Source organism: Pseudonaja textilis, chromosome 7 (assembly GCF_049901715.1).
Source record: "Pseudonaja textilis isolate UNSWEBS1 chromosome 7, rPseTex1.2, whole genome shotgun sequence".
NCBI lineage: Eukaryota > Metazoa > Chordata > Lepidosauria > Squamata > Elapidae > Pseudonaja > Pseudonaja textilis.
In genome coordinates, this window is record NC_141996.1 from 16725538 (window position 1) to 17013895 (window position 288358).

A 288358-nucleotide genomic window follows, 5' to 3' on the forward strand; every position below is an offset into this window, starting at 1 on the left:
AACCATATGGTTTATTCATCTGTCTTCTATTTTTTTCTCCTCACTGAAATGGTTTGTAATTGTCTTTGCACCTCTTGTTCCATTAATTTCTCTTATCACAGATTCTCACTTATCCCTATTCTAAATTAACATCTTTTTTTTCTGAAGTGATGTGACCTCTCACATCCTGGACATAAACGGTTTCAACTCCTACCCTCAAAACTACGCTATAGAGCACTGCACACCAGAACAACTAGACACAAGGACAGTTTTTTCCTGAACGCCATCACTCTGTTAAACAAATAATTTCCTCAACACTGTCCAACTATTTACTAAGTCTGCATTACTACTACTATTAATCTTCTCATCACTCCTATCACCCATCCCCTCCCACTTGTGGCTATATGACTGTAACTTTGTCACTTGTATCCTTACGATTTATATGGACTGTTTCCTAGTATGATTTCATTGGTATTTGTACCCTATGACTATCATTAAGCGTTGTAACTTATGATTCTTGACGAATGTATCTTTTCTTTTTATGTACACTGACAGCATATGCACCAAGACAAATTCATTGTGTGTCTAATCACACTTGGCTGATAAATAATTCATTTCATTGTTCATAATGAAGTGAAAAGTATGTTTGCTCAGTATTTGCTTTTCCTTAAAATCAAGGATGCAATATTACACTGTCACTTTACTGGGCAAAATAACAAGTCTAAGGACAGATTATCCTTTTGTAATCTTTTTTCTCCTGAATTCTCCCAAGAAAACAGTGCTTTGTACAATTAGTTCCCTAGCAGATGCAAATTATTAAAGTCTCCCATTATGACTTTATGACCCTTGGAAAAAATCTGCAGTTTGCTTTAATAAGGCTTCATCTACATCCTTTCTTTGGTTAGGTGGCTGATGGTAGACACCAACAATAGTATTGCTTTTATTTTTTCTACCGCTTATTTTAACCCAGATGGTCTCTTTACAGCTTTGTCAATGTGGATTATTCACTTAACTTTTCTCAAACATTTCCACTTAGAACTAAGAGCACAATATCTTTTAAGAGTTTGATTGATTTCTTGCAATCTTGATCATCGTGCTAGAATAATCCAAATTGTTGGGGAAAATGGACTGGGGTTTAGTACCTTTTGGACTAATCAAAGCACAATGCCATCTGGACTGTTGTTCTCTGCATTTTGGAAAAATTGTGAATTTTTGAAAACTTTCCTCTTTTCTGACTTGGAAACCTGTTGCTTTCTTTTTGAATCTAAAGGGAGTCAACCTTTACAGCTATGGACATCAAGCATCTGTCTTCTTAAATCCCTGTTTGGCTTTTAACATCAGAACTGCTGTATAAATATGAACTTGAGTGCTCATTTGTAAGTCACAGACAGAGCCAGTTTCAAATTACTATTCAGTTGTAGATATCACTGCAGAAGTGATTTACCAGCCCTCTCCTAACTGTTGAGAAAGCTCCGGAGACATGATAGGAGAAACATAATGTGCTCCTGTGTTTCACCTTCAGACATCAAGAATCACACAAGTATAAATCACCAAGATTCAACAGAAACTGTGTTGAATTATGCCACACAAGGTGGCTAAGAATCTTGCAGCATCTTTAAGAACTAACAAGATTTATTGTGGCACTGACTTTTGTGGATTAGACATTACTTTGTTGAGTGAAATGTTGTAATTTTCTGGGAGAGATATGTGTGCATTGACAGAGAGAAAAAAAACATAAACACTTTGGCAAAAAGAACATGAAATGTAAATTTATGCAGAACTCAAACAAAAAGTCCTGTTCTTATTTTTGAATATTTTTGAACTCAACAAAAATATTCTAAATCTTATATTGTCCCTTACACATTCTCTTATTTATTTCTGTCAATATTTATTAAGTATAACTTATGTATTCATGCTTATCAAAAGAAATATTACATGCATGTGATAAAATAGGCTGTAGTCCTTAAAAAATGAATGCCGCAACAATTTTATTGGCCTTGTCACTGCACAAAGCTTTGATTTTCTACCATTCTTGAGATCTGAACAGCCATATGTTATCTGTTAGCCATATATTGCTTGATACACTTTCAAGCTTGAATGACCATGTAGTTGATACTTTTATAGAAAAGCATAAAATTATAAAGCATATTTAGCTACCTGATGTAGGATATACAGTAACTATTAGAAATTTTACAAGGAAAACATCTCTCTGAAATATTTTGCATGAAAAATGGATACAAAGTGTCCAAAAGGTCCAAATGAACTTTTATTATTATCAAACTATAGTTCTCAAATGGTTTCAGGGGTATCTGCGGCAACAGTTACTGACTTCAAAATGGCAGGTTCTTTTTTAATGTGTGTTGCATGCTTCAGGTTTCCAATTGTTTGGTTGCACCTACCATTTTGAAGTACTGACCATTACTGTGGACACTCCCGAATGCCAACACTGAAGAAGTTACCTCAAAATATCAGAATTCTCCAAAGTAGTCTGTCATTTTACACTGACAGCCTAAGTGCAAATACTAAACTTATTTAATTTTGAATATATTTTAACAGCCACAGAACAATACTTATAACCAGGGTGGTGAAAATATAATAAAAGAGAGACATGGAACCAAGCTTTCTAAGGCACTGAACATCATTCATAGTTTTTTTTTTCAACTAACATCAACATTTCGAAGTTCCAAAGACTGAATTTTATTATATGGGATGTTTCTAAAATATATCTCATTATGATTAAGTATGAAAGTTATTGTAGATGTATCAGTTTCCCCCAAAAAAACTTTCTAAATCCAACAATATTTATAGCTGTAGATTTTAATCCATGCTAGTAACTAGGTAACAGTAGATTGAGTGAGCCACATAACAAAGGATATGACATACCATAACAATGTGGGAGATGTTCAGGGGGTAAAGTACTAATCACATATTTTAGGTGTGTCTCATTACCTACTAATGAAAAAAAAGTGTTAATTAGAGTTACATTTAGTGTAACAAGCATATCTGAGAAGTCTTCTAATCTGGCTTATTAACAGGATAAATGGTTAAAATTCTACAAGGGTAACAGGATTCCATTTTGGAATAGTCTACTTCCAGTTATTAAACATGATTGGCATGGTCTCAAAAATGCTTTTTCCTTCAAAAGGCAACTGGACTGTTTTTTTCCTTTATCTTCAGGCTTCTGAAAAAGGAAGAAAAAAGGAGACGTTACGCTTCTCATCCAAGAAGCTTCATCCATTCTGATGGGTGTGTGTGTGTGTGTGTGTGTGGATTCAATCCCTGTCATCAGAACTGATGAAGCTTCTTGGATGAGAAGCAAAATATTTTCTTCTTCTTCCTCAAAGAAAACCAGTCCAGTTGCCTTTTGAAGAAAAAAAGCACCTTTGAGACAAGGATGACCTGGATGACAGAATTTCCACAGACATGATCATCATGGCTTTTTCTAATACTATCCCAATATTGGACGTCTACTATTAGCATGAATAATGTGAACATGGGCACGGATGGATAAAACATATGGAAGAAAATGAAAATCGCTAAAATATCATTCTTTGCAGACTGCAATAAAATAGTGTATCATAATCATCCAACTTCAGAAATTGGATACCTATCAAATATAAACAAGCTGGCCAGCTTCATAGTTGCTATAGAATATTGCCCTAAAAGTGAAATGTAGGTTTTAAAAAAAGGGTAAAATCCTTAATACATCATATCTCAAATTAAATTTTTCTTCTGCTAAAAAGGTTATAAATAATCTTTACAGTATCTGTATGAAGTGGTTAAAGAACGGCAATCAACCAGAAATGTTTTCACCCACAGCAATAAATCCCTCAAATGTAGGAATGTATCATAATCTGACCAATCTCTGGTTGAACTTTGGCTTAACACTGTTTACAACTCTTGTATAAATTGTTTAGGTGCACATGATTAAAAGATCAGGAGAATCCTGATTCTATTGTGATAAAAAGAGGATAAGAACAGTAGTAAGGGTTCAACACTTGCATATAACAATGGCCCATTTCAGAAGAAAGCAACACAATCCACAAAGTACTCTATTTTAATGGATGTTACGGTTAGCAACCCCGGCCCCTCTTAACGTTAATATGGCACGATGACCCTCATTATTCCTGGCCATGTTAGTGGATAGGAGTTAGCATCCAATGATAACCAGGCAGCTTACAAGCTACCTTTGATTTATTGGGATATCTCCCAAGCACAGTTGTTTAATTTAGATTCCTTTTCTAAAACAAAACCAAATAAACCCCCCAACATTCTGACATTTATAACCAATAGGATTCTCTGGCAACAGAGAAATATTTTGTTTTAATTTGAATTTTGTAAAAAAAAAAAAGAAAAAGAAAAGAAATCCCTGCTCCCTTGTTTGCCACTTTCCAGTTTGTTTACTGACAACAATCACCCACCTTTAAAAAGAATTATTGCCTGACATTTCACACAGCTTTTACTGCTTTTCTTGGAACAATGCAGTGAAAAAGAAAGAATCTCCTCTCTCTTGTCATGACCCAGTTCTGGGCTTGTGCTTTTTTGATGAGTCTTTGATCTGCAACAGGCTTCATAGGCTTGTTTCCCGAAGGAACATGGTGCCAATGTTGTAGGATATTTTTCTCACTCTGGCAGATGCGACAGAAGACTTTGGCTGCTTCTGACCAGTTCTGACCTCCAGGAAATAACAAATCCCAGGAATTTCCTTTGGAAAGTTGTCTGGAAGCTCTTCACGGGACCGAGGAATGAAGATAAAATTTTCTTCCTTTTTCAGAAGCCTGAAGGTAAGGGAAAAGACAAGAATGGGACAACTTTGAGTAATGGTTATCAAAAGGCAGTGAACTCCTTGCTTACAAAGACAATTAAAGATTGGAGATTCAGCCAGTTGACTGGTCATTGTTTTTGTCTTAAATAAATATAGACACCAAGCCAAGCAGATCAATCTGAAGCCACAATTCTTTGGTTCTTGCACATGTGCAAATAAACTCTGCAGGTAAATGTTACTTTCATGGACTACTCAATCTCCTATCATCAATACGCCAGGGGACAGCAGGGGGAAAAAAAGGAGTTTTCAGGAATACCTTGCAGTTGCCACTCATCTGAAAAGCTCAATAATTGTGTCCCTGTGCTACTGTCACCTGAAAGTAAGAGTATGAGTTCTCATTTATTTATTGAATTTATATGCCATTAATCTCACTGTCTAAGTGACTCTGGGCAGATTACATATAAATATAAAAACAATTAGAATTAACAAGAATTAAACAAAGACTAAAAACCAAGTGTAAGAACAGTATGGAGGTGGACTTTTTCTCTCTTGCACCATCTACCATCCCTACCATAGAGTGCTCCATTGGGACCCAAGCCAACCAGAACAGTCAAGTTTTGAGACCCTTCCAGAAGACCAAGAGACTAAGGTTTCTCCCTGTGTGTGTCTTGCTCCCCTCCTTACCATAGTGTTGACTTTTATGTCAATTTTAGAGTTAATGGTTATTATTTAATTGTTTAACTTGCTCGTTTTATGATTTGTAAGCCATCTAGAGTTCTCCCTAGTAAAGATGGATGGCATAAAACTTGAACAAAATAATAAATTAGCATTACTGAAAATAAATCCAGCAAGTAGTAAATATGAGCACATATTGAGAGAGAAAAAATTACTAAACAAAGTTGACAACATATAAAATTTCATACAAAATTTCATTAGATAGATGGATGGATGGATGGATGGATGGATGGATGGATGGATGGACGGACAGACAGACAGACAAAAAGATGTAAGAAAGAGAGTTTTAAGTCTAGTTCTACAGGAATGTAAAACTCTTTAGAATACATTTCCTTAAGAAATTCATAAAATGGTATGAAAAATAATTATTGTTTTTGTCATACAAACTAGTCCATAACTTCTCAAAGATTAATATCTTTAGATATTTTTTTCTTTGTTAAGCAATATTTCTCTCAAAAACCTCATACATGGCAATCCACCATGCCAAGCATATTCTACTAGGACTAGTTGTTATGTCCATGTCCTTTTTTGTGCTCTATGTAATAATGGCCTTTGAATTTAGAATGGCTATCATTTTCCTCTCACAGATGTTCAGACCTTACTATTAGTTACTGTATACTTGACTGGGTAACACTCCTTTGACTATAACTCCTACTCAGGCAGTCATCCTCAGAAGGAGATTGTTGACTTGCAGTTGTTGTCTGCTATATTATTTTTGTACTGGTTGCAATTCTGTATTAACTGCCCAGGGTCACAGTTTTTGAATTTGAATGGCCATGTGCTTTGATTTGGTTATATAACTACATGCATACAGATTTTGAATTGGTTCCTCAGAGGTATGGCCTTGCATTGTCTTTTCTCAATTTTCATCCCCTTGACCTTCTACATCAGGGGTGTCAAACTCACGTAGTCACATTGTCATAATGTGATGTATCACGACTCCCCCCTTTGCTAAAATGGGGGTGGGCGTGGTCAGTGCGTGATGCATCTGGTCCGCAGGCTGCGAGTTTGACACCCCTGCTCTACATCAATTATTCCAGTTCAAACTTCTATTTGTTCCTATTTTATAGCTTAGTAGCAATTTGAATCTTTCAGGATGCTGCCTTTTGGCTTTTTAAACAATGTTATCTAATAATGAAGAAAACTGATTTAAGACTTTATGTAAATTGTTGGAGGATTGCCAGCACCTGACTTTAAAGGCTGATGTTGGCGTAGCAGATTGAACTTTATGCAAAATTACAATCTTTACAGCAGAGGGAAATGTACATTTCTTGAACTTTTGTTAGAAGATGTACTGGAGATATCACCACATAAATTACAAATGTCTTGAGTCATCTGATTAAAAAAAAAAAAATACCCAAAGGATTAGAATCTTGAATCATATTAAGTAAAAATAGTTGAAAATTTTCAATCGTAGCATGTCGTATCTACTTTTTAACTCTGGAGTTATGTGTTGTTGTTGAGAAATGCACTGATGGTTCTGTGGGTGGAAAATGAAATGATAAATAATGCTAACAATGATTCTATGGTTTATTGAGTTTTAATTATCCATTTGTTTGTTTACACATAAATTGAAATGGATTATTACATAGCTGTTCTCTTGTGCACCATGCATAGAATGGTGCTTTTGAGAGAGTAAACAATGCTCTGTTAAGCTAGCAATTCAACTGATCTGACTGATGCAAAAATGTGTTTTCCATTTGACATTTATTTAAAATTATACCTGCACTTTCATTTAGTAAAAATGCACAAGGCAGCTCAAAAACAAATTTAAAACAATACACATATAATAAAAAAGTTATTATTTTTATTTGCTTGGCTGCAGTGGCAATAAACACATCAATCAAATGTATCTCTCACTAGGTATATTTATAAAGATTCCAACCAAAGGAAGAGACAAACATTGGATTTTCTCTTTTAGTTGTCAAAGAATGCAGGGAGTCCTCGACTTATGACCTCAGCTGAGTCCAACATTGCTTTCAGTCGTAACTACCACTCATTTAATGCTATTGTAAGTTTGAAGGCTCACTGAAAGAATGGTCATTAAATGAGGAGCAGCTGACTTTCAAGTTTTCCTTCACGGATGTCTGATGGATGAGTGCACCCTTGTAGTTAAAGAAACTTGACTGAACTGAGATATGAAGAAGAGTTGTTTTCCTTTGGCATGATCTCTCCTAATCCTCCCTGCACAACTCTACTCGTGGAGACTGTGATATCTCTGCCTTTGGAGGTATTGAAGAAGAATCCAGACGGCCATCTTTTGAGGAAGATCAGTTGGTTTACCTGCATTTTGCAGATAAATGTTTATTCTTTTGGCCCTTCCAATTCTACAGTTTTATGAGTCCACAAGTTTGTAACTTTGACCCTGCCTACACAGTTGGCTTGATGTTTCTCATCTCTTTTCTTTCTCTTTTCCTCATATATTTCAATGCTCCTGTAGATAAAGCTCTTCCCTCAAATCAAACGTCTTCTTTCTTCCTCTCTTCTTCCCATTAATAGTGTTAGTGTTTCAATATTTGACAGGTTCCTACAAAGATGGGGGTGGGGTGGGGGGGTGTCACACTATTTTCCAAAGCACCTAAAGTCAAAGATGACAAACAATGGAAAGAAACTAACCAAGGAGAGCAGCAACTAGAACTAAGGAGACATTTCCTAATGGAGAGAACCAATCAACAACTTGCCTTCAGAAATCGTGGGTGCTCTATCACTGGAGGCTTTGAAAAATAGACCGGACAACCATTTGTCTGAAATGCTATAGGGTCACTTCCTTGAGCAGGGGCTGGACTAGAAGACACCAAAAGTCTCTTCCAACTCTATTATTCTGTATTCTAATACCTGCCTAATTCTCAAGCACCACATTAATATGATTCCCTCTAATTCCTTCCTTGGGTAAAATGAGGATCCACCATAAATTATAGAGATGAAGAGGCCTTATCACTTGTGCTTTGGGAGTGACAGTCAGATTTTAAAAATGTTTAAATGCAGATAATGGTACAAATCCAAAGGGATATACAACACTGTTATTCTAAGGGAATATAATGTGGAAGTCAGTTGTAATTCACACATGCATCTTTTTCTGGATAGCTAACTGCTATAATATGAAGTCCCTTTGGACAATGTAAGTGAGAGATATGAACCATCAGCCATGTCCACCCAGCTGAGAAAGATAAAATCCAAGGTGCTAACCGAAAAAGCAGATGAGCATCACATTTTCAATCTCCCCTGAATACAGGAGGAGAGGAGGAGAAACAGCAGGAAATAAATGAGCCTGAATACATTCCATATCTGCATCATTTAATCTGACATTTTTTAGTTCTTGGTTCAAAAGTTTTGGTCATGAGCTCTGTCAAATTCATATGAACAAAAATGATTGCTAATGACATTAGGCAGTTTGAGGTGATCTATTCAGATGCTGGATGAACAAGGAGGGAGTTCATGAACCATATGGTTTGGGCACTGAGCTGCCTTGGTGTGTGAAGAATACTTTCTCATTGCCTGTTTTGAGATATGATTCAACTGTTGATCAAAGTGAATAAGAAACGTATGCACAAATAGAGAAAGGAAACAAATATTGTCATTTTTTTCCATTCAGTGATTGATTAGTTAGTTTACTTTATTGTCATTGCACTCATACAACAAAATCAAACACCATTTTCAGTGCACATGAAAATAAACACAAACACACATCCTTCACACTGCACACATTGAATTGAAAACCCTGATACCACACCAACACTGCACTATACAGTAGAATTCAAAAGAGCTACTGCCCTGGGATAGAAGCTCTTTTTCAGCCTATTTGTCCTTGTTTTTATTATTCTGTACCATCTGCCAGTTGGTAATCGTTCAAAAAAAGGGTGCCCAGGATGAGATGGATCTTTAAGAATGTTTTGAACTTTCTTAAGGCAGCAGGAACTATAAAACTCTTCCAAAGAGGGGAGAGGGCAACCAATGATCTTCTGGGCAATCATGTTAACCCTCTGGAGCGCTGTCCTATCTGCCATTGTGCAATTGGCAAACCAGAGGTGCTTACTGCAGTAAGTAAGTTAAGATACTCTCTATGGTGCAGCAGTAGAAGGTCACCAGCAGTTTTTCATTCAGTTGTTTTCTGAGAAGTCTCAGGTAGTATGATCTCTGCTGGGCCTTTTGACCAGTGCTGCAATGTAAGCACCCCAGGTCAGGTCCTCTTTTATGATAACATAAAAGAAACTTAAAACTGGCCACTTGCTTCACTTGGTCTCCATTGATAAACAAGGTTTCTTTGTTGAGGGGAATCACAAAGATCCAGCTTTTAATTAACTGTTTTGCTTGCTGACTCTTTTTCACAGAACTGGTGTGTAGTATAAGGAGGGGAGATTCTAAATGAGGAAAATTCAGAGAAAAGATGGAATGCATGTCTAATTTATTAAAACAAATGAAAGCCTTCCTATAGTACAGAAGTTTACCCCATAATAATGATAAGGATTGAAAACACTGCACTAAGTCATAGCATACCTTGTTTCAATTATGCCCAGAGAAATTAATATTTGGTTTGTTGGGAAGAAAGAGAAGATAAATAAACTCATGAGCATTTTAAATATTACTGGTGAGAAAAATAAATCCCAATATTTTCAGCATGCTATTCTATAAGTAATCTGTTTTGTCACTGTTATGTTGGCAAAGCAGTACTTTGTTCAAAATAATACTTCTAAAGTTAGAAACACATAAATGAAAATAGTATTTTTTTTATTAGACTATTGGGTATAGTAGAGGATTTATCTACACATAAAGTCTGTCCACATAATGTCTAGATGGGCCATCTAAACAAGACTAATGTAAACACTGTGCCCAAAATAGAAAGCACATATTGTATTAAGGAAGAGCAACGTGGGATAAATAAGCAAGTATTCACTTGGGAATTAAATATTTTGAAACTAGCAAGCTACTTGGTTCATGGCAAAGTTCAGACCATGATGCTATTTTTGAGAAAATTGAATGGACCATCAGCTTGTTGGCAAAACCATATCTTGTAGCTGTCAAAACTGTATAAAACTTATTGCATCTATGTATAAAGCTATTTTAATCCCTCAGTATATTCTGCACAAGTCATATAACTTCAGATGATGACATACAACTGAATAAAATAGGGCATCTTTTATAAAATATAGTCTTATACTAATCAAATTCATTTTCTCTTTTCTTCAGTTGTGAGAAAAATGGGTCCAATAACAATAAGGTCTTTTTTGTATCTATAGGATGCTGTTTTTGCCTCTCTGACCAAGACAAACAAACAAAAAACAATAATTTTGAGGGGGAGAATCGGAATATTAAAAATTATGACAGAATTAGTGGGAAACTCACTCAGCTAGCTGGGATCAAATCCATATAATATAGAAATATATTCTAAAATGGGAAATATTTTAGATGTTAATTTTTTTAAAAAAAATCTACCATAACTTTAAAATAAATTATGGATGACCATCAGAAAAAAAAGAATGTTTTGCACTAATTATTGCACTTATTTTATCATTATTAATAAATGACTCCAACTTTTATATGACTGTTCTTCCCCATATTTACTATTTAGAAAATAAGTGGGAAATCACTGTAATAATGGAAAAATGTCATCAGATTAAATTTATAATTCAGGTCATTACTAATGCTGAGCACAACTGCAGTTTTAGGGATAACCCCTAAAGTAAAACCTGTCCTTTGTGAAAAAGAACATGTCTTTTCTAGTACTGTGTATTAGCACACTACAATCGGCAGACAGTATCTAGATTGATGCTTGAATGCTAGATCTTCAGGGAATTCCACATCTGTAGATCAGTCTAGGTCCTAGGAAGTTGGAGTTATCCCAGAAAAAACTCCAAGAAAATTACAAATCCATACACAAGTCAGTTTGAATTGTGGGAACTTAATTCAGTGTCATGAAGTACTGTTTTAGAGAGCTGTGGCCAGTTAAAAATAGGACATGGAACAAGTGGGAACAGTTTTGTGTCGTCTTAGTAAACAATAAGAAATTTATTTCTATGCTTGCTATTCTCTTTTCATTATTAAAACAATCCCAAAAAAGAATACAATTATATCAGGGAGACTTTTCCAACATGGTGCCCTCAGGATGATTTAAATTACACTGTGCAAACCTAATGAATCTCCAAATCACCTTGAACTCACCTTGGTCCTCACTAGATTTCTGAAAAAGATTCTACATTAAGTGTGTGGTTATTCATTTATCTATTTAGAACATTTACATGGTTGGCTACCTTAAATGAAACTCTAGGCAGCTCACAACCAAAGAACACAAATAGCATATGAGGATAATTAAATCAAAACAAAAACAAAAACAGATTTATGATACTGGTGTCCGTTGATAATACTAATTTGACTTTATACCTAGAGGTATCTGAGTAGACTGTACCTATGCAGTAAGAAGAAAGAGCTTCCTAACCACATGAGATCTCAACAGGGCCAAATTCTTGCTATCACTTACAATTCTCCTCAAGCTTAAAGGATACGCTTGGCCAGAAACCGGCACTCAGAATCACCTCTATGCATGCATTAAAAACTGCCAGGGTAATAATTTAAGAACTGACCAGTGGCTAAGATGATGTAATGTTAGGAATGAGTTAGCAAGGTTTTTGGGCTGATATCACTTTAAGAGCCTGTAATAAGAAGAGGCCCTGTTGGGATGTATCTCTCCCCCACCGCCTTCCATGCTGTAATTGCTGATTGCTCTTTGTTTGAGGTCTGACTAAAGTACGTGTATGTATATATTTAAAATACAAATCTCTGTATTTGCTCTTGGGTTGTCTCACATAGTCACACTTTGCGCAGTCTATTTACACATACCTATACCTACATACCTACAAATACACATACACAAACATATAGTAAATTAGCAGGATTAAGAGGTCTTTAGTAGGTTTGTAAACAAAGAAGTCTTCCCTAATTTCTCCTACATGGACAAAAAGTGACTTTTCATTACCAGACTTTGATGCAAAACTGCCATTTCTCTCTCTCTAAAAAAAAAAAAAAGTTTACAATGGTTGAATTTAGAATGGTTTGTTATCTACCAAGAACGGCAAATACTCATACTCTCTTTTTGTAGAATTAACTGACCCAAACCTTGCATTATGTTGCAAGCCAAAGCTTTTTATGCACATTATTGTTATGCAGATAATTTCAATCAAAAGTTAGATTTATCTTGGAAGTAATAACGAACTCAACCAGCAAAAGTTATTAGTATAATAATAAACTACCCATTATGATTGCTCATGTATTTTTAAAAGTTTTATCTCTCATTATATTTCTCAGGCAACTGAACAATTCATACACTACTGCCCCTGAATAATGCATAAATGTTGAATATAAAATGCAGTATGATAAAGCAATTACTGGCTGGTTTGTTAAAATATAGATATCATAGCTGGCTGTTAATTGCCTGTACTTGTACAAAAACCTAACTTGATTTCTCTGCTAGACCACATTTATTTGGTTTCCTACAACACTTTTCCTTGGGACTACATTATCTAGCACTTTGTATTGTTTAAGATAGGATATATTTTAAGAGGACAACAAACCTGACATATTTTACAAATGGTTCTTAAGGGCCAGAACATAAGTCTCAATGATTCAGTTGTGATTTTGCTACAGCCTTTCTGGAGCTTAACCTCTGTGACACTGAACAGTTTATCCAAGGTCTGAATATTTACAGGTGCTAAAACAAGACAAGACCAACCAAACAAACTGTGTAAACTTTGACTTAAAGCACTGCACTCCCTAGTTTAAGAATTTTCTTAATTAAATTTAACCTATTAAACTGAGAGGATGCATGCTTAATGACTGTACTGTACTTATGAAATCTACTCTCACAGCATTAAGGATGGTCAATGTGCAATCTGAAGATTGCATGGGACATCACAACATTGATTTTGCAATTAATCACAATGCCCCAGGTCACAATAGATGAAGTGCATCTGATGTGCAAGAGCATTCAAGAACCAGTTTGGTGTGGAGCTTATTAACGGCAGCAGTACAACACAATAGAATATGTGAAATGTGGCTCATGGTATTTACTGACTTTTGCTCAACACTTACTTCCGCTTCAATGGAAAAATATAAATACAAATCAGAAGAACACATATGGATTTACTCAACTCAGGATTTATGCCTGAGAGTCCACTACATTCAGCCCCAAATACGGATGCACTAGGTATTCATTTTTTGTGATAAAAAAGGAATAAAGATTAAAACAAATAAAAACCCTACAACTTTCCTGAACATCAGCAGAAGAAACAGTGGCAAAAAAAGGTTCATCTAAAAAACATCCCACAATAACCAAGTTCTTCACTACCAAAGCAATAACACAGCTGTCCTCAAAAAGAACTGCATAGCAACATTATTCAAAGGAACAAAAAAAAAAAAGGAACCCAGAACTCCAAATAGTAGAAATGGACAACCAAACAGCATCTTACACTGGAATAAATACAAGACTTATTGGAAGATAACCATCACGATGTATAAAATGGAACACTCTACCATGTAAATCAAGTATTTCCAATTGCCCCCAAAATACACAACTTCTTGGCATCACTGTAGCACACCAACCAACAGAATCTCTCCAAAGCTTCTTAAGCAAACTCAAAGATCCCATGATTAAATGTCAATATAAGTAGGGGTAAATAGGACCTGTCTGTATTATTGTATAAGACAAATTCTTGATCCAGAAAATACCCTTGTCTGTCTATATAGTAACAACAATTATCTGAAAAACAACTGTGCTTACAAATTGGCATGCATTTATTTAATCTAAATGATTCCAGGTAGGACAAAAAAAAAATACAAAACCAGTATAAATATGGGATTATTTTCTTGGAATTGCATAATGATATATCATTAAAGAGCATCAGAAGAAGTTGCACCTTTGCCAATTATCCATGGACATTCATGGACCAAGTATATCCAGTAGTGCTGTAGGCCAGTCAATTACCTGGAAAAGTAGTGACACATAATTCTGATTTTGACAAGATCCACAACTAATAGAAGAGAAAAGTGTGTGTGTCAGGTTGAACTGTGCAGTTCTTTGTGCTCTCTGAGTTTAGTTGTTTGCTTGTAGATATTTCCTTATCCAACTAGGTAACAACTTCATGATGAGAAGCGAGCAGGATCTGTTTATATAAGGTAGTTTGCCCTGTCTGTGTTGGTGGGAGTGTAATTTTCCCTTGGTACTTCCTTAAGTGGAGTATCCTTTACTGTTGATTGTTTGTCCGGTGTTAATACTGCTTGGAAAAAATCCAGATTTACATTTTTATTTGACAATTACAATTACTGAGTAAGCACTATATTCATTATTGGATTTGAACAAAATCATTCTTTATGTGAAGAATGACACCAATTGCCAACCTAATACTTTTCAGCACAATCAGTTGCTTTTCTGAAATCACCTGACAGAAGATCAAATCATGCACTTGGACCTGTGGACAGGCTCTTTCACACTATTATCAACTTCACACATTTAGGGTGAAATGTTAACACTGTTCTAAATTAATTGGAAGAAAATCGGAAATAAAGATCTTACAGCCCACAGAAAAACAAAGCTCCTCGAATAAACTGAAGCTCTCCAAACTAGACAACAGAAAAGCTTTCTCTTTTTCCTAATGTCATGGCAATTAAGCATTATGTTCCCCTACATACCACATCCCTCTTCAAACAATCACTGTGGGTACTGAATGGAATAAAGCATTTAATCTATATCAGATTTATTACTTTAATATTTTTCAAATTCTGTGAAAATATAATTAAGATTAAAAAAATCACAGTTGGATGTTTCAATATAATATTGTATTATGGCTTTCCTTTAAAAAGAGGAGAGAAATGAAGAGTGGGCTGTTTATAAAATAATTCTGAATTACACACATATGGTACCTATTTTAGCAAAGAGCTGGCATTTCATAAATGAGTTCTCTACCATATCCAAATTAACTAAGTTCTGCTCCCTTTGTTTTACAATGGACTGCAAATGAAAGGCATTGTTTTCTGTAAAACTAGGCACTTAAATGGTTATTTGATTTAACGGGAACAATCCAAGCCCAGAAACAAGTTCTGCCTGTGGAACAGATTAAACATGGAAAGTGGTGCACCCCTTTCAAAGGTTTTCATTGCTATTAGTGGGACAAATCTGTTCACTTTTCAGAAAAGATGAAGTGAAAATCCCTCATGTGCAGTAAGAGATACGTGCTCCCTGCTTCTCCCTACGGAGTATGAGGTATTTTGATTAGAGCCACTGGCTGCAAACCAATAAGGCGGAATTTTCTAAATAAACAGAGTGCATCATATATAGAGCCCTCGTGGTGCAGTGGTTAGAGTGCTGTACTGCAGGCCACTTCTGCTGACTATTGGCTGTTCAAGTGCCACCAGGCTTCAAGGTTGACACAGCCTTCCATCCTCCCGAGGTGGGTAAAATGAGGACCCAGATTGTTGGGGGCAATAGGCTGACTCTGTAAAACCACTTAGAGAGTGCTGTAAAGCACTATAAAGCGGTATAAGTGCTGTTGCTATTGCTATAATCCAAGGAAACAACCATTTGAAAGCAGACCTGTAACTGCTGATGGTGGTTTTTGTTTTGCTTTGAAATTCATTTGGGGCATACATTTTGTAATGTATAATATATGCTAACTCACTGCTCACTCCAGGAGTTTGATCCTAACCGGCTCAAGGTTGACCCATCCTTCCATCCTTCCAAAGACCAGTAAAACGAGGACCCAGATTATTGGGGGCAATAGGCTAACTCTGTAAACTGCTTAGAGAGGAATGTAAAGCACTATGAAGCAGTATATGTCTAACTTCTATTGCTATAATATACTGAACAAGCAATTTGTGCATTGGATTTAGTATGTTGTTATAATTGGAACAGTATTTTCTGTTTCAGCAAAGGAGAGCGAATTTGTGAGATTCTCATTCCAGGAGGAATTTCAGGAAGGACTACTCTGTTTATACCGGCACACAGGAGCAGTATGTGAGCATGAAGAGTTCGCACTGAGACATAGCCTGCTGATCTTGAAATTTCAACGTTTTGCAGAAGTAACTTTGAATTTATACTAGAGATGGGTCAAGTGACGTTGGACTGGAAGGAGAAACAACTGATTCTTTTCATGCATAGAAGGGTGCTCAAGCAAAGTTCATGCAAAGGGTGGCAACCTTGAGGTTGGAAAATTTTAGATTAAGATGGAGAATAATCAGAACACAGGGGGTTTTAGGGGAAATGTGGAAAAAAAAGAGTATTATGATCCAAATTGTTGCTTCTTTGGGAGAGGATGCCAAATTTAATGCACAAGTTACATTCATTTAGCAACTTTCAAATTTGAACGACAATGACAGGCGTTCTTTACAGAGAAATGGTAATACTGTATTATCTCAGACAATAACAATTTAAATATTTTAAAACACTAAAAATTAAACTATCATTTTAAACTTTAAAGGAACAGAATCAATTTATCGATCTGATTACGTGGAAAGGAGCCTTCTTTGAGTACAGCTCAATTCCTTCGTAATATAGAAAAATGTTTCTCAACTTCAGGAACTTTACGGTGGCTGGTGAATTCTGGGAGATGAAGTCCACACAACGTAAAGTTCCTGAGGTTGAGAAACACTGGAGGAGAATGTGAACTACTCCTTCAGTTGAGTTACAGTCAGTAGTTAGATTTTCACTGATTTCACAAAAACAGCTGCAGAACGGAGTCCAAAGCACAGTTTGTTCAAACATCTAGTTTTTCAGTGTGTCAAAGAGAACAAGCCAGATGGCATATGAGGCAGAAGTAATGGATTTTAGAACAAAACATCTGAGCACAATTTGTTGGGTGCTGGGCTTGCTTGCTTAGTTGTTGACTTGCTTTTCTCAGCCTCGTCCTGATCTATTGCTGGAGTAAGATGGGGAGCTTCAGAAACAGGGGACTGTAGCTTGGTAGCAGAATATACAGTAGCATATATACCTATCACTGAAGATTTGGTCCCTGCCATTCAATCAAAAGATCTTGTGTGGCTTTGCAATAAACAGCACAAATGATTATCTTGATTGTGCAAAATTCACATTCCAAGGTATAAATGAGGTTTTAATTTATGGGGACCTGCTGCAGAGTATCTATTCAGACGACGAGTTTCAGCGTCAAGAATTAAAAATCAGACCAAAACAATCTGACAGAATTGCAGAGGGAAATTGGACCCTGATTTCAAATACCTAATCTCTGAAATTTTAATAACTGTTTGTTACTAGGACGATCGGGACAAAAGAATTTATTTTATGGCAATTGCTTCCCAAATTGCTTTGTATTCCCTTATTCCTGCTTTGCCTCTCTTCATCCATTATCCATCCATCAAAATCGGCTCAACATGCCTGCCCCTGATTGAAGCATACAAACTGGCTCTGTAGTTATCTGATTTTTTTTAATCTATAGTGAATAATCTTCATTTTGAGCAATAGTTTTAATTGCTTTTAAAACTTAAAATCTCTAGCTATTTTATATTCTATTGTATCAGTCCCTGAACATCCTGTGTGAAGACAGTTACATAAGCTTTCATTCACATAGAAGTTTACCCAAACACAAACACAGAGACTCATGAGATTATTAAAAAAAGGAAAGCATACAAACAGGCAAACAATGCTGCAACCACAGGAAGAAAACTACAAAACCCCTTTCTTCAGCAGTAAAGAAATTTTCTAACTACAAAGTGAGTAGTTCATAAAGGCTAACTCCAAAACAGTTAAATTAGTCAGAATGAATCATATGCATAGGACAGGTTCAGAAATCCAGATCACTCTGAACGTGCCTTCGAAAATTATTAAAACATTGGGGACACATCTAACTCAAATGATGTGCCTCTCACAATAATATTTTCCTTAGGGGCTGCTTACATAATTTCTCAATTGTTTCATGCCATATTTTATTGAGTCTAATCTGACAGGGCACAGTCAAAGCACTATTGAAAGAGATGACTATAATGGCCTTGATTGGTATTTTGCAAAAATACTAATAAAGGCAACCTTGGAATAATCAGAGTATCGGAAAGGAAGAAAATTTGAAAGTGCTTGTGATGGATTTTTGTGACCTGTATATTGAATATTTGCTGAGTGGTGTGGTGTCCTAGTGGTGAAGACACACATCTCCCACTTAGAAAGTTGAGAGTTCAATCCTAAGTAGTGGCAGATGTTTCTCTCTTAGGGTGCAAAAAAATAAACATCTGTTACAAACTCTGAGTGGTGTTAGGAAGGGCATCTGGCCAGTAAACACTGAGATCCGTCCAGTTACCCTGACCTTACTCCAAATTAAGGGATTTTCATATGGAATATTTGCTGCTTGGGTCACATCAAAGGAAGATAATTATACTTATAAGTTCTTATGCTAGCAGGGGTGTCAAATAAGCGGCCCATGGGCCAGATGCGTAACACACAGGCCACACCCACTCCAGCTCCACAAAGGGAAAAACATTGCGATATGTCACTTGATGGCAAGGTGACATGGAGAGTTTGACACCCATGCGCTAAAGCAAGGGTCTTCAAACTTGGCAAGTTTAAGATTTGTGGACTTCAACTTCCAGAATTCCTGAGCTAACGAAGACTGAAGGAGAAATTCTGAGAGTTGAAGTCCACAAGTCTTAAAGCTGTCAAGTTTGAAGACCTTTGCGCTAAAACACTCAACTAAAAACATGGGGAAAGTTAAGAAAGCATAACTTCCAATAATTCTTGCTGAATATATAACTTTATATATACTTTAAATGATTATAGACCAGTAGCTCTCACACCCATAATCATGAAGTGTTTTGAGAGACTGGTCTTAAAATACAGGTTTGCCTCCCATCAAACCTTGACCCATACCAGTTTGCTTATCGGAATAACAGATCCACAGAGGATGCTATTGCCATGGCTCTCCATGTTGCACTGGACCATCTGGAGCATAATGAAAGGATGCTTTTTGTTGATTACAGCTCAGCCTTTAATACCATCATTCCGGATATACTGATTAAGAAGTTGCTGGAAATGGGCCTCTCCTCTCACGTCTGCTGTTGGATAAGGGACTTTCTTACTAGCAGCCCCCAAACTGTTTGGATTGGCAGCTATTTTTCCTCCATTCTTGCTCTCAGCACTGGCTCTCCACACCCTTTTGTATTCACTCTACACGTATGACTGCACTCCCTCTTGTCCCACTAACTCTATAATAAAATTTGCAGACGACACCCACACCACTGGTGGGACTCATATCAGGAGGAGACTAGACGGCCTATAAGTCAGAGGTTCTCAGACTGGTCTTGTGGTGCAAGAGTCATAACCTCACCCTGAACATCAAAAAGACTAAAGAATTCATTATAGACTTCAGACGATGCAAAGCAGAGCCTCTCCCACACTATGTATCAATGGAGACTGTGTGGAAAGAGTTCATAGTTTTAAATTTCTAGGAACTCATATTTCCGACAAACTTACTTGGTTGGTCCACACTATGGCCTCTGCAAAGAAGGCCCAACAGCGCCTGCACTTTCTGAGGCTGCTGAAAAAGAGTGGTCTGGGTGAGAAGTTGCTGGTTACTTTTTTACTCTTCTACCATTGAAAGCATTTTGGCATACTGTGTAACGGTGTGGTATGCTGGATTCTCTGTAGTGCATAAGATGATGCTCCAGAGAGTTATAAACACAGCACAAAAAGTAATTGGTTGCTCTCTTTCTTCTTTGGAAGAGATTGCGAAGACCAGACTCCTCTCTAGAGCACTAAAAATCTCCACAGACCGTTCTCATCCTGGTCATTCATACTGTATTTTGAACTGTTACCATCAGGGAGACGTTATAGGTGTCTTAAAATGAGGACTAATAGACTGAGAATCAGTTTCTTTTCCAAGGCAATAATTGTCTTGAATCAAACAGCACATTTGTGATCTAGTCCTATGTATATAGTGGCATTTTAAACTATTTAACTTACTACATTTTTAGATAGGTTTTAGACTAGGTTTTAAATTATTATTATTATTTTAATTATTTTAATTTTTAAATACTTCTAGTGTGATTGTGATGTGGTGTTTGGGGCACTGTGCTTGAGTAGCTTTCAAATTTCGTTGTATTCGTGGAATGCAATGGCAATAAATGTAAATTCTAATTCTAAATTCTATAATGGTTTACTATATTAATTTATTTGATTTTACAAGTTTTATTGTTTTAAATTGTGGTTTTATATGTTGTAAGCTGCCTTGAGTCCCCATGATAAATAGGCAGCAATTCAAATCTAATAAACAAACAAGCAAACAAATAAATAAATATTCTGAAACCAGGTCCTAATTGGGTATGTCTCAAATTCTTATAGATATTGATCGATTGACAGAAGACAGACAGATAGATAGTATATTCTCTTTCTAGTTAAAACCTTACTTGGATACAAATTGTCTTATGTCCTTTGATTTACTTTCTATTGAAAATGGATGGCATTTTGGGGAGGATATAACATTTTGTTTTATGGCAGAAATGGTGTGTATCGAAGCTTTAAGAAATATTAAAAAAAAGCTAAATAACACTTACTGGTAGGTCGTTGGGCTGACGTTGATGCGACGTGGATGACTTCCTGACTCAAACTTGCTTGCTAGGGTGACATTGTTGCCAAAGAGACAATATCTGGGCATTCTCACCCCAACAACTCCAGCCAAAACAGATCCTGAGTGAATCCCTATTCTCATCTGTTAAGACACAAAGGAATCATAAAACAAACCACATTAATCAGTATCTTCTTTTGCTTACTGACTTAATCCCCTGAATTTATTTGCTACCTCTTTTCCTGACAATCATCTTTCATTTTATCTTGACAATAAAAACCCTGTGGGCTAACAGAAGATAACAGACAAAAAGTCAGATAAGTAAGTTTCACAGTTAAACGTGGAATTGGCTCTTCATCAATACTTTCATTGGTGTTCATACTCCCTTTAGCTAATAGAATACTCAGGATAATCCAAGAGTAAGTTAATTTAAACCAAGATCAATAGCCACATGTTTAAAAAAGATACTTATTGAATTGTAATTGATGAAAAAGTTATTCAGTTAGAGGCTGCCAGACTCCAGAATCATTCTGGGTGCTTATATTTGAAATGATTAATTTGATTGGAAAGAATTAATAAACAGAGGAAACATGCTTGTGTCTAGAGTGACATACATACATACATACATACATACATACATACATACATACATACATACATATTTATTCATTTGCTCAGTAACATAATTCAGGAAGAGTAGTTTGAGATTTTAGGCACATCATTGGAATAGAACAGAATAACAGAGTTGGAAGGGACCTTAGAGGTCTTCTAGTCCACCCCCCTGCTCAGGCAGGAAACCCTATACCATTTCACACAAATGGTTCTCCAATCTCTTCTTAAAAACTTTCAGTGTTAGAGCAACTTCTGGAGGCAAGTTGTTCCACTGATTAATTGTTCTAACTGTCGGGAAATTTCTCCTGAGTTCTAGGTTGCTTCTCTCCTTGATTAGTTTCTATCCACTAGTTTTTGTCCTGCCTTCAGGTGCTTTGGAGAATAGATTGACCCTCTCTTCTTTGTCACAGACCCTTAAATATTGGAACACTGCTATCATGTCATCCCAAGTCCTTCTTTTCATTAAACTAGAGATACCCAATCATTAAGTAAACTGTCCCAATCGTGTGCGTGGTGCAGAGGCTAGTAATAGAGAAATTCCCTTGCCTTAAGAAAGCTTCTGAAATCTTTTTAATCGAACAACCTGAAGAAACACTTAAAATTTCCACAAAAACTCTCAACAAGCAGATTTCAAAAAGAAATTTCAGCCAGCTGATTTCAAGAGCTGCAGCTGCATGAATGTGGGACTGCAATTCTGTGGTATGAAAATGATATAATGAATGAGAGAGAATGCCTCATATTGTAATTCACATTACAGATTCAATTTGAAAGATGGTCAATCTGGATGCAAGCATTCCTTGCTAGCAAGACTGGGACTGTATTTGAAAAAAATGTAATTTTCTGGAATTACCATTGGGATATCACATCATCAACAATGCATCACGACTTCGAAATCATCAAATTGGAAAAGCTATCTTACTTCATTTCATTCTCATTTAAAGAGGAACTACTCATATTGCTATGTTTTTTGCAGCTGTTTCTCAAACAAGAACCCTGGAGCATCTTGTAACTGTCAGGCATAAAAGTGTATTACATGCCTGGTAAAAACTGGAACACCATTCAAACCTTTTCTGCATAAGAAAGAATTATGTTTTGTGTATGTTTCAACAATGATAGTTTATTTGCTTAGGAAATCATCTTTGGGAATAGGAAATCTTTTCCTTGCTTTTCATCTGCTTTGGTCATTGCTCACGACACAGCAGGCTGAAATTTCACAACTAGGGAACATTCTGAAAACAGAAAGGAAGAACTTAATACAGAACAGGGCAATCCATTTCATCATCGAGTTATTCTGGTAAAATAAAGCAAACGAGGGAATCAGCTCCAATGATTTTTTTAGGCTAGGAAAAGCTGGAATGTAATGAATACAAATTTATCAAGTTAATATCACTGTTAAAATTGTTGTTTAATAATGAGAGAAAAACGAATTACGAAAGGAAAGTAATTCTTGCCTATTACAATTATTTTGTTAAAATGTGTTGCACAGAAAGATGTTATCCATGAGCATTTATTTTCTGTGAAAATTCTAATTTGCTGGATGGAACAGAACTAATCTTCTCTGAACTAGGATAGGAATAGCAATATTCTTTATTGGCCAAGTATGATTGGACACACAAAGAATTTGCCTCCGGTACATAAGCTCTCGGTGTATAAGCTCTCGGTGTACATACAAATAACAAGGTGGTAAGTCATAAATCAGAAGGGACGAGGTGGCTCAGTCGATCAGAAAGGTCGGCAGTTTGGCGGTTCAAATCCCTAGCACTGTGTAACTGAGTGAGCTCCCATTACTTGTCCCAGCTTCTGCCAATCTAGCAGTTCGAAAGCATGTAAAAAAATGCAAGCAGAAAAATAGGGACCACTTTGGTGGGAAGGTAACAGCATTCCATGTGCCTTTGGCATTTAGTCATGCCACATGACCATGGAGATGTCTTCGGACAGCGCTGGCTCTTCAGCTTTGTAATGGAGATGAGCACCATTTCCTAGAGCTGGAAACGACTAGCACGTATGTGTGAGGGGAATCTTTACCTTTTAAAATCATAGATCACTGTATGTGATCTGCAATAGAACAAATCTATTGCAGACCAAATCAGAAAGATAAATATGGCTCAGAAGCTGTTACCTGGGTCAATGAGTTCAAATTAATTCTTTGTAGCCATAAATTGCAGGATCCAATCTGGGTCAGTCACCGGGACCAGAGTTTTAATTTTCTGAGCTTTCAGACATACTGGAGCCCACCCTCAGGAAACTTCTCTCTACCAGAATGTGTGTATTCAACATTATCTTGGGTTATATTTGACTTCATTCATAGCCGTAGAATAAATAACTATGGTTCTGTTTTCATTCTTCCTTCCTCCCTTCTTCCCACACTTAAGAGGTCATTATTTCAATACTACCTCAGACCAGTCGAAAATTACTGCATCTTGAACGAAATGTCCTTAAGCACAATACTTGTCAGCTAATTAGTATTAACAGCATCAGTATTAAAAACCATGTGCCTTAAACCAAATTAGTATCTAAGCCAATTAAATTAAAATCAACAACCAAATCAGATCAACTCTAAGCAAAAGGTTTGTTTAATCTCCAATCTGAAGCCCACATTCCTTTGTTATTTAGACTTCTATTCAATAACGATGAACTCGGTCATCTTTGTATCTTTGAGTGAAGAGCATGGCCAACTGGTTTCTAAGCTGCTTTTAAGCAAATATTTATAACAGATATAACACAGATAATTTAAATTTTATAGGAAGCCCTACTTTATCAATATTGCTTCCAATTTTTTTCTGAAAAGCAAAACTATGGAAATCTGCCACAATTTCTATAGCTGATTTGAAAAAAAAAATGATAGAAGAGAAACAGAGAAATAGTAAAAGCATCTACAACAATGGCCAAATGGCCAAATAATTATCACAGCCCAGTGCAGCCTTTACAGCAAGGACCAATCCATTTATGTTATCTTTTAAAAGAGCAATATAGGTACCAACTAAATGAAACAATATTATGTTTTAGTGTGTATAAAAACTCTTTATATTTGTTGACATTTACATTGAAGTAGGAGTGAGCAGAATAGTTTCAAATTATTTTTATTTTTTAATGTTCTTTTACACTTATTCTCATAACACTACTTTAAAAGAAGGCTTACAGAATTAAACAGAGATTTATAAACCAATAAATATACTATTTTCTTTTAAAAAGTGATATTTGCAGATATACATAATATCTTCAAAAAATCAACAACTTGCTTGAAATGGAAACAAATTGAAATTTTAAGCCTGTGTTTTGACTTGTTTATGATAGATGTGCATCTTATTATATTGTGTTCAAAGGGTCATTGATTTTTATATGTACCCAAGAAAGACACAAGTTATTTTTCCATCACCAGATTACCACAAGGCTAAAGTCTGGAAGAATAGTGAATTTTCCTTAACTTTCTATCAGTTATCGACAGTTCCTTAAAATCAACTTTGATTAATGCTTTCCTAAATTTGGGAATAGATAATAACTATATCCAGTGTAGACAACTTGCTGGTCTAAAATAAGGAGATCTACTGCTCAAAAGGGGGACGCAGTGGCTCAGATGCTGAGCTTGTCTATCAGAAAGGTTGGCAGTTCGGCGGTTCGAACCCCTGGCACCACATAACAGAGTGAGCTCCCATTACTTGTCCCAGCTTCTGCCAACCTAGCAGTTCAAAAGCATGTAAAAATGAAAGTAGAAAAATAGGGACCACTTTGGTGGGAATGTAACAGCGTTCCGTGCACCTTTGGCGTTTAGTCATTCTGGTCACATGACCATGGAGACGTCTTTGGATAGCACTGGCTTTTTGGCTTTGTAATGGAGATGAGCATTGCCCCGTAGAGCCGGAAATGACGTATGTGCAAAAGGAACCTTTACCTTTACTTTTACTGCTCAAAAACAAATTTCCAGCAAAAGCTGAAAAATTTGTCCTTTTGCATCTGGCATCCAGTATTCACATGATATTTTTATAAAAGTAGTCTTTGCTTGATGACCATTTGTTCAGTGACCAAGATTTCAATGGCACTGACCTGTATCAAAATTATGGCCATAGCAGGCCATACCTGTGGTCATAATGTTAGGAATGTAAGTCACGTAATAGTTGGGTTGGAAAATATATAAACCAGGATAACATTTTAATACTGTCTCTTTAAGGGAATGCTAAAATTGTAATTGGGTATGGTTCCTCAAACGGCCATAAGATGGAGCCAGAAACCTGGGTTGTTTAGTTCCTGTCCTGTTGCTGAGAGTGTTGCTGTTCCTTATTGACTGTTACTGATCATAGTTCTTCTTGGGTTTGATGTAAGTCTGTTACTGAACTGTTTTTGGTACTAGACTTTGATATTTGGATTATCCCTGGACTGAAAAATGACTGCTTTAACTGTGAATGACTCGGACCGCTTGTTTGGACTTTGCTTAAATGTTTATTGGAAGTAAAAACCTACATTTTACTATACAGTGTATCTGTGTGCTGTTTGTGTGTTATTCTTCACCACTTTCACTACGTCTCCCTGTGTGCGCTTATTCTCCTAACGGGGAACTACCTCAACACATATGATTGCAATCTGGGCACTGCATTTACAGATTAACAGAGTTGGGGGGGGACCTTGTAGGTCATCTAATCCACCCACCCCTGCCCAAGCAGGAAACTCTACACCATTTCTGACAAATGGCAGTCCAATCTCTTCTTGAAAGCCTCCAGTGATGAAGCTCCCACAACTTCCAAGGCAACTTCTGTTCCATTGGTTGACTGTTCTCACAGTCAGAAAATTTTTCCTTACTTCTAGGTTGAATCTCCCCTTGGATCAGCTTCCATTCATTATTCCTTGTCTGGCCTCTGGATTCCATGGATAAAAGCTTGACCCCTTCCTCTCTGTGTCTGCCCCTAAAATACTGGAACACTGCTATCATATCTCTCCTGGTCCTTCTCTTCACTAGACTAGCCATACCGAGTACTTGCAACAATTCACCTATGTTTTAGCCTCCAATCCCCTAATCATCTTGGTTGCTCTTCTCTGCACTCTTTCTAGAGTTTCAACATCTTTTTTTTTTTTATAGTGTGGTGACCAAATCTCGGTGCAGTATTCTAGGTGTGGTCTTACTAAGGCTTTATAGAGTGGTATTAGTACGTCACTTGATCTTGATTGGCAACCTGTTCATACTTATAACTAGAAGTGGTATTCAGCCAGTTCTGACCAGTTCTGGAGAACCGGTAGTGGAAATTTTGAGTAGTTCAGAGAACCAGCAAATACCAACTCTGACTGGCCCTGCCCCTATCTATTCTCTGCCTTCCTAGTCCCAGCTGATCAGCTGGGTCTTCTTTTGTTGTCCTGTATAGGAGAATGGAGCTGGAAAGCAGGTTAGTGGGGAGAGAATGGGGATGTTGCAGTAGCCTTTCCCCAGGAGTGGGGAGGGAATGGAGATTTTACAGTATCCTTCCCCTGCCATACCCACCAAACCACACTACCACAACCAAGCCACGCCCACAGAACTGGTAGTAAAAAAAACTGAATCCCATCACTGCTTATAACTGGTTGCCAATCATCCTGCAACCATGTGATCACCATTTACAATCTTCTCTTCCGGCCAGAAAGATTGCAAATTGATGCATCCTGCATTAGAAGGATTCCACCTTTTGATGCAGGATGGGGACTGGTTGCAAATGCCCTATGCTACAAATACTCTGTGCTAAAAATCCTGCTTGGCTTTCAGGGTGGACCTTTTTCAGTCAGCCTTTTTGAGAATGAAAATACAGTAAGTAATAATTGGTTCTGTTTTAGATGCAAAGAAAAATTTGAAAATGATATGAATAAAATTAGAAAACAGATTCCTATCCTGGATTATCTACTTAAAAAAAATTAGTAGCATTCTAATGAGACCGAGAAAAGCTGAATTTCTAATGTAGCAATAAAACCTGTAAAAATGATTTATGTTGCAATCAGTTAATGTGCTTTCATTCCAATGAAAAAGTGGACATATTGTTTATTTTGAGAAAAGCTGCACCAAATGGAGAAGACAGAGACTGGAAATGTTAATAGGATGCAAAAGACATTTCACAGAGTCCTGATTAATTTAAAAAAATCCATTAGACTTGGACAGGAAATTCTTTTTTTTTCCCTTTCTTTTTTTGCCATTTAAAAGAATGAATACGAGTAATAAAAACATTCTACATTATTAAATGTGTGCAACGTAAGCAAGGAAATTGTTTAAGTATCCATATTTGAACTGAAAGGTTGCTAATACGAACTTAGTCAGGCTTATACATATTTATTTCCTTTTTAAAATCATTGGTAATTGCAGAAAAGAGGCCCACTACAGTAGATTTTTACTTCCAGCTGGCTCTACCTACATTAGAATTCCCATAAGAGTTTTTCTATTAAAATGGATGGAGAATCCATCATAAGAAGTACAAACTTAACCCTCCTTGAACAATTACTATAGGACATGATACACAAGTCTAAGATAGTCTCATAAAAATATGAATCAGTACACTAAGGAGCAAGACACATATTACTGTAGCCTAATTGATTATCAAGTTGTTTTTGACTCCCAGCTACTCCACAGATAGATTTTCTTCATGAAGCACTATCCCTAACCTGGTTTTTCAGCACTTCCAACGGTAGTTATTTCCACTGAAATTACTGTAAGTCCCTATTCTACTTGCTGGTTGTCCTTTTCTATTTCCTTCCAATTTTCCCAGCATTGCAGCCTTCTCCAGAGAGCTAGGTCTTCACATAATGTATCCGAAATAGGATATTTGAATCTGGTAATTACATGTAGCACTATAGGCTCTTTAAAAAAAAAATCCTCTAAAACAAGATGGTATTTTTTAAAATATGTTTATTAATTAAGGCAGGAAGATGGTGAAATGATATCCCATTGGATCAGAGTTAGATCCAGCAGAGCTGTAAGGCAAGTCTCATATTGGTTTCTGCTTGAGATTCTCAGGTCAATTTCTTTTAAAACATGAAATGAAAATTGTGACATGTGCACTTAGAAATGTGTTAATATCCATCTTTGTTATTCCATATACTCTAGTTCAATTTTTAAAAAATAAGTCGTAGGCCGATGCAAAATTTGCTGAAAAACATAGTTGCACATCATTCAACTAGCTGTGGTGGCGCAATGGTTAGAATGCAGTATTGCAGGCAAACTCTGCCCAGTGCCAGGAGTTTGACCTTGACCGGCTCAAAGTTGACTCAGCCTTCCATCTTTCTGAGGTGGGTAAAATGAGGACCCAGATTGTTGGGGGCAATATGCTGACTCTGTAAACTGCTCACTATGAAGCGGTATATAAGACTACGTGCTATTGCTATTTACATTCTTCTCTCACACAAACAAGCACATATCATTGCTTCATCGTAGGTTAATATTTCGTTTACTTATTTATCGAACTTGTATGCTACCAATTTTGACAAAGGTGACTCCAGGCGCTCCAGATGTTGAATACAATACAGACTAAAACATTGAAAGAATAGATAAATATTTTAAATTTAAAAATTCAATTAAAATAAAGCTAAATAGGATGGAGAGAAAGGGAGCAAAGTGCACACAGATAAGAGGTGGGGTGTTCTCTATTCCATTAGCCACTTCCAGAGTGCCCAGGCACATGGCCCAGGCACAGCCATCTCTTCAAGGCCTTTCAGAAGGTCAGACGGGTGAGAGCGAATCTGCCCTGGGGGGGGGGGCAAGATGTTCCAGAGTGCAGGAGCTCACTATGTTGTGGCCCGCCAGTGGCCAGCAGAGCTGGCAGCAGATTCGGACAGTGGGGAACTTGGGGAGGAACATGGGCCAGTCCTGGAGTCTGGGGAAGGCTCTGATGAGTGCTCTGCATCTGAGGCAGAGCTGGGGCCAGGGCCGTCTGATAGTTATCAGCTACCTTTGGTGTTGGACATCAGTGAGACAGAAGAACAGCTGGAGCCTGTTCCCAGTATGCACATGCGCATGGCTGCCAAAAGAAGGGAACAGCTAAGGAACAAGGGTTGACTTGGGAGTAAAGCCACAGGTGGACGGTGAATGGCCCTTCCCAGAGGGAATTAAAAGAGGAGCGAAAGGAGGAGTGGGGTTTTGCAGGAGACAATTCGTTCATTTGGGTGAAGATCTGTTCCTGCATTTTTGCTAATTATTGTGGCATTTGAAAGATATTGGCCTGGCCATTCTCCAAGCCTGATAAAGGTCTGTAATTGTGGAATATTTTAAGAGGCCGGGACTTTGCTGGAGAGGAATTCACTGTAAACTAAATAAAAGGGGTTTATCGGGACGAGGAGTCGGCTTCATGCTGTTGGGGAAGCCTAGGTCAGAACCACAGCAGAAATGAGACCCTGTCAGCAAATGATCCTTTGCTGATGGGGTCCTCTTCTTCCTGTGGGGTGGGATTCCATTGGGATGACCTGGTTTTTCAGATAACCTGGACCCACACATGAAGAGCTTTAAAAATGAAGACCAACACATGGTGTTACATGAGACTGACAGTAGCTTATTCTTGGTTCTGCTAACCAGAGTAGAACTTTCTTAGGTTTACCAGATTAACTTCATAAAGGTTCCTCATAAAGCACTTTCAGATAAAGGCAAAAATAACTGTTAAGTACTAAACAACGCCATTCACAGCTGGCCAATCTACAACCTGCAAATTCTATTTTCCAATAGTATTGTGGAGAATCTGCCTCAGTCTATTGCAGGAGTCCCCAAACTTGGTAACTTTAAGACCTGTGGACTTCAACTCCCAGAATTCCCAGCCAGCTATGCTGCAAACCTACATTTGAAAAATATCTCTGTTGAAGTGAAATGTGTTGGATCCATTTTGGTAAAAGCAAACCTAATAAAAACTCTTTGCAAAAACTTGCATCATTACCAAGATAATGACAGTTATCTTTGCATCATTACCAAAGCTAAGAAAAGAAGCCAACCTTTTAAATATTTAATTAAATCACCTGAACACTCAGGCTAAACAGCTGTGGCTGCACATATGTTGAGTCCGAGCATAACTAAAGGATTTCCCCAACAGTTAAACCCGCTAATCAATTAGTTTCCACATCAGATGTGAGTCATCTAATTGCTAGAAATTGCCAGATCATGGAGGTTATATTTGTACCGAGAAAGAAAGGAGGGAAGAATTTTTTTTTTTCTGATGAAAACAGTTTTACTCTGGAAAGTCACGAGGAGAATAGGATGCCTTATAACAAGTACAAGAAAGGAAGGCAATATAATTAAATCAGATAAAAACAATTTGAATCAAATTATGAACTGAAGCTCAAGAATGACCCTGAAGCACTTTCTAGTGGTTTACCAAGATTGCAGTGAAAATCAGGAAAGTAAAATATTCAAGGTTCATTTTGGCCCAAACCGAAAATTCAGCAACTTTTCAATTAATTGTTAAACTCAAAAGGCAGCCAGGGTCTTTTGAAATAGTAACTCTGTGTACAGTTAAGCCTTGTACATGGTTCCAAATTGTCCTTGGGTTACGTTCATTTTTGGGGGGACCATTCAAAGTTATGATGGTACTAAATGAGGGGGACTTCTGACCCGTCCTCAAAGTTGTGAGTATTTCAGTGTTCCTGCAGTCATGTGATTGTGATTCAGGTGCTTGGCAAACAGCTTGCACTTATAAAGCATCCCACAGCGCAACCTTTGCTTGCAAGACAAGTCAATGGGGAAGGCATCAGGGGGTTTCAAGCTATTCCTGCAAATTGCTTTTTCTTGCCACTTTTTCTCACAAGGACCTTCTGAGCGGCAAAGGGATCTCATACTTCATAGAGTGTGCGTGCACCCATGTATGTCTGTAGTCCATAACCCATACCTACATTCAAGTCCACCTTATACTCCATAAAATCTGGTAACACTTGCACTCACCTGTGCTCAAGTCCCCCTATAAGACCAATTCATCAACCTATATTCATGCCTACCAGAGCAACCCACCCACCTTCACTTATGCCTGCTCATAACACCCACCTATTCATCCACTCACCTGCCCACACTTGGTCCCCTCCAGATGCCCACCTATAGCATTTACCTGCCTGCCCAGATTTGCACCTCCCCATAGCATTTGCCCACATGTTCTCCTGCAATTACTCCTGCCGGTACCACTGTACCTGTTCACATTCATGTAGCATCCACCTGGCCACCTGCATTTGTGCCCATCCATAGCACCAACCATGTGTCCACCTGCAGCACCCACCTGCACACTACCTGTACTCAGTTGCTCACCAGGCTGCAGCTCTCACCTGCTGGATTGCTTGTGAGCCACCCAAGAAGGAAAGGATTGTTGAGAGAGCAACTTGTGGTTTCCTGCTGGCTTCCCCATTGATTTTCTTGTTGGAAGCTGGAGGAAGTAACAAGTTGCAATCACTTTTGGTCCTCATTTAACAGCCCATGATCCTTTGCAGTGGGGACTGACTGCCATAGCTAACTAATCCAATCACGTGACATTCATTATATCACTTATTAATGAAAATTCTGGCCCCCGTTAACAAACAAAACCAGAGGACGATTGTATTGCTTTGTTGGACTGGACACAGAGGACAAATGATAGAGGAGGTAGGCTTTCAAAGATTATCCTATTTAGCAGGAACAAGACTATTTGTTTACTCATTCGTTGATTGATTAAATTGTTTTTCCTTTACCCTCATTATTTTTTTAATAGTTATCTCAAGGCAGTGAATATATATAATATATTTCTTCCTCCTCTTGATCCATAAAATGCGAGCAAACAATGCTTGTCATCTTTAAGATAAACTTTTAGTGTATAGTTTTAACACTACTGTTTGCTGAACAAACAAAGAAACAAAACTGAAGTGGCTTGAGTAGAAAACATCCTATGACTTTCAGGACAGAATAGAAATATATAGAAAAAATCTAGGAAATAGTATGAATTAAGTTAGCTTTTAGCATAGAAGAGAATTTTGATTAGTGACAAATAATCTGCAATCTCCCAGGGACTGCTGTAAAATGATCTAAATAAGGCTTTAACCTGATCACAAATACTGACTTCTTCCTTTCTCATACTTTTGGAGAACAGCCATCAACATTTTGTTTAAAATTTAAACTATGGAAAACTTCTACATTACTAAGAGAGCATCCCCTTGTTTTTAAGCAAAAATAACTATTCACTGCCAGATATAAAATCCAATCATTTACATAAAAGAACATATTTCTCTAGAAAAAAACACAACTGAATAGAATATTTTGGATTCAATCAATTGCTCTAAGAGGAAGGAGATTTTAATCTGAAATGTGTTTATTTTCTTCAAAATAGGTATAAAATGAGTTCTTTATTACTGGTAGTTTAGATTTATTCACATGGCTCAATTTTCTTCACATGTGCTGGTGCCTCGTTCCACCTTTCAAGGCAGCAGGGGTGGGATTTTACTGGTTTGGGTGAACCGGATGTTAAATTTGCATCTGGTTTGGCAAATTAGTATTTGAACTGACCGGCTTGATCCATCCACCCTGCCCCTCCCCTCCCAGGAGTCTCCACATGGCCCATTTTCGATGCAGGTAAGTGCAGGGACTGCACAGAGGCTCTGGGAGAGGGGGAAAAAAAACAGGTCTTCCGGAAAGTCCGGAAAAGGGTCTGTTTCTGGCTTCCGGAGGACCCCCAGAGCCCAGGGGAGGTAGTTGTCGCCCTCCCATGGGCCTGAGGGAAGCCTCTGGACCCATGGGAAGGCGAAAAATGACCTTACCAAGAGTTCTGGTGGGCCATGCCCACCATGGCCACGCCCACCCAGCAACTGGGCAGCAAACTGGTTGCTGGGATTTTTGAATCTCACCCCTGCAAGGCAGTCTATCTTTTTAAATAAACGAACAATACATCCAGCACTATCCCTTTCTCTAGCTTAACACAGAGCTTTCAGATAAAAAAAGTCTGTCCTTTGCATTTTGAAACTGGCAAAATGCAGAAAGGCATACAGCATGTGATTTTGCTGATTATATCCTGTCTGTCCTAGAATATATACATAACCTTCCTATTGCTACCTTGACTTATAACCCATCATTTAGCACAACTGGCACTTTATGGCCTGTAAAGCACTGCTGGCCATCATAAAATGTGATTTCTGGTCACGTGATTGCCATCTGGGTGTTTGACAACCTTTTCATTCTTATGACCAGTTTTCCAAGCACCCTGCAATTATGTGATCACCATTTGCAACCTTCTCTGTTGGTTTTCCCATAAAATAATAGATAAGTGCACGGTGAAGTTTGCAACTTAATAAAGAAGAATAGTTTCTGCAGCCCGCCGGAGAAGTTCTCTTCTGTGTACAAAAGGGAGCTGAACTCTGGCGCGCTAGAGAAACAGAGCTCAGATCCTGAAGATCAGCTGGCAGCTCTTTTGCTCCATTCTCTCAACAACCCAGGAGGGCACTTAACAGCCACAACTGAGAGCACTTAAATGGCACTCATTGAGTGAAACAGCTACCTGGGCACCTCAATGAACAACTGCTTTGCTCAATGATTGTGACTGCTCATGTAAATCTATGCTTACAAGTCCATGTGCAAAAGGACGATTGTAGTGGTATCATTTGGTAGAATACAGTGGCTCAGACAGATTCTCTAACAAGCGAAAATATTAACATCTAATATTTAATGAAGGATTTTCATTTTTATGCTTTTTAAATTTTGTAATGCATAAATGGGGCATTATGTCATGCCAACTTAAAACATTTGTTTTAACCTTTCTCCTATAATTACCATTAAAAATCATACTGTCAAAAACAATACACCAAGATATTTTACTGCTAGAACTCGGAAAGCTCTGGGAACTGCCAAAAAAAGGTCATGGGATGGTGGAACAGACCATAAAGACCAAACAGCTGAATTTGCACAGCAGATTAGTATATTGTGGGAACCTATGCCGTTTTACATTGTAGTTCATAGTATTCTTCAAACTAAATAGGTTAATTTAGTAAAAGACATCACTTAAGTTGTATTGTCTGTAAGACAAGTTTCTGTTTTTTTCCTTTCCCAAATACAATATTATATAATAAATTGTTTGCTTCAATATATATGGTTTGCCCAGTGGTAGGATTCAAATTTTTTTACTACCAGTTCTGTGGGCGTGGCTTGGTGGGCATGGCATAGCTTGGTGGGCATGGTAGGGCAAGGGTACTGTAAAATCTCCATTCCCTCCCCACTCCTGGACTGCAAAATCCCTATTCCCTCCCCACTCCAGGGGAAGGATACTGTAAAATCTTCATTCCCTCCCCCACCCCACTAACCTGTTTTCCAGCTCTGTTCTCCTGTGCAAGGCAACAAAAGAAGACCCGGCTGATCAGCTGGGACTCGGGAGGCAGAGAATAGATGGGGGTGGGGCCAGTCAGTGGTGGTATTTGCCGGTTCTCCAAACTACTCAAAATGTCCACTACCCGTTCTCCAGAACTGGTCACAACCTGCTCAATACCACCTCTGGGTTTACCCATATTTGCGTATCACTGATTGAAAGATGAATTTGATTGCTACTTGTTTTGTTTTGTACTGCTGTTATTTTACAGATTCATTTTTTGTTCAATAAAGTACAAAGGATGAATACACTGATTTACCTTATGTCAGGTGTAAAAGGAATTAATCCACCTCCACTTGCCAGATGAGCTATCAAATACCCTGTGCTGATTATATTAATAGATTCTTGCGATAATAGTGAACAGAGCAAATCACAATGCAAAAAACCAACACATAAGCATTTCATAATGCAAATCTCTTGTATTTATGTCATGACAACTTGATACATGTTTCATTGCTTGCCCTCCTTTACCCACCCTGATGGATGCCCATGTCATGTCATATCCCCAGGCGAAATATGCTTCTAAGCCAGCCTGATACACTTAGGAATTATTTGGAACATAAAGGTTAATTTTGATTGAAAATTAATTAATTTTGATAGAAAAGCTGTTGCTGATGGAAGACTGAGAGCAAAATACCCAGTTGTCCATTTGGGTAAAAGTTGGGTCACAGATTTGATTGTACTTCCCCATCAGTCATGCTGAAAATTTCAAAGTGCCCATTGGCCTAAAATGATATCCTAATCCTTAAGAGGCAGAAGGCTTCATATACTGTATATAAGAAGCATTATCTGGTTCTCATCCCAAAGGTGCTTCTTCAAAAAGCAACTGGACTTTCTTTGTTTTTACTTGGAGATGTTTAGCTTCTCATCCAAGAAGTAAGAACTGAAGAAGCTTCTTGGATGAGAAGTGAAATATCTTGAAGGAAAAACAAAGAAAGTCCAAGTTGCTTTTTGAAAAAGCACCTTTGGGATAACCGTGACCTGGATGGCTGAGAATCTCCATAGATATCTGGGTCTTCTAGGAACTTTGCATTCAATTTCTCCCACCCCTCCGGCAATTCCAAATAACACTCCAGTGAATTGTGTTAGAGAGACTTGCTAGAAGCAAAAAGTTGCCTTGTAACATTCAACATGTTATGTACAAACAATTCAATATTTTCTGACTGATTTCTTAAGCAGGGGAGAAAAGGTCTCAGGAACAATTCCAAGTTCCATCCTTAACTCCAGGGCCCAATGTAATAATCTGAACAAACTGAAGAGACCTACTAACTTCCATAAGCATTATATCAGGTAAAAATAGAAAGGGCACTGCAGAGCTGGCTGCAATTCACACCAAAGGAGGTTTTGTTCCAGATAATGGTTAGATGAGTGCCTGTCACAAAACAATATCATGGTGCTACTAAAGATGCTCCTTAATTAACCAAACACTTGATTATTTTTTTCCACAGTAGAATGCAAGGCAGTAATTTTTTGTTTTAATACTACGGCCATCTTCAACAGACTATGTCATATATGCAAGTCAAGCACAGTATATTTTGGTTATTATTCATTATCTGTTTATGTTATAATTATCCCCCATGTAAAAACACAAGTACCACCAAAATATAAATGAGGATGTTCATAGAAAATTAAATCCCAAAAGGAAACATCATTGGTCAAAATAAAATAAGAAAAGAGATGTCAAAATACATTTACAAGCCCATATAAAAGCTTTAATTGTTCTTGATAAGGAATGTGCCTGGATCATATTTGGTACAACATTTCATTCCAATATTCTGTTTATACAGTGGTATTCTTCCAACAAAAAACCTTCAATACTCATAATTGTATCTCTACCATTTTCTTTATTCTGTAAGGCCTACAGGTAACAGACAGGTGATAGCAATGTTATCAGAGGTGGGACTGGATTTCCCCCCTTGTTTTTCATTGGGCAGTACTGAATATGTGGTAATTCAGAAGTCAAATATAATTATTTCTCCCCACTTGAAAAAAACGGTGTACTCTCTTCATTTGCTTCTTATAAGCACTACTGTCCACCACGTCAAGAAACAAGAAAGACAAAGTTACTTCTGAGTAGTTTCCTTTATTGTTCCTCACCTATAGATAGAATGTGGCTAAATTAAACCAACTATTTGCATAACTATAGATACAGTATACTTAGGAATTGCTAGAGAAGGAGCCATTTTTATCCTTTTCCTCCCACCGGAGTGCCATGTTTCACTGTTTTTTCCTCCTTTGGAATGCAGCCCCTCCCTCCTGGGAATCCAGACTACATTCTACCACATAACTAAGTACCACTGTTGAGCTCTTTATCTAACTCGATTTATATTCAGACCCCCTTAGCTTATTAGATATTATTATTTATTCTAGGAAATGTGAACTTGTTAACCACAATCATATGACAAAGGATTTCCAAAACAAACACCATTTATTAAAAGTAATAAAAGTGAAGACAAATAACTTCATCTCATTCAAAAGCTTTTCTTAGCTTTCTTTATGTTGTCAGAACTTTAGGTTCTTTATGCTAGGGTTTTGTTTGGTTTTTTTGCAATGTTACTATAATCATACTGCTTTATTTCTCTGTCACTCATGCTTTCTCTCAATCTTTTTCTTCTAAGATTAGATCAGCTCTCCTAAAACTCTAGGAGATGAACTTCTTTTTCTGTCGTAGTCTTTCCGAAGACTTGTCAAATTTCTTTAAAATCAAAAGTCCATTGTTCACTCTCCTTGAGTAGAAAACTTTTATATTTCTCTTCTAAACATTTTAGAAGAGACTCTTTACTTTTCTACTTGTTTATCCAATGCTGATTGAGTTTCTGGGCCTGTCAGAAAAAGGGATTAAGCCTTCCTCATCTGTAATGACTCAACTGGATTCTATTCTTTTAGCAAATATTTAACATGTACCAAGATCTAAAAATCGACAAGCTCAGTGGCTAAGACACTGAGCTTGTCGATCTAAAAGTCTGGCAGTTCGAATCCCTAGCACCGCATAATGGAGTGAGCTCCCGTTACTTGTCCCAGCTTCTGCCAACTTAACAGCTTGAAAGCATGTAAAAATGCAAGTAGAAAAATAGGAACCACTTTGGTGGGAAGGTGACATCCTTTGGCCTTTAGTCATGTGGGCCACATGACCACAGAGGCGTCTTCAGACAGTGCTGGCTCTTTGACTTTGTAACGGAGATTAGCACTGCCCCCTAGAGCCAGAAACAACTTGCACATATGCACGAGGGGAACCTTTATCTTCACCTTACCAAGACCTAACTGGGCCCAGAAGAGGGGAGGGAAGGGGAGTTGCCCATTTGGTGTGGTATCAGCCTAGACTTCAGGGTCGGGGTAGGGATATGGTGATTGTTATTTGGGAATCCCTTACAGCTTTCAGGGGCACTGCCCCACAGATCACTGGATATAACACCCTGTTGGTTCTAGGGCTCTAGGGATCAATTTGGGATTGTTGCTGTTGTACAGATTTCTCCGTCAAACCACCCCCCCAGATAATAAATAAAATTAACAAATTACAGTGTAATATTAATAATTCATCATAAAGCTAGCTAATCATTACTCAAGATCCCAAGGCTATTATGGCAGAAATGGGGTAATCCTGGAATCTTGGAGACAAATGAGAAAAGGCACAGTGGAAAATAGAAAAGAAGATCAATCTGAAATATGATATGTATCTTATCCATTTATTGCTTAAGGGAATGAAAGGACATCCAAGGGAAAACATTTGTATGGCTTTGTGGTCATGGTTGACTGCACTTCATCCTCAGAGGCCACAAAGGATGACAGACCTGACTATTATGAGCACAACATGGTACTGAAAACCCCAAACTGAAGGAAAGGATGTAAAAAGTAAATAGGATCAAGAACAAATTCCAGCACATACCAGCTGTAAGTGGAAATTCCATTATTGGAGCAGTTGATTTTCAAGGTGTGTAATTCTATAGGTACTGTGTAACACTAACATGTGCAACATGACATATTTTCTATATTAAATGACTGTAGTTTCGAGCTTGTAAACTGGAATAAGTCTTCTTACTCTTATCTTCCATTTCAACATGATGTTTTTGCAGTGCATTTATTATGCAATTTACTTGTTAGCTGGGATAGAGTTTTTGGAGAATGGATGTTTTTGAGTGATACATTATTATCCGTACTGTCAGGGTGCAATGACAAGATTCTGAAAGGTAGACCAGATTAAATGGACTTGTCATGACTTTAAACTAACAGAAAAAGATCCTATTGTTATTGTAATTCCCATCTTTTATTGCTACAGCAGATGTTTTATGTTTTGGTTTTGCTGCAGATGTTTCAGCTGCATGCATAATTATTGATTTCAAACTACTGGAAGAACCACAGGAACCTTCTGGTCAAAAGTAGATACATACTGCTGATGTTATTTTTTTCCTTATTTGTGTTCATGGAAAATATTTAGGGAAATATTGTTATGTCCTAGATCTGATGTGTTCCATCTGAGCTAGCCATTCAAATAAATTCCACAAAAGCTTCTTGTTCATATTCATACTTCTTATTCATGTTCAAGCATTCCCTAAAATGTGTGTTATTATTCGGAAGCACATCCCAAATGCATGATGGGAAGATTCAATAAAAATGATTGCCATAGTGAAATTCTTAAAATGGCTACTATTCTTTCTGGGCACAGTTGGTCCCAAAACAGGAATTTTCTTATGATCTCCAAGTGGGTTCATAAGTGGATAGAGGGGTAAACTTCCAAAAAAAGTATGAGGATGCAGCAACCCATTGTTGCTACTTTCTAAGATGGGGCGTCAAACTCTGGCCTACGGGGCTGTCCTGGTCTACCCAATGTGAAGAGGAAAAATCAGGTCAGCCTGGCTTCAGCTCGGTCTACCCAATCCAAAGAGGAAAGATTGGGTCAGCCTGGCTTCGGCCCGGTCTACTCAATGCAAAAAGGAAACATGCCAGCAGTTTGGGGAGTGGTATCAAACTAGCCACACCCACCCAGTTGGCCACAACACCACCCCCGCCCCCCTGAGGTCAACCACAGCCCTGATGTGGCCTTCAATCAAATTGAGTTTAACACCCCTGTTCTAAGATCTTTAAGAAAGCTGGTAGCCAAGAGGTGTTTTTGAAAATAACATAGTGTTTTGCTTTGAACACTATCAAAGCTGACTCCAGCCAGAACATAGGAAAATCAAAGAAGTAATGCAAGATTAAAAGATGTGGAGAGACCTGGCCCATAGAATTGCCAAGAGTTGGACTCAACTGAATGGACATCATCATCATTGCTTTGAAGTTAAAATCAGATGAGGTGTTATGGCCACCAAAATATAGGACCTCAGACACTTTGGTGCCCATGGACACCATATTGAAGTCCTGGTGTTAGAATTCTGCATGGGGAGGGAGAGAAAAAGATTGGTTCTGTACAGATCATAATATTAAGGGAGAATGAATTAATTTTTGAAATTGTTGCTGTTTGGCCTGTTTTACTCAGAGTTGTCTCCATGACAACCTTAGAGACCATATGCCCCTTCCCAGAGTGTTAATAAGGACCATATGCTTGCTCCCAGAGCACTCTATATTTTGTAAAGAGAGGCATCCAGAATATTTGGAGACAAACGAGATCCGTTTGAAAATTTTGGAAATCTTAACAGTAAAGAAGCTGGTGATTTCCAGGTAAAAAGGCTTCTTGTTTGCTTCCATCTATTGTATACATCTATCATAAAACTATATTTTGAAATATTTCCCCAAGAGCTCTATTCTTATGTTCTAGTTTTAAAAAGTTTATATTCCATATTTGGTGAATAGCTATTTTTTTAAAAGGAGTTTCTTGAACTCCAGTCAGAAATCTAGTTATTTGAGAGTATTTTGATCCAAAGGGATTTGGTGACATAGATATTGTGATGCCCTTTCCTTGAATACAGTGATCCCAATATCAGGCAGAAATATATGAAATTTCCAGAAAAAAATACATAGCTACTCAGCTGCTCAAGATGAGGGACCGCTGATAAGACACAAGTATCACACAGAGTAAATGAACAGTAGGGTTCTTAAAAATCTTCCATTTTCCAGAATGCTGTGCTTGGGATAATGTTAATCTGAACAGATTAACTCTGATTTGAAGATAGACTTGCTGGTCATAGGAGCCAATGCCCTCTCCTCACTCTCCAATAGCAATGCTATACAAATGACACCTCTTTTTTTGCATCTCCCAAGAACTCCAGAAGAATAAAAGGAAAATAGATCTTTGTGGAGACCTGCTAATTAGAATGAATTCAACCCCACTAGTGTCATGCTAGGAAAAGGAAACTCCAGTCTAAATTAGTTCCCTTTGTCATGAAATCCAGGGTTCATCTTAATACAAAGTACAATCCTAATATGTATAAAAGTGATTGTATATCATTCCATCAGGATGTACCCTTGTAGTTGGTTGCAGTGGTGGGATTCAAAATTTTTTACTACCAGTTCTGTGGGTGTGGCTTGGTGGGCATGGTGTGACTTGGTGGGCGTGGCAGGAGAAGGAAATCCCCATTCCCTCCCCACCCCACTAACCTGCTTTCCAGCTCTGTTCTCCTGTGCAGGGCAGCAAAAGAAGACCCAGCTGAGTAGCTGGGACTCGGGAGGAAGAGAATAGATGGGGGTGGGGCCAGTCAGAGGTATTTGCCGGTTCTCTAAACTACTCAAAATTTCCGCTACCAGTTCTGGTCAGAACCTGCTGAATATCACCTCTGGTTGGTTGGCTCTGCAATTCTTATTTGTTCCTATGTTAATAATCAAAAATACACTGACTCATCTTTCTCTTAGGTTAAAATCAGTGGTGGGATTCAAATCATTTAACAACCGGTTCTCTGCCCTAATGATTTCTTCCAACAACCAGTTCATCAAACTTTTCAGAAACTTAACAATCAGTTCTCCCAAAGTGGTGAGAACTGGCTGAATCCTACCACTGGTTAACATATCCATGTTAAGTCCATTTTACCATAGTGGTATAAACAGAAGAAGAGAAAAAGAAGGGAGTCAAAAAATGTCTTCAAGGAGGAAAAATTGGCAAGTAGCATTCCCAAATAAACCCCAGTCCAAAAACCAAAGCTAAGCCAAGCCAAACTCTTGATAATAATTTTGGGAGCACATCCAAATAAAAAAAATGAGATGTGGGTGTTTAAACTATCAATTTTGCCAAATGATTGGCACGCGGGGTTGGCTGTAGAGCAGTAACAGTGGAAGCCATCATTTTTCTGACAATATATCTGGTGCCTTGGCAGCATTTCATTTCTCTTGCTATTTTTGTACAACGTATATGTATGACAAGTTAGTAACTGAAATAGGTTTGAGTATAAATAAACAAGCAGCTAACAGAGGTGAATTGAGCCAGTTTGCTATAATGGTTAGGGTATCTGACTGGAAACCAGAAAACTATGAGTTCTAGTGCCTGTCTTGGGCCAAAGCCAGCTGGCTGACTTTGATTTGGTCACTTTCTCTCTCAGAACTAGGAAGGAGGCAAACTATTTCTGAAATCTTGCCAAGAAAATTGCAGGGACTTATTCAGGCAGTCACCAGGAGTTAATACTGACTGAAAGGAACACAAAGCTTTCTTTCTTTTTCTTTCTTTCTTTCTTTCTTTCTTTCTTTCTTTCTTTCTTTCTTTCTTTCTTTCTTTCTTTCTTTCTTTCTTTCTCTCTCTCTTTTTTCTCTCTCTTTCTCTCTCTCTCCTCCCCTCCCCCTCCCCCCTATAATTCCATTATAAACATTGGCATTAACCTTTAAATTTAGTTGAATCTACACTAAGAGTTAGTTGTCCAGGGAAAAACTACGCACATGCATTGTTTAGAGTGCTTGCCTTTATGGCTAGTGATTGTGAGTTTCCACTGAGTTTGATTTTGTTTTTTTAAAAAAATCAGTGAAATCTTGGGAAAAGAAATGTTCCATCTCCATAATGTTCATAAAGCAGTGGCACACTAGATTCATTTGGGTGAAAAACTTATTAGTGTTGTAAATTGTATTATATATCAAATTAACAAAGGGTTTTTTGTGCTCCGCGGCCTAGAAGCTAAAACATAATGAAAACATAGGCAAAAGAGAGTTATCTAAGTCAGTAACAAAGCTTTACTGGATGCTTGGGTTTTAGAAGCTCATTACATCTTGCTTTAGCAAGCTTTGAGAGTTGTAATTTTTTTTCCTCCAAGATTTGTATTTGTCCATTGGACCCAGGGATTTTTGAAAATTCATCTTTTGGGAGAGATTTATTCCTTTGCTTAATTTTCGGTGAGTGGCAATTATTACTTGGGATTTGAACAAAGAATTAAGTCAAGCTAACACAGCAAACATAATCACTTTGGTGACTTAAGTTTTTTATTCCAAGCTGTACCAGAATATTAAAGCAGAGAATCTTCTGTTCACATTTTTCCAACCATATTTTTTTTATGTAGAAAATGTATGCATTAGTCACTCCCTTAATAGCTCTAAACAACTTGCAAAAACACAGTAAAGATGTTCAAAGTTAAGGTTTAGCTTGCCTAAAATGGAAGATCAGCTAATAGATGTTAAAAGTGGGTCCTTGAACAAGGACCACCTCACCCCATCTTGACTGGGGAGCTTCCAGCAAAATGGCTGTTCCAAATTGATTTATTCATGGCTGCTATTTAAGACTTCTTACAAAGAACACAGCTGAGGTTCAAATCATGCGTGGCAGGGAAGAAATGGAGAAAGATATTTTCTCTCTCTCTCTCTCTCTCTCTCCAAACTACAGGACAAAAGCCATCAAATAAAGCTGTTTGGAAGATTTGAACTAAACAAAAGAAAGCATTTATTCAACAATGTGCATAATTAATCTGTTGAATTTGTTCCACAAGGTATGCAAATGTCCACTAATGTGGATGGTGCACAAGAATATAAAAATAACCTTGAAGAAGAAATGCAAGGGCAGTTATATTAACATCAGCTTAGTCCTGAAAGGGGTCGGCAATGAGGCCTCACCATAATCATCTTTGGTATAAAGAAAAGGAACAAACAAACCTGACAGACACTTACGATTTTGTTATTATATCCTGAAATAATAAAATAGAGTTCCAGTAGTCTTTATACAGTTCTACAGTTTTACTTGATACAGTTCTACAGAACAATTATTGAGTCTGCCATTTGATCTTCTATAATTTTCTGGTACAGCAAACGAGTTAGATACAGACTTCAACTGATAGTTCAGGACTGCAGAAAAAACAACTGCAACCAGCCTGCCTTCCATTGAGGCCTTGTATACTGCATGAGCTAGAAAGAGGGCTGAGAAAATATCCACAGACCCCTCATATCCCGGACATAAACTGTATCAACTCCTCCCCTCAGGATGCTGCTATAGAGCATTGTATGCCAAAACAACTAGACAAAAAGACAATTTTTCCCTCATGCCATCACACTGCTAAACACCTAAATCCCACAGCAGTTTATGCCTAAGGACATTTGCCATGTAGTAGAGCTGTATTACTATTATCCTTGTCATCTTTACTGCTATCTTCTCCTACTGGTATATTATGAATATATTACCTTGTTTGTGTATAATGTTGTTTGTATGTTTGTGTGACACTGATTATATTCCCTTGTTGTTTGTATGTACACTGAGAGCTTTTGCAACATAGACATTCCTTGTGTGTCCAATCACATTTGGCCAATAAAGTACCCCACTCTACTCTATTTATGGAATCAGACAGGTCAAGAGCTATTGGCTTTGAAGATTCAGTGCTATCTTCTAGTTGGAAGTAACAGGCTTCCAAATATTAATTGCAAAGTCACAATAGTGTGAGAAAGGTATGTTTCTGTGGAATCCTTGGTGTTCTCTGAGCTTGGTATATTTCTTTTTTGTGCTCCTGGGTGCCAGGGGAATCTGGTCAAACAGTGTGAGAAATGAAATGCTAAGACAAGTTTTGGGTTGATTGAGCAGAACAATTCTCAAGATTCACAATAGACTCATTCTACTTCTTGTTAACGTTAACACATAAAGAGTTAGAACAACAACACTAAACAGCAATAGGAGTCATGGTTTCACTGAACACTGACTGCACACATCATGTTATGCAACAGTTTATTTTAACAATGGTTTGTTAAATAAACCCAAACCCAGTCTTCAAGATGTATTGAATGGCTTCATTCAATACATCTTTTTTTTTAAAGTGTTTTATTTTTATAACATACAAAATAACAAATAAAACCAACTTTCAGTTATGCAGTGTGTTGGTTTGGTATATATCTCATGTGCATGATATCTATAATCCTTTCCTCCTAACTTTACATTCATATTATATTCTAATCAACATTCCATATCATATTATCTCATTATTATTCTATTATTTAAATTTTAGTTTCATTTCCAGGCTATCTTTAAAAACAAAACTAAATTCTTACTAAATTATATTCGTAGTATAACTTATTTTAAAATAATCAATTATAATATATCATTACTATTTTAATATACTTCTATCTCTTCTATCTAGCCATTGATAAAATAAATCCCAAATTTTATAATACTCTTTTTCTTCTTGTTCTCTAATAGTGATGAGTAGATGTCAATCTACTCATTTCTGCACATTCCATTATTTTCTTAATCACCTCCTTTTCCGTGGGAATTTTCTCATTTTTCCAATTTTGAGCGAATACAATTCGAGCCGCAGTTAAAGCATTAGTAATAAAATATAATCAATAGATCTTTATGACTGTTGTCATCAATGATTTGCTATTAGTAAATCAACCACTGATTCACTCAAAACAATACTACAGAATCCATTATGGGTCTGTGGTTCTCTACCTTTTCTTCACCATGAACCCTCTTTAAGTACATTTTATGGCCAAGGACCATGGCCATGGATTCTCAAAGTATAATTCAAGATTTCAATCATAACATTTCTTCAAAACTTTGCAGACCCCCCGTGACAGCATTCTTCCCAGGGGTCCACAGGTTGTGAACCAATTAGATGATGAGGATGATGATCATATCCCCCTTTATATACACGACATACATGACCCTTCTCTTTTTCCCACAACAACCTTGAGAAGTGGATTGGACTGAGAGAATGACTGGCTTAATGTCAGCCAGTCCTCTTTAGGCTTTCATGCCTAAGGAAGGATTCAAATGCTGGGTTTCTTGTGAAGACTTTGACAATATACAAAGTTGCTCAAAGTTATTTAATTAAGTAAACTATAAATGATTAGAAATGAAAGACAGAACTCTAGAGACGATGGCACCCATTTCTTCAATTATTCAACTTATGAAATAGACATAATAGTATAAAACTGGACTAGATTTATTATTAGGATAATAAGAAATCAAATTGGCTTAACTGTCATGCAGTTTATGGAAATCTGTCCTTGGAACTGGTCAGGAAGCTACATTCATTCCCTAAATGTAGCAGCTAGGCTCCTAATAATGATGGTGTCATAGGTGTGGGGTGTTTGTGTGTGTGAGAGAGAGATAAAACATGTGCTGCAGTGTCATGACACAAACACTGTCCCCTACATACCTGATCCTGTCTCATTTTACATCAATGCTAAAATGGCTTCAGTCTGCTATCAAGTCAGAATCCAGGAATTGTCCAGTCTATAACTGAAGACTAGAATAATTTGATGTATCTTCTGTTTTGCCATCTGCTGGCGACACAGCAGCAAGCCTTCTCCATAGTGGCAACTAACTTGTATAAAATAATTCATCTGATGGTACCTCAATCCCAAGGCTTATGTCTTTTAGATATAATTTAAAACCTGCTTCTTATGTTAGCCTCCCCCAAGTTCTGCCTTCCTGTAACACTTGTCTTTCAATAGACTGCTTCCCCCCACCCCCTTTGAGGGTTTCTATTCTGAGATGTTTTACTATGTTGTCGAACACTTTGGGATTCTCTGTCATAAGAAGTGGTAAAGAAATGTTTTAAATGCAAGAATAAATATAACCCACGAGCTATCTGGAGACCAAGTGCATCATCTGTCTTGTGAGGAGGAGACACTGTAGCAGCAGATAGCAGAAACAGACACTCCCTTCATTGCTAATATAGTACTAGTGAAGCTGAAGGCTCCTCCTTTCTTACAAGGGTTTCCTCACTTCTGGCGAAGCATGGGGTATCAGAGGGCAGGATGTCTTCAATTTACATTCTTCAACAGCTAGCTATGTATTATCTCATTCATTCATTCATTCATTCAATTTATTGGATGTCCATCATACCATAGGATAACTCTGGGCTACTTAGTCTAGTAGAAATTTAGTAATTACTGCTAAAACCTTTGTTTCTATAACATTTAAGAAAACAAAATGGTGAATCATAGGGCAACAATTTTTGAACCAAGTATCTCAAATGGGTTAACTATTAATTGATGTGTCCATATCAATGATTGCCTGGGCGAGAAATGTGAGTGGGAAAGTGGGAAAAGACTTGGACCGAGAACTGGAAGCTGACTTTGTCAATGGCATTCAAAGAAAATCAATATAAAATGTTTTGTAGATGGCACTTAGCACCAGCACGACTGGCGAAAATGTATCCAACCTTGAAATCAGAATGCTGGAAGTGCAAACAAAAGAAAGGAAAGTTTTTCCATATGTGATGGCAATGTATAGAGGTCAAAAAATACTGGAAGAAAATACAGAGATGGCTTTTTGAGATTACAAAATATAAATTGAATTTGGAACCCGAAACGTTTTTATTAGGTATGATCAAAAGGAATTTGAGTAAAGATAAAAGATACCTTATTGTACAAATCTTAACTACAGCAAGAATCACGTTAGCACAAAATTGGAAGAGTGATAAAATACCACCAGATGAAGTTTTGATTCAAAAAATAATGGACTGTACTGAACTAGATAAATTCACTATGGAACTGAAAGGTAAAGAGGATCGAGAATACTATGCGACATGGGAGAGGTGGTACGAATGGGTGAAGGATAAGGATAAAAATAATGTATAGTCACAAAATAAGAAACATGTATATACAATGATACAATAACTGTTAATGGAAATGAGATTTTTGCATCTTTTGTTTTTAAAGAATAAAAATTAAAAAAAAATGTGTCCCTAATGCAGAACCTAAAGTTTGATTCCTGTGGAATTAAAATTTGGCAAATTTTATAAAACATTTAATGATGTAAGAATTACTATAAAACATGTTATGACATAATACAAAATGTCTTAGAACATCAACTATTGTTCAGCATGGATTGTTTTCAAGGCAGATACCTCCCTGAATAACTCTTTGAATTTTTAAGAACTTTTTAAAATGACATTAGCAACTCTGCTATTCTTAAAGGCATTGATGGTTGTGTTATGAAAATATCTCAGAAATTATGACCAAAGAGGTTGTTCAGTCATATACTAAAATCTGAGTCATATTGTTTTTCTCTTCCCTCATTCCCAGAGGTCTCTTGGTCAAAATGATAAATGACTACTGCACTGTGATGACACAAGCTCCACCCACTTTGTACCTATAGCTGTACTAACAATAACAATACTCATAGAAATGGGGCAAATTTGTCTTGTAATAGCATGATATTCTTACTTCATCATAGACTGCCCTTTTGCCCCGCATGTGGTTAGGATGTTGGGTTGGAGGTTAGCAAGCCCACATTCAAGACCTGAGTGCTGCCATGAGGTGGGGTCATCTCCTGTCCTTTGTTCCAGCTCTGGGGACATGAAAGGAACCCCAAATTGGGCATCTCCACAGGAAATGGCGATGTCACCAGCTAATCCTTTCAACCCAGAAACACTTGGTACTTCTGCCACAAATGCAATGTGATACCCCCCATAGAGACTTCTGTTTATTCACCTTTTCTTCTGGACACACTGCTCCCAGGTTGCATCTTCCAAACTTTAAGATCTTGGGAGACAAATGCTCACTGTCCATGATTAAGAGATAAATTGTGTAAGGACATGACTTATTTTGCATAATAAAACAGAAGACACATACTGATATAATTTTTTCAGCGCAGTTCGAAGAAAAGATTTCCATGTTTCACTGTAATTAGGCAGACTTGGTCTACATCAGTAAACATGATTCATAGGTCCCAAGTGACGTTGGGTATTCAGTACACAGAATAATTGGGGACATAAATGCAGCTTTCCAATGTGGATTATTCTCTTAATAATAAGGTGGGCAATAACACTTCTTCATTGTTGAACTAACTTCTGGAATGCCCTTCCTTTGAAGACCAGACTGGTGCAAGTATGATTTTATATATTTATCTGTATTTGTTTATTTCAAGGCTGCCCAACTACATAATGACTCTGGGTGATTTACAAAAGAAAAAAGAACATATATTAGAAGTCACACAACTGACTGAAAAGAGAATTCTATATCAAAAGAACCAAAATCATAGAGACAATAATCCTATCTCAAGACCCTGGAGCAGAAATATGTTTTTAATAGCTTCCTGAAATTCCTTATCGTAGAAATTATACAGAGATTCAGGGGAAGGACAGTCACAGAGGCAGGTTTCTCTGTGTGACATGCAGACTTATCTCACATTGGGGATTTAGTGTCTGTAGTCTGCCCAGGTCCTTTATCCTTCAAAGGTTGTTATTAGTGTTACTGCGAGTTTTAAATTAAACTGTTATTTTATTGTTTTATTTTGTTTATTTTATTGGTGGTGAGCCACCACAAGATCCTATAAATATTTCAAACCAACAATTAACAATGATAAAGAAGTGTTTTAAAAAAATTCTCAATCCGACAGGAGGAGCAGTTTGGATTTTATTGCCCCATAAGCAGTCCTTGGAAGCTTTCAGGCTGAAAAGAGATAAAACTGCTTTCAGTGAATAAGCAATGCCTGGGACATGATAGGCAAGGACAGATTCTCTCTCTCTCTCTCTCTCTCTCTCTCTCTCTCTCTCTCTCTCTCTCTCTCTCTTTTCAGACATCACTTTAGATTGCCCCTCCTGGCAGTTTTACAAAAAGCAGCCATTTATTTAGATCTTAAAATAGCAAGTATGTATATACTGTATATATATTAATCATTTCACAATATATATATATAAACAGGGATGGGATGAAAACTAGAGTATGAGCAAACAAGGAGTTTACCAACGGCATAGAGATTAGAAAACACCCAGCAACAGTTTTAACATAATTAAATTTCACAGAATTTCAAACATTCACATTTAAATTCATGATTAAGTGAAAAAATCCATCCCAATTGTATCTCATTTTCATTTAAAATTATTTAATCTATAGTGTTTTTTGAACCTGACAGCCAAGCCTTACTGCTTGAAATTAACTGAAATAAGTATTGTTTTTCTGTCGTAATTACATTTATTTTGCTCTTCTTTAAAAGAAAAATCTGAACACAATGCAGCAATTACTTGATTAACTTACTTTGGCAATATATGTCTTTCTTTATTGGTACAAAATCTTCCAAGTTTCATTGTCAAAGATGTAGAAATATTTTAATATTCTAGCAATGCATTTATTTATAATGGGGAGTACACTCAACCTTAGGTTACTGAATCATTCTGAAGCAGTTGTTTTTCATCCTGTCGAAGCCAAGGACTGATGTCTACCAAACCTGCTGAATTGCCAGCTAATTCTGAAAACTTGCTGACCCGAATTTTTAAAAGGGCAAATTTAATTCTCATACTTTATTCAAAAAAAAAAAAAAATTTTCTCTCTCGTCTATATTATTTTTAGTGGATAATTAAGGATTCTACAAACTACCCTTTAAAAAGCTCATCAACAATAATGAGTAAGCGATTTTATATCAACTAAAAGTGTTTAGGCTCAGACAGCAACCAAAATCAAATCAATAAAATCTACCCATGTAATAAAGCACTTTCTGAAAGCCTCAATTCAAACAACTTCTTAGGTTAACAAGACTAATTTGGGTAAAGGATCATGATCAATGTAAGATGTAAGAGTTTGTGAACATGAACTTAAGAGGAAGGAAAAAGAGATGCTCTCCAACATCCCCAAACCCTGGTCCATGGACTGACACCAGTGGCATGCCAGCAATTGGTCCATGCAAACAAGCAAGGCCCCATCTGCGGGATGCAGGCAGCATGCAAAACCATGGCCCCTCCGGTCTGAGGAAAAACCCTTCTCCTCAGAACCCGTCCCTGGTGCCCAAAAGGTTGGAGGTCTGTTGGTCTAGGAAAGGATCAGACCACAGAAGGAGGAGTCCACGGTGGCTTAATGATCAGAGAAAGAAACTTAGGACCCACACTAGTTGATCAGGCTTAAAGTCACAGGAGGGAGATTTGTACTTTCAGACTTGCAATATATCAGCCCTCTCAGGTAAATCGGGCACGAAACAGACCAGATGAGCTAATTCTACTTTGCTGTAAGGCTATAGTAACAAAATCTTACAAGTTTGAAAGTACAGTTCTCCCACAGTCACTTTCCATAGCCTTACCAGCTAAGGCAGGGGTACCTCCTAAGTTTTTTTCTCTAACTGTTAAGCTACTGGGAGCTCCTTCTCTTATCTGATCATATTCTAGGCATGATCTCTTCCCTTTGTCCCCCAAAGTCTTTCCCACATGCTATTCTCTCTGAGTGAAAGGTTTCCATGTAAAATGACTTGGTTCAGATAAAATTTAAAACCATAAATTGTCGGGTAGGTTGTATAACACTATAAACTGAATTCTGAGTCATACTCACACAATGAATACGAATGAAGTTTAATCCGGGGGGGGCGGGGGGATTAGGCGGTGGCAGAATTTGCTGATTTGGATAGGCATTGGAGCATTCAATAGTACCTGAGGAAATACAGGTGATACAGATAGCCACGAATGTTTATCTTCTCTTATTTTAATTTAACCTATCTTAACTTCACTTAATATATCAGCTGCACCTTTATCTAGTGAATTTTGAATTAGACTTATTGGAAATTAGAAAAATGAAATATTTTAGGATATACAAAAAGGGCAGAATATTTTCCTTAAAAGAGAAGTAGAAACTTGGAGAGGCAGAAACTCAGCCCCGCCCTCCATCTTTGTCAATAGGCCATTAAGGCCTGAGCCAGTTTATTCTACCATATCAAAAGAAAGGATTAGCCCTCTACCTATCTCACTACATGGCACCTGGGAAGATTATTGGGACACAGACAAAGCCTACAACATTAGTTAAGCCCCTGGGAGTCTGACAGCCAGTGGGTTACATTTCTTACACAGGAACAGGAAACACTAAGGTGGGGCCCAACAGAGGGTATAAAACTCAGGCACTCTCAGCATCTCTGCCCTTTTCTTTCTTCACGCAACATCTTGAAGCATGTGGTTGCCCTTTTCACCCAGGATCTCCAAGCCGTGTGATCCTGTCCACCATTAAACCTTCTTTCCAAGCAACTTCCATGATTCCAGTGTCTTTTTCCCCACTTGGAACTGAACCCAGAAGGATATTTCTTCCAACACACTGATGTACTAGTCCTCTAATGAAAACTACAGGGATGTTCACTTGAAAACACTCCTGATTACTTGAAACATCAGCTGGTGAAGAATTTTGTTTATTGTTATTTGTTGTTGTTGTTGCTACTGTAGTTGGAAAGTAATATTATATCATTTGTTCAAATCATCAGTGTGTTCTTCTGGGTTTACATCAAGATTACTGTTTTTGGCTTTAGAACTTTAAATAATTCAAGGTCAGGTTCTCTCACCTATTTGAAAGATTGTTGAAACGTGGCCAAACATATAGTGGAATCTCCAAGCTAAACTGGAGGAAGGTGTTAAGAATGGGCCAAGCTTAGAGTCCTTGCATTACAGAAAACAACACAGGCCTGACCTCTCCCCAGAAACCATTATCTGACCATTTTCGGCTTGAAACATGAATTTCCAAACAACAACGACTTCTTCAGCCACCGAACAGATTGCATCCCCTCCCTTACCAGCTTTTGGCACGTGGACAGCTTTGGAGTTCAACTCCAAAAGCAATCTGCCGGCTTACAGCTGTATTGAAAGGTCCTGAGGGGGAAGTTCTTTGACACACCCTGACCAGGTCGGTCATAAAAGCTGATGGGATATCAATCCCTTCAGTTAGAAGGCAGGAGAGCAGCACTCCAGGGTTTAATCCTTCAGAGATCTCTCCCCAAGAGTGTGTTCATTAGCCATGTTCCCACAAAATCTCTATGAACTTTCTCAGCCATCCAGGTCATGGTTGTCCCAAAGGGGCTTTTCTGAGAGGCAACTGGACTTCAGCTGAAGAAGCTTCTTCAGTAAGAAGTGAAACGTCTTCAGAGAAAAATCAGAAAGTCCCATTGCCTCTCAAAAAAACACCTTTGGGATTTCCAAGGGAATGCAGTCCGTCTGGTGAGATTCTTATAACATAGGTGACAAACAATAAAGCTTCTACTTGAAACTATTCAGGAGTGGTTCTGGTTGCTTGCACCTGACAAAAAGAGTTCCCTTTTCTCCCTTATTCAGTGAGAAAATGATGACGTGAGACAACAAGTAAAGATCAAATTGTAAAGGGTGATTCTCAGACCAGACAGAACTGTAATATAATCACTGAACAGATGATTCCAACTCTTAAGGGCAGGAAGAGAATTGCCAGAAATCAACTGACTCAAAATGGTGGGAGAAACCACCTAGAATTGACTGAATATGGCTGGAAAAGTTTTGCTTGAATATTTTCTTCTCCATTAAGCACTGACTTATTTCTTTGCAACAGCAAAGCAACTTTTATTTAATTGTGTCGAATCTGTGACGCTTCTATCCTCACTGGAAGAAGGGTTGCATTTTGGGTGAGTTGATGTCTATTGCCTGGTGAAACCTGACAGCAAAAACAGTGTGTTCTCAGTAACATAGTACAGGTAGTCCTCAATTTACTACCATAATTGAGCCCAAACTTCCTGTTGCTAAGTGAGACATTTGTTAAGTGAAATTTGTTCCATTTAACAACTTTTTCCCACAGTTGTTAACTGAAACACTGCAGCTGTCAAGTAACATGTTTATTAAGTGAATCTGGCTTCCCCATGGACTTTGCTTGTGAGAAGGTCGCAAAAGGTGATCATATGACTCTGGGACACAGCAATCGCCATAAATATCAGTCAGTTGCCAAGCATCTGGATTTTGATCTTGACCTTGGGGATGATGCAATGGTCATAAGTGTGAAAAACAGTCATAAGTCACTTTTTCAGTGCTGCTGTAACTTTGAATAAACTGTTGTAAGTTGAGGGCTATCTGTAGAAGTGCCTACTCTCTCTAGCAGTTTCACTGATTATGGATCAGGTTGTCATGCCTTGCTCTAATATAATAACCAAACTGCAATCCACTGGGATCAGTTAAACACAGATGAACCAGCTAGAAAGCAAACAGGACAGCATCTGCCACTATTAGGGGCTGTCATAACAGTCCTAGTCTAAGCTCTGTTGGCTGTTGCCACCTGACAAATATCCTTATAAATCCTGGCAAATTGTTTCCCTTCCTTATTCTGGGTAAATTATGTATGACTCTGTGCTGAAGGTTTTTCCCACAGACTGATCCTATGTAGGATTTAGAATTGGCCTAATGAGAGAAGGAACTGCACAACGGAGAATCGCTCTTCTGAAGCAGAATAGCTTGGACTTAGAGAAGTATATCAATTTGGTGATACCCCTAAGAGCTAACTTCAGGGAAGTTAAACAAGTTATCTACAGCTATGAGCTCCATCACTGTAAGAGTTATTTTTCACACTGATAAAAAGAGTAGACTGTGACTATAACAGTGAACGCACTCTTCTTCAAGAAAGAGGCAAGAATCCGCTCTTCTGCATAGACTGGGAAGAAGAAAACATTAGAGTATTTGCTGCCCTAAAATTACCTTTACAAAAATGTCTCTCTGAAAGTACTCAATGGAAGTTTTTATATTGTAACTTCTACCTCATTTCCAATAAGCACAATTAACCAGAACTCAAGGCTGCCTCACACAGTACTGAAGGAGAATGATGAAGACAGGGAAGAATTTCACCCTTCCTACTTCTTGTTGTTTGGTGTCAGGAACAGCAATAGCAATACCACTTAGACGTATATGTCGTTTCTCTGTGCTTTACAGTCCTCTATATGCTTAGAGAGGGCTGTAAAGCACAGAGAAGTGGTATATACATCTACGTGCTATTGCTATTGCTGTTTACACAGTCAGTCTACGGCTCCCAACAATCTGGTTCAGTGGTGGGATTCAAATTTTTTTTACTACCGGTTCTGTGGGCATGGCTTGGTGGGCGTGGCAGGGGAAGGATACTGTAAAATCTCCAGTCAGTGGTGGAATTTGCCATTATCTACTCAAAATTTCCGCTACTGGTTCTCTACAACTGGTCAGAATCTGCTGAATACCACCTCTGATCTGCTTCTTCATTTTACTGACCTTGGAAGGATGGAAGGCTGAATTAACCTTGAGCCTGTCAGGATAGAAGGAATTGAACTCCTGGCAATGTGAACAGAGTTAGCCTGCAATACTGCATTCTTATCACTGCACCACCACAGTTCTGGTATGGGAAATAGAATCACAAGAAGGAGGACGGTTTGTATGTGGGATATCTCCCCAACTTCAGCTAAAGAAGTGGAAATTCTCCCTGCCTTTGAAATCTCTAGGAAGAAGGGAGGAATACGGAGAGAGACATTGTCACCTCCAGCTAGTGAAGAAATGGAAGGAGATGTCCAATGCTTCTGAGGCTCTCTCTGGTTGGAGCAAAGAGAAGCTGCATCTGATTGTGCCAGGTTCAGAGGGGAGAGGAAAGAGAAAATAGAGATAGATGTGTTTTTTTTAAGGATAGAGGTCCATTCTAAGGAGCCAATTTTATTCCCCTCCCTAGTGAAGTCTTACATTCACTCACAGCATTCAACAGCCCTTCCACATTGTAAATAATTTTGAAAAGATGGCCCAAATTAAAAAAAAAATGTTGCTCCTAAACAGAAGCTATTCTTGCTGGATGGCATAATCTGCAAGACTGTAAGGTGGTAGAGAGGTTTTCTCAGTGGCAACCTCCACCCTGTGGAATTACTCCTAGGAGGAGGAGAAGAGGAAGAAGAGAGGAGGAAGAGGAAGAGGAAGAGGAAGAGGAAGAGGAAGAAGAGCAGCTTATTTTATTGGCCTTTTCAAAACATTAAACCAAGTGGTTGTTTGAAATTAGACTACTTTTTAAATTACATAGTCTATTTGGTTATTATAAATTTTCAATTGTTTTTTTATATTTTAATTTCTTTTAATAAGCACTTTTATTAAATTAACACAAGCAAAATGTTTATGATATGGATGTTATTTATTTTAAGAACTCTTGGGAAGACTGCAATCTCTAAAGTCGGCTAAAAACACATTTGATGAATAAATAAAATGCAAATAAAGGGCACCTAGGTTGCAGTTGCAAATGCGTGTTGCAATTATTAAAGAAAGAGGAAGGAGGTGTGCTTTTTGGCTCTAAAGTTAATACATCATCTTGTCCTTCTGTAGGGACTTGTACATCTCAGGACCTCCTCCAACACATTGTTGTGATTTATTAGCATCTCTGACCCTGACTTAAGTAAATGCCTTTGTGCCATTGCAGACAGGCTGTTACGTATTTTTCTCTCTGTCCTATTTTTCTCTTTAAAAATCCCAAAGACAATCATGGAGTTTCTTCTTTCAATACTAATGCTACTCAAGCAAACTGAATAAAAATCAAATCAAAAGACAGAGGCATCAAGCAAACATTTCAACTTTAAGGCAAATACTGATTCTGAAGTAGTGGGAATTCAAGGCAGCTGTTGTATAAAGTTAGGGAAAGTTGGGGAAATGGGTGGAACGTGGCTTATGGCATTTTTTTACAAGCCTATTATCAGCCCCAGTAATAGCAGACATTTATATTTTTCTGTGTAAAGAAGTCATGTGCTGTTTGTGTGTGTGTGTGTGTATATTCAGTTTTGGTCACCACAATGTAAAAAAAGATGTTGAGACTCTGGAAAGAATGCAGAGGCCTGGAGGCTAAAACACACAAAGAACTGTTGCAGGAATTGGGTATATCTTGTCTACTGAAAAGAAGGATTAAGAGTGACGTTACACCAGTGTTCCAATATTTGAGAGGCTGCCATAAAGAAGAGGCCTATTTCCCAAAACACCAGACGCCAAGACAAGAAGCAATGGATGGAAACTAATCAAGGAGAGAAACAACCTAGAACCAAGAAGAAATTTCCTAACAGTGAGAACAATTAACCAGCTTGCCTTCAGAAGTTGTGGGTGCTCCATCACTGGAGGCTTTTAAGAAGAGACTGGTCAGCCAGTTGTCTGAAATGATATAAGGTCTCCTGCTTGAGCAGGGGGTTGGACTAGAAGACCTCCAGGGTCCCTTCCAACTCTGTTATTCTATTATTCTGTTATTCTCTGTGTATATTTTCTCCTCCTAGTTTTTCCCTCATGTAGCATTTGTGCTTGAATGTAGTGGTCTGGATCATGTGAATGGGAAGTAAAATAAGAAGTCAGCAACGTTTTGAGGAGCTTCACAATTGTTTCTCCTAAAATGACCCCTGACAGAATTTTTCAGATGTTTTTTTTAACTTATAGGATCTGTAACTGATCTACAACTGATCTATCCCATTTGCAAACATCATCTTCTTTGGATGACCTCTTCTCTCCCACAATTTAGTCTTGTTCTATGTACTTTGGGGAGAGTTTATTGTGCCAGCTGATAGACAGATGGAGAGAAAGAATCCTAAGTTGTTCCAATGCTGCCACCCTAGGATTGGCAAGGCTGTTTTGTTTGATCTATTAATTTTCAATCTGTGTAAAGCCCACAAAGAATTTTTTTTTTTTTGCCAAGGGATTAAGATAATGCTATGTAAACACATTTCAGCATTCCAAATTGCTTGGAAATATATCTGAGATTTCCTCAAACCTGATGATCCTGTTAATAAATGAGGCCTATTACATAGAAAAAAAATATTATTTTTAGAAAAATATGTATAAAGTCAGGCAGCTGATTGTAACTCTTGTATACCATTAATTATTTCCTACTCCAGCAAAGAAGAAAAAATGGCTGAAGATGTATTCTTTATTGGCCAAGTGTGATTGGACATGCAAGGAATTTGTCTCCGGGGCATAAGCTCTCAGTGTACATATAAACAACGAAGTGATAAATCATACCAATAGTAATAGGAAAGATGAGAAGGCTAATAGTGTTGGAAGTTGTGATTCCCCTCTCTTCTAGGAAAACATTAGAAGAAAGGAAGAGGTGAAAACACAAGCAAGGTCAGCTCCATCAGCCCCCACCCTTTGTCAAGTAGGACTATTTAATTGATTTATTTATTTATTTTTGTCAATTGCTTCCAAGATAATACGTATAAGTAAAAACATAGTTATGAATACATGGATACATATAAGAAAAATAAAAGAAACAACAAGACAGGGACAGTAGGCACATTGGTGCGCTTATGCACGTCCTCTACAGCCCTTTTAGGAAAGGGGTGAGGTCAATAGTAAACAGTCTAAGTTTAAAGTTTTTGGAGCTTGGGGAAGAAATCACAGAGTCAGGTAGAGTATTCCAGACATCGACCACTCTGTTGCTGAAGCCATATTTCCGGCTATTAACCTTGAGTTTGTATCTATTGTTTGCTCTTATGTTGTTATGGTTGAAGCTGAAGTATTCATTGACAGTTAGGACATTGCAATGTATGATTTTATATACTATACTTAGATTGGACTGAAGGCGGCGTAGTTCTAGGTTTTCTACGTCTAGAATTTCAAGTCTGGTGGCATAAGGTATTCTACAATGAGTAGAGGAGTGGAGAACTCTTCTTGTGAAATATTTCTGGACTTTCTCAACTGTCTTAATATCAGATACGTAATGTGGGTTCCAGACTGATGAGCTGTACTTAAGTATTGGTCTAGCAAATGTTTTGTGTGTTCTAGTTATTAGTGTAATATTACCAGAGAAAAAGCTATGTAAGATTAGGTTAACAATTCTTAACACCTTTTTGGCTATGTAGTTACAGTGGGCTCTAGTGCTTAGATCTTTAGAGATGAGTACTCCAGGGTCCTTGACAGAGTTTGGATCATCAACAAGGTCTTGCCTATTCAGCCTGTATTTTATTTTTTGATTTTTTTTTGCCAATATGTAGGACAGAGCATTTATTTGTTGAGATTTGAAGTTGCCATTTGTTTGACCATTCTGATACATAGTTGAGGTCTTTTCGAAGGGTAGCAGTATTGTTTGTGGTGTTGAATAGCTTTACATCATCAGTGAAGAGAACGCAGTTGCTCTTGATATGATCACAGAGGTCACTTAGGTAGAGCATGAAGAGAGTTGGTCCTAGAACACTGCCTTGGGGGACACCACTGTTGACAGGTACAGCAGTTTGACAGGAATGCTTCTATCCAGTTATGCAGTTGTCCAGAGATACCATAAGATTTTAGTTTTAGGACTAGTTTGTCGTGTACCACTGAATCAAAGCCTGTACAGAAGTCTATGTAGATTGCGTCTATTGCTTTGCTCTGATCGAGTTGTGTAGTCCATATGTTTTTGCAGTGTAAGAGTTGCAGATTACATGATAGTTTTTTCCTGAAACCAAATTCTTTATTAGGGAGTAGGTTGTTTGTTTCTAAGTGGAGCATGATGGATTGGTTAATAATTAATTCCATGACTTTACAGGTGACGCAGCATAAAGAGATTGGTCTGTAATTTTCAACTAGGCTGGGGTCTCCCTTTTTGAAGAAGGGGATGACCGTGGCTTGTGACCATAGTTTTGGCAAGGAGCTGGTCCTAAAAGATTTTTCAAAGATTATGCTTAGAGGTTTGGCTATGGCAGCGGATAGCTTTTTAAGAAATAGGCACATATTCCATCCGGTCCAATAGATAGAGATGGTTTTAGATTGTGTAGTGCTTTTTCAACATTGTTTTCTGTAAAATCATTAGATCATTGTAGTTGTCTGTGGTTTGACTAGGAAATACTGGGCATGATCCAAAATATTAAAATAGTTGGAGCCAGCTTACTGATTCTCACAAAAGAAGGAGAAAATTACAGGCATGAGATACAGAGAAAAAACCCTACAAACTAGCTAAGATCCTTTCCCATAGAAATCAAATGGACAGCAAGTTATAAAAACTTGTGAAAAGCAAACCAAAAGTCGTGGCAGGAAGGAAACATGATGGCAAACTGATAGCTAAAAAGGATCAGGGAAAAACAGATTGGACTATAAAACAATTACTCCTACCAAGATCCCAGGAAGAGATCCCAAAGAGACAGGAATTCAACACACACAAATCAAAGTCTTCAAAGATTCACACGTACAAATCAAAGAACCTGAAGTGTATAAAAGAGAGGTTTTCCTACTCACTTATTAGATTAATCCTAGGAATGCTGTGAGATTTCTTACCTGCCTTCCTATTAATAAACTGATTCTGACTTTCAAAGCAGCTGACCAAATCATTTTGCATTTCTCTCAGCCAAGAAATTTGAATCCACAAAAGGAAAGAACTTTGCCTATTCCTTAAAGGGCAAGGCTTCTTTCTTCCTTTCTTCAATAGTAATACAGCCCTACTACCTGGGTAAATATCCTTAGGCATAAGACAGTGCTGTGAGAAGTAGGTGTTTAGCAGAGACAAGTTTTGTTATGTTTTTTATTATTTATTATTTTATTATGTTTTAGTATGTTTTAGTACGAGACATGTTGGTCATCTTAGTCTAGAACTGAAGAAGTGGAAGGATGACCTAGAAAGTGACACAATTTTGGGATAAGATGTTTGTGTTTTACATCTCCTCCAATCATATTTTTTAGCATCAACATGAAAAGATGAATAGCATTCAAAAAATTGCTTTTATCTCAAAAGGAAGGTCACAAGGAAAATGTTTCCTAAAAGAAGAAACCATGCTAATTACAACCAAACTATATGTATGTAGGGATTTTTCCTGTGGCTTTAAGTGGGAATGGAGGGAGAAGGAGAACAAAATTACTGCTTTACCACTATTGCAAAAGAATTCTGTGCAATCAAAATTCTCGCAAATTTAAGCTGATTGATCTGAACACAAATGCCTCTTGCTTTGTTTCTATGAAATGAACACTACCAGCCATATTCAATCCAGTTACATCCAAACAAAAAGTCCTATTATATGACTACATCATTTAGGCATTAACAATATAAAGAGTTTTTTGAACAACTGTGTACTTTTTTTATTTGCACTAATGTTACTCCAAGAGAAGACAAATAATTCTTCATTTAAAACCACCCTTTCTGAAACAGGTCCTTGTTTCTGGTAGCTTTTAGAGAATAATTTAGATATTAGAAAGGAGGGGAGAGAATGGGGGAGAAAGAAGGGGGAGACAGAAGTTGCTAAGATACTATAGTGCTATCAAAAAAGATTTCCAAATACCAGAGAAGGAATTATCAACAGAAAACATGAGTTCTGCATTTCTGGAACAGAGTTTGTTTAGCTAAACTGTACACAGCTCAAGTGATTTAAGCTGCTAACTTCTACAGCTGGAACAAATATCCAATGTGTGAGCTTCAAGGTAATAAACAAGATTGTTCTAACAAGGTAAAAAAATGAATCTGTATCTTCACATTTTACATTTTATATTGTACATGTAAATAAGTGGACAACAATTTATGGTAGTCCAAGGTTACATAAGGCTAGAGAGATTTGCCCCCATGTTTTGTTTGCATTGTGTAAAATTCAAAGAAATATCAGAAAACTTGCCAAAACCTTAGGAAACTTAACAGGCAATTCCAGGTACCCCTGGAAAAGATGTGATATTATTTTTGAAATATATATTTAAGTGCTTACAAAGCAACCCCCTAAACTAAAACAAGAAAAGCATTTCTCAGCCACCACATTCATACTGTAAGTCAATAGTTTCCTTCCAAATTTCATCTTTTAAGAGAAAGAAGAGATGCAAACTGCAATGCTGTTGGTGCAAAATACCTTCTGGGTGGACTTTAATGGGTACAAAGATGCTTTTTTTTTTCAAGAGATAACTGGACTTCTGGTTTTTCTTTGAAGGCATTTTGCTTCTCATCCAAGAAGATAAAGAAGCACGATTTGGATGACTGAGAATCGCCATAGATATTTAATGGGCACATCTTTTTCAGTAACTACCCAAAGTGATGAATTTGTTTCAAGAAAAGTTGAGGGGTCAGTAAATCCTGGACTCCTAGTATCCTCAAAGCTACTACATAATGTTCATCCAAAATATGTCTATGTGAAGTAAAAATGTCCCAAACCCATTATTTTGGATGTTGAGGTCTCACATAAGATATGAACCCCTTGCAGTGATGCCAGCCACCTGAAAGTTTGTCAAAATGGACGTACATATATGAGTCTTTGAAGAAGGCAGTGTAGAAATATTACATATTAGAATCTATTTTTATACAAAATATTACCATAATTTTCACGGAGGGGTCCTTATGTGTTTGGAATTTCTGATCAGATATAGTTTTCAAATTTAGAGTTTAAAAGAGTGCAGAGAAGAGCAACAAAGATGATTAGGGGACTGGAAGCTAAAACATATAAAGAACAGTTTCTGGAATTGGGTGTGTCTAGTTTAATGAAAAGAAGGACTGGAGTGACATGATAGCTGTGTTCCGATCTCTCAGGGGTTGCCACAAAGAAGAGGGGGTCAAGCTATTCTCCAAAGCACCTGGGGGCAGGACAAGAAGCAATGGGTGGAAACTAATCAAGGAGAGAAGCAACCTAGAAGTAAGGAGAAATTTCCTAACAGAATAATTAACCAGTGGAACAACTTGCCTCCAGAAGTTGTGAATTCTCCAACACTGGAAGAATAGATTGGACAACAATTTGTCTGAAATGGTTTCTCCTGCCTGAGCAGGGGGTTGGACTAGAAGACCTCCAAGATCCCTTCCAACTGTTATTCCGTTCCGTTCCATTCCATTCCATTCCATTCCATTCCATTCCATTCTAAATTATACAGGTTCTCCTATATGTTCCACTCAGAAATAAACCACTCTGTGATCAGTAAAACTTATCTCTTAAATAAAAAAACCTTTACTTTTAGATATAATACCTTGGTTGACCTTGAGAAACTAAGAAAGATTGGATCAGATTAAATGGGAGTTGTCCAGGAAATACCCAGGCTCTAATCTAGACTACAAAATGAGAATATCCGGGTGTTTAAAGTTTTCTCCAAAATTAAAAGGATATGTTCTAAAAAGCATGTGTCTTTAGGGCTACGAGGAGCTGAGCTTTGCTGAAGAAATTCTTTATCTTCTCAACTACATATAGGATTGCAACATCAAACTTTTATGTTATTAGAATTGTTTATAATCCTTTGATGCCAGATTATTGAACCCGTCTTGTGAGCACTCAGTTTATTTATAAGGAGATGACTACATCAGGATGGATTCATAATGAATTCAACAGTCATTTATTTGTTTACACTCAAAGGTCAAAGCAAAGCCATAGCTATGCAACTGCAACCTTAAAATGTAAACAGCGCTCTTATTGGGAGTGTCACGTTAGGATGCTCTGAGTGTGATTCTCCTGGGAATCTCTTTCCTTGGGAAAAGTATGTGCAATGTCATTACCCTACCCAGAGATGCTGGGAACTGACTTTTTAGATTAAAAGAAGCTGCACTGGATATCCTACAGCAACTTCTCTTCTGCCTTCCCTGGTAATAGGAAACGAGAAACTGTTTGTCCTGCTAGATATTTGGTCTGTGTTCTCTCTAATCAGCACAAAGAGACATTAGCAAGAGACATTGACACAGTGCCCAAGATTTGGAGTGTGAATGATAACAACGGCTAAGGTCAGAGCTTATGCACTCTGCACAGAGAACTCACTCATATCAAGACAGCTATAGCGATTTAATAGACCTGAATCATCAATAGTAAGTGGTTTAGAACAGTGGTGGGATTCAAATTTTTCTACTACTGGTTCTGTGGCCGTGGCTTGGTGGGCGTGGTGTGGCTTGGTGGGCATGGCTTGGTGGGTGTGACGGGAAGGATACTGTAAAATGCCCATTCCCACCCCACTCCATGGAGAAGTTTACTACAGAATCCCATTCCCTCCCCATTCCACTAACCTGCTTTCCAGTTCTGTTTTCCTGTGCAGGGCAACAAAAGAAGACCCAGCCGATCAGCTGGGACTCAGGAGGCAGAGAATAGATGGGGGCGGGGCCAGTCAGAGATGGTATTTGCTGGTTCTCCCGAACTACTCAAAATTTCCACTACCGGTTCTCCAGAACTGGTCAGAACCTGCTGGATATCACCTCTGGTTTGGAAGTGCTATATGAGAAGAATTTAAGAACTACCCCAAGGCTGGATCAGGCCAAAGATCGTCTAGGCACAGTAGCCAACTGAATGGATTTGGAAAGCTCACAAGCCTAGCTTGAAGGATGATTGTCTCTTTCCACTGTCACTTCCCAGTAAAAAAATATCAAGCTGCCTATGATTCTGGAGGTAATACACAGCCATTAATACAAGTAGACACTGAACAGAGCCTCCTCTGAAGCCGTTCAGACTGACTACCATTATTGCAATTGTATTGAACTTAGGTTTTATTGACAAAGAAATAAAGGGAGATTAGTCTAGAACTGTTTAGTTTGAAATATCAGCTGGCAATACCCTTCTAGGATTTGAACCTCGGCTACTTACATATTAGATAGATGTACCAACCTCTAAGCCATGGGTTCTCCTCTCTTTGTCGGCTATACCAGGGAAAAGATTAAATGTTTTTTTTTTCAGGGCCACTGGTCTACTCAACTGTGGGGTGCAGGATTATTGCAATTGTTATCAAGAATGCTTCAGTTTCATCTTACAAAATGTGAAAAGCTATTTAAATCTGCCACTCCTAAATCCTCTTAATTTAAGTGATTAGTGGCAACTTTCAAAAGTCTGAGAGAAGGAGAAAAACTTCTTTCTCTTCAAATTTGCAATTAAACTTTTCCTTGCTGCAGTATATATTGGAAGACTCATAGTTTGAAGCCCAGCCTATGTACTGTCAAAAGTCTAGGTCTGATCCTCAAGTCTCCATTAAAAAGGTTTACATTTAATTTCAAAGAGTCATTACTGGTGGAAAGGAGGGAGTGCCACATAAATGTTTGGACGGTCCTTGTTAAAGATCCTCCAGGAAATTGGAATGGCACACCTGAAAGGCCACCTCTGTTTTTATTGATGATACATACTGACCACTGGGATAGTCAGGCACCTTAATGCAAAAATTGTTTTCTTTTGTATTTTTTGTATATGTGTGTGATTGTGATGTGTGCAATTGATTCAGTGTTGACTCCAGGTAACTGCCTGGACAAGTCTCTGCAGATTTCTTGACAAGATTTCAGAAGTGGTTTTGCTATTGCCTGCTTCTTAAGAGTTGAGGGAAATTGTCTGGCTCAAATTGGCTCACACAGTTGGTTTTGTGCCAAAGGCTGGACTAGAACTCACCCTCTGCTAATTTCTTAACTACTACAACAAATTGGCTCTTTCTTTTCACTACAATCCTTTATAAAAAAAATATGGAGTTATATTTTCACCTTTAGGCTTGGATTTATCATAAACTAAAGTTGCCTTGTAGCTTCATACCCAAATCCTTCTCTAGGCAACTGAAAAGAGAAGGTTTTTACAAGCTGCACAGGGAACTACTTTTCCCAGAAAAACCAATATCATAAAGATGGCCAGATAGAAGTGAGAAAATCTTGTTTCAAGGTTTCCTTAGGTAATTTTCTGGCTATCGAGTAGCCGTCCCTAAACTAATACCAAGATAGCAACAGCACTTAAGACTTACATACCGCTTCACAGTGCTTTACATCCCTCTCTAAGCAGTTTTACAAGTCAGCATATTGCCCCCAACAATCTGGGTCGTCATTGGAAAGATGGAAGGCCGAGTCAACCTTGAGCCTGGTGAGTTTCGAACTGCCAAATTGCAGGCAGCTGGCAGTCAGTTGAAATAGCCTGAAGTACTGCATTCTAACCACTGTGTCAACATGGCCCCTTCTCTTTTCCTCTTTAACATTTCTGCAATTAAAAAAAGCCTCTACATACTTTAATTCTGATGCTGTATTTGCATGTCCTGAAGTTGTCTTATAACATTTCCACCATGTTGATAGCCACAATAAAAGTTAAAAGTTTCCCCTGACCAGTTGTGTATGAGTCTGGGGGAGGGGGTTCTTAGCTGAGGGAGCCATGTTGTCCGAAGACACTTCCTTGGTCAGCATGACAATATCCTGAGACACAAAGAATGGTGTTACCTTCCCACTGAAGTGGTACCTATTTATGTACTTGCATTTGCATGCTTTTGAATTGCTAGGTTGGCAGGAGATGGGGCAAATAATGGGAACTCATCCCATCATGAGGTATTTGGGTCTCAAACCTGTGCTGTCAGCTTTCCATGTGATCAGCTCAGTGTCTTTAACTGCTAAGTAACTGCACCCCCCACACCCCCAGTAGATAATGGCAGATAGATGGGTTCTCACATAATGACCTAAGCTTCAACACTATCCGAAATACACAGAAACTAAAGAGTGGATGGAAGCTTTTGCTATACCATCACTGTAACTGACAAGGGAACATTTCTGTGTGAGCCTTAAAGTAGTATGGGATAAATTCTGCATGGGCAAAGGCCATGTGCCAGTATTAATGCTTTGAACCATCTTTTAAGCAGGGTAGAAAACAGCAGCCCAAAATGCCTTTAATTCTGGAGAATATAATAAACAAAGGCCAGTGTTTAGGGCAAGGATCTTCAAATTTGGCAAATTTAAGACTTGTGGACTTCAACTCCCAGAATCCCTGAGCTAACATGACTGGAGGAGGAATTCTGGGAGTTGAAGTCCACAAGTCTTAAAGCTGTCAAGTTTGAAGATCCCTGGTTTAGGGAATTCTTACTGCAGCATTACCTCTGCCTTTCAGTATTCCATATTTTGCTACAGTACAAAGAAACCATCCAAAGTGTAAGCATTTGTAATATCACCCATTTAAATTTACCTTAACCCTTTTAGTGAGAATTGTAAAGCTTTGCATAGCTCAAATAGCATCTATGATGCATTGTTGAGCAATGCTGAAGGAAACGTAGAACTTAACATTAAATGAGACTGACATAAAAGAATATATAAACTGAATTTTTAAAATAAATAAATTAAATAAGGGCCAGCTATGGAAAGCTTCTCAAATAACACTACCAACTCTCCTGAACTAATAGTAATACTAGCATCATAATTTATGCTAGTGTTATAGAAAAGAACAACTAAAAGATATTTTCATGTTTTAGGCAGTTCCCCTATAAAATCAGCCAACAGTGGGATCTTAACAATCAAACTATTTTTACAGTACAACACAGAGGTCCATTACTAGATGTCAGAAGCAAGCAATTTCCCCTTACACGGTTATGAAAAATTAGGTCCCTAAAGACACCTAGCAAAGGAAATCATCCATGTGTAAAAGTAACCTTGCCTGAGTGTGCAGTTAATGGTGATATAAATCTGCGTGCATAGTTTCACTGATACTGAGAGTCATCATGAGCAAACGGTTAACTAAATATGGATGAGGATGTTTTTGGCATCAATAATAACAGACTGTGAAAGTATGTGCATATATTGGAATTCTATATCTTTGTTATCACCACTGCTGTTAAAAACCAAAATATCAAAAGCTTGGGGAAAAGAGGTAAACATCTGCATGTTCAGTTTTTAAAAAATCTTTATTACAAACCTTTCTAGGAGATGCATTTGAATGAGTACTAAACAGCAGTTTTTCCTTATATTTGAAGAATGCTGGAAAGACTGTTTATGTTGGAAGGAAATTATATGTTTGAAAATCTTGCTATGTGTTTGGAAACACTGTTTTTTTTAAAAAGGCATTTCCTGAAAGACAAAAGCGCCAACACTTTTGAAACCGAACATTGCAATCTAAAGAAAACAAATTATGCCATTAACCAATTTTCAACTATATCTGGTCCTCGATTATCGACTTAATGGAGGCTGCTCATTGTACTCCTAAGTCATGGCGGTCATAAAGCAGGTCATTACATGATCAGACCTGTTTTTTTTTTTTTTACTATTTTGTGTATGTGTGGCAGTCATTAAGTGCACCCATTGTTCACTATGGAGCATTTTTTCCAAAAATGGGAAATAAATGCAGTTGTAAATCACAGTCACATGACTATGGGATGCTGCAAGTAGCCATAAATATAAATATCCTTAGTGCCCCAAATGCAGTTATGTGACTTGGGGGGCAGCCAGTGGAACTTTGGAACCTGGTCATAATTACCTTTTGGGGGGGTTGTAACTTCAACCAATCACTGAGTGACAGTTGTAGGTTGAGGATCTATCTTCATCACAAAAAGGACCACCGCTATTTAATTTATTTATATATTTATGTACATATGTGTGTACGTATGTGTGTAGGTATATATGCATTTATTTATTTACTTATTTATTCTTCTATTTTGAAATTCATCACTAAAAGTGTCCCCATTCCTACTTTGGACTCAGTATTTTTCTTATCTGACCCTAGCACTGATTGTGATTCTTCCTCCTGTCTCCCAAGATTATTCTCATATCCCATTACATTCCTATGCCAAATAAATTAAAGGAATGAGATAATAAAATATATTTAAATTTACTTTAGAGCACTATCATTCTTTATAACATCATCTGGATTATGCAGCCACAATAAAATGAATAAAATAAACTCCTAAAGGGGAATCATTCTCCATATTTTTCTGCCCGTGTTCCTGCCATTACCCAAATTATTTATTGTCTTTTGTTTTTTGCTAATGAAGAAAGTTATATTAATATCAAGATCAAGCTATTAAGTCTCTTACTGAATGAAGTATAAGTGATTTTTTTAAAGGAAGAGCTGAGAATTATTTGTATGTGTGATGCAAGTTCACTAATTAATTTAAACTTTAATTATCTGGAGTTTAGTGTATCTCATGGAATATCTTGATGGCAAAAACTGCTGTTAAATGACATGTTATTATTCAATTTATTAAGGGTTACATGAAATTTAGCACTATATACATAATTCTTGTTATGGCTTTGAATTTTAGGTTGGGTTAATAATTGCCTTATCTCTCATGTCCATTCCTGCTTTCCTTCTGAGAAAAATTTTTCACTTTACAAATTCAAAGGTTTCTTTTTTATTTGTATACATTTAAGACTGCTTACAGAGTAAACTTAAAATATTTTTTTTATCAAATGAAATGCACCTTTATCAATCCAAACTTGAATATTACCACTAGCAACACCTACATCTAGCATCAACTCTTTTTAAATGATGAACAAATAAATAAGAACATGCTTATGCCATCAAAAGAAGCAAGGAAATGAATTTTTTCAAAGGTTATAGGAGCAATGAGTTGTGGAAGAAAAAGTAATTACTTAGAAGTAATTTTATATTTCTTTATAATTTAACAATAGTAAAAGAAAAAATGTAAGAGAAATAAATAAAAAGAATAGTAAGCAATGAAAATAATAACGGAAAAAAAGAAAGAAAAATAAAAAGTAAGATTACAAAAAAATCAGCTTCTGATCTTTGTGACAACAGTTATAAATTTTTACTTTGCCCTGTCTCTGTACAGTTACATCATAATTTCCTTATTTCCATAAGTTATCCTGTCTAATTTTCAAACTCATAAATCACAAGTCCATTTTTCTTTTTTCTTTTAAAAAATAACTACAAGGGGTTTTCAATCATTGCTAAATGCAGCTGTTGATCTTTCTCTAAACAAACATGTTCATCTTGGCATTTCTGCTAGTTCTGTCAACTTTACCAACAATTCCTCATTGTGGGTATTTCAGAGTCTTTCCATTTTGCACATATAATAATGTCATATGAGTGAACATGTGTTTAAAAAAACCCACTTCCATGTCTCTTTTGTAATATACTGCCCATTAATCCCAGCCAGAAAAATTCTGATTTCACTTAAATATTGACCTTTAAATTTTCTTGTTTTACAAACGCACCAGATATGTCAAAAATGACCTTTTTATGCTGTCCACATTTCCAATATAAATTTGAAGTACTCATTTCTCATCTAAGATTGCATATGAATCAACAAATCTTTAAACGAAGACATCAATCCTAAAGCTTGCCAGAATTTTGGCCGTTTCTCTTCCATTTTTGAAATGCAGTGAACTTGAAGTAAACTAAGTGCATTAATTTCACTAGAGTCTTGACCCTCTCTTTTTAATTCTTTTTATCCTGCCCTTATATTTGTAGATAACTCAAGACACACAAATCTAATATTGCTTCCTTTTCCTATTTTCTCCATAACATCAACCCTGTGAGGCGAGGTGGGCTGAGACAGTGTGACTGGCCAGAAATTACCCAGGCATCTTTCATGCCTAAGGTGAGACAAGAATTCATAGTCTCCTGGGGTTGTAACTTCTCCATAAATATAGACACAATGGGAAAATCAGGGTCCTGTTTATCTGATAATTTGTTTCTAAAGATCTGAATCTCAGAGTACTCCAATTACCAAACAAAAAATAATTGAGAAGCTACGTGTTGCCTATGGATGATGGTTCTAGGAAGTTAAGACAGTATGATGGACTCCAGCTAAATCTACAGCAGACAACCAGAAGCCCGTAAGTAAAACATAACAGGTTTCTAGCACTTAGACTTGCCCTCTCTAAGCGGTTTACAGAGTCAGCCTATTGCCCCCAACAATCTGGGTCCTCATTTTACCAACCTCAGAAGGATGGAAGGCTGATTCAACTTTGAGCCAGTGAGAATCAAACTGCTGAACTGCTAGCAACTGGCAGTCAGCCCAAGTAGCCTATAGTACTGCATTCTAATCACTGCGTAACCACAGCTCTTTTCAATCCTTTGCCAATGCCTGAGTAAGTAATTAAGTGGGATATTATCCTGGACCATCACGCTCAGCATGTAATCTACAACTCACCTCTTCTAGCAAGACTGTAACTTTAGACATATTATTCGCTATGTTAGCAAGCATAGGCTGCTCTTTTCGTTCATTGAACTGCTGAAAATATATAGAAAAGAAGGTACCTTAATTGGTCTTCCATCTGGTGTGAGCACCTCCTCTGACAGCTCCATCATCTTCAGGGCCATCAGAGCAATTGACTTTGCATGATTCAGGTTCTGCCTGTGGAGCCCGGCCGCCACACAGTATGCATCCCCTATTGTCTCCACCTGCAGCAATCAGGCAAATCAAATGCAAACACATGATAATGAGCGGGGAATTGGTGCCATTAATATTTACAATCACCAAATACTGTTTAAAAACATGTCAGCAAAGCATCAATAAGATAAGCTATTAAGACAAGGGAGTATAATTACCCTCCAAGTTTGTAAACAGGCACCATCAAATCATGACACCTCGATGGAGTTATTTTCCATAGTAAACAAGAAACGATTGCACTTGAGACAACTTGTACAATAAACTGAGTGATAAGAATTTATACCAAAAGAAAGCAGATTGTTTGGATTATCGTTACATGGATTGCTAGATATATAGTACCAATAAAAAAGTGTCTACATGCTTTGCAACCATGGTTCACATAATTCTTCCAACATTGTATTCATGTTATTTGTTTTAACAAATCAGAAATGAATAGAAAAAAAAATAAGACTGGTAAAAGTAGAAATCAAATGCAATGAACCCATGAGATTTAAAATCTTATCCATATTGCCATCAATCTGAAATTTCTCCATCCTTTTCTTCACATTTGCTTAGTATACCTCCTTATTGGAGAAGCTGAATTCAAAGTAAAAGTTGAATAGTTTTATCATTTCTTGTGATTGTTGGAATATTGCAATCTTAACTGAGCACTTGGTATACTGACTCTTATTATTTTGAATATATCTGTTGATTTATTGGATTTGAAGAAACCCTTTGCCAATTCCAGACTTTTATTCTTTGTAGCATTTTTCTATAATTCCATGTTATCTTGTTATTTCTTGGTGACGTACCCTTCTTTCCAGTTAGCAGATGGTTTTTGTTTTGTTTTGTTTAACCTTCCTAAGCTTTTTGTGCTGCAACACTGACTTCTTTTCCTGATGTGTTTACCTCCCTGCTAGAATGGTTTGCAATTGTGTTTTAGTACCATGTATACCATGCTTTACTCATTAGAATCCTGCTTATTTTTGTTCTGAGTTAATTAAAACCCATTTTCTTTAAGTCAGTACATTTGAACACATTCAACTTTAGTTTTGCTTCAAATAAAGAAACTCACTGCACTGTATTATCACTTTTCTCCAAAGTTACTGGTACTTCTTCATCCATGTTTGCTCTACTAGTGAGCATGTCCATTTTCCAAAAGAAAAGGTTGCCACCAAGGATGGTCAGGAGTTTCGTGGAAGAATCTGTCTCCCAATAGATGTTGGCATGATTAAAGCTTTGATCACTGCTACTCTCAAAGATCTACAATTTGCTTTCAAATCTTTCTTTGGTTTGGCAGACAATAGATATTAGCAATAGTATTGCATTGGTTTCTTAACTTTTTTTCTTACTTCTGCTAACTTTAAATCCAGTTAATCTAATTTTATCCTCAGTAGGCATACCATTAAAATGCCTTTAATATTAGACAGATGTTTGCCTCATTAGTCTTGTCATAATTTATTTTCACTGACAAATTTACTTAGTAGGCTTCAACTCCATTATAATGCTTTAATCAAATAATACTAAAGCCAAAGTATGAATATTTATAATGCTGGTTATAAAAGGCCAAATTAAACACTGGAAAAGTATGAATAGTTTTTCAACTCCTTCTTTAAAAGAAATTTTAGGGGTGCTGCAAACCATGAAGGAATGGTAGTATGGGAAGAGCATTTTCTGTTCAATTTGATATCTTTCTTGCTCAGCTTGTCTTCACGGAACAAAAGATTTATATATATGAAAGATACATATATTTAGAATGTACCTCTCTCTCTTTTTTCAATCTTACTGACCTACTCCTTAACAGTCTGCTCTTTATAAAGATTCCTGAAATATTTTTTCCTATCAGTTAAAAACATATTTTTTTTAAAAAAAAAAGCATTTAATAACTTACTTGTAGTGGAAGTGGAAGCATTTCCTTGATCATTTAAGACATGACTATGCCACTTCACTATTGTAACATGTTGCTCCAACTAAAAATAAGTATTCTAATTTTCCAGTTGAAAAACCCAATTCTGGACTACAAAAATATAAATAGCGTGTCCATTTGGGATAGAGAACTAAAACTCAAGCAGCATTTACACTAATTTAGCCTGTTGTTCTAATCTTAATAACCACTGATTTGTTTAGCCCAATCAAAGTCAGTGCTTGGAGAGGGAGATAAGTAAATTTGCGACTGATCTTTTTTATACATAAAGCTGTTTCTAGTGCTAGTACTGTGACTGTAATAAATGAGAATAAATAAATAAGGACTTGTTTTACAGGTTTGCCCCAGCCAGTTATCAAAACAAAAAGCCTTCAACTTCACAATAAAAGAATAAATGAATTAAGCATATGAATAAATAGACAAACTAATTGTAAGGAGTCGTATTTCATATGCCACAGAAGTTTTGCTGTGAAACCTATTTAGACTTGCTCTAAGTAATCTTCTTATCTGCATTTTAAAAAGGCAACCAAGGACCCAATCAAAAGGAGGAGAAAAACAACCTTTCTGAACTGAAAGCACTTCTCTTTTCATATGAGGATAAATTAGGTGAAGCAGCATCTCCTCTTTTATTTACAACACTGTGCAGTTGATCTATAGCTAAATCAATATTGCAGAACAAAGACAGAGCAAAAACCAAGACCATCAAGTCAAAAAATAATAAGGTATGGTTAGTACCAGACTTGGGCAAAGAAGTAGATAAAGTGCTCCACACTGCAGAAGTGGTATCATGCCTCTCAATGACCTGAAGCAATTAACTTCATCAAAGCTTCTTGTGATGCTTCTGAGGTTTTTACTAAGCAGAACAATAACACTTAGATTTATATGTTGCTTCATGGTGTTTTACAGCCCTCTCTAAGCAATTTACAGAGTCAGCATATTGCCCCCAACAATCTGGCTCTTCATTTCAATGACCTTGGAAGAATGGAAGGCTAAAGTCACCTTGAGCCAGTGAGACCCGAACTGCCAGCTGTAGGCAGTGTGCAGAATTAGGCTGTTACACTGCATTCTAACTACTGTGCCAGCACGGTGCAGCCACCAGCATGTCCTATTAGCTGTTGAAAATGTGGGAATTAGCTGGGTGAGGCTTCTGTGATAATCTAGTAAGGAGGTGGATCCAGGGGTAGGCTGATACCGGTTCAGATGAACCCTTAGTTCCGGCGATCAGTTGTCTCCGCCCACCCGCCCCTGTCCTAATCTTTCCTATATTTCGAAGCCCAGCTGATTCGTGCGGCACAGCAGATTGCCGCACCTCAGCTATTTTACTCACTGGGGCTGCAGTAGAAGGTATGTTTTAGAGCTGAAAATGGGTGATTTTCAAATGTATGTGCGTGCAAAGCATGAGCTCACCGAACAGTTGTTACACCAGTGGAATCCCACCACTGGGTGTCTTCCCCAGGAAGACGGGGTACATTCTGGAGAGACAATTCAGTCTGGATGTAATGTTTGAGAGAAACAGAATGAAGACAGCCCTGTTTAAAATTTTCCAGAGAATATAGTAGATGCAGACAGTGGAGCCCACAGTCTGGCATGATGTTATCTGTAGGTGCAAATGTGAGAACTCAGCTTGGAAAAATTGCACGTGTCATTCTCAGTTTTGGGTTTGAGAGCCTCAGAAGCAATACAATGCAAAGCAATATGCCAGTTTTGTTTTCCTCTACAGATAGGAGGAAAAGGCTTCTTTTATTACCTTATATCATTAAACAGCTTTATTTATAGCAGTTTATTTATTATTTTCAAAATCAAGAAGTTTATTATTCTTTTTTCAAAATAAAGCATTTCAACAAAGCTTCAAATATTTGAAGCATTGTTGAAATGCTTTATTTTTGGGGAAAAATTTTTTTTTTACAAAGGCCTAGTTAGGAAAGACCTAACCTCAACATGCTAACACATCCACTGTTGTATCTCAGAATCCAATAGTGTGTTCTGAGGCAGGATTATGAAATTCACACCAACGTTTGTTCACACCAATGGTGGCAGATGTGAATGTAACCTGATTCGCGCAAACTCTAAAAATTCTCAGATGAATTGACAGCCAGCATAGCAGGAATTTCAAGATCTGGAGGTGCTCATAAATAACAGAAGAGAAGAACTTGGCTTGCAGGGAGATGTCAAATGATATAATGAAAAGACAACTTGATAACGATACATTTACAAGAATTACTGACCCTACAGAAACCATTCTACCTTTTAAAATTAATGCTTCTATTCTTATGGACAATGATGTGTATTTATACAATGTGGCAAATTAGTATAGCAGCTTCCCAACACTGTTTGTGAATGCTATATAAGTGCCTGGTTTGATTTCAGCTTAATGTGGCATGAAAAAAGCAAACCATAGTTTATAGTTTAACATTATACATAAATCAGCTATTATGAATACAGTTTGAAGAAATCATAGCTTAGCCCAGTACATGAAGCTAACCCATTTGTAACAACAGAGTTCAGAAGACAGTCTGGCAAAACAGAATTTTTGGCTGCTAAACAGAATCAATATTATGAAATAATTGCATGCAGAAACTCAAACAATGTTTAAAATTGCATTAAAATGATTTGACCAAAGGGTGAATGTGATTTAAAGAATTAATTATATCCGAAAATACTTCAAATATGTTGTAGATCTCACAAGTGAACAAAAAGATGCATTAAAAAAATAATTTTAGCAGTTTATCTCTCACTTTTCCAAACCTGTCACAGTTTTTTAAATGAATAGAAACTAAAACCTATATTTCTCATTATAACTATTCATTCTCAATTATGTTTAATATTTTTAGGCACAGTCATTTCTATTTTTAGGCACAGTCATTTAATTTGCTGCCACAGTTACTTCTACTAACAATATGCAAAGTCAGGAAAGCATATAAATATTCATAGGCAATTACTCTAATAGAAATCTACATACATCTTCCACCTGCATGTTTAATGGGAAATTGATCGGGATTTGACCACAGATTTATATATTGTATTTCCTTGAAATAAAGATAACCCTAAATTTAAGATAATCAGCTCTGAACAACATACAACAAACTAATCAACCATAACACGATAAAACAAAGAAAATTTCTCAGGTACCCAACTCCCCAAATCTTTCATCCAGATTTGCCAAATCCGACTGCTATCAGTCTTGCAGATCTTGTGTACCCGCTAATATATACATCCAATAAATGTATGTGTCAAACATAAAGCTACATATACATATGTATTTTCACCTGTCTCTATAATCCACATTCTCCCTCACCTTAAGGTACCAAGGGCAAAAAGGGTGTTGTACTTACCTGACACGCCCATTCTCTTTGAGCTGTGAAGAGCATCCAGTAGTGGGAGGTGCTTCAGTCTCTGCATGTCTAGGCTGGGCTTAATTTGTGGAATGCTCCTCCTCCTCCACGGGACTCCTCCCCAGCATTCCCCAGTTTTGGCGAAGACAAGAGAAATAAACGCCCTCGTCCTCAATGCCCTAACAATTTGTTGGCCGAAACAGGACCCCACCAGATGGAAAAAGGGTGGGGCTGGATGCTCTTCACAGCTCAAAGAGAACGGGTGTGTCAGGTAAGTACCAATGCCCTTTCTCCCATGAGCAGTAGTAGGACATACCAAAGCTTGGCCTGTCCTATGGGAGGGACTATGTCTGGCCTGGAATCCCCTCCTGGTCCCTGTGGACCCGTTGCAGAACTGTTCTCCCAAAGGAAGCCTCAGCGGATGCAAACACATCTACTTTAAAATGCCTAATGAATGGGGATGGAGAGGCCCAGTTATTGGTACCTGTGTGGCCCACGCTGCTGATGTTGTGGCGCTCCTTGTTGAGCACCTGAAGTGCTTGAGTCTGATACGTTTTCGCTATCGCGGCCCGTAGCCAACGGCCTATTGTAGAAGATGAGACCTTGCATCCCTGAGTGTTGGGCTGAAACGACACAAATAAGGCTTCCGTTTTTCTGAAAGTTGCTGTGCGATTAATATATATTCACAATGCTCGCCTCACATCAAGCCTATGCCATTGTAGTTCCAACCCTTGGGATGGTCTGGGACAAAAATTAGGAAGCATCAGCTCTTGTGCCCTATGAAAAACCGAGTTAATTTTGGGAATAAACATAGGATCAGGACGAAGGACCACCTGGTCAGAATAGAAAACACAAAGATCTTGTCTGATAGACAAAGCTGCAAGTTCCGAAATACGACGAGCAGAAGTGATCGCTACAAGGAAAACTACTTTATACATCAGAAATTGGAGACTTGACGGTTTCAAGGGTTCAAAAGGGCCCTTAGTGAGTGCGACAAGGACCTTGTTAAGGTCCCAGGTGGGATAACAGTGTACCGCTCGAGGGCATAAATTTGTGGCTCCTGGAAGAAAACTCCGTATGCGTGGATGATGGGAAAGAGATAGTAGACCTTCACAAGTGAGAACTGATGCCAAGGCCGCCACTTGTCTTTTCAACATATTAGGTGATAATCCCTTGTCAAGTCCCTCTGGCAAGAACTCTAGGATTAGAGCCACAGATGGAGAGATGGGATCAATTCGAGACTTGGTAAACCATTTGCAGAAACTGGACCATGTGGCATTGTAAATGCGAATTGTTGAGCGGCATCTGGCGACTTGGATGGTGGCGATAACTCAGCTGGAAAACTTTTTGCTCTTCAGACGACTCCACTCAACCTCCAGACGGTCAGGTGCAACCATTGAGGGTCCGGATGTTGAAGGGGTCCCTGGGTTAGCAAGACCCTGTCTGGTGGAATTCTCCATGGTGTTGATATGGATAGACTGAGGAGGTCTGCAAACCATGGCCGTCTGGGCCAGTAAGGAGCTACTAGAAGCACCTCCGCCCTCTCGTCTAGCAGTTTCTGGATGACCTTGGGAAGCAGTGGAAGTGGCGGGAATGCATACAGAAGTCCCGGGGGCCAACGACAGTGGAGCGAATTGAACTTCTCCACTCCTTGTGAGGCGTACCTGGAAAAAAAATCTCAGGTTGCTTCGGCCAGAGCGCTGGTACAGGAGCAGGAACCACTGGAGGGATCTAGTGTGGAGCTGGGCCCAAGGGATGATAGATATACATGAGATCATCTTGCCTAACAATTGTGATAGTTCCGCTAGGGACACCCTCTTAAGACCCCTGATCTCCTTAACTAATTGCTGAATGCTATTTAGTATATCTGGTGACAGGTAAACTTTGCCTTCCACCGTATCTATGATTGCCCCCAGATGGGTTAACTGAGTCAATGATAGGAAGATGACAAAATCTAGATGTCATCAAGATAACACTGGAGGCGTATGGGGATATTACGGAGATGAGCAGCTAGCGCTGCGAGAACCTTCATGAAGGTCCTGGGGGCAGAAGCTAGTCCGAAAGGAAGGGCCTCATATTCAAAATGGTGGTTATTATAACAGAATCTCAGAAATTTATAGTGGGAAGGCCGAATAGCAATATGTAGGTACGCCTCTGTCAGATCTATGGAGGCAAGTACGTCACCCTTTCTGATGCAAAGTAAGATAGATTGCAGGGTGTGCATTTTAAACTTGCAATATACTAAGAAACGGTTGAGATGTTTCAGATCCAATATTGCTCTCCACCCCCCTGAACTTTTGGGAACAACAAAAACTGTGAATAGAAACCCCGCCTTCGTTGATTGGTAGCTACTGATAGGATGGCTCATATGTCCAGTAATGATGGATAATTGTTTCCATAAGATTACATTTAGCCGGATCTCTGGAAACAGGGCATGACATGAAAAAGTCTGGGGGAGTGGATTGAAACTCCAGTGCAAGACCAAATCTGATTGTGTCTCTGACCCAGGAATCAGACGTTGAGGAGTCCCATTGGTCTGTGAATAATTTAACGCATCCGCCAATGGGAGCTGGGTCCGGGGAGTTATCTTGGACGTCAGAAAGACCTAAATTAATAGAGAAACAGCTTGACAGAGTGAATATCCAAACAGCCAAATTAAGAACGCCTGAAAGGTCAAGATAACAAAGGGAAGAGAGGCCTTCAACAGCTTCCCTGCACAGGTGGACATGGGCCTGGGTGCTCACTGTTGTGCCGCTGAGTAAAGCTGTGAGGGTTAAGCCAACAATAATACACGGATGGCCTCGAATCTAATAAGAAAACGAGGTATAATAATTCTTTAAGTTATCAGAAGGAAAAACCTCTGATTGGGAAGGAAAACTAGCTCACACAGCTCAAGTTGCAAATAGCGCGGCCACGCATTTTTTTTTTTTTAAGTAAAGGCAAAAACAATGGCCGTTAATTTTGGTGCGTGCTTCCCAGCAACAAACTCCCACCATGCGGGGAAATGCCTCCGATGGCTTCACCTTGTGGCTAAAAGGAATGGCGGAGAAAGGGGTGGAAAGAATTCTTTCTGCTTTCCACACCAAGATGGCATTCTGAGGGGAAAACTCAAACGATACGACTTGGATGAGAGCGAAAACGCACATGCCACTATTGCCGATATAGAGAAAGGCAATACGGAATCACAAAGGCAGGGAGTAGAACAAGCAGATGTGGGAGGGCCTCGAAGCAATGCCGAAGCCACCCGCCGCTTCGGGCGCGAAACAGCGCAGCCTGAAAATGCAAATGATCTCCGACGACCAGATGGAGAGAGCTAACGTTGGGAGATAGTCAAGTGATTTGGAAGCTAAAAGCCTGAAAAAACCCGAACTGGACTATATCCAAACCTGCTGAGTAATACTCCTGTTTCGGCCAAGGAAGAACAAAAAGCACTGCCTATCCACAACGAGGCTGAGCCAAAACTGGGGAACGCTGGGGAGGAGTCCCGTGGAGGAGGAGGAGCATTCCACAAATTAAGCCCAGCCTAGACATCCAGAGACTGAAGCACCTCCCACTACTGGATGCTCTGAACAGCTCATGGGAGAAAAAGATGTATTACTTCAATAACTTCAATATTCCACCTGTTAAATAAGCCCATTCAAAATTAACAATCTCTATTAACAATCATTCTCTGTCGCAAACACATAAACCATTCTCATAGAGAACACAAGTTTGCATGCCCACGTGTACATTCCCCCTCCTCCTTAAAAGAAAAATGGGGAAAAAATAGGGGGGAGGGTGGATATGCTACGAGACTGAGGAAAGAGAAAAAGAAGGGATGGAACTTCTTGGTAGGAGAAAAGATGAAGGAAAGAGGTAACTGGGCAGAAGAGGAATTAGCCTTATTTGGGTATAAGGATTATAGTCACCAGATACAAGAGTTGCGGTGGCACAGTGGTTAGAATACAGTACTGCAGGCTATTTCTGCTGACTGCAGGCTGCTTGCAATTTGCCAGTTCAACTCTCATCAGGCTCAAGGTTGACTCAGCCTTCCATCCTTCCGAGGTCAGTAAAATGAGGACCCAGATTGTTGGGAGCAATATGTTGACTCTGTAAACTGCTTAGAGACGGCTGTAAAGTACTGTGAAGCAGTATATAAAACTAAGTGCTATTGCTGTTGCTACAACATTAATCCTAACCGATTCAAGCAGCTGCTAACCTTTGGGGCTAATCTTCAGAGGCGTTACAACCCCACACAAAATCGCTTGGAAAGGGAAAAAGATCATATCCTATTGTAAAATGTAGTACACATAACTAGACAGCCATATATACCCTGGCAATGTCAAACATGTTGCACACTTATAATGTCAGAATATTCTATTATATTGTAGCATTTTATTAGGGAGCCAGGATCAGCAACAGCTCACCGTCATATGGATATTCACTTACAAATGTGCATCAGTTCATTATTACATTCTGTGTCAAATGGCTTTGGCTTTCTCTAGTGAATTAGGAAAGTTAGAATCTAATTCAGCTATTCCCTCTGGGAGTGATCAAACATGATTCTTGTTACAGCTAGACAGCCATCGGCCATGCTAGTTAGGGAGTGACAGAAGCTGCAATCATACCTTCCCACAGAGTAGCAGCTTGGGGAAGGTGGGTCTAATTCAATTTTACTGGTGTAAGCTACTGAGTTTGAACTGTTGAATCAACTGATTTACACAAGGCAGACAATTTTCCAAGTACATACAGCATAAGATTGCGAACTGAGTGAGTATTATGTGACAGAAATCAGAAGTTCCTGAGCATAAAGAATATTTTATAGAAAAGCAACTATTCTGCTACGAAATATTCTCCCACAAGGGCTAAGAACAAATGCCACCAAATCATAATAAGTATTAGAATCAAACATACAAATAATAAATAATTGTACTTGGAGGCTTCTTTATTATTTCTATGCAGTAGGGCTGCAATAGTCAATGGATTAATCATTCAGTCATGAAGTATTTTGCTTAAAAAAGGACTGTTGTATTTAATCAAATAAGGTAGCTATTAATTGTATTAATGGTTAAAATGAATTATTCTTAATACAACCTATTGTGGGTAAACTTGAACAGACATTCCCCATTTCTTTTATACAAGGAGTAAATGCCTATCTTAAATATGATTAGAAGAAACAATTTCAGTAAGAAGGAGCTGTTGCCATTTCCAATTATTGCTTATTTTATGAGTGGAACAGGAGGGATTCCTCTTCCGTCACATATATCTTGGCAAGTAGAACTGTATGCAATATTTAAGGTATGGAACATTCCAAGGTAAGCAGTTTTATTTTCAACCCATTCCTAATGAACACTAGCATAGAATTTGCCTGTTTCTCAGCCATTATGTTGCATACCAGGTCTGTAAACATTTCTAAAACAAATTAAGATTTCTAAGTACATTTAATAAATATACTTGAAAAAGGATAGAGCACTAAGAATTGATGCCCGATCTTTTTTCTTTCCTTGCCTTTTTCCATCTCTGCTATGTTTTTTATAATATAAACCTGGGGACTGTGATTATCGTTCTTTTAAAATGAATCTGTAAAATAGTCTGGGGAAACACTTTTGATAAATCAGCTGGAGTGTGCAGGGCCATGTGAGAATTTTGTTAAAATCAAATTCCTACAGAACTTTCTTTGATGATATGCAAATCTATGCAGATTCAATCACTTAAAAATGTGTGATTCCTCTCCAAAAATTAGCTATTTGTATGGATGATATAGCTCTAGTCTTATTTTCCCCCAGGCCATTGTGATGATGATGTTTCACATGGGAGATGTTTTAGAAATTTGAACCAGAATATAGGATGCAATCACTATATATATAGGTTAAGCTTAATTAGTAGCTTCTGAGAGTGACAGGGTTGTGTTCAAAACAACTGAATTGTAAGGCAACTGGAGTAGCTAATTGAGATGGGTGCTTTATAAATTGAATAGATAAATAAACAAATAAATAAATGAGAAACCCAGATTCAATCTTTTTTCCTAATCAAAGATGCAAGCAAATCCAGTGGAAGCTAGAAGCCAAAAGAAAGTTCCTCTCTTTCGTTCTAATAGCTGCAATACAAGTGAAGGAATTTGGACTGGGACTGTTCATTATAAGTAATTGTTGCTAACAAATAACATCTTCAAACAAGATCAAACAGGTTTCTTTTTTAGAACAAATATTTCTTTTTTTAAAAAAAATTATCCCTGTTCTTACCTTCTTTTACCCCCTCCTTCTTGCATACACCTCAATCTCCTTCTGAGACAGTAATACTTCTCATGAAATTGGCAGCTACATGAATTTGATTACTTAATAAATAAAGCTGCTGCATCTGCACAGCAGTTTGCTTGTGAAAATGAGCCCGTGATGAGCAGAGAAAGAGGAAAAGAGAGGGCAAAGAGACTCCAAGTGATAATCCTACCATCTGTTTAAAGTGTGCTCTCCTAAAACTTGCTTCTTCTTCCCATTATGAAGTAATTGGTGTTATTAGGCTTATGGTCATTAAAAAAAAACCAACAATAACAACACAAACACACAGCCAGGATTTAATGATAACCCACCTGGCAACCAAGGAAAGCTCTCCTTCTAACTTCATGCTATAGTTCCTACTTAGTAGTCAAAGCAGGACTACTCTGAGAACTAGGGATAAACAGATAGTCTGACAAGAACAATATGCTGAACCATAGACAGCTACTTTCAAGGGAGTGGAAAGCAGCAATCAATTCTCACCATGTAGCCTCTCTAACTGATATTAAAGGACATTTTGAGATTTTTTTAATTTTTAGGAATAGTTTTTGTTTCCAAGGAAGATAATATTTTACTCCAGTGATTGTTCATTGACTTATATAAAGAAGGAGTGAGCCTTTTTTTAAAAAAAAAAAACAGTGCACAGGAAAAATGAAAATAATCTTTCAACAGAAGCAAAGCAATAATGTTCAGCGTTAACATGCAGAACCACACCCAACAGATATTCTTAAGACCTAATGCTGCACAGTTAGTCCTTGACTTACAACCATAATGGAGCTCACAATTTTGGTCATGAGTCATGATAGTGATTAAGTGAGTTACCACATGTCTACACACCCAATTTTACAGCCTTTCTTGGGGTGGCTGTTAAGCAAGTATATGGTTGTTAAGCAGTGGTGGGTTTCCAATTTTTTTACTACCAGTTCTGTGGGCATGGCTTGGTGGACATGGTGTGGCTTGGTGGGCATGGCAGGGGAAGGATACTGTAAAATCTCCATTCCCTCCCTACCCCACTAACTTGCTTTTCAGTTCCGTTCTCTTGTGCAGGGCAACAAAGAAGACCCAGCCAATCAGCTGGGACTCGGGAGGCAGAGAATAGATGGCAGCGGAGTCAGTCAGAGGTGGTAATTGCCGGTTCTCCAAACTAGTCAAAATTTTTGCTACCAGTTCTCCAGAACTGGTCAGAACCTGCTGAATCCCACCTCTGTTGTTAAGGGAACCCACTGTTCGCTAAGAGGTCTTCCACCAAAACACCCGAAGTAAAAACAAGTTTCCGACAAAACCATTGTAAATCTCAGTGACAGTGACCATACAACACTGCAAGCGACCATACAACATTGCAAATGGCTATAAATGTGGGATGATTACCAAATACCCAAAATGCAGTTATGGGGCCTTGGGAGAGGGACAATTGTTGGAATCTCAAATCCAGGATATAAGTAGCTTTTTCATGGACTGTCATAACTTTGAACTGTCAGTAAGCAACCAGTCATAAATCAAGGACTACCAGTGCACTTTTAAGGGATTCAATCTCACTGAATATTATTAACAGTAATGGTAGGAGTAGTATGAATAGATGCATCTAGGATTACTTTGTTAGACTGCAATCCAGTGTATGTTTTAAAAGAACTACATTTTTTTTCAAGTATAGATTATATATGTACCTGTCCAGTGATGTCATCAGAAGAGGACCTGTTTATGATCCTGTCCTCTCAAGTGTCTCATCTTTATCCAACATCTGGAGCAAAAAAAAACCCAGTATTCTTTTTGGTCTGATTATGTATACTTTATGTATATGTGAGTATACGTATATCGTGTTTCCCCGAAAATAAGGTTGGATACGGCTTCTTTTTGATCCAGAGCTCTCTTTTCGGCTGCAGAGGGCTTTCCGGAAGGCATCTGAAGGTGAAATGGAAGCCAGGAGGCATCGTGCGCATCAATCTGGAACCCATTTCTCAGCTGCAGGTGTCTTTTCAGAAGGCTCTTATGGCAAAATGGAGGCTGGGGACAACATGTGCGAGTGGCAGCAAGCAGCCGCAGAACAAGTGGGCCGAGAAGAAGCAGCCACAGAAGGTGAGGCAGGTGTCAGGGTGTGTGAGGCCTGATAAGTAGGGCAGCTCCACCTCCCCATCCCCACCCCAGCTTAATTTTTACCTTGCTCCATCCCCTGCACCCTGGAGTGGGCTTGGTCTTAATTAGGGCTAATTTTGGGGTAGGGCTTGAAACATGATAGGGCTTCTTTTCAGGGTGGGTCTTATTTTAGGGGAAACATGGTATATGTGTGTATGTGTATATATGTGTGTGTATGTTCGTGTGCTTGTGTGTGTACCCGTATGTGTATATATGTATATGTATTTTACAAAAAAGGGAAATTTGGTTACAGAAATCCTGACAACTGGTTATCTGTACTTTAGCACCAAGTTTATCTCTAAGTACATGGAGATAAATTTTTCTTTATCCTCTTACTAATTATGACTGGTGAAGAATGTATGCATCAATGTTCTAAGCTTGTAATATTTTATAGCTTTTATAACTGAAACGTCTAATACATTCTAAAGAAATCAGGGATATAATATTCCAAGAGGCATATATGTATACTTTCTACATATATTATTTTATGCAATGTGACCGTGAAATTGTGCTCAAGCATCAATTTTGCACTGTTAGAAAGAAAGAACCATCAAGTGGTTTTAAAAGGAAAGCACAATGAAACTAATTTGCTGAAGTTTATTCAGCCTAAAGCAAATAGATTAACAGGATGCATGCATCAAAATAAAACTGTGAAATTTTGGTCACCCTAATAAGTCTGTTATTAAGAAAATAAAGGATGAGGACTTATCAAATGGCAGGAATGTTGCAATTAATAAAAGGGCTGCTAACTGAAGACAAAAAGTAAAAGAAACAGTTTTCCCAGGAGGAAATTCAAATAAACCAAGCGGCTGATGGAACTTGAGTTTTCAGACATTTGGCCTGAAATCCCAATAAATATGAAGGGTGATAAAAGCTACTTTTTAACATTAAAATATACATATGTCAAGGTTCTGGAAGATTCCTTAATTAAATCATGAGCCTCAAGCCAAGCTTCAAAAGAAATCCATTTATTTGTTCGGAGCTTCATGCCAGTACAGACCAGGTGGAGCCAACTCTGACCTCAGTTAATTCGTACTTTGCCTCTGACCCTGTTTCCCCCTCCCCGCAATATGTGTCATCAGTCACATTCCCCAACAAAGCAATTTCGCAGGTTGTAAAAGTCACTCCCTCCAGCCACTGCATTGTCTCCCGTGGAGACAAGCTTTGCGTATTAGTAAGAATGTGCCTTGCTTTGACTGAAATACCAGCTCCTTGAGGCAGCTGTGAAGTTTGCTCTCCCATCCCCCTTGCCCATGGCAATTCAAAAGCAGCTCAGGGATGCTTTGCGAGTTGACAACATATACCTGTTCATTGCATATTTTATTCCTATGAAATATACATGTACAGGTAGTTCTCAACTTACAATTATTCGTTTAGTGACCCTTTGAAGCACCGAAAAAAGTAACTCACGACTCTTATGACTATTGCAGCATCCCGATGGTCACATGATCAAAATCCGGGCGCTTGGCAACTGACATGCATTTATGAGAGAGTTGCACTGTCCTGGGGGTCAAGGGGTCTATTTGTAACCTTCCAAGCTGGCTTCCAACAAGCAAAGGTAATGGGGGAGGCCAGATTTATTTAACGACTGCATGATTCACTTAATGACTGCATTGATTCGCTTAACAACTGTGGCAAACAGGTCATAAAATGAGACAGAACTCACTTAACAATTGCCTCGCTTAGCAGTGGAAATATTGGACTCAATTGTGGTCATTAAGTCAAGGACTACCTCTACTTATCTCATAATAACCAATAAGAGTGAATACGTTTAAGAAATTTAACATGTTCTGAAAACAAGTTCAATAAAAAAATAAAGAGAGTAAAGTATGACAACAGGGAGAGCATTACAACCAGGAATTTTGAAAACTATTTGAAGAACAAAAGAGTAAAACATAAAAAAAAATGTTAAGCTACAGCTTTGAGCAAAATGGGGTTGCGGAAAGTAAAAACATAACAAAACCTGCTAAATATGAGAAGATGCCTTTGGTTTGATAGAGGTTGTCAGTTGATCTCTGGGGAGAAGCACTTATGATACTTACCTTCAAAATTGTTTGCCTACAGAATATGCAGATGAAATCCCCTAGGAGCTGGGGAAGGAGAAGAAGCCCTATCTGTCACAATTAAAGGTATGTGAGTGCCAAATGTATTTAAATGTCTCTAAAAGAAAAAAAAAGGAATAAATTAAATTGCAGAACCCAATTAGGAATAATACTGGGCTATCAAGCAAGAACAAAAGGCTTCAGTTTGAAATTTAAAAACTAGGAAATTAAATATACGGAATGAAGTGTTGTTTGTTTTATTAAAGAAAAAAAGGATAAATCAATATTTATTTTTACTAACAATACTTGTTTGCACCCAGGAAACTGGCAATGGCAAGTAACATCTAATAAATTATATGCAGTAATAGTTAATTGCTTAATTAATTAATTATTCATTAATAATAATTTTATAGTTAATTACAGCTAGCATGGCTGGCTCAGGAATTCTGGGTCTACAGATCGTAAAATTGCCGCAGTTGGCCATCCCTAATGTACATCCTCTATTATATCAAGATCTAACTATATCTGCAGAGGACAAAAAAAAAAAAAAGACAGGTTGAATAGACTGGATAATCTAAGTAAGAAATAGAAAATAACACTTCTTTGGGATATTAGCCACTATTCTATTTCAGAACAGAAATGAAAAAGAACAATGTAAAGTTACTTGCTCAATCAAACCCAATAGGTAACAAGGCTTATCAACTTTCTAAATTACAGCAGAGAAAAGTAATTATTATAGCTCCATGATGGTGAACCTATGGCACACAGGTGGCACACAGAGCCATTTGTGTGGGTACGCAAGCCCCAGGCAAACTTACCTCACTGCGCATGTGCGTGCCTCCCAGCTGATTTTCAGCCGGTTTGAGGCCTTTTTCGGCCTCCCAGAGGCTTGAAAGGAGCCTCTGCAGCCTTTGTAGGCCGAAAACCAGGCCCGTTTCATCACTTCCTATATTTCTGGAAATACCGCAAGTGATGAAACGGACCCATTTTTCAGCCTACAAAGGCTACAGAGGCTTCCCTCGAGCCTCTGGGAGGCCGATAAAGGTCTCAAACTGGCCAAAAATCAGCTGGGAGGCACAGTGCAGATAAGGGGGTGGAAGGGGGTGGGAATCATGTGCAGGGGGCATGGGGGGGCCACACACATTACCTTCTGTGTGCTGGCACATGAGCGTGAGAGCACGCAATTTTTGGCACAGGAGTCCAAACCACTGATATAGGTTAACTGTGAATAGATCTGACATAGCCAGTAAAGGCTATGAATATAAATGTCAGTTAGCCAACCCAGGAATATCAGACAGCAATCTAAGTGCATGCTTAAAAAGAGCTATGTCTTTTATTTAAAATACTCTGTTACTAATGATTCAAAACTTACTGGGTATACAGCTTTGGCCTGAGGTGAAGATAAATCTGATAGGAGGTCAATTTACGGACCATAGATTTATTTTGACAGAGGGAGTAAGTAACTCATTGCCTGGTACAGCATGAAACAAAGCACAGTAATCTTGTCCTCTATGGTGGTTGAACACTGCACTGCTGAGCAAGACAGCTGTGAGGCTCCACAAACTATTGCTAGACTTCAGAATACAAAGGAACAAAGTCTGCCGTTGTTTCCTTCCTAAAGCTGGCAGAGTCACTGGCCTAAGATCATCCAGTTGGGTCTGTGGCCAAGATAGGAGTAGAAATTTCAGTCTCCTGTTCCTACATAACGTATTTGCATCTTTTGTACCTTTCCCTGTACTAAAGGAGACAACTGGACTTTCTTCTTCTTCCTTTTGAAGATGTTTCACTTCTCATCCAAGAAGCTTCTTCAGCTCTGACAGAATAGTGGGGAATGGAAGGATTTATATTCCTTGCAGACAGCTGGTCATCTGCATCCTTTTAGAAGGTCATTGAAGCACTTGGAGGTTTATCTGTGTCCTCAGAGTCACATGAGTCGTGCTCCTGGTTCCTGTAGTCTGCAATTTTTCCTCTGGAAATCCAGTCTTACTCCCACACCATTCAAAAGATGTTCATCCCTAATTGTATAGCTAAAGATCTGTAGAAATTCTCAGTCATTCAAGTCATAGTTGTCCTAAAGGTGCTTTTTTCAGGAGGCAAGTGGACTTTCTTGTTTTTCTTTTGGAAGACGTTTCGCTGCTCATTCAAGAAGCTTCTTTGACTCTGACAGGATAGTGGGGAATGGAAAGATTTATATTCCTTGAAGATAGCTTGTGTCCTCAGGGTTACCAGAGTAGTGCTCCTGGTTCCTGTAGTCTGCAATTTTTCCTCTGGAAATCCATTCCTAATCCCACACTGTTCCCTGCAGTTCCTGCCTCTCCTACTTGGTTTGTCTTTTGCTCCATTCTGCTTTTGGTGATTGCTGATCTTTCATAATAAACATTCAAATATTTCTTTCAGCTGCTTTGAGTGGCATCTGTGGTTGTTTTAAAATACTCTGATCTGAGAGCAAGAAACAAATGGGAGCGGTCCAATGAGAAACTAAAACTGGAAATTGCCTGTAGAAATGTTGCCACATGTGGTGGTGCCCTTACATTATGCCCACTCTCTCATGGCATTCTGAAAAATGCTGGGAACATTTATGTGCCAGTGGATGTTAAATCTCTAATTCAGTAGTGACTGGAAAGTCATTTTGAGATTGGTTTAATGAAGATTTGGGAGGGTGAGAGTTATTATTTACATGCCGTTCTCAACTTGCAGCTGTAACGGAGGCTGCCCATCATGGCTGTAAGCCAAGACAGTTGTAAATCGGCTCACCCATGTGATTTTACAAACTTTTTTGTGGTGGCTGTTAAGCAAATGCCATGGCCATTAAGCAAACCCACTGTTCGCTAAGGATTGGTTTGGACAAAAAGGAAAAGTAAATGCTAGTTTTCAACAAAACTGAAAACATGAGCATGGGATGCTACAAGTGGTCATAATTTCAAACCGGTTACCAAGTGCCTTACATACAGTTACATGATCACAGGAGGAGGCATTGGAATTTCAAATTTGGATTGTAAGTACCCCCAGGGAGCTCCCTCATAACTTTGAATGGTCGCTAAGTTGAAGACTACCCATATTTCATTTTTTATATTGTCTTGGTTATGAGAATTTCAGCAGAATACAAATAAAATGTGCATTACAGAAAATGAAGTGCCCAGATATGGTTTGGGGGATATTAATTTTCTGTTGATGTTTTTTTTCTTTAAAACTTCCCAGAGCATATAACAAGTATGTTTTGTAAAGTATTCTCAATAAAGATCACCATTAATAACATGTATTCCTTTAAAACATGATGCAAGATAAAACACCGCACAAGATAGGATAAATGTTCCCCATTGTTCTCTATAGCAAATTATACTGGTGTTACTCTGATAAGCAAACTGTCAACAAATAAAGCTTTTTTTATTATTGCAGTTTCATGGCTGTCGCATCAGTTACATTTCTGCTAGTCACACCAATTGTTGAAATCACAGTCTGAAAATAAAATACGGTAATATAAAGTACTATCAAAGTGGTCTACTGACAAGGCTTCTATGTTTGCCTTTCTCTTGGGCTTCTCTGCCTATAAATCAGCATTCCCCAACCTTCCTGGGTTGGCAGCCTAGTGCGTGGAGGAAGAAGGGATGGTTTTGTGTGAGGGGCAAGTAGGCACATGTGCACATGCCCACAGCTTCATTTGTGTGAACAGCGGTCTCACAAAAATCAGTGGGACTATGAATTCCAGTGCCAGCTGCTTGTGCAAGTGGGGTTGTGAGCGCCAGCGCCTGCCGTTCACATGAGTGGGACTGCGAGTGTTGGTGCCTGCCATGAGCGCGAGTGTAGCTGCAAGCGAGCTGGCCTGCTGCTCACACATCCCAGTTGCAAACAGGCCACGGCCCTGTAGTGGCTGTGACCCACAGGTTGGGGACCTCTGTTATAAATGATATACTGTCAAAATGATTCTGTGGTGAGCTAGAAGAGCAATTAACAAAATCATTTGGGTTTTTTGTTGGATTTCATGATTGAGCAAGGTTTTGAACTTTTTTCTGTGCAGCCGTGTCTTCAGATTTCAGTAATGATGTATATTTTTTAATTGGGTAGAATTTATTCTGAAAAAAAAGACTAGGGGTGACATGATAGCAGTATTCAGGGATGGGATTCTACCAGTTCGAACCAGTTTGGGCAAATCCCTTGCTCTGAAGATCAGCTGGCAGAGGAAACAGTTCACTGCGATGAACAGGTAGGCCCGCTTGCACGCCTCCCTTGCTCATTCCTGTGCTTTATTCCCTTTTGTGAGAGCACAGCTGATTAGTGTGGCAGAACGGTTTGCTGCACCTCAGCTGTTTTAGTCACAGGGACTACAGAAAAGGTAAATATAAAACCTTTTTGAAAAATCGAACGTGCAAGCAAGGCTCACGATCATCGAACCAGTTGTTATACCGATGGAATCCCTGGCAGTATTCCACTATTTGAGGGGCTACCACAAAGAAGAGGAGATCCACCTTCCAAAGCACCTGAAGGCAGGACAAAAAGCAATTGATGGAAACTAATCAAGGAGAAAAGTAACCTAGAACTAAGCAGGAATTTCCTGACAGTGAGAACAATTAACCAGTGGAACAGCTTGGCTTCAAAAGTTGTGGGCGCTCCATCACTGGAGGCTCTTAAGAAGAGACTGGGCAGCCACTTGTCTGGGATGTTTGAGAAGAGAGTTGGACTAAAAGACTTCCAAGGTCCTTCCAACTCCTTTATTCTGTTATAAGTGTATTAAATGTGGCCAATGTGCACCTTTTTTTCCAATCATCTCCTTTCCTTGGCTTGGTATCTTCTCTATACTAAATTTCTCTTGCCTCATCACCACTTCTTCATTCAACTATCTTGCTTCATTTATGAACCAACCCAGTTTATAAGCAGCACACAAGATTACCTTTTCTTCAGCGGTTGAGGGTACAATTCTAAATATTACAGAGAAAGATGCAGTACTGTTGTTTTCAAAATGTTGAAAACAACTGCCCGAAGGACTGACTTTTTTTTCTCACTTTGAAAACGTTAGTTAAAATAAATGGGAGCCATTTCAGCTTTGTTCTTGAGCAAATTAGTATAATGTCTCAGAATTGCTTGGTGAAACTAGAATTGTAATTTGAAAAATCTTTTGCTGATGGCATTTTAAGTATATAGACTCTGCATGAATATATGCATGCTAATATGAGGTTGCGTTTTGTTTTGTTTTTAAAGTAGATTAAGTCACATATTTTTTCCTCCTCTTTGATGTCACATGAGCTGTCTCCTTTGTGATCATCTAATATCTCTATAGCAACTACACTAATTATTTGTATAGGAGAGTAGCATCAGAAAAGTATATTTTTAGATAGCTTTTAATGTGTAATTTAACAGCATGAAACTAAAAGCAAGCCATTCCATGCCAGCTACCACTTTAAGACCTACAAACCAGAATTTTAACATGTCTGCTTATTTAACCTTTCAGACTTTCACTTCATCTCTCTTAGCCACAAATCATGCATGCGTGCCACTTTGCTTTTTTTCCCCCCAGAGATTCACATTTTCTTCACAGAGTGTACAAAAACTTTTCTCCAGAAGGCAAGACAAGAAGCAATGGATGGAAATTAATCTAGGAGAAAAGCAACCTGGATAGAACTAAGGAGAAATTTCCTAACCGTGACAACAATTAACCAGTGAAATAGCTTGCCTTCAGAAGTTGTGGGTGCTCCAACACTGGAAGCTTTTAAGACCAGATGGCAGTTGTCTGAAACGTTATAGGGACTCCTGCTTGATCAGGGAGTTGGATTAGAAGACCTCCAAAGTCCTTTCCAATGCTTATTATTTTGAACACAACTAAAAAGTATCTTGATTTTAATATAGCATCCTAGATAATCAGGGCACATATGGTTCTGAAACTCTAGGGTTCGATTTTATTTGAACCCTATTCCTAAATCTCAGGGGATTTGAGATGACCCTATATTAAAACTAACAGTTTTGAATGGAAAAGTAGCCTCAGACCAGCATTTGGGTAGAAACACAGAGTAAGGAATACTTTTCTTAACATTCTCCAGCATTTCCAACTGTGTTCTTGAAGTAAAAGACATTTGAGTACAACCATGAGAGGGGCGGTTACTTAAGTGTTTCATTGCTCTAATGTTTACACATGAAGCACATTCTAATGAAGGCTCTGAATCTGAAAAAGAATGGCATGGTTGTGCGTGCGAGATCATAGACTGCAAGTGAATATTTTAAAATGTTTTGTCTAACTAAGGTCAATGTAGCCATCCCTTAAAAAGAGGAAAATGCTTAAGGAGAGGGAACGGTCCTGTTAGCAGTCTTTACACCATGAAAGTTTGTTCTTTTTTTAAAAAGAAATTTCTGGCAAGAATCTGGTTTAGTGAGACTCAGATTACAGCTGTGGGAAATGAAAACAGCATACAGCATGGATGTAACAGAATGCAATTAAGCTTCCGCACAGAGCACAGATGAAGGGATGGAGTGAGTTTGGATTTTTAAGCATGGTTGCTCAATTCGTGGTCTTTTGATGCCAGAAAGAAAAAGATTCACTGCCTTTTTAAGAGCACAGATAATCCACATTGCCACTACTGTACTTAATTATTCACACTGAGATGAAAGGAACTGTTATACTTTTTTGAACAGTAAGTGATGTCCTGTGGTAGAATGTAGTGCGTAATCACAGGCGGGAAGCCCAAAAGGTGCTTTTTTCAAAAGGCAGCTGGGCTTTGTTTTTCCTTGAGGACATTTTGCTTCTCATCCAAGAAGCTTCTTCAATTCTGACTTCAGTTCTTCAGTCTGAACTGAAGAAGCTTTTTGAGTGACAAGCGAAATATCTTCAAGGAAAAACAAAGTCCAGTTGCCTTTTGAAAAAAGCACCTTTGGGACAACCATGATCTGGATGCCTCAGGATCTCCATAGAAATAGGAGAGAGGGGCTGATTCCCAGAGGGCAAATAGACAGCAGAGCTTGGAATCTCTGGTAGACAGGAAGAGGGCAAAGTTCCCTCCCCCAGCAATTCATAGAGTATATCTAATTATCTCAGGAGAATTTAATGTTAGAAAATAAAAGATAGAAAGACTTGCACATGGATGAGAGCAGTGGTTGCCAACAAGTGGGCCAGGGACCACTGGTGGTCCATAAGAAATTTTGGTAGTCCACAGAGAAATGTCACCCCCAAAGCACCTCCCAAAACAATTAATCCAGGCTGCGCGGGAATACAAGGCTGCGCCGCCCATGTGGCCCATGGGAACACAAGGCTTGCATCGCTTGCATTGCGAACAACACAAGGTAGTGAGGGGAGGGAGGAAAGGACAGAGGGGAGGAACTTGCCCCACTCGGCCCATGCGCCTCGCCTAGACACAGAGCTGCTTATTTCCGTTTTTTTCTTCTGCTTTTGGCTACACACAAGGAAAGCAGCAAAAGTCTTTCTTTCTCTCCCCCAAACCAGAAATGAGTCTTTGGGACCCTGCAAGGCATCCTCTCCAAGAGGCTGTGATGGCGCGACAAGTCTCACAAAGACTCATTTCTGGCAGAGTTTGGGGGAGAGAAAGAAAGACTTCTGCTGCTTTTGCTGCTTTCCTTGCATGAAGCCAAAAGAGGATGTCTGTCTGTCTGTCTGTCTGTCTGTCTGTCTCTGTCTCTGTCTCTCTCTCTCCCTCCCTCCCTCCCCCGAGAACAGAGCTGGAAACTGTATCTTGCAATAAAGAATGATCGATCAGTAGGAAAACAGGGTGGGGAATTTTCCTGCAGACTTTTTTGGGCATTTTCCCAGGGTCTCTGGTCCACGGGACTTAAAATTATGAGTTTGGTGGTCCCTGAGGTCTATAAGGTTGGTGACCCCTGGACTGGAGAACAAACAAAAGTATATGATATCATCAAGAGAGTAAAAGAATTGAAATGGAAATGGATTGGTCACCTAGTAAGAAGAATTGGCAAGTGGGCCAAGGAAGTCATAGAATGGATCCCACTTGATAAAAAGCATCCATGAAAGAGACCTAAAACAAGATGGATTGACTACATCAGCTAGTGAGACCAATTGGTCAAAGTCTGGCAAAATTCTATCTATAGATGAACAGCAACAAAGAATTACTCAAAGGTAACTCCACATGTTATTCTTCCTTCATATTAAATATACTCTATGAATTGCTGGGGGGGGAGGAATTGCCTTTGCCTTCCTGATAGCCCAGGTTCAAGACCCAAGCACTGCATGATGGGTTGAGCTTCCGTTCATTGCCCCAGCTCCTGCCAACCTACAAGTTCGAAAGCATACAAATGCAAGTAGATAAATAGGTACCATTTCAATGGGAAATTAACAGCATTTGTGTACCTCGGTGGTCACATGCTGGTCACATGAACCACTGAAGTATTTTCAGATAATCATGGCCCCCTCAGCTAAGAAACGGAAATGAATACCACGCCCTAGAGTCGAACATGATTGGGCAAGGGAAACCTTTACCTTTTTTAAAAAAAAAATGATCTTTCTGCCTACCATAAATTCCAAACACTCTGCTATCTCTTTGCTTTCTGGGAAAGAGCACCTCCCTTCTGCAACTCCGGACTACATTCCATCATATGGTATCTTTTCACCATTTGATTACTTTTTTAAAAAAAAATTATGCCTGGTAAAAGGCATTTTCTTAACTCTTACTAGAATTTATGGGAGGTTAATGGGTAATAATTTACAGTAGAAAATCCTATGTCCCAACCTGTCAAACAATGCACCAAAGGGGGAATGTATCATCTGGGAAGGAAGACAACATCTTGAAGCGACTGAGCATTTTTAAGAACACTTTTTTTCAGAAAATGATTTAATTTTCTTGTGCTGGGAATTAAATATCTAAGACAGCTGAGCTGATATAACTGCAAAATTAGCAATGCTTACGCACATGCTCCTAAATTATATTATGATCTGCTCACCACATATGGCAGCTTATTATCCAAAGATTCTGTGAATTTCTTGTGCCGTTTCTTCCAAAGTGGAAAACAGAATGGGGCGGGGGGAGGAATCCAATACGTTTCTTAGCATCCACCCCTTGGAATGTAAAGGTATCAAAGAGATCTGTTCATCTCATATTCATCACTGCTCAGCTTGAGAAACATGTTTGAAGATAATAGAAACATACAAATAGACACTGCTCACCCTGTCACTATGCATCCCAAAAGAAAAACCAAAAAAAGCCCACACAGAAATTAACTGCAAAAACATTACAGCCAATAAGTCTCATAACTTTTTGGAGAAAATCTAATACCCAGGCATCATTTGATAGCAATAAATCATTCCATCAGCCCAGAGCAGCAACTAAGAAATAAGAAGGTTGGATGTTTCTCTCTATAAAGAAACCATTCACCAGACATGTGTTTTCTCAGAATGTTCTAGAACAGGGTTGTCAAACTCAAGGTGAGGGGGCCGGATCTGGTCCATGGGGTACTTAGACCCTGGAAACAGAAAAGGACCGGCCCACAGTGCCTCTGCCAGTGAAAACGGAGCTCAGGAGGGCCACATGCGGTCCTCCCAGCCTCTGTTTTTGACTGCGATAGCCTCCTGCAGCTCTCTGCCAGCAAAAATGGAGCTCCGTTTTCACTGGCAAAGGGCTGCAGGAGGCCGTTGTGACCAAAAATGGGACTCGGGGGGGCATGCATGGCCCACCCGAGCTCCATTTTCGTTGGCAGAGGGCTGCAGGAGGCCATCACAGCTGAAAATGGAGCACAGGAGCCTGTTTTTGCTGGCATAACACTCAGGCCACCACAGGTGTCCCCAACACAAGTGACATCAAGCTGGCCACACCCACCTCAGCCCCCAGGGTCAAACACAACCCTGATGTGGCCCTCAATTGAATTTGAATTTGATACCCCCGTTCTAGAATTTAGATACATAAGTAGACTATCAACTCATAAAACATTCCTATGCCTGTTTTAGTAGTTGCCATTAAAAAGGGGGAAGGGAGGACATCTGGAAGAGCTGTGCAGCAGTTTGAAAGTGAAAGTACATTCCAACTCTCGTCCTTAAAAGTTTGTAACTAAAACACCAAAGCTTTTGCTCACAAATATATTTAATTGGAGAACATGAATGATGACACCCAGCCTGTGAATGTGCTCAATTGGAGCATCTGGTTTATGAGACACCCAGGGGGGAGGGGGGAAACAGGGTCACAGGGGACTGTAAATTATGCATCCCAGAGTTGGCTTCATACAGGGCAGTGCCAGTATGTCGCCTCGAATAAATCCTTTGAAGTTTTTTTGAAGTTTGGCTCGAGAATCATGATTTAATTAGAGCGATTGCTGGAATCCTGACATGGACTCTAGACTACTTAAAGGTAGTTCCTCACTTACAACCATTTGTTAGTGACTGTTCAAACTTACAACAGCACTGAAAAAGTGACTTGTGATTGTTTTTCACATTTATGACCATTGCAGCATCCCCACGGTCACGTCATCAAAATCTAGAAACTTGGCAACTGACTGGTATTTATGACGGTTGCAGTATCCCGTGGTCATCTATTCAGTTTGGGTGACCTTCTGACAAGCAAAGTCAATGGGGAAGACAAATTAATTTAACAACCATGTTATTAACTTCACAACTGTGGTGACTCACTTAAAAACTGTGCCAAGAAAGGTCATAAAATGTGGCAAAATTCAATTAACTGTCTTGCTTAACAACACGTATTTTGGGCTCAGCTGTGGTTGTAAGTCAAGGACTACCTGTAATGTGATTTTGCTTTTTATATACAATGGTCTCAAATTTGATTTTTGAAAGTGGAGGAGGGGGCACATTTGTACCAGTTATTTACCTTAATAGAATTAGACTCTTCAGCCTTGGAACTAAAAGACAATTGAATGAAATAGGAGAAATCTGAAATTATTAAAATACAATGTACCAATTAAATCTGGGAGTGAGAGGACTGCCAATTTTGAACATGGTACATCAAGAAGTATGGTTGCAACTCAGCTCAGTTCTAATTTGTTGATTATATATCAACAGTAAAAATAGGATTGTTTTAAAGATGTGATTCGTGCCATCAGAAACAAGGGTGTCAAACCCAAGGCCCATGTGCTTAGATCTGTCCCTTGGGGCCAGCCTGGAAATAGCAAAGAATAGGTGCCTCCTCTAACAAAAATGGGGCATCGCCGCCCACACATGCCCCCCCGCAACCAGTTTTGGCCACCACAGTGAGGCAGGAGGCCTTCCAAGACCCAAACGGGGCCTCCAGAGTGCTCCAGGAGGCTGTCCTTGACTCAGAAGATTATAAAAGGGAGGAAAAGTAAAATATTTCACTTGTCAGGCTTGCAGGATTCTGCTACAATAGCCTATGTCAATGATTTATAGTTCTAGTCTTCTTATGGAGTCAGTTTCTTGATCTGGTCTCTCTCACAGAAAGTGATCTAGTAGATCAAGTAAGTATTAAAAAAACAAAATCACAGAAATGTACACCTCTCTATTTTTACAAGTGTATAAAACCATGTGTGTGGAGGTTCAGTCCCTTGCCACACCCACCATGGCCACACCCACCATGGTCACGCCTTCCACCCTGGCCTTTTGAGGTCAAACACGACCCTGATGTGGCCCTCAATGAAACTGAATTTGACACCCCTGGTTTAGACTATTCACATTTCTAGACTGGATCACCCCATTGCTCACTTTTTTCCTTTAGGCAAATTTCGGGCAACAACAATCATGTAACTGTCATTTACTTAGATCAAGCTTTTATTAAGAAAATAGAACACTGTTAGTTCTATTCACTGTGTTCTAAGAAAAAAATATGTTAGCAATATCATAGTTCTGAAAAACTTGAAGGGTGAAAGATGTTACCTTATAGATATCTAGGAATCCACACTGGTGGTCAAATCTGGTGTACAGCTCATTGAGCATACTGATCACTTGCATGGGTGTACACTGGGCACAGACAGCAGTGAAGCCAACAATGTCTGAAAAGAGCATGGTAACGTCATCAAATTTTCTGGCTTGAACTTGCTGCCCTTGCCAAAGCTGCTGAGCTACCTCTTCTGGGAAGATTGAGATAAGAAGATCCACAGTTTTCTTCTTCTCCTCTTCTAGAGCTTGGTGTGTTCGTTCTAAGGTTGCTTTAAGCTTGTCCATCCTCTTCTTCAAGCCATCCTGGGCTTTAGCCTGCTCCCCGACAAGGATGACATCACGGGTAGCATCGTGAATTGGTATGTCTGAAAGGTGGAGGCCTCGACCCATCAGTTCGTCCAGCTTGTCCACACATGGTGAGCCCAAAAACAAAATACAGTTTGATTCTGGGACGTGGATCATTTGTCCTTTGATTTCCATGACCTGGAATAAAGAGACATTTAATAGCGCAGAATTAGACTCTTAAAGCAAACATTTATTAAAGCAAACATAAGCCACGGTGGCGCAGTGGTTAGAGTGCAGTACTGCAGGCTACTTCTGCTGACTGCCAGCTGCCTGAAATTTGGCAGTTCAAATCCTACCAGGCTCAAGGTTGACTCAGCCTTCCATCCTTCCAAAGTGAGTAAAATGGGGACCCAGATTGTCAGGGGCAATACACTGACTACGTAAAACCGCTTAGAGAGGGCTGTAAAGCACTGTAAAGAGGTATATAAGTCTAAGTGCTGTTGCTATTTAAAGTTATCAAGGCAGCAGTTGTCTTCTTTAATGGCGCATTCTTTCTTTGCATACATTTTTTCATTACTAAGAGTCAATTGAATTGTTCAAATGACTTGCATATTATACATATGGACTATATATTTATGCATTCATATCGGATCGGATTTGATTTTAGTGTTGCCCAAATCCAGACTGGCTCTGGATGGCTTATAAATCCCCCTGCTATGTAATGCTGATAAATATACAAAAAGTATACAACCACGGGAGACAAGAAATTAACTATGCCAACAGAGGGAAAAAAAACATAAGGCCAACAGACATCTTCCTTAAGCAAAGCTTGTCAATTAAATTGATACAGTGGTGGGATTCTTGAACGCTTCACACATTGTTTCATACCCAAGCCAAACTTAAGCTATTTGACGTCTGGCTTGGCTCAGGAGCTAGGAAAAAGAAATTTTCTCAGCAACTCTTTATTTTGTTTAAATCATTTAATCTAGCAGTTTCTGCCCTTGCCTGCTAAAAGAAAATATGTGCTGTCAAATAAAGTGATATACGGCAATTTAAAGAAAGTTAAATAAAGCTCAGAGTTTCAACTAAGTAAGGAGGTTATTTTTCAGCCATGACAGGAACCAGGCAAACTATTCTTAATTTTTTTCCCCCAACTGTATTTATTTCTGAAGGTGGTTCTTTTGCCTCTTTGGCCAAAACCAAAGAGAAATTGACTTAAATATGCATGTATTATATTGCAATAGTAATGAATGAACAGCCCTGAGTAAAAAAAAATAGACTTCATTCCAAGAGGCCATGAGTAGCATCTGATATAGCCATGTCCAAAGTTATAATGCATATAAAATTCTTTTTTCTCTTAAGATTGTTTTTTTTTTTTGGAGATGCTTTTATGTATTTATTTGTAACAATGCACAAATAGTTTGACATTTAGGCAAAGCACCCAAAAATATGTTCATTTGCCAAAAAGTACCCAGTACACAAGATGCAGGAAATTAAACTCGGACTTAAATGCTTTCCAAGTATCATTTTCTCAGCAAAGTTGACATTTAAATAAATTGGTATTATCAAAAACATGGGAAAATTGGAAGGTATTTAAGCAGCATGATACTCCTTTCTCTCCAAGCTGATGTCTTGAATTACCAGACTACTTAAAAGTATAGAGGTTGTTCTAACATTATAGGATGAAAAAGTCCATGGACACTGGGGTGCTGATATAACACTGTATTTGCTTATCAAAAGGTCTCCTTTTATTGTCATTTTATTATCAGATTATCATTCTACAATACTGAGTGGTGCGGTGGTCTAGAGGTGGAACTCTCACCTCACAGTCAGGAGGCTGTGAGTTCGATCCTAGGCAGAGGCAGATATTTCTCTCTCTGGGCACAATGAGAATATATCTGCTGAATAAAACTCCGCATTGGCGACAGGAAGGGCATCCAGCCAGTAAAACACTCAGTTCCATTCAGTTGCCTAGACTCCACCCCGCAAGGGATTATGGGGCCATTAAAAGGATTATCATTCTACAACTTTTCTAAAATGTATACATATTTGAAAAGGAGAGACACACGCCAACTGCTATCATTTGTTTGTTTTTATAAGATGCAAGCCAGGAAATTCCAGACTTGCTGTTAATTAAGAGTAATTCACAGTCCTGATTAAGTTGAGGAGAAAAGAAAGCTAAGGGTCACAATGAACCTCAGCCTCGGTCCTCCCCAAGAAGAATGCTATAATGAAAACAAGACAAACTTGGCCTCTTCGTTTGGCCAGGAACATGTAGCTTTTCCATTACTTCCTTTTCTTTTCTTGTATCATTCCTAGAAAAATATCAGCATTTTATATGTGAATGTTACCAACAGTTAAGGATTGTTATTAATAAAGCTGATTAAGATTTACAGTGCAGATAATTAACACCAACACTTGAAGTCTAACTTACTGCTGTTTTCCCTCAAATAACAGCTGTAAAGGAACTTAAGAGGTCTCCTTGAACACCATCTAGCTGTTTGTTGTCATCTAAGAAGGGAATGGCATTCAATTAATTAAATTTATGAGCAGCAGGTTTAAACAATCGGCTCGTTTTTATAAGCATACTTCTTCATATTTAATATGTAAAGACAAAAGGTTTCTGTTTCTTATTCAAGAAAACAAATGCGTTTGGACATTTGGTAAATATGATTCCAGTCTCACAGATAAGATAGACAGGTAGATGACAGATTGTAGACAGACAGACAGATATTTTCCTTCCATTCAATTGTACTCGATTCTCTGACACTGCCTGGACAAAGTCTTGAAATTTTCTTAGCAAGGTTTCTAAGAAGTGATTTGCCATTGCCTCTTTTCTAAATCTGAGAGAAAGTGACTGGCTCAACGTCACCCAGATGGCTTTGTGGCTAAAGTGGTATTAGAATTCATAGCCTCTCACTTTGAACCCTGATGCCTTAATAAAACTACCCCAAACTCCATAGAGAAGATACCCCTTAATAAAAAGACTTTTGCCTGGAAAGTTGTAGTTTGCTTTCAGTGCCTTTCCCTTGTTCTTTGTGTTTTGCTGTGTGCTCCACAAAATCTATTATTACAGTTAATACTTTTAGAATACACACTACTGCAAAGCTCAGCTATCAGAAGAACCATTCAACAAAGGTGGACTGCAGGTGTAACCAACAACGCAGGATCATAACATTCTAGAATAGGAAAGGGGTATTTAGGCCACTGAGTCGTATTCTTGCTCAATTCAAGAATCCAAACTGAAATACCCCTGAGAGCCTTACCCCCGTTTGAAAAATGAAGGAGAGTCCATCACCTTGGGATAACTTATTACTCTGCGAAACTAACTGTGCTCCTGGAGTGCTCCTTGTAAGATGCAAATAAGAGTGTTGTCAACTCATAAAATATTTCTATGGTCTTTTTAGAGTTGCCAACAGGAAGGGAGCAGGGAAAGGGGTTTGAAAGAGCAGTGTTGCAGCTTGGAAATCAAAAGTGCATTCCATAAATAGCTTTTCAAAGATAGTATCTAGGTGACTGAAATTTCTGCTGTGCAAATATCTAACTGGAGAACATGATTGATGACTCTTGGCTATGGATGTGTCTCATTGGAGACACATGAATTATGATACATGCAGGGGGTGGAGGAAAACTCGGGTCAAGAGTGACAATGAATTATGTGTCTCAGAGTCAGGTTCATCCCAGGCAGACATGTTAACTCCCAATAAATCCTTTGAAGTTTTGGAAGTTTGGCTCGAGACTCATGATTTAATTGGGGTAACTGCCGGAATCCTGACAATTTTTTTATTTAGTAGATTTATTTGATCACACATCTTATATAGCATAACCCTGGATGGCTTACAAAACAATAATAAAATATCAAAAATGATAAAAACCACCCAAAAATCCAAAACCTTCCTATACTATATACTTCTATGTCAGAAACACCAAAGAGTTCTGTGGTGAAGTGATTAACCTGTGACATTACCGTCCCAGGGGGATACCCAGTTGAGGACTCCTTTCATGTCCCCGTTAATGAGCCCACGGAAGTGGTACCTATTTATCTACTTGCATTTGCATGCTTTCAAACTGCTAGGTTGGCAGGACCTGGAGTGAATGCTAGGAGCTCACCGTGTCACACACCAGCACTCGGGCTTCGAACTCGGATTTGCAAATTGTCAACCTAGCATCCTCATCATGGGAGCCAATGAGCTGCTAATCTTCCTATAACTCAATTGTATTATTTTATGTCCCGTATTCAAAAAAGATAAGAGTAAGATTTTGACTACTTTCAATGTGACACCCTCAGGTATTTCAAGATTGCTATCATCTCTGTTCTCTCCTTCTCAAAGCTAAACATTTCCAATTTAGATTTTTTTAATAAAATGTTTTCTGGGTAAAGCTAGTATGAAATAATAAAATATGCAGACTTTTCTTTTCCTGTGCTACTAATGTTTTTAATAAATATTGATAACATCATAAATATATGAGTATGGATTACTGTAGCATGTTTATGGTGTCACAAACCAGTATCACAAGTTTTGTTTAATATTCAAAATTAAAAAGAGAAGTACTACAGTCTAGGGAATGAAAGTATAAGAATAAAGACCCAGCACGTTATAATAACAATAATGTCCTGGTTTTCTATTAAAAGTACCAGAACAGCTTGTTTCCATGCATTATAAAATCAACAGCAGAACAAGCACACCATCCATATTTTTTTTCCTCTACAAAGGAACATATTATATAGCCAGCATTTTGCTTTCCACTTTTGAGCTGGAAATGTAAATGTCTAAATGCTCAGCCTGCTGTTTTTAACCTGCTGCTTTGGATTTGGTTTTCATCTGGCATTGTTTTGAACTGTTTGTTTTACGACTATTGCTTCTAATTATTTTTTGTAAAGTTTCATTGTTTTTAATTACTTTGTATATTCACAAGCAGAAAAGCAAACCAAAATCAAGCTCTGAAACTCTTAAGATCATGTTGTTTCTAATTATGCCGGAAGGCACATGTTATAGTCTACACCTTCTTGGATTCTTTTTGCTGTCCACGTTATTCAAATGAGCTCCTTAAAAAAGGTTAAAAACCTGTGGGTGGGATCTAGACATAGCTATCCATTTCTTTCCCTGAGTTCAGAATATAGGAAAATAAGAGGAGAATGCAACCCAAAATGCAGTGACTTCTATCAATCTTTCAGTCTTAGGAGGTAGGTCCAAACAAACAAAGATAAGAGACAACTGAGCCCAAAGAAAACTAACTCTATCTTTATTATAAGGCTACACTAGCAGAATCTTGCAAGTCTGAATGGATATCTCTCCTCCACTCCCTGCTCCTCACTTTTAAAGTCTAACAAAATAAGAAGGATCCCTTCTGAGATGTTTGCCATGCCCCCATTTCTTCTGTGGGCTTAGTTGTCTCTCATCTGGCCGTTGTCCTAGTCTGCAGCTCTTTCTTCTGTCTCCCAAAGCCATTTACACATACATTACAGTATTCTTTCCAAATTATGAACAATCTTGTTTAGTCACTTTAGGGAAGATATAGTTTTACTGATCTATAACTTCAAAGCAACCTCAACCAAGACAGCTAATGCTGCAGGATGCCAGAGTTCGGCAATCTCTGCATATTAAAAATAGAGACACCACCTTGCTGACAAAGATCCATATAATCAAAGCTATGGTTTTCCTCATAGTAATGCATGGCTGTGAGTTGGACCAAAAGGAAGACTGAGTGTCAAAGAACGGATGCTTTCAAATTGTGGTGTTGGAGAAGACTCTTGAGAGTCCCTTGCAAGGAGATCACATCAGGCAACCCTAATGGAAATCAACCCTGACTGTTCTTTGGAAGGACAGATATTGAAGCTGAAGCTCAAATACTTTGGCCACCAAATGAGAAGAGAGAACTTACTGGAAAAGACACTTGTTGGAGAAGACTGAAGGCAAAAGGAGAAGGAGTTGTCAGAGGATGAGATGGTTAGATAGTGAATATGAATTTGGGCAAACTCCAGGAAACAGTGGAGAAAAGAGGGGCGTAGCTTACTATGGTCCATGGAGTCAGAAAAAATTAGGCGTGACTTAGCGACTGAACAACAACAATAATCTCTTGAGAGTCATATTAGCTCAATTGCCTTATGCTTTGTTGACATTCCTTCCAAGATGTGATTTGCAGACTACCATTTGGTGACTACACAGAGTGAACTTCCCCCTATGATAGCAAATACACTTTAGAATGACTGCTAAAAAGGCTTCCTGAATGGTGTCACATTTTAGATGCTTTTTAAAAAATAACTTTTTAATGCTGACCTTACTTAGCAATAACTTTCTCAATATCTATCTTCCTATGGATTGTTTCAACTCTTTTTTTTAATCCTGTTTTTATTTCCTGTACTGCAAATCAGTTTGGAATTTTTAAAAATAAGAAGTGACTCAAAAACACTTTTAATAAACAATTATTTGTAATAATGTAATTGCACATAGACTTTAATATGAATTGTTGCCATTGCTATGAGTCAAAATTGCCATCTAAACCTAATTACTAATAATTGATTTTATATTTTGAGAGAATTCTGGGTATCTATTATCTCACTCAACTTTCCAAATTATTTATGGCAGATTTATCATTCCTCTCATCAAAATCTTTATTATAGACTTTGAACCAGTTGTTCCAATAAAAAATATGTATAATAAAAAGAGAAATAGTTTAACACAACAATTTGTTATTGGGAAAGGGGGAAAATAACAGGACAATAAAACAAATGAATGGAAGATTTCATGGGAATCCTTATTTGCAGAGACTTTGCCTCTATGGATCCAGTGAGGTAGAAATTTTTGTTCATGTTCTCATATGGTCTCTTTTCTATGATGTACCAAAACATCCTCTGATTGCCCCAATCATCCCCAAATACAAGGGCCATGGAGATAAATGTTATATATATATATATATATATATATATATATATATATATTTGTTTTCTGAGGTTCTCGCGGGTATTTATATGTAGATCTTTGGTTGTTCGGGTTTTCTCCCGCGTAAGATTTGAAGTATCTAGGCAACGTTTCGATGAAGTCTCATTCATCATCTTCAGGCTTCTGTCTCCAGCTCTGTGCTTCTCAGAGTAATGGAGATTGCAGCTGCTTCCTCCTTTTAACTGCCAGTGGGGTGGAACTTGATTGGGTGGGGGCTTGGCTGTGTTCTGATTGGGTGGGGTGTGTTCTCATTGGTAGGGGGTTTGGCTGTGTTCTGATTGGTTGGGGGGTTAGGACACACCATCTACCAGAAGAAAACACATACTAACCGCTATCTACATGCACTCTCACACCACCACCCAGCACAGATCAATTCCGTAGCCAAGACACTCATCTCCAGAACAAAATGCTTAGCCGATGAACAACACCAAAAAACCGAACTACACACTCTCACCAACGTACTCACAGCCAATGGATTCCAAAGAAAGAAGATTACCCACCTAATCCAAAAAGAAGCCCCAACCAAAATCCAAGACAGAGAACAAGAAAACGGAAAAGCCCTCCTCCCATATATAAAAGGCACTACAGACAAAATTAGCAAGATCCTCCAAAAACACAACATCAAAACAGCATTCTGCACAAACAAAAAAATATCCACCATCCTAAGAAACCCCAAAGACAAAATCGAATTAGAAAACCAAGGAGTATACGAAATCCCCTGCACAGCCTGCCCTAACACATACATTGGACAAACTAACAGAAGAATAAGCGCACGCATTGAAGAACATAAGAACTCAATCAAAAAGAAGAAACGACCTCTTCCCTGGTCCAACACCTCAAAGCCACAGGACATGAAATTGATTTTAAAAATACCAGAACTATCGCCAAAACCGAACACTTCAACAGCAGAATAATCAGAGAAGCCATAGAGATGAAAAACGCCCACACAGCATGAACAAGCGAGATGACACCTCCGCCTTCCAGCCATTTGGAAACCCGCCCTCATGAACAGGCAGTACCTAACATGAAGAAGGACACTGGACCCACACCCATGAGAGCCACACAAGATGCCACCACCACACTTCCATGTAGAAAACAGACTCCCACCCATTCAGAAAATGAGAAGCGACCATGGACCAGAAGCTGCACTGCAGCTGCATCACTACCCACTTCAAACCCCTCTGAGCCATACATGAAGCAAACCAACACCCACTATGAAGATGCAGCAGGACCACGAACTAGAAGCCAAACAGCAAGATCACAACTCTCTAGCTCAAATCCCCCAGCAACTAAAACTAACCTGAGCACAACCAAGCCCCTCCTGAACCGAACACGCCTCCAACCAATCAGAACACGGCTAACCCCCAACCAATCAGAACACAGCCAAACCCCTACCAATGAGAACACACCCCCACCCAATCAGAACACAGCCAAGCCCCCACCCAATCAAGTTCCACCCCCACTGGCAGTTAAAAGGAGGAAGCAGCTGCAATCTCCATTACTCTGAGAAGCACAGAGCTGGAGACAGAAGCCTGAAGATGATGAATGAGACTTCATCGAAACGTTGCCTAGATACTTCAAATCTTACGCGGGAGAAAACCCGAACAACCAAAGATCTACATATATATATATATATATATATATATATATATATATATATATATGTATATGTATATGTATATGTATATGTATATGTATATGTATATGTATATGTATATGTATATGTATATGTATATGTATATGTATATATATATGATACTATTAATAAGATATCCTATTCTTTTTTTTTTCCTTTCCCAATATCGAATTATGTTTAAACTATTTCCCCTTTTACTGTATTGTTTTTATTGTAAAGGCTGGTCAAAGATTGGGATATTTTGCTCTTTAAATATGTTTTTGACCATTATTCTGAACAAGTGCTTCTTTCTTTCTTTCTTTCTTTCTTTCTTTCTTTCTTTCTTTCTTTCTTTCTTTCTTTCTTTCTTTCTCTTTCTTTTTTTTTCTTTCTTTCTTTCTTTCTTTCTTTCTTTCTTTCTTTTTTTCTTTCTTTTCTTTCTTTCTTTCTTTCTTTCTTTCTTTCTTTCCTTTCCTTTCCTTTCCTTTCCTTTCCTTTCCTTTCTTTTTGAGTTTTGAGTTTTGGAAGATAAATTGCAAAATTGTTGCCATGATAGCAACAAATCCAAGTTATATACATTCCAAAGATGACATCTTTAAAAGAGGACAAGTTCATTTCAAAAGGCATTTACTCTTTCCATCAGAAGACTTACTATCATTTTAGAAAGATGATTACACTTTAAGACCAGGATGTACAACTGAGCTTCTAAGGCTTTGTGAAATCTCAAAGCCCTTCTGGGTGAACTCCAAAATCTGTCTAGAAGTTCTAATGGAATTGTATTTGAATGTGTGACAGAATGAAAATATAGGCAGTCCTCAGCTTACTACCACAATTGAGAATGGAATCTTCAGTCACTGAATGAACTGGTTGTTAAGTGAGACATCACATGACTGCTTCGCTCAACTATAATCCTGGAATACTCCTGGTTGTAGGTGTAGGGACTCAGACTTGCACAGGGCTGGATCCCTCTAAAGCAGGGGTGTCAAATTTAAGGCCCACAGGCCGAATCTGGCCTACAGGGTGCTTAGTGTCAGGGCTCCAACAAATCCACCCCCATTCAAATCAAAAGTCCCTAGCCGCATCTCAGAGAAAAGAAAATTACATTATACATTTCACCTTTGACCCTGATCTTCCCCCCACCCCCTGGATGTGACTTCTCCAACAAGACATATCCATCTCCAAGAGTCATCCATCATGCTCTCCAATAACCTTCTTATACTCCAACAACTTTGGGCTGCCGGGGTGATTATCTAGGCATTTAAGGAATGCCTTGTTTTCCCTCCACTCCCTTTTGCTGGCAGCTAAAAAGACCAAAGGACTATCTTTTTAGTTGACACTTAGATCAGGCCCGCGGGGCCACTTTTGAAACAGTGAAGGACCAGCCTCTGCCAAAGAAAATGGACCTCAGGAGGGCCACGTGCAGCCTTCCTGAAGTCCGTTTTCCCTGGCAGAGGATTGCAGGAGGCTGTCAAAGCCAAAAACAGAGCTCGGGAACCTGTTTTTGCTGTCTCAGTGCTCAGGCCGCCACAGGTGCCCCTGACACCAGTGATATCAAACTGGCCATGCCCATCCTGGCCCCACCCACCCCAGCCCCCCGAGATCAAACAACTCTGATGTGGCCCTCAATGAAATTGAGTTTGACACCCCTGCTCTAGAGGGCAGGACTTTTTCTCTCAAGAGACTGGTTAAAAAAGATCCATCCTGAAATCCAAGCAGGATTTTGACACAGAGTGTTTGCAATAGAGGATGATTGCAGCCAGCCCCCAGAAGCAAGAGGGTCTCCTCTGAATCCTGGGAGGTGGCTGTGCCAGTGGCACATGTTGCAACCACTCCATGCCAAAATCCAGTTTGGTTTTCTGGGACCTTTTCTAGCAAACCCCCAGAAACTGCTTGGCAGGCAGCAGTAGTTTGTGACCCTCCCTGCTGGCTTCCCCAATGACTTTCTGGGAAGGTGGCAGGAAAGACTGCAAATGGTAATCACATGATCACAGTCATGTGTTTGTGATCTGGATACTTGGCAATGCTTTTATCCTTAACACTGGTTGCCAAGTATCCAGATCACAAACACATGACTGCAGACACAGTGCAGGGATACTGCAATGCCCATAATTTTAGGCATAGATCATAAAGTCCCTTTATTCATAATTTTAAATGGTCTCTGAATGAATGGCCATTAAGCAAGGACTGTATTAAATATATTGAGTTAACCACATGAATTATATTCCTATGTAATAATACATTAACTATTTTTTGTCTTGGTTTTCGAAGGTGGTTTCTAGCACCTCACTCAAAGACAAGCTGTGGCCTTAGACTGAAAAAGTTTTATACTCCTGCCAAAAGAAACAATAGAATAACAGAATAACAGAGTTAAAGGGATCTTGGAGGTCTTCTAGTCCAACCCTCTGCTCAAGAACAAAACCCTATACCATTTCATTCCAGTGGTGGTTTGATCTATTCTTTAAAACTTCCAATGTTGGAGCACCAACTTCTGGATTAATTGTTCTGATTAATTGTTCTCACTGTCAGGAAACTTCTCCTTATTTCTATGTTGTTTCTCTCCTTGATTACTTTTCATCCATTGCTTCTTGTCCTGCCTTCAGGTGTTTTCGAGAATAAGTTGACCTCATCTTCTTTGTGGCAGCCCCTCAAATATTGGAACACTGTTATCGTGTCACTCCAGTCCTTCTTTTCATTAAACTAGAGAGATTGCAGAAGATATTATAGGCTTCAAGTGGAAAATCTCCCACCCCATTCTATATAATTATGTGCTAAAAAAGAACCACACGGTTGCCTGTTGTAAGAAAATTGCATGGGAAATTTAAATAGTTCAGAAGGATAGGTTCAGAAATTTCTTTCTCTATGAAATACACCTTTTTGTCTAAGCTTCCATAGTTGAATTCCCCCAAAATGAATTGTCAAGACACATTGTTCTTCACAGCATCAGACTTACTGTTACAATTCAGGTTATTTATAGACAATGCCAGGGTGTTACATAACGTACAATAGCTCCAAACCCGGAGTCAAGAAGTTTAGCCTTTTTTCCCCTTCTATTGATTTGTGATGCCTTAAGCTGTAGGAGTAAAAACGTCAGAAATGCAAGGGACCATATTAAGGGAGATGGTGGAAATGTCTTGCACCAATAAATGTCAGCCAATTTGCTGTGAAAAGAAAATAAATCTGGAAAATAAAAGGGCAAGCATGTTTCAAAGCTACAGGTCCAAATGGTCTAAAAAGATGACATTCTCCCAAAACAGCCTTTCTGAAAAACAGAGTTTATATAAAGGGACTGAAAACCTGCAGGACTGGTCATTTTTCAGAGCATAGAATACAACTTTAATAAAAGATGCAGCCGCTAGGAAGCATTGGTGAGAATCCTGGAATACATAACTGATTTTGGGAAATGCAGAACGTACTTTTTCCCAACTGTAACTTCAGTCCCAAGAGGAAAAGTTCTGGTTTCAGTTGAATGTTAATCTTTAAAATCTTCTGAATTATTGTATATATTTGAACCCAGTATTTTCTAGCTATTTTTGCACTTCTTTCTACCAAGCATGATAAAATGGCCCTTCTTTTTGTTCACACTTCTAACATAAATTTAAAGTACTTTTATCTTCTATATACAGTATATAAAAGCCAAGTACCATTTACTCATCATGAATCTCCAGAACTGTAAAGCCTACAAACTTGAAATTTGGCACGGATGTTCCTCTTGGCTTCTAGGTGCTCACTAAGAAAGGATTTTTCAAAATGACCATCAGATCATTAGTATTTCTTACACAGTAATTAACACGCTCTGATGCTAAGGAGTTCTAGTCCCTCTCCCCACCTGAAAAGAACTCTGTTCCAACTGCCATTTGCCTCACATTCTGTTACCTCAGTTCAAACTGGCAGACATTCCACTCCTTCACTCAGGAGTGGTCTGGGGCTCCTTACAGTACCAAATGTCAGTACCTCACCAAAATGTCTACACCTTCCACCTATCGAACTGCTTTCAGACTCAAGGTGGCGGGAGTGATATTCCCTTATATGTTTCAATCACCGACAACCACTGACAACCAATGGATGGTGAACCAAATTTCTCCTGCATAGACGGATCACAACGTTTCATCGCGAAGCACGGGTATCCAGCTAGTACTGTACTGTATAGTCTGGATAATTTTTCTAGTATTATATATCAATGATACATCATTTTATAAAAACTCTCTTTGAGTTTACAACATAGTATAAATTTCAATCCTTTCTTCTGTTTTACCTGTACATTTTAACCAATATTTTTAGCCCATTTATCATACATTCCTTAACTTCTTCTCTTTCAAATTTCAATAAAAGTGTATACCTTTAGCAATCATGACATGTCCATCACCCGTATATAATTCTGTTTCAAAGATCAGTCTTACAATGTCAAATATCATAAATTCCGTTAGCTACTTTTGTACTTTAAATATTTCTAATATGTTGAAATAGTTGGGGAATAAAGTCCATTCCATGTCCAAAGATGGAAACATTTGGCAATACCTAGAACAGAGGAATGGTTAATGAAACTGACAAAACTCACTGATGTGGCCTTGCTTAATCAGAGTGAAGACAATATCTATATTTATTGGTGACTGCAAATGGGAGCAGTGTGGTGGTCTAGTGTTGAAGACTCTCGCCTCCCCCTGGGTGTCAGGATGGGCATCTGGGCAGTAAACACTAATTTTCATCCAATTCCCCTAACTGTATCCCAAATTAAGGAACTACAGGGTCATAAAAGGGAAGTATTGGTGACTGAAAACCCCTTTGAAGTTTTTGTATAAAACAGAAAAAAAACGAACATATGATTGGATAGGATAAAATACAGAAAGAAGAGTCACAAGAAAGGTCAACTTATAATTGTATTTATGACTCCTGTAAAGATCAGAAACCACTTTATATTATTTTTCTTTCCTTTCTAGTTTTCTGCTATTATTTCTGTTTGCACCCTTAGTTTTTTTTTCTTTCCTTTTTTTCCCTTTTTGTTCTATTCTACTTTTTATTAGTCTTATTCTTCTGTTTAAATGTTTCAGTAAATAAAGCAAATGCAAAAGATACTTTAAAGTCTCCCTATCGTGTCTTCTCTCTGGAATGATACCTCCCTGGAGTTCTGTGTGGTTCCCATCGTAGGGATTTTTTTAATTAAAAAAAAAAGATGTTTTAAAAGTGGCTCTGCTCCCAGTCCTGGGATTAGAGCAGCGGTCCCCAACCTTTTGGGCACCAGGGACCAGATCCGTGGAGAGAGGTTTTTCCATGGACCAGAGGGGACATAGTTTTGCATGCTGCCTACATCTTGCAGATGGGGCTTCATTTGTTTGCGCAGCCCAGTTTCTGGCATGCTGCAGCCCAGTGCCAGGATCCCTGGATTAGAGTGAGTGTGTGCTGAGCCTTTGTTAGTTCTTGTTATGTTTGATTATGTTTATTTTGTTTACCCTTCTGCAGGCACTTTAAAAAAAATGCTTGCATTTTTGTGTGCACTGTAAACTGCCCAGAATCTTCTGGGATTCAGGCAATCCTCCATATCTAATAATAAACTGAAAACAATATTGCACTATTTGGCTTCTGTGGAAATACAGAGGAAGATGTGTTGCTGTGGGGGTGAATGACAGTGTGGATATACATTTTTTAAAAGCTGTCAATCCACCCATCCATCCATCCATCCATCCATCCATCCATCCATTCTTTCTTCCGAGGCTCTGTATTCTAGCAACTACCAAGAAAATTGTCTTTTAAAGCAAAAAGTATGGGTCTCCTGCATTAGCACAAGCATTCTTTTAGGGTACGGGTAATCCTCATTTAACAACCAATCGTTTAGCAATCATTCTAAGTTACAATGAACCTTCCGAGACCTACTTATGATTCAATTTCAAAGTTCCAATGGCCACATAGACATAGTCATGGGATCACATGACATAGTCATGTGATCGCATTTTGAGTGCTTGGAAACAGACTAGCACCTAGGGCCATTTACAGCGTCCCACAGCTACATGACCCTGGTTTTTGGCATTTTTTGCCAGTTTCTGTTGTTGACTTTCAGTTTCTGGCAAAAAAACACCCACCCATTAGTGAAAACAGGTTAGCTTAACAGCTATGACATTCACATAACAACCATTGCAAAAAGGTCATAGAATTGGGTGCAAAGCCACTAAATCACCACTCTGATTTGTGGTCATAATTCCAGGCTCAATTACAACCATCAGTCAGTGCAGTAACATAAAAATTTCTATTTTCCACAATGGCAGCAGATGCACACTGGGAAGAAATTGTAGTAATGAGAAACATGCAGTAAGTAATAAGCAAGCAATAAGCAAGGTAGAATTCTGCCAGAGGTTTTTTTTAAGTCAACTTACGTTAGCCTTTTGATGCTCTTTTCTGTGAAGAAAGGGAACATGGATATATTGACCCTTGGACTGAAAGGACAATTAGCTAACCCACCTCTGATTCCAAGATCATAGGATTGGAGCTGATTTTGAATCACATTGGCTCAGTGATTAGAATGGTTAGAATGCAGTATTGAAGACTAACTCTGCCCTTTGTCAGCAGTTCGATTCTCACCAGCTCAAGGTTGACTCAGCCTTCTATCCTTCTGAGGTCGGTAAAATGAAGATCTTAGATTATTGGGGCAATATGCTGCCTCTGTAAACCACTTAGAGAGGGCTATAAAGCACTATGAAGCGATATAGAAGTCTAAGTGCTATTGCTATTGCTATTTTAGGACAATTAATTTCTTCATAGCCATCAATTGAAATAGGAAAAAAATATACTTCCTGGAATTTTTGCATTTTGTTTTTTAAAAGAATGCCTGGTGGCTTATGCTCCATGTGGCTTAACCCACACACCGCCTGTGTTCCTGGAAGCTCCTGCTGTCCTATTCTATTGAGCCAATACCTCATATTAGACTAGAAGCATTATTTTAAATCGCTGTGCCTTTTAAAGCCTTCTCTTTCAGGAGAAAGATTCCTTGCAGATATCCCTTCTTATGCATAAGCTTATTAATCAGCATTAATATATACTTTAGGTATGAATTGTTGCATTTATATCCAAGATTTAGGCTGGGTCTCAGAGAAAATGATAAGACTGAAAATCACTCAGTGAACTCTGTGGATAACCAGAAACCTGAGATTATCTCAGTTAAAGAGCAGAGTCACTGCTTGATACTGGCTCTCTATTATATTACTGTAAACCTTTAATATTACAGACACAGGTAGTCTTTGACTCACTTAGTTCAAAGTTACAGTGGACTCCCCAAAAGATACTTACAACCTGGATTTGAAGTGCAATAGTTGGGTATCCTCCACATCAGCGCTGTCAAACTCCTGGCCTGTGGGCCATACGCATCACATGCTGGCCATGCACCCCCATTTTAGCGAAGGGGAGGTAGTCCTGAGAGGTCACGTGATGCTGCAGTGACAACGTGAGCCCCACACATCCAGTCATGTGACTACATTTCAAGTGCTCAGCTACGGGCTTGCATTTATACCTGTTTGTAGCATCCCCTGGTCATGTGACCACAATTTGTGATTATTATTTTTTTGTCAGAAATCAACATTTATTTATGAATCTTGGCAACAAACATCCATAGCAAACAAAATGACCATGGCATTGATTAGCCACTGCAAAAAAAAAAAAGCTCATAATCATAGTCACTTGATGACCCGCTTAACAACCGTCACAACTTACAGGCTGAATTAGGGTTATAAAACAAGGACCACCTGTCATAATAATAGGACCAGGGGGAAAAAGCTGGCCATACTACAAGTTTCTGCACATTAATAAGATCCTGTGGCCTTTTTATGCACGTGTAAAATATATCTATGTAAAAATACCATTCCCATTTTATATATGTATAAATAAATGGGTAAAATATATTAATCACCCCATTTGGATTTGATGGGCATTCTATTTCCACAGACATCCCCTTTGTCCCATTAGTCCATTCAATTCAGAGTATACTTGTATACTGACCAGTGGTGGGATTCAAATTTTTTTACTACCAGTTCTGTGGGTGTGGCTAGGGGGCATAGCTAGGGGTCATGGCCATGTGACTAGGTGGTGGTGGGAGTTTTTTTTGCAACAACCCCCCATTTTGGGGCCTTCTGGGCCTGAGGCAAGCCTCCGGGGGGGGGGGCATTTTTGCTCCCAGGCTTCCCTACGGCTCAAGAAGGCAGAAAACTGAGCCTTGGGGGGGGGTTTACTTCATGGGACCTCTCTGGGGCCCATGAAGGCAAAAAATGGAGGGGGCCAGGGGGAGATTTTTGCCTTTCTGGGCCTCAGGGAAGCCTCCTGGACAAAGCAGTAAGTAAGCGAGGGGGATCCGGCACAGCTGATGGTAGGAACAGCTGATTGTCAGGAGTGGGGGAAAAGAAATACCTTAAGGAGCAGGCTAGTGTCAGGCAGGCAGGTTGAGTGAGTATCGGGTGGGTGGGTGGGGCAAGTGAGCGAGCAGCGACTGGGTTGGGAGCGTGGCCAGCCAGAAGTTACTACCGGTTCATGTGAACCGGTGAGAACCAGCTGAACACTACCACTGATACTGACTCTAATTATGGTTGACATATAAAAGGTTTCATTTTCTGTTATCTTTCAACAGAGTTGTCATCTGAAATTGGCATATTTAGAGATTGCTACTGATCTGAATAATTCAGGCTTTTCTAATCCGATGCCATTCAGATGGATAGCAACTTGCAGGATTCCCAGGTCAGTCTGGCTAAGGACTATGGAGGTTTTAATCCAACATATACAAAGAACTGTACAAGGCCAATGCAGAGAACATAAAAGCCTGACTTCCTGAAGCTTTCTCTTTTCCAGGCTCAACACAGGGAATGCCTCCAACTAGTTTTCCTTCATATCTGTAATCATCTTAGTTGCTCTCCTAGGGATATGCTCAAGTCTGTCAATATCCTTCCCAAAATGCAGTGCCCCAAGCACCAAAAGGCAAGAGGAGAAACAATGGATGGAAACTAACCAAGGAGAGAAGCAACCTAGAACTAAGGAGAAATTTCCTAACAAGCAATGGAACAACTTGCATCCAGAAGCTGTGAGCGCTGTATCCCTGGAGGCTTTCAAAAAGAGACTGGACAATAGCAATAGCACTTGAGACTTATATACATCGCTTCACTGTGCTTTATGGCCATCTCTAAGCGGTTTTTACAGAGTCAGCATATTGCCCCCAACCATATGGTATCTCCTGCTCGAGCATAGGGTTGGACTACAGGACCTCCAAGGTCCCTTCCAACTCTATTATTCTATGCTCTAGGTGGAGTTCGATCAAAGCAGAACAAAGATCTTGACAACAGAATATCAATGCTATAAGATGAAGTTCCTTTCTATTCCGTTTGCAACTGCATCACAACGCTGGCTCAGGTTTCAGCTTGTGATTCCCCAAGAGACTGAAATCCTTTTCACACATGCTGGTACATCCTGTTGCCCAGTCTGGTTTCACTTGCCTCAAGCCAGCTGCCTTGTTAAGCAACAGTTCCAAAAAGCTGATTCAATCTCTACAGCAAGCTTCTGCTTGAGGATGGTATCATAGAAAACATCTGCTCTGTGAAACGGTAGGAGACTTTAGGGAGCTGACATCTCTAGACTGCTTGGCTACTGTAGAAAAGGAACTGGGCAATGTAAAGCGGTAGAAAAGCAACAATACCGGTAGATCTTGATTTATGACTAAAGATTCTGGGATTTCTGTTTCTAAGCAAGGTGGTTGTTTTAACTCTTGTTAAAGGAGTTGCGCCCAATTTTAAGACCTTGTTCAGCGAATCACTGCAGGGATTCAGTGAATCATGGGATCATTAAGGGAATCATGCTTCCCGCATTGACTTTGTCAGAAGATGGCTGGGAAGGTGTCAAATGGTGATCACATGACCCCAGGATACCTCAACCATCGTGAATACATGCCATTTGTGGTTTTTTTTTAGAAAAAAATTTTTTTTCTCAAAGTAAATTTTTATTAATCATATTTCAACTAAAGCACTACATTTACACTCATTAACAGATAACAGATAATCAGAGTGTAAGGCATCCAGAAAGCTGCCACAGAGTTGGAAGGGACCTTATAAGTCATCTAGTTCAACCCCCCGCCCAAGTAGGAGACCCTACACCATTTCTGACAGATGGGAGTCCAATCTCTTCTTGAAAGTCGCAAGTGATGGTGCTCCCACAACTTCCGAGGGCAACTTTTGTTCCATTGGTTGATTGTTCTCACTGTCAGAAAGTTTCTCCTTATTTCCAGGTTAAATCTTTCCTTGTTCAGTTTCCATCCATTATTCCTTGCCTGGTCTTTGGGTGCTTTGGAAAATAGCTTGACCCCCTCCTCTCTGTGGCAGCCCCTCAAATATTGGAAGACTGCTCTCATGTCTCCCCCGGTCCTTCTCATTACAACATACAGGTATCTGTATTCACTCATATTGACATAATTGTTACTATTCTAATATGTTATATAGTTTTTTCTACTTTTAACTTATAGCAATATTTACAAACATGTATACAATATTTCCCCATTTTACTAAAACTCCTACTTATTCTTCATGTAACAACTTTACATCTAGACAAAATATTTATTTAATACGGATATAAAATAAAAAGAGGAAAAAGGTTTTTTTTCTTTGTATTTTATATATTAAATAAAGAAAAATACATGCCATTGGTTAAGAGCCATTTCAGTGCTTTTATAACTTTGAATAGTTGTTAATGGAATTGTTGTAATTTGTGGACTAGCAGTAACACTTAAACCTATATACCACTTCACAGTGCTTTACAGCCCTCTCTAAGCGGTTTTTACAGAGTCAGCATATTGTTTCCAACAATCTGGGTCCTTATTTTATTCACCTCGGAAGGATGGGAGCCTGAGCCAACCTTGAGCCGGGTGAGATTTGAACTGCAAATTATAGGCAGCCAGCAGGCAGCAGTACTGCATTCTAACCACTGTGCCACCGTGGCTGTAATTGTAGGACTAGCCCATGATTAGTGATGTAAAAACATTTTTAAAGTAAAAAATTACATTCTTATTTTATCTGTAAGAGACCAAAAAGTCTGATTTAGATCAGACATAAGGCACAAAATTGTTTCTTGTTACTTACATAAGCTTCTATAAACCTAATTGTGCCCTTTAAACTCTACAAACGGATGAAAAACTAAAAACTCTAAAACTGAAAATTGTTTAAGTTGTACTTAATGAAAACCAACAAGGATTAGACCAAATCATCGCACATGAGTTGGCCATTTTAAAATATTCAATAAAGGCAATCCATTAATCACTGAATAATTTTTCTAAAACTGTAACTCTGAAACTCTGATCCTGAACCAACAGGGGTCTGCTGAGATCCAACAGGTGCTGCACCAAAACCAATCTATATTCCCTGCTAGGCCCTGACAGTTATGATTTTGCACATGCAGCAACAAAAGTAAAATATGAACTGAAAATAGGACAATCAATATCTAAAAACAGAGTTTCATTGGATTGGAGATCCACTCACCACTATCAATTTAGTTTTCAGGGATTTCTACCACGTAACATTCAGAGCCTAAGAATTATAGTAGTGTGGGATTTATTAAAAGAAACCAAATGGAATGTTATCAATAAAGGAGAATATTTCTAGTTCAAGGTTGAAATGAAGGGTACTTGGTGCTCCCTGAACTTGGTTGTTTTTTGCATACATTTCACTATCCAAACTAAGCAACATCATCAGTGTAAATAAGTACTTAGATAATTTGAAACGTCTGCAAGAAAACAACCAAGCTCTGAGAACACCAAGGACCCCTCATATTTAATTATAGACAATATATCTGATAAAAACATCGTTTTAAAGCACCTTTTAAAATGGAATATACAAATGTTATTTGCCTAAAAGCATGAACCCCTATTTTATGGAGGACAAAAATGTAGGCAGAATGGAGGAGGTATTTGTTTAGCTGAGTGATTTATATGTCTTTCAAATAATTTAGTGGTCCATGACTTCAGAAATGTTATTTTAAAAGCTTTTTGTTAAATAAATATGTATTAAGGATGGGGGGGGGGGGAACACTTTAAAAACCATGAATTGATTTTTTTACCCTATCTGAATTTAATAAGTTGTAGTCTTTGAAGTTACTTGCATTAGAAAGAAAATCAGAAATATAGGGATAAACATAATTAACTAATTTAGAGGTCAGTGCATTTAAAGGTTTTGTAACAAGAAAAATGGACATAAAATATTATAACAATTCTAATAGTTGATATTAAAATTAAAACTCAGATATCAATCATTAATACATTGATCAAACGATCCATAATACAATGTGCCTCCGGTGATATGATTTTGGGTCAGCAGTTCTCTATCAGGTGAACCCATCACTAAATATTGTTGCTATGGGGAAAATAGGTGGGAGCCTCATGTACACTTCTTAGCATGGCACAAAAATAAAGGTGAGGTACAACAACAACAACAACAACAACAACAACAACAACAACAACAATAATAATATCCTCTGTTTTGAGTTGTACAAAATCAAGGTGAGGTAAAAATGCAATCAATAAATTAGTGTATTCTTTTTTTTCTGCAATGACATTATCCTTAAACCTCAAAATGCACATTTTAAAACAAGACATAATAAACAATATTGATCAACTTTAAAAGGGGGAAGGAGCAGAGCAAAATGATAGATTACACACTTTTTGTGAAGATGGCCCAAATTTCAATAGCCGGCATTAACAGACAAAATAATGGGCATAAAAAAAAAGATCCTGCAAAACCACCTGCCATTCAGAGGTTTTTTTTTTTTAAATGCTTTGGGAAAGGGACCTAGAAAATTAATGCTGCCAGCATTGGAACTGATAGACAAAACAGCTTTACATGGTCAGACGTGTTGTGGTTATTGGCTGCCAAATGAAAGGAATGTTGCACAAATTTAGCTAATCAAAATAGTTGACCCGGGGTCTTCTACTTTGCCTCAGCTTCCAAAACAAGAGGATTCAGATGTCTCATTTTCCTATTTTGAAGGTTAAGATCATTACACAAGGATCATTTTGTCCCCTCTCTTGAAAGAGATTCAATATGGATTCATATCACTATTTGAAGATATGCTGAATCTTGCCCAATAGCCTAGATAGGTAGAACCCAAGCAGAGAAGAAAAATCCAAAGAGAGGATGAGCTGCAATTTTTGCATTTTTGTTTTCAATGAATTTTGAAACACGGTGCCCATCCATATGGGAATCTGAACTCAACATTGTTCTTTAAAGTTATGCATTAAAAATCTATGTATCCATAGTGTATGTCCTACTATGGATCCATTTCTCTAAAGTTCAGATTAACTATTTATATACTGTAGTATATTCTGAACAAAAAAATGATCTCAGTCACTGTATACAGGTACTCCTCAACTTATGACTAGCCACTTAGCGACCATTCAAAGTTACAACAGACCTCCCTGGTGCGATACTTACAAACCAACTCAAATGTCCACCCCTCCCAGGTCATGTGACCGCATGTCGGGTGCTTAGCAACCGAGCCACAATTACAACCATTTGCAGCATCCCACAGTCATGTGACTATTTTTCACAGCAGTTTTGCCAAAAAAAAAAATGCCATTTACTGATTTTATAGTAAAATTACGTAGCAATTTTTGCTTCTTACAAATTCTGTTTTTTTCAGATCTCTCTTGGCGTTCTTCTACTTTTTTCTTCTTTGTTAATAGCCAGCATGTAGAGCTCTTGCAGCATTCCACATTCTGCTTCTCCTTGTTGGACGCTTCCATACTTTCTTTTTCGTATGCACTGTCTATTCTCTGAAGCAGTGGTGGGCTACTGCCGGTTCAGACCGGTTCTAGCGAACTGGTAGTTCCAACCATCAGCTGGCCCCTCCAACCTGCCCTATTCTGTCCTATATTTAAATACAGATAATCAGGGTTGGAACGGACCTTGTAGGTCATCTAGTCCAACCCCCTGCCCAAGCGGGAGACCCTACACCATTTCTGACAAATGGCAGTCCCATCTCTTCTTGAAAGTCTCAACTGATGGCGCTCCCACAACTTTCGAGGGCAAGATGTTCCATTGGTTGATTGTTCTCACTGTCAGAAAGTTTCTCGTTTCCAGCTTTCTGGCTCAGCTGATTCACACGGCACAGCTTATTTCCATGTCTCAACTGTTCTACTTACTGGGGCTGCCCTAGAAGGTAAGCAGTTGAGCTTCAAATTGCTGTATTTTTTAACTCTGCGCACCCACTCACAAAACCGGTTGTTAAACCGGTTGCAGCTCACTACGCCTCTGAAGGAAAAACACCTTCTTCCTTTTGATGTTCTACTTACCCATTCCTTTACCTACTTGTTCCATTTCACTTACATAGTCTCTGCAAAATTCCAAAACTACTGATCTTCTCTCCTCCCTTCTCCTCCCACACTTCTTTATTATTCCACACATATTCCTTTTCACTGAAATGAATGAACCATACGATAAATAAACCCATGCTGTCAGTGGGAGAAAACCTCAGATGGCAGGGGAAAATGCCTGCAGTTTTTTTCAAGCTACCTGCTTAGAGGGCATCATCAGCTGAAAGACAGGAAGGACCCTCTAAGGGAAATAAAGAGACATTCCAGCTTAGAGTTGGTTCAGGAAAGGAAAGGTCTGAATCAAACTTTTAGGTCTATATCTGTCATTTGGCAAGGGAAGGAAGGCAAGATTCTTGTAATATAGGTGATCAATAATAAAACATCTACTTGGGCCTATTCACAGGTAGTTCTGGTTGTTTACGCCTGACATTGCTCTTCCACGGTTTGCATTACACAGAGGTAGAGAGGAAGGACCCACAGAGTGATGGGGGTGGAAAGGAGGAGAAATGGAAGTATGCCTGACAGAGACGGTGAAAATGGATAGACAAAGCAGCCTCGTGTGTTCAGGGCTGTGGAGGCATGCTGGGTTTATTCACAAGCAAGGAATGTTGCACAAAATTGGGAGAGATCATTAACTCCAGCTCTCAGTAATGACTTTTTTGTGATGGAAAATGCAGCAAGTGGACAGAGGTTTTTATTCATTTCAGAGGTTGAATGGCCTTTTTCATTAAATGGACAAGAATCACTGGACACCTGTCGAAGCTTCTGAGAGATGAATTACATAGAAGAAAATCTCCTATTCCATAAATTGTCCATCTACTAAACAAGAGGTATCATTATGCTAAGTGGCTTCATGCTATTAAATTAGCAGGTTTTGCATGTGGCAGAATATTTCATTTAAAACTTCTGAGACCATCTCCCTTATAATATAGCATCAGTATTTACATCAAAGGAAGCATAAAATCTCATATGTCTCTAAACAAAATTTCACTAAAGATTAAAGAACATTTTGTAAGGGGTTGTGGTTTTTTGGTGGGGAGGGCACAATAAATGTCAGAAATTCATGGGTAGAAAAAATTATATGCCTAACTTGAAGAAGCTGGGATCTATGATTTTGATCTGGCATTTTTACTCATGATTAAACCAGACCCAGCTGGCATCAAAGCCTTTCCAGTTTCTTATGAATTATTTAACTAGAAATTTTCACAATAATTAAAGCTTGAGAATTACAACAGTAGCTACGAGTCTTGCCTCTCTTCATCATTCAGTATCAGGTACCCCTAAAAATGGTGCAGTCATTTGCAGTGGTACACTTCTTTTTATTTTATTTTATTGAGCGTCAGTGCTCCTCCCAAAAAATCTAAAAGGGAAGTTTTTATAAATTGAAGAAAGAGTTACATTCCTCTCAGGGAGAGAAAAAATATTTCCTCATGTGGAAGCAAGAACAGAATAGACAACTGAAAACATGGAAACTTAATTTGAAGCATTTCAAGCTCTACAATACTCTTGCCCGGTGCTCTAAATGTGTTGGAATTACAAAATTTGACAAAATTCTCAGTCAACTTATCCATCATCCATTTGGTTAGGAATTGAACAGTCAACAGAGGACATTAGCTTTGGTAAGGTTGTCCCTCAGCATTCTTTGAGAGACACAGTTAAGATAAATCTTATTTAAAGGAATGAAGACTGGTGTTGGACTATAGTTATACATAAAAGATCTCTGAAAATTTTCTATCTATATTCAAACAAAGAAATTTCTGGACAAAAAGAGATTATTCAGTAACTTGCAGAGGATGGAGATTCACTTCAAAACTGCTAATACTGTTTCTGTCTTCCTGCTTAAAGACATAGGTTTTCAATTTGCCACTGTCCATCCATTCATGTCTTCATATCTAAAGACTATCAGAGTTTGGATGAGGAAGAACAATTCAATGGTGACAACACCCAGAGGCAGTGTGTTACTGGTTTTGTGGTACGATGGTGACCTTGGGGGGCGGGGGGGGACAAGGGAAAGAGATGCTGCCTAGGGAATGATCAGACATCAGACAGGGAAGAGCCCCCAGTGAATTAATGGTCAGAGGAAAAAACTTAGAAAGAACCTGCCCTAATGGATCACACAGTTAAAAGAGGCAGAGGAAAGTTTATACCTTCTGACTTGTAAGTTTCTATTAATGCAGCCTTATGATAAAATAGATTTTGTTCATCTACCATGTTTCCTGTCTGATTTACCCAGGAGGGCTGACACATGGATTCTCATCTTTACTTCTAAATAGAACTGCTCTCCTCAGGCAAAACTGGTGTCCAGCTTACAGAGGAGGTACCAGTTCTAGCCAGGAGGCCTTTAATTCATTCATCTTGGAATACCAACTGTCCATCTTCCTGGGGTCAAATATTTGCAATCTACCTAGACTCTTTTGAACCTTAAGTCTATTTTGAAAATGAGAGTAACTCCCTCCACACCTTCTGTCATCTGCACATTTGCATGTTCATTTTTATGCTTTTGTCCAGCTAGGTGGCAGCAGCTAGCTAATCTTGATGGATCTAAAAAAAAAAAAAAAACACCTAACCAGAATCATACTCGACTCCTACTCAGAAGAGAGACCCTGTAGGAAGGTGACAGGTAAGAATGGAAACTTGGGAGAAATAAGTCAGAAAATTGGCAAGAACATTTCATTGAACGTGTCCAATCACCAGGATTCAAACTTTACCTTTCTTTGTGTTCTCTGTTGTACAATCTGGCAGGAAATTGCTTCAATATTGGCAAATCTGTCACTAACATTTAATTATGCTGTTGGAAGATGTTTCAGTAACACCAAAAAAATGTTCGCAGCTACATGCCAAATAGGGTACTGTAATATCCTTATTTTAACAGACTTTATCTTTCCAGATTTACAAATTCATTGGGACAGTGATTATGGCTGTAAAATTTAAAAAAGGTATTTGGGAAAAAGTCTAAGACAGATCAAGTGTGCAGAGATAGCACACTGACAATAAAGATATATATTACCCATCACATGATTTTTCCAGTTTTAATATATTGCTGTAAAAGTTGAATCAGCGGAAAGACTGAATAGAGGAAATGTTGATCCCTTTGAATTGTGATGATGAAAAATACTGTTGAGAATGTCTTGGGCTGCAAGAAGAATGAATCATTCACTACTAGATTAAATAAAGGTAGACTGGTCACTGGTGGCCCTAAAATAAAGCTAACATTTAAATATTTTGGAGAGATTATATGAAGGCAAATCACTGGAGAAGACTTGGACAGTTGATAATATTAAAGGCAATCAAAGGAAAGGCTGAAGAATAGAATATAACCTTATTACGGTCTTAAACCAGCAATAGACATCACTATTTACAATATATATATAAAAAAGTACTGACACATTATAATACATTAATAGTGGATAAAAACATCCCTGTTAAGAAAATATGTGTTTTCTAACAGTTAGGGGCACTCCCTAGTTTATATGATTGGAGAGCCAATAAGTATGTATGTAAATATCATTTTCCAAAGATTGTTCTATCTCCAAAAATTGGCACAAATTGACATTTATAATTCTGTAACCAATTTTTTTCTAGCAGACATTGCAGCAACACAAGGAGAGGCTGACATAAATCAAGGACAGAACGTATGACCCAAATATGAGCTTAGAAAAACAGGTATTGATAAAGAATCCTGGCAAAATGTCTGTGGAGATTCTCAGTCATCAGGTCATGGTTGTCCCAAAAGTGCTTTTCTTATTTTTTTCTTTTTCTATAAATTTTTATTTTATTTTTACAACAAATCTATCTTCCATTAAGTGTGTCGACTAGGTACAAATATATTGTGCAATAGTCATTATAACTGTAATTAATCCAACTTTCTTACTGTAATATCAATAACTATATTCTTATTTTATTACTTTATCTAATATATCTGTGCTTTTCAAAAGGCAACTGGACTTCCTTTATTTTTTTCATTGAGGACGTTTGCTTCTCATCCAAGAAGCTGAAGTTGATGAGAAATGAAGAAGCTCCTTGAATGAGAAGCAAATTGTCTTCAAGGAAAACAAAGGAAATTTGTTTGGGACATCCTGGTAAAATGATATCCACGGCATTGGAGAGACTCATCATAACAAACAACAATCCTATTTGAGCCTCACTGAAATTGTGTGAGCATATGGCAGATCTTTAGAAGAAGTAGGATCTTCAAGCAATACAGGGACTGAAGAACATTGCTGATCAAATAGAAATGGAATTAACCAGTATTAGACAGTGAGGCAATGAGGAAAAAAATAGCAGAAAGAATATATTTCATAGTTATTTACCACAGCCACTTGTGACATGCAACTCTGAGACATAATTAGGTTTTAAAAAGAGAGCAAAATGACAAAGCCATTTTTTGCACATTTAAGTCTTTATATTCATGCACAAAGATTTTCTACATTTCCAATTTTATAACCAAATTAACTGAAGGATCTTTTGTAGAGCAATGGCACTTTGGCATTTGTGAATTAAATGCTACAATGAGATGCGATGTTCCCAGTGCTCCTCTGTGGAGTGCTTATTGGGGCTGTAAATTCAGAAGTCTCAGCACTCATTATATCTCAATAAAACATTTTCACCTCAGGATGCATAATGTTATTTAAATAACAGGCTAACCAAATTGACATCAAGGTGCTCTGAGTCATGAAGGTGAGTGATTCTTTTAATACTAAGTTTACTTCTTAAAGGAACTTGGTCTTGAAAGTGAGATCCCAACTACACTTGTGAAATATTACTGGGGAAAGCTCAGAAAGAAATGGAAGGAGGGGGAGGTGTAAACTATCAAGAGATAAAGAACAAGTCAGCTGATAACTGATCTCATAAATGGCAACTTAAGCCAGGTAGGGAAGAAGAAGCATCTGAAAAGGAGTTTAATTAACTACCCATAAATGAGGGTGGGAAATTCCTCAACCGAACAAGATCCAGGAAACTACAACGATTTTAGCCAGGTATCTGCACTGTTAGTCTAGGGTAAACCATGAATCTTGAAAGACTGGCTGACTAGGACTGAGGAAATCCAGATTAGAATTCCCATTTGGTGACAATTTTGACAGATTTAGGTCAGAGAGAAAAAAGAAGAGTAAGATATTTTCATAAAAAGCACATTGTTCAGAATAAATGGATAATGTTCAGAATAAGCAAATTAGCTTTATTTGATTATTGTCACTTTCCTTCTACATAGTGTTGTCCAGCAATACTGTTTGAAGTAAAAACAGTTGCTATATTCTAGGTCTCAAAGGAGAGTTCTCAGTTACTATCAGCTATACAAGGTAGACCAGATTGAAAAAAGTAATGCTATAGGGGTCAGAACTGTGTATATTGTAATAGCTACAGACCAGTGGTCTCCAAACTTGGCAACTTTAAGACTTGTGGACTTCAACTGCCAGACATAGAATCCTGCAAGTGAATGTGCTTCTCCTCCCTCATACTTTATATAATATAGAACACAAAATAACAAGAGTTGGAAGGGACTTTAGAGATATTTTAAGTCCAACCTCCTCTCAAGCAAGAGACTGTATACCAGGGGTATCAACTCAAGGCCCAGGGGCCAGTTTCGGCCCACTGGGTGCTTAGATCTGGCCCACCCAAGAAACTGTGAAAGGCTGGTCTGCAGTGCCTCTGGCAGTGAAAACAGAGTTTACGGGTGCTGTGGGCAGCCCTCCTGAGCTCCATTTTTGCTGACAGAGGGTTGCAGGAGGCCATCTCAGCCAAAAACGGAGCTCAGGAGCCCATTTTCACTGGCAGAGTGCTCAGACCACAGGTACCCTGATACAAGTGACATTGAGCTGGCCATGCCCCCACTTCCCCCCCCCACCCCAGGTCAAACACAACCCTGATATGACCCTTAATGAAATTGAGTTTGACATCCCTGCCCTACACCATTCCACACAAATGGCTGTCCAATTTCTTCTTAAAAACCTCCAGTGTTGGAGCACCTACAGCTCCAAAACACAGTTGGAAAGATAATTACTGGGCTAATATCCATCTAGAAATGATAGATAAAATCTATTAGATTCTTGGGGCCTCTTTTTGACAGCAGGCAACAGAATCTAGTTTTAGGTCATGAGAAGGGACACATATTTTCAAGAATATGGGAAAAGGATTGAATCAAGTCACCAAATAGTTTTGGAGCACTGCAAAATACTTATAAGAGCAGTATCCTTGAGCACCACTCTCATCATCACTAATATTCTCAAAATGAAAATTTTGTACGAGTCACCCACAAAAAACACCAAAGATTTAGTGCAAATACCAGCCTAATTTGGTCTAATTGGCAGAATGAGGTCTTAGCTTCTGGGTTGATGATCCAAGACATAAAATTAAAGCTGGATTTAAAAAACCCAAATTTAGTAAGATGTTCCATTCAGGAATCTCAGTGAAAAGCCCTTTTAAGGCTAAAAGCTAACTCAAAATATGCGAGTAGGATTATCAGCATGTTTGGGAGACAAATCATTCAGGAGCTCTGGGCCCCTATGAACACTAGGTCTGATCAGTACTAAAAGTCTCCCATTTGTGCTACTAATTAGCAACAAAAATGTATAATAGCCAAGAAGATTAATGTGGAAGATGGGGGAATATAAAGTATCTACAAATAAAAATAAGCATCTCAGAGTTTTGTCATGCATGTCTCAAAAGTGCAACTTAAACTGGTTTCCTGCCTTCCATGTTCCACAGCAGTGCTTTCAATTTCTAAGAACTCCTGCTTTCAGTTTAATAAACTGTTCCTTCCTTCTCTTCCCATTTCCTAGAAATATCTAGAACCACTAGAACTCTTGTAGCAAATCCTTGTCATGCAGCCATTCCATTTCTCCCCTATTCATCTGCATCAATTGTTACATCTTCACATTGATTTATCTCTTACTCCTCTATTCTTTTGCTCTGTTCATTTTTTTCTCCGTTGTACATTAGGCTTCCAATGGAGACTAGTCTTTGACGTATCGGTGGAAGCATCAAAGATAATACAATTTTTAAGAATTAAGTATTCAATTGACAATTGCAATGTCCTACCTGTCAATGAATACTTCAGTTTCAACATAACAATACAAGAGCACACAATAGATACAAACTCAAGGTAAACTGCACCAAACTTGATTGCAGGAAATACAACTTCAGCAACAGAGTGGTCAATGTCTGGAATATTCTAACTGACTCTGTGGTTTCTTCTCCAAATCCCAAAAACTTTAACCTTAGACTGTCTACTATTGACCTCACCCCTTTCCTAAGAGGTCTGTAGGGGGCGTGCATAAGCGCACCAACGTGCCTAGCGTCCCTGTCCTATTGTTTCTTTTTATTTTTCTTATATGTATCCATTTCATGTATTCATAACTATGTTTATACTTATACCTGTTATCATATAATCATTTGACAAAATAAATAAAATAAAATAAACAAATAAATAAACAGTTTCTGATTGATATGTCAATTGACCTTTGCTGGAAGCAGACTTTTAACCTTACTCAACTGGGCCTCGAAAAGCCAAGCATGAGAGGACACAATCCTATTATCCATCAAGCTGGAAAGAAGTATCAAAAAGTTGCATAAATTACTATTTAGCTCCTTTATGGTCTGAACCAAATCAAGGACAGAAACAGGACTTATGAGCCAGCAAAATACTTCAAGCAAACATCATTTATCATTTGTTTTATGCAGCACCTAGCACAATGCTAGCAATAATAAATGTAGTGCAATCCTAATAGCAATTTTGTCCACAATACTCATTAAAGGTTGTTCTTTTTTTCCCCCTTCCAACTCAAAATAGCATTTTCTTCATCAGGGATGTGTAGTTGAACACCTCAAATATCGGTCATTGGAACATTGGAAGTTCTTTAAACCACACAAAACAATGTTCTTCTCCCACTACAAAATATGAACGTGCACAAAAGTTAACTTTGAAAGGTTGTTGCTTTGGCATAACACCAAAAAACACAACTCAGCAGAAACATTCAGTCTTTGTACAAGATAAAGTATGAGTGACAGGGAAAAAATATGAACGATTAAAAAAAAATAAAAGCTAATAAAAACATTAATGGGCTTCTTTCCATAAGTTCTCTCACAGCACACAAAAAGTAACACGTGATATTTTGCTTCTCAAAATAACTTAAGATGTTCATGTGAACAAATAATTCCCAAGGGTTTTTTCCGCTTTTCACAGAATGATCTTGGAATAGGTAAATGTTTAGAGACTCTACTTAATGGAGTCCCAAATTAAGAATTCCTGTTTTAGATGCACTCAATTTATCCTAATACTGAAAATATATTTTGTTCTTGTTTTCTTATGCAATTGTTATAAAAGTATTTTATACAGTAATAATAACAAACATAGAAATAGAAGGAAAGGAATAAAGACCATATAGAACAAGTGAAAAAACAGAGAAAGTAAATAAGGAAAGGAAGGGAAGGGAAGGAATAAAGAATTGGCTTTCAAATGCCTTTACAACAATTACAAAATTAATTAATTATCTATCCTCCCTAGATTACCTTAAAATTCCCTAAATGTCACATTTTAGGCTTTCTAGTTGTCAAATACACAAGTCACCATTTCCATTTAACATATTTTTTTCCATTCAGAAATCACTAGAAGTCTTGCCTCTAATATTTATTTACAATCAAATTTTATGCAAAAAAAAAAAAAATTCAGATGAGATCTATAAGTTATAGGTTGCCCAGACTTTCTATAGTTTGTCTGAACTAGCAATGATCAAATCTAAGCTTCCTCTTCTGGCTTGTTTGGATAGAAAGAGAAATAAGAATCCATAGATAGCTGGGAACAGATGCTTCCATTCTCATTGCTGCATCAAATGGGAGATGACAAGAAACCAGGAGTAATATTCTTAATAATAATAATTTCTACTCAAAGACTTGTCCTTACATAGTCAAGAAGAAGCTCAGGTGGATACTTTAATACCAGGAAAATAAAAGAAGGTCAAGTATTTCTTCCCTTCTCTAGTGCATCTGAATATTACTGCTTACAGCATGTGATGCATTGTATTATATTATTAGTGTCAGCAGGATGGATCAGAACAAAGTCATGGAGCAATAATTATGTTAAAAGTGAAGCCAGTTACAAAAGGCCAACTGTTTCCTTAGTTAGAGCTCAGATAATTTGATGTGGCATATGATAAAGTGCTTTTAGCCAGTACCAGCATCCAGCCCATTGCAAGAACCTTTGGCAAGGGGAATAATCTATCTTGTAACTTGGATGGAATGTTTTTATACCCAAACAGAAACCTAACTATACAGTGGGTAAGGATCATGCCAACCCACAGACATTCTAATTCTTTATGGCTCTTTTACAAACTGTAACAGTCACCTGCTCGGTTGCAACTTCTAACTCTTAAATCCTAAACCTAATACTAAATTACTATTCTTTGTAGATTCTGAAGCATCATATTAAACTAATTTCAAAATAGAAAACATTTCAAAACTAAGAAGATGTATTGATCTGAATAATAAAGCAACCAATGAAATGCAACAGTGTTAAATGCCCGAAATGTCTATTTACTATCTTTTGCTGAATAAGGCAGTTAGTGAATAGTTCTTGAATATGCTGCCATCAAAACTTCATTAAGTTTTCAAAAGGCCAGATGCATCACGTGCTGGCACCACCCCCAGTTTGATGACGTTTTCTCGGTTTAGCGAAGGGGAATAAAGTCCCGATATGTCACATGATGCCCCCATGATGACGCGAGTTTGACACCCCTGACCTAAACAGTACTTATTGATACAGATGGGAGCAGAGCAGGATTAGCATTATATAAGCTAAAGGGCATTGTGGAAACGTCAGTTGTGCTAATAAAATAATTTTATGCACTTTTGTGGATATATGAACCATCTTTTATTATTATTATTATTATTGAGCCATTAGTTCATCTAATGCGGGTGATGTCAAACTCATGGAGTCATGTTGTTGTCTTGTGACATATCGTGACTTTTTCCCCTTCACTAAAATGGGGGTGGCCATGGCCAGCGCATGACACATCTGGGCCACGGGCCACACGTTTGACACACCTGATCTAATGCAGTGCTGCTTCCTCTGGCAGTTGGGAAGATTCAAAAGGTAATATTTATATATAATATTTAATGCTGCATTTTGGCTATATCCTCAAAAGAGGAAATCTTTTAAACAGGATGTCATCTAATTTGTTAAGGGTATGTATCTGGAGAATAATTGATAAGTTTTACTGCTCTTTTCTATTGTTATAATCCATTCCTCTTCTGGTTAACAGAGAATATATGATCTACTCATAAGTTTTTTTTTTATTCTTAGTTTATCCTATTTCAATTACATGAAAGGTTTATGAAAGAGTTCTTCAATGAAGAAAGAGGCAAATGAGCCAAAGCAACAAGAAAGAACATCCCTGAGCATATTTCATTTGTGTGGAAAACAACTTCTAGTTAACATGGCCCATATGCCATTTCTAAACAAAATGAGATAAGTGCAAATTCCAAAATCCAAAGACCAAATTATATGCTGGAATTTTGGAAGCATTGCTGTAATAGATTGAGATCCATTTACTGTGAAACATAAAAGAGAGAAAATGGAAGCTATCAGACACTATCATTGTCATTAACCTTTCAAATTTGAAGCATCTGGCATATATTTTGCTTTGATTAAACATTTTTAATTAAGCAGATTATCAGTTGGCCTGAGCAAACACTTTCATAAACTATTCTCCACCCCTCCCACAAATATCAATAAACAAGGTCAACTACTAATGAATTAATCTTCTTTACTTAATTCTTTTCTATAAAGAGGATTATTATACAGGTTACTTGCAAATTTATACCAAGTTTTCATTAATGTTGATAGCAAGTTGGGCTATTAATAAACTAAAGGATTCTATCTGGCTAAGCAGAGCATATACTATTTGTATCCTGATACAGGTGAAGTTTTTCTCATTAGTTGAAATAAACTACTTTGAGTAAACCTGCAGGGAAAAGCAGAATTAAAATACATGTAATCTTACAGAGAACCCTGGATATTGAAGAAGAATATGAAACATTAATTAATATAGCTGCACCAGGCTCCCGTTGATTAGTCTTGTTTTTATTTTCAATACACAGGGTGATATATGGTTTCTAAAAATAATCTTTTTCCTAACTTTGTTCCCAATGCAGATTTTATAAATGGGAAACCATTTAATCTCTGTACAGTTGATAAAGGATGGAATTCCCCCAAAATGCCTTATTTGGAAACTTTGTAATTAAAAGAGATTGTAAAATAGTATGTTTTACAGCCGGTGAAATGAATATATTATATTATATTTATTTTAAAGTTTAAAACCACTGTGGCAATGATCCAATGCATTTTTTTCTATCAGTTCTCATTCAAATTTGATTAAATTGTTTATAATTTTATTATAAAAATGTTAATTTAAAATTTGTTTATAATTTAGTTCAAGGTATAAAAGAATTTCAGTGAAATTTTCAAGGATAGAGTATGGTATTTTCACACTTAAATAACTAAAAAATGGTCAGGAAATGTATATGAATGGTTTTCTTTCCTTCTGTTTTTAACCAGGTGGTCTGCATCCATATTTCCATTAAATCAGTCTGGTCTTTCTCTAACTAGGAAGCGTGGGCAGTTTTCATTCTGAGGGAAGAACAAAGATGCTATTACCACTTTCACTGACAACAATAAAGACAGCCCCAAAATATCATCCAAAAATGCAAAAGAAATCCTCAAACATAGTGAAAGTAAATGAGAAAGTCAAAGCTCTTGTTTGCCGAGGATGGGGAAAAAATGAGAAAGGCAAGGCAGAATTTGATTTAATAGAACACACACAATCCTTTTAATATTTTTTCAGTGGGAGTTAAGGCAAGTAGAAATGAATATGCTTGCTCAGGTTTACATGTCTATTGGTAAAGTTTAAGACTCTAAGCTGTGTGGTATTATATGAAATCCTGGGTCTGGTGTGGGATTTTTCTTTTCTGTTTTTCTTTTTTTGAAAAAAAATTTTTTAAACAAAATAAAAAAACAAATAAAACCTTCTTTCAGTTATACAGTGTGTCGGCTGGGTACATATCATGTGCACAATATTTATCTACATTTCTTCTTAAGTTTACATTCATATTATATTCTGATCAATATTATGTATCAGTTATTATATTTTTTATTTCAATTTCAACCTATCCTTAAAGGCAAATCCCAACATTTACTAAATTATATTCATATTGTAACTTATTCAAAAATAATCAGTTATAAGAAACCATTATTATTATAATTTCCTTTAATTTCTTGCTCTACTTTTTACCCATCCATAGAATCCCAAATCTTACAATACTCCTTTTCTTCTTGCTCTCTAATTGCTAATGTTAATCAGCGATGGGTTTCAAAAAAATTTACTACCGGTTCTGTGGGCGGGGCACGGTGGGCGGAGTAGGGCTTGCTGGGTATGGCAGGAAAAGGTTACTGCAAAATCCCATTCCTTCCCCACCCTACTAATCTGCTTTCTAGCTCCGTTCTCCTGTGCAGAACAACAAAAGAAGACCCAGCCGATCAGCTGGAACTTGGGAGGCAGAGAATAGATGGTGATGGGTCAGTCAGAAGTAGTATTTGCTGGTTCTCTGAACTACTCAAAATTTCTGCTACCGGTTCTCCAGAATTGGTCAAAACCAGCTGAATACCACCTCAGATGTTAATCTACTCATCTCTGGTTTTAAAGAAATAGCTTAAGGTTGGATGGTTCTATATTTTTATCTCTATGTGTTGTAAGGTTTGCACTTTATTTTAAAAACAGCCTGAAGAGCCTATTGAATACTGTAGAACAGGGGTCGCCAACTTTTTGGACCTCAGGGATCACCAAACTCATAATTTTAGATCCCAGGGACCACTAACTGGTTCTGTGGGCATGGCCTAATTTGTCGGTGTGGCTTGGTGGTCATGTGACTGGCTGGGCATGGCTTGTATGTAAATATTATAAATATTTATATAAATATTGATTTTTTTATAAAAAAGAGCAACTTTTATCCAAAATCAGGCAAAACAGGCAGATTGAGTTGCTCACAGAATCATAGATTCATTCAGAGATCAGATATCTGCCATTGGCTAGCTCAGTCTGTCACATAAAATTTGCTCGCAAACAAACTCACAAAATTAATTCACAACACAGCATGCATGTAAATATTGAATTTTTTATTTAAAAAAAGAGCAACTGTTACCCAAAATCAGGCAAAGCAGGAAGATTGAGTTGCTCACAGAATCATTCAGTGATCTATCTATCTGCTATTGGCTAGCTCAGTCTCTCAAATATGCTTGCCATGAGTCTGCACTGAATTTGCTAGCAAGCAAACCTTCAGTCCTAAGGGAGGTTCAGCTGTGCTGAGCCAAAGATCTAAAGACTAGTTAGGAAGCAAGAAATCCAACCATTTCCTGCTTCCTAGCTAATCTGAATCTCCCGGCACAGCAGAACAGATGATGGTCGGAAAAAGGAAAAATAGCAATTTAGCAGGCAAGTTTATCGGGTAAGGAGTGAGTGGGCGGTGAGGGTTCCCACAGGCCATGTGGGTGGTGCAGCCTTTTTTTTTTTCTGCACAACATGGATTAATTGCTTTTTGGGTGTGCTCTGAGGGTGAGATTTCTCTGCAGCCCACCAAAATTTTCTCATGGCCACCGGTTGGCGACCGCTGCTGTAGAACATTAGATTAGAAACATAAACCAAATGAAATCAGGAAATAAAAATGCATTTGTGAAACAGTGGCCTAATTTTAACTGAATTGTACTCATTCTTTTCCCAAATGTCTTTTGAAAAACAACTAGAATGAAATTAGGATTTTGAGCCATCAGGGATTTGACCTACTTATTGGTTATATTTTTGCTTTGCATAATTGGATGTTAGGAAAATATAATCAGGTTTTATTTACTTACTTCTTACATTAGTGGTTGTGTTTAAAGCACCCACAGTTGTTGTGACATAAAGCATTTAATAAGTGCATCCAGAAACAGTAAAATCAACCTGTTATTTTTGGCTTGCTCATCCCCACACCAACACTAATGTATCATGTTTCTTCTTTGTAATGCCAAAATCCATCATGAATCACCTAACCAATGAAACTTTTTTTGATTACAATCGCTGGCGATAAAAAAAGTAATATACTCTGCATCAGTTGAAGCTTCCATGACTTCAGATAGAAGACTATTTCTTTTACATTGAACATATTTATGCTGAATGCTCACCACTTAGAAAACTGTCAATAGTTTACAATATAAATCCATCCACCAACAGGTTAAAGCTACATAAATCATTGGTTAGAACTAGCTGTACTAGTCCAAGTGATGAATAACTAGCAACTTTCCAAATATTGCAGAACACCATTGACTGGCTAAAGCTTATGGGATTCGAAGTTTGACAACACCTGAAAAGGACATGTCAACATCCTTTCTATGTACTGCTGGAAATAATTTTTAAAAGTACTTTAGTCGTTTTTAATCTTACTAATTTTGCCTGTGGGCTAATAACAATCTAAAATCAATTTTGAGAAATTCCCTTGTAATTTAATGCAAACTTTCCAGAGCTAATCAGGTCATTTATCAAACATATATGGCATGAAAATAATAAATAAGTAGTGAGTTTTTCCTTTAACATTATAATTAGCAAATGTTTGTCATCAATCTTGTTTTAATAGTGTATGCACACATACATATACATACACATATACAGAAACACATTCTATTACTACCAGATTAATTAATGTTGATTTAAATAAAAACTATTATTATTATTACTATTATCATCATTTCTATATTAGTCTAAATCAATCTCCTGCAGATTATGAACCTCGGTGGCACAGTGGTTAGAGTGCAGTGGAGTGCAGTGGTTAGAGTGCAGGCTACTTCTGCTGCCTGCTGTCTGTCTGCAATTTGACAATTCAAATCCTTCTAGGCTCAAAGTTGATTCAGCCTTCCATCCTTCCAAGGTGGGTAAAATGAGGACCCACATTGTTGGTGGCAATATGCAGACTCTGTAAACCCTTAGAGAGGGCTGTAAAAGCACTGTGAAGCTGTATATAAGTCTAAGTGCTATTGCTATTATGGATCATAATCTACCATTATGTATAGAGATTGGTAAATGGGTGTTTGCTTTTCTTTTTTCTTTTTCTTTTAACTTCCCAATCTAGGGCTGAAAGAGTATTATGACCCAAGTTCACTTAGCTGCTTTCCATGCCTAAGACAGGACTAGAACCTGGGTATCCCACTCTTAGTTTTAATTGCAATATGACATTGATTTTCATACTATACACATATTTGTGTGTTGCCTTGAATATTTGCATAGGTGAAAGAGTTGAAATATTGTCACATTCTGCATCTTGCAGTAAACAGGATCATTATTAGGAATACGCCGAGGAGCTGCACTCAAGGAGACTTTTTTGATGAAAATTGTAGATAAGCATTGATTGACCTACATGTTATAAAGGCTTGAGAGAGGAGGGGTTGGGAAGAAAGAACCTGCAAATAGAAAGCAAGGAAGAAAACAGCAGGTTCTGAAGAAGAACACTCTGTTTATAACAGTCTTTGAAAAGCACACAGGAAAATAATAGGTACCAAAAAAAAAAGGCTATTAACAACAATTTTGTATTTGGAAAACATGAAATCAAGCCCATAAAGGACTTAAACATGTCAACGTTGATTAACAGCTCACTAAACTTATAGACAATTGATGTAAAGTATATGACAGTTCCTAATCATGTTAATTATTTGGTACAGTTTAATCTGGAACATTTTTAATTAGTTCAGGTATTAATTTTATAATGTTCCTGCAAACCTGCTTACAGATAGTAAACAAAACTTTAAAAACCAGCTGGACTATCTATCATTGACAATGCCCTTGAATTTCTCAAGCACCAGAACATGGAGAGGTATCTTCCCTTTTATTGGCCTTTCTCTTCTAACCCTGGATTTGGCTACCAGACCAGCTCGCCCTAGCCTGCTCTAATTTGATCAGGCAGGCCTGAGAATAAAGGCAGCTTTCCAATAAGCAAGTCAAAGAAGACCTGAAAAGAAAGCGAGTGGAAGGCCAGCAAGAAGCAATCCCCATGAGAAGATTAAAAAATGAGAGAAGCTTTGAGAGGCTTGTGCATGCTTAGCAAACTGAAGAGCAAGCTGAAAAGCAGAAAGAAGAAGTTATATAGGAAATGCAAGGAGGTGCTGATAACAAGAGGAGAACATGAGCCCGTGGGAATCCTATAGAGCATTATGAGATAAAGCTGGCAAGGAATATTAAAATATTGTAAGAAGGTGGCGAAAAAATATCGAGACAGTTACTAGTCTGTTGCAGAGAAAGATGAGGTAATCATAAAGGAGAAGGTGATAGTACCGACATCTTTCCGAAAAGAGAGTGAGTCTGTTGCATCATCATTGACGAAAGGAGGGAAGCCAACTTAGTATTCATAAAGGCATAGAAAGCATTCTCATTTCGGACTCTACCTCAACATCAAGAAAACTGAGTATGACTGTCACCAGCCCTGGAATGCTTCAAATCAATGGAGAAAACCTAAAGAAGGTGGATACTTTTCGGTATCTGGGATCCCATTTCCAAGGCAATAGCAACATCAATGGTGAGGTGCGAGCAAGGGTGAATGCAGCCTGGATGCATTGGCAAGAACTCACAGGTGTGTTATGTGACAGACAAATGCCAGCCGGTGTTAAATCTAAGATTTACAAGACAACCATCTGTCCTGCTGCACTGTATGGCACTGAATGCTGGGCAGGAACAACAGGGACAAAAGTCATGCCATTGAAATGCAAATGCTCTGTTGGATATCAGTCGTCTCCCTTCTTCATCACATCACAAATGACACCATTCAACAGTATTTTGGTGTGGCACCAATTACAGAGAAAATGAGAGAAGGCCGGCTCTGCTGGTATGGACATGTCCAGAGAGCAGCACCTTCCACCATGGCCAAGATTGTCTATCAACTAGAAGTCAATGGCCGGCAACCTCGTGGGCATCCAAAACAAAGATGGCAAGACACCCTCAACAAAGATATGCAAGCTGTGGGCCTGCGCCCTGGAGACGGGGTGGATCATGCAAAGTTCAATTATCTGAAAAGAGGACCCTGCACCTGCAGGTATACATTAGGAAGAAGAAGATAGAAAGCACTCTTCTAGCTAGCCTAAATGATTTCAATTTTTCAAGACCAGCTGAATTTTAAGGTATAGCAAAGCTGGCTATAGCAAAGTGATCTCATGGTAAAAGAATGTAATCTCTGGAACTGATGGAGATCTGGCAAGATATTACAAGGCTGAAGGAGAGCAAACATAGTTCCAATACACAAAAATGGGAAGGGATGAATCACATAAAATACAGACCAATTACTGGTCAGTTCTGCACTTGGCACGATCTAAGCACATATTGTCCAACAGCATTTCCTTGTATGCTATCATTATTAGAAGCCAGCACAAACTAACCTCATCTCTTTTTATAATATAATGATTGCTTTAATAGCCCAAGTGAATGCTGTGGTCATCGTTTTGCTTAGATCTTAGCATAGCATTTGATTTTATACAGCATGATATCTTGTGGATCGGGATACCACAGGTTTGCAATTACTTGAATAACAAAATAAAAAAAGTGGGTTTTGCCTTAGGCTGGGGTGGGGAACCTCAAATGTAGTATCCCACGCCATTATAAATGACTAAACCATAGAACAGAAAGAAAGCTTACCAAAACTGAAGATGACACCAAGCTAGTGGACTGGACAATATGTTAAATCAGTGGTTTTCAGACTATGAGTTACAATGCCCTCTTAGGTAATTATGAGCAACTCATTAAACATCCACACAATATGTTGATATGCTCCATTCCCATGCCAGAACAAAGAAGGAATCGTGTCACTGCCCCCATAAGAAGTCCTTATCACACAGCAAAAGGGCCACATTGTGACGCTACCCATACCATTTTAACCAGGGGTGGGATTCAAATTTTGTAACAACCCGTTCTGTGGGGGTGGCTAGGTGGGGGTGGCTAGATGGGCATAGCCATGTGACTGGATGGGTGTGGCTTTTTTTGCAGCCCCCCATTTTTGGGTGCTTCTGGGCCTCAGGGAAGCCTCCTCCGGGGTGTTTTTGTTCCCAAAGGCTTCCCTGGTGTGCAACCCTCCCCTCCATTTTTTTTGCCTTCCTGGGCCTCAGGGAAGCCTCCTGAGCGAAGCAGTAAGTAAGCAAGGGGAATCCTGGCACATAGAACAGCTGATCGTCGGGAGGGGGGAAATACCTTAAGGAAGGACTGGGAGGGGAAGAACACAGTCAGCAATGTGGGACATGCGCACAATGTTGCGCATGCATGATAAGGACTGACTGGGAGGGGATGGGAGGGCGGAAAGGGGCGGGGCCAGCCAGGAGCATGATTTGCTAGTTCTCCAAATTGTGCAGAATCATAACAACCGGCTCTATAGAACCAGTCCAAACCAGTAGAAAGCCCACCCCTGGTTTTAACCCATAATGTTTTAACTAAACTGTGCTGTTTCTCCGTGTCATATAATATATGTGGGTATATGCATAATTTTGATTTGTTTGTTTATTTATTTTGCCATGCTTATGTAGTGTATATTGGAGGTGGAGACCCTTTGAGAGCTGTATGCAATGAAATTTCATTTTAATGTATGCCAATTAGTGTACATTCAAAGTAACAATAAAGTCTTTATAAGTCTTTAAAGAGCCATGATTAGTACAGGTGGTCCTTGACTTAGGACCACAATTGAGCCCAACATTTCCATGGCTAAGCAAGGCAGCTGTAAAGTGAGTTTTGCCCCACTTTGCAACCTTTTTCTTTCTTTTTTCTTTTTTTGGCCACAGTGGTTTTCAGGAAATCACTGCAGTTGTTAAGTAAACTGTGCTGTCATTAAGCGAATTGGGCTTCCCCAATGACTTTGCTTATCAGAGGTCCCAGTTACAAATGGGGATCACATGCCAGTTGCCAAGCAAGCATCCAAAGGCATATCACGTGAACTTGGGGATGCTGCAGTGGTCAAAAGTGTGAAAAATGGCAGCAAGTCACTATTTTCAATGCCATTGTAACTTCAAGCACTCACTAAACGAAAGGTTGTAAGTCAAGGATGACCTATAGTATCCTTGACTTTAGTTGCTCATAGAGTTATCTATCACATGAAAAACCTTATTTAATTGGTGTGTGCTATAGTTTTGTTCCTCAATGTTTCTTTGTTTATTTATTTAGTTATTTATTCATTTTGTCAATTGCTTACAAGATAATAGGTATAAGTAAAACATAGTTATGAATACATGGATACATATAAGAAAAATAAAAAAAATAAAAGAAACAATAGGACAGGGATGGTAGGCACATTGTTGCACTTATGCATGCCCCCTACAGACCTCTTAGGAAAGGGGTGAGGTCAATAGTAAACAGTCTAAGGTTAAAGTTTTTGGAATTTGGGGAAGAAACCACAGAGTCAGGTAGAGTATTCCAGACATTGACCACTCTGTTGCTGAAGTCATATTTCCTGCAATCAAGTTTGGTGCGATTAACCTTGAGTTTGTATCTACTGTTTGCTCTTGTGTTGTTATGGTTGAATCTGAAGTATTCATTGACAGGTAGGACATTGCAATGTATGATTTTATATACTATACTTAGATCGGACCGAAGGTGGCATAGTTCTAGGTTTTCAAGGTCTAGAATTTCGAGTCTGATGGCATAAGGTATTCTGCAATGAGTAGAGGAGTGGAGAACTCTTCTTGTGAAATATTTCTGAACTTTCTCAACTGTCTTAATATCAGATACGTAATGTGGGTTCCAGACTGATGAGCTGTATTCGAGTATTGGTCTAGAAAATGTTTTGTATGCTCTAGTTATTAGTGTAATATTACCAGAGAAAAAGCTACGTAAGATTAGGTTAACAACTCTTAATGCCTTTTTGGCTATGTAGTTACAGTGGGCTCTAGCACTTAGGTAAGATTTTGATTTTGATTTGTTTCCTGTCAACTAGGTGAACTTTTAAAAAGTTCTATGTCTTTCTTTTCTTTTCTTCTCTCTCTCTCTCTCCTTCCTTCCATCCTTCCTTCGTTAACTTACTTGCTGTTCATCTTACCATCAAAGCAACTTTAGATGGCTTATAACAATGAGTTAATCACTGGAATAGCCAGCTGACCATTTAACACTAGGGGTATCAAATGGAGAAGTTCATATCTCTTGGTTGCCAACTAGTGGCCACTTACATTTGTGCTACCAAGAAACAAGCAATGGATAAATGTTAAAAGGGTAGACAGTAGTCATCCAGAACAACATTACAACTGATGCTATCAAAAAACCTGAGAGATCAAATGGATGCACCATCCTGCTCCTGTCTCTGACAATGCTGCCTCTTTAATAAATTGATTTTGTAGGAAAAATCCATCCAGAGGCCATATATAGACCACAACAGGGGTTGAAGTATGTTTTAAGCCGAAGAAAATTCAGACTGGTTGAGACTGGCTGGGGTGTAAGAAGGAGGGAAGAGAAAACATATGAAAACTTCAAATATTTACGCTACCTCTAGAGGAGGTAGACCAGATGAGGAAACTGATACCACGAGGATTTTAGAGCAACAGTTTATTAAGGTAGGCTATAGTAGCAGAATCTTGCAAGCCTGCTTGTGTTTTAGGAACCCCCAGACTGGGCTTTATATATTACAAATTCTGATTGGGGTACCACTCTCCTAAACAGAACCGGTGTGAGTTTTGAGAATCCATCTTGACTGTCAGTTCCTGCTCAAGGAACACAGAAAAGATGATTTGAAGAATCCATCTTGAGTGCCAAATATGCCCATTCTTGGATTAAGAGATGGTTATTCAAGCCTTGACCACCTCCTGTTTCAACCTTGTTTAACTACAACTTATATCTGAAACTATATCTGATCCAGAATACAATGATCTAGATCAGGAGTGTCAAACTCGATTTCATTGAGGGCTGCCTCAGGGCTGTGTTTGACCTGGGGGCTAGGGTGCTGGGGGGCTATGTTGGGCCTGGCCAGCTCAACATCACTCATGTTGGGGGCACCTGTGGTGGCCAAGTGCTAAGGCAGGACTTCCTTGAGACACTCCCTCCCTCTCATTATAATCTCCTTCCTTCCTTCCTTCCTTCCTTCCTTCCTTCCTTCCTTCCTTCCTTCCTTCCTTCCTTCTTCATTCTCCTTTCTTCTTCCTTCCCCTCTTTCCTTTTTATTCTTCCTTGCTCTCTTCCCATCTTTCCTTCTTTTTCTTTCCTCTTTTCCTTTCTCTTTTCCTGTCTCTTCTTGCATGCTCAAATGCAAAATGGGAAACATTTCTCCTTTTGTTGTTTTTAGTTTGTTTTGATAGCCCTCTGCCAGCAAAAATAGGCCACAGGACGTGCTTGCAAAAAAAAACCCCATGCTCCGTTTTTGCTGGCAGAAGCACTGCGAGTTGTTCCTTTGCCGTTTCCAGGCCAGCCTCATGGGCCAGAACTAAGCACCCCATGGGCCGAATCCAGCCTGTGGGCCTTGAATTTGACACCCCTGATCTAGATAGTTTGGGATCCCCATGTAGAGCCATTGTTTCAGAAGTTGAAGTGGCTCCTGGATACAATCCAAGATGCTGGTTGTCAGTGTAGAGGGAATAGGCAATGGCCTTGAACAGTGGTGTATTAACCATTAAGCAGACTAAGCATGTGCTTAGGGCACCAGGCCTAAGGAGGGCACCACAAAATTGAGAATATGGCTTTATTTATACAGTATGTACAAAGGAGGAGGGCACCAAGATTTGTCAGTGCTTAAGGCACCAATGAGCCTTAATCCGCCACTGGCCTTGAAGACAAGAATAAACAACAATACAAAGGCAATGGTCATATAAGAGGACTTGATCCTGTTCCAAGAAACTAAAGTAAGGAGTGAAGCACATTCAGATTGCAAGATTCTATTTCAATAAAAATAATCCTAACTTATATAGCTCCTTTAGGCTCTCCCACTCCAATTACTAAATATCCTTTTGCAAATTAATGTTGATATAAGTGACCTTCAATCATACTACATTTTCTACCTTCCATGTTTCCAGCTTTCCCCCAGATTTACATTTGCTGTATTCAGGCATTCAGTTCTGGACTTTTTAAAAATAAATTTTATTTGTTTAGCTTCCCTGTAGAAAAAGATATTTAAGAAAACTTCATTCCAAAGGCATTCACCAGATTTGAATATGGTACAGAATCTCTGAGGACCTCTGAGAAACATCCATTTATGGCTTTGATCACAAAAATATTATCTTGTACTAAAGCACGAGCTTGCCACAATATATTTGATCGTGTCTTTTATTAATCCAACAACTCTGTCTCAAAATACAGGCAATATTGTTTTTGTCAGAGAAGCTGAATATGTGGGCCAAATCAATGATAGTTTGATTTCCCTCAACGACATTGTGTACTGACAAAAATAGTTCACTAATAAATCAGACTTACAGAAGGTTTAGAATAACTGAACAGGAATGTACCATATGTACAGTTGCATGCAAAAAATTAGGCACCCCAATCAAATTGTTTGTTCCAGTGAATTCCTAAGTGAACAGAAGCTGATTCAATCCCTATGTGATACTAAGTTAAACATAAAATGTTTTAGGAATACATACATGTTTACCCATGTTTACCCATTGCACTTAATCAAAATAAGAAAATAATGAACATAGTAGGTGCAAAAGTTTGGACAAACTTCTAAGACAGTACTTTGTAACACTTTGAAAGAAATAACAAATGTTTTCTGTATCTAGCTAAGAACCTTTCTATTCTTACTTTTGGCAATGTTTTCAACTCCCCCCCCCCTTTTTTTTTCTAACTTAGAAATAGTTCTCAATAGATTTCTCCACACGCAATGCCTATTTTAGATCTTCCTATGAATTTTCATTAAGTCTGGAAAGCCTGATGCCCATTCCAAAACCTTTACCTTTCTTGAAATATTCCATTGTTGGTATGAAATTATGGTTCAGGTTTCTGTCTTCCTGAAATATGCTACAATCATTTTCACTATTTTCCCACTGTTGGTGGGACATTAGCTTTTAGGACAGTGATGTCTAACCTTTTCGTAGTCATGTACCGAAAGTGCACACATGCCTGCACCCATAATACAATGCATGTGCAACCTCCCCGCACTCCTCCTGCCCCCCTGCACGTGCACGCGCAACCCCTGTGCTCCGCTGCCCCTGTGCATGTGCGCAAGACCCCCCTGCACTCCCCTTGCCACCCTGTGCATGCGCATGCATCTCCTGCATTCGCTCCACGCCCTGCACATGCACATGCACAGCATGGCAGGGAACGCGCATGCATGTGCAGTGGAACTGAGCTGGAGAAAGAACTGAGGGATGTTTTTTTAAACGTGAATAATCTTTGGTTTCAAATATTCAGAACGCCGATCATTCTAATATTTTCAAGTTAACAGAACAACAATTAGCCCTTGTTATAAGGAGCTTAGCATTCATCCATCTGTGGGGTTGCCTTGGCCTGACTAGGAACAATTTTTGTTGGGACCTTATTAACAATTTTATAGTTTTAAAAAAGTAACAATAACAATAAACAATAAATCTACTGGAACAATGTGCAAATTTTTGCATCTGCCATGTTCATTTTTGTCTCATTTGGAATTTGCAAATAAATACACCTAAATAGCAATCTGAGAGCCTTCAAAAAAGGAAAATTCTAATCTGCTATCAGCTTCCTTGCTCTAAACCTATATTTCTTAGCCCCTCCAAAAATTTTAAAAGTAATCCCTGGTCATCAAATTTTTACTGCACTTCCAACTGAGCTATTACGTTATTAGTGTGTGATTTCCTAAGTCTTCCTCCTAACATGAGTCTCATTTTTAATTCTCTGATTTGCTACTAATGACTCTACATTTTTAAAAAAAATCTTTTCAGGAATGGTGGCCCAAATGATGACAAAGAGAATTCAACATACCTAAAGATACAATAACTATTTTCTGATATTGTTAGAAAGACCTTTTTTAACCCCTCCATGAGTTAGAGGGATCCTGGTTTTAGCTCAGAGAGCTACCCTTAATTGTGATGCTTTAATTGTACTTGCGTCTCCCTGATTTACACTAATTTTATTCAGTCCTTGTTTACGTTTTCTGTGATGAAGTAACCCTCATCTCCATTAGACTTCATCTCACCTCAACAATTTATAATCTCAGGAATACAAGGCAGTAGGCAATGTTTTTAAATTTCCTCATTAAAGCAACTCATTAGAAGCATCAAGCACTGATGAGCAATAAATCACCTCATTACAAAACAACCTCAAATACAATTAAGTTACTGGAGCTAGACTCCAGTGCTGCTTCTCTTGTAGCAAAATTAATATTACTAGGTCTAAAAAGGTCCCAAACTCCATATTTACCTTTAAAACAACACTAGATTCAGGGCAGGAAATTCTTGATGGGGATGATGCTTGATGGTCCTCTGATCATTTGGTTTTGGAGGATATGATTTGCAGGGGAGAATCCATGATGTAGAAATACTAACAGACCTCCATATAGACCTTTTGAGTCTAAGGTAGGGGATAAGATGGCACAGTGGCTTAATGACGCTGAAACTGCCAGCCAGAAATGGTCTTCACTCCAGCAGTTCAAGCCCAGTTCCATGAGATGACGTGAGCTCCCCTCACTCAATCCCTAGCTCCTGCCCACCCAACAGTTTGAAATGTTTGTAGATAAATTGATAAAACTTCGGCGGAAAAAACCTAGCTGCATTTGTGTGTACCCAGAGCAGAATCTGGTGTTGGACCTGGTTGGATGAGAGGCATCGAGACATGAGGAGAGGTGAGACTGGCGGAGGAGCCTGGAGGAGTCACCAATCCGAGTGCCGCGAGCTAACTGATGTGAAGCTCGTTCCCCCCAAGTGCAAACAAGGATAGATGCACAAGCGTCAAACAGAATGAACTAGCAATCTAGGCTGTCAGGACTGCATCGTGTGTAACGTGTGTAGATTTCCCTGACATTGTATGCCATACGCTAAATAAATAAAAAGTCAAAGGCTCATGCTTACTTAACTAATCATTAAATGCATCTTTGAAAAGCCTACCACAGACACAAGCAAGCAAGCAGAGACAAAAAACATTTGTTTAATTGTAACTTTAATCTGAGTTAAATGCAGTTAACAATATTGCCTATTGTGTATCAACCTTTCTGTCATATTAAATTTCCCTTCAGTGGCAAAGTTATGAGATCCTCCGGTGTTACAGTCTATTGTATTGTTTTATTGTTTGCCTTAAGTTCTACATTCATTCTCTTTATACAAAATAACAACAATATAGTTCATATGTTTCAATCAAGAAGCCCCAGATTTCATCTATTTCCTACTGACCTTTTGGGGTATTTTCATTTGTTTTGCATCTACACTTCAGATTTGTTTTCTCACCCGAACATATATCCTGACCCTAAATTATGCTGACATTGAAAAGAAAATCCCTGAGTGATTTAATCAATATGTACTTCTAAATGGCATAATCTGCCAGCTCTAGTTGTATTTTCACACTATCAAATTGGGAAAATGCTATTAATCGCATTCATATTTGTTTGTTTCACACTTATAGAAAAAGCTAGCCTGTCAATACTAAATTATCAGTGTAGTTATCATGTGTTTAATTAAACACTCTTATCTATTAAACTGTACTACCTGTCATGCTTCTGTTGATTAACCAATAGTAAACAGCAATGGATTCAGTGTTTATTGTTAATTGATTGGCAATGTTATGGCTATTTCCCTAATATAAAACTCACTGCAAGAAAAACATCTAAAATACTCACAAGAAAAAATTGTGTACCTGGGCCTTTGTCTGTGTGTGCTTTTCAAAGTCTAAGCTTCTACTGAATGACAAACAAATGAACTATCAAATTGTTATAGATCGGAAAGAAGGGGAGGCCACACCAGAGCATTCCAATAACACACTTTATTCAGGGGAATAAAGGGGGCTGTCGCGTCTGCTTCTAACCAGGCAGACCTACCAGCGAACAGCAGCTGGCTCAACCTCGCAGCCGGCTTTTATAACCGGCTGTCGAAGGGAGCCAGCCAATGGGGGCTGCTGACGCCCCCGCGGAAGGAACGGACCTGATGGGGAACTTGTGTCAGTCCCGGGGACATAACACAAATAGTTTATAAGAACTAAGTACATAATATTTTTACTGAACACTTGCAGAAAACAGAAATTGAAGCAAATCTAGAACTTTCTTTGTTCAATTTCCCTGATCTAACCTAGAACAGCAAATTATTCCAAATTATATTTTTAACCTAATTCTTCAAAGTTTTAGCAATCTTTACAGCAACCAAGTAGCTTCACACTATCTTATACAATTGTACCAGAACATGCAAATAACTAAATTACTTTTAGAATGGCTCATATCTTCCTTGAAACTTTGTAAAAACTTTAGAAGAAAATCAGAAATGGTAAATTATTTTCTTTTTTATTTGGAGGTCTCATGGATATCATGGGAATTTGGCAGCTAATAAATTCAAATAAATAATTGAATGCCATCTGGGGATGTCTTAAGTGATATAGTGGCCACAGACTCTGTAGTATTGACTCCAAAGTAATTGTCATTTTCATCAATAAAGTCTCTGTTTTAAATACAGACTTCCAGGGTAGAATGGTGGGCTGAAGACAACTCTGTGAAAAATAAGAGTCAAAATTTGCAGCAAGAGACAGGGCTGCCAAGTAGATTTGCTTCTTTGATCCTCTCAGGATAAAGAAGGGATGAGATATAACCCAAGCTGCATTCCATTCTCACAAGGAAAATGAAAGCAGTGATCTCCAGAAGGTAGAAGAACTAAGAGCTGAGAGAATTTGCCAACCGCCAACCAAGTCTTTTCAGATGACACTAAGTTCACTTCTTTTGCTAACTATTTTTGGAAATTTGCCTATTTATTGATTTCAAGAAGTTACACACCTTCAGAATGACAGGTCTGGAAATATACCAAGTTAGTGCTTTTAATCCTTAATATAAGAAAATGAAAATGTATTTGTATTTTAAATTTAATAATTTAAAATAAACAGCAAAAATGAGGCAATGTTTCACTTTATGTTTTAAATGGATTAAGGGCTCAGAAAACATTGGAATACTGGACTCTGAAAATTAATGCTTTGTAATTCATTTTAAAGAATAAATGCATTCTTTGGGAAAGAAGAATTGTTTTGATATTGGAGACATACAAGACAACAAACTTATAATAGATAGTTACAGAGATAGTTTTGAGGAATTGCATTGGGATTTTGAATGAATAAGACCAGCTATGTTATATTTTTTTTAGGATTATGCTATTCCCAGAAGAAGTTGTTACAGAAAAAGTTATGTAGCAAACTATAGCTGAGAACAATTTGAATAAAACTTGAAAAAGAATTCATCATCTGTGAAAAAAAAAAAAAACTGGACGAGGCTTTAAAATTTAAGGTGGAAATGAAATTGACAATTTACAAAAGAAAAAGTTTTGAAAAAGCTGTTTAAAGTCTTGAAGAAATTTGAAACAAGGATCAATCATATGAATGGATTAACGAGCAAGACTGGTTTATATAAAAAGAAGAAATACAAAGTTGGTTTACTTGACTGTGAAACTGGGATATGTTGCTATTGTGAGTGGTTATTTTTGATTTGCTGACATCTGAACTGGAAAAATGTTATGTATTGGATCTGTACATTTTGTTATGTATTGATTTTTACCCATATTGATTTTTACCCATTTTGTTATCTTTATTAAATTTTCCATTTGATCATTACTAAATTCATCTTTCATTTGATCATTATTAGATTCATCTTCATTTTTTTTAACCATCTAGTATTTTTATTATACTATTTTTGAGTTTCCCATAAATCTTTCCAAAACTGGATTGTTTCCTTTTTGTTTGATATTCCATTTTGGTAGAATTACCTCTGGTCTGAATAAAACAGCTGGTTTTTCTTAAATTGGATGATTCATGCCTCATAGCATTCGATTTTCCCAACTGTTGCTTGTACTTGTTGGTATATGATTTCCAAATCTTCTTTATTTTTTCTGGTGCTAAGCCAGCATCTTTTTATTAGGCTTGTCCTGATCCTTGCATTCTTCAATTTTTGCTCTTTCATGTTTTTTAAATTACTTGCATCTGATCTTTTTTTTTTTTTATCTTGGCCTCCTATCAGCTCTTCCACTTGAGACTGAATATGATTTTGATTTTCTAATTTCAGGACTCAGTTCTTCCATATTCACCACTGCTGAACTGTAGGCAACACGACTGGTCTCTTCAATAAATGTTATTTTAATCCTTACAAGCACTTTATTCATATACTTCATTATAGATGCCAGGGTTTTAAAAAAATAGTGCAATTATTGCATCTAATCCCCAAAATATATTTTCTTTGCACTAGGTATTTAACAGATTTTTCAAATATAAAAAAAAATGGAAAGGAGTTGCAACAATGTGATGTTAAATAATAGCCAGTATAAAAACCTGGAGAAATCCTGTTATGATGGCAGAACTACATTATCCAAACAATGTCAACCTACACTCTGCATGGAGAATAAATATCTTACACTAGGATAAACATCCCACACCTTGTGTGCCATCCAAATACTCAGAGATTGCTGAAAAATAGGCCTGTCTATCTCAAGGACATCCTGATTAAAAAAAGACTCTGCTAGGATGCAAACCATTAAAAAAATTATTTCATTGTGAGATTTTATTACAGCAAAAACATATAGTCTTAAAATTAGGCCTCAGCACATCCCTATATTAAAAATGTTATATGGCTATCTAAAAAGTTTTAAACTTTAATGGAGCATAGCTATTAGGGTGGTGGAGGATCTATTTTTAAGCTACATTGTCATTTATTGTTTTACATTATTCCATTCACAACCACTACCAGCTGTCAAATTAGTAATGTAATTCATTTTAAAAATCATTAGAGCCTAACACATTCTGACAAGCAAACGTGAGGAATACTAACAGAAGAATGGAACAAACATGGAAAAAAATGTGATTCTGTTTGGGCTTTTTCATCCTTGTGAAACTGTATCGCAAAAGAAACAGAATGTTAATTTTTTACTCCCCTCTTTAATAATTCCACCTGAATTTTAAAAGGAAATTAAGTAAAAGACAACCCCTAGCCAAAAAAAAAAAAAAAAAAGATCAATATAAATGAACTGAAGTATTTAAAAAATGTTAGTAAGGTCACACTTGTAGCTTTCCTATTACAAAAAAAAAAAACTGATTAAAAATTAAGCTTTTGAGTGCGTAGTATAGTCAATAAAAAGTTTTATTCCTATTTCAAGCATTGGGAGGGAATACGAATATACAGAGGGAGGGGGAATTAAGTGGGGAGATGATACTCCTCCAAACATCCCCACTAGAAAGCAGGGATCATTGACAGAATATCCCAGAGCTAAATCATGCTTTCTTATGCCCTAACCTGACCTTGCTAGTAAAATAGAAAGAAGCTTGACTTTCTGCAAAAAGATGAAGAAAACAAAACAAATGGAAACCCTGAGGTTCTGGGTCTGTAGCCTGACCTAGTTGAAAAAGGTATATCTAAAGAAAGAGTAAAAAAAAAAACATTATAAATATCACAGCTGAATAACAGGTAAGATATGGTGAAACAGATTCTTTATTTTGTTGCAAAATAATTATTGTCTCTTCTTGCAGCTAGAGCTAGCCTTCCTTCCTTCTTTCCTTCCTTTCTTCTTTCCTTTTTTCCTGCTGGAGGTTTTTCTATTCCCCCCACCCCCCACCCCACCCCGAAAAAGGAAATGTTTAGCTTGGATCTCCATAACATCGGATTCTGGATATGGGAAATCCACTCCTGGTCCTTAACCTGGTTTTAGTAGGAAAAGTATTTGATCATGCTGAAAGGAGAAGAGAGGAAATTCAGCCTTCTGCATGTTTCAGCAGCTTTTCATCTATCTGATCATGATACTCATTGAAAAGAGTTCTTCCTTGGCCTGATAACAAGCAATTATGGGTAAAGAATTTACAGTTGTAGACTCTCCTGTAAGGCTAGGAGAAAAAGAACACTGTAATTAGAAAGTCTACCCTCTTATGCACACACAGATACACTGATTCTAAATTGACAATAACTTACTTGCCGTAATTTTTATATCAATTATGCTTTCAATCTAAATAAAGCTTACTAAAGAGAATTTTAGGAGATTCATGCTTGGAAAGAATCACTTTTTTTATTCTGGTCTGACAGTCTCACAATGACTGATCAGTTGGAGGCTAGATGAAACTACTTTAGGACTATGCATATTAGGATTTCAAGATCTAATATCTAGCAATGAAGAATCAAACTTCACCAAAAATATCATAAATTAGGTCCATAGATTGGGTTTAATATTTCTCTAAAATAAGCTTGAGAGAGGTAAAAATCAGGATAGATCGATAGTTGCATCAGCATTCTTGAAAGCAGGAAAAAGTTCAGTATGTGTCACAGTCTACACTTCCTGTTTATAGCTTACAATAAAATATACAGGTATCTTGGATTCATATTTTTCTAAAGAGAAAACTAGCATGTCCTGAGATGTGCCCTGGTGGCACAGTAGTTAGAATACAGGATTGCAGGCAAACTCTGCCCACAGCCTGGAGTTCGAACCTGATGGGGCTCAAGGTTGACTCAGCCTGCCATCCTTCTGAGGTCAGTAAAATGAGGACCCAGATTGCTGGGGGCAATATGCTGACTTTGTAAACTGCCCAGAGGGCGCTTTAAAACACAATGGAGCAATATATACGTCTAAATGCTATTGCTATATGCAAATCTTTGGATGTTGCACTCAGAAGACAGCACAAAGACATCTATCTATTCACTCTTTACCTTCTGCACTGTGACCAGACTTCATTCATCCTTCATCTTAGCAGTAGCTCTTACTCCACCGTTATCATTTTTAACACTGTTAAACCAGTGGTGGGATTCAAAAGTTCCCACCACCGGTTCTGTGGGCATGGTTTGGTGAGCATGGCTGCAGGGGTGGAATTGTGCGACGTGCGCGATCAGGCATGCGTGCATGCGCCAAAGTGTGCTTTATGCATGCGTTGAAACAGTAAAAATTAAACTACTGCGCCTCTCAGATGTTTAGCACAGCAATCCGCTCTACCACGCCAAACAGCAGACAGGTTAAAAAGGACCTAGGAACAGGAGCAGGCAGGTGGACCCAACTGCAGAGCATCGGAGCGAAGAGCATCAGCGCTACTGGTATGCCAGAACTGGGCCGAACTGGTAGAATATCACCACTGTGTTAGACATTTTTGTGATTTACCAAAATGGCATTCCTCCAAGAAGAAAATGCCATTCCTTACCTTGTCTTTATTTTCAGAGCCAGAGGCTTCAAGTTTGGTTCGGATCACGAAAGGGGTGGACAGTCTCAGCAAGACACGTTCAAACACGGCTGCAATCTTTGGAGAAACAATTTCAAAGCAGTCCTGGAACTTCAACGTCTTATGAACCTCGCACTTCAGCTGCTTCCTTAGTCCTTCACCCAGCTGCAGTACTAACATGCTGGGATCAAACATCAGATGGAAAGGAAAAGCACGGCAGAAGGTGTTAATGCTTATCCTCAGATCTGAGGGGGACTGAGATGTCCCCAGAGGAAGCGCTTTTGTGATCTTTGCATTTTCACGCTCTTTGATAATAAAAGTGAGACAGCTGCAGTTGCCTGGGTTTAGGTCCTCAGAACATAGTTTATCGTTTACAATCTGTTCCACTTCGACATCCAGTTGGTAGATCTTCCTTGCTGCTGCCTTCACCATGCCCATCATGGCAAACCCAACGATCTGATGGGGATGGAAGCAGTGAAGCATAAGGTTGCCTTCAGGGAGCTCTTTGCATAGGAAAGAAGGGGATTCTGAAGTGACCTGCCTCCCAAACGAAGTCCTTATGTGCTCCAGCAAAGCATCAAAGCCATTAAAAAAATCTTGCAAGGTGCCACCCACAGCTCGAAGGACTCTCTCATTCTCACTGAAGCAGATATTGAAGAATTCAGCCCCGAACTTCTCTTGTAGCTCCTCAAACTTTAAGCCTAGAAGAGACATACGTCAGTATGAAATCACAGTGGCAATGATCCTAGGAGAGGCAAAAGTTTGGGAAGAGGCAACAATCTGGATCGACCTTTGGGAGGAGAGTCTAGCTCAGGGGTGTAAAACTCTATTTCATTGAGGGTCACATCAGGGTTGTGCTTGACCTTGGGGGGCTGGGGTAGGCGTGGCCAGGTGGATGTGTCCAGCTTGACGTCACTCATGTTGGGGGAACCTTGTGGTGGCACAAGTGCTCTGCCAGAGAAAACAGGCTCCCAAGCTCCGTTTTCAGCTGCGACAGCCTCCTGCAATCCCCTGCCAGTGAAAACAGAGTGGGCCTCCCAAGCCAGACCTCCACTGTTTCCAGGGAGGCCCCACAGGCCAGATCTAAACACCCCACAGACTGAATCCAGCCCTGGGCCTTGAGTTTGACACCCCTGGTCTAGCTATATAGAATTTTATCAACGTATGGGACATTCAAAATGAAGTATTAGAGGACCTGTAGGCCCCAAACAGCTACAGTTAGATAGCACCAGCTTTATTCACAGAATGAATAAAATGGGATAAGCAAGCAGTTATTGTGAGAGATGGCTTTTGAAGTGGGAAATAGCAAAAAAAAGTGTGAATATCAATCACATACAGCATCTTCAAAAGGTCTTATCTCTGATATATTCAATGACAGGAAGCAGAAATAAACACTGAGGCAAAAACAAAAATTACAAATTAATTATTAACATAATGAATAAAGCTAGCATTAGTTGAATTTGGTCATTGCAGATTAGAGTCCTTAGAGGTAATGGTACTGGAAAACACACAATCCCAAATGCATAGTTCTCTGGATGTTCAAAATTGGAAATGTAGACATTTTTCTCACCATCAAAATAAATGCTAAAAAGCATACAGCATTGATTTCCTGTGTACAAGTATTGCAATAAAAACATTTTAGTGCATGATTTAGACTATGGCTGAATAGTCTAAATTGCACTGTTATTAATATTAACATCACATTAACAGAGCAATCTAGTGTATGTCCACAGAATTTATATTGGCCACTACATGAAATTAAACCATAGTTAACAATATTAAACTTTATGGGGTCAGTTCCTGAATTACAAACTACCCTTTGCAAATAAAAAGTTTTATATGTGTACCAGGCCAGTGGTAATAGCATAATGTTTATTAATTTTCTATTTAACATACTAAATAGCTTCTTTTAAACTGTATTTCAAAACCTACGTACAGACTGTACCGTCCCATAGTAAGCATTAGTAAGATAAAAGATTCAGAAATTTATAAAGTTTACCAGCGTTCTCAGGGAGAGTGTGAGTGTATGTGTCTATGTATGTGTTTTCTGGAAGAAAACTAATCTTCTAATCTTTTTTTCCAGCAAAATTTGGAATTATTCACCCATATGCACAGATTTACAACAGGGATTGTGCAACTCCTGAGGCTAGATAAACTAAGTTGATCACTGAAATATTCAATTTCCCTTGCAATATTACTGGAGGGAAAAAGCTTATTTGATCAAAACTTTACTCACTTAAAATGCAAATTCAGGAGGTAAATAAGCTCCTAGGATATTTCCAAACAGTGAGAATTTCCTTGGACAGCTTTTGAAACAATATGAAGTATACAAAGTACAAAGCAATTTATTTGTTGTTGTTCTAGTGACTTGTAGATATCTAGGAAAGTATGACCTGAACAATCTAGAGAACTTAAATCAAGACTTTCAAAAGTATTAGCATTTGTGAAGCTCTGGTGGCATTGATTTTATTGTCATAAAAGAATCATTCATCATTCATTTGGCAATTTATATGGAAGCAAGTCTGAAGGAAACATCGCTCATACTAATACAGAAAATCTAAGGCAGAACAATAAGCCATTTGAGAGAAAAAGGGATTATAGGAAGAGGTTCAGTTACTATGAAAGAGAAACACACAGGACTTAAGAGAGCATGATAGGTTGTTCTTCCATCTTAAGATGGAAGACAAAAGAGAAATACCTGCTATAAGGATTGAAAGGTGACAAAAGTCTGGTTTTTTTAAAAAAGATTTTCTTTTCTACATGATCTTTGAGTATTTAGAGCAGGGGTGTCAAACTTGCAGCCCGCAGGTCAGATGCATCACATTGGCCACGCCCACCCCCGTTTTAGCAAAGGAGGAAAATGTCATGGTACAACACATGATGACAATGTGACAACACGAGTTTGACACCCCTGATTTAGAACAATTGCACACTCTCAGTTAGGTTAGGATGAAGATCAGTTTACTACCACTGATAGCTAGAAGAATCATCTTAATAGGACAGTAACCCTATTAAGCTACCTTACCTTTGCTGGAACACATTCAGCAAAGTTTTTACCGCCTCCTTTACACATTTCACTCTCAACAGCTATCATCATGTTGAGGCTTCTCTGACAATTAAAAAAGAATCTACCTTTTTTACAAACTCAAAATGAATGTTCATTTCCTGAATTCTAGGATGATGAAGAACTGGTTACGGAATTCTACTGATTTAAGAGTTGAATCAGATACCCTCCCAGTCAACTGTGAGAGAGATAGGTCAAAAATGTGACTGATAAATAAATAAACAAACTTTTCTTAAGTCTAATATCTTTTCATATCATTTAGCTTCTAATTATCTTGAGATATTTTCTATCACTAAGCATAGTGATAGAAATGCCCAGAACTAAGCATAGTATCTAAAACAGATCTAAGATTTCAGAATCTTTAGAAACTATACTTTTATTAATATAAGCCTAAAATTTCATATACTTCACTTTTTGTGTAGGCATGTCATACCACAAGTTATTAGTTTATTGGTTTGTATGTTTATTAATTTTTATTACATTTATATGCCACCCATCTAATTTTGAATGGATTGTGGGTAGCATATAGCAAATTCATGTTCTGTTTGTCATTATTTATCAATCCAGAATCCGTTTCATCAGTGCTATTCACTTGTGAGTCATCTGGAAATTTATTAAATATTTCTCTCTACCTCCTCATGAAAGTAATCATTAAAATGAAGAGTACCAAGCACACAATTGATAATCTTTAACTTTCTTTGAAGAGGACTTGTTGAGAATTAAGTACAATCTCTGAGTCAGTAATGTAGTCACTTAATTGCAATAGCATCCAACCAAAATTTATACAGCCTGCACATCAGAATTCCTATCCTTAAATTGCTTAATTTGAACAGAAACAACCTTCTGCTTAGCTACACAGATCCAAGTAAAAGTCAAAGGTCTGCAGAATAGGCCACTGTAAGTAAATGAAGTGAAATTTAAAACTGTTCTATACTAACAAAGGGGCTATAGAGAATAATAATATAGTACCAAGAATATTTGCTGTACGCTGGAGAATTCCTGAGACATCTTCAGTTTCATCATTGCCAGAATGGTCTGCATAGGAGCATCGGTTGGAAATATTATGGAAATTCTTTTCAGCATCCCTGTAACTAGAAAGAAACATACAGTTAGTGGTGTATGGTAGCATAACGAAGACATCTGAAAGCACCTAAGTGAAACAACTAAACCAGTGGTAGGATTCATTTTTTTTTTTTACTACCAGTTCTGTGGGAGTGGCTTGGTAGACGTGGCAGGGGAAGGATACTGTAAAATCTCCAGTCAAAGGTGGTATTTGCTGATTCTCTGAACTACTCAAAATTTCCACTACCGGTTTTCCAGAACTAGTCAGAACCTGCTGAATACCACCTCTGGACTAATTTGAAATGACCACTCTTTCTGAAAAAGAATGCTCGTTCTTTTTGAAAACATATAATCTAATACAGAGTTTTTCAACCTTGGCAGCTTTAAGATGTGTGAACATCAAACTCCTAGAATTCTGAGTGCTGAACTCCACATATCTTCAGGCTTCAAAGGCTGAGAAAGACTGGTCTAATACTTCCATCTTTTTTATGGAAATGAACCAGCAATCAGATGCAACAAGCAACAAAGCGGAATCTGCAGATCCATGTTTGTCCACAGATGTGTAACGTAATCTCTCCTTCCTAAAACAGAAAAACTTTGTAGTTTCCAAGCACTTGTTTGCAGGTTATCTAACAGGGAAGCTTACAACCTACATTGATATTCTGAAGAAAATAAAGAAGGAGAAACCAAACCAAACAGGGAATAAACACACATAAATCAACTTAACCCTTGAGGTCTAGGAATGTGAACTTCAAAAAACGAATGGATCCTTTGCTGCAAGTTTCTACTCCTTTTCTTCCCTATCCGTTCTATACTTGCCATCAAACTATGAGCAAGTTTGCAAAGGTGATTCCCTAAGCAGCAGCTTCTTCTACTATTCTAGCCTTAGGTACTGTACTGACGTGTCTGAATTGTTAACTAAGGAGAGTTGATAAGATAGCTTGACTAAAATGCCCGCAAGGATAAGTACCTAAAACTTGGGAAACCTCAGAAGCCTGTACTGAATTTTAATGCATGTTTCCAACAGAACCAGAAGAGAATGTCAAAGGATCAAGGGCACTTGCATAATTGGAAACAACAAGTATTATTTGCTTAATCAATATAGCTCCATTGCTTAATCAATATAGCTCTGGCAGGTGTCTCATCCATACAACATTGCAGTGAGAGCCAGCAGTAGCTGTTGGATCCAATTCTACCATTAAGCTGTGGAATAATCACCTCCAACAGCAGACCTTTGACAATGTTTCCAAACAAGAATTTATTGTTATTGTGAGTATACTGCAGTAGATGGTGGTCGGTACTCTGGAATTTTCTGTCTCGTGTGGCAAAGTAACTTGGCGAGCTCTGAGCATTATGCCTCTTCAGTTGGGGAGTGAAATGGTAACAAATAATAGGCAGTCAATGCAGATTAGGGAAAACAAAAATAGACACAACACAATGGTGCCAATTAATTTTATGAAGCAGCTGTTGCTTGATCTATTATAAATTGAAGCTGCCTGTTACTTAGTTGAATCTAAATATTGGTATGATTGATCAATCTTTTATGGCTTTGCCTGAAAGTTGATCAGTGAGTTTCTATTGCAAAGGGGATTTGAACCTAGGTGTTCCCAGTCATACTCTAACACATTAACTACCAAACCATGCTGGCTAGACTACCACGCTATGCTTGTAAAACAAAAGGAAGACACAACTCAGAAAATTCATAAGTACATCAAAGGCTTCCAGGGTACAAGATTCAAAGTTTCAATTCTTATATTTCTAATTAATGAAAGGTTAGGTAGCAGGCCAGTAATGAAAAGACACATGCTGAAAAATTGTTTTCAGACACAATATATAAATATTGGACACATTTAGCCATTTACCTGGTGCCTTATCAGGCAACTCTTTATAGTATTCAGTAGCCTACATCTATCTATTGTCCTATAGATATGTTGGAAATAATAGCCCCAAGCACTGTGGCCAAGTGTTAAAAATGTGGGAAATATAATCCAAAATAGACAGGAAAAGGAAAGCTGCAGCACACTGGCTTAAAAATAACTTTTATATTTATTTTATTTATCCGACTTATATAACCACTCATCTCAAATCACTCTTGTATATGCATATGATCATAAAAATCATATAAACCAGATTACAGATACAATACAATCTCTTTCTTTCTCTTTGGAGCAGGTAAGAAAATTATAATCCATAGATATTAAGATAACCAGGAAACAGGGCCCTCAGTCCACTTATTTTAACTATTTTATTATTATTATTATTATTATTATTATTATTATTATTATTATTATTATTATTATCATTTGTATGGAGCACGGTAGGTTAGGATGCTGGGTTGGAGGTTAGCAAGTCTGTGTTTGAGACCTGAGTGCTGCTGCATGGTGGGATAAACTCCCCTCATTTGCTCCAGCTCCTTGATGGGGACCTAAAAGGAGCCTACATGGGCATCCCCCAGGCAACAGTGATATTACAAGTTAATCCTTCAACCCAGAAGTGCCTTAAACAGTGTCTACAACACTAATGGAAGAGGGGGTCACTTGTCTGCCATCTATTTTGCCAGCTCACATTAACACAGCTTCACTAACATCTCTTGACAATAAAATATTCATAAATGTGGTCACTTAACATCTAAAACCATAAAACTGTCACCTCCAGGAAAAGTATCAGTCAGTTAAACCTATCCTCCAATGTTCAATAAAAGAGGATGGTTTTTTTACCTGCTTCTAGAGCAGCAAGAAGAAGGATGGTGTCCGCATTTTTAAAAACACAGAAAATAATTGGATTCTATAACAGAATTCCAAAGAATTAAAATTCTAAGGATGAGAAAAAAAAATCTATGTACTGATGACTTTACGGCATTATGGGATGGGAAGATACTATTTAAGGAGATTGTCTGAAAAAATTAAGGACTTTAAGCTTTATAAGCCAGTACTTCAATTTGCATCCAAAAACCTGCTACTAGCTCCTGCAAGATGATTGTGATTCTGTTGAATTAGGACAGATCTGTCAACAATTGGGCATTTGTGTTTTTAGGTGAGCTATGATTTCTGGATAGACTTTGAAGGCTGTCATAAATAAAGCACAGTCAAACCACCCAAAACCATGCATCTGTGACTTTGCCAAGACTCTGGTTGCAAAAATGGCAACATCTAGCATACCAGCTGAAGGCGCTCTCTCTCTCTCTCCCTCTTTCTCTCTCTCTCTCTCTCTCTTATCTACAATTGCTTTTCCAATAAAAGCTGTAAGTCCAATAAGAGGGAAAAAACCTTCTAGGAGAATGCAACCTTACTAAGAAATAACAAAAATAGAATTTTGTTGTATCTAAGCACTCTCTAGACAGCAGTTATTCCACCTGGAGAAGATTTAACCTGAATCTGACGGACCTTCCTCCAATCCTTCACATTTGGATCATGATACTACAATCCAATGGTACTAGATGCTCTCCAGTCCTGTTAAATGTGCTGCAGTCTTGCTAGAAGTGTTCCACTCCTGCTAGAGACTGCTACCCTTCCCTTGCAGCTTATCTACAAAACAACTAATTGGGTCTCAATCCTAGATTTAAGCCTGAAACTCAACTGCAAGGATTCCAACTAATCTGCATCTTCCAAGTTCTTCTATAAATGAACCCCAACCACTTTCTCAACAATCCTCTTGCAGATTAGAAGGTTAGAGACCAGGTGGAAGTTTGTAGAACCTCCAAATGGAGGATTTCTTCAGAGGAAGCACGTATCCTTCAAGACTGTCAGTGCAACTTCCTCCCCCTAAAGAAGCATTCCAAATTTCTTGAATCCAAATATCTGTTCCCTCCTGGGAATTGAAATAAATCAGAGAAGTCAACATCAACTTCTGCTGCTTGTCACAAACTATCCTGTCCACCTCTTCAGACTCCACAAACTCAAAGAATGCTGTATGATATCACAGGACACTGTTACAATGATCTCTGTGGTAGAGATGTGAGATATAATAATAGAGATTTCTAAGATGATCCAACTTCTTGCCAATTTATTACTGAACTTGGATATTGTTAAAGGAGCAATTGGTATTTGCATTTAATTAAAGCAGGGTTCTCCAAAATGGTTAATATTGATCACTATGACTCAACGAGACTCTCCACGGGTCACGATTGTTGTTATTGCTATTCACAGCAGTATTAGTTAAAGTAGTATTTATAAAATTGCTTTCATGTAAAAGATATTTGAATAATCTGAAACTTCATTAAGGAATCAATGAGCTGAAAAGTTTGGGGAGTCTGCTTTAAATGGATACTTTAACATAAGATATCCATTGAATGAGTTGTAATTATTGAATATATTACTGCAACTTCCTTGATTGTTCATTTATTGAAAAATCCTGGCAAGTTACTGTAAAAAGAAGTTGATAGAGCAGGTGATAATTTTCTCTAAACTAGATTGTAAATAGGTTCTAGGAAAGATAATTTTCTTCAAAGCTTACTTTAATGTGAATATTATTTCCTCCTATTGCTTGTGGCCTGGAACAAGAAAGTGACATGTATGTGACATTCTGCTTCCTTCGTTTTTTTGCTAGCCACTGCTGTCCAACAAGTCCAGTAAGATTGAAAGGAAAAATTCAAACAATATATGAAATCCAACCCACAAAAGAATTTAGAAGTTAAAGGGCATTCCATGAGCCTCCCTGAAATATTTTGAACCTAAGTGCTACAAATCTGATGGCATGACTTCTTAGTGCATAGTTCTCTGCATACAAAAGAACAATAAAGGAGCACAAAATAGAACAAAAAAAAGACGGGGCATGTTGGCATTAAGTTGGCAATTTAAGTCTTCTTAAATTTTTGCATCAAGATGTTTTATTTCATTAAGCAAAAGATCACGTATAATAATTGTTTATCGTAGTCTACATGCTTAGTTGGGGATATTTTCACTATTTCCTTAGAAAATTATAAAAGAGAGAATAGAAAAAGAGAAAAACAATTCTATTTGGGATCAAAGAAAGGTATTATCAAAATTGTTACTGAAGTATGTATCAATGGTACATTAAAATGCTCTTCCTGCATCCTATTGAAATAAATAAAATCTACATAAACAAATATTGTTTGGGCACCAACAGCTTTTAATGAAAGCACGTGTGGCATCTTATGACATCATGACTGTGTTTGTATCACAAACTTTGGTTCCTGAATTAATCCATTTTGGGTATGCAAATGGTTTAAACCATAAACTGACTCAATTAGATGAATAAAAAAAAACTCAACAAGGTTATCCCCAGCCAAGCTTGACAAATTGTGCAATAGTCAGCAGATTCTTAAGCACATTATATGAACACAGCTCATTTATACCTTTCTCCAATCTGAAGTTTTTAAAAATTGAATTGCCAGAATTCGTACTCCAAATTCAATTTTAAGGGCACCTGGTTGGCAAACCTACCATAAGGCAATATCTTGGCAATCAGCAATTAGTTTTTTATTGCCACCCACTCACCAATCTATCTTTACACTCCTTTTGGAGTTTTGAAGAAATTGGTTTTACTTACCCAATAACTTGATGCTCATAATGTTGGAGTGTCCTCTGGAGAGTCTGCCTTATGGTCTGTGGCTATAGAATAAACAAAGAAATAATAATAAAAATGTTATCGGCAGTTTGTCAGTCAGCCTAGCTCTCAGCAGGGCTCCCGAACAGAGGTGACTACTGATATTATTGCTTAATCTAATGTATATTTTTCCAATTACATATTCTTTTCCTCCCCTTGCACATCTGCTGTGCCTCCTCCAGAGAAATGTGAAGAAAGCTGCCCAGAAGTAGCAAGCTGTTTTTGTTCAACAAACACATCAATATTTCAAGACTCTTCCTGATATTTTAGTCCTCTGTTAAATCAGCAGTAGTTTCTTTAGCATCCGTGTAACCCAATACAAAAAGCTGCAAAAAGAAAACATGATGTGTACAGAATCGCATGCTAGTCACTTGGGGCCGAGCTTATACATCTCACCCCACATTTGCTTCCAACTAATCTCTGAGGGCTGAAAGTTTCTTCAGCATTATTTGTGGTGACATTATACTAGTTTTTCTATTATTTTTACAATGGTGGAAGATTGCCCTCTTCTTACTATCAAAATCAGTAATTTCCCACATTTCAGCTCACAAGGAGGCAAGCTGGAAGTGACAGTGAGACTCAACTCAAAGATTTCCTGCCAGTCTCCATTTGAATTGTTTTGCCATTTGAATTGTTTTTCAAAGATTATTTTGTTTAAAGCATAACTGAAACAAGATCTGGTGTGCTAAAAGACTGTACAGATCATGGTTGTCCCTGTGCTGTCGCAGCCAGTCTATGGGAATTGGATAGTTACTTAGGAATTATGAGCTGTCCCCTTAAAGGAATGCATCATGGTAAATGTAGTTAAAAGTATCCTGGGAAATGTAGTTCATGTCATGTGGCCACATCTGTAATCCTGATTGGTCACTAAATTGACCCTCGAAGGGTTGGGAGAGGTTTTCCTCACTTTTGCCTGAACTCTCTAACTCATGGCAGCTTCTTTCTATTGCTACGAGATGGGTTAGGAGATAACCATCTTTTACTCCAAGGCAGATATACAAAGGATTGGTCATTAAAGAAGAACTTTGTCACAAACATAACTTATGAGGATACCTGATGAACCAATAAATGTAATTTGTTATGGACATCTTGTTGAGTTATCTATCTGCATCTCTACAGCTTCAAATCCACCTCTGTGCATAAGGCAGAAAAGTAAAAGACGAAGTCCTGAAACCTATCAATATAAAGGATGTTAATTTGGGTTTGTGATAAAGCAAAGTAATATTGAAGCCAGGAGTGAATATGCAATGTTAATTTAAACCTGCATTTCCCATCGTCTCTCTCTGTGAGCATCGGAACTCTTTACATGCTGTGGAGGGGCTGGAATTCCCCACATGCTAGTAACAAAGAGAATTTTCTAACCGCAGAATTGAAAACCAGTAACCCAACCACCCCCCTCTTCTTTGCTCAATTTGTCTTCCTGCTATCTCAAAGACTCCATTTGCATAACAAGGAGAGTCAGATATCTCCCAGCTCTCAAAGGAAAACCAAACCTCTGTCTTCAAATGCAGTGAGAGACTCTGAGAAATCATGCCTGTATGTTTGTTGGTAAAACAAAGCTGATCTTCCTCTGCTCCTCTGGCAAAGCAATAAAGAGGCCATGGTTACAAAAATTCCTCCAGCCAGAGCCGTCTCCACAGCAATGGGCACATGCCTTCCCCCTGCAGAGAGACACCTAATCTAGCAATGATTTAAACAAAGTCAGCATTTGTCTTTTGCTATCCTTTTGCTATTAAAGGAATTTTCCTTTAACAAAATAAGTAGCAATCTAAAGCAACCACAGTGCAGCATCGTATTCACCTTTCCTTCCAGCATTTTCAATTGCCATTCAACTGCTAGACTCTACCAAAAAAAAACCTTATATGATTTCTTTTACCAAGTCTCTCAAGATTGACCAGAGTGTTTATCCATTGATCACCCCTTTTTGCAACTCTTGTGGACAATTTAATCAATTTAATTCAAATGTTCCAAGATTAACTGCAACCTAACAGATTCAAGTAAAGCAGCCTACATCCCCATCTGGTGGTCAAGAAGAAATTTACAGTGAAGTTAAAGAATTACCATTATTTTTTCCTTTTTTCAAGAGTGGGCAAGGAAGTCCCCCCCTCTTTTTCTCTTCAGGCCACTGCTACATCTGGGGCTCAAAGAAAAATCTCCCTGAGTTTTCCAATACCTGTTTGCATTGATAATCTCTTTTTTGAAACCATTGTGGACAATTTAATCAATTTAATTCAAATGTCCCAAGAATAACTGAGCCTAACATGGGCATAGCAACAGCGTCTTCCTGACTCTCTGCTGCCACCTTGTGAAGCAAGTGATAATTATTTCTGCCTTTCGTCCTCAAGTCTTCAGACTACACTATGCATATTTCTGCGTTCAGCCCTCTAGTTTTCAGACTTCGTGACGCAACCTCTAGTGGGCCCTTGTGTTGCAAGCTCACAACACACCCTAGAAGCAGCCATATTATGTGCTGTGCTAGCATCGCCCAGACTCTGCAGTGCCACCTTTGTGCTCAAGTATTAAATCCAGCAGCAATTCAGCTTTCTGCTACCTGCTTGCAGCGCCCCCTAGTACAAAAAAAGGGAATTGCATGGAAAACCACTAAAATTTTCCAAATTTCTCCCTTTGCCAATTTGAAGCATGGCAACTTCCTCAGCCATGACAGATGTCTCTGATGTACCAGAAGACCTGATTCCTCCACCCACCCTTGTTGTAAACGTGGAGCCTGATTCCTGTAACCCAGTTTTAAATGTCCAACTCGCTGGAGAAGCCGTGATACCTCAGAAGGCCTATGACCTCAGACAGCATAGGAAGTTTACCTCACCCACAGTGACACGCTTCAGAGAGGATTGGGAAAGGCAGTATCGCCATCATGCAGCCGCATAGATGGAGCTGGTCAAGATCTGTGACACCCCCAAAAGCAAGTTGCCCCTCAAGAGCCTCTTCCTAATGCAGAAGGAGTTAAAGGAGCACCTCTCACGGTGGAGAGACAGTGAAAATAAGCTTAAATACATACAGTCGAACCTGGAAGACCCAGAGTTCCAGGAACACATTCATTCCTTTAAGGAGGTAAATAAAGAACGCAAAGACAGCATTTGGGAAGGCAGAAACTCCCTCCAGGCCATGCTCCTCGTTGCACTATAGAAGGAGCAAATATCCAGGGAGAAGTCCACATCCGACCTAGTCTTCAATCACAAGCAGCTTCTTCCCACCATTCTAAGAAAGCCTCCTCCCTCCATCCCAAATCAGCTAGATCACAGGCAGGTTCCAGTGTCTCACACCAATTCTCTGCTGCCGGCTCTCACCATCCTTCCAGAGCATCCTCCCATCTAAGGCCTCCAAAGCAGCAAGTTATGCCAAACGGGCTGCAGAAACTGAAGTAGAAGCTGCGGTAGCAGATGCAGAGCTATGCGCCACAGAGGAGATAACAGGGCAGAAGGCGGCAGTAGTGGCTCAGTAGGCTGAAATAGTGGCTCAAGAAGCAGAAATAGCAGCCAGACAACAGGCAGAAATAGTCAAATCCCACGTCAGACAACAGGCAGAAATGGCCAAAGCACAGGCCAAATTGGAGTTGGCTGAATGGCAAAGACACGCCGCAACAAAGACGGCACGTGCCGTGGCATGGCAGAAGATGGCTGACAACACCTCCCTCCGATTCACCATCGAAGAGTTGGGAGAAGAGAGCCCAGATACACGGGTCAAAGCCTATGTGGACGAGCAGCTCTCGCTACAAAACGAGCAGATGGAACCGCCTCAATTGCCTAGCAGCCTCCCTCAACCAGGGAAGCACAGGGATGAATCTCAACCACAGACTCTACACGTCAGTTTTGCTGACGTACGACCCAAAGTACAAGATTCACTTCCCACCAACAGCAAACCTTCCCCAATTGATGTTGTATGTACTAAGGTCCGATACTCTCTTCCCAGCACCAGCAACCCTACTGCAATGTCTCATACCCTTCTGGCCAAGCAACATAGCCCACCAGTACCTACAACGACTTCTCGACAAGTTGACATGCCATCAACGACAACTGCCACACTCAATCCACAGGCAGCAGCATTCCTGCCACAACCTCAATACCAATCCAGCTGCCAGGCACCACAAGGTAACTGCGCCCAGCCTACACAGCAGCGTGACACTCGACCACCATCCGCAGTATGGGAGAACATCCTCCGTAAGTACTGGGAGGAAGACTGCTTCCCGTCGTTGACTTACAACCCAAACCCACCCTATGAGAATCCAGGGCAAGAACCCCCTACGTCAATACCTCCCCCCAACTCAGAAAATGCTGAAGATTACTGGAGAAACTTGGCTGTACAGAGTGGAAAGCTAAATTTGCATGCCAACGGAGTTCGCAGATTCTCTGACAAGCCAGGCGGCGAGTATCTAGTATGGAAGAAAATTTTCCTGTGCCCTATTCAGGCGGCATGCCTGAACCCTGATGAAATAATCGAACACTTGATAGCATGGCTAGTGCCAGTCTGCCGACATACCGAGGGCACTTTTGGCTTAGGCACTTAGATGACCCGGCCACTGCCCTACAGTTATCATGGAAAAGGCTTGATGAACTGTATGGCGCTTCCGAGAACGTAGAAGCAACACTCTTGGATAGCCTCAACAGTTTTCCTAAAATTCCTATCAACAAGCCTCGTCGAATCATAGACCTCACTAACATACTTGTCCAGCTGAGAATGGCACAACGGGATCCCAACTTACCAGCACTCGCCTGTCTCGATCACGTCGACACACAGAACAAAATTGTTCGAAAACTTCCGCAGGTGCTAATTGAAAAGTGGCTCCAGTTGACTGACATCTTTAGGGCCAAGGGTCGCCACTGCTTTATACTTGAAGAATTTGTGTCCCACTAGGTGACATTGTGCAACACACACTGGGCCCATGGACTCAAAGCTGTCAGTCCTCCTAATGACAGAAGATACAACAGCAACTATATATCGCCCTCAAGCCCTATCCACACTACCAGGGAAAGACCTTTCATGGTTGTCCATAACACCAAGATCGACTCCTCATCCACACACAGTTGGGGAGAGAACTCATCAGATACAACCCAATTTAGATCTCCGAACACAAGGAGAATATAGTTTTGTCCTATGCACAACACTCATCACTTGCTGAATCGCTGCACTGGGTTTGCAGCGAAATCACTGACCCAACGAAAAGAGTTGCTAAAGGAGTACCAATGCTGCTATAGGTGTTGCAAATCCAAACACCCGTCCAAGTACTGCACAGCCAAGATGCAATGCAACTTATGCCATAGTGTCCAGCACCCGACTGCGCTGCATCCAGACTCCGGCCCGCCACTGCAGTTATCTCGTAACCCTCCTTTGGACAAGGAGCCTCAACGTAACACAGAAGCATGCAGGGCTCCTTGGCAGACTGACAAACCGCAACCAAAACCAAGGATGTGTCAACTGCACAGCACTGTGCGCCGATTCACCATGCCCTCATTCGTGTCTTCCCATCTGTTTATCTGTACCCTGAAGGATGTCCTGAAGATGCCGTGAAAATGTACATGCAGATAGACACTCAAAGTACCTGCACCCTGGCCAGACCTGCATTCTTTGATCTCTTTGAGGTGCAACAGAATGAACTTCACTTCACTGTATCAATGTGCCATGGACCAAGAAGCACGGTGGGGAGGAGAGCTACTGGACTCTGCATAGAGTCATGGGATGGAAGTTCCGAGTTCCCACTACTGCCCGTATTTGAATGCGATGGGATGCCGAACTACCGCAGTCAGATCACAACACCTGAGGTCATAAGTACCATGCCTCACCTACAGCACCTGGCTCATCATTTTCCCGCTCTAGATCCTACTCTTGCTGGGAAATAATGCCCCATGCATCTTTCTCTTCTCCGAGTCAGTCAGCGGCCCTGTAAACGGCCCAGTGGCCATCAAATCTCCACTAGGATGGGGGATTGTAGGAATTGTCAGTGACGACTGGATGCAGGCTCCAACCCAGGCAAATGCCTTAGCACTACCCATTCCAACAGCCTTCAGACGCCCTTTAGCACCATCGAAAACAAGAATGATGTTCCAGCCCAAAAGGCCACCGGCGATCAGTACACTTTCACTAGGACACCCTAAATAGCCACCAAGAACCACCAGACATCCACTAAGATGCTCTACACGGGCATACGCCTATGCAAAACCATTTCCAACAGCTTGCCGACACCCTTTGACACCATGGAAGCAAGAGTACCATTCCAATCCTAAAATGCTGACAGAAGTGACCAGCAGACTTTCACCTTTGCCACCAAGAGTACCTGTACACCCTAAAAGGCCACCAGAGGTGACCAGCAGACTTTCAACTTTGCCACCAAGAGTACCTGTACACCCTAAAAGGCCACCAGAGATGACCAGCAGACTTTCACCTTTGCCACCAAGAGTACCTGTACATCATAAAAGGCCACCAGAGGTGACCAGCAGACTTGCACCAAGAGGCTGAACTTGAAGATTGAACCTCAAGCTTTGCATGCTTTGCTTTGTTTGATGCTTTATTAATGTTTACTGTTTCTCTTAGTTATATAACTGTTTATCTTAGTTATATAGTAATCTGCTATTCATAGTATTACTGTTTACTGCTTATCTTAGTTTATAGTTAATTTTTTTTTCTCTTCTCTTAATAGTGGAATTTACAATTCCAGGCAGGGAGTGTGCTGTCCCAGCCAGTCTATGGGAATTGGATAGTTACTTAGGAATTATGAGCTGTCCCCTTAAGGAATGCATCATGGTATTTTGTTAAAGGTATCCTGGGAAATGTAGTTCATGTCACGTGGCCACATCTGTAATTCTGATTGGTCACTAAATTGACCCTCGAAGGGTTGGGGGAGGTTTTCCTCACTTTTGCCTGAACTCTCTAACTCATGGCAGCTTCTTTCTATCGCTGTGAGATGGGTTAGGAGATAACCATCTTTTACTACAAGGCAGATATACAAAGGATTGGTCATTAAAGAAGAACTTCATCACAAACATGAGTTATGAGGATACCTGATGAACCAATAAATGTAATTTGTTATGGATGTCTTGTTGAGTTATCTATCTGCCTCTGTACAGCTTCAAATCCACCTCTGTGCAGAAGGCAGAAAAGTCCCAAAGCAGCAGTGGGATTCCTACCTGTTCCACTACTGGTTTGGTGATCATGCACCTAATGCACACGCAGATTTCCACACATCAGCTGAGGCCTGCAGTGCCAATTAGCTGAGAGGATAAAGAAAAGCGCAGGGGTGGGTGGGAGAGCCGATCCTTCGATCTTGGAGGCTTTTTTTTTTTTACTACTGGTTTGGTTGAACCGGTCCAAAAGTACTTTTTCAGGAGGCAACTGGACTTCTTCAGCTCTGACAGGATAGTGGGGAATGAAAGGATTTATATTCCTTGTAGACAGCTGGTCATTTGCATCCAGACCTGAAGATGTCAGCCCTGAAGCTGACCTGACCAAAACCATTTTGGAGCTTCAGTGTTGCCACACTGGAGCTGACTGATAGAGGGAGGCGGGGAATAGAGTTGGCTGGGTTTTTGTAGCCAAAATAGAATACTTTCCCCTGGGAACCAAGGACATTCTAACACCTAGCTAGAGAGAGGAGTGACATTACCAGGTGACCGGACGGCACCTTGATTGAACCATGTGACTGATTGTTTGGGGAAGGGGAAAAACTTTTACTTTTAATTAGGTGAAAACCGCAGGAACCTTCAGAGTCAATTTTCACCAGAACTGTGCCAATATGATATATCCGATAAAGTTATTCTTTGAGGAACCTACTTGCCTCCAAGGTTTACTTGCTACGGGTGTATTACTTGGAACCCTGACAGAAGCTTCTTGGATGAGAAGTGAAATGTCTTCAAAAGAAGAAACAAGAAAGTCCAGTTGCCTCCAGAAAAAGCACCTTTGAATCTTATCACTGTTTTCATTTATAAATCTGTTTTTGGAAGTCTGCATCAAAAGAAATCAATAATATAAATAAATAAAATGTAAATAAAAGAGAGTGAATACAGCCCAATCTTGTCTTTTTTGGTGTTACCAACCTGCCCAGGAGAAGAAAAAAAAGAAACAATGGGATGAAAAAGAGCATCTGGGAAAGGAGTTGAGAAGGTTGCAATAATGACCTTGTCTCTGGCAGCAATAGTGGCCATTTGGTGTGAATGTCCATAACATCCTCTCATAATTCCAAATGTGTCCATCTGCCCAGAATGGAAGGTTAACCCTTGCTTCCATTAAACCCTCTTCAAAGAGAACTCCTATCCAGATCAGAAGCAGAGGCAATAAGGAAAGATGAGAAGAGTGATGGAGACCCCCAGCACTCTGCATATGCATGCATACGCTCAAATGCTTGAAATCAAAAAAGGAATTCTAAAGGAATTCTAAACAATCCTGACAATAAAACAGAAAACTGGAAGTCCCTTTCACAAGAAAAGAAAATGTGTAGGAACATGGAAGACAAATTTCTGCCTGCAGCATTTCACGTGGTTCTTAGATGACAACCTTTATCCATGTAAAAGATAAAGATTCCCTCAAGTCAACCTTGACTCCTGCTGATTTCTTTGAAAAGTCCATGTAATTTTATTGGCAACAGTATAAAATGGTTTGCCACTGTCTTCTTAGATGGCTTTTTAAACTTCCCAGTCCAGGCTCCAGCTATGACATTTCCTGCTGGTCTCTATCTAATTTCTAACTTGCTCCAACCCTGGTTTTCTTCCGAGGTCAACCAAGTATAACTGGATGCTTGCTGTAAGATAGAAGCTCTCAAATAACTTAATAGGATACAAAGTGGAATCCATCTCAATAGTCTTTGACAAGTTAGATAATCTGGCAACAAAAGCAAGTTATTTTGTCATGCCAATAGAATACAACCCTTTGTTTCCTCCCCAATAGTAAATAACCACCATTTCTTTAGTAAAATTATATAGTGTTGGGATTTGAGGCACTATTGCAATGAGGCAAATTATCTGCTCTCCCATCAACAGATGACCAGCATCAGAAAGTTCTAGCATCAGAAAGTTCATAACATAGAGTCTGCAGAGACAAATGGCACCTCTTTTCAGCACACTTGCTGGAAATTATAGCTTTGGATAAATAAATTCACAAAACATCTAGTATAAATCCAAGGAGAAGGAGGAGGAGGAAGAGGAGAAGGAGGAGGAGACCCTAGCCCCTAGCCATCTGCATGAAACAACATCACTATTTTGCATTATCACTCTATTTCCAAAACATTAATCCTCAACCATTATAGATTTGAATGTGAGTGAAAGGAAAGGGATGCCTTCCTATGCAGAAGGCATATCTATTATTGTTGTTGGATGGAAACTATATACCACTGTCATTCCATTGCTTCTAAAGAAGAGGCACATTTAGAAGGAAATTATAAGAAAAACAACTCCTACACTTGGAGAGGTAAGCATTGCTTCTCTTTTTGATGCTTGAAGATCATATCAGTCTTGAGTAAACAAAAAACATACCAAGTTTCAAAAAGCAAATTTAGATCAGCCGCCACTATCACCAGAGTAACAGACTATTTTCTGACACTGAATACTCTGTCTGTTACAGTATTCCATTATTATACTGTTTCTTAACCCTGGCAATGATTAGCAGTATGGACTTCAACTCCCAGGATTGATGAACCACAATTTATCGTCAACAACAGCAGACAATAAATGTATGTAAATGCAGACAATTCATACAATTTCTGATGATGTGATGGAATGTAGAAAGAAGACGAATTGCAAGGAGAGTGGAGATGCATTCCAGACGCGTAAGAGGCAACTCAGTCCGGATATTTTATGTGAGAGAAGAGGATGAAGGCAGCCCCTCCTTAATAGTTCCCAGAGAACATGGTAGATGAAAATAATAAAATCCTCAATCTGTCAAGATTCTCTCTATGGGTGAGAAAACAATAAAGAACTCAGCTTGGAAGAATCACCAGATGTCATCTCAGTTTTTGGGCCTGACAGATATCACCCCTACTCCAAATCCACAATTAGTAGAAGCCAATGTTAGCAATTTACCTGCATTTTGATGGGCAGCTTAGGTACACTCAAAAAATAAAGGGAGAAAATAGATGTAAGCCTTTTTAAAAGCTGCATTTTTAAATTCTGCATCAAGCAATTACAGTTGCTCTCAGCAGGAGCCAAATTTACCCTCTCAGGAAATCCTTTAAAAAGAATCCAATGTGTTCTCACAAAAGAAATTAACAAAAGCTCCATCAAAATAAGGCCACATACAAGGCAACCACACTCTCCCATTTGGAGAGGCAGGTGTTTAAATCGAAAGGACCTGATGGGGCAGAAATTCTCCTTGGATGCAGCTAAAAGAAAAGGCAACACAACACGCTGATTCATACTGTGAAGAAAGGAATGGATAAAGAACATGAACTTCATCCCTAAAATTTAAACCACCAATAAAATGCCTTTCATCTTGAAACCTAGGGTCAGCTTGACCAGCTGCCAGCTTCTGCACCATCAGAATAAAAGATTTAAAAGCAACATTCATTTAACCTCACAAAATACAAACAATTCTCCTTAAGCACTGACTGTTTTTACCTGCTTTCCAGCACTATAACTTTTTAAAATCTTCCTCCATCTAATTTTTGGATTCCCAATCAGAGATCTTTACAATTGTTGGAAGAAAAATTCAATCCAGTTCCAAGCCAGGAGAAAGATGCTGGAAATAAAATGGAGGCTGATTGGAAAGAAGGATTCTGTTTATTTGGATGCCAGAAACTTCAGTGACAGCAGCAAATGTTTCTGGGGTGGCTGACCCCCTTGGATTTTTAGAGGGTTCTGAGATGTTCCAGGGAGTTGTGCAATGTAGTGAGCCTTGTGCCTTTTGCTATTGGGGGTAGGTTAATCCTATTATGTCCTAGAGGTCCTGTTCTTTGAATGGGGATGTAAATTCTTAATCCCAGGCTGGGGCAGCTGTGAATGAAAGTGGCTTTTTATAAATAAGCTTGCCCAGCCTTTCTGAATGGATTCAAAATCTGCATTCCTAAAGACCAGTCTCTTCCTCTTGAGACTGTTTTACTATGCAGAAAGACTGGGACTGCTTTCTGCCTTTACGAACATGTTTCTCCATTTCTCCTTTTGGGAACTATAATATTCTTCCTCTTTTAATATTAAGAATAAATAATATTTTAATCTGTTGAGGGAGTGCTTCCTATACAATTATAAAAAGCAGGAGGCTGTAATGGACAGAAGCGAGAGAGAGATTTTGTTCTTAGCTGCATGATTTCTATAGGATGTTTAAGATATTTGGCAATCCACATTTTTTTTTGCTGTTTGGTTAACAAAGACTTCCTAAAAGTGCTGCTCTTCCAATTAATTGGTCTTCAGTTTCCATAAAATACAACTATAATCTACAGACATTATAAAACTGGAGCATTGACATCTAGAAGGCACCAGATTTGGCCCATCACGCCTGTCTGAGTTTATAGGGATATAAGTAAAATAAATGGGAAAGCCAGGCTGAACAAAGATGAGCGTTGGTTTCCTTTGTTTCTATGAGGGAGACACTTAGGCCTAGCACAGAATTACAAATGTCAGGTAATCACCCAAGTCTCTGCGATAAATCTCTCTATAAAAGTTCCAATCCTCAGTCTGCGGCTTTCACAGGAAGCCAAGAATGAGCCATGAGTAGAATAGATGCAGTTAATCCCAGTAATGGTGAAAATCAGTACCTAAAAAGTCAAAAGACCTAGCAATTTATTCAGATATGTCTTATCTGTTCCCATCTCCTGCCTTTATGTCACGAAGAATAATAGTCCCTCTTTCCTCAAGCTTTTCCATTAGGCCCACCTGCAAATAGCTTTCAAAATGGCTTCCCTTTCCAGTTTCATCCTGGGCACAGATAAAACAAAATCTTCTTGCCACCACATAAGTTAGCCTTGGACATTTTCCTGCCTGACCCAAGGTTGGAAAAGATATATGGATGTGTTTGATACACTAAATTACATTATCATTAGGCTAAAGTGAACTTGGATTCCTAAAATGTACCCAGAATGCTCCTTCCTTCTTTTCCCAAGGACTGCCAGGCATGCATTTAAGGCACTTAAATGTGCACACAATTACTGAAGATCCTAGCAATACCATCTACAAAAGTTACTTTTTGCTGCCATCACTAGGATTATGAGAAAAGACATTTTAAAAAGAAGAAAATCAAACTGATTCTTAGTTTTACTATTTGTTATGCTAGCGAGCTGATCGGAGCAGAAACATGGAATGCTCTAAAGTTCAACTCGCATCAGTCCAGTTATGCCAACATAGTTGGTAGCTATGCCAATGTTGTCCAAATGTCAGTCCTGTTTCCTGGGCCATGTCAGGAAACAGACTCCTAAAGAGTCTGTTACTAGTGTTTTCTCCATTTCCCAGGCTTAAAACATGTTTTTGTAAATATCGGGGAATATCGGGTTGGACTTCAAATTCTAGAGAACCATGTACTCTCATGATACAGGAAGGAACTCCTCTGCTGAAATAAATTTTTCTTATATTTTTATTGTAACTTTGGGCCAGACATTATCTCTCAGCTGATATCATCTCACAGAGTTGCTGTTGTTGTGGGGAAAAATTGGAGAAGGTAGGTTCTTGCCATAACTTCATAAACAACTTCAATAACAACAACAACAACAATAATAATGGGATCACATTTTTTTAACAATCCAGAATCCATTAGGGATATGAGTGCAATATAGTAATGGTTAAAATGTTATTTTTCTACCCAGGTAAATGCTTGTTGAAAACTGCATGTTACGCTAATAACTGGTGCATGACCTGGTTGCAGAATTAACCCATTTTCTGGATTTGCAAAATGCCATGAAACACAACGAGCCTGCACTATACTGCAAGTCATAGAATACTGTAACAATATCATGGCCACCTGACCAAGCTTTGTCGGATGTGCTAATGCTATTCCTAGGTTTTCCACCATCTTGTTATAAATGTTAACAATGTATGTTCCACCTTGACCTACTTCCTAGAAAAATTGTTAAAAGGAGAGACAAGACCACAGAACATTGTCTTAGGGTATATAAAGGCAAAGCAGCATACAGATGCAATGCCTTTAAAAAAAGTCAATATGATCACAATTCCAAACACCCTTCTCACAGCCCTAAAAGCAAGTTTTGTGTGGCAGAGATTTTGAGTAAACTAAACGAAATCATTCTGAAAGGACTTGTAGTAGCTTGAACAAGCTTACATCAAAGGCTTGACCAAACCACCAGATGTCCTATGTCAAAGGCTCACTGATGATATCCCAAATAGAGATAAACATAATAGAATGAATCATGCTGATAAATCTGGCAGGTTTAATATGTTCACATTCAGGGCTAGGTCCTAAATGCTGTAGTTAAAATTTAAAAGAATATCAGATCAGTAATCTGTTCCCATCATCAGCTTTTATGTTCAAAATTATTTACCACAGTCCCACTGACACTAATCACTGGACTCCACTCTTAATTTTTACTGAATTTCATTCAACCTCAGGCATCAGGTTTATTTACTTCAAAAATCTGTCTATTTGTGTGGTGGGAGAGAGGGAGGGAGGGAGGGAGAGGGAGAGAGAGAATTAGATTTCAAACACTGACCTGTCATCATGACTTACACTGAAATCAAGAATTTAATTAAATTTGGCTAATATAACCAAAGGGACAAAGGTAAAATTAGTGAAACAAGTAGTTGGGAGGGAAACAATTTCCTGCAGGAAGATAAATGTATTGTGATACCACACAATCCAGATTATATGGTGTCTACTGCTACAACTAAAGAGGCTGAGCTCACTATTTTTCCCCCGGTAATCAAAGAAGTTTTCTGCTTTCTGGTGCTTTATGATGTGAACCAAAGAAGTACATTCAGAAGTGACCAGTCATCATGAATAATGAAAGGATCGGTAATTTAATTAGATGTTAATGCAAGATGATCAACCTTTGGTTTCAGTTCAAAGCTGAGGTTTATTTTTCAACTCAAATTTTATTTTGTGGACAAAAAAAATCTTTAAATGCAGCTCTTATAACGAATTAGTAGAGACTGATGACTTCATTTATTTGCACTCAATTTTAGTTTCATACATAGTCAGACAAAATCTATTATCTTTAATACTCACATGAGTCTTCCAAAATAAAAACGCATGCAATAAATACAAAATAGAGCCAATCCCACCTTAGCCATGAAAGCTATCTGGGTAACTTGGCCAATCACCCCCTCTGAGTCCTACCCACCTCACAACGTTGTTATGGGAAAAATAAGATCAGAAAGGTGTGTTCATCACTTTGAATTATTTGTAAAAATAATAAAGGTGGAAGATAGATAGATAGATAGATAGATAGATAGATAGAGCATGATTTAAAGACTGTGCTGCTCACATTTTTCATCACATTAAGTCAAAGCATTGAGAAATGTGGATCAAACTTCATCTCTATGAATTAGCATTATTTATGGACCATAATCTGGAACAATCATGTTGTTGTGCAAAATCACATTGCAATTTTTTTACTGTGGTTTTAATGCTAAATGGCATCTTTGTGATTTGATTCTATTTTGTATTCAAATTATTTCTTTACATTTGAGATTCTCATTGATATTCAAATAATGTCAGTGCAGTGCAATTTTTTTAAAAAATGATCAATCCTTTTTTCTTTCTTTCCTTTTTTTTTAGCTACTGGAGATGAATTCTTCCCACCCATTTTGGACTTGTAATGGTAAAGGTGCAACTTGCACAGAGTCTATTTTTCACTGCCAATTAATACTTGTCTTTGAAGGATTGTCTGCTTAGTCATGTGATGTACAGGTTTTCGCAAATGCTGATAATATCAAATTTCATTGCTCAAAAGTAATACAGTGTGAAATATGATTTCTAAATTTCCAGTAAGCTCACTCCCCCCATAATGAAAGAGATATCTACTTTTCTTCATCAATCTCTCAATAATTTAGAATTACTCTAAGGTGAATTATTGCAAGTATGCAAATGTTGTTGCTTTTTCTTATGCTCTTCTGTATCCCTCTGGCCACGATTCTTGACTGCCCCAATCTCCTGATTTTTTAAAGCCCTAGAGAGTATAGTAGTTCCCTAAAACACCCTTGCTTGGGATTTAATAAAATTGTTGGAATCAGTCTCTATTGATATACTGTTTGTATCTTCAAATTGAGGAGGTTGAGGTAATAGAATATTGACTTCAAGTCAGAGATTTTAGCTAGCAAGGAATAGCCTAAATATGTATGAGGGCCGGGAATGGGTTTTATTATGTTTGTGTTCAAATGGACCAAATGGACCAGTACTGGTTTTACTATTGAAGGGAATGTTACATGAGAGAAAGATCTCAGAACTCTGCACTTTTTCTATCCTACTATGTGAAAGTATGGCGTGATAGCTTCAAATGACTAAAGACTTGGTGCAAATGGACTTCAAAAGCCCTCTTGGCCTACAGTGCCATCTGTTTTTTGAGGAAGATGGGTCAGTCCGAGAAAATCCACAGGCTGCATATCACTCTTAAATGTAGAAGTGCTTCTCCATACAAGGCTAGTTATGAAAGGTCTTCAGGACCAAGAGCCTCAAATAGCCACAGCTACTTGATCTGGTCAAAACTGACCCTGAGTTCATTCTTCCTCATCTAGCCTTGCAGAGCTTTGAGACACCAGGACAGAACATCATCAACATCACTTGGACAGTCCAAGGTTGTGATGTACAATTAGGTCTCAACAGCAGAGTGATTTTACTAAATCCAGAACTGATATGTAGATGTTAAATGGGAAGGGTGAGAGCTTCAAGCCCTGCGGCACACCACAGTTAAAGCTTGATTTCTTCCTATCTGTCAAAACTTATATCAATTGCAGAAAAAGATGGAGCATTAGTATGCTGCCATATGCCAGTCCTCACAACTGATCCAGAAGGATACCATGATCAACTATATCACTGAAAGACCAAGGAGCACCAGGACTGACCCATCACTTAACGTCCTAGCTCCACCAAAGGTCATCAACAAATTTGATTAATCTTGATCCTATACTCAAGGGGTGTCAAACTCAAGGCCCAGGGCCGAGATCTGGCCCACAGAGCCTCCCTGGAAACAACAAAGGAGTGGCTTGCACTGCCTCTTCCAGTGAAAACAGACTGGGGAGCTCAGTTTTTGGCTGCAACAGCCTCCTGCAACCCTCTGCCAGCAAAAAAATGGGGCTTGGAAGGGCCCCCTCCCAAGTTACATTTTCACTGGCAGAGGGTTGCAGGAAGCCATCACAGCTGAAAACGGAGCTAGCCAGTCCATTTTCGCTGTGGTGCTTGGGCCACCATAGTCACCCCCAACACAAGTGCCATCAAGCTGGAGACGGCCACCCCGGCCATGCCCACTCCAGCCCCCTGAGGTCAAACACAATCCCGATGCAGCCCTCAATGAAATGAGTTTGATACCCCTGCTATACTCTATTCTGCCTTGATCTAGATCCCAATTGAAACAGTTCCAGATAGTCCATTTCCTCCTTTGGAAGCTGCTGTCCTACTATCTTCTCAAGAAATTTCCTAAAAAAAGAAGGCTGGATACCAGATAAAAATTGTCTGGGATCATTGGGTTTAACATCAGCCCCTCGAGGAGGAAATGCATGGGCATCTCTTTTGTGGCTGGAGGAACTATCCTTTCTCTCAAGGAAGATTAGGAAAAGGAATGCACATAACTCTAAAAAAAAAGTCACCATTTGGTCACATTAAGATGAAAGATTGAGATAGTTAGTGAATAATAGAAGGATGATGGAATGTTCTAAATGTGGGACAGACAATTATCAGAAGTATCAAGAAGAAATTTTGGAAAAAAACGATCCTGGAAGAAAAGATAAGAAATTGTCAAGCTAGCCTATTAGCCATGCAAAATCCAGCCAGAGTCCAACTCTATTTGTTTACTCTTGCCAGAATAAACCTATACTTCCCCAAGGTAATGAATATACCCTGGAATATTCTATGGAATGACTACCCTAGACCCATCTCCCTTCCTACAATGCAGTTCTGGATTGTTCTGTCTATAGTCTCACCCTCTCCTCTCCTTGAAATGTGCCCTCTCCTTCTTAAGATGCTGCTCCTTTCTGTAGTCTCTCAGAAATGAAAGAAATGAAATGAACATAAAAATTTCTTGGGCAATAAATTCATCTCCCCAAAAATGAATAGAACAGGGGTCCCCAAACCTGGCAACTTTAAGACTTGTGGACTTCAACTCCCAGAATTCTGCAGCCAGCTATGCTGGGAGTTGAAGTCCACAACTCTTTTTTTATTATTATTATTTTTTTTATTTTTAAAAACAAACATAGACAAACATGAACATAAAGCAACAAATAAAATCTTATTTCAATTATACAGTGTGTTGGCTGGTACATATTTCTTGTGCACAAAATCTATAGTCTTTTCCTCTTAAATTTAAGTTTTCATTCATATTACATTACCCAATGTTCCATATCATATTATATTATTATTACATCATCATTAGACTTTAATTTTAAATCCTTTAGAGCAAATTTAGATTCTTGCTGATTTTAATACATATTATAATTCATTCTGTAGTAATTAATTATAACATATCATTACTATTGTATTATACTTCAATTTCCTAATTTTCTGTTTAGCCATTGATAGAATAAATCCCATATTTTATAAAACTCTTTTTCTTCTTGCTCTCCAATTGCTAATGTTAATCTGTTCATTTCTGCATATTCCATTACTTTCTTAATCACTTCCTCCTCCATCGGAATTTTCTCATTTTTCCAATTTTAGGCAAATACAATTCTAGCTGCAGTTAATACATTAATAATCAAGTATGTCAACTCTCTATTGTAACCTTCAGATAAAATTCCCAATAAAAATATCTCTGGTTTTAGATCTATATGCTGTTTTGTCATTTTTTCAAAACATGTGTGTCTTTTAGTCCAATATCTTTTAGCTTCCACACGTATCCACCACATATGGTAATATGATCCAGGTATCTGATGACATTTTCAACACTTCGCCGATTTGTCCTTGAACATCTTTGCTATTCTTGCAGGGGGTAAATGTCACCTGTAAAACATCTTATACAAATTCTCTTTATAAGCTGTCGACATTGTTAGTTTATAATTTCTAGTTTCTGCCATTTTTCTAGATATATCCCATACCCAAAATTTTCCCCCAAGCAATTATTGTTTCTTTAACTGGTTCTTCTTCTAGTTTCACTCCCAGTAAATAACCATATAATTATTTAATCATCCTCTAATCAGTACCTGTTAAGATTTTATCTAATTCCGTAAATTCTTTGTAAAACCCTTCCGTCTTACTGTCTTTATCATGCCTAGAATGTATTTGCACATATGAATACCAATTCATCTTTATCTCTGAAGTCCACAAGTCTTATAGTTGCCAAGTTTGGGGACCTCTGCAATGGAGTGTAAGAAAAGAAGATGTAGAAATGGCACAAAGTGAAAATAATTACTGTACGTTTCAAAGCGCCACTTAAGCATGTCGGAAGTATGAAAAGGAATGCTTGATAAAATGAAAAACAAAATAAAGAAGTAGTGATTGAGAAAAAAAATTAATACAAAAATAAAGGATTGCTGCAAAAAGAGATGAGAGGAAGGCATTACATAATGATCGTAGACACAGTTGTGAACAGTGTAGTCAAGGAGATCGTGGAACAGTTGATATTAAAAGAGGCAGAGAAAATGGGGCTTAATTTTGATGGAAATGGAAAAAATTGTTCTGGAAGTGTGAGTGACTGGAGCTAAACTAGAAACCTCAAGCTGGGAAAACAGAAGTAAACTTTAAAAGGGATGAAATTATTTGATCTATCAAGGGAATAAGGAAATGCTGGGAGAAGATATGCCAATATGCCAATATGCCAAGATATGCCAAGATATGCCAATATGCCAAGATATGTCAATATGCCAATAGCGATATGCCAAACAATAAGATTTGAACCAAATGTTACCACCGTGTTTCTCACAAAATAAGGGCGTATTATTTTATTTTTTTTGAGTCCTGAAAAATGGCTAGGCCGTCTTTTCGGGGATGACTTAATTTCCTCCCTCTCCTAGAGTGGCCCATACGCACATACCTCTCCATGAGGCCGTTTCTATCGGACAACGAAAGCTCCCCAAAGGCCGAGTCCCCAGCCACTTCGGGGCGAGGCATGGCTGCCCATGTCCCCTTGCCATTAGGCAGTGTCTTTCTGGCGATGGAAGCTCCCTCCACCAGCCACTTTGATCGGCCAATAGAAGTGGCCCCGTGGTGAGGGGAGTGTGCGTGTGCATTCACCCCGAAGCCACTTCTTCCGGCCGATCGAAGTGGCTGGTGACTGCCCTTGGGGAGCTTCCAACGCCCAAAAGATACTGCCTAATGGCGAGGGGACACGGGCAGCCACGCCTCACCCTGAAGCGGCTGGGGACTCTGCCTTCGGGGAGCTTCTATCAGTTGATGTTCTATTGGTAGATCAAGGTATTCTAGCCTAGGCTACCTGCAGGGCACTCCTAAAGGCAAGTTTTCTCCCCACCCACCCCCACCCTTCCCCCCATTTGTCTTCAGCTCGTGTAGTTCTAAGGAACGATGTGAGAAATGGCGGGGAAACGCATGGATTAAATAGGCCTAAATTTTGGGGGTGGGGCTTAATTTCACCTCATGCCTAGAAATCATGCTGGGCCTTCCTACTGGTGGAAGCCATATTGTTGGAGAAACACGGTAATGTTGATATCCAAGAAAAAAAATCAATGAAAAATGTTGAAAATGATAAAGTTGCCAATGTAGACAATTGTTAAAATATAGAAGCTGTTTCCTTTTCAAGTAGCTGTGTGATTTGTTTAACATAAATGTGAAGAAGATTTCTTTCCTGAGGATTGGAAGAATGACATTATTTTTTCTTGTACTGTAAAAAGGGAAATTTTGAAAGAGTGACTGTAGAAATTACAAGAGGATCAGGATTTTTTTAAGTATGGCCAGGAAGATGTGATCAAGAAGTTACAAAGGGTGTCAATCAGCAAAATTAGAATACTGCAGTGTAGCTTTAATCTGGATGGAGGTAGGGCAAATAATACCTGTAAAAACACATAAATTTGACAAAAGAAATGCTATTTTATTTTTGTTCATTTCCAGGAACTATTTATGCTTGATTCATGTAGCTTTTTGCACATGAATGGTGCTGAAAGAAGGTAAGAATGACAGGGTGGATTAAGAAGAAAGCAAAGCATATGCAAGAATAAATGGATTGCTTAAGAAATAGTTGAATACTAAGCAGAGTAATTCAAGGAAGTGCATTGGCCCCTTGGTTTAGTATTTATATGAATACATAAGAAATACTTGCAATTATTTTATAAGTGGACTAGTTGGGATTTGTATATGCATGTACTTTTGTATGCAGACAATATACATTTTTGGCTAAGAAGTCAAACAATTTGCAGCATGATACAATGAGGAATATGATCAGAAAACTGATGTATTAAAGGCCAATGTGGTTGGATTTGACAAGAGTAAATGGACTGGATGATTGCTGGTGATTAATAAATGGGGAAAGCTAGAGCAACAATAGATGAATTTGTGGTTGAAAGTTTTATTAAAGAAGAGGAAATAGATGAAGATATTTTAATACAGAAAAATGCTGGGGGAAAGATAACATGTAGACTGTCACAAAGAATAATGGTAGTCCCGATAGCTGCCAGAAAAGCTAGCGGCAGAGGATGAGGAGGAGGTTGACGGGGAGCCTGGGCCTGCTTTGGAGTCTTTGGAAGGCTCTGATAAGGAAACAGCATCAGAGACAGAGGCAGAGCTGGGGCCTTCTGTCCTCCCCCCAGTAGAGAGGCAGCTGTTTTCGGGGTCTGAACTGAGTTAGGGGGAGGAACAGATGGAGCCCATCCATCTGTTGGGCATATGCGCAGAAAGGAAAGGAAAGGAGAGCAAAGGAAAACAATTGGCTGGCTCTCAGGGAAAAGAAGATATAGATGCTAGCCAGCCCCTCCCTGGCTGAGAAATAAATAGAAGTTACACTGGCACTGAAAAAAGTGACTTATGACCAGTCCTCACATTTACAAGCATTTGCATGGTTGCATGATCAAAATTTAGGTGTTTGCATATACATGCATATACGATAGTATGCATATATGACGGTGGCAACATCTCAAAAGTCATGTGATTGCAATTTGCAACTTTCCCAGTCAGCTTCCAACAAGCAAAGTAAATGGGGAAAACTGAACTCACTTAACAAATATATATCTCATTTAACAACTGCAGTAATTCACTTAACAACCTTGGCATAAAAGCTCACTTAACAACAGCCTTGCTTAGAAATAGACATTCTGGTTCCAATTGTGGTTGTAAGTCAAGAACTACCCGTATATCAGGGTTTCCCGACCTTAGCCATTTCCAGATATGGTACATGGATTTCAACTCTACAGAATTCCACAGCCAGCATAGAATGAGAATTCTGAGAGTTGAAATCCTCTCACCTTCAATTTGCCAAGATTGGGAAACACTGCTGTAAATGAATTAATGTAGATTGAATACAGAAGTGTATGGCCAGTACAAAGCAAGTACAGAGAGGTGGTTTGCTTATAGAGGGAGTATGAATGAGAAATGCATCACAAAACAAATACAAGAAGAATGAGTGAGCTGCGATGAAAAGAAAGTTTGAGAAAGTCATGGTTGGATGCTGTTGATAAGATCCTGTAAAGAGTGAAAAGTTTAAAGAACAAAGAACAGGCGACATGGAAATTTGCAGAACAATCAACAATCAATAGAAGTATGTTCTATTTGCCAGGATAGAAATGTACAGAGGTATAATGGCTGGATTTACAATATTGAAATCTAATGTAAACAACAACTGCTATGTCTACTCTGTTATCAGAAAAGTTGGCTCACTATTTCTTTCTATCCTTTCCATAACAGTCCATAACATAACAGGAGGAGGCAGCAAATAATTGTGCCAGATATTGCATAATCAAACCTAGATAGTCCAGATGAGATCTTAAATCAGTTTATATCAGGCACAAGAACCCAATATTCACTCATGAGAACTTCTCCTGTGAAAAGGATTGTAGTTTTTCCATCAGATTAAGTGAGAATGGCAGGTGGAAAAATCTATAAAGATTCTAAATTCGGCCAGGAACGAATCTTTTTCCATGAGCACTACCATGATGGACAGAAAGCACTGACCCTCAGTTTCCAGCTAGTTCCCACATACCATCAAGCATCTCTTGACCTTTCATTAAGTTGTTTTGCACCCCAAACCAGGATGTGACTTCTTTGAAAATCTTTGTTTCGAATGATGCACAAGTCCTAAATGAGAAGTCCAATGGAAAATTGCCACATAATATTGCGCTGCTAAAATGTAAAATTAGATGGTCAGAAACAAAGGCAACAAAAATCTTATCTTTAAAAAAAAACATAGTAGAGATTCCTTTCCAGCTTCAATACTTCTGAATGTAGCTTATATATTCTATAGGAGCCCTGGTGGCTTAGTGGTTAGAATACAGTGCTGCCAGCTAATTCTGCTAACTGACTGCTGCCTGCAATTTTGCAGCTTAAGGTTGGCTTAGCCTTCCATCCTTCTGAGGTGGGTAAAATGAGGACCCAGATTGTTGGGAACAATATGCTGACTGTGTAAACCACTTAGAGAGGGCTGTGAAGCACTGTGAAGCTGTATATAAGTCTAAGTGTTATTGCTATATACATTCCAGAAATTATTCAATTAATTAATTGATGCTAAAATCACTCACAGCTTTGGCTGCTCACCTCTATGAAAGGTGCAATGGAAGGAAGATGGGCAGATAGAAGCAAAACATATTAATTTGTGTTAAATTTGTGTTTTTACTCGTGGATAATCTTTAACCTCAGATACAGGTAGTCCTCAACTTACAACCACAATTCAGCCCAAAATTTATCTTGCTAAGTGAAAAATTTGTTAAGTGAGTTTTGCCCCATTTTACGACTTTTCTTGTTAGGTGATAAAATTAATAACACGTTGTTGAGTGAATTTGGTTTCCCCGTTGACTTTGCTTGTCAGAAGGTTACAAAAACTGACTCCGGGACCCCAGGACAATGCAACCGTCCTAAATGAGAGTCAGTTGTCAAGCATCCGAATGTAAATCACATGACCATGGGGATGCTGCAACGATCATAAGTGTGAAAAATGGTCATAAGTTGGTTTCTCAGTGCCATTTTAACTTCGAACGGTCACTAAATAAACTGATGTAAATTGGGAACCACCTGTACTAGCATGGGTATAATAACTGGAGTTACCATATCTGAGCTGCAGAGAAATTCATTAATCCTTTATTGTCATTTAGAGTTTTCCAACCTAGATACAATTGCTTTATGTGCATTGAGAAATGTAAACAGAAGTTACTTCCTGCCCTGCAACTCACATAATGTACTGTTGCTCACGCTGCTGCTGGCCAGCTGAGAGAGCCTCCTAGGAACTGGGATATTCCACCTCAAATGTGCATATTTATGTTATCGGATCTGTGCAATATGGTCTTGCACAGATTATAGTGCCAATATGTTGTCCCATTATGTGTTTATATCAAGGCAGATATCTAGAAAAGCCAATAAGGGTAGAATGTTTAAGCTGCCCACCCTGTTTTCTTACCATGCTCAAGTATGATTTATTTTTTTCTGTTGTTCTGTTCACTGAAGTCAATGGCCAGGAACTGAGAGTTATAGGAAACCCAAGATAATATTTGTTAAAGTGGTTTTCCTGCTATGAATGAAAGTGTCTCTCTGATCACTTGAAATACTGAAACATACTTTGGATTGTCTCCTTCAGTTATGGGTCCAGGACAATTTTCTCATAGTTCCACTCCCCAGAATTAGCCATGCAAATAATTTAACCTACAGATTTTCCAGACCCACAAAATACCTATTTGTCCTTAATATATCAAGGCAGCTTTGAACCCAATCCTAAACACATATACTCAAAAGAAAATCATATTATGGTCAATAGAATTAACTTCATAGTAGATACACTGTCTTCTGAATTTAAAAGACATTCTTTTTATAAACAGAATTATTTGTGGATTCTATTTTTGCTTCACTGGAAATAACCTACATTAAATACATTGGAGCTTACATCAAATCAACATATTTAGGAGGCAGTTCAAACTTCGACTGCCCTCTTCAACCAATATTTAACTCCCAAAGCTATTAAATGTAATCCTCAGTACATTCATTTACAAGTTATTTCCACTGAGTTGAGCTTGTAAACCCAAAGGGGAAGTTTCAGTGCATAGCATAAATCACCCAGGATTTCACATTACCTATGACAACAGAACTTGCGTACTGATTAAATAACTGAATTACTAACTAAGAAGCGCTCAGTTCAAATCATACCCGTTGCAATTTATTAGTCCAATTTCTACATAGCATTAAGCCATGAACAAACTCAAGTTGAATTTTCCTTCTCTTATTTCTCCATCATTTCACACAGTCCAGGGGTGGGATGCTACCGGTTCTGCCCATCTCTATAGGACCAGTAATTCTGAAGAGCAGCAGACACCGAACCAGTTCTGTGTTTGCTGCTGTTTAGCCCAGCTGCCCACTTGGGCTCTTACCGGTCCTTTATTTCCTGCTTTTTCAACCTCAGCTGCTTTGCGCAGGACAGCTCAGGTTAAAAAGGCAGGAAAAAAGAGGCTTTTCAAATGCTGTGCACCTGCGCGCAAAACGTAGTCGCCGAACTGGTAGTAACACCGGTTGAATCCCACCCCTGACACAGTCCAAAATTCATCACCTTCTCTTCGCTACAAACCATAATTTTCCAAAAAAGGCAACCTAGGCTACACTTCAAAGCAGGACACAGCTTGAATCTTGATCCTTTATATTTTAATATGGAACGGCAAATGATACAAAAAATAGCTCATTTTATGCATTCAAAACTACATAAAGCGTATAAAGCAATTTTAAGAGATGAAAGAACTAAAAAAAATATCCGTTATTAAATGTAATGAAAAGCTGTAGCAAAAAAAATCTTTCTAGTGACAGAGAGTTGCAATAGCTATTACTTTATGGAAATAAATTGTAAAGAAAGGCTACAAGAGTCTGTGGTTTCAGTTTCAATATGAAAAATCAATTTATAATCTGAGAAGTAGAACAAGAAAAAGACTAAGAGACCACAACTATTAATAGAATGTTCTTGACTTAATCTGTGCTTGCTTTGTCAGATTACCAGTAAAATATAAATATTCCCCAGAATCTGAAAATCTACATGTATTTCTAAAATCATCTTGTTACAATTAGCTTAATGATCCCCAAAAGTGTGAAAATATAATTGCTAAATCTGGAAGTGCTAGAGAGCTTGAAATAATATGTTTCTTCAAATCTCTTTAAATGTGCTGTTGAAAAAAAAAATCACTAAAATCATGCCATTGCTTTATTAAGCAATTTAATTATTTTTCAAAAATACGACAAAAGTCAGTTGGGATTCTTCCATCCAATATTGCAGCATCAGCTGTGGGTCTGCCTATGCAGAAAGAGGGGAAAAATATTAATGAAATTCTATTTATACTGAACTATCTAACAGGCTATAAAGAAAATTATCTCTGTCTTCAACCCATTGGTAATTCTCCTTATCTTTCCTGATGTACCCTATTGAATATAAACTTGTCATCATGAATAGAATGAAAATGTCAAAAGCAAAACGGAACCCTTTCCTTTGATAGGCTAACAATACGACCAAGTTCAGATACAAATCTTTTCAAAATATCAGGAGGTTGGTTACAGATGACAAATCACACAGATTCCTATCACTTACAGGCAATACATTGGCCCACAGTACATAAGTTTGTTTTATACAGCAATTTCTCAGGTCTAACAAAAATAGCATGCGTGAATCTATTCTGCACCCAACTTTTCTGAAAAAAATACTTCTCATATCTAGCATTAAAAATATTTCTAATATCTTTTTACCAAAATCACACTCCACTTGGGACTATCCAAATTTCACCGCATGAAAATTTTCTTGTGGCCTAGAGCTTTTTTTCTGGAAGTTTTTTCTGGAGTTTTTTTTTTTTCATCTAAAAATATTTCATGAAAAGTCAAAATTAAAAGTAAACGTCAGTGTAAATGCCATTATATTTGTAGGGAAGGGAATAAAGGTAATCTAATTTACTATACGTCTGTCTGAAGTCAGAAATTAAAATTAAGCTACCAACTTGTTACTGTTGGCATATATAATGGCTTCTCTCCATGTTCAAAATTAAAAATTTGGATATCCTCATGATTTTACTACCTCCAACATGAACTATTCTAAAAGAGATTGAAAAAATCAGTGATCCTCTTAAAGTAAATATCTAAGATCTGTTGGTCATGAGAAGACTACGCATTGTTCAATAATGTGAAAACCCAAACACTGCAGGAGAGAGTCACATTTGCACTTCTGGACACAACCGATCAACATGTATCATATTGCATAGATTATTAAAAAACCAACTTTTAACTCCAAATGAAATTGATTCATAGTTTTTACAGGTACTAATTTCACCTTTAATGTATTGTACTTCATAAAATATCATGCAATAAGCTTCACAAAAGAAAATGGAAGATGATGGATGCACTATGGATCGCTATGCAAGATACATCCTCCAGTCTTTCTACGCAGTTATCTAAAGAGGTTTTTATTTTCATTGTCAGTGCATCAAAATTGCTCTAATATGATTGATTTCAGATTCCTATCCAACCAAGAAACTGTTGAATATTCCCCAACTACAGTAAATAGTTGGGGGATTTCTCAGTGATATACCATAAAAGGGCATGCCAACTATGGGGTGGAGAGAGACATTAAACTGGGGCTAATCTGGTCGCTTTCCAGATGACTTCAGGCAACCAGCATTAAACTAATCCCCATAGTTTTATCAGTTCTGCCTCTTTGCAATAGGGATAGAGTGGTTTTTACAAAGAAGGCAGTAGTATATCCCAGGGATGAATTATATAACCGACAACAGATTCTGGAACTATGTATAGGTGCCATATAATTGTAGCTATTTTATTTTTAGCTCTTGTGATAGTGCTTATTAGTAGAAATGTTGCAGAAACATTTCCTACTTCCCTGCTCCAAATTGCCCTTCTCCAGCTGCTTATATTCTATCTGGATGGATGGATGGACGGGTGGACGGAGAGATGGACGGATGGATAGATGGTTTACACACACACACACACACACACACACACACACACAGAGTGCAAGGAAGAACCCCACAGGAACTCAATGAGAATTAAAGCACATTCAACAGACTCAGAAAATCAGCTAACTTTTGGCAAAAAGGGTTGAAAGCAGATGGGAGGGGAGAATTAAACAGAGTATTTTGGGGAGAAAGACGGGCTGGCATTTTACTCCAGCATTTGGTTGTAAGGAGCATAAATATTTACTAATTCCAAATAGTGACTCCTTCCAGAACTCATCTCAGTTCCATGTTTTAGGATTCTAAAATCAGGACTTCCCTTCTCTCCTTCCTGCAAAGCTCTTATGATAATTTCTTAGATTCTTCCTTTTTTTGTATTCTAGATAATGTCTCTCTTAGGAACTAGAACCTTTCCTATGGTTCTTTGGTATCTGGATGAGATTCCTAGCAACATCTTCTAAAAGTAATCATACTGGCTTTTTGTAGCATGGTCTTGAAGCCACAAAAATAACCAATAGCTGGACTAAAATGGTGGGAACGATCGGATATTGTTGAGCAAAATTACAAGAGTTGCAATGAACAAGTTTATAATCTATGGCAATTAAAAGAGCAAAGGGCAGTTTCTTATGCATGGGACTTTTCTCATACGATAAATGAACATCTCTAGAGAATACAGGCTAAAACCGATGGCATTACATAAAACATAGCAGTATGCAACCAAGCTGTATTTGGCCATTTCTTTCCCTAGGAGAAACAAACAAGTTCAGAATTCAAAGCAGCTTGGCACAAACCATATGGAATAGCCAAGAGATAACGGGAAACAAATTACTTTTCCATCTTTAGACTTTTTTTAATGATGTGGGGGGGAAACATAATTCCAGTCAGGAGTAGAAGTCAATGCAAGACTCCACAGCTGGAAAGGATCAAGCTGAATTAGAGTCCTTCCAAGATCTCTGTTGGAATGGGATGAACCAATAAATGAAAGGATTAGCAGCCAAGATTGGAGAGAAAAGGGAAACAAGAAGGAACCAGCAATTATGGTAAAAGGCTGAAGTTGGGTAGAGAAAATTCTTAAGTTATCTTTGATAAGAAGTGTGGGAAACAACAAGCCTTGTGATCCAAGAAGTGAAAATAAACTTTGGAAAGAGGAAAAGAAGGGCTGTGTTCTATTGGAAGATGATTCATGGGAAGTAAACATCTAAGCCATGTTCTCTCAGTGTTCTCATAAGAACACTACAGCATGGTAAGACAATAAACAAACCTGTCTGAGTCAGATTATATGTGTCACAGCAGAATCAGAGAACAGTATGTTGGACTAACCACTCACAGGCCATGGGGAGTCTTACAAACAGCAAAGGAGGACCAAGGAAAAAGCTCTGTAGAATGGACCAAAAGGCCTATCTGGACCGACATTCTGCTATTCATTATCTAGATTTCTCTAGAAAGCTTTTGTGCAGAATAGAAGCTTGGGAAGGAAAGCTATGAAACAGTCATACTTCCGTGCCACAAGTATTGAGTAAAAACTCGGTCTGAACTTACAGGCTTTCTTTTCATTTTATTTTTATTTTTTTCTGTAGGGTTCATGTGGGAGATTTCTCAAGAGAGTAATCCCACTTAGGATGGTAAGGGAGCAGTAGAAGAATCAAATTTTTTGGAATAAATACCGAAAGCAGCATTTGCATTCCTCACCTTTGGGTGTCTTCTGGAGAGATGTAATGCTGCCAATTAAAAGATGTCAATTAAAGGTGACATTTATTCCCTCCTTTCTCTCCCCCCCCCCCCCAAATAAGGAACTTGATGTGCAAATTTTGGAAGGGAACAAAGAAAATGCAACAAGAAAAGATGAGGTTATAAGGAGAGGGGAGGGGGCAACCTTTGGAAAATTCCATAAAGAAAACCAGAGGCTGCATGAGAAGGGAATCCTCCGAAATAATTCTGGATGGAGATACTTCGAAAGGTCTGGGGATTCCTGACGTTTCCGACCACTTTTGGTCGGAGTCCGCAGGAAGAGCAAGTGCCCAAACATCTGGAACCAGAGGAAGATCCTTCAACTCAACCGGGAGGGTCAGCAGGGGTGGCGAAGGGAGCGGGCAAGGGGGACACCTGCGCGAGGGACAACAACCTGTGGCCGCGCTTTGAAAGTCCGCATCGTGGGAAAGAGTGGGCGAAGGGGGGGGGCGGGGTGCTCCGAGATTTTCAACGGCGGGTCGAGCGCTCCTCTTCCGCAGCGAGCCCAGGTTGGATCATCCTGACGGCGCCAGCCAGAGCTCGCGTGTCCCCCTTCCCAACGCCAAAACCAGCCCGCCGGGCGTCCTGCCTTTCCTCCTGGTCAGCCTCCTCCTTCTGCCGGATGGGCTCGTACGCAGTCCGCCAACCCGGCTCGCCTGCCTGCCTACCTGCCTGCCTGCCAGCCTACCTACCTGGCTGCCCACCTGCCTTGCCCGCACTAGCGATCGCGGCGGCCCGGGAGAGGAGTGGGGGGTGGGTGGGTGTTGGTAGGGAAATAAGGCGCATTTACCGTGGGGGCGGCGAGGCGGCTGATGCTCTCGCCCAGGGAGTCGAGGTTGACCCGCCTTCTGCGAGGAGCCCTCCGGGAACCCGCGGGGACCGGGCCGGGGAGACCCGCCGCAGCCGCCGCAGCCTCCGGCGGCGGGGGAACGGTAGCCACCGGAGTGGTGGCCCCGGACTGGGCAGCGGGGCTCCGGCTGCCGTTCCAGAGAAGCCTGGCCACGGGGCACTCGCCTTCCTCCTCCGGGCTGGTCTCCAGGTAGTCCGAACCGAGCGAGCTGAAGGATTCTGAGGAGATCTTTCGCCGGGACATGCTGGCGGAGGAGGAAGCATCAGCCGGAGTGGGGCTTCAGAGAGACGGCGGAGCGGCAAGGGAATCCCGCAGGGCGGCGGAGCCGGCTAGGCTGTTCATGGTCCAGGACGCATCGGAGCGCTTTCTTATTTTATTTTATTTTTTTCTTATTATTATTATTATTTTCTTCCCCTTGCCCGGAGGCTCCACGCGCGCTGCCTTCGCGCCGCCGCCCGGCTGAGAGCATTTAAAGGCGACGCCTCCGTCCGCTGCCCTCCTTCTCTGCCCGGCGCTGCCTCCCTTTTTCTTCCCTCCTCCGGCCCTGCTGCCGCCGCCGCCGCCAATGCTGCCGCCTGCCTGCCTGCCTCCCCGGGTCGCTTGGCCCGCCTCCCCCGCGCCTCCGCGGCCGTCACGTGCTCGCCGCGGGAAGGTGCGCCTCGCCTCTGTCGCCAAATTTAAAAGAGAAGCGTCGGGCCGCGGAGCTCCCTCCGGCTCCCGAGGCCTTGGCTTTGCGAAGACCGGGGCTGCGCAGGGAGAAGCCGACGGGGTTGCTCTGCTCTCGGGGGAGAGAGGGGAGGCGGCCGGGGGCAGGCCAAGAGTCATCCGCAAGCTGGTTCACGGGTTGAAGTAGCGCCCAGGCGGGAAGGCAGATAATAGATAATCAGAGTTGGAAGGTGCCTTGTAGGTCATCTAGTCCAACCCCCACCACCCGCCCAAGCGGGAGACCCTACACCATTTCTGACATATGGCAGTCCAATATCTTCTTGAAGGTCTCAAGTGATGGCACTCCCACAATTTCTGAGGGCAAGCTGTTCCATTTGTTGATTGTTCCCACTGTCAGAAAGTTTCTCCTTATTTCCAGATTAAATCTCTCCTTGTTCAGTTTCCATCCATTATTCCTTGTCTGGCCTTCAGGTGCTTTGGAGAATAGCTTGACCCCTTCCTCCTCCCTGTGGAAGCCCCTCAAATATTGGAAGACCGCTATCATGTCTCCCCTAGTCCTTCTCTTTACTAGACTAGTCAAGCCCAGTTCCTGCAACCGTTCGTTGTATGTTTTAGCTTCCAGTCCCCCAATCATCCTGGTTGCTCTTCTCTGTACTATTTCTAGAGTCTCAACATCTTTTTTATAAGGCTTCGACCCCAAGCAAGGCTTGCCCGTCTGGATGGGTCCGACATGGTCTAGCAACGTAACGGCGCTGGTACTGATCCTGCCTAGCACTTCAAGATCAGGAATTGGACTTTGCCATTTGCCCTGCTGTATTTAAGGGTTCTTGTATCCTCCACACACACACACACACACACACACATATAAAAGGGGAGCAGAAGAAGCTTCCTGGATGAGAAGTGAAACGTTTTCAAAGAAAAAACGGAAAGTCCAGTTGACTCTTGAAAAAAAAAAGTACCATGACCTTGGGTGACTGAGAATCTCCATAGACATTTATCAGATGTTTTTATTTATTTATTTAATAAATAGACTGGTAAAAACCTTTTTTTTTAAAAAATCTTGGCTTTCCTAATACTCGATGATAGAACCTATAGCTTGAGATCCCAAATGTGCTTTTTCAAGAAGCAGCTGGACTTTCTCTGCTTTTCCTTGAAGACATTTCATTTCTCATCCAAGAAGCTTCTTCGGTTGTGGCTCAGAAGAAACTTCTTGGATGTCTTCAAGGAAGTCTTCAAGGAAAAACAAAGGAAGTCCAGTTGCCTCTTGAAAAAAAAGCACTTTTGGGACAATCGTGACCTGGAGGACTGAGGATCTCCATAGACATAAAAAAGGGGGAGGTTTTATATAAAGGTATGTTGTCTCGTAGGTTGTGTGTAAAAGGACCCTGTAGTGGTCTGAACAGTCTGGCTTTACCTGAAAGTATGTATGTCTCCCTGGAATGCCAGCCAGCTTTTTAAGAAGATGTACAATATTTGTGCTGTGCTTTATATAACACTTCTTAGAGACTACATACCTGGAAATGGGGCTTTATATGAAAGAACCACCACTTGAGGTCTCCAGAAAAGATCTGGAAGCTAGTCAAGTGGGGCTCATCAAGATATACTTCATAGAATGTACACCTTGCAAGTGACAATCAACACAAATTGTGTCTGAGTTTGAACTTTCCACAATGGTTTACATGAAGATGCTAATCACAGAGTTGGAAGGTACCTTAGCAGCCAACCTGCCCTTGCCACTTGAGGATGTCTGACAGCTTCTATTTTAAAAAAAAATAAGGAAATGTCTATTCATTATTGCACTGCAACCTGCAGTTCCTCCTAATCTGTAGCCTGAACCTCTTATAATTTTAATCCACTTGCTAATGGTCCTGCCCTCTAGTGCAATATAAACTTACATCTTCTGTATGTTCTTTATCCATATTGTCAAATAGCAAATTCATGTTTACTCAACTATAGTTTACTCAATCCTGCTTGAATTCCATAACACATATAATCACAAAATAAACATATTGTCTCAATTTGCACAATATTGGGACCCATAGTAAATTCGCTCTTGACTAGGATGGGATCTTTCCCTATCGCCTACCATGCAATCTTTCCTCTTCTTGAGGGATACAGTCAGCATCTGAATGATGTTCCTTCAAATCATTTCACATTTGGCATGCTTGATGCTTGATAGAGTCCCTCATTAAATCACACAAGTAAGCTATCACACCATCAGAGAAAAAAAACACAATTTGGGCAATGGAGTTAGTTCACACATGATGCATGATGCTGCAGGAGTGAAAATATATACAATTATGCAAAGGATATATCCATGGAAAATGCACCAAAAAACGTGAATTATCTTCTATCATAGGCCTAAAATTTGAAGACAACCCTTGGAAGAGACATGAATGATTTAGAAAATATGGTATCCTAAAATGGTCACATCTCAAATGGTTTAAAAGGGACCAAAATAAAATTAATGGAAGTCAACTCTTATCTATGGCTACTACTGATAACAGGGTTGATACAAACATGCAACCTTCAGAATGACAAAATGAATCTCAATCATAGCTGTTGGAAGCACCTGGTTGATCCCTTTGATATCACACCATATATCTGATCCAGGAAGGATCTTCTTGTGTTCTTGTTCATCCCTAAATTGCAGAGATATCCATAAGGTGTATGTCCCAAAAATCAAGATAGCAGCCCAAGTACCTGTGTGTGCGATTTCTATTCCTCAGAGGCAATTTCTGCAATTATCTTTTCGAAGAATGCCAATGGAAATGGTTCTGGGGTTTAGCCACGTAGCTCATATAACGTGATAATCAAATAATCAATTTCACAGGAGGTTGCATTGCTAATGGCTGCAGACATTTGCTTACTATTTATAGTGAAATAATGTCAGTTAATTAGCAGAGCAAGAATAGTGCCACGACTAAGAAACAGAACATTGAGCCATAAATCTCCCAGTTCACTGCATGGCTTCTCCACAGGCCACTAGATAGTTTTAAGCAAGTTGCAACCTCTGCCTCAGTGCTCTTCCTTTCATCCCCCGATCACATCTGCAAAACACAAATAACTCAACTGACTTATTTTGCAGGCTTGTATGTAAGGATTTTTGCTGTAGAATGTTGCAATATATACCAATATATACTGCCCTAACCTTGCTGGTGTCAAGCCTGAAGCTAACATGACTGAAGTCATCTTGGAGCTTCAGTGTTGCCACACTGGAACTGAGGGATAGGGAGTGGGAATTGAAATAGTGGGGACTTCATAGCCAAAATAAAATACTTTCTCATGGGAACCAAGGACATTCTCACACTTGGTCAGAAGGAGGAGGAGTGATGTCACCAGGCAACCAGACAGAGCAGTAATTGGACCATGTGACTGATTGTTCTGAGAAAGTGAAAAACTTTTAATTAGGTGAAAATCGTGGGAGTCTTCAGAGTCGGTTTTCACCTGATCTCTGCCAATATGATATATCCAATAAAACTATTCTTTGAGGAACTTATCTGCCTCAGAGTTTTGCTTACTATGGGTCTGTTACTTGGAACCCTTCTGAAAAGCCATTAAAATCTTGAATATTTCCCCAGGAAGTGCAGGATCGTTATAGCACTCTACGTGAGTGTGAATGTGTTTGTTAGCTCGAATGGAGAGTTGGTTTATGGATCATTCTTGACCTGGATCTTTTTAATTGAAATAGGGTTTAGGTTTAACATGTTTGCCACCCAGAATGCCTTCAAGAGATGGGCATTTCTTGGCATATAAATATGCCAAATATATAAAATAAATTTAAGCACCACCACAAATGGAAACTGGTGGAGGAAACTATAGTATCCATTCACCTCCAAGTTACATTTGTGTAGTGTTTGGAGCAGCCACATTTCTCCACTCCCTACTAACATTTTATTCCGGTTTCCTTTCTTTTCCTTACACTCAATATCCCACAGTTGATATACAAGGATGGAATCCTTTGATTGATTTACTTCTTAAGGTGGGAGATGTCTCTTAGATTTTGCTTGTTTGTTGAGCAATTTGACTCCAATTCTTTTGACACTTGGGCCCAGAGTTTAAGACATATGAGCAACAATTACAGTCGTCTTATCTGGACATGCGCAAAGCAGAGGTGCCTTGGTTTGGCAAGATGCATTGCACCACCAAAACAATACATTCTGCCTTTATTTATGTATTTGTTTGTTTGTCAAATGTACAAGTTAACAAGTATAGGTATGAACGTAAACATGAACAAAGGAGGTAAATACAGATAAATGGGGACAATAAGACAGAAATAGTAGGCACACGGTGCGCTTATGTACGCTCCCTTTAAAGACTTCTTAAGAATGGGGTGAGGTCCACGGTAGGCAGCTTGAGATTGAACCTGTGAGGGTTTCAGACTGTAAAACAGAGTCTGGTAGGGCATTCCAGGCATTGACCATTCTGTTGCTGAAGTCGTATTTCCCACAATTGAGTTTGAAGTGGTTTACCTTGAGTTTGCATTGATTGTTTGCCTGTGTATTATTGTGGTTGAAGCTGAAGAAGTCGTTGATAAGCAAGGCATTGTAGCAGACAATTTTGTGTACTATGCTTAGATCGGACCACAAGAGGCACAGTTCCAGATTGTCCAAGCCCCAAATTTCAAGCCTGGAGGCACAGGGAATTCTCTAGCCTCAAAGAAAGAGCAAGCCCGCTATGCTCTTCGATGAGAGCACAGGGTGGTATGACTGACCTTTTTCACTCCTCGCCTCTAAAAAAATGGATCTGGATGGCCATTCTGTGACTTAAAAGCTTCTCTCCATCAAGGTGCCTCAAAGGGCTGCTTTGAACCAATCTTACCCAAACTAAAGTCCTCCTCTAAGCTCTGCACACCATAATAATAGCAGATAAAAGTTCCACAAAGGTTCAAAACTGCTCTCTGAGAATAAATAAGCCAGGCTATCTTCATCCATAGGCTTTTTCTCTCATTATCATGATGTAAGGAGAAAGAAGTGAAATAAATGAAAGAAGCTTATTAAACCAATAAACTATGACATAGGGGGATTTATTTAAAGAAGGTCATATTTTAACCATAGAGCTACTCAGACGGTCTTTAACTAAACAATGCTGGACAGCTCCTTTTTATTTATTTTTGGAAAGCAAGACCAACCTGTTTTTCTACTTTCTTCACTTCTGTAGAAATCACTTCCTCTTTCTATATAGCAACCTTGGGAGTTTTTGCTGTCATTGTTAAATGTCACTTAGAAATCTGAACATATCTTTGAAAAAAAAAACACTTTAAAACAAGCCACCAAAACCAGCCTCTTGTCTACAATTAAAGCATGTGTTGTAAGCGTCAGAGGAACTGACTGCACTCAGTATATAGGTCTGTCTTCCTCAAGAATGATTTACTATAGGAAAAGGGGGAGGGCATGAATACAAAAGGCCAATAAGAGAGAGTGTGGCAGAATAATTACGTTCAAGAACAGAAAAGCTAGGTTATACTTTGAAGAAGGATGACACTTTTAAAAACAATGAAAGGCAAGCTTTCCAAAACTTCAAAACTTCTCTTTTTTTTTTTTTCAACTGCACCCACGCCTTCCTTTTCAAACTCCTTGACAATTCATAGAAGCCGTGCTAACAACAACATCACATATTCCATCAAAGCCCCCACAGCCTAAAAATGCCTTTGGCTAATATAATGTTTTAATTAGTGTTGCCAGAGGAAGATAGGGGAAGAGGTGGCGGGTGGAGAAAATGAAGCATTTTGTTTATGGCTGGAATAAAAATAAAGTCTGAAGGCCTGGGATTATTTGCATCATTTTGGGAAGGTTTTTGGTTTTTTTTTTAAAAAAGTACATCAGCATGAATAGAAAATAAAGAGTGGGGAAAATAATCTGCCAGAGAAACTGCCAGTTTTTAAATGTTCTTTTTCCAGAGAAGCTCATAGCAAAGTGAAACTGTACAACATTACAAAATAATTAAAATAAGCAATTAAAACATGCAGGATTAAAATAATGAAAGCAGCTGCTAGAATGAAATGTTTCTAAACAAAACTTGCTATAAATCCAGGCATGGATTAAGACACGGGGGGAATATAAACATCTCGCCTACAACTGGGAAGTCAACACATTTGGCACCAGAACAAGCTCTCTGAGGAAAGGAATTCCAAAAATGAAGGCCTGCCACCACAAAGTTCTGCTCCTACCTTACTACCTTAACAATAGGGCACCTCTTGGAAAAGGTTCTCCATTCCCTCCCTCTCATGTTGCATTTCTGCCTACTTATTGTCCATACTGGGACAGAAAAACCACTTCAGCAAATAACCCAAGGTTCTATTGGCAAGGAATTCTGGGAGTTGAAGTTCTGCAGGTTTAGGAAAGCTGTTCTACTCAATGTGTTTGCAGTAGTCCTTGGGCATCACAGGGACAAATCTGTCAGTGGATTTCTCAGTTACGCAGTGGTTTCAGATTTCCACTTCTTCATATCTGGACTGGAGGACATTGGAGGCTAAAACACATGAAGAACAGTTAAAGGAATTGTGTATGACCAGTTTAATGAAAAGAAAGACTAGGGGTGGCATGATAGTAGTGTTCCAATATCTAAGGGGATGCCACAAGAAGACAGGATCAACCTATTCTCCAAAGCACCTTGAAGGCAGGACAAGAAACAATAGATAGAAACTAACTGTAGTATTATTATATATTGTATAAAGCCAAGTTTGATGGCAATGAAGGGTATATCAATTTATAGGCACTTAGAATAAATTACTGTTTCCAAAGCTAACCTATTTCATGAAAAAACAACAGCAGCACCTAAGGGATGGGAAATCCAAGATTTATAAAGGTAATATCAGTTGAAGTTTTACAAGATCATCACAAGCTTTCAACTGTCAAGAATGCTTCAAGAATGTTGGTTGAAGGAAAACTGGAAAGAGAAATATTGTATGTTGGATGCTCTTGGATTCATATCTGAAGCAGTTTACATTGTTAGATGAAGTAATAGTAGAAAGTTTTCAGATGTGTAAATTAGATCTTATCAGGTACTGATCTGTAACAAGAAGCTGCTGAAAGGATATCCCAATTAAATATTTATAAACTCTCTGCATTTCCAGCTGTTCAAGTCAATGGTATTTCCATTCAGCTGAAATGGGAAGCTGCTTGAGAAATAGAAGACAAATCATTCTTCCTCTCTTATTTGATAATAATTTTATTGTACATTATAGTTAAACATAAAGGTAATTCAAGCTATCAAAAGAAAAAGTACAGAAAAAAGGAAAATATAATAACAGGGAAGAAAATGGGGTGGGGGGAATAACAACATGGCAATGAAAAGGAAAAAAACACACAAATGAGGAGCAGCTGTCTGGAGTTCAAGTGGATGATATCACAATTTCCTCCATATCTGGAGAGACTTGGCTGTACAGAATCTTTTCCTGGCCATTGACGTCAATGCAATGAAGTCCCTGATCCTTTGGAAACATGTTTATGAAAGCCATACTGCCTATTTTTGGTATAACAGGAGGTATCAGGAATGAAGTCAAGAAATCAAAACTAAATCAGAAAGAAATTCCTTCAGGGCATTTTCATTTGGATCAAGTGTCTCCTGGGTTCTGATTTAAATGTTCAATGGAGAGAGAAGACACACCCAGAGACAAGGTTCAATACTGAGGGAAGCTAAGCTGTCCCTTCTAGCTCTTTTTATCCCTTCTCAGAAGGTGTTTCATTTGGCCCATCCAATATTTAAGATGAACAAAGACTGGCACGAACCATTTCTCCATCAGTTTATGTGTGCCTGAGCAAACAGGTTGCTTAGGGGGAGCTTTGTTCGTTTAATCCTTCTGTGGTTTCTTCAGAAACTCCAGAAGAGGAACCATAATTGCTTCCATTGAAAAAAAATAATAATAATAGGACCTACATAGAGTTGTATGTTTTTATTGTTCTCTATGATACACGAATCTCTCCAGAGTGCCTATTCTCCTTGGGAAAGTCCATATAAAGTCCATATAAAGGTCAAGCTTATATGTCTTGCAGCTGCTCAGGGACTCTAAGCTAAGCCCAATGTCAACTTGTAAAGCATTCTTGGCTTGCTCTTGAGTTGCCAGAAGAAGGATGGGGGGAGATCTGATGGAGCAGTTCGGTTGCTATGACCAGAAGCACATTCCATGCATACCTTTCTCCAGATTGTGTGCCAGGTTACCAGAGGCAGCCAGAGAGGCGTGTTTTCTACAGCCTGAGAAAGTGCTTCATTGGAGAATGTGATGTATGACACCCTGGGAGGAGGGGGGAAACGGGGGTCAGAGGTGGGCAGTAAATCACGTGGGCCAGAGCCAGCTGCACTTGGGAAAAGTGCCAACATGTTGCTCCTAATAAATAATCAGATTTCTTTTGAAACTTGGCTGGAGGCTCATTAATTAATTAGGGCATCCATAGGAACCCTGACAGTCAGTTGGCTCTGCCCTATACCTGCCTGACACCCACAATTGAAACCCCCCCCCCCCACACACACATACACACTTTCCAACCTAGCTAGCAGTTTCCTGACATCATCTAAGGAATATACGCTCTTTCTCTTTGGTTCATCTATGGGTCAAAGACCACTTCAACATTTAGCAATCTTCTAAAATTTCAATTTCAGCCATCCTATCCTGTGATGGTGAGCAAGAGCCTTACATCTCACTCAGAAATCTATTGCAAGATTTTTAAAAGCTGCTTAATTTGGACTTTGGAAAAGGACTTCCAGTTTGATTTACGGTAGACAAAAGTCAGAAGGAGTTGAGAGCAACTTTTCAAGCTAACAAAAGGCCTAAGATTCTGGAAATTGTAGCTTATTTCATTGGATGTATGGAGTGGTTAAACTAATATACAATTTAAAGAGAGATAAAGCAAACAGAAGGGAATGTTAATTCTTCAGAGGCTTAGAGATCAACAGGTTGGTAAATGTAATTATGTGCTATGCTCCCATAATTGTTATACCATAATCCCTTGAATTAATAATCTATGAGATACAAAATGGGAAAAAGGATTGCCCTGCTGTCTCCCCAAATTTATTTATTTTATTTATATGCTGGCAATTTCACTGTCAAGTCACAAATTCCACTTCTAACCTTCTGTGCTTTTTTTTCCCCTCCATGCCAATACACACATATACACACGAAGAGAGTTTTCAGCATTGTATAGAAGCAGATGTAATCAGAGGGAAAAATAGGTGGTCTAGTTTTATCTTGTCTGTGCTTTAAACCATATGTTTTTATAAATGAAATCTATTCAGGTAGTAACCCATTTTTATCTTTAATCCATCGGTATACTGAAAATTGTTTTCCATTCTATACAATTCTAGGAGATGTAATTGATCTTTGGTATACCTTTTAGCGGCAAACTTTCAGACTCCCTCTCTCTCTCTCTTTTTCTTTTTATATTTATAAGTGCAGGGTAACCTGATGTTTCTACTTTATTATTCTTTGAGGCCATCCTCCCATAACTGAATCAAGTTAATGTATAAAATGGGCTACAAACCATGGGGGTCTTTCCTTGAGGCTTTACATAGTCACTAGTCAGCATTTTAGTTTGCACTGCAGGGCAGTGTTGCTTTTAATGACAACGGGAAAGTAATCCAACCAACATTGGCAGCTTGAGTCCAAGCCGGCAGAGGCTTTGCTTAATTTTCTGCAGTGTTGTTTTCATGTGCAATAAAGACAAGAGTTTATTAACTAGTTTTCACAAGAAATTATTCCTGTAGTTGTGTGATTCATTTATTAATTGCTTGCAGGAAATCCTCTACCATTTCAGACAAATGGTTGTCCAATGTCTTCTTTAAAATCTCCAGTGTTAGAGCACCCATAATGTCTGAACACAATCTACTGATTAATTAAAGTATCTATAATTAATAGATCATAGGCCATAACAGCAGTGGCTACTGGTTATAGATCAAAAACCAAAATGAAGACATTGTTTTCAATACATGCTGGAAAAATGAATAAACACAGTTGGTGCATGTTGAACCATCCTTTATCTCTAGAAGAAAAATGTTACCCAGAATAGATACCATCTTCCTATTTGATCATATTCATCTATAATACACACAGAAATTATTTAACTGCATCAGAAGCTGGAAAGGAAAAAAAGGAGACAGTTCAACAATTGTGTAATCAGAGGATCAAAGAAGTGAGAAGGGAGGATAAGGTGTCAGAAACAAGGGGTGATTTGTGATGTTGGGCTCTGCTGCAGATGATTTTGGCCAGATAGCACCACAATTGATATTTTCAGGCAGGAACTAAACGTAAATAGTCATAACAAATAATAGAGCTTATTGAGAAGCAGAAAATTAATCAGTTGACTTGGATGGTATCCTTCCCATTGTTTTTAAATAAATCAAATAATATATGAAAATGGTGATTTTCCATTTTTTTAAAAAAATGAAAGGATCAATTTCTTTACTGGAAAAACTGGCATTTTTCCCTATCACCCATTCAAAACATACAAACAAGCCCAAAATATTATTTTGAAAGTTATATCAGTTCTGTGAGCCATTTGATGGGTTGTTTTACAAAGCTTTAAGGATCTGAAATTGAAAAGGGGATCCATTGTGAGTAAGGGCGAGCTGTTGACACCTCTTAACTTAAAGGATATTTTCCTGGGATCACACACCTGTCAAGACCCTTTCAAGAGGCACTGGCAGATGCAACATAGATGTCAACACCCACTTCAAAACACTTTTCTGGGCTCAAATGTAAAACATAGGACCTTCATATGGAGAACTCTGTTCCAGATCAAATGCCATTCCTTGAAGTATGAAAGCTAACATATTCCCTACAGCCTCTTCAATGATTTCCCAAAGATGTTTTCAAATGTACATATGCATGTTTCCACTGAAATGGTCAGTAAAGTGGTATTGCATGAGCCCACCAGGAGACACAACCCAGAAAATTAAGAGCTGCAGTGGCACAGTGGTTAGAACGCAGTACTGCAGGCTACTTCTGCTGCCTGCCGGCTGCCTGCAATTTGGCAGTTCGAATCTTACCAGGCTCAAGGTTGACTCAGTCTTCTATCCTTCCAAGGTCAGTAAAATGAGGATCTAGATTGTTGGGGGCAATATGCTGACTCTGTAAACTGCTTAGAGAGGGCTATAAAAGCACTGTGAAGTGGAATATAAGTCTAAATGTTAGCGCTATTGCTATTTGAAACATTGAAGGAACAGTGAGTAGAGCTGCCAGAAGACCAAACTCACTTTGTGAAATGACACTTCAAATGCTTTGCACAGCTCTAGTGCTCATTCCTCTTTTATTTATTTTTATTAGCTTATAATATAAAATACAAAAAATACAAAAGAAAATAGTGGTAAAGTAAGAGAGGGAAAAGGGAAGGGAAAAGGGAAGGGCAAAAGGAAAAAAGAAAGAAAAGATGTTGACTTCCTACTTCTTTTGGTGCAGAGGAATAAGATAATAGCATCAAATCTCAAGTTTTTACTTTTACATAGTAATATAAACTGGTTATTTCTATAACAACAAACCTATCTAATCAGTAAAACCCAAAATCAATGTTTCATTTTTTGCCCCCTCAAGCACAAAGTCCAGAAGCAGTTTCCAAGTAAAAACAAAAGCCATTGTGGGTTTTTTTTTTCCTTTAATCAAAGAAGTCAATTTAGCCATCTTTGCTTGCTCCATCAACTTTTGCAGCCATCCATCCATTGTGGGAATCAAAGTATGCTCATTCCTCTTTTAAAACAATGGAACAATCCACAAAGATGATAACAATGGAACAATCCACAAAGTGGTAGTTCATAGGATGAGATAGACTGGATCCTGGACTTATGCTTTAGAGGGCAGCAAGATAAATGTTGAATCCAATCTGCCTCTTCCTCAAAGTGCCAATAATTCTATCAACAAACCATACAGAAACAACAGAACTGAGAGAAGATTGTTTTTCTGACTTTTTTTCTTATGCTTCAACACAGTGGTGGGATTCAATTTTTTTTACCACTGGTTCTGTGGGCGTGGCTTGGTGGGCGTAGCAGGGGAAGGATACTGAAAAATCTCCAGTCAGGGGTGGTATTTGCTGGTTCTCTGAACTACTCAAAATTTCCACTACTGGTTCCCCAGAACTTCTCAGAACCTGCTGAATACCACCTCTGCTTCAGCAACACGTTTTGTTTCAGCACTATATGAAGTGTCATCATTGCAGCCATTCAGTTGTCTCCAGCCCTTGGCCACTTTATGGATCAGTACTCTCCATGACCCCCTGCCTCACACCACCTCCTTCAGATCTGCCATGATCATCTCAGTGTCATTTTTTATGGTGTCCAGCCAGCGGATGCTAGTTAACCCCTTTTTCCTTTCTCCACTGATTACTCTCAGCATGACCAACTTTTCAAGTGAGTCAGCTCTCATGGACATGACCAAAGTATGACAGTCTCTATCTGGCGATCCTGGCTTCAAGTGATATTTTTGGTGAGGTTCAGTCTAGGACTTGTTTGTTTTGCTATTTTTTGCAGTCCATGATATGTGTAATAGTTGCCTCCAGAACCACAGACAGATTAACAGAGTTGGAAGGGACCTTGTAGGTCATCTAGTCCAACCCCTCACCCAAGCAGGAGACCCTACACCACTCCCAACAAAAAACAGTCCAATCTCATCTTGAAAGCCTTCATTGATGAAGCTCCCATAACCTGAAAAGAGGCAAGCTGTTCCATTGGTTAATTGTTCTCACTGTCAGAAAATTTTCTCCTTATTTCTTGGTTGAATTTCCCCTTGTTCAGTTTCCATCCATTATTCCTTGTATGACCTTCAGGTGCCTTGGAATATAGCTTGACCCCCCTCCTCTCTCCGGCAGCCCCTCAAATATTGGAACACTGCAATCAGGTCCTTCTCTTCACTAGACTAGCCATGCCCAGTTCCTGCAACCGTTCTTCATATCTTTTAGTCTCCAGCCCCCTAATTATCAACCACAGTTCAGAGATGTCAACCCTTCCCCTATCTGCCTTTTTCAGAGTGCAATTTTTGCATCCATAAGTAGCAATTGGGAAAAAAATTGTCGCATTAACCAATCTGCATTTGGTTGTGAGGCTAATGTCTTTATTCTTCAAGACGTTATTCAGGCCAGACATTGCAGTTCTTCCAAGTGCTATAAATCTTGTGATCTCATGGCTGCAGTCACCACTTTGGTTGATTTTAGAGCCCAGGAAGATGAAATCCTTTACTGTTTCAATGGTCTCATTGTAGACCTGCACTCTGATCTGGGTATTCTCTGCAGTTAGATAAAGCAGTTAGATAAAGCTACATAATGCAGTAACAGAATATATCAGAACTGTGTGAGAAAGTGGAGGTAGGAAGCCAAGCAAGGTTGCCTGGTGAAAAAGTTTGATGTATAGTGAACTACTTTTGTCAGCAGTCAATATGTTATACACAGCATCCATCCTATAAAGCACTCCATTTGAGTTATAAGTTGGATACTCTGTTATCTCAATTTATTTGTGATATATAATCTCAAAACCCCTACAGTTTTCAATTCTCTCACCGGCCTTTTCATTTTCATTTTGTTAAAGATGCATTTGTAAGTTTCCCTTCAAGTGACAGCAGCTTCAAGTGACAGTATTTTATGAGTCAAGATAAAAAAGCAGCAAAATATTTTTAATGTGGCTTGTTAGATACACGTGAAAAATGCAGGAAAAAATTGGAAAAGGCACAGGGAAAACATCTTGTCAGGGTTGTAAGGTCAACTCCTGCATTACCTACCACAAACTGATATTTTCCAGAATCCCTGCATAGTAATTTGGGATACCGAGTTGTGGAACAGTTTTATAGAAAGTTTTCTAATAATTTTCATTACAGATCGGATTACTAAAATAGAAGTATGCTTACAATAAATAAATAAAAATTGGCTCAGAAGCTTTCATATAATTCTAGTGTCAGCATTCCAGGAAACAAACTCCAACTCGCAAAACTCCGAGACAGGCATTTTCTCAAAGTTCCATTTTATTAAACTTGTCATACTGGCACATCTGGAAAAACCCAAATCTGAGAGTTCCGGATTTTCCCTCAGTAATTGAAAATCAAAGACCCATCCCCTGCATCCCTCAGTCCATCACATGGCCCAATCACCATCCATCCCAACTTGAGACATCCTCTAACCACTCCTTGTCCAGGTGCAGGATCACATCACCTTGACTGTAAAGAAGAATGCTATTACATCTAACTGCATACACTCTAAGAAATCCCCCTTCCCAATTTCCCAGGCACAGGAATGTAGCAGCATGGAAGCTTCTAGTGCTAATATGGCTTCCAAAGCTGATATCTAGGTTCATTCTACAGTGCTAGAGGCTCTAAAATTCAGGGGCATTTTATTTAGAACTACCTTGTTTCTCCCCAAATAAGACCTGGTCTTATATTTTGGGGGGCTCTGAAAATAAGCACTGGTCGGCGCACTCTGGGGAGGTGCAGGCCATGCAGCACAGGTGAGTTGATTACCTGTCCAAGCAGCAAACAGAAGCAGAGGCACAGAGGGGAGTCACACAATTTAGATGCACTGCGTGGGCCGCAGGCAAGCCGAGAGATGGTGGGCTGGAGTGGGCAGGTAGGCAGCTGCGGGAGGCTCATCTTCATGTCTCTCGGCTTGCCTGTGGCCCATGCAGAGCATCGAGATTCCCTCCCTTCCCCCTCTCCTCCCAGCGCCTCTGCCTTCACCTGCTGCCAGTGCCCAGCGTTTGTGAATCATTGCTTCTTGCAAGCACCAGGGTCTTCTAATATACCAAATCTCATTAAGGGATATACTGCCTTTCTTGTTCAGGATTTGGTGATACAGGCCATATCCATGCCCTTATCCACAATATCATCACAGATGAGATTAGATTTATTACAGACATATCCAGTGGTTAACAGTGGTGGGATTCAAAAAATTTTTACTACCGGTTCTGTGGGCATGGCTTGTTGGGCATGGCTGAGGAAGGATACTGTAAAATCTCCCTTCCCTCCCCACTCTTGGAGGAAGGTTATTGCAAAATCCCCATTCCCTCCCCACCCACTAACCTGCTTTCCTGCTCTGTTCTCCTGTGCAGCAGGGGTGGGATGCTACTGGTTCTTCCCAGTTCTATAGAACCGGTAGCTCTGAAGAGCAGCAGACACCCAACCAGTTCTGTGTTTGCTGCTGTTTGGCCCACCCACCCACCTGGGCTGTTACCTGTCCTTTATTTCCTGCTTTTTCAACCTCAGCTGCTTTGCTGCGGCACAGCAGGAAAAAAGAGGCTTTTCAAACACTGTGCACCTGCACACAGAGCTTTTCAGCCATCCAGGCAGCACAGCTGAGGGTTTGTTCTTTTTTTACATGCGTGCGCAAAACATAGTCACCGAACTGTTAGTAACACTGGTTGAATCCCGCTCCTGCTATGCAGGGCAACAAAAGAAGAGCCAGCTGATCAGCTGGGACTTGGGAGGCAGAGAATAGATGGGGGCGGGGTCAGTCAGAAGTGGTATTTGCCGGTTCTCCGAACTACTCAAAATTTCCACTACCCTTTCTCCAGAACTGGCCAGAACCTGCTGAATACCACCTCTGCAGTGGTGTCAGCCTGAGATAGGCACCAGGCAATACAGGTGCCAGTCTCATAAGGTAATATTGATGTGTTTGATGTAGGGACATATTTCTACCCTCTCTCTTCCAACAGCTCATCCCCAACCCCCACCATAGTTTCTTCTGGCTATCATTACCATTATCCTACCTTCCATCACAATCCCCTGTAGTTAAAATTACCAAGTGTCACAATATTGCAGCAATCTTGTCAACTGAACTCAGGAAATGTGCAAGATAGATGCCACTTAGAAATAATAATTTAATATTGAATTGTATTTTGGCACCCTGTGGACACTACAGAAATGAAAAGTGCTGTAGGCAGTACACCCATTTTTCAAAAAAAAAAAAAGTTTAAAAAGAAGCAATGAAAGTGGGGCTCTAATGTCTGGTTGGGCAAAGAAAGAGGAAAAGAAAGAGGGCAGAGGAAGACAGCATGAGAAAGAAAGAAATGACCAAAAAAGTATGAGGTAAAACTGAGGATGAGTAAAAGTATGAGGGGAAACTGAGGATGGCCAATTCAGGAACTAAACTACTTGGATTTCTGGAATGATCTTTGTTGCTCGTAGGGTAATGTAACAGAATCTTGAAGGCTTGTCAAAGCAATTCTTTGAAATTGCAGGTCCCATCAGCCAAGGAATGCCAGTTGGTGGGGGCAAGAATGTGTGTCTTTTCAGTCATAGCATCTGCCTCTGAAACATTCTCACTCCAGAGATTAGGATTGCCCTGATCCTGCTTGTATTTTGAATGTGCATAAGGATCTGCCAGGCCTGAAACCCTGAGTGTGTGAAGAGTCCCATCTCCTGATTGTCTTAACACTCATAGGTTATGACACACTCCTCGGCTGCTGTGTTACTTTTAATTTTTGTGTTGATAATGCAATTTGTCTTTATTTTAAGATTGTTTATTGTCCAGAGTCACTTGCTGAGAAGGGTGACCATATAAAATGAATGGGTGCCTGGAACCACTGCAACTAGGCAGTAGATCATTTGCCACATAATAGTTAGAAGTACTTAGTCCATCACACTTTCCTGAGGAGAAAAATAGGATGTTTGCCAGGAGACAGAATCACTTTTTTATGTTCCTGCAGGAGTAATTATGAGCAATTGTTTCAGAAGACGGAGGTGGTTATGACTTAAAAACAAAGAGGGATAACTTAGTAAGCACAGATATAGAATATATGTGAGAAGATACAGTGCATAGTATCTGTACTTAGAATGCAAGAATGAAGGAGGACTCACATAATTTTGTTCAGTGCCACAATTTTCCAAAACTGTTGCTTCTGGATTCTACCCAATCAAGAGTCACCTAAAAAAATAAGATAAAGTCATTCTACTAAGTAGCTAGTAAGATTGGTATTCTTTCATTTAATAAGATATGTGTAATTGTGTGTGCTGAAAAAGAGGTGGAAACAAAGTCTCAAAGGTTTGCAAATTGTAATGATTTGTGGGAATGACTTTGGGAAAGAGAGGCTAGAGCTGCATTCAGGGGAAGAGTAACATCAGAGGTAGCTTAATCCATGCCATGTGGGCATAGCAAAGATTGATGTCAGTCATGCAAGGTAGTCCAGGCAAAACCAGAAGTTCTAGCTGCAATGATGGGCTGCTGCCAGTTTGGACGGTTCAAGTGAACCAGTAGTTCCGACAATCAGCTAGCCCCACCTACCCACCCCTGCCCTATCCTGTCCTTTATTTCTTGCTTTCTAGCTTATTTCTATCATATGCACAGCTGATTCCCCCCTGCAAAGCACGTGTTCACCGAACCAGTTGTTACATGAGTTGCAGCCCACCACTGACTAGCTGTACTTTATTGTAAGGATTAATTAACAAAATCTTGCAAGTCTGAAAATAAATTTCGCCCCTGTTGTCTTTACCACCCAAGACATTTGGAAGGGGGGGAATCCTTTCTGAGATGTTTGCCATGAGCCCATTCCTTCTGTGTGCTGTTATTCAATCCTTGCCCTGACTCCAGCTCTTCCCCTCAGCCCCGTCTCTCAGGCTTATTCCCACATACTGTTATACAAACTCTGTGAGAAAGTGGATTTCCATTCTTGAGCACAGGTAGAAGAAAAAGAAGAAAATAAAAGATTCATCTCCACTTTTTTCTCTCAAAATGTTCCTACCTGTTGTGAGTCACAAACATTAACATCAAAATTAAGCTCATGTTGGAGCATCTTTCCCCACTCCCGTCCTTTCTCTAGGCAATGAGTTAATGGTATGCAACCAATCAAGGAATATATTATGCTTCTGTTGATGTTTCTCATATATGGTGTCACCATCCACTGAGGCTGAATTATACATCTAACAGCTGGTGTGCTGTCCCTCCTGAAGAATCAGATGCCCTTGCATTGATGACAGACTGCCAGACAACGCAATGAAACAAACACCTGAAACAGATTGATCTAGATTTTGCCTGGAGCTGTTGAAAAAAAAATGGAGAAAATTCCAGAAACTGCACATGAATCATCATGAAAGTTTGAAATTGGCAGATGCAGCGTTTTTCTCTCCCTTTGTAGCTCCCTATTCTATTTGTTCCTCCTATTCTATTCTTTTTATTTATTTATTTTTTCATGGGGGGGGAAAAGCTATCCTTTGGTTCAACAAAGCTGCTAATGAGATAAGCTTGATGAATGCTTGCTATTAAGGAGAAAGCAGTTCTCCCATAGTTCAGCTAAAAGTTGGCACATTTAAATGATCCAGTTTGCTTTTCCAGGGAAGAAACGGGCCAAGGAGAAACAAAGCTTTCTGCCACCATGTGACATGCACAATAACGTGATAAAGAGGGCTCTTCATCACACTTAGCTATGTCCCTGGAAGCAGTCTGAGGTATTTAAAGATGGGCTACAGTGGGGGACGAAGCAAAACATGATGATAAAATGGTGGTCCGTTTTATCTGTATTCCCTGTTTCTTTGTTAATCTACCCAAAACTTGTGAGTCTACAATACTTCATTCCATAAAAGTTTTGTGCTGAGTTTCTCCAAGGATGTCTTTCTCTGTGAGCTTTAACAGAAGAAGGAGATGGGCCAAGAAGGAAACAGAATAGATCTAGAGGACTTTTGGAAAGTCTACAGTGCACCAAATCTATTCACACACTGTGATCTATGGCAGGACTGCACAAAGTTCTTCAGGTTAAGATCACACTTGGACTTTGCGAAGGAGTGTCAGAGGTTTCATCTCAAACAATAGGTTGAGATAAGATGAAGAAGCAGGTGGAGCCAGGAGAACAACTAAATCGCATTATATTTCAGCTCAGTTTAATTCACTTCAAAATATTAGGTCTGATATATTATTAAATAATTTTACCTTTCTATCTAATAATTGCAAATTCAGTGCTGTAAGAGATTCTTTGCACTCTGATTGCAATGGCGGAAAAGGGTGTGGCTTTCATAGGACAAACAAGTATTTTGTCTCCTGTACAGAAAAAGAGGAGGAAATGAATAAGTGTTTCCTTGCCTTGACTATCTATACATTTGAAATCAGGCTACCAGTTGGAATTCTAACGTAAATATTATTAAGCTCTTGTATTTTTGTTATTTTGATTAACTGTTTCCAGACTTCAAGGAGAGAAATCTGAAAAATGGCAGGTTTGTGGGGGATTCTAGTAGCCTTGGAGACCCCAGAATGTGCTTAGGGCTTTGCATGAATCTGAATCATTCATGCTGTTACAAATGTTTAACCAACATAGGTAAAGAAATAATGAGAGTGGTATGGTGGCTTAGGAGTGAAGATGCTCACCTCCCACTCGGAATGTTGAAAGTTGAGCCCAAAGAGAAAATATCATAAATACATTCTGCTTGTCAAATGCTCAAATTTTGATCACATGACAGAAGCCTTGCTGCAATGAAATGTGAGTGTGTGAACTAGCCTTAAGTCACTTTTTTCAGTGTGTTGTAATTTCAAATGGTCACTAAACAAATGGTTGTAAGTCAAACACTACCTTATGTAGATTCAGTCAACAAGATTCAGTTCCGATCAACATGCTATACATCAAGTTGTTCTTTATTTATATAATACAGATTATGGAATAACCTTTTCATCCTTTTGAAAAACCTTTTGAAAGCTTTTTATAATGAGTCACACTATTGTTACATGTAGCAGTTCTACAGAACATCTTAGAAGCCTTATTACTATAAAATTCCTCAGAAGAACTAGGCTCTTAGATGTACCAGTTACAGATAATGTCCTATTTTAAAATATTTATCAAAGTACTCATAGTAAACTATGTTTCCTTCCCAATTCCCTCTTTGGTGTCCACAGATCAGTAAGAGTTATCGATTTCACATTATACATGCTCAACACATATCTGAACTAGTACCCTAGTTGCTATCGTTACAGTTTCTCATTTTATGTTAAGCCAAAGTATAGTTTATTTAGCTTGGCTTCACCAGGTGTATGAATTATCATGTATAGCTTAACACAATGTACAAATTTAGTTAATAGAGGTATCGTCCTGTTTAAAAATTTATAGATGACTATGATGTGCGATGCCAGCCTTAAGGAAACATGTTACTGACTATCCATAAAATCCAAAGCAGACGTGGTGAATTAGTCATGACTGTCCTAACTCGCAGAATATAGTCTCACTATGAATACCCATGAATAAGTAAAAAGTAAAGAGGCTATTGAGTGGAGTTCATTTTGCTAAAAGAATTACATGGACAAAGCCATGTAATGGCTTTGGCATAGTAGAGAGTCAGTTTCTATTGTCTTTTTCAAAGATGTCTTTTTAAACTTCCTAGTCTATTTTACAGCCATATTTTATCCAAGCCCCTATCAAGTCTTAACTGGATAAGTTGAGTAACTAAGGTCAGGTAGATGCTGCTACTTGCTGCGATAACTGCATAGGTAAGGATTCTGCTAAGCTGAACTTGATTCTTAGCAATGCCAGGGATAATTAGTAATTCCATCCAGAGGTGGGCTTCAAAAATTTTAGCAATGAGTTCTCTGCCCGGTTGCTGGATTGACATGGCCATGGTGGGCGTGGTCTTGTCGGCCTCCTGCACCACGGCAGGGAGGGGGGTGTTTTTAGCCCCCCCCCCCCAGGCTCCGGAGGCTTTCCTTAAGCCTCCAGGAGGGTGAAAACAGCCTCCTCTGGAAGCCAGAAACGGGCCCATTTCCAGCCTTTCCAAACTTCCAGGAGGCCCATTTTTCACCCTCCCTGAGCCTCCGCGCACGCCCTGCACTTACCTTCATCCAAAATAGGCCACATGGGGACTCCTGGGAGTGGCAGGGTGGGATGGGTGGGGCCTGCCAGGAGTGGGATTTGGGGAGTTCTCCAAACTGCACAGAATCTTAGCTCTCCCAAACCCCTGAGAACCCTCTGCAGCCCACCCCTGTTTCCATCTTGCTTAGCTTTGGAGATCTGTTGAATGGAACTCTTTCCTACAACCTCTCTCTCTCTTTTCTTCTTCTTCTTTATACCTCCTCTCATCCCATCACTGTCGAATGTGTTTCTCCCTTTGTCTTCTCTTCCTCTCTAAGTTTGTTTTCCCCTGCCCTGTTTTTACACCGTCCTGGTTTTGTTTTTGTTGTGCTGCTGTTGTTTGTTTATGTTGGCAGGAAGGTGAGCCCTGTAATGTATTTGCATGTTTTGGGATATGAGCATAGTTTGAGTGTGAAGGAGAATTTGCAGATGGGGAAAATCAGTGAATGTATAAAGGGGATTTATTTTAAGATCAGTTAATTTTAATCAGAGTATATTCATTCAGTTAATGTGATTTGTTTACCCTGGTCTCTTATTTTGGATTGTTGCTTCTAGTAGTTATACAAATAAACATTTATGCATATACAACTACGTCACATGACTATATTCATAGAAGGAGAAAATCTCCAGAATTGGAGATTTAGATATTTTAGGTTGACAAGGTGGGGGGAAACCGGTCATTACATAGCCTTGTTTGCCTGAGTTTTTAATTTGGTTTCTTTTCTATTTTTTTTTTTCATTTTCATTTGAATAGTCTTAAATTTAAGGTCAGCTTCCTTTTGGGTAAATATGTTGCAATTGTATTTTACTTGCATTTTAAGTAATTCACTATTTTTCCTTTACCTGCCTTATCTGCCACAGATATTGTTTTATCGGTACATAAGGATGAATTTACACATACAGAATAAGGGAGTTCAAAGGGACCTTGGAGGTCTTCTAGTCCAACCTCCTTCTCAAGCAGAAACCCCTACAACATTTCAGACAAATGGTTGCCCAGTCTCTTCTTAAAAGCCTCCAGTGTTGGAGCAGCCACAACATCTAGAGGTAAGTTGTTCCACTGATTAATTGTTCTGTCAGGAAATTTCTCCTGAATTCTAGGTTAGTTCTCTCCTTGATTAATTTTCATCCACTGCTTCTTGTCCTGCCGTCAGATGCTTTGGAGAATAGGTTGACCCCATCTTCTTTGTGGCAGCCCCTTAGATATTGGAGCACTGCTATTATGTCATCCCTAGTGCTTCTTTTCATTAGGTTAGATATATCCTACTGTGTATCTGCAACTATCCTTCACATGTTTTAGCCCCCAGTCCTCTAATTGTCTTACACTACAAGTAAAGGTAGCTTGCCAAAGTTTTTAAATTCAGTCCAGAAATAACAGAAAAAAATAAAACCATTTCCCCATAACATGAAATACTTTCTCCCTTTCACTATTAGTAACGTAAAACAAGTAAAACACAAGAAGGTCAAACAAAATATTTTCATGTAGTTTGAAGCAACTGCCATACAATGGCAATTGGTAGAACTCTATCTTTTAACACAGACATGAATAAACAACCAGAACAAATATCCTGTAATAAGTAGATTCTTAAGCAAAGAAATTTTCTATTTCGAGAACAAACATAGAAAACCATCACAAAAGTAAATTTAAAACATATATCATCTTATATATTTATCAGGCAATAAAACTACTAAAATGTTTTATTGATTTCATACGCCATAACATTATTATTATGGTTGGTCACACAGTCAGCCAGGTGTTTAAACTGATTTGGCATTTTTACAAAGTTACAATGGCACTGAAACATTGACTTATGACCATTTTTCATGTTTACGACTGTTGCAGCATCCCCACAGTCATGAGAGGCCAGGTGAGGAGATGCATGCCTCGATGTGAGTGATATTGAGTTGGCCACACCCTGCCAATAACATGACCACCAAGCCATGCCCACCAACTAAGCCGTGCCGATAGAACCGGTTGTTAAAAAATTTGAATCCCACCCCTGCTCCCTCCCTCTCTCTCTCTCTCTCTCTCTCTCTCTTTTAGAAAATAGAATTATTTATTGGCCAAGTGTGCGGGGACATACAAGGGATTTGTCTCTGGTGCATAAATTATCTGTGTACATACAAGCAACAAGTAATAAATCATGATCATAATCTTTGCTATTCAGTAATCTTCACAGTGTATTAGCTTCAGTGTATCTTCTTCATTGTCCCACAGATATTCTTCAAATTGTCATTTTTGTTCTTCAACTCTCTGACTTATTTGCAACATTATTATTATATGCATAACAGTGTGAAATCATAATGGGAGTTCTTTAGCTGCTACTGGCCTTCATAAGCACTGAATTATTCTCAAGACATAGTATATATCAAGACCTAAGCACTGTAGCCTTTTGTAATTGACAGATTGAAATTTTGTCAATTAACAGATTTCTAAGTCTCATCCAAGATTTTTTGACATGGTATACCCATAATGACTAAATACACCATGCTCAATTTATGCCATAATCTTTCAACTTTGATTTTTAGAGCTTGATTTATTGTTTATATAATATATAAATATGATAGTATTTATACTTATTATTGTTGTTGTTGTTTTATAGTTGGTCACTCAGTCAACCTAATGCTTAGACTGGATTTGGTATTTTTATTCACCTATCAAGTCCCTTCCAAGAACCTAGGATAAGTAGATGTTGTTATTTGAGGGTATTAAAATATTATTATAGTATGAAGAACTGAAGTAAGAATGTAAGATCAGAATTCAAAAAAGCTATTACCAAGACTAGAAACTTATTTATGTGCTACAAAATATATTGTATTGTGACATTTTAATTTTCTTATTTAGTATCTGTGAAGATAAGTAGTATAATCTCAGACACTATAGTTTTGTACAATGTGCTCATTTCTGGGCAAACACTTCAAAGACATTGTTAGCAAACTGGAAGGGATTGCAAAAACCATGAAGACTCTCAAAAATAATTTATGGATGGCTAAGGGGACCAAACATAATAAAATTATAAAAAAATTAACTTTCATTGTCTGAAAAGATTAGGCCAATAAAAAGATTGTTTCTGAAAACTACATGTGAATGAACAAAAAAGTTGCATTATGAGGGGAAATGCTGGTGCTGAGGTGATAGTGGTTTTAAAAAATGAACTGAGAAGGTTCAAAGAACAGAATAGTTTTATAATTTCAGGTTGTGTTCCTAAATATAAACTAAACAATATTTCTCATTTTAAATTGTCTCCAGACACCCATGGAAGTTTATGGCTACCTCTTATAGTCTATTACTAGATACTAGAAAAGAATTGTAGGCAAAATAAATTAAAAGGATATTTTTGTTCATTGTTAACATAAATTTTCCCCTGTTGCCTTTTTTGAAAATGGCTGATCTATGTGATATTCACCTCTCTTCACAGAGAAACATGTTCAAAATTTTATGCGTATTATGGGACCAAATCCTAGTCTAAGTGGCTAGTTTCCGTTTGGTAATCAAAAGAAAATTTTACAATATTTTAAGCATGCAAAACATTTTAAAGATATACTACTTTAAACAACTAAAACATTTCTGAGGTTTAAAAAGGCAATTAAATAAATTCAAATATGTAGATGAAATTCTGATGAAATCTAAATAAATTCATATTTCTTCTCTATTTTTCATTTTTATTGGGAGAACAGTCTTGTAAAATTCAAAGCAAAGCGATTAGCATGTTCATATCTCTCCAATGAACACGGCCTTGTCTTCTTTTATTTTATGGAACCCTAATATAAAAGTTTACAACTGTCCTTTCTGTCCTAACTATTATAGCATGACAGACTTACTATACTAGAATACCTTATTTGTTAAAAAAGAGAGAAGGAAAGTAATTAAGTGGCCTCTGGCCATTTCTGTACTGTCTTATTAACACAACAATTTCAGTAACTATCTTTGATATTTTTGAAAAAAGCAGCATGGCTCTTCTATTTTTTGATCTCTAGGGTTGCTAATTTTCCTAAATAATCCAAAATGTTATTTAGATGAGAATAATTATTAATGCATTATGTATATGCATACACGTAAATCAAAATTTTATTGATAAGGATGAAATAGTTCACTTCAGCTTTGTGAAATTCATTCATCAGCAATCACTAGATCTCAATCCTTCTAATTTTTTTGTTTCTTCTTGGGTTTTTTCCTTTTTCTTTTCATCACTCTTGTTTCCTGGCAATTGACTGGACAATTATATGCAATTTTCTTGACATGATTCAATTTGCCCTTCCCTCTTCCTAGTTGAGAACAATTGGCCCAAGGTCATCCAGCTGGCTTTGTTCTTAAAGCAGGACTGGAACTCACAGTTTCCCAGTTTCTAACTTGGTACCTTAACCACCACACCAAACTGGCTCTCCAATCCCCTTCATGATGGTTGTATCAATCCATTTCCTATTTGCCATTCTATGAATAACCTTGCCAAGAGCATTATACGGGATAACTAGCTGTATACCCATGCTTCGCTACGAAAGTATGTGGTTGGGCTTAGTTCTGGGGGAGGAAAAGAAGGAAAAAAATTCTGCCTCTGCCTACCAACATCCATCGGTATTCATCTGGCTAGTGTCCTGTCAGTGTATGAGAGAGTTGAGGGCTATTTGGAAACTGAAAGAGTATTTGCTGTGTGAGCAAAAAGGAGACAGCAAGGAGCCTGGGTGTGGCTTAATTCAACTGTTCCGTACTAAAGCTGCTTGGTGCTGTGAAACTAAAACTGAATCTGAAATTCCTCTCCTCTGCTTGTGTTTTGCATTTGGAACAGATTTCTTTTCAGGTGGGGAGGGGGAGTAGAACTCCTTAATATCACAGCGTGTTAATATTAATATACGTAATTCTAATGCTCTGATGGTCATTTAGAAAAATCCTTTCTTAGTGAGCACCTAGAAGCCAAGAGGAACATACATGCCAAATTTCAAGTTTGTAGGCTTTATGGTTCTGGAGGTTTTTCGATGATGCATGAGTGGTACTTCGCTTTTATATAGAGAGATAGGAAATGTTGAAGTGTTTATTATTCTTAGGGTTATTCTTAAAATTGGTTACCTGAAACTTTTTCAAACTGGAAAAATCTTAAAAGCTGGAGCAACTTGCAGTGAGACTTCTAGCGAGAACAGAGAAAGAAAGTGGATTTTTCTCCATTTTCCTCCAATCGTTACCTTCTCCCTTGTCTGTGATTCTTTATCATGCTGTCCTGAAGGTAAACACAGTAGTTATGTTCACAGGTTAGCCTCATCTACAATCTGTGATTACTGTCCATTTAGACTCTAGTGATAAGTCAATATATAAATGCTTGTAACAGAAAAATCTTGTAGCAAGCGAATGCAGTGTCAATGTACCCACACCTTCACCATGCCCTGTTTTTTAGTCAAGGTTAACTGAAGTTGCAGACCTGAAACATCTTTGAATGCATGTCAACATTAATACAACGCTTCAACATGCAACTAACCTAAAGAACAATGTATGACTTTTTGTTTTTTGGGGACTAACAAGGAAAGCCTGTAATCTTGGTTTAAAGAGTCCACATAGCAGTTGATAAAATTGTAATTCAGCAGGCTGTCACCAACCAAGATTTTAAGCAGGGTGTGTTGAAAAGATTATTATTTTTTTCATCTATTGGTAGTGACAGACATGAACGTAGTTGTTCTGTTCTGCATTCACTATTGTTGATATATGAGATCCATCATGAGTGTCTCTTGGACTTCCACAAGAACTATGTTACCAATGAACCCAGTCCCATGCATGCAGTTATTTTTTAATTTGCTTCTGTCAGGGTAATAATGATTTAAGAGCTGACCAGCTGCTATGATGATGTAATGCTAGGAATGAGTCAGCAAGGTTTTGGGGCTGATATCACTTTAAGAGCCTGTAATAAGAAGAGGCCTGTTGGGGCGTATCTCTCTCTCCTTGTGTGCTTCTGAGCTGTAATTGCTGATTGCTGTTTTTTTGAGGTCTGACTAAAGTACAGTGTATGTATATATTCTTTGTAGATAAACCACTATTTAAATACAAACCTCTGTTTACTGTATTTTCTCCTGGGTTGTCTCACATAGTCACACTGTGTGCAATCTGACAGCTTCCAACTGTCCTCTAGCATCTTTAATGCTGTGCATGTTTCTCTGTAATGATCCTGCCAGGATACAGCTACTGGGTCTGGACTGCAAACATCTAGATAACTATTGAAGGTAAAGGTAAATGTTCCTCTCACACATATGTGCTCGTCATTGGCTGTTACTTTCCCACCAAAGTGGTCCCCATTTTTCTACTTGCATTTTTATATGCTTTTGAACTGCTAGGCTGGCAGAAGCTGGAACAAGTAACAGGAGCTCATTCTGTTACACAGCGCTAGGGATTTGAACCACAAAACTGCTGACCTTTCTGATCGACAAGCTCAGTGTTTTAATCACTGAGCCACCACGTTCCTGGATGACCATTAGATGCAAAGAATTATAGAAATCTGTTTTTTAACCTAGTGATAATCCAGTTGTTTACAGCCCAGATCCAATAGCCAAGCCAAGAAATTCATATGCCACAATAAATAAATATTAATGATAATATTTAAATAATGTGCCTTTTCCCTTCCTTTGGGGGTGGGTGGCACATGGCTCAGCAGTTGAGCTGGGCTTGCAGCTGGAAAGGTTTGAAACCCACATGTGACAGGGTGAGCTCCCAAGCTCCTTCCAACATAGCAGTTTGAAAGCATATAAATGCAAGTAGTTAAATAGGTACCACTTCAGTGGGAAGGTAACACCATTCTGTGATGTCATGTAGCCCACATGACTGTGGAAATTTCATTGATGCTGGCTCAACGGCCTTGAAATGGAAATCGGCACCCCCCTATAATTGGCAATAACCAACAGAGTAAAAAAATCAGCAGGGACTCTTTTTACCTCTCCTCTCAGTCTTTGCCTGAGTTTCTGTTCCTGGAAACATGCATACAATGTAATAAGTGGCACAGGCCAAATAAATGAGGTCTTTTTAAGCAAAAGAACATGTGTAAAGAATCTCAGCATCTTAGTTTAACAAAGACTTTCTTTCCCTATGGCATGTTGCAGTTCTGTGTCTGTTTGAAGACGCATATCAAGACACTGGAGTATGTCTAGACACCTATGATATAGTACAGTTTTGTAATTACCATATCTTTTGGATCATTCTACATTATATAAAAATAATACATATACTACAGCAGCGGTATTTTTGGACTCATGTGCTGAAAATTGCACCTGTGCTTGCGCATTTGTGTGCCAGCACCCAGAAGGCAATGTGACCCTTGCGCATGTGCATGTGATTCCACCCCCTGCTGCCCCCTTACCTGCACTGCACACATTTTTGGCCCGTTTGAGGCCTTTTTCAGCCTCCCAGAGGCTTGAGAGAAGCCTCTGCAGCAGAGATGGTATTCAGCAGGTTCTGACGAGTCCTGGAGAACCGGTAGCAGAAATTTTGAGTAGTTTGGAGAACTGGCAAATACCACCTCTGACTGGAGATTTTACAGTATCCTTCCCCTGCCACGCCCACCAAGCCACGCCCACAGAACCGGTAGGAAAAAAATTAAATTCCGCCACTGCTCTGCAGCCTTTGGAGGCTGAAAAATGGGCCTGTTTCATCACTTCCGGTATTTCTGGAAATACAGGAAGTGATGAAACAGACCTGCTTTTTGGCCTGCAAAGGCTGATGAGGCTTCCCCCGAGCCTCTGGGAGGCTGAAAAGGGCCTCAAATGGGCCAAAAATCAGCTGGGAGGCATGCACATGTACAGTGCAGATAAGTTTGACTGGGGCTCACATGCACGCACAAATGGCTCTGCATACCATGCGTGCCCTAGGTTTGCCATCATGGTGCTACAGTATACAGAGCCCATGAAGATCTTAAGCTGAGAGTAGGGAAACATGAGTACAGCCACAGAAATTCATCACTAGATTTTGGATCAGTTACTTGTTATCTTATTTACTAGATTTATGTGCCACCAAACCTCTCTCCCAAAATCATTGCTATACAGAAAAAATTTAAAAATAAAAGATCTCCTTGGAAGCTTCCTTAAACTCCTGGAGGAAAGATGTGACAGAAATTTAACAAATAAATATGACATGAATTTTGCACCAGATGACCTTGAAAGTCCATTCCGTGAGAAGGCTAGGTTATTTCTTAAATATGTCAGATCTCTCTCAGGACCAAGTCCAGCCATGACAATGAATGGCCTCATTTTGCTAGTGATAAATAATGTTGCTATTGGAAAATCTTCACTGAGTATTATACTGTAGAAGCATTTCTTAGTGGTGCTGGCTGTAATGCTGCTTTAGCTACATTTCTGTTGAAAGATTTTTCCTTGTATATTTTGATAAACTAATAAAATATACCTGAACGGAAGAAAAAGAAAGAAGATTGCTGTTAAATTATCACGTATTTTCTGCTTTGTGATCTGGAACTATAGTATCATCCAGTAGTAGGATCCTATCTTAATTGCTACTGGTTCAGTGGGTGATTGTGCGTGGCATGTGTGCCCCTAATGCGCACGCACCTAACAAGCCAATCAACTGAGAGGATGAAGAAATGAAAAGCTAAGAGTGACATTCCCACCCTCCCATGTGCTTTTCGGTCTTTTATCAGCTGATTGTTGGAGGGGTTTTTTTTCCTCCTCTCAGCTGATCTGAGACTTTTTTTAATACTGGTTCCACCGAACCAGTAGTGATTTTTACTATCAGAACCAGTAGCATATCACCACTGCAGTAGTGGGATTCAAAAAAATGTTACTACTGGTTCTCTGGGCATGGCTTGGTAGGCATGGTGTGGCTTGGTAGGCATGGCTTGGTAGGCGTGGCAGGAGAAGGATACAGTAAAATCTCCATTCCCACCCCACTCCAGGGGAAGGATACTGCAAAATCCCATTCCCTCCCCACTCCACTAACCTGCTTTCCAGCTCCATTCTCCTATGCAGGGCAACAAAAGAAGACCCAGTCGATCAGCTGGGACTCGGGAGGCAGAGAATAGATGGGGGTGGGGCCAGTCAGAGGTGGTATTCCGAACTACTCAAAATTTCCCCTACTGGTTCTCCAGAATTGGTCAGAACCTGCTAAATATCAGCTCTGTACCACTGGTATCAACCCCAAAGATTCTACAAAATGGACCTTCCCAACAGATCTTTCTAATGTCAAACCATGCATTAAATAAAGCAGATTTATTTTTAGCCAGCTTGGAAATGTATAAGGCAGAGACTATGACTTATTTGGAGCCTAGCAATATATGACAATTACAGGTAGTCCTCAACTTATAACCATTCATTTAGGGATCGTACAAAGTTACAATGGCACTGAAAAAAAAGTGACCATTTTTCATACTTACAAGCATTGCACAATCCCCATGATCACATGATCAAAATTCAGATGCTTAGCAACCGGTTCATATTTATGACTGTTGCAGTATCCCAGGGTCATATGTTCCCCTTTTGTGACCTTCTGACAATTAAAATCAACAAGGAAGCTAGATTCTCTTAACAACCATGTTCCCAACTTAACAACTGCAGTGATTCACTTAGCAACTGTGGCAAAAAAGGTCATAAAAGGGGGAAAACTCACTTAACAACCATCTCAGCAGCAGAAAGTTTGGGCTCAGTTGTAGGTTGTGAGTCAAGGACTACTTGTACAGAGAGGAACCTAAGTTGTCCAAAGACTTGGAATACCAGCTGGAATTTCCACCTGTAAGCATCCAAACACCCATATTTGGATGTTTAGAAATAAAGGGAATGAAAATGGAGGAGGAAAAAAAAGGAATAAGCAGAACAAATTTCCTGTTTTCAGGGCAGTTGACAGAAACGTAAAAAAAGAAGAAGAAACCCACCCACCCCAAACCATTAACTGTAATGATACAATTAATCCAGACAAACCAAGGTATGATATGCCTTTAGTATCCTGATTGTGGGGGATTTCTTATCAGAGTTAGTCCTGCAGCCTTAACTGTTGATTCAGAGCCCTGGCTCATTTAAGTCAGTTTTGCCTATTCAGACTGGCAATCAACAAACTTTTTGAGTTTGAGTGCAACTATTGCTCTGTAAGAGGAAAGAGAAAATTGGCATCCACTCTGAAATGAATTAAAGATATTGAAAGCATCTAATTAGAAGATGGGAATTTTAATGATCATATAATTCATAACTCAGCAACACTGTAATGCAGCATATCAGCAAACAACTGAAAATCTATATTACAAATAATCATGTACCAAAACCTAACACACAGTTAATTATGAAGCATAGTGTGAGTTCTGTGATACTAGTAACAGCTGTTTTCACAGTGGATTCCATCTGTGGTTGCTAGCTTCAGTTCTAAAGGTTAATTCTGTTCCTAATTATAGTGGTTCTTCCTCTGTCTTTTTGCGTTTTGGTATCTTCATATTGATGGGATTCATACATCATGTTAAGACAGATTTTCTTTTTTTTAATAAGATGGCCTAGTTATAAATGAGGCACAGTTCACCTATACAGCTAAGCAAAATTGAGAGATGGAGTAAAGTTCAGATGTATCGTAACACAATTTTTATTTCTAATAGAAGTTACTGAACCTGAAGAAATTGGTTTCTTTATAGTTGGCCACACATCACTATAAAAAACATCTAAACAAATAAATAAACATATAAACCAAAACAATAATTAACAACTATGACAAATTACATGCTTTGCTACTATTAATTTTTCCAGATAAAATTATTTCAATATGTAAAGTTCTTGTTAGCAGAGATCTTAATTGTTCTATTTCTATTTCTTAATTGTTCTAATCCTATTTCCAGTTATGTTTTTGTCTTTTTCTTTTTGGCTGAATTTTCCTGGATTATTAATTCAGATTGTTCTCAGCAATCCATCTGAATGGACTGAATTCCTCTGACCGCACAGGGAATTGCACCATTTTATTTACTGTATACTGTCACTGCGTATAACTATAAATCAGGGGTGGGCTTCAAAAAATTTAGCAAAGGGTTCTCTGCCTGGTTGCTGGGTGGGCGTGGCCTAGTCAGCCTCCTGCACCACGGTGGGGTGGGCATTTTTGTCCTTCCCGGGCTCCAGAGGCTTTCCTCTAGCCTCTGGGAGGGCGAAAACAGCCGCCCTGGGCTCCGGAGGCTCTCTGGAAGCTGGAAACGGGCCCATTTCTGGCCTTCCTGAACTTCTGAGAGGCCCATTTTTCGCCCTTCCTGAGCCTCCGTGTGCACCCTGCATCCAAATTGGGCCGCGTGGGGATTCCTGGGAGGGACCGGGCATGGTGGGCAGGGCCAGCCTGGAGTGGGATTTGGGGGTTCTCTGAACTGCACAGAATCTTAGCTAGAGGGTCTCCCGAACCCCTGCAAACCCCTAGCAATCCACCCCTGCTATAAATGTTCTTGGTCAATACTATATCTAAACTACTTTCAGTTGGCATTTAGGCATGGTTTGGAAAGCAAATCAGCTTTAGTTATGCTGATGATTGATGGACAGAGGGATCCTGCTCAATCATTGATCCAAACAGTTTTTGCTAATTGATTCCTATATTCTCTAGAACAAAATTGGAATTGGAATTAGAATTAGAATAGAATAGGAATAGAATAGGAACAGGAATAGGAATAGACTAGAACAGAACAGGACAACAAAGTTGGAAGGGACGTTGGAGATCTTCTAGTCCAACCCCCTTCTTAGGCAGGAAACCCTATAGCATTTCAGACAAATGGTTATCCAATCTCTTCTTTAAAACTTCCAGTGTTGGAGCATTTACAACCTCTGGAGGCAAGTTGTTCCACTGATTAATTGTTCTAACTGTCAGGAAATTTCTCCTTAGTTCTAGGTTGCTTCTTTCCTTGATTAGTTCCTACCTATTGCTTCTTGTCCTGACTTCAGGTGCTTTGGAGAATAGCTTGACCCCATCTTCTTTGTGGCAGCCCCTTAGATATTGGAGCACTGCTATTATGTCATCCCTAGTGCTTCTTTTCATTAGGTTAGATATATCCTACTGTGTATCTGCAACTATCCTTCACATGTTTTAGCCCCCAGTCCTCTAATTGTCTTACACTACAAGTAAAGGTAGCTTGCCAAACTTTTTAAATTCTGTCCAGAAATAATAGAAAAAAATAAAACCATTTCCCCATAACATGAAATACTTTCTCCCTTTCACTATTAGTAAAGTAAAACAAGTAAAACACTAGAAGGTCAAGCAAAATGTTTTCATGTAGTTTAAAGCAACTGCCATAGATATTGGAACCCTGCTATCGTGTCACCCCTAGTCCTTTAGTGACTTGGATTTGTGGAAAAAGTGGTTCCATTCCTACTTGCAGGGTTGGTCTGCCAATCCCACAGGAAGGCTAAAATATTTTATTGAGATTGACTATAATATTTCTGTGAATTAGAAAGGTATCTGTCTGTGGTTCTTCCCAATATTATTATTCTCTTGTGGACTTAGGATATATTTATCCCTCTACATGTTGTTTGTATATCCCCATCAAGGTCATCTGTCTTATTCATATGCAGTCTGAGAAATTAATTTTTGTAGAAGCTGACTGAAATGCCCCTCAAGAATTTAGGAACAAGACGACATCATTATGCTGGTGATCCTTACCATTACTTCTCCATCACATCTGAATCGGGAGAAACTGTGCATATTCTGAGCCAATACATAGATGAGGATGGAAGAGAGCCAATAAGCAGGTGGAACTTGATAAAAAGATACATTATGGACAGGTATTCTCTGGTATAAAAGTTGGGGAAACTATATTTTAATTGGGGTTGCATTGTGTACCAAAAGCACACACATAATGAAGGCTCAAATATCTTGACAGAACCATGATCTACATTATCAGTTTAGTTAGTGTATCAATTACGATCTCTAGTAGCCGAACTACTCCTCCATACATATATTTGTTTGTTTGTCGAACATGTACAAGATAACAAGTATGAACATAAACAAGAACAAAGGAAGTAAATACAGATAAATGGAGATAGTAAGACAGGAACGGTAGGCACACTGGTGCGCTTATGTACGCCCCCTTTAAGGACCTCTTAAGAATGGGGTGAGGTCCACTGTAGACAGTTTGAGATTGAGGGTTTAAGGCTGTAACAACGGAGTCTAGTAGGGCATTCCAGGTGCTGATCACTCTGTTGCTGAAGTTGTATTTTCTGCAGTTGAGTTTGGAGTGGCTTACCTTGAGTTTGTATCGGTTTGCCCAGATATTATTGTGATTGAAGCTGAAGAAGTTGTTGACAGGCAAGATGTCTTAGCAGACAATTTTGTGAACTATGCTTAGATTGGACCACAAGTGGTGCAGTTCGCCTGCGGTCCGATCTAAGTGTGTGTGTGTGTCTGTGTGTGTCTGTGTGTCTGTGTATGTATGTATGTATATATGCATGTACATGTACATATATTGTACATATATACTATCTATCTATCTATCTATCTATCTATCTATCTATCTATCTATCTATCTATCTATCTATCACTATAAAAGCCAGACTCACAGATGAACACTATACAGAAGCCTGATGATGGCAGATGAGATTCTGCCGAAACGTTGCTACAACTTTAAAAGCACAACTACAATGACGTGGGAAAATACCCGAACAAAGCTGAATGCCGTACATACATACATACATACATACATATAATTTTATAATCTGTGAAGGTGCCTTACCTTTGCATTTCTTTGAGATTTAGTGCAAAAAGGCCTCCACAAGCTGAAATCTAGTTTTGGAATAGCCTGCCCAAGCCACAAATAAATGGTTTTTTTCTATAGAAGAATGTCTGATGCTGACTGGAGAATTCTAGGAATCCACACATCTTAAAGTTGCTGAGGTTGAGAAACACTGCCTTTGAGTATAATGTATTTTTAATGAATCTGTGATTAAGGGGTAATCCTTACAGCTTTCTTGCCCCAGCCCTGAGACATCCCACTTATCTTTTACCAGAAGTTCCCAATGGTGTTTCCTTCTAATTGCCAGCTCCATCTCAAGCATGAAGGTAAAGGAAGATTCACAGAGGGAAAGAAAAAAGGGCCACACAAAAGGGTTGTGAGAAAAACAGGCAGTAGAGAAGAAGAATCTATTCCCTGCTTGGTTCTCATCAGAGAGCATCAGCAGCAACCACAGTCTATCCTTATGAGTCTTACTGAGGTGCAGTAAGAGAATTGCTCTGGGAACATACATTTTCATATGACATACTTTATATGCAATATAAATATGAATATATGCATAGGGCATTTGCACGCCAAAACAACTAGACGCAAGGACAGTTTCTTTTTTCCCCCAAGCCATCACTCTGCTAAACAACTACTGGTAATTCCCACAACAGTGTCTTATGCCCTAGGATATCAAACCACCTAGTAGGGCTGTATTACTTTTATCCTTCTCATCTTTCCTATTACCTGTTCCCTTAGTTTCTTATGACTATAACTTTGTTGTGTGTATCTTATGATTTATGTTGATTACTTATTAAGTATCCTGTGGTTATCACTGCATGTTGTATCTTATGATTTATTATTATATTTTATTATCATGATCAAGATTTATTCCTTGTTGCTTGTATGTAAACTGAGAGCTTATGCACAGGAGACAAATTCCCACTCTTCTCTTCTCTTCTCTTCTCTTCTCTTCTCTTCTCTTCTCTTCTCTTCTCTTCTCTTCTCTTCTCTTCTCTTCTCTTCCCTTCCCTTCCTTTCCTTTCCTTTCCATTCCATTCTTTTGTTCTTATTCTCATTCTTATTCTGTCCTATCCTTTCATAGCCTCAAGGACTCTATTCTGTGACAATACCACAATAGTTTTATTCTCCAACTGCTAAAACCTACGATGCATGGGACTTTAAATTTCCATCTCCACACCCTTCCAGGTAACACCACTTCTTCCTCTACTCCTATCCCCATGTATCTATTTCATACTTTACACATACATATCTCTGTATTCCATGTATATTAGTAGCATTTGGTGTAGCATTGTAGAAGTAGTTCATTGCTACTTTTTTCACTTCTCTTCTAGTCTATGCCACCCTAGGATTCCCTGCTGAGTCTGACCCAGCTTAGCTTCTCTAACTCTAACTCAAACTCGGTTGATAGATGACGTCCATTAGGACATTCCTGTTTGTTGGGCAAAAGTGAAAATTAGCAAAATCAGCTTATAGAATGAAAGTCTATGTGTATGTCTAACTATATCCACCCCTCTATCTATCCATCTATCATCTATCTAGAGCAGGGGTGTCAAACTCAAGGCCTGTGGGCCAGATCCGACCCACAGGGTTCTTAGATCTGGCCCAACTGGGACCAACCTGGAAACAACCTGTGGTGCTTCTGCCAGCGAAAACAGAGCTCGGGAAAGCCATGTGCGGCTTTCCCGAACTCTATTTTTGCTGGCAGAGGGTTGCAGAAGGCCCTTGCAGACAAAAATGGAACTTGAGAGGGATGCACAGGGCCCTCCCAAGCTCTGTTTTCATATGAAGAAGACTGCAGGAAGCCATCTCAGCCAATAATGGAGCTCGGGAGCCCATTTTTGCTGGCAGAGTGCTCGGGCAGCCACAGGCCACCCAACACAAGTTATGTCAAGCTGGTCACGCCCACCATGGCCCCCATGGTCAAACACAACCCTGATGCAACCCTCAATGAAATCGAGTTTGACACCCCTAATCTAGAGAGTGATTGATACAACATCTCAAGCTATATGTCTATGGAGATTCTCAATCATCCAGATCATGGTTGTCCCAAAGTTGCTTTTTCAAAAGACACTTTTGTTTTTCCTTGAAGATGTTGCACTTTTCATCCAAGAAGCTTCTTCTGAGTCACAATTGAAGAAGCTTCTTGGATAAGAAATGAAATGTCTTCAAGCAAATGCAAAGAAAGGATCTCAAACTATAGGTTCTATAATCCAGTATTAGGAAAGCCAAGATTAAAACAGGTTTACCAGCCTATTGAAAAAAAGATTTTCTCCAGACAGGGTCATTTTTTTCTGTTCTTTCTTCTTTTTTTGCATTTCAATCAGATATAAGGTTTTTGTCTTGATAAAAACCAAAGAACCTAAACATTTTGAGCTGGTAGGCCTATTTTGACAGCATATTGCATCATTCCCGGATTCCTGGATGGCATTGTGGTCTCAAAGCATATATTTACCGATTACTTGCCTACCTTTTATCTGGCCTAAATTTTAGTACCGTTTCAGGCTATCTTGAATTATGGCAACATTGGGAGGAGAGTCCTTTTTCTGGTTAGATGAATACTGTTCCAAATAAACATTTAGAAATCCATTACTGTGGTTCTTATTAGCAGTAGCATTGGGAAAGATTGCTAAGGGTGTTTGGAACCCTTGGCCAATCTTAGAAGTGAAGAAAAATACAGTCTCTTAACTTATTTTTGCAAAAGAGGTAAACTGCTACAGTGGTTAAAAACATTGGGCAAGAAACCATGAGACTCATAAATTATAATCTGGCTTTGGATATGTTGACAGCAGCAAGACTATTGCATGCACAAAAATGGAAGGGTACTTTGATTCTTACTATGGGCGAATGGTTGCAAAAATTGATGGAGTTGGCTGAAATGGCAAAATTGACTATTTTGATTAAAGAAAGGAACATAAGTACTTTTGTTTCCACTTGAAGACTGTTTCTGAACTTCCTGCTTGAAGTGGAAAAGAATGAAAATCTGATTTTGAGTTTTACTGAATAGATTGATGGATCTTTACAGAAATGGCTTGTTCATATTATTATAAAAAAGCAAAAAGTTGTTTATTTGATGTTAACACCTTATTTTACTGCAACAGAGAGAGTTGGAAGTCAATGTTTCTTTTTCGTTTTTCTTCCTCACTTCTCTTCCCCCTTTTCCTCCCCACTGCTTTTCTATTTACTTTTGTATTTTAGATTTTACAATATTTTATAACTCAATAAAATGTTAATGAAAAAGATAATAATATTCTGGCCTTGGACATGCAGCCAGCAGGGTGGCATTGGTCCAATCACTTGTCTGAAGCCTAGGAAGAAGGCAAGAACAAGCCATTTCCAAAACTGTTGCCAAGAAAGCTGCAGGGACTTGTCCAGGAAGTCAAAACAGACTAGGAGGGAAAGTGTTGGAAAATGAGAATTTATGTAACCAAGATAATTTCTAAGAGCATGAATGTAATTTGAGCAAGGATTGATGAAATAGGTTAAGCAATTACATATACGTAAGTAAACATATGAGAGCGAAGACTGAAAAAGGCCTCGAGATTAGCAGTTTTGTAACAAATAGAGGCAAAGTGTACAATTGAAGGGGGAGATATAGTACATCTGTAACCACCCACACCCAGTTACTTATGGAGTTGCACTTCCAAGGTACAAAATGTCTTTAAGTTTGAAACAGTCTGCACTTGAAATGGGACCCTTTCAAGATCAACTTTCTTCCTGTAAGATAAGTATCTGAAGACTCCTAGCTGAGCTTTTCCAAGCTCAGGTGGGAAGTTTCTTGCTCAAAGTAGTTCAACCTCTGAACATTGTACAGTACACAACCTTAGTTAAAACGTACAAATTTCTTCATTTTAAAAAAAATACATTCATTTTTTTTTCTTCTGTTCAAATCTTTCTGATTTATTGTCATATCACAGGTCCGTATCTGCCTTCTACCTCCTATTTCACCCAAATCATGTGCTTTTAGGATTGCAACTGTCATGAAGTCTGGCCCTTGTTCTTCTCCTTTGCTTTTCCCTATCCTCCCCACCCCCACCCACCCCATTTCCCTTTTATATCTGTACAATTAATATTATTAGTTTTATAAGGGATTTCACATGGAAAACTCTTGATGTGCAAGGCAATACAGATACACAGCTACTCCATGTATTTCTGGATTGGCACAGGTTTGTTAAATTCTGTTGTTTTTTTCCTTTTCCTGGGCTTTGGGCAAGAAGGACTAAAATACATTCTTTCCTAGTTTACTAGACCAGGACCATAGCAAGTTCAAGATATAGGGACTTCAAATTCCAGAATTTGTCAAGATAGCTGGAGAATTCTGGGAATTAAAGTCCACATTTTAAAGTTGCCGAGGTGAGAAACAATTGGTCTAGGGCAGGTATGTCAAACTTGATTTCATTGAGGGTGCCTGTGGTGGCCTGAGCACTCTGCCAGTGAAAACAGGCTCACACGCACCATTTTGGCCTCCTGCAACCCTCTGCCAGTGAAAATGAGTTCTCAAGGGCCACTCGCAGCCCTTGAGAGCTCTGGTTTTGCTGGCAGAGGCACCGCAGGCCAATCCTTCACTGTTCCCAGGGCAGCCCTGCAGGCCAGACTAAGCATCCTGTGGCTAGATCAAGTTTAACACCCCTGGTCTAAGGCAGCGGTTGCCAACTGGTGGGCAGCGGCCCACTTGTGGGCAGCAAGAAAATTTTGGTGGGCCGCAGAGAAATCTCACCCCCAGAGCACTCCCCCAAAGCAATTAAACCAGGCTGCACAGAAACACAAGGCTCGTTGCCCACATGGCCTGCAGGAACCCTCCCCGCCCACTCACTCCTTACCTGGCAAACTTGCCTGCTAAGTTGCTATTTTTCTGACCATCAGTTTTTCTGCTGTGCTGGGAGATTTAGATTAGCTACAAAACAGGAAATGGTTGGATTTCTTGCTTTCTAGCTAGTCTTTAGATCTTTGGCTCTGCTTTTAAGCACAGCTGAACCTTCCTTAGGACTGAAGGTTCTATATTCATTGCGGACTCACAGCAAGCAAATTTTATGTGACAGACTGAGCTAGCTGATGGCAAATAGATAGATCTCTGAATGAATTTGTGATTCTGTGAGCAACTCAATCTGCCTGCCTGCTTTGCCTGCTTTTGGGTAAAAGATGCTCTTTTTTATAAAAAAAAATCAATATTTATATAAATATTTATAATATTTACATACAAGCCATGCCCATCAAGTCACATGACCACCAAGCCACACCCACAAATTAGGCAGAACCCACAGTGGTCCCTGGGATTTAAAATTATGAGTTTGGTGGTCCCTGAGGTCCGAAAGGTTGGTGAACCCTGGTCCAGGGGATAGCATGTCTATCATAATTATCTTTTATGGAGCATCCCTTTAGAAAAAGAGTTTTTTCCATGAATGTTTTAAATGACCCCCAGAGAGCAGTTAATTCAATTTCTCTGTCTGAAACCTGAAAATTGGAAAATAATTTCCTGAAAATTATTGCAAGCTATACATTGTGGAGCTCCTGATTTTATAGCTTTAGACATCATAGTTTAGTAACAAGATTACGTTCCCACCCTTCTTATTATTAAAGCTGTATCATTTCAGTTGCACACTTTCAGCAGAATAACAAGTTCGGACAGGATTTTAATTTGAATTTCAGTGCGGACATCAAAGCTACCACCCTTCAAAAATAATATGGGAGCAAATTGTGATGGGACATCCATATCTTTGGGATCTCGGTTTTTGCTTCTGAACCTTCTGTCTTAATCCGTTAGGGGAAAATGGACAAAAAATATCCATTCTTGAAAGTCCTTTTTCTCTACACTGGAGCTTGGGGAATTAGACAAAACATTCCTCCAGGCAAACTGACCTCCTGGTGAGACCATCAATTTAATAGACAACAAAGCAAACCTTATTTGGCATTGTCTTTTTCCAGGATATTTTATTCACATGTCCAGTCATGAAAAGTATAACCTATTTCAGCCCTGATTAAGATCAGCAAAAGTCAGTGGAATCTGCCATCAGCCATGACTAGGTGTAAATTATGTTAGCAACAAAATATGGTCTGTTTGGGAAGCCCAGTGATGAGGCAGGAGGGGAGGGGGGAAATTTCCAGCTGTAGGAGATGACCAGACTGAGCCTGAAGGAGGGGTCAAATGGGTCATCAGCCATGAGTACCTTTGTGCCCATAAGAGATCTAAGTCCAGTCCACCTTGAACTCCTTTGACCCTTATCTACCGCCAATTTGCTTTGACCATTAGTAGTTTAGATTCTTGTAGAGAGCTTAAACTGGCAATAAATCTCTTTTTTTTAAACAAATTTTATTCAGTTTTTCACATTAAAAACAAAAATCTCTTTTTGGTGGACAACATATTTCCGGGTCATCACCTTTACATACAAATATGACAGCAATTATACATTCATATATGCATACTTAATTCTATTATTACCTTTTCCATTCCAAATTTTCAGTAAGGAGAGAAACAAACACATTAATTCTAGCCTTTCATTGATCTCAATCAAAACATCTTTTTGTTTCATTTCAATTATTTCAAATATAATCCTTTAATATTTATTTTAAAAATAAACAACATATGTTTGCCTAATAATAATAATAATAATGGGTTACCAATGTCTCTCCTTGCTTTTAATAGTCTATATTAACTTATTAATTTAATTGGTTCTTTAGTCTGTTGTATTCCCTTTCCATTACACATTCTTTTTATAAATTCTAGATTAATACAAATTTTAACACTAAAAGAAAAAAAAACAAGTATAGGTTTCCCCCCTTTTACTGCTTTGAGTGTGACACCTCAATGATTAAAATATACCTTTATTTCCTCATCTTGATTCCCAATAAACCATTATTTTTAAGAAGTTACAATAATAGTCATTACATCTTTTCATTTGGATTCTGCAGCATATTTTCCCCCCTTAATTTTTAATAAGAGTTATCAGTATCTATATTACCCTATTTTCTAAATATTTTTAATTAAACTTTCAATAAATCTTTATACTCATTTGAACTGCCTGGATTGTCATAAGATATAGCATATGAGCCTTGGTGGCACAGTGGTTAGAGCGCTGTACTGTAGGCCACTTCTGCTGACTATCGGCTGCCTGCAATTTGGCAGTTCAAATCCCACCAGGCTCAAGGTTGACTCAGCCTTCCATCCTTCCGAGGTGGGTAAAATGAGGACCCAAATTGTTGGGGGCAATATGCTGACTCTGTAAAACCACTTAGAGGGGGCTGGAAAGCACTATATATAAGTCTAAGTGCTATTGCTATAAACCACTAATCATGGTTAGGATCAGTATAAGCATTAGATCCCATCATGCTATGTAGCATATTTGGCAGCAACAGCTCTCCAATATTTTTGGTTTAGGGCAAAGTATGGTTAATACATGAAAACAACAACAACTGGAAAGGAAGGAGAGACATGCATAGCCTGATAAATATACAGCAACCACAGGGTTTAATCTATGGTGGCAGGAGATCTTCTCTCTGCTTGTTTTTAAATGGGTTGGCAAGGTTTTTTGATTCTAGCAGTCATTTCTCTTATGCTGTATTTTATAACACTGTTTGCTTGTTTGAATGTAAGCGTCAAGTTTAAATCCTTATTTGTAAGCCTCTTCGTGCCTTTTGAACATTAACATGTTCAAGTGAATAAATGAGCAAGTAAAGAGAACTGATCCATCTTCATTTAAGACCATTTGAATTACTCCTCTTTCTCTTCCTTCTTGAGCAAAAGGGATATCTGGAGCAGATCAAAAACAATCAAGATGATGGCTGTTAAGTGGCAAGAATGATTGACCAGGGATTTAGATGCAAAGGTAGGCTGCTGGGGGTTCAGGAGAAAATTGTATATTAGAAGCCTAGACACAGCACAAAGTTTAGCAAAGAAAAAAATTCCTACTCAACCTACTGCTTACTTAATTTTTCCAGCTTCATTCATACTGGTAGTTCTTCTCTCTTCTCCCATATCACAGTAAGGAGTCATAATCACTAGGGATCTCTGCAAATCATTTTTTAAGTTTATTGGAATTGTTCTAATACAGTCCTGACTGTATCTGTAACATTTTAAGAGCCTGTCATGAGTTTGAAACAGGTGTGCTCTGCTCAAGGCAGGGCTTTTTCATGCTCTTTCAAAATGGTTGGACAAGTAGCCATTCTGGTAAGGTCAAAAGAGTTGCTGCAAACTGAGATGAATTCAACACCAAACTTTTCAAGTTCAAACATTTCAAATTCTGTGCATCACTAATACACGGCAGAGCTCCTCGGAATGTGTACATCTTGCAGATTTCATGTCAATTATGTAGACATCCTTCAAATTTCCATTTTGCTTGGGAAAAGTTATTTGCAGGAAGGTGGCTAACGTTGATGAGGTTGTTTATGTCAATTTTTAACACCCATAGATTGTCAGCCTGCAATTTATCTAACAATGCAAGAAACGCGTGAGGCTCAACTGGAAGCCTATGGTAGATATGAGCCAGCTGTTAAATGCTTCATTAAGCAAGCCCTGTTTGAAAAGCTCAATGAAAAGCTCCATAGTTTAGTCAGCAGGTGGCTGTTAAACTTTGGTTCATGTTTATAGTCTCAAGGGCACATTTTCATCCCACACTCAGCAAGATGAATGCAAGTAATAAAGCAGAGTGATAGTTATGACCGAGAGCGGAGGGGTAGTAAGAAGGATGGTTGTAACTGTTGTTGCTGCTTAGGTATCTAATATCTAAATGGATGTGCATTCCCTTTTATTATCTGCTGATCATACATTGCAAGTAAAATTAGGTGATGTAGTTGCATATTCAAAGAAAAACATTGAGAAGTTGTCATGCTCCTTGACACCTGCAAAAAATGGGAAATGGTTCTTTCCAAGCACAATTCTCTGTGTGTCTCTTTAGCAGGAGTTATTGGAAAGAAAAGGATGGAGTTTAAGAAATCCAGCAACCAAACAGTAGTATTTCCCATTGAGAACTAACTTATTTTTATGTACATTACAGTGGAGGAGTTTTTATTTCCTTTTCAAAATAACATTTCTGTTTACATAACAGCTTCCTGAATTTATTTATTTATTTTTGGTCCCAGGACTATCTCTTAGATGGATTGAACAATAACATCTTCTTTCATCAATGATCAAGAAGCTCAGCTTGGTGCTCTTTTAATATAGAAGCCATTTTTTAAGTTAAGCCAAATTAGAGACATCTGGTGAAGTCTTGGGGAGTAAAATATGTATCCGTGGAGAGCAGGAGTAACAACTATGGCAAAGATCAAAGAACCGGTGAGTAAAACAGTTCTATGGAACTTCTCTGGATAAAGAGAGGACAGGAGATTGCCCACATGTATTCTGGGTACCTGCTGCTTGTGAGGAGACCACAGGACACAGTTCCCCACAGGTTTGAGTGGCGGTAGATGAAGGGATCTATCATCAAGCTCAAAGCAACAGTGGAGCCTTTTAAAACACACTAAGTTAGCTAACCTCACTTCGAATCACTTTCAGAAATCACTTATCTAACCAATTTAAAGGTATAAGAAACCTTTGGAATTACAAGTTTGAAAAGCCACCTGGTGAGTCTGTACAAAAGAAACTATAACAAGTTAAAGAATGTGAAATAAATGTGAAATCGTTAGCAGAAAGCTAAAGATTTTGAACCAAGGAAATTATAAACAAATTAAAGGTCCAGACAAATATGGAACATAGAAGCTTTTACTATAAGATTTAGAAACAAACTGTATATAGCTTTTTGCGGGAACCAGAATTATTCCCTTCACTATAAGTCATAACAGAGATAAGACCCATTATTTAAGTTGGACTCTAGAAAGGATTAATGACTCTAGCCTCTCCTCCCCCCACCCCCAAAAAAGCCCAACTGTCTTTAGTTTTGATTAGGATTGGGATTTTATCCAGTTTTGGTCACCACAATATAAAAAAGATGTTGAGAGCAACAAAGTATTTGGGGCTAAAACATGAAGAATGGTTGCTGGAATTGGATATGTGTAGTCTAGTGAAAAGGACTGGGGTGACATGATAGCAATGTTCCAATATTTGAGGGGCCACCACAAAGAAGAGGAGGTCAACCTATTTTCCAAAGCATCCAGGAGGTGAAACAAGAAACAATCAATGGAAACTAATCAAGGAAGGAAGCAACCTAGAATTAAGGAGAAATTTCTTGATAAACCAGTGGAACACTTTGCCTTCAGAAATTGTGGGTGCTCCATCACTGGAGACTTTTAAGAACAGACTGGACAGTCATTTGTCTGAAAAGGTATAGGGTTTCCTACTTGAGCAGATGGATGGACCAGAACAGGGGTCACCAACCATTTGGACCTCAGGGACCACCAAACTCATAACTTTAAATCCTGGGGACCACTAATATAAATTTTGACTGATAGTGCTTTCTGACATTGGTGGGAGAGAGAGAGAGAGAGAGAGAGAGAGGGAGGGAGGGAGAGAGAGAGATCTGATCTAAACTCTATCTCTCCCTCTCTCTCCCTTTCTCTCTCTTTCACACACACACAAACACACAGAGGCAGGGGTGGGATTCAAATTTCTTAACAACTGGTTCTTGGTGTGGCCTAATTTGTGGGTGTGGCTTAGGTGTGGCCTAATTTGTGTCATACAACTGGCTGAGCATGGCTTGTATGTAAATATTATAAATATTTATGTAAATATTGATTTTTTTCTAAAAAAGAGCAACTTTTACCCAAAATAGGAAAAGCAGGCAGGCAGATTGAGTTGCTCACAGAATCACAGATTCATTCAGAGATCTATTTTTCTGCCATCAGCTACCTGAGTCTGCACTGACAAATAGAAGCTTCAGTCCTAAGGAAGGTTAATCTAAAGATTAGCTAGAAAGCAAGAAATCCAATGATTTCCTGGTTCCTAGCTCATCTAAATCTCCCGTACAGCAGAACAGCTGATGGTCAGAAAAAAAGAAAAAAGGAAAAATAGCAACTTAGCAGGCAAGTTTGCCAGGTAAGGAGTGAGTGGGCAGGCAGGGTTCCTGTGGGCCATGTGGGCGGTACAGCCTTGTGTTCCTGTGCAGCCTGGATTAATTGCTTTGGGGGTGCTCTGGGGGTGACATTTCTCTGCGGCCCACCAAAATTTTCTCATGGCCCACCGGTTGGTGACCACTGGAGTAGTAGACCTCCAAGGCCCCTACAAACTCTGTTATTCTGTTAAAATAACACAAAACTTTGTAAAACTTGAAATATTAAAGGAAATCTTCAAAAATTGAGGTCAAAAATTAGTACCCAATGTCAATAATAATAATAATAACAATGTTTACTTCTATGGGTAGAATATATTTAAAGGTTGTTAATAAAAAAAATGATAGACGTGAAACAAATCATGCTTGATGCAGAAATAATGGAATTAAAAAGATAGGATTTAGTGTAGATTATAAGACCGAGAAAGTAAAATAGAAATATAAGTGACAGGTCAAGAAAATAGCCCAATTCTTTACTGGATATAGAGAAGAAAATGATTGAAGTTTAATCATTAAGGAGGAAGTGCAAATAATCCAAAAAATGGCCCAGATAATGTCTTTTAATTGGATTTAAACAAGTCAGTGTGATGGGACAAATGAAAGTTAAAGAAAAATTAAATCCTATGGCAATATTTTAATGGACTAAACTTTAAGATTTTCAGAGATAGAAGAAAGAATTATAAAATTGCTTCATTTGATCAAGATTAAAATGAGACACGTTTTTATGAAAATCTAGCAACTCTTTATGGATTTTTGTGCTGACACCAGGATTGAAATATAGATGTCTTATGGATTTTGCATATAGATAAGGGATGAGTTCTGGAAAGAAGAGATACCTGTTTGTAACCTTATAGGGATGAAGATCTACCAAACTTGTTAATACTTATTATGGGGATTATTATGGATGTCTTATTATGGGGATTATTGGATGTCACTTTTTAATTTTTTTAACAAAAACCAACTTACTATATACTAAGATAACTGATAAAGACAAATTGTTTATAAAATCCCTTCACAGATATTGTAGTAGATTATATGGATGGAATACTTAGGAAACAATTCAAAAACAATCTTATATTCCACTGTTCATGCAAACTATTGCTCTTTTCCTTCCTGCTTCCAAAGATTTTCATCCTCAGTGGCAGATGGGATTCCCACTGTATCATTTTTCTCCCTTCTATTCCATTCTCCATTTTCTTCCTGTCATGCCTATGTGGCTGAGACTGTATGGAATTCTTTAATGCATTTACTTTTCATTTACATGTATTTACTTTTCATTCTTCATTCCTGATTTCATTGTGTGCATATTGCTCTGGTTGTGTGTAATCTGCCTATATGGCAATCAGCACATCTGTACCTGAAACTCTTTGAAGCAGGACACACTGCCAGATTTTTCTATGCTCTATAATTCTATGTTTCACTTGCAACTGATAAAAATTAATGTGTTCCAGTCTCGATATATGAAAATTGATACTTAAGGATTGCAGCGACGTACCTTTTCATGGAGTTAAGAATCAAATAATCATGCATATCTTATATTCTGGCATGTGAAAGAAACAATTTACAACTCAGTGCATTTGTTAAATAATCAAGCCAAAAAGAATCAGAAATGAATCCATGTACGTTTTGATCTATCCTCTATTTAGATACATGGTCTAGCTCAGGGGTGTCAAACTCAAGGCCCAGGGGCCAGATCCAGCCCACAGGGTGCTAAGATCTGGCCCGTAGAGCCAATCTGGAAACAGCAATGTAGTAGTAGGCCGCAGTGCCTCTGCCAGTGAAAACGGGCCGGCGAACTCTGTTTTCGGCTGTGAAAGCTTCTTACAACCCTCTGCCAGTGAAAACAGAGCTCAGGGGGGCTGTTTTCACTGGCAGAGCAGTGGGATTCAATTTTTTTTACTACCGGTTCTGTGGGCGAGGCTTGATGGGTGTGGCATGGCTTGGTGGGCATGGCAGGAGGATACTGCAAAATCCCCATTCCCTCGTCACTCCAGAGGGAAGGCTACTGCAAAATCCCATTCCCTCCCCACCCTACTAACCTGTTTCCAGCTCCGTTCTCCTGTGCAGGGCAACCAAAGAAGACCTAGCTGATCAGCTGGGACTTGGGAGGCAGAGAATAGATGGTAGCAGGGCCAGTCACAGGTGATATTTGCCAGTTCTCGAACTACTCAAAATTTCCACTGCTGGTTTTCCAGAATTGGACATCACCTGCTGAATACCATTTCTGTGGCAGAGAGTTGCAGGAAGCTATTGCAGCCAAAAACGGAGTTTGCCAGTCGATTTTCTCTGGCAGAGTGCTCGGGCCACCACAGGCACCTCTGACATAAGTGATGTCGAGATGGACACAGCCACCATGGCCACATCTACTCTGGCCCCCTGAGGTCAAACACAACCCTGATGGGGCCTTCAATAATATTGAGTTTGACACCACTGGTCTAGCTATTAAGAAAAAGAGTCCTGGAACCTGCCATTAATGAAACTTACCAAAATATTTACAGTGCATAATAACAGAAAGACTGTGGAGATTTATTACTGGATGGACAGATTAATATGCATAAGCCACTTAGTATGCACATGTTGAAACTATGCAGAACAATGAATGTAGACTGAAAAGAGTCGGAACATCTGCTGAGTTTTCTGAGATGTCTCAGTAAAATAGCGGACGTAAAAAAATAACATTATAATATCCAAAGATGCGATTCAGAATTAATCAAACCTTTTCTTAGTTGTTTAGCACATCACTTACTAATTCACTTACTCATTCCCTCTAGTTAATGAACACTAAACATGATCAAACCAAAGCTGAACATGTTATTGTTGTACTGAGAGACAGCGGAGTTTAATATTTTCTTAAAGAAACAGATTTTAAAAAATAGTGCTTAACATTTGATAGGTTGTGCTTACTGTAGACCCAGTTGGTCTAATTTTGAGCACTTAATTGTGGCATGATCTACAATAGTAGCTATTTTACTATTATGTGATTGTGTTCAACCACCAAACTAATAATTTCAAGTGGTTGAAATTTTCAAGATCCTAGCGTATTTTCTCTGAAATCTCACAAAAGTTTGGAGCTTCCTTTCCAAATTCTATTGAGATTTTGGTGTTCTCAGCAGATGTCCTGCAAGTTTTTGAGACCCTGCCTGAGATTATTAAGGGGTTTGAGAGATGAACATTGACATCTAGCATTTTTTAAAGTGTGGCTTCAAAGTTCCTTGTAGGACATTACAAAACTTGTCTAGAGTTTCTATATTAGTTCTATTTTTAAAATGTTAACTTAAAGCAGAAGTTGGTGTACTCGAGAACTGGAGGCCACAATTTAGTCTCTTATCCTATCAAAAAGCACAGAAAAATATCCAATGAGTTGGTGACATCATTAAAGGGGAGACTTAAATATTTTTGGCTAGATAGATAAAGATAGAAGGACAAACAGAAACACAGGTATTTAGCTGGAATAGAATTGGAGATCTCTGGAAGGCAAATTATTTGCGTTCAAGCTTCCCAATACGTTTAAAAAAGGTCCAGATTAAATCAAAGGAAAATCAGTTTTTTTGTGAGGCTTAAAGAAAGGAATAGGAACAAGAATGTGAGCCAACTTAAGTTTGGTCATTTCACTCCAAAGTGAAATGATCAATGTGGTGATGGGTTAACACATAAGATGTCATGCGGACTAAGTTGCCTACACCTATTCCTTTTAATTAAAAAAAATCTTTATTAGTCAAATTTTACAATTAAAAATATATTTCCATTCATTTCAGCATGTTTGTAATGGCGTTCACTGTCATTGACATGTTCTTAAGTATATAAATTATTACTAAATATTATTACAATTATTTTACATTCAATTTATAATGTATGTTCATGTATTTACAGTTATTTACATAGGCTAATGTAGATATGTAATAAACACAGCATCTATTGAAGAAATGGTTTTATTATGTTCACTACAAGGCATCTAAATTATCAACAATTCCTAATCAAGCAAGGTGGCTAAAACCTAAGGAAAACATTGCAGGAATGGCATTCCTGAGCCATGGTGGCAGTGATTAGAGTGCAGTCCTGAAGGCTACTTCTGCTGACTGCCAGCTGGCTGCAATTTGGCAGTTCGAATCTCACCAGGCTCAAGGTTGACTCAGCCTTCCATCCTTCTGAGGTGGGTAAAATGAGGACCCAGATTGTTGGGGGCAATAGGCTGAGTCTGTAAACCGCTTAGAGAGGGCTGTAAAGCAATGTGAAGTCTAAGTGCTATTGCTATTGCTATTCCTGGTTTCTATAGGCTTCCAACCTCTTTGTCAGCAGTGGCCATATGACTGAGTGCAAGTGCACACTGGGAACCAGGATGGGGTGCACATTCTCATTTTCAAGCTGTCTTTTGCTGGCTCCACCTTTGGTCTCATTTTGTTCAATTATTGGAGAGTTTTCTTACAGAGAGATGGACAGAATCCGACAGGGACTTGTCACTTAAACAGCGTCATTTTATGAGATCAGGAAGTATTCTTCTTTATCACTCTGCCTGCCCTATGGAAGTGTTTCCCGAAAATCTAAATGGTGGCCTGCCCTGGCCATCCTTGGGTAAAGCTTTGAAAACATAATGCAGGCAACTCATTTGTGGGAAATGCTTCTGGAAACCCTCACACTTGCAAGTCTGCAATCACAGATAATACTATAAATGAAAATACAGGAATTTCACAGACAATCCACTTGATGGCTCCCTCTGCAAACACCAGAGTATTGGCAGTATTCAAAAGGCAGGTGAACATGCACCTTGAAACCTTGCCAGCAGTTGCAGCTGTAAGCTTTAATGAGTAGAAAACTATAAATGTCTTTGCCCTGGTGCTCAGAACAGCTTCAATTAATGAAAGACTGTCTTTTTCACCATGGTATGTGCCTGAGTGACAGCCTTCTGCTGCAGACAGCCCTATCCTTGAAGCAAGGGAGAATGAGTCTTGACCACATTCAATTTATTTGAAGATTTATTCCTTACTGTTCCTTATGCATACCTGCCACAGTAATCCTCAGTCAAGATGACAATTATATTGCCTTTTTCACATGGTCTGTATTTCAGTAATGGTTTTCAGCACATTTCCAAGAAAAAAATGTGATGTGCTTATTTTGTTGTAATTTGTAGATGTCAGGGGGGGTTAGCTTATTTCGGTCCCTCCAGCTTTGCATCATTCTGGATGCCCTAAGCATCTGTATCTGAAATAGCCCCATGAGTATCTTGGATGCCTTCTTTCAAGATCAGATTGACACAATAAGATGCCCAAAAGGTGCAGACTGCTGGAAAATTAATGCCAATATGCGACGAGAGATTTACTTTCATTACTGGCCAAATCTTGACTGTGATTCGTACAAGAACCCATCATGTCACTCTTTAAAAAATATGACTATGTATTCATGACTATGGATTTTAAATTTCAAATATTCTTCTGCTCTGAACAAGTGATGAAAATGGTGCCAATTCATCCCCAGTCAGAAAATGGTGCATACCTTCCAGTTCATCCCCAGTTAAGCATTGGCAAATGGGAGCAATTCATAAAGAACTGCCTTCTAGTTATTTGAAAAATAAAAAAACACCTTTTTAACAAGCATCCTCAATGGAACTGAAAGAGCCAGAAAGCAACTACATATTTACTTCATCAGTGCAACTCTACTACATTCCTAAAGATATTTACCTGGATCAAGATGTTAGGACTAAACTCTTCACACCAAGAGTGATGAGACAAGTCAGGTTAGGTCACTAATTTTTTCAGTGCAATTAAAGCTGAAGTACACATGCATAATTGTTTTATACTTTGCATTTTTTTAAGCAATATATTGCTCAGAGGACTTTGTAGCATGACTTTAAAATTGCAGTCTTAGTATAAGTGGCACCATTTTAGAACAGGGGTGTCAAACTTGTGGCCCATGGGCCAGATGCATCATGCGCTGGCTACACCCATGCCAGATTTAGCGAAGGGGAAAAAAGTCATGATGCATCATGTGATGATGCTGTGATAACACAAGTTTGACACTCCTGATTTAGAATAAAGCATTTGCTAAGAACAATAGATTTCTCCCTCTCCTGCCCCCTACTTGCAGATTTCACATTTCATTTCACGGACTAGTGATTTGGTATAGGAGAATCAACTCCATTGAATCAAATATATACCAATTCACATGTCCATTCTTTCACTTTGGACATGGCAAATGTAACTCAATGTAGAAACCTGCTTTTCTACAGGTGTACTTTGTCTTTGTCTCCAATTCATTAAATAAACAGAAAATAAGAATAAATATTAGCCAACCTTACACTGCATTCTGTGAGTTTCTGAAGCTGAAGTTCCACTGGTCAATTTCTTTAGTTCACTGTTGCATTTTTATTATCAGTAAGAGGGATTACTTTTGTCTCATGCCAAATTGTTTGATATTCAATACTTCTTTGCCTTTAAAGAATAGATTTGTAACAGAGAATCTGCTACTGCAGGGATATCAAATTCACAGTGTCATGGTGTCATTACTTGACATATTGTGACTTTCCCCCCCTTCACTAAACTGGGGGTGGGCATGGCCCACACATGATGCATATAGCCTGCAGGCCACAAGTTTGACAGTCCTTTTCTAGTGGGCAGTTTGTGTAGTTATAATTATCAAGGGTTTGAGTAGGTATAAAGATAATTTATTCTTTCTTTCCTTGCTAACATTGTGGAGTAGATGACTCTGCTGGAGAAGGCACTTTGCATTGGAAAAAAAAAAGGTTGCAACCATTCCCTAGAACAGGGGTGGGGAACTATGGCCCTTTTTATGATTTGTGGACTTCAACTCCCAGAATTCCTGAGCCAGCCAACTAGAATTCTGGGAATTGAGGTCCACAAGTCATAAAAAGCCCATGGTTCCATACCCTTGTCCTAGTACAAAAGGATAGCGTCAGCCCTTCAAGGTAATTGTCAGGGTCTAGAAACCAAGAAAGACATGTAATGATTCTTCCAAGCAAATTCTACTGTTCCACACCTATAGACAGAATCTTGCCAAACTGAAGCAAATGACTACTTGCATCAAGCATACAATTCCTAATAGGAACTATTAGGAAGAGTTGTCTTCATCCACTTTATCTCATACAATCTGTCTGCACTGAAGTGTCTCTAACTTCTCTAGAAAGTTCCCCCTCCCTCCTGAAAATCCAGCCTACTGCATTCCATCACAGTAATTTATATAAGAAACTAAAACCATTAATATTAGTGTTAATTAGTAATTACAACTCCAGTGTAAAGTTACAGTAACAGATAACCTATGTTTTGATGTCAGTTAATTCCTATGAGATGCCTTCCTCCCATTGTAAAGTGAACTATGGATGAACTCACCAAACTCACCATATCTGTTTCTTGATTACATGCTTTTTTATATGTCTCCCATTTTGACATGGTGGAAAGGCTTTTGGATATTATTGCTGAAATTTAGCAGTAGCAGCAAGTTAGATCTCCAAATTGCTCATCTGCATGCTTTCTTTTGCCCTTAAGCTAGTAGCAACAAGTTGTGATTAGACTGCTGTTCTTCCACTATTGATATTTTTTCAAAGTAATTAAAACATGTTGACTGGTTTCTAATAAGAATCTTGAACTGAAATCACACATAGGAAACTATATTACAAACTAAGCCAATTTTTGAGTTTGTAGAAGAACACACTGAACCCGAACTAAAGTGCACATAGACAACAATCACTTTCACACATTAGGATAAAATATCTGGCATATTTATTGAACATCAGTCTTTAGCAAAGGATGAATTGCATGCTTATGTGTTATGAACAATAACACATCATCTATTAAGAGATTAGAAAATGTGTGTTCTCTATGTGTTCCTTTATTCCCTTATTGGCCAGTTGTCTGGGTTGTCTGGGAATAGTTTAGCAACATTTGCAAGATTACAAAGCCCCCACCCCGATACCTATGTTGATGTCAATTCAGAAATCTATCCCAGTCATTAAGTCCTTAGTGAGATGTACAATATCACAGAGCTAACTTTGGAAAACTGATACATTTAGCATAGGATTATCCAAAAAGAAAATGTGATTCTGGTGTTGCCCTAATTTTTTTAAAGAAATGTTCACTTGAGAAAGGTAGACTTTTGAAATGCAAGGAAAATTCAAGGTTCTTTGTTGTTTAAGTAGCTTCAGAGGTGGTATTCAGCAGGTTCTGACCAGTTCTGGAGAACCGGTAGCAGAAATGTTGAGTAGTTCAGAGAACCAGCATAAATCCCACCTCTGACTGGAGATTTTACAGTATCCTTCCCCTGCCACGCCCACCAAGCCACACCCACAGAACCGGTAGTAAAAAAAATTGAATCCCACCACTGAGTAGCTTGTATGGCTTTGTAATCGTGCCCTCCAACTCATTGTGTGTTTGTGTGTTTTCTGTAGAACTGGATTCCTTTGGTAGTTTCAGATTCCCATTGCAGCCATTTCCATATTCAATTCCCCATCAAACCCTTAATGTAACAGGAACACTGAAATGGAAATGTTTTCATCAGGGAGATTCTCCCATAAAAGATCCCTGATCGCTTGCTTGCTTGCAGCACTCATAACATTCAATGATACTTGCGAGCAATCGCTAAACTTTGTGTTGAAGTGAATCATACTTTGTGGATAGAAATAGTATAATTGTGTATAATCATATGCCAACAACCCTTGCTGTTTTTTTAACCATTAAGTAATGTATTGGTGGTCGCATCAGAACAAATACCAAATTATATCTTAAATGTAATTAATTATACATAATTAGTAGAATTATTCCTCATATGTTTCATTGGGTAAATTGGAAGCAGTCTGATAGCCACATCATGTGGCCCTGGGGCCTCAAGGTTGGTCATCTCTGATTTATAGCACAGCTTTGAAGTTAGAAGGTCAGGCAGAAGATTTCACTCATTGGTGGCTAGGTGTATTTCATGTCTTCGCTGAAGGAACCCTCTTGAAGTCAAGGATGATCAGCTGAATGTATTAAGCTGAATGTACGATAGAATCTGATTGCTGGAAATAGAAATGCCCAACCATATCAACTGAATCTGACAAAATAATGAAATCTTTCTAGTTCTTTGTGTGCTCTCTCATACTTTATACATTCAGGGACAAAAACGGAGTCTGCATTAAAAAAAAAGAGAGTGTGATAACCTATTCATAAACATAGTAAGATGTTCTTCAAAAATCATGATCGGCTGGGAATCTCAGCAGTTCTGACTTTATATATCAATAGTATCTATTATTTTCAGGTACAGAAATTGTTGTGTTGTTGATTTCTTTGTCTGTATGGAATAATCTCTAGCCCTTGTGCTGGTGTTTGGAATCTAATTTGCTACTTCAGATGTCATATATGAATTTTGGCCCAATTCTGACTCCAATTCTAACTCCTTCTGTGCATTCCTATTTGCAATTCTAATCTAATTACTGACTGCTTGTTTTGAGTGTGCCCTGACTGTGGCAGGCCAATTTGCACTAAATGAGCAAGTTTTTCAGATGTTCAATTCTTAGACAATAGCACAACAAAATAAAGTCATTCCCCTAAATTATACTGTTGCAATGAACATGCTTAAGCATCTGGGAGAAGATAATTCTACAAAAGGACTATAACTTCTATTGAATTCTCATTCTTAAAACAAACTCCAGAATGTGTGGTTCTTTAACTGTAAATGTTTGCCTTTTTAATTTGCGTCTTGTTGGTGAGTGTTGAGATTCCATTTAAACAAAAAGAAGCAGAAACCCTTCAACCCTGCATATCTTTGGCATGCTGCTACTGAAGTATGCAGTGAACAACCTCTTTCCCAACTTCATTATGTTAATTTGTAATATCAATATTCAAGAGCTTTTGCTGTGAGTAATTCTAAATATCTCTCCCAGGGATAGTTGTGAGCTTGCTTTAATTCAGGCGTGTCCAACTCTCAGCCCTGGACAGCTAGTAATGTGGCCCCACAAGATAATAAAATGTTTTTTGAAAAGTTTTTAACTATATTACATATGTTTTAATTGACTAAATCATGCAATTACAGACCAGAGAATGAATTTTCAAGTCATAACATCACAATATTTGTAATAGATAGCTATGCCTTGGGCTTCCTTTTGTTATTTGTTCCTTTTTGTTATTGTTGTTCTTTTTTCCGCCTTTGTAATGCACTGCTCACCTTGTGTTTGCAAATAAATCCTACCAGATTCAGTAATATTTAACTCGTAGTGGATTAAAAACTGTAGTCTTAAAACACTTACCAATGTCACTTTTTAGCTGCTGTTGGTATTTTTAGAATATATCGTATATATGAAATAAAAGGGTTTTTGGCATACTTGTGTTACAATAGAATCACTCCCCCCGCCGCCCGTGTCATATTTACCATTTTGTCATGGTACATTATTTAAAGTAACAATCATAATTAGGTTTCATGGTTTACTCCATCTCTTTCCAATTTCTCCATAGGTATCTGTTATGCCTCTGGCCATTTTATGCATTCTGCTCCAATGCTGCCTTACTCTGATTGGGGAAAGAAAATTTAAGCAGCCAAGGATTTGGCTTGTCTTAATGCTCTTCTTTGAGAAGTGTGACATCTTATCTGATGTGTGTTCCCTCTAGCAGTATGCTATTTCCTGGTACAGTGAACATGTCCATGTGTCTCAGTCAAACTCTTACCTTCAGGCTCTAGAGCAAAGGAAAGAGTTGGCTGAAATCCCTACTGCACCAGCACAAAAATGTGTTCCTTATCTCAGTTTTGGAAATGGCTAGAGTTTCCCTCTGATCACATTTAACTGCCACAGGAACTTTCTCCCAAATAAAGTAAAATGATGATTTAGGGATTGAATGATTGAATGAGGTGAGAATTAAATAAGAGGTTGAATGGGACTTGCAGAAGAATTTAGACAAAGGGGGAGAGAATAGGTTTGTTAATATTTCTTGAAGAGAAGGAATAGAAATAGAGATGAGGATGGGGGTGGGGGTGAGGAATGGAATGGAATAGGATAAGATAATAATAATAAATTTCCCCAAGGGTGGGAATTTGTCTCAGGTGCATAAGCTCTCAGTTTACATGCAAGCAACAAGTGATAAATCTTGATCATGATAATAAAATATAATAAATCATAAGATAGACGACTCATATTCTTAACCTGTGGTCCATGGATGCCCTATGGGGCTGCAATAGCATCTCAGGGGGTCCATGAAGGCTTGAAGAAATGACATGATTTAAATCCTGAGTTATGTCTTGATGGTACATGGTCTATGACCACAAAAGGTATTTAAAGGGAGTCCATGGTGAAGGAAAGGTTGAGAACTACTGGAATAGAATATTCTTTATTGGTCAAGTGTGACTGGACACATAGGGAATTTGTTGCCAGTGCATAAACTGTCAGTGTACATACAAAAAAGCAAAATAATATAATAATGATACTAATAGTAGAAGGTGATAGGATAGATGAGAAGGATAATAGTGTTGAGACATACGCACACATATATATACACATACATATAAATATACATACATACATACATACATACATACATACATACATACATACATGCATGCATACACACATGCACACACACACTATCTATCTATCTATCTATCTATCTATCTATCTATCTATCTATCTATCTATCTATCTTTGTTTTCGTAGAGACCACTCCAAGACCTGCATATATATATAAACTAAGGATCTCCAAACTTAGCAATTTTAAGATTTGTCAACTGCAACTCCCTTAAACAACCAGGGAATTCTGAGAGTTCAAATCTTAAAGTTGCCAAGTTTGGAGACCCATGATTTAAACTAATGGCAGTATTTATCTTCATCCAAGGAGGAACACAAGATAGTCAGGAACTCAAGAATAGCATGAGATGAATTTGACGCTATACAGAACACTCAGAAGAAAAAGGCGGGGGGGAAAGGGAACACCTCCTTTATATTTACAGCAACCAATCATAGCGTAGATTGTCCTGGCCTTTACTGTTCCACTGGGAGAATGAGAGAATGTGAGTTCTACTCCCACTTTAAGCATGAGACTAGATTAATGACCTTGGGCCAGTTATTTTTCTCAGCCCTGGGAAGGAGGCAATGTCAAACCACTGTTGAAATCTTGCCAAGAAAAACAGCCATCAACATTGATTTGAAAGCACAATAGATAGAGGTATGGGATCTAGTTTTAGGGATATTTACCTTCCAATTTATGTAATCTATTGCATGAAATAGTGCATGAAGCTTTAGTCCACATGAATATGAATGTATCAGTCGTTTATGATTTTGAAGACAGAGCTTATTGTCCTAAGTTCTCTTTCCCACCAAGACCCTGAATACTTGTTTTAATGAATAAAATGAATGCTGTCAATGTTGATCCCCCTTTTTTGTATAAAGTAGCTCATATGCAGAGTTATATATTTTTGACACACAAAATAAAGAGGGCAATTTCCCTGGATATTAACACAAAAATAATAAGAAATGACAGCTTGTCACTTTTTGATTGCATCCAGAATATGTTTTTAGTCTCAGGGCAGGACAGCCTGAGGATTAGCCATGACTTCAGAAAGTGAGAATGAAAGCTTGGATGTAGGGATCCAAGGGTGTTACAAGAAATATAGCACCTTTTGCTTTTATATCTGTATATTTGTTTTTTGTATATATGCCAGGATCCTGCCTAGTATAAATTGAGAGTGAGTGAGTGAGTGAGTAAACAGAGGGGGGGGGGAGGAAGAGAGAGAGAGGGTGGGGTTGTAATTATCTTTATCTATTCACTCTTCTTCTTCTTCTTCTTCTTCTTCTTCTTCTTCTTCTTCTTCTTCTTCTTCTTCTTCTTCTTCTTCTTCTTCTTCTTCTTCTTCTTCTTCTTCTTCTTCTTCTTCTTCTTCTTCTTCTTCTTCTTCTTCTTCTTCTTCCAAGCATATTCCCACAGATACAGGATCTGCTTTTCATCTTCTCTTTCTTTCAATATAATTAATATCCTACCAGTTGATCTGGCCATTGTTTCAAAGGCTGTTTGCAGGCACATCCTCCCTGGAATATGACCTATGAAAACTAACAAATACTAGCGCTGGATATCATTGTCACCTAGGTATGCTAAATTGAACTACGGTGAATAGATAAAGATAATTACAAACCTTTTTTCACCAATAACAGCATCAATACTGCCCATCCTGAAGAAAAGCATCTGTAGATGCTTCTGTCACGCCTCCAGCTGGAGAGATGGAGGGAAGCTATTGAATATATTGCAATAAAAAAATCAACCTTGTTGAATGAGGCAGAATTTTGTAAACCTGTCCCCTTGCCTGTTTCAAGCTTGGGACTTGAGTCTTCCAAAGGAAAGAATGGAATTTCATTTTCCACTTTATTATGGGCTAAAATATGCAGCTGATTTGTTCAAACATTGGACTAAACCTGGACTATTCAATAAACCAGAACGACTAGTTATGTGATATAAACCATAGTATGAAACCTGGATACTTTTTTTAGATTTTTATCATATCTTCTTTTTCATATACAACTCAAGATGACAACTAACATTCTTTTTGGCCTTCTGGTGTTTGCCAGTATTCTGTTGTTTGCTTTTCTTACAGAATTTAGCTATATGTCCTCTAGCCCCACAAGAAAAACATTTCCTAACAGTATAGGCAGTTGAAGATAAATCCTCGTCTTGTGGTTGTTCTTTCCTCAGTTGGTCCCTATCCAGCCATCTTCTTGCTTCTTCTAGCAACCTTCCGGTTATGTCAGTCAATGTCAGTTTATCTCTGGGCAGTACTTCCAGTGAAGATACATAGTCATCATAAGTTTCATCCAATGAGGAAAGAATGATGTAAACTTGATGCAGCTCTGAAAATATTAGTTCTTTTTCATGTAGCTCTTGAAAAGTTCTTTTCATGAAGTTTAAATGAGCTAGCATATCTCCACCTTTCAGAAGACATGCTCTAAACAGTTTACGTGTGAGATGTATGTGTGCACCTACACTGTCACGAACATAAATCCTCTTCAAATTCTCCCAACAGTTAGCAGCAGACTCTTCTCCACGAATATGGACTAGCTGCTGGTCACTCAGTGTTAGTCCAATTATACAAAGAGCTCGTTCATTGTTCTGTTTAAAGTCAGCAAGCTTCTTGGCATCATCCTAATTTGCTGGATCCCAAGCATTTACATCTGGTAGATCTTGAACTACATTCCATAAACCTTTTCTATGCAGAAGTAGACTGCAATTCATAGACCAGGAAACATAGTTTGTTCCATCCAACCGGGTTATCAGTGATAGACATATTGAAGTGACTTGTGCCATCTTTACCAGGATAGTAACCCACAATTAAACAGTAAACAGCTGTCTGTATACAGTACTGTGTATTCACACTAACTCTCAGTTATCTGTGCCTAGTATGGTCTGGGCCCATAACCAGTGTTGAGGTAATTCCCCAATAGGAGAATGAGCGCATACAGGGAGACGTATTTGAGAGAAGTGTTTGAATAATACACACAGAGCACACAGATACACTGTACAGTAAATGTAGGTTTTTACTTCCAGAAAGGTTTAAGCAAAGTCCAAAATAAGCAATCCAAAGTTATTCACAGGTAAAATCAGTCAGTTTTTCAATCCAGGGATAATCCAAATATCAAATTCCAGTGTCAAAAACGGTTCAGTAACAGACTTACTTTAAATCCAGTAATATCAGTCAAATAGAAGAAATGGAGCAACTGCAATACTTTCCAACAGAAGGAAACAGAGATACACTTACACTCTCTTCTGAGACTCAGACTAAACAACCCAGGTTTCTGGCTCCATCTTATGGCTGTTTGAGAAACCACACCCAATTGCATGCTCTTGCATTCCCTTAAAGATATAGTACTAAAATGTTTATCCTGTTTATATATTTCTAACCCAAATACCTGTTAGGTGACTTATATTCCTAACACATACCTATAATCCTTCCTCTTCTTAACAACCCTGTGAGGTGGATTGGGCTGAGAGAATGACTGGTCCAACGTTACCCAACCAGCTTTTTTGCCTAAGGTGGGACTAGAAGTCACAGTCTCCTAACTTCTAGGCTAGAAATGACACCTCTGTACAAATAGTCCTCAAATGATGACCACAATTGAGCCCAAAACATGTTACTAAGCAAGACATTTGTTAAGTGAGTTATGCTCCATTTTATGACATTTCTTGCCACACTTGTTAGGTGACTAGCTGGGGTTGTTAAGTTAGTAATGCAGTTGTTAAGTGAATCTGGCTTCCACATTGATTTTGCTTAGCAGAAGGTTGCAAAAGATGATTACACAGCCCCAGGACACTGCAACAGTCATAAACTGAGTCAGTTGCTAAGCATCTGAATTTTGATTTCATGACCATGGGGATATTGCAACAGTCATAAAAGTAAAAAAAAAATAGTCGTAAGTCATTTTTTCCAGTGCCAATGTAAATTTGAACAGTCACTAAATGAACTATTTTAAGCTGAGGACTACCTGTACATGGACATCATCAGATGGTTTATAAAGAAATCAAACTAACTATATTATGAATCAGTTATAGTATTAATAATATGGCCAGAAACACACTGTGGTATGGATCACATAGATCACAAACTATCCATATGCAACTTTGAAGCTAAGCTAAAGAAAGTTTCCACAATATGATTTGAAAGTATATCCAACATTTTCAAGGAGAACCTCTGGAACTGTTTTGAAATCCTGAGCCTCACTGATAGAGAACCAGAGGAATTATGGAATGAAATTAAAGAAGTCATTAAACATGAATGTAAAAACAGACTGCCAAAAATGAGAGAGAGAAAAAAAGCTAACTTGATGTGAGAAGAAACTGGAAATTGCCAAGAAGAGAAAAAGAAGCAAAGCCAAGAAAGACAAGTATCTCAAAAAATAACTTTCTGTAAAAACATAGAAATATGAAACTATCATATTTTGGACCCATTACGCTCCCTTGAGAAGCCTGCTTAATGCTGGGAAAATGGAATTAAAGGGAAGAGAATAATGGAAAATGGATGGGTTGAATTGCAGTAGCAAGAGAGACTTAGAAGTCTAAGTTTCCCAGCAAAAGCCTGTGTAGACACTACGAGCTGACACTGACTTGATGTCACTTAATTGTTTTATTGTGTAACTGATAAATAGCAAATAAATGTATATGGTCATACTTTACAGGATGCAAACATTAAATAAATTAAAAACAATAAATCTATCTCTTTCTTTTAAGTGCTGCACTCAATTTTAGAAAATATAGACAAACAGACAAACAGACAATCAGAGTTGGAAGGGACCTTTTAGGTCATCTAGTCAAACCCCCTGCCCAAGCGGGAGACCCTACACTATTTCTGACAAATGGCAGTACAATCTCTCCTTGAAAGTCTCAAGTGATGGCACTCCCACAACTTCCAAGGGCAAGCTGTTCCATTGGTTGATTGTTCTCACTGTCAGAAAGTTTCTCCTTATTGCCAGGTTAAATCTCTCCTTGTTCAGTTTCCATCCATTATTCCTTGTCTTTCCTACAGGTACTTTAGAAAATAGCTTGACCCCCTCCTCACTGTGGCAGCCCCTCAAATATTGGAAGACTGCTATCATGTCTCTCCTGGTCCTTCTCTTTACTAGACTAGCCAAGCCCAGTTCCTGCAACCGTTCGTTGTATGTTTTAGCCTCCAGTCCCCTAATCATCCTGGTTGATCTTCTCTGTACTTTTTCTGGAGTCTCAACATCTTTTTTATAATGTGGTGACCAAAACTGGATGCAGTACTGTAGGTGTGGTCTTACTAAGGCTTTATAGAGTGGTATTAGTACCTCACTTGATCTTGACTGTATCCCTCTGTTAATACAATTTAGGATTGCATTAGCTTTTTTTGCTGCTGCTGCACACTGCTGGCTCATATTTAGCTGGTTGTCCACTAAGACTCCAAGATCCCTCTCCCAGTTCCTGCTATTGAGCCTGGTTTCACCCAGTCTATATGTGTACTTTTGTTTCTTTCTTGCCTAAGTGCAGGATTTTACTTTTCTCTATATTGGATTTCATTTTATTAGATATGGCCCAGTGTTCTAGTTTGTCAAGATCCATCTGGATCTTGAGCCTATCTTCTTGAGTGTTAGCTATTCCTGCCAGCTTAGTATCATCTGCAAATTTGGTAAGTTCACCTTCTATTCCCTCATCTAAGTCATTAATGAAGATATTGAAGAGTACTGGACCTAAGATGGAATCTTGTGGCACTCCACCGCTTACTTCCCTCCATGTAGACTTAGACCCATTAAGGGGAAACTGGCCTTTTTGGAAACTGTTACTTGCCCAGTTAAAGAAAATGTTCCCTATTTGTTCTGGTCTAGCTAGAAAATTCAAAATTATCTAAAGGCTATACCTTCCTAATCAACTTGGTGGAATTATAAAGGTGTGGTTTATTTTGTATTAGCTTCACTGTTGTATAAATGTGATTAAATGGGAAATACTTTTTTTTAGAAACAAAGAGTAAATTCCATTTATTTATGCCTCTAAGAATGGAGTCAATTTAGAAGTTGTCACACCTTGTTTGTGCGAATCCAGCCATTTCGGTTTTGTGAACTAGATATAAAAAGTGCAATGTGACGGCAGCGGGCTTATTCAACAAGCATCAAAATCAAGTGCTTATTGTATAAATTAATCTTTATGATAAAATTACTTTGCTCCTGAAACAGGCAGCCCATCACAATTAAAGTTATGCAGTTAATAAGAAGAGAATTCCAAGCTCAGAGAACTTAATTTGGTCTGCAATCACTAATCCCAGCAGAAAGTGGCATATTTGTTTAAACATAAATCTTAAATATGATTCTACTCCTTTCCTCAAAGCATCTATGTTATGTCCTGAGGACTCAAGGAGTTCTCACTCAGGTCCACTCACTTGTGTGGGCGTTATTTCCCCCATTCCCATTGGTCAGTTCTCCCCAGCAGCCAGCTATAAAAGCAGGCTGCGGGGTCCAACTGGCCGCTGATTGCTGCGAGCCAGTTCCAGGCTTGGCAAGCACGGTCAGCCCTTTATTTGTAAATAAAGTACTGTTGCACTCATGCTCTGGTTCAGCCTCTCATTGCTCAAACTTAACACTGGCGACGAGAATGGGATGGCTACCAGAAGCACCTTGCAACCGCTGAGTCACTAGCCACCGATCTACAGCCCAGAGAGAGCGATCGGCTGGCAACAAGGGAAACGCTGATCCGCAGCCTAGAGAGAGCGGTCAGCTAGCGAAACGAGCGATCAAAAAGAGCAAACGCAGATCCGCAGCCAGAGAAAGCGGTCTGAGTCAAATAGTTAGAAGCGTCTGTAGCCGCTTGTTAGCCTCGCTACGGGGAAAGTGAAGCGCTGCGAGCCGCAGCCGCTCTGCATTTGGCGCGAAATTCAAACGGGTGTCATTTGAATTTCGGGCCAGTAGGAATCACAGCACAGCGCTGTAGAGAGTCACTAACGCCCACTTTTTTGGCGCGAATCAAGACACCTCCAACGGCTAGCAGCCAACGTGGTAACCCAGAGAGAGAGAAAGAGAGGGTAGCAAAAAACCTCTCCAGAGCTGATATCACTTGTAACTCACGGCGTTCGTAGTCCCAGAGAGATTTCTCCGCAGGTAGCCCAGCCGTTCCAGCACCATGAGTTCCAATCCAGTATTCCCGGCGTTTAAACCAGACGAGGAGAAGTGGGAATCGTATAAGAACCGTTTCAATCATTACATCGATGCGGTCGGCCTGTCGGATGCGGGAGAGCATCGGAAAAATCCTATTTCCTAATCTACTGAGGAGCCACCGTTTACGATACCGCTGCAGCACTCGTGGCGCCGAGAGAATTAAAAAACGTTCCGTGGTCCGAGCTGCTTGAGATCCTCACAAACCACTACGCTCCCAGACCTTCACAAATCGCCAGGAGGTTCACGTTCCGAATGAGGAAGCAATCAAGTAAGGAGACCATCAACCAATATATGGCCGCCCTCAGAACAGCAGCCCTGCACTGCGGGTTTGGAACATACCTGGAGGACATGCTCCTCGATCAATTGGTTTGTGGGGTCAAGGATCTCAACCTACAGAGGCGACTGCTAGCTAAAAAAGACCTCAACCTCGCGCAAGCGGTAGAGGAGGCCCTAGCAGCCGAGCTAGCTACGAACTCAGCCACCGAAATTCAGGGCCCAAGCGCCAAGCTAGCAGCGTTCCCAGTCCATTCCGAAGAGGTGGAAGCGGAGGAAGGCCACAGCGAGGAGAACGATGTCCATCGCCTCACCAATGACAGACGGTCGCAGGTAGGGGCCAAACAAGAATACACCGGTCCACCCAAGCACATCACCCTGTGCCTAGCCTGTGGGGATCACATCAAAGGGCCACCTGCAAGTTTAAAGGAGCCGTTTGCAACAACTGCCACAAAGGGGGCACATTGCGAGAGTCTGCCAAGCCCCCAAAGCGCTGCACAAAGACCCCTGTCCTCGCACTCGGGACCACAGAGGCAAGTATTAAACTGTCGCACGCACCGCCTTGCCAGGCGTACTTGCCACTCTGTTAGTAAAATTTCTCTCTCCGTTTCCCTAGAAGGTAAACCGTGCCACATGGAGGTTGACACAGGGTCAGCGCTCTCAATAATCTCGTGGAACACCCTCAAGAGACTCCACCCCAGCCTATCTACTACCCGGCTTCAGAGATGCCAGTTCGGTCTGAAGGACTACCAGGGGAAGGCCATTCCCGTGATCGGCAGAGGCAAGTTCTTTGTCAGTTTTAGAGCTTTTAAAGGCCACCTACCTCTAGTGGTAGTTAACGGCAATCTACCCACCTTATTGGGGCTCGATTGGTTTCCCCACCTCGGCCTAGGGTTAACAGGAGTCCATGCTGTCTCAACCTCAGACACTGACTCCTTATTCGCTGACTACGCAGATGTATTCAGCGAGGAGCTGGGGTGTTATAATGGAACCCCCATCTTGTTCACCGTTGACCCCCAGGCGGCCCCAATCAGATTAAAACCACGTAGAGTTCCATTTGCTATTCGACCAAAACTAGACGCTGAATTAGATAAACTACTAAAACAAGGGGTCATTGAGCCAACAGATTTCGCCAAGTGGGAGACGCCCATTGTCACACCCCTAAAAAAAGATGGTAGCCTGAGAATTTGCTCGGACTACAAGACAACAATCAATAAATATTTACAAGTTAGCGCCTATCCCGTGCCCGTCATTCAGCATTTATTGCATACATTCGAACCGGGCAGTATTTTTGCTAAATTGGACATGTCTCAAGCATATCAACAGTTCCCTGTTGATAACCAAACAGCGGAACTTCAGACCATTGTCACTCCCAGGGTGCCTTCCGATGCAAGCGTCTCCAATTTGGCGTAAGTGTTGCCCGGGCATTTTTCAATCCCTTATGGGCCGGATTTTACAGGGCCTCCTGGTGTAGTACCCTACTTCGGACGACATTTTGGTCTCGGCCAGGGACAGACCCCAACTCTTCCAGAGAGTGCGAGCAGTGTTAGAGAGGTTCAGACAGCATGGCCTCAAGTTAAAAAAAGAAAAATGCGCCATTGCCACTAGACAGGTGGACTTTCTGGGTTATAAAATTGACGCCTCTGGCATTCACCCCCTGGAGTCCAAGGTCAGGGCGATCCACGAAGCCCCCACACCGACCTCCAAAACGGAGCTACAAGCTTTCTTGGGACTCCTAAACTTTTATGCCTCCTTTTTGCCCCATAAAGCCTCAATAGCCAAACCCCTACACCAATTACTAGACAAAAAGTCACCGTGGCACTGGGGGCACAAAGAAGACCAGGCGTTTAACGCCGTCAAATCACTACTTACGTCAGAGGCAGTGCTCATCCAATTCGACCCCAACCTTCCTTTAGTACTGGCAGCAGACGCATCCCCTTTTGGAATTGGGGCGGTCCTTAGTCACCGACTCGCCAATGGCGCCGAGGCCCCCATCGCCTTTTTCTCCAGGACGCTCTCGGCCACGGAGCGAAATTACAGCCAAATAGACAAGGAAGCCCTAGCAGCTGTTGCAGCCGTGAAAAAGTTTCACGAATTCCTTTTTGGCCACTTCTTCGAACTGGTCACCGACCATAAACCCCTCCTGGGCTTACTGGCCGGCGACAAACAGACACCTCAAGTCCTCTCCCCTCGGATGACACGGTGGACGCTTTTTCTCGCGGCCTACTCATACAAACTTATCCACCGCCCGGGCAAAACTCTATCCCACGCTGACGCACTCAGTCGCTGCCCCTTACCCGCTCCGGCTGAAGACCCAGCTCCTGTCAATGCCATTTTTGAAATCACCCAGTTGGACCTGCCCATCACCGCCCTTGACATCGCCGCCAAAACCAAGGCAGACCAAACGCTCGCCCAGGTGCTCGACTGGGTGAGGAGGGGGTGGCCGGGAGGCAATGTTGATAACAAATTCGCACCCTTTAAGACTCGCATGCAGGAGCTGTCCAGTTTGCAGGGTTGTCTACTGTGGGGCACTCGAGTGATCATTCCGACCTCGCTGCGTACCCGAGTCCTGGAGGCGTTGCACGAGGGACACCCCGGCATTGTGAGAATGAAGGCGTTGGCACGCAGCTACGTGTGGTGGCCGGGTCTAGACGAGGACATTGTCAATTGGGTAAGTTCCTGCAGCATTTGCCAGGAATCCCGTCCTGCTCCCCCCATCGCCACCCCTACCAGATGGAGAGCGCCAGCGCCCCTTGGTCTAGAATCCATATCGATCTGGCCGGCCCGTGCATGGAAAGATGTTCCTAGTGGTCGTGGACGCTTATTCCAAGTGGATAGACGTGGCGCAGCTATCCACGACAACCACACTAGCAATCACCAACGTGTTAACGCGCCTGTTCGTTACCCATGGACTACCCGACTCCTTGGTCTCTGATAATGGCCCACAGTTCGCATCAGTAGAATTCAGCCGTTTTGCAGCCAACCTAGGCATCCGCCACATTTTAACAGCCCCATTTCACCCTGCGAGTAATGGGTTGGCTGAAAGGGCCGTCAGGACCACCAAAGAGGCCCTCGCTAGGTTTGGCAGAGATGACTGGCACCACAAACTCTCACGGTTCCTGATAAGCCAGCACTCAACCCCCTGTGCAGTCACCAATAAGTCCCCAGCGGAACTTCTGATGGGCCGGCGCCTGAGGACTGTATTGGATAGACTGCACCCACAATACTGCCCTGACTCTCCCCTCGCTTCCACTTCGGGGGTTAGACATTTTATGTTACAGGAGCCGATATTCGCAAGGAATTTCGCTGGGGACCCACTTTGGATTCCGGGCGAAGTCATCGCCGTCACCGGGCCGAGATCATATAGAGTCAGGCTGGAGGATGGTCGCGTCTGGAGGAGACACATAGACCAACTCAGAAGGCGCCTCAGCAACCTCGCAAACAAGGATCCAGAGTCTCCAGTCGAAGGGGAATCGTCCCATCCGCCGCCCAGCCACATCGCACCCAGTGACCAGTCTACGCCAGCAGTCGTTCCGGTCAGCCCAAACCCGGACAACAGCGCCCAGAGAGTTGATCAACCGGATCCAACCCACGAGAGTTTGACTCCAGAAACCAACCCGGTGGTTCCCGAGGATGCCCAGTCCAGAGAGGGTGTTGGCGACACTATGCCAGCTCAACCGTCACAGACTGATACCGAACAGTCAGACAATGTTCCCGAGTTGCGCCGCTCCGGGCGCCAACACAAACCCCCCATCTACCTCAAGGACTATGCGTGTTCGCATCTGGGGGGAAGGGGTGTTATGTCCTGAGGACTCAAGGAGTTCTCACTCAGGTCCACTCACTTGTGTGGGCGTTATTTCCCCCATTCCCATTGGTCAGTTCTCCCCAGCAGCCAGCTATAAAAGCAGGCTGCGGGGTCCAACTGGCCGCTGATTGCTGCGAGCCAGTTCCAGGCTTGGCAAGCACGGTCAGCCCTTTATTTGTAAATAAAGTACTGTTGCACTCATGCTCTGGTTCAGCCTCTCATTGCTCAAACTTAACAATCTATGCGCAGATAGCAGATAATAAATAATCAGAGTTGTTCAGTTTCCATCCATTATTCCTTGTCTGGCCTTCCAGTGCTTTGGAAAATAGCTTGACCCCCTCCTCTCTCTCAAATATTGGAACACTGCTCTCATGTCTCCCCTGGTCCTTCTCTTCACTAGACTGAATGCAGACATTTTAAAAAGTATCCAGTGCTTTTTGGCAAAAGAGGGAGGAAAACCTTCACTCCTCAGTATTTCTGAGAGAGAGAGAGAGAGAGAGAGAGAGAGAATAATTGTGGTAATTTCATCTTGAGATGACTGCAAAAATAAAGTAAAACTAAATGTCTCAGATTTGTAATATGACTGTCTGTTCTATTCCACTCTACAAAGAAACAAAATCCAGTCTCTCACTGCAATTATTGGAATTGCTCCACTCTCTAGCTGCGAGGGCAGATAAGCTCAGGAAGGTTAAAAAGCAAATAGAAGGGTTGGTTGTCTAACACTCAGTGTGACAGTTCATTCTTCCTTGTAAAATATCTAGTCAATTTCTTCCCCACTTCTTTCAAAGTATGTGATACAAGCTTTCCCAACCTTAAAGAACTAGGAACTGGCTTTTGGGGGGTTGTTGTTGTTTCCCAACTATTTTGATGGAGGGGAAGAGCACTTGATAGTGTTTTACTAAGTGACAGGCCAGTGATCAAGTGGTCAGGCGATTGGTTCTTTTGCAGAGGTGGTATTCAGTAGGTTCTGACCAGTTCTGGAGAACCAGTAGTAGAAATTTTGAGTAGTTTGGAGAATTGGCAAATGCCACCACTGCCCTATATTATATCTATTTACCTATAGAAGGCTGTTCTATTAATTCTGAGCAAGTTTGACAACAATTGCTAGCTTTGTTCTTCATATTCTGAGCCAGTCTTTAGGTAACCAAAATTATGAAGGGGGAAGTCAGCCAGGGGTGGGATTCTACAGGTTCGCACCTATTCACTAGAACCGGTTGTTAACATTCTAAGCAGTTCAGAGAACCGGTTGTTAGAAGAAATTACTGGCCTAATCCTGTAAGGAAGGCAGGAAGGAAACATTCTGGTGTTGCTTACAGAAACTGCCTCTCCGTTAACCCTTTTTGCATTCTTGGCAGGACTAGACTTCTTGTCTCAGGAACTTCTCTGGAGTTTTTTTTCCACTCCTTTGCTGGTACTTTGCTTGTGTGGCGGGACCATTCAAAGTTACAATGGCACTGAAAAAAGTGACTTATGACCATTTTTCACACTTATGACTGTTGCAGCATCCTCACAGTCATGAGAGGCCAGACGAGGAAATGCATGCCTCAATGTGAGTGATGGTGACTTGGCCATGGCCAGCCAGTCACATTACTACCAAGCCATGCCCACCAACTAAGCCAACCCACAGAACTGGTTGTTAAAAAAATTGAATCCCACCCCTGAAGTGAGCCAAAAAGCTGAAGGGGGAAGTCAGCAGCTGGAGATTTCATCTTTTCCCTTTAGGAGTTTTTAAGCAAAAGGAAAGTTAGAAAATAAACATTAGGACCCAGAGGCAAGGGAGAGAGTACAATGGTTGAAGGAACTCTTGGTCAGAATTATTCCAGTTCTTAGTTGAAAGCTCCAAGTGAGGGGACCAATTGATGCCTCCCAAATAGAGTCATCACAGGTATGGAAGGAGGATAGTAAAAAAAGGAAGTCACAATAGTCACAACTAAGCTATCAAAGCTGCTGTTTTGACTCAGCAGGTGCTCCTGCTCTGGGACAAAGTGGGACAACAGAAATTAAAAAAATTAAAATGGATACATCTATTGTTCTGTATAACTCTCTGTGCCAGAAAGCTTGGCAAATTGCTGGTCTTCTTTTCAATGCCAATAGGTAGAAATCTCCCCCTTCCTGTGTTGGAGAATTACTAAGGGTAATTTCAAGTTTACTTTGTACCCAGCATGCTTCCAGCAAGTCACTAAATCCAGGTCAAGCAAGCATGCACACTGTTCAGTTCTGCCAGCAAAAATGTAGCTTGATGTTTATTTAGCAAACATCCAAAATAGTTAACTGGCAGAAAAAAAGGAACAAAAAGCAGAGCAAGCAGGGAGAGAGAAAGAGATGTGAACAACAAACAAGAGACGAAAGGGCAGAAGCATTAATAACAATAATCAATATTACCTGTCAATCAATGGCACTAAATTTTCCAGAGCTGTTGGAAACAATATTATGAGAAATTAGATTGGACAGTTTCAAAGGGACTTCATTATTCCAGCTTTAACCCTTTGATATAAGCAATAGTAGCAGAAAAGAAATAGAAAGTAGGACACCGGGTGATCTCAGTTCTGCATTGTGAAACAAACAATTTGATGGATGGGGAACATGTATTCAACAGAAGGAAACCCTGTGATCTTCAACCCACTATTGGGGTCAAGCCAGAGGTGGTATTCAGCAGGTAATGACCAGTTCTGGAGAACCAGTAGCGTAAATTTTGAGTAGTTCAGAGAACCAGCAAATACCACCTCTGACTGACCCCAACCCCATCTATTCTCTGCCTCTCGAGTCCCACCTGATCGGCTGGGTCCTCTTTTGTTGCCCTGCACAGGAGTATGGAGCTGGAAAGCAGGTTAGTGCGGTGGGGAGGGAATGGGATTTTGCAGTATCCTTCCCTTGCCACGCCCACCAAGCCACACCCACAGAACTGATAGTAAAAACATTTCACATGACGCATTATATGATTTGTATGACTTTGGCTCAGTGATCTATGATTCAGTGACTCAGCCATTGTGGCAGGTAAACTATGGATTCCAGTTTTACGCATTGCTGAATATCATCAGTTGTAGGTTGTTCAGTAAAACATAGCTAAATAAACCATGACTTGGAGCAATCTGCAAACACACTCATTTTATTAACCTGTTTCACTAGGTCATGGGGCAATTTGTTTTCTACTGGCCAGTGGTGGGATTCAAAAAATTTTTACTACTGGTTCTGTGGGTGTGGCTTGGTGGGTGTGGTGTGGCTTGGTGGGCGTGGCAGGGGAAGGCTACTGCAAAATCTCCATTCCCTCCCCACTCATGTGGGAAGGTTACTGTAAAATCCCCATTCCCTCCCCACCCCACTAACCTGCTTTCCAGCTCCGTTCTCCTGTGCAGGACAACAAAAGAAGACCTAGCCAATCAGCTGGGACTTGGGAGGTCGAGAATAGATGGGGAGAGGGGGGCAGGCAGAAGTGGTATTTGCTGGTTCTCTGAACTACTCAAAATTTCTGCTACCGGTTCTCCAGAACTGGTCAGAACCTTCTGAATACCACCTCTGGTCCTCTGCTACCCTTTCTCCAGAACTGGTCAGAATCTGCTGAATACCACCTCTGGTCCTCTGCTACCCTTTCTCCAGAACTGGTCAGAACCTTCTGAATACCACCTCTGGTCCTGGCCAAAGACAAAACAAATCCAACCAATGGTGGTTTATTCAATATGCCACTGAGCATGCAGCATGTGCCTCTTTTCCAGGCTTTTTGTGGCTGGGACAATTATGGGGGAGAAATGCCTGATGGGGAGCACATTTTGATTAAGAGAAGATTTGTGAGTGTTTTGTCTTCTCAGACCTTCTGAAACATCTGCTGCTAGCAATGACTGTGGAATGAGCTGAGACAATGCCTAACTGAATCATGTCACACTTATATTCATTCACCAGGGCATTCCAGAGCTTTGTTGCAGTAACTCAATTGATGTACCTTTGCAGTGTGAATGCTGAACAGCAGTTCATTTGGCCTCTTTTCTATTAAATCCTCTTTTAGAGACAATGCATTTAATGAATAATCCTTTTTATTTGGGTATCACAAGCGAAACAGCTTGAAAACGGTGCTTCTGGTGCATTTGCTGAGCGCTAACTACCCGATGCACTAAATAAGGCTCTTGAGGCTTTGGAGAAGCCGTAGAGATGATCATACAAAGGACATGTTAATCAAGTAAGATTAAAGGCAAACATCGGCTTGGATCTGCTATTTTTCTTGAGTTTGGGGACTTTTTTCAAGCAACTTTATTTGACTGTGCAATGGAGATTTTCTTAAAAACTGATTCCCCAAGTGAATTTATTGGGTATTTCTGGGTTTGTATTAGCATTCTTAAAACATTCCGTGTGTTTCATTCTTCACAAGAGATGATACAATGAAAGGAATAATGATAACATAAAAATGTTTTTTTAAGAAATGTAGCCGAAATTATTTAAGCATGTAACACCAATAGATCTACTCCCTATTCTAGTAAAATAATGTAGGTTTTATTTTGATTGTGAATTTGCTTGCTATTCTAACCTTGCTTTCTTAAAGATACAGTTGCCTTGTTTAGTTATACCTTATCTATCTCTCTTGCTTTTTAACCATTTGATATTTTGTTAATCTCTATAGTGATAAAACGCTTAGGTCTATTTATTTGTAACCTTCAGCTGGTGGTTACATGGTGCATTATAGGGCAACAACCAAACACTCGTGTATCTCCATGCACCCACAATGTGCCCCGCATCCCCATGCATATCCTCCCTGACCCATGCTGCACCTCTCCCATAGCCCTGTGCACTCTTCCTGATTCATGTTGCATATAGTGTATCTTCCCTGACACATGCTTCATCCGCACACTCTCTCCCCCATTTAGCAACATCCACTTTACTGTTGGCTGGCCTTGGTCTTGTGACTTCCAACCAGCTTCTCCACTGACTTTCTTCATGCGAGCTTCCAAGAAGAAGGAAGGAAGGAAGGAAGGAAGGAAGGAAGGAAGGAAGGAAGGAAGGAAGGAAGGAAGGAAGGAAGGAAGGAAGGAAGGAAATCACCCCCACTGCCAGTGTGTTTTTGGCCACACATGGTCATTCTGGTTTTCTGTTTAGATAAGGAAATGTCAGATTGCCTGAAGAGAGGTGTCAAATTCACGTCATCATGACAGTGTCATGTGATGTATCAGGATTTTTTCCCCCTTTGCTAAACCAGGCGTGGGCAGTGTGTGATGCATCTGGCCCATGGGTCACGAATTTGACAACCCTGGCCTAGTATAATACAAACATATGCTTTGAATTGCTTGTTCGCTGCCTTAAATACAGCATATAGAATCTCTTCATATTTTATATTGAATATAAACACACACACACACACACAGAGTACATGTGTACAATGAGATTGGCTGAGCCTCCCTTCCTGCACCCCCTCACCAACACAACTCACAGTGAGGACAGAAGTCCCTAACCTAGGCCCAAACTTATTACACTATGGGACCTTGTTGCACAACGCGCCAGCCTCACAAGTCTATCATCCTATGTTGACTGAAGTTGTTTTCCATTCAGAAGTCTGACAGCCCACAGGTAGAAACTGTTCTTCAGTCTGTTGGTGCGGCTGGCTGTGCTTCTATATCTCCTACCCAATGGTAGGAGAGTGAAGAAGTGCTGACCGAGATGGGAGTCATCCCCGAGAATTTTCCTCACTCTTTGAATTCTAGCATTCTGGTTGAGAATCTGGACAATTAGAGTTCTGACACATCTGGAGGAAACTAGGCCAGGAAAAGATAGCGCATAGTCAATGCATTGCCAAAGTATTTTTCCCCAAAGGATTAAATTGACTCAATTACAGAGCACTTTTAAACCAATTCTGCATCTACTTGAAAATGAATAATTTCATTCTATTTTCTAATGAAACTTTCATTTAAAACTCCATCATAAATCTCAATAAGGTTGTTATGCTTTTTGTGAGCTTTTTGTGTGCTATTAAGCACCATGAGCCTTATATGTGGAAAGTAGCTTTCTTATTTAACCTAGATAAATAACTGCAATGATTTTACAATAAAGGGGAAGGAGAATGAAAGCCATGCAGAGCTTTTGTCTCTCTAATGAAGTTTCTTTCTCTTTTGCCTTCAACAAACAGCCCCATCTACAAAAGTTGGTTTTAATTTCATTCTCCAGCTGAAAATTGATCCTTTCTATAACCTCTTGTAGAACAAGAAAATATATCAAATCACCGAAGTGAAAGTTTGTAGCAGACACAATCCATATTGACTTGAACTGAAACAATAAACTGAACTACTAAAATCTGTGAGACACTGAAAATAGTTGGTATCTTTTGGAACTGAATACTGTCTGTTTTCAGAAAACAGCTGAGTGTCTTATTCCTTGGGGTTGTAAGCTTTCATCCATAGTTGTTTTAAATATATAGACCACCACCAATCAAAAGGATATTGTCCAGCACATACTTATGAACATCTTAAATGCCTCCTACTTTCCTTAAATGTCTCTACAACTTTCCTCAAGTAAATACTGAACCTCCCTAATAGGTTTGATGACAAGCCCCAAAATTTTCATCCAGTATGGTCCAGACCCTGGAAATTCTGAAATTTGTAATTCCAAAACCCTAGTAGACACCAAGACAGCCTGTAGATTTCTTTTAATTGTATTTTATTATTCTAATAATGTTTCATTCTTACCAGTCTTACCAACCAATGGTGATCCATTTCTGAATTATTGTCCCAAAGTACAACTTAATGCATCAATGTAAAAGGATAACTCAAGGATAACTTACTTTAAAGAAATACATAATGTTTGTTGCCAATAAAAAGGAATCTTTGTAGCTTGGGATTGAACTATGGAATCCTTGGTGCTCTCTGAATTTGGCTATTTGTTTACAGATGTTTAATTAGCTGATTAGGTAACATCATCAATGCTAACAAATGTGGAGTTTTCTCCCTGTCTGTATATAGTAAGTTGCTTCGCTGGGTACCATTGGTAGATCTTACCTTCTCACACTGACCATTAGCATAATAAGCCTGAAAGAAAAGGCTGAGCATCTGTCTTTCCAATTCCACAGAGATAATTTGTTTTGATTCCACTTAACTAGAAAGTGATTGACTGGCACAGAGGGGATCTCATTACCAGCATACAGTGTTGGGCCCTGATGGAATATTGCCCTTTTCCTAACTGTGCTGCCTGCTGATGCTTAGTTATCATGAACCACTAGACCTGTTTGCAAGCTTCATTTGCTTTCTGATTGTCTCTAGCAGAGCAGTAGTTGAAAGAAGATGAATGAGGTATCTAATGCACATGTTTATGAGCACATGTCATTCCTCATGCTACAGAGAGTTAGGCTCATTGTGACACGTGGTCAGGCAAGTATGTTTTGTCCTTAGTGCATATTCTAAACTCAAGTGATTTTTTTTGTTTCTTTTCTTTTATAAATACATAATGGAATCAGCAGCAACCGTGTTGTTCAAAAATGCATACATTCTACAGCAACTAGAAACAACTAGCCATCCTTGGTTGATCCCACAAGAAGAAAAACGTCCGATGTACTGTAGCACATAATTTAATTGGAGACCACTGGAAATCTTCGGGCTCTATTCTAAATTAAGAAGTTTTAAAATAGTGTAGAAGGCATTGTTGTATTGTTGCTATAAAGCCTTCAATTGTGCATCCATGGATGTCACCAAGAAGTTGACTTGATTTGAAGAATATTTTTATTCAAACTAACAGTGAGTCTTTTTCTAGGACTGATTGAGTTGTTGTTAGTCCAAAAATAATGGAACTAATGCTATAACAACTGTGAAATGTTGGTGTGTTAGATGATACTAGTTCTCTAAACAAGTTAAGACAACCAATTCATGCAAGAGGGTTTAATTTTTCAGAATCACCTTTCATAAAGCCATATGTAGCTGCTACAGGCCTTCAGGTGCAAGATAATTTAACATGTCAAAACTGCCATATTCCAAGTCAAACCATTTATTTAACTACTTCTGTATAACTGATAAAGATTTTCTGAAGTTTTATAAACCCTTTTGGAAGATGTTGGAAATTCAATCAGGGAAACATTGTGGGAAGAGATTGTATTTTACTTTCAGGTTGCACACTTTTTTTCGTATTACCATACATGCTTTTTTCTTTTGTTCCATAGGCCTTCCTGCCCTTTCAAATGCATTAAACAGAAAACTTAATTTAGCTATCATGGCAATGCTATCACATTGGCATTTATGTAATTGCTTCCTTAATTTATTCATGCTTTATTAGTTTCTTTAGTTCATGGACCACTCGGGCTTATGCTCAGATTTAATATCCAGAATTTTCACACATTTGCACTTCACTGCTACTTAGAAACTCAAATTGCACAACTTCCTTAGCCAGGACAATAAAATACCTAAGGGTGGGACAGAGAGAAAGGTAATACATTGCACCATAAACTAAGCTAGGAGACCTTTGCATTAAGTTACAAATATTTACCAAGATTAAAGCTAACCAAGCCATGTTATTCCCTGTGACACTCTAAGACAGGGGTCTCCAACCTTGGCAACTTTAAGACTTGTGGTCTCAGCCAGCTGGCTGAGGAATTCTGGGAGTTAAAGTCCACAAGTCTTGAAGTTGCCAAGGTTGGAAACTCCTATTCTAAGAAGTGAAAGTTGGCCTCTGAAGAGGCAGGATAAGAAAAGTACTGATGCCTTTCCAACTTTAGTGTGGGAGAAGATTACTGAGAATACTGTGGGCAGCCAAGAAACTAACTAATGGATCCTTGAACAAAACATCCCAAAGTTTTCACTTGAGGCACAATTGATCAGGATCAAATTATTCTCCTTCAGCTATATTGTGTGAAGACCAAGCTCTTTGGAGAAGGTTTTAATGAAAGAGAAGAAGAGGACAGCCAGTGTCAAGTTAGATGTACTCAGTTACAGGAGAAAACCTATGCCACTTCCATGCCATGGGAAGACCTGAAAGACCAGATTGGAGATCGATTCTCATGGAAAAATATCTATGTGGTCACTAGCAAAAAATGAATTGCTGCCACTTAGTCAATCAAACAAACAATCACAAACACAGGCATTAAATCAGAACTTACCTATTGCTGCTAATATGTTCATGCAAATTCCAGTTGTGGGCATTTTTTATGTTTCAAGTTGCTGATTTATATCGTTGTTTCCTATCTTTCATTTACTGTATGTGTATTATAGTTTTTTAAACATGGAAGCAGGAGAATTGTAAGACTGCAATACCAGAAGGATGGTCCAATCAAGGATAAAACAATCATTGGAAGTTTTTTTAAAATCCAACATTAATTTATAATTTGTATTTTTTATCATTTCAAATCATCCAGTAAAAAACACACAGAGTTCTCAGGCATAAAAAAGCTTACAGTGGTACTGTAAGAACCAGGAAAATCTCCAAGATGAGATGTAGATGTAGATGGACATGGATATAGAACTGTTCAATCAGTTCACAAATTCAATCTTGGGCCCATCTTACTAATGTGAATGTCATGGTTTTAAAAACTAACAAAATTTTGGACTTCCTTTGTATGATGTAGCATTCTGGAAAACTCAAAAGCTTCCATATTTTTATGTTTATTTGTCTTCATAAGAATATGATGGTATATGTGGACTTGGAATATGAAATTAAATGAATAGGAAGATGATATCCCATTCAAACCGAAAGTCAGACTAGACAAGAATTGCAGAGCATATGATTATACCCCCATCATACTATTCTCTTTCTGGATAACAACATTATTCAAAGCACAGAAAAAGCACCAGATGGGCCCAAAGATATTGGCTTCCATCAGCAGTCATGGCTTTGGTCAATTCAGCCTTTTACATTGTTGGAAGAAATATCCATTTGGTTCAGTTCCAAGCCGGGAGAAAGATACTAGAAACATGGAAATTGATTGGAAAGTTGGTTCAATGATGAAGCAGAACCACATGGTTTTGAAGTCCTGGGCAGCTGACCACATGGAGTTGAGAGTGAGGAGTATTTATACCTTCTGTTGGGTGTTGAACTTGAGCTTCCTCTTCCTGTTTAAGAACATGTATTCTATTGACTGTTGTAGGGGTCATAGCTGGCTCTATAGGTTGTCTAGGTTTGGTTGAAGTTTGCTGGGGGTGGTGCAACTGAGATGATGCAATGAAGGAGCTTGTGTTCTGAAAGGGTATTGGGCAATTCCTATTAGGACTGAGAGCTAATTTGTTGAGACCTTGCTGCAGGGAGTAATGGATTACCAAATCTTCATTTCTAAAAGCTGGCCTTAGCTTAGTATCTGCTTGAGGTAGGAAGCTGGAGCTCTGAGTTTCTGTCTCCCTTAGGATTTTTATTTCTCTTCTAGGGGTAATATTTCATCCTGCCTTCCTTTTTAACAGTTCTCAAAATATTTCATTCTTCTAGGAGATGGGTGGGTGCTAACTTTCTACAACGTAATATTATTTGTAATGCAAACAAAACATATTCAGAATTCCACTTTAGCTGTACCCACATTATATTGTAGCATTCCCTGCTGAGAACACACTATCAGACAGTCTTAATTAAATTTCTAAAATGGCAGTGCTTTGCTTGGCTGTGGCTACTTCAACTCTCAAGAGTGTTGGGGTTTTGGAGATAAAAGCGCTATCCAGTGTGAGTAATTCTTTGGGAATTGTGACAAGAAAGCAGAAATGTATTACCACACCATTATATGAATGTCAGCCTATATTTGATTTGGTGATATTTAGCAAGAGAGGAAACACTGATAAAACTGTTCTGCTGAGTCTGTGTTGCTTCAGACCAGAGGTGGTATTCAGCAGGTTCTGACCAGTTCTGGAAGACCGGTAGCGGAAATTTTGACTAGTTTGGAGAACCAGCAAATACCACCTTTGACTGGAGATTTTACAGTATCCTTCCCCTGCCACGCCCACCAAGCCACGCCCACAGAACCGGTAGTAAAAAAAATTGAATCCCACCACTGCTTTGGTTGAAGGTGCCAGCAATAGAACTGTTGGGGGCTTTTATGGAAGGTGTGAGATCAGCTGCAATCTCTGAAAATGCTGGGCATTTTGGACAGTGGAGGCAGCAGGGAGCAGCAGCCTTTGAAGCAGCGTGCAGAGTATCTTCTGAGGTGGAGGTGGTGTGATCAAAAGAAGAAACGAGGCAAACATGGAAGGCTAGCAAGTAGGCTAAAGGCTAATCCACATAGAGTGTCACTACCATCTACTTTGTTGGCAAATATGCTCCTTAGAGCCTGAAATGCTTTACATGAAACTAGAGGTAATAATAACCCAGCAGGTTAATGTCTGGAATACTCTACCTGACTCTGTGGTTTCTTCCCCAAACCCTAAAAACTTTCACCTTAGACTTTCTACTATTGACCTCACCCCTTTCCTAAGAGGTCTGTAGGGGACATGCATAAGCGCACCAACGTGCCTACCCTGTCCCATTGTTTCTTTTATTTTTCTTATATGTATTCATTTCATGTATTCATAACTATGTTTATCCTTATACCTATTATCTTGTAAGCGATTGACAAATCAAATAAAACAAATAAAAAAATAAAGTTGCTATTTCATCATTGCAATAGAAACTTTGTTAAAGCATTCTGCCCTGGGTAGTGCTGTTAGTTTGGGTCGATTTTCAACATTTTGGCTTATTTTGAGAATGGGCATCAGAATTTCATGTTTTTTAATACATGTCAATGTGTTCACAGGAGAGAAAAAAAGACAATAAAGGTGATTCCATCTTAACTTGCAATCCCACCATAATAACTGAAGCCCAGGTTTACTTGAAACATTCCCATCCTATTTTATACAATCTTAACATAACCTTGCACATTGGCAAATTCCAATCTGCCAACTAGGTGTACTAACAGATACTCAAATACCACTCAGAAATACATTCATTGAAAAATTCAGAGAATTTTTTAATTTACTCACATCCATTCAGTTTATATGGCTGTCCATTCATACAGAGCTCTGGACAGCTAATTATTATCCCAATAACAATGTGCATAGGCTCTGAGCATATAGGGGTACAGGGTCTGTCTTTTTAAGTAGGTAAAGATTGATATTTAAAACACTGAATTATGGCAACTGGACCAAAATTTGTTAATCTGAAATGTTTTGCTTCCCATTCATGAAATTTCATCAGTTAAAGAGTCATAGAGTCATAGAAATGTAACAACTTTTGCCACACAAACCTCAGGGGTATTTCCCCACAATGTATTGCAATATGTCAATGAAGACTCAATCACTCAGGCCAAAAGTATTTAAAAGATTGAATCATGGCAACTGGACCTAAACATGTTAATCTGAGACATTTTGCTTCCGATCCATATTGCAATATTGATATTTTGGTGAAAAACCCCTGAAGTTTGTATATTCCCACTACACTCTGCCTCTCTGCCTAATTTTTTATTTTATTTTATTTTGACTGATGAAGCCTCCTGGATCGGAAGTGAAACATCTCAGATTAACAAATTTTAGACCAGTTACCATGATTCAAACTTTTAAATACCTTGGTCTTGGATGATTGAATCTTCATTGACGGGTAAGATAAGATAGATTCATTGCAGTTTTTAATAGTAACATTTAAGTAACATGTTAGTGTAAAAACTAATAATTAACAGAGTGGTACACTGGATCAACATTAAAGCCATTTGGAGGTATAGATAGTCCTTGACTTACTGCAGTTCATTTAGTGACAGCTTGAAGTTACAAAGGCACTTATGACTGTTTTTCGCACTTATGACTGTTGCAGCATCCCTATTGTCATGCGATCAAAATTTGGACTCTTGGCAACTGACTCCATATTTATGACCACTTTGCAGTGTCCCAGTTCATAATTCAGTTAGCAATCATGTTACTAACTTAACTACTGCAGTAATCACTTAACAACAGTGGCAAGAAAGGATGTAAAATGGGGCAAAACTCACTTAAGAACCGTCTTGCATAGCAACAGAATTTTTGGGCTTGGTTGTGATTGTAAATCAAAGGATTACCGGTATTTTCATTTGTGAATAATATCACTTGCTTTGTACACATTTACTGCTGTGATCATTTTTAAAGATTTGCTTATTCTTCATTAAAAGATACACATTTATTGGCCAGGCATTGTTTGCTTTGCTAATTCCTCTCTTGTAGATATCTTCAGGGTAATATTCTCTTTGATGAAAGTAACCCCTTTCAAATTCTTGCAATGGTAAAAAGAAGAAGAAGAAGCATTTAAAAGTTAATAAGATAAATGGGTTGATTTAATCTGAATGATTCAGGAATTGATTTCTGTGCGTATGTGTGTCTGTGTAAGCAAGTAAGTGTGGGCACTTAAAAATTCTGACAAAAGCATTTGCAAATTCCAACAAGCTTACGAACATTAACCAGACTTATTATTCAGAAATAGGCATTCAGCTTGGGGAAGTAGGGAGAAGGGGAGGGATATCATCATCCTAGATTTAAAAAAAGCTTATTGCCAAGGTGGTGAATAAAAATAATGATGTAAGATTTATGCAACCAAATGATCTCAAAAGCATATAGCTTTGGCAGAAAAGATGGGATACTAATATTTTGATACAATAATTCCAAAAACAATATTAATGGAATTAAAGAGTTTAGAGCAGGGGTCCCCAACCCCACCGGGCCATGGATAAGCACCGGTCTGCAGCATGTCAGCAACCAGGCTGCACAAACAAGCGAAGCCCCATCCGCAGAATGGAGGCAGCAATGTGAAACCATGTCCCCTCTGGTCCATGGAAAAACCCTCTTTCCAGAGAACCAGTCTCTAGTGGCCAAAAGGTTGCCCCCCCGTTGATTTCGAGTAAGTGAATAACCCATTTCATTCAGCCTAGAAACTGAGTGTGAAATGATGATCCTGAACAACTATTAATAGCAATAGTACTTAGACTTATTTATTATTTATTTATTTATTTTTGTCAATTGCTTACAAGATAATAGGTATAAGTAAAAACATAGTTGTGAATACATGGATACATATAAGAAAAATAAAAAAATAAAAATAAAAGAAACAATAGGACAGGGATGATAGGCACGTTGGTGCTCTTATGCACGCCCCCTACAGACCTCTTAGGAAAGGGGTGAGGTCAATAGTAGAAAGTCTAAGGTGAAAGTTTTTGGGGTTTGGGGAAGAAACCACAGAGTCAGGTAGAGTATTCCAGACATTGACCACTCTGTTGTTGAAGTCATATTTCCTGCAATCAAGTTTGGTGCGGTTAACCTTGAGTTTGTATCTATTGTTTGCTCTTGTGTTGTTATGGTTGAGGCTGAAGTATTCATTGACAGGTAGGACATTGCAATGTATGATTTTATATACTATACTTAGATCGGACCGAAGGTGGCGTAGTTCTAGGTTTTCTAGGTCTAGAATTTCGAGTCTGGTGGCATAAGGTATTCTGCAACAAGTAGAGGAGTGAAGAACTCTTCTTGTGAAATATTTCTGGACTTTCTCAACTGTGTTCATATCAGATACGTAATGTGGGTTCCAGACCGATGAGCTGTATTCAAGTATTGGTCTAGCAAATGTTTTGTATGCTCTACTTATTAGTATAATATTACCAGAGAAAAAGCTACGTAAGATTAGGTTAACAACTCTTAACGCCTTTTTGGCTATGTAGTTACAGTGGGCTCTAGCACTTAGATCATTAGAGATGAGTACTCCAAGATCCTTGACAGAATTTGGATCATACACACACACACACACACACACATATGTTTTCTTAAGTTTTCGCAGGTACTTACATGTATGGTATTCAGTTTTGTTCGGGTATTTTCCTACGTCATTATAGGTGTGCTCTTAAAGTTGTAGCAACGTTTCAGCAGAATCTCATCTGCCATCATCAGGCTTCTGTATTGTGTTCGTCTGTGAGTCAGACTTTCATAGCCATTTCTGTTTTAAATTTGGTGCTAGCCTACTGCTGTGCCAGAATGGTTTTTTCTTCATCCTGATTGGTTGGGAGTACATACATACATACATATGTACATACATACATACAGTACATACATACATACATATAGTACATACATACATACATACATATACCGCTTTACATATATACTGCTTTACAGTGCTTTACAGCCTTCTCTAAGCGGTTTACAGAGTCAGTATAGTATTTCCCCCAACAATCTGGGTCCTCATTTTACCCACCTCGAAAGGATGGAAGGCTGAGTCAACCTTGAGCCTGGTGAGATTTGAACTGCCAAATTGCAGGCAGCTGATAGTCAGCAGAAGTGGCCTGCAGTACAGCACTCTAGCCACTGTGCCACCAAGGCTCATATGTTATATCTTATGTTAGTTGATGTCAAGTTCTGGGGAAATCAGACAATCCAGGCAGTTCAAATGAGTATAAAGATTTATTGCAAGCTTAAGCTCTGCACAAGAATCTAAACTACTAACAGTCAAAGCAAATTGGAGGTAGATAAGGGTCAAGGGAGTTCAAGGTGGACTGGACTTAGATCTCTTGTGGGCACAAAGGTACTCAAGACTGATGAGCAGCCGGCAGTCAGCAGAAGTAGTCTGCAGTACTGCATTCTAACCACTGCACCACCGTGGCTCATCCTGACATAATGCTATCCTGACATCAAGGTTTCTGTCTATGGCAGTGATGGCTAACCTTTTTGTCTTCGCATGCCAAAAGTGCACCCATAATGCAATGCTCATCGTGCAACACCCTCTAGCCCCCTGTGCATGTGTGCACGACTCTCCCATGCACACCATATGCCTATGCGCATGTGCACACGCCCCCATGCATGCCACACGCCTCTGCACATTTGTGCACAATGTGCGTTCCTGCACCCATAATACTATGTGCATTCCTTCACCCATAATGCAATGCATGGACAACCCTCTGCTCCCCTGCACATGCACACATGGCTCCTACACAGATACTCAACAATCAGCTAGCTGGCGGGAGGCATGCGCGCCTTTGTAGTGGACCTGATCTGGGGTAATGGTTCACATGCCGTTCACCATCACGGGTCTATGGTTTCCCCAGCCCTGGAATACAGAGGCTGTATTTAATTATCATAACTAAAAGCTCTATGGATGGAAAACAAAAAATCTGTTTGCAGTTTTCTTAAGACAAAATTGCAAGTATTTTTGATTTATCTTTACGTTTAGTTCTTGAGTGTTCTTTCCAAACAGAAGGGTGACCTATACATTTAATAAATATATTCCAAAGTTAATGACTCTGATGTCTACCTGAGCCATATCAATGATGTGAGACAATTGGAATTCTAATGTTATGGGGAAAAGAGAACCATTTTTTAAAACATTCTTCACGTCGGACATTTTATAAAATGCCATTATGTAGTGTCCCAATCACCACCATTATGGTTCCTCTCCACTTGAGAACTCCCAGTGCATAATCATTTGGATGAAAAATAATAATAATAATTTTAACATATGGTAACACTCAGCAATTATACTGTGCTTTCTCAGCGGTCTAATTGCTCCAAATCATGGGTTGCCAACTTTTGGGACCTGAGGGTCCACCAAACTCATAATTTTAAATCCCGTGGACCACTAATATGAATTTTGATTGACGGTGGCTTGCTGGCGTTGGTGGGAAAGTCGGTCCCATATTCCAGAGCTGCAGTAGTCACAGGACTGGCCCTTTGGTTATTCCAGAGCAGCTGTTCCTCCACCTGGGTGCATCAGCCTGCCATGGACTGGAGGAGCTGCTCCGGGATGACCAAAGGGCCAATCTTGTGACTACTGCAGCTGTGGAATATGGGACCGACTTTCCCACCGACGTCAGCAAGCCACCCCAGGGCAGATTTCCCTCTCCCGCCATTGGTCTTACCTTCCAGTTCCAGCTCGCATGGCTCTACTCAAGGTAAGTTTTCTGCTTAGCCAAAGGGTGGAGGCAGGCCCTGTGGACGGTACAGCCTTGTATTCCCAAGCAGCCTGGATTAATTGCTTTGTGGGGGACATTTCTCTGCAGATCACCAAAATTTTCTCACGGACCACCAGTGGTCCCTGGTCCACTGGTTGGCGACCACTGCTCCAAATGATATTATTCCAATTATGGCATCAGGTAGAGGGGGTACTCACTCAGCTTCCCATTTAATTAGCCAGGTAATAAAGAACACAGTAGGAAAGAGGAGGATGGCAGGTGAAATTTAAGCTGCAGAGGGCTCAAGAGCCTATAATTACAAACCTGTGAATACACAGCTGGTGACAATCTGCGGAGAAGAGAAAGGAATATTCATAGGCTAAGCAACTCAAGAGAATAATTCATACTCTCCAAAGGAAGGACAAACTCTTCATGTAAACTTGAAATGAAGCATATTTGGAAAACATTAGAGCTGCCAGAGTTAAGAAGGCAAGAGAACAACCTCCCTTGGGACAGACAAATGCACTGCCAAATTGCACATGAGAAGAAATAGCCAGCCACATTAGAGGTAGTCCTTGACTTACGACCACAATTTCTGTGGCTAAGCAGAACTTGTTAAGTGAGTTTGCTCCACTTTGCAACCTTTCTTGTCATCGTGGTTAAATGAATTGCTTCTGTCTTTAAGTAAGTAACTCACTTGTTAAGGGGATATGGCTTCCCTCTTAGTTTTGCTTGTCAGGTGATCACATGATTCCAGGATTACTCCAGTCATGAACAGATTCCAACTGCCAAGCATCTGAATTTTGATCATGTGACTATGAGGATGCTGCAATGGTTGTTTATGTGAAAATGGTCATAAATCACCTTTTTGTCGGTATAACTTCAGGTGGTTGTAAGTTGAAGATTACTTATTATGGATCTCAGACACTCTATGGAACTGATGCTGGTATAGAGAACAAGGAAAGCTCTTTCCCACCGCATCAGTACCTCAGTCACAAAATCAGTAGAGTTATTTGATTAAAAAAGAATCCCTTTCTTTTCCTTCAGTCACAATTTGTTTTTGTATTTTAAATAAATCACAAGTCAAACTTCCATAGTTTGTTAAATTATCATTTGTTTTCTAATTATTTGAATGCTTGATTGACTGACTGATTTGATTGACTGAGTATGAGTCATCAAGTCATGTCAATTCCTAGTAACTACAAAACTTTTCTCCACAATGATCTATTCTTAGCTTTCAGGTCTTCTCGTGGTTTTTAATTATTTACACTGCTTCATATAGTGTATTTAGTTTGATAGAAGTGGTAGAATTTCTAATATAGTCCAAATTAATTAGGGCAAGGACCTCCAACCCTGGCAATTTTAATACTTGTGGACTTCAACTCCCAGAATTCCACAACAACAAGTTGAAGTCCACAAGTCTTAAAGTTGCCAACATTGGATACCCCTGGACTATGATATATTTAAGCACCCTAATTTCTAATGACCCCAGGATTTTGCTTCTGCTATAGCATCTTTAATGACATTTTAGTTGGCTGTAACTTTTCCTACACGTTATCACATTTCCCACCATGCACAAACATAGCACTTCACATTATTTGCTATCTCTTTGGTTCCCTATCTATCTATAAGATTCCAGAATAAGGACATGTCTTTAATAGCTGTGGGACTGTTTTTACCCACAGAAGAGTGTCTAAATTGTTTCGGTGTTGTAATTTAATCATTTGCTTTTTCATTTGGAATGTAACACTCCCTTTTTGGTAAATTAATTAATAGGTCATTTGGATGAGGAATTGCTGTGATTTATTCAAAGTTTTACGCACATTATATGGTATGCCTAGCGACCAAAGAATGCTTGCAAGTACAGTACAATTTTAGAAGCTGCCATTTTAGCTAGATTGCAGTGCGTACGTCATCCTGTGTGGCAAATACTATTAAGTAACAGGTGTGGTGATGTTCTCGGTGAAAGGATAAAAATGGTTTGACAACCACTTCCCCAGTTCGGCACAGATCTTCAGAATTATATTAGAAAGATGATTTAGTTAAGTTTCCATAGAAACCCCTCTTTCTCTCCCTCCCTCCCTCCCTCCCTCCCTCCCTCCCTCCCTCTCTGTGTGTACGTGTGTGTGTGTGTGTGTGTGTGTGTGTGATGTCTGTTTAACGGAAGTAAGTGTGACAGAGTTACTCTGGGGAGGTGAAGCACCTCCCAAATATGTCGTTTTTGAATGTATCAGACACGCTTCCTTGAGACTCCAAATATATGCAAGAATTCAAGGATGGGAAGATAATTAGTTTCTCACCATCATATCTTCATTTAAAGGTTACAACTGAGAAACTCCAGACCCTTAATTAATTTTAATGAAGTGAGGTTATTGTCACAGTAGTTAGCATGTTGAGAGAATAATATAGAGTTCCAGGAAGGAGTGGCAAAGGTTGGGGAAATAAGATTCTTGAAAAATCAGGGTTTTTCCCCATCACAAAATGGTATTTTTAAAAGTTAAATGCCTTATAGACAGCGGCAGTCATTTTAGAGCTTAGAAACAAAATTAATGTTCACAAAAACATTGACTTCCGTATAATGGGGGCTAACAAGATAGATGTTAGAAACTTGGCTTATTAAGTTTGACCTTACTGTTCTAAAAAGACTAAGCAGTCTTGGTTAGTATATAGACAGGAGACTGCTAAGAAATCCCAGTGCTGTAGACTAGAGTACAACATTCTCAAAGAAGACAATCATTCTTTCAATGGTGCCAAGAAAACTACATGGTTGAGTTTGCGGATCACCAAAAGCCAACACATATATTGAAGCCTATGAAAATCCTTCATTGGAGAACGTGGTTGATGACACCCAGCCTGTGAACATGCTTCATTGGAGAATCTGATTTATGAGGCACCCAGGGTGGAGGGGGAAACAGGGTCACAGGTGGTTGTAAATTACAAATGCCAGAGTTGGCTTCATACAGGTTAATGCCAGACATGTTGCTCCTAATAAATCTTTTGGTTTCTTTTGAAGCTTGGCTGGAGGCGCATGATTTAATTAGGGCAATTGCCAGAATCCTGACAGAAGCATTCAAACCACGTAACTATCACCTTGTTTTTTTCAACATTTCATCCCATGGATGCCACTGAACATAAAAGTGTTCTATTTTGATTCAATATATTAACAATAATCTTATAAAGGGGTTTGAGTACCTGAATTAACATCATGATGTGAGGTTCTTTTTGCACTTTGAATTTGGTTGTTTTCTTACACACATTTCTTTACTAAAATAGGTAACCATAAGTACTAATAGGAAGTGGGGTTTGCTCTCATTTTATATTTTAGTGGCTTGCCCTGTCCGTGTTGGTGGGAGTGGTCTTAGTGGTTCCTTAGCTGGGCTGTTTCTTACTTTGCTTCTTTGGCAGTTCCTTGCTTGGGATGTTGTTTTCTTCTTGATTGTTGGTCCAATGTTAATCTTGATGTTAATTGCTGTTTATCTTGGTGTTGATTGCTGGTGGAGAAATGTTTTGTCTTTTTTCTTAGGTTTTTTTTTTATTGTCTCTTTTGAATGGTATGTATATATTGTTTATGTCTATATACCTATTGATGGCCAATTTGTCTGAGTGCCAAGCTTCCAGGAATTCTCTAACAGTTTTGGACTTCTTTGGTCTAGGATGATTACAGTTTTCCAGTTAAAACTATAGTTAAGTCTCTCCGTGTGTTGTTTAAGGAGTTTACATCATGTCTTCTAACTGAAGTTGGTGTTCATAGATGCACTCCATTAGTCTTCCGTCTGTCCTACATAGTGACTGTTGCAATCCTTACACTGTATGTTGTAGATCTGTGGTTCCCAATGTTTCCAGCTCCATGGACTGGTAGCAGTGGCAGCAACAGTGGTGGGGAGGAAGGGTGGTTTTGTATGCACAACCTAATCATGTGTATGTGCACATGGAGCTTCACACACTTGCCTGCTGCTTGCGTAACCCGGTTCCCAATAAGATGTGGACCAATATTGGTCCATAGACTATGGGTTGAGGATCCTTGTGGTAGATCTCCCATTTTTCTTCTAGGGATGATCATGATCCATGTTATCATTTCCCATCTATCTTATCCCCCGTCTTCATTTTCCTCTACTTTTCACTCATTCCTCTACCTTGGGCATCTGAAGAACGATGACTCTTGTATTCATCACACAGAAATAAGGGCAATAATTGTTGATATCCATGGGCCCATCTAGTTAGAACCATAAAAAGGGAATATAACAATTCTAAATTTAAGAAGAGTAAACAATTAGCAAATGAAGCAAAAGAAAGGCCACATAACTAAATCTATATTCACCACACTTATCCTTTTAAGGCTAAGCAAAAATTATGTGCATAGCTAGCAAGATTGAGAAAAGGAAACTTAACTAAAACTAACTTAAATGCTAGATGGAACAACTTTAAAGGTGTCTCTCCAGATTTTCCTATCCTTGCAAAATATTTTTGTTTCAACATATCCATATATACCATCATAATTGCCTTTTGTTGCTTAACTTTTTTATTTCTCTTTTGAGGATCATGTCAAGTCCTTTGAGCTGCAGCTTTTTCAGTCTTCCATTTATTCTCAACTTATTCACCCTTCCTTCTTTTACTTATTTTGCAATTTTGCAGTCTTTATTCAATTTCTCTATATGAGCAAATCACTTCAATATATTTGTTTCATACTGGTCACACACTTTTTGTATTCATTCACCAGTCGTTCATTCTTGACCTAATCTCTTTTATCATACACAACCCATGCTATTCAATTTAAAGTATGTTTTTCTTGAGATACCAAGCTGTCAATTCCACCTGACTGGGCAGAAGCACACTCTTCTATGTGGTCATTTTCATTCCTTTCACTATTAAAATCAATTTGGATGTTTATCTCTGATGCAGTTGTATGGGGGAGAGATGAAGCTCTTAAAAATATCTTTATATAGATTTTTTTATCATTTGTAATTATTTGCTCTACAATGGAAATTGACTATGTTAAAGATCCTCCATGTGTTAAAGAGAGGATAGTAGCTGCGTCCATACATAATAAAATAGGAAGATATTTCATTTCATCATTTTTATGTTTAATTCCATTCACTCTGCTAGAGGCTTCTTGGTAATGCTCTTCACCCACTCCTTGGGGAAAAAATATTCTTATCAATATATCTCTGTATCTCTCTGCCATTAACCATTCTTTGTGCTCTGTAGATAAGTTCTTTGCAGCTATCCTTCAAGACATTATTCAATAACCATTACCTATCTTCATTTTCTAAAAGAATTGTTCTCTTTTATGTATTTTTTCTCAACTATAAATTGCGTGCATCAATAAGAATGAGATGAGAAAGCATAGGAAAAGGTGATTAGGCTATTCTAAGACCCAAGAATGAACGAGAATGTTAGCTATTTGGTGAGTATTTGTTTTAAAATGATACATTTCCAGTGCATGGTTTAATCATAAATTTGTTCATTTCTACTCATGGCAAGGGAATGAATACATATCTAGAATCACGTTTTATTTATAGGTAGTCCTTGACTTCTGACTGTAAGGGAGCCTGCCTGTCATGGTCATAAGTCCAGATAATTGTAAAATGAGCCAGTCATATGACTGGCCTGATTTCATGACCTTTTTTGCAGTGATCATTAAATGAATCACCTTGGTTGTTAAACAAATCCATTGTGGTTAAGCAATGGTTAAGTTTATTATGGGTGCAGTTTTGGAGAAAAGCAGAATTTTCAGCACAAATGTCATAAAATATGACTGCAAATGGCTGTAAATGTAGCCGCACTTCCAACCACTTGATGTTTGGTCCATCGTAACTTCAAACATCACAAAGCAATTGGCTGTAAGTCAAGGACTACCTGTAATTTTGTTTGACAGAATGAATGAATATGCACTGGTGATAAGGTCAGACCTGAAAATAAAGTGTTATTTGGTATAAGGTCAGGAAGAGGTTTTGAGGGGAAATGGACATCAAAAAGACAAATGTGAAAGAAAGGAGAGTGAAAGTAGAAGGATTATATGGGGGGGAAGCAAATGTGTGGTGTAAAAGAGAATTAGAAGTAATGGGGGGCTGCTTGGAAGGATATGAAAAGAATAAATGACATGCCACAGAATTGGGAAAGCTTGATTGGATAATGAAGTGAAAAAGATTGCAGATCAGCAAAATAATCCATGTTTGCTGCAAAAAAATGAGGAATGAGAGAGAGAGAGAATTACAAAGAATTTTAAGGATTAGAACATAGAATAATCGAGTTGAAAGGGACCTCAGAGGTCTTCTAGTTCAACCCCCTGCACAAAGCAGGACACTCAACATCATTTCAGACAAATGGTTGTCCAGTGTCTTTTTGAAAGTCTTCAGTGATGGAGCACCCACAAATTCTGGAGGCAAGATATTCCATTGGTTAATTGCTCCACCATTAGGAAATTTCTCCTCAGTTGTAGGTTGCTTGTCTGCTTGGTGAGTTGCAAAAATACTTCGATGCAAATTAAAATATGTTTTTGAAGTAGGTGAAATGGTTGAAGGAGGAGCCACCTGCAGAATAAATGTAATGAAAAAATGAAGTGATAGAATAATTTCTTATGTAAGTAAAGTCAAAGAGTAGACTTAAAACACATAATAGAAATGTTAGGATGCAAGATAATGAGAAGGAAATCATAAGTGCTATGAGAATGTTGAAAAGTTGTAAGGTTGGAGATATAGATGGACTAACTAGATAAACATTAACATATGATTATGATTATACAGCTTGTTTAATACAAAGGTTGCATTTGTGCCCAATTAGTAGAAGAATACCATTATTGTTCTCCTATCCAAAAAGAAAAGCAACCAAGAATGAATGAAAAAATGGAGACTACAAATTATGTGTACTTTTATATGCAGCTGATGCTATGTTGTTGGCAGAGAATCCAAATGATTTACAATTAATGTTGTGGGTAGATTTTGTGATGCAACATGGAATATTGATCTGAAAAGTATCAAACAAGTTACTTGCATTTTATAGTGGTTAGAATGGAGCACTGAAGGTTAATTCTTCCCACAGATTGGAGTTATATCCTGACTCAAGGTTGACTCAGCCTTCAATCATTCCAAGGTCGATAAAATGAGGATCCAGATTGTTGGGGGAAATATGCTGATTCAGCAATTGCTTAGACAGTATTGTAAAGCACTAAGAAGGTATACTGTATATCAGTGACAAAAAAATAACAGTCTAGTAGATGAGCTTGTGTATCTTACTAAATGTTTGCCTACTCCCAAAAATAATATCAACAACACCATTAAATCCCATAAGAAACTTCTCCCAAAAGTTATTCGCTATTTCCCTAAGGCAACCCTAGTATGAGAATGACACTTACAAGTCTTAAAGCCTTATCATTTGCTTTAGCTAAAGCTGGACTCCAATATTTAGCACTTCAAGAAATAATCCATTAAACCTATTCCTAGAGCCAGCCAGCCCCTCCCTTCCCATAAATTAGTAGAAAGATTCACAATCTGTAAAAGCCTCAGAGTGACATACAGATAACCTTGTTGTAAGTTGCCCAGGGTCATTTTTGGTAAGATAGATGGCTATATAAAATTGATAAATAAAACAACATTGAGCTTGTAAATCCTGACCAGAAGTTCTGAGCAGACAACCTTCCAACTGAATTATGCATAATGACAAGCTCTCCTGAGGACCAGGAGCTGGAAGGTTACCCCCAAAAAGGAAGGGGGCTGAAGTGAAGCATTTCAATTGGATGAAACAGCAGTGTTTAATGAGAACAAGATTGGCACAAACAGGTCAATAAGCAGACTAGATTAATTGGACATTGTAACAAAACAGAGTCAATGCCACAAAATCTATGGGTAAAAGTGAAAGTTCCACTCGCACATACATGCTAGTCGTTTCCTGCTCTAGGGGGCAGTGCTCATCTGCGTTACAAAGCTGAAGAGCCAGCACTATCCGAAGGCATCTCCGTGGTCATGTGGCCAGCATGACTAAATGCCGAAGGTGCACGGAACACTGTTACCTTCCCACCAAAGTGGTCCTTATTTTTCTACTTGTATTTTTACATGCTTTCGAACTGCTAGGTTGGCAGAAGCTGGGACAAGTAACAGGAGCTCACTCCGTAACTTTAGATCCTGTTCAAACAAGTTACTATTATTCCGCTACTTTAGATCCTGTTCAAACAAGTTACTCTTCAAACAAGTTACTATTAAATCCTGTTCAAACAAGTAGATTCAAACTGTCTCAGTTCTTCATATTTACTTAATGCATTCAAGCAAAATGCACTCAGTTCAGCGACTGAGAAATTTAAAATGTGCAAAGTATGTGTTTTTCTGATGGAACTGAATAACAGAAAAACAGAATAACAGAATTGGAAGGAACCTTGAAGCTTTTCTAACCCAACCCCTTGCTCAAGCAGCAAACCATATAACATTTCAGGCAAAAGGTCCAAAGGGTTCAAACACATTATCAGTCTAAGGAATTATATTCAGAATTTAAGGCATCACCAGGCTACATTAAGGCTATTTCTTACTGGGTCATGTTCTCCAAAACCCCAAAAATATGGTGGCTGGTGACAAAATTGTAAAGAATAATAATACTCAATAGATGAACAAAAATGTCCAAACTAGTATAAACATTTGGCTGACTGTGCAATCAAAAACAACAACAATAATAATATTCAAAGCAACGCAATCAAGACCAGAGCTGAAAAAATCATCATATAATTCAAAGAAGCAGAATAAATGGTGGACAGCTTGTGCAACAAAAAAAAAAATGACCAACAGGATCAGTAGGATGAAGAAATGAGGAATTGAAGACAGCTTTGCTAAAATCAGAGCAAATGACCATGATAAAATGATGAGCCAGTGAATAGACTATCTCTTTGTCTTCGTCTCTTGGGACAAGGAGAGAACTTGGGACCATCCACAAATGCTCCATATTGTTGCTCCTCTCAAGGAGACCATAAGGCAGGGGTCTCAGGTGGTTTCATTTCTTGAATATCTGGGGGAGCCTCATTCCAGAGGGCTTTCAATGTGTTCTCCATGCCTACCTGCTCTCTGAGAATCAAATCTAGGAAACAGCCCTATGTCCTCCTTGACTTTCATCATTTTATGAGGCCTCTTAATGTTTGGCGTGATATTCCACAATATAAATTATTTTATTAAATTGATATCCCATCTTGATTTTTGTCCAACAAAGAAGCATACATACTATTCCTGAGTCCTGCTTTTTCTGCAATAATAACAAATTTGTGAAACGAGTTAGGCTGAAAGAGACTGGCCCAAAACTAATTAGGATTTATCCAGATTGAGAAATAATGGTTGAGCTCACAAATTCGTTTAATACTAAAGATTGCTTCTGGTTTAGTGAAAGATACTGCATGAACACCATCCTAATGGGATATAAAGCATGGTTTAAATCTTAATGTGTTGTTGGTATTCTAGCCAATTGTGGATGCTTAAGAACATTATGCACTAGCAACACTTAGGAATTCAGCTAATACAGAATAAAATCACTTGAAAATAGACATTAAAGCATCTAATCTTCAGAAATGGTATTTAGGCCAGGGCTGAGAAGGCAAGATTTGTTCATATAACACTTAATCATGAATTACCATTAACCTGAAGTGTAGTTATTCTCACAATTTTCAGTCAGCAATTGTATCTTTATTGAGAAATCAATAAGACTGATAGGCTCATAATCAAAGCCTAATGTAAAACAAGTTTTGCCACTAAAAACCAGAGTTGAAGGTTTGGGAATTTTCTGTCACAAGCTGGCATTTCTGTCACCTGTAAAATACATCTCATAGTCTCTCAAAACAGAAAAAATATATGTCAACCATCAACGAGCTAACTTCTCTGGATCTTCATTTTTTCACTGCATCAATTATTCAAAAGTAGTTTCATTCACCAAAAGCAACAATTGTCATCCATCATAATTTTGTTCAGCTCTGCTATTCTATTTATTTTTAAAATGTATTTGCTACCCATCTTGCCAAAGGCACCTCTAGATGGCTTACAATCTACATTTAGTAATCTTGCTTCTGAATAATTAGGCATAGAATTGTGGCAAAAGTAAAATATGATAGAAGATAGATGATAGAGGGATGGATGGATGAAAGAATAGAAGGATGGAAGGATGGAGATAGGTAGGTAGGTAGGTAGGACAGACAATGGCTAAAGAAATCCATATCTATGATCTTGCATTGCTGCTACGCTACTCACTAGAAAGACAAGTCAGCCACAAACATTACAGAAGATGACTGCAGAGTCCTGTTCGTTCTTTCTTATAGTGCCATTAGTAGAAGGTCTAATAGAGATCCTCAATCATCAAGGCCATGGTTGTCTCATAGGTGCTTTTCCAAAAGGCAACTGCACTTTCTTGATTTTTTCCTTGAAAATGTTTCACTACTAATACAAGTTTTTTTTTCAGATCAAGAAGCTTCTTCAATTCAGAATTGAAGGAGTTTCTTGGATAAGAAGCAAAAGGCTTTCAAGGAAAAAAACCAAGAAAGTCCATTTGCCTCTTGGAAAAGCACCTTTGGGACACTAGTAGAAGGCTTTGTTCTTTTCTCAGTTTCTCACATTAGCTAAGTACAAAACGTTGACTTGGACAGAAAAGTTGTTGACAAATACCCTTAAAATCCAGGGGTGGGATTCAAAATTTTTAACAACCGGTTCAGTGGGCATGGCTTAGGTGGTGAGCATGGCTTGGTAGTCATGTTATTGGCTAGGCATGGCCAACTCAATATCATTCACATCTAGGCATGCATCTCCTCGCCT

At 38.9% G+C, this 288358-nt stretch overlaps 1 protein-coding gene across 1 annotated transcript; it reads right to left on the minus strand.

The window, feature by feature from the left end:
• Positions 1 to 2223: 2223 nt before the first annotated feature.
• Positions 2224 to 192728, minus strand: GUCY1A2 (guanylate cyclase 1 soluble subunit alpha 2). Its single transcript, XM_026706919.2, has 8 exons — positions 192053 to 192728; positions 162380 to 162441; positions 156779 to 156900; positions 152728 to 153446; positions 98308 to 98793; positions 70735 to 70878; positions 21011 to 21165; positions 2224 to 4757 (listed from the first exon to the last, which is right to left on the minus strand). The coding sequence occupies exons 1-8, from the start codon at positions 192353 to 192355 to the stop codon at positions 4550 to 4552; spliced, it is 2199 nt and encodes a 732-aa protein (XP_026562704.1). The 5' UTR covers positions 192356 to 192728; the 3' UTR covers positions 2224 to 4549.
• Positions 192729 to 288358: the final 95630 nt, after the last annotated feature.

Bases quoted from the DNA above. Each gene is read 5' to 3' on its own strand.
- GUCY1A2 (XM_026706919.2), bottom strand. From the start codon at position 192,355: ATGTCCCGGCGAAAGATCTCCTCAGAATCCTTCAGCTCGCTCGGTTCG. The intron at 162,442-192,052 runs GTAAATGCGCCT...TTTATTCTATAG, and splicing joins GCCGCCTCGCCGCCCCCACG to CCACAGACCATAAGGCAGAC. The intron at 21,166-70,734 runs GTACCTTCTTTT...GTGTCTTAACAG, and splicing joins CAGATGGAAGACCAATTAAG to ATGAGAATAGGGATTCACTC.